Here is a 256,943-nt window from a genome sequence, read left to right on the forward strand (position 1 = left end):
AGGCTCAGTGGTAGAGTGCTTGCCTGGCATGTGTGAGGCGCTCAGTATCATGTATAAATAAATAAACAAAATGAAGGTAAATTTTTTTTTTAAAAGCAGAAATTAACTTCAGTTACCTGGCAAATTTGGAATACTATAAATTAGCAATATAGAAAATATAAGAAAATTAATTTCTTTGTCACTAGATCAGGTGTTAATAAACTTTTTATGTAAACAGACAGTAAATTTTCTAGGTTTTGAGGGCCATACAGCCTCACAACTACTCAAATGTATGACTTAGCAAGAAAGTCACCTTGGCAATGTGTAAATGAATGGACATGGTTGCATTCCAACCAAACTTTCCTTATAGAAACAGGAGGAGGGCTGGATATGGTTCAAGTCCTGCTCTAGTCTTCCACCAAAATTATCTAATAATTATGTACTCATTTATTTCCTTGTATCAGGCAGACCCCTTGCCTGATCCCTCTTGGTGATAATGAGAAGGTGATGTTGTTCAGTGGAGGTGATATTGATTCACCCAGTCAAAACTGCCTTAGTGGAACTGGAGCTCAGGGGTATAGTGAGGCCCTGAGTGCAATTCCAGCACCAGAAAAAGAAAGAAAAAAAAAGAGAAAGAAAGAAAAAGAAAAAGTTTAAGTTGCCTTAGCTCTTTTCTGAGTATCCATGGTAAGACTATGAATCAGGCTGTGGTTGTGGCTCAGTGGTAAAGCACTTGCCTAGAATGTGGGAAGCACTGGGTTCAATCTTCTGTGCCACCTAGAAATAAATAAATGAAATAAAGGTATCGTATCCATCTACGACTAAAAAGAGTTTCTAAAAAAGGCTGTATGAATCAATATTAAATCAATATTAACTTTATCATTGACCCACACCCAGGCAGATAAGTGGTAAGAGTCTCTGGGGTTTGGAAAGATTAATGTGGTATAAAAGTCCCTTTATGGATAATAGGGAAGGGACTTCTTTTTTTAAAGTATATTTTTACTTGTTATTTTTAGATATAAAATACATTTTGATTTTGAATTGACACATAATAATTGTAGTCTACTTGTGGGGTGCAGTGTGATATTTCAATGAGTAATGATTAGGAGGGCGTGGTGACACATCTCTGTAATGCCAACAATTTGGGAGGCTGAGGCAGTAAAATCACAAGTTTGAAGCCAGCTTGGGCAACTCAGTGAAACCATGCCTCAAAATGGAAAATGAAAAATGTGCTGGGTTGTAGCTCAGTGGTAGAGTACCCTTGAGTTCAATCCCCAGTACCGCAAAAGAAAAAAAAAAGGTCATAATCAGATCAAGGTAATTCACATGTACATCATCTCAAACATTTATCCCTTCCTTGTGTTAGGAACATTCAAAATCCTTTCTACTAGCTATTTTGAAATGTACAATTAATTGTTATCAACTCTGGTTACACTGCTGGGTTATAGAACGTTAGAACTTATTTTTCCAATATAACTGGCATATTAACCATTACTTTGTTGAATCTGTTTCCTATGCCTTTTTCCTTCTCTTCTCCTGGAATTTCCTTAATGCAAAAGTTTGCTCCCATAATGGTTTCCTGTAAGTCTTGAAGGCTTTCTTCATTCTTTTAAATTTGCTTTTCCTTCCTTCTTTCTTCAACTGTAGTCAATATCATCATTGATGTCTGCAGGTATCTCAGTGACCCAGGCTGCAGGGGTTATGGATTGTACTGCTGTCTGGATACAGCTCCTAGGTGGGGCAGGCTCATGGACAGCTCAGAGTCCGGTGCACTTGGTTGCGGGTGTCAGGTGCCTGTCTGTGGGTACACGGGGTGGAGCTGCCCCCATGGACACCAGTGGGTGCAGAGTAGTGTGCCTGTTAGCGATACTGTGTCCCTATGAGTGTCTGAGGGTCACAAAAGTGACTCTGCAGGAACTCTGGGCCCTGTCCTGCCAAGGGCAGGCTTCCAAGGTGCTTCATGGGGCTGAGGGTGGGTGCTTGGTGCACTTGTCTACTTCTCAAGGCCTTAGCAGTCTGAGCTTCTCAGAACAGTTTGCTCAATTGCTTTTTGAGGCTGTAGGCAGATTGGTGGAGCTGTTTCCTAGGGGCCTTGGTGGGCTGAGCCACTCAGGGAAGTCTGCTTGGCTGGTTCCTGGGATTGCGGCTGTGTGGGGGCAACCATCTGCTTCCCAGGGCGTTAGTAGGATGAGTTTTGCAGGGTGGGCTGCCTAGCTACTTCCTAGGATAGAGGGAAGATGGGAGGCCACTTTTATGGGGCTGAGCTGGCCAAGCTGCTAGGGGCAGCTGCTTGGCAGCTTCACAGGACACCAGATGAATGTGGATGGCACTCTGCATCAGGAGAATGCATGGGGCAGGCACACCGTGGGTTGTGTTCTTTCTCTAGCACAGTACAGCAGTGTGGCAACCTGTCATCTTCCGGAACTGGGTTCAGGGCCTGTGAGGGCTGTAGGCTTCCCTAGTAGCAAATACCTCGGGCATTCATGCCATAAATGAGGACTGCTGGGCCTCCGTAACTTTTCCCTGCCAAGAGAAATAACCTCTTGGCTGAGGGTTGATCTCAAGAGATGGGCTGGTAGAGGTCATGCATTTAGTTCCCTTCCTTGTTTGACCACCATGTATCTCTATGTGTCCAGTCCTCTACCTCAAACTTTTCACAGAAGTAGCTGTTGTTTTTGTTTGTTTGTTTCAGTCCTTTGTTGCGGAGGAAAGTATGCCTAGGTACCTCTAGTCAGCCATCTTGCTGTTATCCTCCAGTGGACATGGACTTCTGGAGGGAGCTGACTGGATCCTCCTCCTCCTCATGTTATTTAACTAACATCTTGATATCTTTGGGGGGCCGTGAATATTAGGGAAGTTTTCATCTAGGACTAGGAACACTGCTATGTCACCTGCTCTTGCGTAGCTGAATCATGCCCTATATCTAAATTAGACCCTGTGTCAATGGATCTTTCTATCAGTCTCTTCACAAATCATAATAACAGCTGCACTCCTGTTTATAGGCTATAAAGATCGTCATTGTAAGTGAATACCAGCTATCAGTCTGAGCCATAAACCAATCAGAAAACCATTCACCATTAGTTTCACTGAGTCTAAATAGAAAAGATAAGTCATGAGTGCATTCTGCTGAGGGGTTTCTACTCCAGCTTTCCTCACTTAGTGTCAACTTTCTATGGGCAATTGTCATATTACTATATGCTGGGGATCGAACCCAGGGCCACATGCAACAAGGCAAGCGCTCTATCACTGAGATATATCCCCAGCTCTTTTCTTCATTTTATTTAAAATAGGGTCTTGTTAAGTTGCCAAGGTTGACGTCTACTACATCTGGTTACGACCAATTTTTTTTAATTAGTGTATCCTATCAGGGATCAAACCCAGGGTTGCACTATGCTCAGCAAATACTGAGTTACATTCCCAGCTCCACCAAGGTTTTTTTTTTTTTGTGGTGCTGGGGATCGAACCCAAAGCTTCATGTGTGCTAAGCAGGCACTCCACCACTGTGCTATACCCCCAGCCTCTGTCAGTGAGAAGTTAATTGAATTTTACAGTTATTTTCATTAGTAAAATGGGGTGTTTTTTGTTTTGTTTTGTTCCGGTACCAGGGATTGAACCCAGGGGCACTTAGCCACTAAGCCACATCCCCAGCCCCTTCTAATTTATTTTGAGACATGGTCTCACTAAGTTGCTTAGGGCCTTGCTAAGTTGCTGAGGCTGGCTTTGAACTTGTGAGTCTCCTGCCTCAGCCTCCTGAGCCACTGGGATTACAGGCATGTGCCACCACACCCAGCAAAATTGGGGTATTTTAGAAATAACAGCTCTAGACATGTTGGTTGCTAAATCTTTTCTTGAAGCGTCTTCTTTCCCAATGAGTTCTTTATGTAGGCACAGGTGTTTGAATCAGAGGTTGTTCACTTGACATAAATGAGGCCCAGGAACTTTGTTTCCTGGCAATTTGGAATTGTCATCGAGGGATTTTAACCCACATGTGACTGTTTTATTGACTTGAGGAGTTAAAACTCTGGAGCTACTGTCAGTAGCCATTTTCCTCATGTGAACTGAAAAATGGAGTGAGCAGGACTGCAGCAATAGTGAGGAAGGAATGAGCACAGACGGGGCTCAGGGCACCGCCCCTGCCCATGGCACGCCAGCCTGCTCCCGAGGCCCCGCTCAACACCAAGTCTGCAAGAAACATATTCATTATGTAAATCAAGTTCCCCTTTTCTTCTTTCTTCTCTTCCTCTTTCCTTCCTGGATCCTTCTCTCTTTCTTTAAAAAGCTAGGTAAAGTGGGTTTCTATTACTCACGATTATAACAATCCTAACGAGTGCGTCATCTGTTCCGTATATCTCATTGTACGGGAATAGGACCAGAAGACCAGGGGTGATAAATGACTTTCTCAAAGACCCCGTTTTCTTTTTTTTTTTTGCTGGCTTTTTAAAATTATTATTTAATTTTTTTTATTTTTACAGACTGCATTTTGATTCATTGTACACAAATGGGGTGCAACTTTTCATTTCTATGGTTGTACACAGTGTAGATTCACACCATTCATGTAATCATACATATACATAGGGTAATACTGTCTGTTTCAACCTACTATCTTTCCTTCCCCCAACCCCACCTGCTCCATTTTCCTCTACACCATCCAAAGTTCTTTCATTCTTCTCTCCTCCCACTCGCCAATCCCCCTTGGTATGTATTGTCATCTACTTATCAGAGAAAACATTTGGCCTTTGGTTTTTTGGGCTTGGCCTATTTCACTTAGCATGATATTTTCCATTTACCAGCAAATGCCATAATTTTATTATTCTTTATGGCTGAGTAATATTCCATCGTGTACATATACAACATTCCTTATCCATTCATCAATTAAAGGGAATCTTGGTTGGTTCCACAATCTAGCTATTGTGAATTGAGCTGCTATGAACATTGATGTGGCTGTGTCACTGTAGTATGCTGGTTTTAAGTCCTTTGGGTATAAATCAAGGAGTGGGATAGCTGGGTCAAATGGTGGGTCCATTCCAACCTTTCTGAGGAATCTCCATACTGCTTTCCAAAGTGGTTGCACCAATTTGCAATCCCACCAGTAATGTATGAGTGTGCCTTTTTCCCCACATTCTTGCCAACACTTATTATTGCTTGTGTTCTTGATAATAGCCATTCTAATTGGAGTTAGATGAAACCTTAGGGTGGTTTTAATTTGCATTTCTCTAATTACTAGAGCACTTTTTCATATATTTATTGATCACCTGTATATCTTCTTCTGTGAAGTGTCTGCCCAGTTCCTTAGCCCATTTATTGATTGGGTTCTTTGTATTTTTGGTGTAGTTTTTTAAGTTCTTTATAAATTTTGAAGATCAGTGCTCTGTCTGAAGTGTGTATGGAAAAGATTTTCTCCCACTCTGTAGGCAAAGACCCCATTTTCCATGACAGAGCTGTGACTAGAACCCAGTCTGCAGGTCCCTCTTTGGTAGACTTTTCGCCAGGTAATGTTAGAACTTCATCAAATGAGTGTACCACCCTATGTAAGAAGCTGTTTTCTAAATGGACTTACCCTTTTTGTTTTGGTTCGAATAGCTAACAGACTGTCCCTGGAGTACTTGTTACCCAGAAGAGAAACAGCAGTGTAGGCCTGCTGCTTCTCCTGCCCCAGCAATCTGAGTTAATTATGAAAAGCCTTGTTTGGTTTAGTGGGTTCTGAAAACAGCCCAGCTGTCCCTTTCAGAGGAGGCGTTCATTTCCCCAGTTCTTGGGAGTACTGGCTGCTAAAGGTTCACAGCTATGGCTCTTTCTAGGAGTTAACCCTAGTTAACAGAACTGCCTCACTGGGGTAGGCCTGCCTTCAGCGCAAGAGAACCAAGTCCCAGTCTCCTTGACTCAATTCAAAGCAATTCTGAAGGTCATTTCCGTTCCAGGCCCCTTTGTAACTGCTTTGCAGTTCAACTGCTGTCTACCCAATCTGGCCTCCTTCACTTCCTGGGGGCACTCCCTAATTTAAACCTCCCACATGCACATCTCTATCTTACTGTGTGTGTGTCTCTCTGGGAATTCTATCTAAAACAGTAGCCCTTTCACTTTTCTGTTGCCAGAATAAAAGATAAGAGGAGGGGGGAAGCACTACATAAAACACTTTGTGGTAGAAAGTTTAAGATCCATCAAAGTACCCTTCCTACACCAGGAAATCTTTTTGTTGTTGTTTTGCTTTGGTTTTGGTTTTGGTAGTGGGGATTGAACCAAAGGGCATTTAACCACTGAGCCACATCCCCAGCCCTTTTTTAATTTTTTAATTTTGAGACAGGGTCTTGCTGAATTACTTAGGACATTGCTAAGTTGCTGAGGCTGGCTTTGAACTTGTGATCCTCCTCCCTCAGCCTCCCAAATTGCTGGGATTACAGGTGTTCACCACCACGCCTGGTGAAATCTGTTTTCTCATTCCAGTTTATATTTTTTTAAATTGGTGTTATGTGTGAGTGATTTTATACCTGGTTATTTAAGAGACTAAACATACACCATATTATGTATTATGTTTTGCAAACTTCATTCTGATCAATTACTTTTATATTCTTAAAACCCTGTGCCTAATCCTTATTTAGCACTAGTTACCTACAATTGCCCACCTCCTTGCTGGTCTTCCCTACTAGATTGTTTCTGTTGTTGAATTCTTAGCACCTATCCTTGAGATTGACCTTGGGCAAATATTTAGTTAATGTTGGTTAAATACAGGGAGAGATTGCATTCAATTGAAATGAGGAAAAATACTATACCAGAAAAAAGAACTCCTAACCTGAAAGTTCGAATTATATTTAACTGAATAATATCTCAGAAGAGTAGATATTAACAGTAGATTGTCAGAAAAACATGTACAAAAACATTTTCTTCTAAAAGAATAGCATCTGAAATATTGAGTTGGACAAGATGTGGACTAAACTAATGTAGAACCCTCCCTACAACAAAATGCTACATGAGATTCAATTCTAATTTCCTCCAGAATTGATAATTTTAGAATGAGAAAAAAAATGAAAATCACTTCTTACTTTGTCTTTATGCTAAATATATTATTATCAGTAGGTATTCTGTGTAAAGTAAAAAGTTAATGGCCAATGGAGGGGTAGTGTTTATTTATTTGGTACTGGGGATAGAACCCAAGGGTGCTTTACCACTAAGTTACATCCTCAGCCCTTTTCATGTTTTTTGTTTGTTTGTTTGTTTAATGGTACCAAAAAAATCAGGGTCTCACTAAGTTGCTTAGGGCCTCACTCTGTTGCTGAGGCTGGCTTTGAACTTGTGATCCTCCTGCCTCAACCTCTCAAGTGGCTCCTTTTGTATGTTTTGAGACAGGGTCTTGTTAAGTTAACTTAGCCTGGTCTCAAACTTGCAATTCTCCTGCCCCAGCCTCCCAAGTCTCTGGGATCTCAGGCATGCATCACCATGTCCTGCTGGAAGGGCACTGTTTAAATGTAAACATTGTAAAATCAGTAAACTGATTAACAAATATATTAGAAGAGCCATGCATGATGGTGCACGCCTGTAATCCCAGTGGATTGGGAGGCTGAGGCTAGAGGATTGCGAGTTCAAAGTCAGCCTCGGCAAAAAGCAAGGTACTAAGTGAGACCCTGTCTCTAAATAAAAACACAAAATAGGGCTGGGGATGTGGCTTAGTGGTTGAGTGCCCTGAGTTCAATCCCTAGTACAAAAAAAAAAAAAAAAAAAAAAAAAGGCATATATATATATATACATATATATGCCTTCATCACCTCCCCAAATTTCATCATGCCCATATTTTTTTTTCTTTTTTTTTTTTTTTTGGTGCTGGGGATTGAACCCAGGGCCTTGTGCATGCAAGGCAAGCACTCTACCAACTGAGCCATCTCCCCAGCCCCCATGCCCATATTTTAATTCCTCCCTCCCACTCGTTTTCATGCCCATATCCTTTGGCAATCACTGATCTGCTTTGCCAGGATGGACGTTTTCATTTTCCTTAAGTAATTATCTAGGAGAAGAAAATAGATAGGCAAGTGCTGTGAGTGAACTATGCCATTAACATAGACCAAACACTTTATGTCTTTCCAATTTATTGTTATTCAATATATTCAAAAGCCTCACTAAGTTGCAATTCACCAAATACCTGTGGGTGACCTATAGTCAGAAGTTGGGCAATCAAAATTTCTTTTATTCTATTCTCATCGTAATTTCTAATATCTATAACACTCACATCACACATCCTACAAAGTTACACATTTCTGTATATCACAGATCAAGGAATGGTTAAGGTAACTTCAGGGCTATAGGATACTATGCCAAGGGCACAGGCAAAGAACATATAGGAATGCAAAGAGTCAAAGAGTCACTGGAGGTGGTTAGTAAGATTTTTAAGGAACCAAGGTCCTCAGCAAATGCTGTACTACTGAGCTACATCTCCAGCCCTATAGTCTTAGGTTTTGCATTTAAGTCAATTTTTAGTTAATTTTTGTGTCTGGTATGAGATTCTAAAGCAAAGTTCTTAGTTTTGGTTTTGAGTATACAATTTTACTCTCCTTTGTCATGACTGATTTAACTATTTATGGGTCTTCATTATTCCCCATAAAATTTTGAGTAAGTTTTAGATCAGTTCCAAAAAAAAAAAACCTGTTGAAATTTTATTTGCAATTACAATGAATTTAGAGATCAATGTGGAGAGAATGTGGGCACACAATGTTTCTCCAATTATCTCACTGAAACTCTGGCCAAAGAGTAATCAGTCACTTCCATGTTGTTAAATCCAACTGGCAATTCTCAGTCCAAATCATTCTTGACCCATTACCAGCATTTGACAAAGGTTACCTCTTTTTCAATAACACTGGGTTTCCAGTGCTCTATACCAGGGATCAGCAACCTTTTTTTTTTTTTTATGTGTAGGACAACCAAACAGCAACTTTAGACTTTGTGGACTGTGTGGTCCCTGCTGCAATTACTCAACTCTGTTGTTAGAGTGTAACAGCAGTAGTAGATGGTATGTAAATGAAGAAGCGTGTGTCCCAATAAAATTTTATATACAAAAAAGGCAACAAGTCAGATTTAGCCCTTATGGGCCATAATTTGTTGATATTTTCTCTGTATTTTCCTTGTTTCATCCTACCTTACTGGAAACCTCTCATGTTGTTGCTCCTTAACTCCTTAACCTGTTAACACACGAGTGTCCCAAGACCTAATCCCTCTTCTTTCTTCTCCATAATCAGTTTCTTTGTGATACCTTCCAATGTTATGATTTTAAGTACTTTATCTATGCTAATGACTCCAAATTTCTATCTCCAGATCAGTTACCGAACTTCAAATATTTTCTCTAATGTCCTTTTAACATTTGCACTTGGAAGTCTAGGAGCCATCTCAATGCGTGTCCCAAACTCAACTCCTGATCATTCTTCACAAATCTACTCATCTTCAACATTATATTAAGGGTTTGCTAGAGAAACAGAATAGGACATATACCTATATTTACTTATCTACATCTATAGACATGAGGAGATTCAGCATAGGAATTGGTTCATGTAGTTACAGAGGCCAAGAGGTCCTACAATCTGTCGTCTGCAAGTTGGAGAACAGGAAAGATGGTCATGTAACAGGTCTGAGTCCAAAGGCCTTAGAATAAAGGGGTTGATGGTGGTTAGTTCTGGCCTAAGTCTAATAGCCTGAGAACCAGGAGCAGCAATGTCAGAAGATGGATGTCTTTGCTCAAGCAGAGAACAAATTCATTCTTCCAACACTCTTTTGTCTATTCCAATCTTCCATAGATTGGATAATGCCAGTTCACATTGGTAAGAACAATATATATATATATATATATTTTTAAAATTTATTTCTTACTAGTAATTAGTAAATGCAGATTAATACACCATATCCATCAGTTTGATAAAAACAAGAAAAGATCTAACAATTACAGTGATGATGTAGAGAAATGGGACCTCTCATTGTTGAGTAAACTGGCACGATGACTTTAAAGAACAATTTTAAAATTTCTAGAAAAGTTGAATATGCACATATCCTATGACAAAACAGTTCAGTTTCCTGGCATATGTCCAGATAAACTTTTGCATGGGTATAAGAATTTGTGTGCTGGGGCTGGAATTGTGGCTCAGTGATAGAGTACTTGCCTGGCATGTGTGAGACCCTGGGTTCGATACTCAGCACCACATGTAAATAAATAAAATAAAAGATCCATTGACAACTAAAAAAAATTAAAAAAGAAAAAGAATTTGTGTGCTTTTTTTAAATTGGTTTGCAGTATGAAAAAACTGGAAACTATTATTATTCATCAACAGAGATATGGATAGTTTATTCTTATAATGGAATAAAATATAAAAGTGAAAGTCAACTGTTCATGGTACAATACATATGTTTCTGAAACAATATATAATAAAAGGATGCAGAATACATAAAATATAACTCTACTCATTTGCATTTTAAAACCACAATACCACTTATTGTGTTTTAATACAGAAACTTCCATATGAATGTACGTGAGTATTCTTTTAAGTTTTTGATGGATTGAACATATACATTTTAAATTTTGATGTCAACTACTCTTTCATAAAGGCTCTATAATTTACATGCCTTTGAAGAATGAGAGTGCCCATTTTCTGCACATATTTTGCGCTACAAATATTGAGCATACATTTCTTAAGTTGTAACAATTTGAAAGTGTTTCATTTTAATTTACACTTGTTAGATTCTATATATTTTTTTTTATTTTTTTTATTTTTTTTTTGTACCAGGGATTGAACCCCAGGGGATGCTTAACCACTGAGTCATATTCCCAGCCCTTTTTGTTTCATTTTGAGACAGAGTTGCTGAGGGCCTCACTAAGTTGCTAAGGCTGACTTAGACCTTGCAATCCCCCTGCCTCAGCCTCCAGCACTGCTGGTATTACAGGTGTGTGCCAAAATGTCTGGCAAGACAGTATTTTTTGTTTTCTATTTATTTATATAATTTTCCTGTTTCGCACTGAGTTACATTATGCTAATGGATTAACAGGGGCACCTCTTATCTTAACTACTTTTCTCATCACAGAGGAAGCTTATAATTTTCTCTACAGTCTGTAGTGGCTTCCATGGAACACACAAGTTTTACATTTTTATGCAGACATACATGTCAATCTGTTGGAATTTCAAAGGATTAAATTTTAAAGACCTGTCATTACAATTCTCATTTGTCCCAATAAGGAACATAGTATCTCTCAATTTTATGTGTTAAAGTTTTTTTTTTTTTTTTAAGTCTATTCCTAAGTATAGTTTTGTTTGCTATTTTAAACAGGATCTTTTCCATTTTATTTCTGGCTGATAAATAGTAAAGCTATATTAATTTTGATTTATCTACTTCTGCTTTAGAAACCTCTACTTAAGAACTGAAACTGCCATTTGTTTGCATTTATATTTAAATTATTTGCCTTAAAACTTAATTGCCTTGTCAATGAATATAGAAATTCCATCTATTCTTACAATTCTGTGCTTTCCAGATACTGTAATGATATTGAAAGATCCACCTACAGACAAAATGAGAACCAACTTAAGTGAAGTTTGACTCAACTCTTAATATTAATGTTCTGAATTAGATATTATGCAAACGACCTGCCATATTCTCCCTAACTTCAAATCCGGTTCTCCTGCCATTCACCTTTTCTAACTTCTACCAAAAGATTATTTTACAAAGTCCTGTTGGGCCTCTGAGCTTAGATATCTTCAATTAGAATGTATACCACCCACTATCACTAGATTTCAATAGTCGAAGTGGAAAATTAGATTTGGGCCACTCCAGTGGGAACATGAGAAAGTTTAAAAACAACAACAACAAAAAACTAAATAAAAAAGATCTAGTTAAATGTTGGCACTGTATAAAAGAGAAGTTAGGTGCCTAGATAATCATTCTCAAAGTTTTTACAAATTGTTTACAAAAATAAACACTACATAGATACAGTAGTTTATACCCTCTAGAATCCTGACTCTCGCCCTTTATTTTACAACAGACCAATAACTCACAAATTACTTTGTAATTTAATGAAATTATTAAACAACTCATTAACATTTATCAGAAATATGCATATATTATCTAAGGAAAAGGTGTCAAATCTTTCAAAATTTTGTGAGTCAAGCCTAATATTGATTTGTTGATACACTTCACAGGAACTTTATAATCTTAAGGCATGAAAGTACAATATTCTATCTTCTATCTGTGTATTTCTTTTTTTTTTTATTATTGTATACAAATGGGATACATGTTGTTTCTCTATTTGTCCATGGAGTCAAGGCACACCATTTGTGTAATCATAAATTTACATAGGGCAATGATGTTTGATTCATTATTTTTTTTCCCTTCCCCCCACCCCTATCTGCATGTTTCTATTATTAAAAAAAAACTCTAAAAACAAGCTTCAACAAAATAAAAATGATTATCAATCTCTACTACTATTGATGACTAGTTTATAAAAAAGTCTGATGAGATATTTAAATGAAGATGAGTAAAGAATGAAATTAAAGAATTCAATTTCTTAAATTAAGTATTGAGCTTCCAAACAGGTTTAATGATACTGAAAAATTATAGAATATATTATATATAATATATATATTTATATATACATAGCAAAAGTTAAAACATAGAAGATAAAAAATTATGTAGTAAATCTCTTGCCGTGTATAATTCATTTCACAGATTACTAATTGATCTCCTCAAAAGTATTAGGAAGCACTGGGTGTGGTGGTGTGCACTGGTATTCCAATGGCTTGGGAGGCTGAGGCAGGAGGATTGCGAGCTCAAAGCCAGCCTTAGCAACTTAGCAAGGCCCTAAGCAACTTAGCAAGACTCTGTCTCTAAATAAAATATAAAAAGGGCTGGGGATGTGGCTCAGTGATTAAGTGTCCTTGGGTTCAATCCCTGGCACCAAAAAAGTATTATGATATATAAAGAGTAGTCTCCGGTTTAATGTTGAATATACTATGTCTAAATAATTTTGATAATTTTTTGATTTCTTAAAATTTAACTTATTTTCCAATTTGACATTTTATATCCTGTATAGATATACCAATGTTTTATCAACAAATGAAGCCTGCATTGAGAATCTTGTAAAAATTTAAACCCTGTATCATCAAATGGAAGAAAATTGGAGAGAATACACTATTATGATAAAGATACACAGATAAATGAGAAACAAGAAGAATGTTAAATGCAATTTTGTAGCTCCTAGCATTAGATGGTAGAATGCCAAGGCTTTTGTGATTCTTCAATCTCATCCCAAGGACAGGACATGTGAAAGAAGAAAAGCATTTGAATTTTATTGACTAAAACAAAGTGAATGCAGCCATCTGTTACATTTTCACAGTAAAGTCTAACTATGGTTTAAATACAGCTAACTCTCCCTAGGCCATATACAGTTTGATCGTGGGTTACCATTTCCTTAAAACAATTAGGGTTTCTTTATTCCATAGTGACCCTAGGTGATTTTGACATTTTACTTATCTGTCTTCAGAAGACTGATTAAAAATGTCTTTATAAGGACACAGAGAACCTCTCTATGTCTAAAAAGAAACTATGTAATTATTTATTAGCTACAGAAATAATTCCAGTGTTCAGGAAGCAAAGACTACCTTCTGTGGACAGTTAGCATATACTGTGACTTTTTGGTCAATTTAATTATTTCAGGACTAAACATCAATTTAGTTTAATAATTTACATTTAATAATTGCATTTCCCATGGGAGGAAAACTTACAACTTGTCAAAGTATGGTATTCTCAAATAACTTTGGTAAGAGCAGAAAAATTATAAGGTGTAAGAGAAGTGAATATGATATACTTCCCTAAGCTTTACTTTATAAAGTTTGATTTTCAATGAAAACAAATTGTTTTCTCTAATGTCCTTTAAAAATACTTAACTATAGGGCTGAGGATATAGCTCAGTGGCAGAGCAATTATCCAGCATGTACAAGGCCATGGGTATAATCCCCAGCATCACATAAAACAGAAACAAAACTATGTTCTGTAGTTCTTAGCAATGTCCTTTTAATGTAAAGTTAAATTATGATAATACTCTTAAATTCATTCATTTTCAATATGCCAGTTCAGAGAAAAATACTTCTAGGACTTTTGCCAGTTACACATCTTATAGTTAAAATGCACAAAGTCTTGTTTTATCCTAGAAAATTCACTGCTTCTGAGTTGGTGCATCACAATATGGTACATTTTCTAGAAGAAGATCTTTCCTAGGAATCAATTCTAAAAGAAAAACAGAGAATAATTAAAATGTTTAAAATTAGAATTACGATTATCTAATCATTATATTAGAATTAAATGTAAGTATAGTCATTTCCCCCTAAAATTTATAAAAGTAAAATACTTAAGTTTTAAGATAAATCTTACAGGGGCCGGGCGTGGTGGTACAAGCTTGTAATCCTAGCAGCTCAGAAGGCTGAAGCAGGAGGATCTCCAGTTAAAAGCCAGCCTCAGAAACTTAGCAAGGCCCTAAGCAACTTAGTGAGACCCTATTTCAACATAAAATATAAAAAAGGGCTGGAGATGTGGCTCAGCGGTTAAGGACCCTTGGATTAGAACCCCCATACCAATAAATAAACAAATAAATAAATCTTCCAGGAATATTTTATTTCAGTTGACATTTATGGTGGAATTTTTTTATTCTAACTGGAGATATTTAATAGAATTCTCATTTCAGATTATATAAAAACATATAGGAAGTCAGGTGGGGTGGCATATGCCTGTAAACCCAGCTATTCAGAAAGGATCACAGGTTTGGGTCGGAGGATCACAAGTGTGAGGACAGCTTGAACAACTTATTGAGATCTTGCCTCAAAATAAAAAATAAAAAGAATTGGAGGGGCTGGGGCTGTGGTTCAGTGGTAGAGCACTTGCCCAGCATGTGTGTGAAGCACTGGGTTTGATCTTCAGCACCACATATAAATGAATAAACAAAATAAAGGCACTGTGTCCATCTACAACTAAAAAAAAAAAAGAAAGAAAAAAAAAAAGAAAAAAAGAATTGGAGATGCAGCTCAGTGGTAGAGAACCCTGGATTTAATCCCCAGTACTAGAAAATAAATATGTACGGAATCAATTTAATCAGCTGGGCATGGCAGTATATATGCCTGTAATCCTGCTACTCAAGAGGCTGAGGCAGGAGGATCACAAGTTCAAGACCAACCTCAGCAATTTAGTGAAGCCCTAAGCAACTTATTGAGACTCTGTTTCAAAATAAAAAATAAATAGGGCCAGGGATATGCTCAATGGTTAAGTATCTACCTGGTATCAAAAAAAAAAAAAAAAAAAAAAAAAAAAGGAGGAGGAGGAGGAGAAGATTAAAAGAAAACTAAATAAATGAGCAGAATTCAGCTAAAACACATTGGCTATCTAATTACCAATTATATGACCTGCTATAGAAAAAGCAAAATCATTTTCTTAGTTTAGAGATTCCAAATTTATAGAGTAATGTCTTCTTTTTTTTTCCCTGGTTCTGGGGAGTGAACCCAGGGTCTTACACATGCTAAGCATGTGCTCTACCACTGAGCTACACTCCAGCCTTTAGAACAATGGTTCTTAACTGAGGAAGTTTTGAGCTGTCATACTGACTGATGGATGCTATTGGAATTTATTGGGCAGGAGCCAGGGATGCTAAATCTGCAATACGTGGGACAGTCTGGCACAGTAAACTGTCATGTCAAAAATATCCCCATTGAGAAACATCGCTAAACAACAAAAAACTACATCTTACTGGAGTCAAGATAAGTTCTTAAGACAAAAAATTTTGAAGAGATACATGATTTCTTCCCCCGACCCCTTTCTTTTTTACCTCCAGAAGAGCTGAACCCAGATGAGCTGTCATGGTAAAAAAATGTTCACATAATGTTCTATGAAACAACTGGCCAGTACTCTTCAAAACATTGTGGTTGTGAAAAACAAAATACTGAGGAATTGTTCCAGATGAAGGAAGACTAAAGTGACATGATGACTAAATGCAATATATGATCCTCAACTGGATCCTGGACCACAGGGAAAAAATTTTCCCTTCTGCTAAAAAGGGCTTTGTGGGATAGGGATGTGGCTCAGTGGTAGAGTGCTGGCCTAGCACGCTTGTGGCCCTGGGCATATTGATCCCAGCATCACAAAAAAATAAATTGATAAAATAAAACAAAAAGGGCATTGTTAAGACAAATGAAAAAATTTGAGTGACAATGTTGCATCAATGTTAATAACTTGTTTTTTTTGATAGAAAAAAAACAAACCCTAGTTTTGATAATTATACTGTGGTTACATTGAGAAGATCCTTGTGAATTTAGGAAATACGCATTGAAGTATTTTAAAGAAGTTTACCTTACAGTTTTTCTACAGCAGATCTAAACCCAAAAGGGCTATCATGATTTTAAAATGCTTATTTGGGGGCTGGAGTACAGGTCAGTGCTATAGTGTTTGCCTGGCATGCACAAAGCCCTGGGTCAATCCCCAGTGCATACACACACACACACACACACACACACACACACACCTCATTTCAAGGTAAAGGGACATTATGTCTGTAACTTACTCTCAAAGTCTGAAATAAAAAATAAGGGATGGTGACAAAGTAAATGTGGTAAATTGTTAGTATTGATGGAAGCTAGGCAAAGGGAATTCTTGTACCCTTCAAATTTCCTTACACTTTCTTTGTAAATCAGAATTATTTCCAAAATAGAGTTAAAAAAATACATCAGGGTCTGAGGTTGTAGCTCAGTGGCAGAGCACTTGCCTAGCATGTGTGAGGCACTGGGTTCGATCCTTAGCACCACATAAAAATAAACAAATAAAGGCATTCTGTCCATCTATAACTACATAAAAATTTTTTAAAAAATATATCAGTAGGGTTGGGATGGTGGCTCAGTGGTAGAGCGCTTGCCTAGCATGTGTGAGGCACTGGGTTCGATTCTCAGCACCGCAGGTAAATAAATGAATAAAATAAAGGTCTATCAACATCTAAAAACATTTTTTAAAAAAATCAGTAAAACAAACTCGATCCAGAAGAAAACCTGAAATTTTTACTTAATTAAAAAAAGAACTAGTTTGGCTAAAGATAATGCTCTTATTAGCCAGATGGTAAATCTGGCTTACTGAAATGAAAACTAGTTAAAGAGGTATGTATTATTTAACCATTGTTTATATCTCACCTTTTTTTCTTTTTGTGGTGCTGGGGATTGAACCCAGGGCCTTGTGCATTGGAGGCAAGCACTCTACCAACTGAGCTATACCCCCAGCCTATATCTCACTTTTTAAAAAAAAAAATTTTTTTTAGTTTTAGATGGACACAATACCTTTATTTATTTATTTATTTTTATGGTGCTGAGGATTGAACCCAGAGCCTCACATGTACTAGGCAAACACTCGACCACTGAGCCACAACCCCAGGCCTATATCTCACTTTTTAATCAGATCACTGGGGGTTTCACAAAGAGCAAATTATAGTTTAGGTTTAATTTATTTACAATGTAATAATTTGTTTCACTTATCAAACATACATGTGCCTATTTTATGCTAGAGATTGCATCAAGAAATGAAGATATGAAAGTGAATATAAAATAGTCTCTAGTTCCCAAGGAGTTCAAAATCTAATGGAAGAGACAAACAACAAATTAACATATGATGGGATGCTTTGCAAAAGTGGTACAATATTTTTATGTGAGAATAGAAGAATAAATGGCTAAACCTACCTGTATTATCTTAGAATTATGCTTAGCTCTGACCAAAAGTTCAACACTCAATATATAAGGGACTTTTTTTTTTTTTTTTTGGTGGGGGAGGATATGTATCTCCAGTCCTTTTCTTTTTGTGGGGGGTGGGGTACCAGGGATTAAACTCAGGGGCACTCAACCACTGAGCCACATCCCCAGACCTTTTTGTATTTTATTTAGAGACAGGGTCTCACTGAGTTGCTTAGCACCTTGCTGTTGCCGAGGCTGGCTCTGAACTTGAGATCCTCCTGTCTCAGTCTCCCAAGCTTCTGGGATTATAGGCGTGAGCCACCTGGTCTAGCCCCAGTCTTTTTTGTTTTTAAAATTTTTAAATTTTGAGACAAAGTCTTGCTAAATTGCAGAGGCTGACTTCCTCTTTGTTATCCTCTTGCTTCATACTGGGATTATAGGTATGCACCATTGTACCCAACTAAATAAGAAATTTAATTTTCTCACATTATCAAGAAATACAGAGTAAGGCAGTCCTGGACAAGTGCAAGTCCTTACTACCACTAGGAACCCAGGCTCTTTTTCTCTTCCTGTTCCCTTCATGTGTGCTTCTGCCTTCATCGCTGCTATCATACCACATCTGCACTCCACGCAGGAAGAAAAGAGAAAAAGAAAGGGAAAAAGCAGGGTGCCAATTCAGCCCATTCCTTTTTAATGGAAAAGTAACAGCTCTCTTGGAAGTAATACTCAGTTGCTTACAAAGGCCAGAAAAATGTCACACGGTTTAGGAATTAACTTTTACATTTTGCTTGGTGCACCCCTTTGGCTACACAGCATACATGTATGCCTTTCTTCCCACTTACAGAATACTTCCATTTATGACCTGTTCCCTAAGATCTCATCCAGATTCAAACCAAGGATCTCTGGTTGATGCACCAGCCTTTCCATTAGGTCAAGATGTTGCTCACATGGTGAATACCTACTCTAACGAGACTTCAGTGAAAACTAGAGTTAGAGCTGGGGATGTAGCTCAGTAGTACAGCACTCGCCTAGCATGCAAGAGGCCCTGAATTCACTCCCAAGCTCTGCAAAAACAAAAAATAAAAATAAGTGAAGACTGAAACATGGAATTAGAAATACATGGCAGGGGGCTAGGGTTGTAGCTCAGTGGCAAAGTGCTTGCCTAGCATGTGTGAGGCACTGGATTCAATCCTTAGCAACGCATAAAAATAAATAAATAAATAAATAAATAAATATCCATGTACAACTATAAAAAAATTTAAAAAAATAAGTGAGGTTTAAAAAAGAAAGAAAGAAATATATGGCAGTCACTGGTTTGCAGAAAATCCTAAATTTTGAAGGACAAGAAGAGCAAGGGCACCTTGTTTGGGAGAAGGAATTTTCATAGTTAGCCAACCTGGCAGTACTTAATTCTATTTTCTGGGAGATTCAAGGACCCTCTCTGGGACTTCAAAGCTTCTGATTCTGTCCTCTGGGCCACTCTCCCAGAGGGAAGATATTGGAAAAGATGCTCTTCTTTTGGGCTCTGAAAGCTCACACAGTCTACTTTCTGTTAATATGAGTTCAGGGGACCAGGACGGCCTTACGAGTTAAAGAAAGCTAGCCCCAGCCTGGAGTTTCTTGGCAACACAATCCACCCCAACACTTGCTAAACTTCAAATCTGTTTCTGGTTATTTCCATGTGCAAGTAACCACAGACAAATATCTTGATAGTTTTTAAGTGTGAAGATTGACATTTTTGCATATCTGTAATCCCAGCAGCTCAGGAGACTGAGGCAGGAGGATCATGAGTTCAAAGCCAGCCTCAGCAACTTATTGAGGCCCTAAGCAGCTCAGTGAGATCCTGTCTCTAATAAAATATTAAAAAGGGATTGGGGATATAGCCCAGTGGTTAAGCACCCCTAAGCTCAATCCCTGGTACTAAAAAAAAAAAAAAAAAAAAAAAAGTCATTCTTTAGTAATGGCTCTGTGTTCTGCCTAACCCCCTAACCCTTACCTTAACCCTTACTTCTTAGAGCAATGAAAAACAATAAGCTCCAGTGAGAAAATGCATCACACTCCCAATCTCTGTCTAGCAGAATGAGAAAGTCTCAGGGACACTGATTTTATTTCACATTATAGTTGAGAAGCCTCTTGCTTGTATTTGTTTTAGTTTTAGAGGATGGGATCAATCGGTATTTTCAACTCTGCAAGACTCTGAATTACAGGACTCTCAATCAATTAGGTTTCAGGCTGCAAAGAATACCTCTTAACTAAGTAATAGTTCAATTCATCTTGCTTTGCAGATGAACTAATAAATCTGGGCTTCTTTTCTTTTTCAGTACCTTGTCGAAAGCAGGAAGAACTAGCAAGCATGCACTGACATTCTGGCAATTTCTCTTAGCTGTAGCCACTGGTAGTACTTGATCTGTATCCTAAGAAATAGAAAGAGGCACTGACCTTATGTTTTACCACTATATGGGTCACAAGCTTGAAGTCAATAGTGGTCAGGTCCATGAAAATCATATTCCCTTCTACCTTTACTTCCCATTCATTTAATTTCACATTTTAGGTTATGTAATTTTCAGTATCTCACTTCTTGAGAAAACTTGTATTGGTCTTAAACAAAAGAGGACTAGGGATGATTAAGCAGAAAAAAAAATCGTTATTAATAAATAGGTTTTTCATCTATTCATGGAATTGCTGTGAGGGCTAAAGAACCTGACAGGCTTGAGACTAAATTTTCAGAACAAGAGCAAAACCACACCCCAGAACTGGCCTAATGATACAACTGCTACTCCCATGGAGCAGTAGAAGAAACTGCCACAATTTTTATCCTCATGAAACACAATGTGCTACTTCAGATGCCAGAAACAACTTTCCTACATCTCCCCTGCCACCAAACCCATGCCACTTTCCAGTGAGGACCATATCCTGCAACCATTGATGCTAATCCTGCCAGTAAAATAGATTCTGTGCCAAGCCTTTGTCCATTTCTTTTGTTTGGCAGTGCTGGGAACTGAACCAAGGGCCTCAGGCATATGAGGCAAGACTTCTATCTCTGAACTGTACTGCCAGCCCCTTGACTTCAATTTTTTTTTTTTTTTTTTATTTTATGTGGTGCTGAGGATTAAACCCAGTGCCTAACATATGCTGGGCAAGTGCTCTACCACTAAGCCACAACTCCAACCCTCAAGTTCATTTCTGAATTTGGGTAAGTGTGTACTATCTGTATCAAATGTTGTGTCAGAAATGCAAAGGAAACCGAGGAACTGAATTTTCTTTATTCTACTGTGGGGATCTAGAACTCATGCAAATGAGAATTCCTGAAACAAAGTTAAGACGTTCAGAGAATGGTAAATAACTAGAAAGCTTCTCAACTACCCACTACTTATCCCTTCACCCAGTTCACCTTATTGTGTGATAAGGATAATCCACAATTAAATTTTTCTGTATTCATTAACTGCTAACACTTTAATTAGGTCAAACACACCACAGGAGTATTTACACAGTATATACTATTTTTCTATAATTTTATTTTATTTGATTGTAAAATATCTGATTTTGCTCTTTATATTAGATACCAAGTACTACAGCAACATGAAACTATTGAAACTACTTGATCTTTGATAAGGAACTGCACTGAGATCAAGGTTTATTTCATGTACTTTAGGACCCTAAAAGCCTTATCTACTCTGGTCATATTATATGCATAATTTACAAAGTATTTCTTTTGAAATAAAAAGCCTTTAGCTCAATTATAGACCAAAATCAAAATTTAGGGCAAGAGTTTTTAAAAAGTCTATTATGAGTAGCATAGTTTATAAGAGTATGGCAATCAGAGAGACACTCTGGATATCAATAATTTATAAGATATTAAAATATTTAACTCTGAAGTTATAGAAATGTTGCTAAATATATCTGGAACATAAATATAAATGATAAGTTGAACTTAGAGAACTTCAGAACACTAAGTGTTTTCTTCCAAGAATCTATCCTTGAGTCATTGCATTTGGGTTCTGCTATGTGTCTCAACAATAACCTCTGCCTCTCTTATGCCCCTGATAGGACTCAGGGAACATTTCAGTGCATTCTACACAAATTCTAGTGCCTAGCACAAAGAGGATTCAATACGTGTTTATTGAATCACATTTACTTGTCTTTAAATACAAACCCTAAGACAGTTGTAGACAATAAATGAATATGTAAACAAATGTAAATAAATGAAAAGGCGGAAGTTTAAAAACACATGGGAGAAACAGATTTCTAGTGCTTTTTTTTTTTTCAGTACTGGGTATTTATCCCAGGAGCACTCTACCACTGAGCCACTTCCCCGGCCCATTTTACTCATTTTTTTATTTTGAGACAATGTCTTACTAAGTTGCTTAAGGCCTAGCTAAGTTGCTGAGTCTGGCTTTAAACTTGCTTTCCTCCTGCCTCAGCCTCCTGAGTCACTGGGATTACAGGCATGGGCCACTGGGCCTGGTTTCTAGTGCATTCTAAAACAACGTATCACACCAATTTTAGAAGCACATTCCCATTTTGTTTGTCTAACATATATGCCACAGAGGAAGTTAAAAAGTATGGATGATGCTATTCAAAAACTATATACTATTAATAAATAGTTACAAGAAGTACTGAGTTTTCTTGATGCCATTTTTATTCATAAATTGGTAGCTGTCTATAGAATGTATGATTTTTTTTTTTTTTTTTTTTTTTTTTTGGGTGCTGGGGATCGAACTCAGGGCCTTGTGCTTGCAAGGCAAGCACTCTACCAACTGAGCTATCTCCCCAGCCCCAGAATGTATGATTTTTAAAAAAATATTTTTTAGATGTTGATAGACCTTTATTTTATTCATTCATTTATATGTGGTGCTGAGAATCGAACCCAGTGCCTCACACATGCTAGGCCAGCACTCTACCACTGAGCCACAACCCCAGTCCCTAGAATGTATGATTGATAAAGGTCAATTCTAAAACCATTTGACTAATATCCATGTTAGATATGTCAATAATCGAAGAGAAAGCAAGTGTGGAACAATGAGTTACTTTAGTATTTTTCTAAGTCATAGTTAAAGGCTCTGCTAGACCCATGATGAGAAAGGTATGAATCAAAAGTTATGATTAGGGGCTGGGGTTGCAGCTCAGTGGTAGACCACTCACCTCAGCACCACCACATAAAAATAAAATAAAGGTGTTGTGTCCATCAACAACTTAAAAAAATTTTTTTTAAAAGTTATGATTAATTCAAATTCATGCAATTGAGATGATACAAAAAAATAATAAAAACTAGCCAGTACTTGGAAAGAAAAGAGGTTTCCATGATATTTTTAACAGATTTCTCTTAAATAAGAAATTGTTCCCCAAATGATTAAATTATTATGTCTGTAATCGAGAACCTTGAAGTCACAGGCCATGATAAAGGAAGTTAGTTTTTTAAAAGGAAAAAATGAGAAATTAAGGAGTTCTTGCCGAGTGAAATTCAATATTTAATTTTCAGCATAGATTTTATATGGAATGAAAGAAAAAGAGAAATAGATTTGGAATTCATGCACACTTGCAGATGCACTTTTGTTTTACTATTTTCACTTTCTATAATTTTTCACTTTGAGACATATATGTACATACACACATATAGAGACACATAATCACAACTCTCCATTTAATAAACAAGCAGAATTTTAACTCTTATTTTTACATACTAGATAGACACTAGTAAAATATTCAGAGGAATTTGCCTAACATAATTTAAGAATAGAGATTAAGGAATCAAATCTGTTCCATTTTGAACCTATAGAATGAAGTGAGGAAAAAGAGAACTATATATATCTTAATAGAAAGAAGGAGGCCATTAGTAAGGCAATATAGCAATATATACTAATAACCATGAAAGAGTTAAAATTTTCAATCCTGTGGGAAAATTATACAAAAAATCAAAAGATAAAAAAAAATTTAAACTAATATTGTTATATCTGTTAAACTAATATTGTTATATCTAGGTATCTGAAATATAGACAACAAATGTGATTAGTTGAAATAACATCAATAATTTTGGCTACCTAAAATTACTAAATAAATAACTTTTTAATTTATAAAATAAAATAATATTTAGCTATGATTGCCTGTATAAAATGTTGGGTACATTACATAGAATCTCTAAAAACATTATTAAGATTAAAACATGACTACAAATTTTAAATTTTTGGATTAACTGTTTGCTGCCCATATAAATATCTCAGACCTAATAATTTTTGATAAATCCTCATTAACTAGAAATAACTTTAAAAGCCCTTTAAGGAGCTGGGGGTGTAGTTCAGTGGTAGAGTGCTTGCCTAGCATGTGCATGGCCCTGGGTTCAATCCCCAGCCCCAGGGGCAGGGGAAGCTCTTTAAGACTTATACTACCAGATAAAAGATATGAGTCTGCAGTAATCAAGACATTATGGTATGTGATACAAGGACAGAACTACAGATTAATTGATGAGATTATAAAGTCTGGAAACAGATATGTACATATAGTTATTTGGATTTATGACAAAAGTATCCCTGTAGAACATCAGGGGAAGAGCTGCCTTCTCAATTAGTGATCTGGATCAATTAGATATTCACGTTAAAAAAAAAACATGACCCCTATCTCTCACTACAAAATCAGCTCTGTTTATATAAACAGCCAACAAGAAGGATCAAACAACAAAGCTTTTGGAAGAAAGCACAGAAGACTCTCTTCTATAACCTTGCTTGAAATAGGCAGAGATTTAACAGCCCTCAAAAATAGTAACCATAAAGAAAAAGTTGATAAGCATTAAAAATAAAGAACTTCTTATTGAAAGAAAATACTACCAAAGTGAAAAGATAAGCCACAAAGTAGAAGATTCTTGATATATGTCTGTATATATAAAGATATATGTAGATATATATTCCATGATACACACACAACCACACACATACATCAAAGGATTTGTAGTTACAACATATAAAGAATTCCTTCAAAACAATAATAAAAAGGCAGTAAATGCTTTAGAAAAACGGACAAAAGACCCAAATAGGTATTTTATAAAATAAAATATTTAAATGCCTACTAAACAACTGAAAAAGTGCCTGGACTTGATTAGTTACCAGAGGAAAGCAAATTAAAATCACAATGTGATACCACTACATATCCAGTCAAAACACCAAAATTAAAGAGACACTCAGAAAGGTGAGAATGTAAAGCAGCTGGGGCTCTTGGATGCTGCTGCTGGAAGTGTAAATTAGTCTAATCACTTTGGAAAACTGATTAACTCAATAAACACATAACCTATGATGCAGAAATTTTTCACTTATATGTACACACTAATTTAAGAGAAATGCATCATATATATATTTATATACACAATTTTTCCACCAAAATAATTATTATTCATTATAGTCTAAGTTGGGCATAGTGGTGCATACCTGTAATTCTGGCTATTCAAGAGGCTGAGGTAGAGCTGGGGAGATAGCTCAGTTGGTAGAGTGCTTGCCTTACAAGCACAAGGCCCTGGGTTCAATCCCAGCACCACCAAAAGAAAAAAAAAAAAAGCAAAGGACTGGGGATGTACTTAAGTAGTAGAATGCTTGCCTAGAATGCATGAGGCCCTGGGTTTAATTCCTAATACTGCAAAGGAAAAAACAAAACTAGATGGGATTAACTCAAACAACTATAGGAGGATACACCATTCTATGTTCAAACAATACTCAAAACAAGGTTGCTATTAAAAAAAAATGAAAATGAACCCACTAATATAATGTTGAGAGAAAAAAAAACCCAGACAAAATAGAAATCCTATATGAATCCATTTATAAAAAGTTCAAACCATTTATATATAAAGTTCAAAATCTATGGTGTTGGGTGTGTGGTTCATTCCTATAATCCCAGAGGCTTAGGAGGCTGAGACAGGAGGATCTTGAGTTCAAAGCCAGCCTCAACAACCTGGTGAAGCCCTAAGGAACTTAGTGAGACCCTGTCTCTAAATAAAATACAAAAAAAGGGCTGGAGATGTGGCTCAGTGGTTAAGTGCCCCGGGTTCAATCCCTAGTACAAAACAAACAAACAAACAAACAAACAAAAAAATACTATGGTGTTGAAAGGCAGGATAAGCGGCTACCTTTGTGGGAAGGTTACTAGAATGGGCATGAGGGCATGAAGAAATTTTTGGGATGCTGGTAATACATAGCTTGATGTGGATATTAGTTAGGTCTTTCACTTTGTAAAACTCACTGAGTTGTACAATTATATATTGTATACTTTTCTGTAGGTATCCAATAGTATATTTAAAAGCAAAATTTTTTTAATGATTTTCAATGCAACGTTTTTGTTGCTGTTATCCCCCAAAATATTTCAGGAAGTGAAAACAATACATAATGTGAAATGAGATTCTACTGGAGTCCACAAAAAGTCTCAAGGTATAATGGAGGATTCTCAACTATATTTCCATTTCCTATAATCCCAATTCTTCAGAATTAAAATAATTAATTATAGAATAAAAGGTAAAAATTAAGTTTAGTCTAGGTAAGTGATACATAATGCCAGAAAAATTAAGAACCTCAAATAAATATGATGAAAATAGTAGTAATGTCTTTGTAACTGCAGTTTTGTAAATAAAACCAGTGTTTAAGATTTAAAAATTAAAATCAAATCTGGTATAACAAAGGTTCATAATTTGGCATTTTTTAGACTACCTTATAAATGCATACAATAAATACTATGTTGCCTGGCAAAATCAAACTGTTTTACTGCTTAACATTAAAAGTGCTGTAATTAAGACTGAATCATGGTGGCTCATGCCTGTTGGCCCAGGAGGTTGAGGTAGGAGGATTATATGAGCCCAGGAATTTGAGTATAGCCTGAGCAAATAGTAAAACACTATCTTTTAAAATAAAAGCAAGCAAATAAATAAAAGTGAACTATTTAACATTTCAAAACACACTGCAGCCAGAAATCATTTTTAATTTTACTTACTCAGGGTATTGTGGTCTGTGTGAATACCTTGTATAACAGATGTTCTGAGTAACAGTTCAACATCAGAACCTATTTTCATTAGCTGTTAAGATAAACAAACAAACAATAAATCTTTTAGGAGTTTCATATGAACGTATGATTTTTGAAACCTATAGTTTTAATACAATTTCTTCTTGGATAATATTGCTTTTAACTTTTTACAACTATTTCAAGCATACAAAAAGCTCATATAGTTTTACGTTCTGTTCCAAAATAGATTTAGAGTACTTTTGGATAATAAGTATGTTTTCAAATGTGTTTAAAATGCATAATAGTTGGGCAGAGGTTTGATTTTTTTTCTTTATACAGTTGGATATTCTGAACATTAGAAAGAGTGTTGGTTTGGAGTCAGTATACCTGGAATCCAACTCTGGCTCTGTCATTAGGGAATGGCTTTGTGTTAACCAACTACTCTCTTTAGGTTTCAGACTTCATCAAATGCAAACAGTGATTCTCAAAGCTGTGGACCCGTGAGGGTCTTTGAAATTCTTTCAGGGATCTGTGAGGTCAAAATTGTTTTCATAATATTACAGCCTTCTCTATTGTTTGTGCATTGTTTGTGAACCGTAAAGCTTTATCTATGAAAAAACTTTTCTGGGGCCCAGGGATTAAACCCAGGAGGTGCTCTGCCATTGAACTACACCCCCAGTCCCTTTTCTTAAAATTTTTATTTTAAGATAGGATCTCATTAAATTGCTTAGGACCTTGACAAGTTGCTGAGGCTGGCCTCAAACTTGCAATCCTCCTGCCTCAGCCTCCCAAGTCACTGGGATTATAGGTATGAGCCTCCATACCCAGCAAAAATTCCATTTTATACTAAGAAGCTATGATTATTCAGACTTATGATATTTGATAGACATCTTGAACGTGAATGAAATGAGTATGTCACTTCAAGGAAAACAATTGATAGCATTTGCTGACAATGATGAAATTCAAGTTTTGAAGCAAAAATTAGAATTCTGGAGAACTTATATCCACTCTGGTGAGCTTGAAAACTTTGCAATACTTAAAGATTTTTCTGATGAGATGCATATTAATATTAATAGATGTAATTTTAAAATATCATACAATGGTTGGGATGTAATTTTAAAATATCATACAATGTGGTGCACACCTGTAATCCCAGAGAATTGGGAGGCTATGGCAAAAGGACTACAAGTTCAAGGCTAGCCTCAGCAACTTGGTGAGGCCTTGTCTCAAAATAAAAAAGGAGGTGGGATTTAGTTCAGTGGTTAAGCACCCCTGAGTTCAGTCCCGGGTACCTCTGACCCCACCTAAAAAAAAAATCATACAATGAACTATGTTAACATTTGGAAGATCTATATCTTTTAACAAACCTGTATTTTCCAAATCATCATTGTATAGTGTTATACAATTATAAATATAACTAATATAAAAATAATAATATAAAAAGTCTCTTTAAAGGAAAAGAGATTAAAATTCATAGGTCTAGCTGGGTACAGTGGTGCATGCCTATTTAACTCAGCGCAGCAACTTGGGAGGCTGAGGCAGGAGGATCTTAAATTTGAAGATAGCCTGGGCAATTCAGTGAGACCCTGTCTCAAAATGAAAAAAAAAAAAAGGGTTGGGGATGTAGTTCAGTGGTAGAGTGCCTGCCCCTGGGTTCAATCACTAGTACTGGGGGAAAAAATTCATTAGTCTACTAAATGAAGCTCTGAGTGAGAAAAGAACTTAGCAGGAAGAGGTTAATAGTATAAAGGCTTTGAGACACTAAAATTCTTTGTAGGTCACTGTGACTGAAGAGTAAGGGGGTAAATGGTTCAAGCTGAGATGCAAATCAGGTTCAGTCAAGATGATACACAATCCTGTAGATCATGGTAAGCACCAAAACTTTTCTTTTGTTTTTTTGTTGATGCAAAGGCCTTGGGCATGCCAGATAAGGGGTCTTCCGCTGAATTACATCCCCAGCCACTAGATTTTTTTTTTTTTTTTTTTTTTTTTTTTTTAGAGAGGATGAAGAGCCATAGGGATTGTGAATAGAAGAGTGATCAGATGTGTGTTTTCTTAAAGGGTCACTGCCTTGAGAATAGGTTATAGGGAGAGAGGACAGATGCAGGGAGGCCCAGTAAGAGGGTGATACAATGCAGGGAGAAATGATGGTGGCTTGGCTAGGCGATGATGAGAGGGATGATGAAAAGTGGCTGAATTCTGGGTCTATTTTAAAGTTTAAACCAATAGAATTTTTGACAGATTGGATGTGTGAAGGAGAGCAGTCAAGCAACAAAGTGCCACTGTTTTTGGTTTGAGAATCAGGAGGGAATTGCCATTAGCTGACAAGGAGAAGGCTGTAGGAGAGTAAAGCCTCACCTCCTGATGTCTGCGAAGGGGCCTGGCAGAATACTACGGAGACAAATGGGCCTCTTCCATTGGAGGTAATAAACAGAGTCAAGTCCTAGAGCTAAGGATGAAAGTAGGTGAGATGTGGAAGAAGGGATGTGGGGGGATCAGAGGCGATGAGCAGGAGGTAGTCCGTATAAATTCTAGAGTGCCCCCCCCACAAAAAAAATCCACTGGTCGACAGAAAACAGAGTTCCACATCCCAAATGACCTCTAAGAAATTGCCACTCATCAAGGTATAGTATCAAAGAATATTCACAATCATCTGAAAAGGCTGTTAACGTACTTCTACCCTTTCCCAACTACATATCTGTGTAAGGCTGAATTTTCTTCAACCTAAAAAAAATGTTGTATGAGAATGAATAAAAAAGATATGTCTCACTTCTACTGAGGCAGACATTAAAGAGATTTGCAAGATGTAAAATGATGCCACTCTTCTCACTAAATTTTTCTAAAAAGTTATTTTTCATAAATTATTTCCTTTTTCAAAATATTTTTAAATTTTAACTTTATTTCTTAACATGTAATGGGTTTATTATTGTTATTTCAAAATGAATCAATGTATTTTATAAGAAATTATCAGTTTAAATTTCTAAAGTTAAATTCTGTTAAAAACAGAGCTTTCTGGAGTCCTTAATTTTATTGTATTCTTTATTTTATATTTTATTAGAGCATTATAATTATACATAGTATATGGGTTCATTTTGATAAGATTATATATACAAGGAATTTGATTTCAATCCCTATTCCCCCCTTTTTCCTCCCCTCCCCCCCCATTCCCCTCCTCTATTCTACTCATTTCCTTTCACTTCTTTATTTATTAAAAAAAATTTTTTTTGGTTGTTGATGCATTTTAATTTTATATATGTGGTGCTGAAAATCGAACCCAGTGCCTCACACATGCCAGGCAAGTGCTCCACCACTGAGCCACAACCCCAGCCCTACTTCTTTATTTTTGATTGGCACTTTCTGCATATACATAAAGGTAAAATTCCCTTTGGTCCATTTATATATGTATATAACATAGTTTTGTTAAATTGTTAAATTCATTGTGTTTCTTTCCCTTTCCCTTCCTTCCTCCCTCTTCCTTCTACTCCACTGATTTTCCCTGTATCTTTATGATATCCAATTTCCTCTCCCATCGCCTTTTGCCCCTTATTTTGCTGTAGCTTCTACAAATGAGACAAACATTTGACCCTTGATTTTCCAAGTCTGGCTTATTTCACTTAGCATGGTTTTCTCCATTTCCATCCATTTACCAATAAATATCATTATTTCATTCTTCTTTTTGGCTGAGTAAAACTCCACAGAGTATATCTGCTACATTTTCTTGATCCATTCATCTACTGATGGGCATCTGGACTGAGTCCATAATTTGGCTACTGTGAATTGTGCTGCTCTACATATCGAGATGGATGTATCATTATAGTATGCGAATTTTAGTTCTTTTGGATAAATGCTGAGGAGTGCGCTAGCTGAGTCACAAGGTGGTTCCAGACTCAATTTCTTGAGCAATCACTACACTACTTTCCAAAGTCGTACTAATTTTGCAGTCCTACCAACAAGGTATAAGTGTACATTTTCCCCACACCCTCACCAGCATTTATTATTATTCATATTCTTTATAATTGCCATTCTGACTGGAGTGGGATGAAATTTTTTTTTTTTTTTTGCAGTACTGGGGATTGAACTCAGGGCCTTGTGCTTGCAAGGCAAGCACTCTACCAGCTGAGCTATCTCCCCAGCCCGAGATGAAATCTTAATGTAGTTTTGATTTGCATTTTCCTGATTGCTAAAGATGTTGAATGTATTTGTTGGCCATTTGTGTTTCTTCTTTTGAGAATTTTCTGTTTAGTTCTTTTGCCATTTATTGATTGGGTTATTTGCTTTTTTGGCAATTGAATTTTTTGAGTTCTTAATATTTTCTGGATATTAATTTCCTGTCAGAGGAGTAGCTGGCAAAGATTTTTCCTGTTATGTAGGCTCTCTCTTCATTCCTTTGCTGATTTCCTTCACTGTGCAAAACCTTTTTAATTTGATGACATCACATTTATTGATTCTTGGTTTTATTGAGTTTTAGTTTGTTAAGAAAGTTGGTGCCTGGGGCTGGGGCTGGGGCTTAGTGGCAGAGCGCTTGCCTAACATGTGAGAGGCACTGGGTTCAATCCTTAGCACCACATAAAAATAAACAAATAAAATAAAGGCATTCTGTCCATTAAAAAAAAAAAAAAAAAAAAAAAAAGAAGAAGAAGAAGCATTAAAAACAAAGAGGAAGAAGAAGAAAAAGAAGCCAGGCAGGTGTGGTGATGCACACCTGTAATCCCAGTGACTTGGGAGGTTGGGGCAGGAGGATTGTAAATTCAAAAACAGTCTCAGTAAGTTAGCGATCCCCTATCTTCAAATAAAAAACAGAAAAAGAACTGGGGATGTGGCTCAGTGGCTAAGCACCCGTGGGTTCAATCCCTGGTACCAAAAAAAAAAAAAAAAGCTAGGTGTGATGGCACATGCCTGTAATCACAGCGGCTTGGGAGGCTGAGGCAGGAAGATCCTGAGTTCTAAGTCAACCTCAGCAAAAAGCAAGGTGCTAAGCAACTCAGTAGAACCCTGTCTCTAAATAAAATACAAAACAGGGCTGGGGATGTGGCCCAGTGGTTGAGTGCCCCTGAGTTCGAGCCTCAGTACCACCCCGCCCCCAAAAAGAAAGTCAGTGCCTGCACCTACTTGATAGAATGTTGACCATGTTTTTTTCTAGCATTTGCAAGGTTTTGGGTCTAATTCCTAAGTATTCCATCCATTTGAATTGACTTTTGTGCAGGGTGAGAGACAGGGATCTAATTTCATTCTTCTATATATGGATATCCAGTTTCCCAAAACTATTTGTTTAAAAGGCTACTTTTTCTCCAACATATATTTTTTGCCAACTTTGTCAAGTATCAGATGGCTGTATGTGGATTTGTCTCTGTGTCTTCTATTCCATTGGTGTACAAGTCTATTTTGATGCCAATACTGCAGTCTTTTTGCTACTATAGCTTTGTAGTATAATTTGAGATATCAGGTATTGTGATGTCTTCTGCATTACTTTTCTTATTCAGAATTGCTTTGGCTATTCTAGGTCTCTTATTCTTCCAAATGCACTTAAGGATTGATTGTTTTTCTTCTAGTTCTGCGAAAAATATCATTGATAGTTTGATGGGGATTGCATTGAATCTGTATATTGCTTTTGGTAGTATGGCCATTTTATCAATTTTGCTTATTTAAGACCATGGGAGGTCTTCCCTTGTAAGGTCTTCTTCAATTTCTTTCTTCAATGTTCTATAGTTTTCATTGTAAAGGTCTTTTACCTCCTTGGTTGGATTAGTTCCAGTTATTTACTTGTTTATTTTTTTTAAGGATATTGTGAAAGGGAGAGTTTTCCTTATTTCTTTCTCAGCTGAATTGTTATTGGAGTGTAGAAAAACTATTGAATTACAAATGTTGATCTTCCATTCTGCTACTTTGCTAAATTCAAGTTCTAGGAGTCTTCTGGTGAGATTTTTTGGATTTTTTTTTTTTTTTTTTTGGATCTTTTTGATTGAGGATCATGTCATCAGCAGTGATAGGTTGACCTCTTCTTTTCCTATTTGTATTCCTTTGATTTCCTTCCCTTGCCTGATTACTCTGGCTAGAGTTTCAAGAACTATATTGGGAAAAAAGTGGTAAGAGTGCACAGCCTTGTTTTGCTCCTGATTTTAGAGGAAAAGCTTTCAGTTTTTCTCCATTCAGTATGATGATGGCTTTGGGTGTGTTGTATGTAGCCTTTACAATGTTGATATAAGTTCTTTCTACCCCCAATTTCTCCAGTGTTTTTAACGTGAATGGTCGCTATATTTTATCAAAGGCCTTTTCTATATCTATTGAGATGATCATATGGTTCCTGTTCTTAATTCTATTTAATTAATAATAATTAATTATTTAATTATATTTGATTTGCATATGTTGATCCAACCTTGCATTCCCAGAATAAAGCCCACTTGGTCATGGTGTATTATCTTTATATTTTTTGAATGCAGTTTGCTAATATTTTATTAAGAATTTTTGCATCTATGTTCATCAGGGTATTGGTCTATAGTTTTCTTTCCTAGATATGTCTTTGTCTGACTGGTATCAGGATTATACAACCTTTATAGAATGTATTTGGGAGTGTTTCCACCCTTTCAATTTCAAGGAATAAAATTTGAGAAAGACTGGGGTTAGTTCTTCTTTAATGGTCTGGAAGAACTCAAATGAGAATCCATGTGGTCTTGAGCTTTTCTTTGCTGATAGGTCTTTAATTAGTGTTTCAATTTCATTACTTGATATTGGTCTATATAGTTTTTCTGTATTTTCCTGGTTCAATTTGGGCAGGTCACATGTGTCTAGAAATTTGTTAATGTCATCTAGATTTTGCAGTTTATTGGAGTACAAATTTTCAAAATAGTTTCTAATGATCTTCTGGATTTCAGAAGTATTTTTGGGTTTTCTCTCTGTCTTTGGGTAAGTTTGGCTAGGGATTTATAAATATTATTTATAAATATTATTTATTTTTTTGAAGAACCAACTTTATAGCACTGATCTGTATATTGTCTTTTTATTCTTGATTTCATTAATTTTGGCTCTGGTCATAATTATCTCCTATCTCCTACTGATTCTGGTATTAGTTTATTCTTTTTCTAAGGCCTTGGAGGAGGAACATAAGCTTATTTATTTAGAATCTCTCTATTTTTTTAATGCAGGCATTCACTGAAATAAATTTTCCTCTTAGTATTTCTTTTATACGATTCCAGAGATTTTGATATGTTATATCTTTGTTTTCATTTGTTTCTAAGAATTTCTTGATTTCTTCTCTCATTTTTTTCTTTGACCCAACCTTCATTTAAAAGAATATTGCTTAATCTCTTAATTGTTTATGTGGTTTCTATTGTTTTTCTTGCTGCTGATTTCTAGTTTCATTCCATTATGGTCTATAGAATGCATGGGATTACATCAATGTTTTTTGTATTTGCTAAGACTTACATTATGACCTAGAATATGTTCTATTTAGGAAAAGGTTCCATGAGTTGCTGAGAAGACGATAAATTCACCTGTTTGGGTAAATTCACCTGTAGATGTCTATTAGGTCCATTTTATTTATAGTATTATTTAGGTTAAATACATCTTTATTCATTTTATGCTTTGATGACCTGTCTTAGTGATAAGGGTGTGCTGAAGTCACCTAGTATTATTGTATTGGGATCTATCTGAAATTTATAATGTTGAGGAGCATTTTCTAAATGTACTTAGGGGCCCTGACATTTGGGATATATATATATATAATATATATATATCCCAAATGTCAATAATATATAATATATTTATTATATATATATAAATTATATATAAATATATTATATATATAAATATAAATATATATATATATATATATTTACTATTGTTATATCTTCTTGCTGGATTGTTTCCTTTGCCAGGATGTAAGAGCCTTCTTTTTCTCTTTTGATTAATTTTTGCTTGAAATAAACATTGTCAGACATGAAAATAGCTACTCCAGATTGTTTACAGACTCCATTTGATTGGAAAATTTTTATCCTTTTACCTGCAGTGTATAAATGTCTTTGCCTATGAGATGAGTCTCTGGCAGACAGGATATAGTTGGATCTTGTTTTTTGATTCATTCTGCTCATCTATCTTTTAATTGGGGAGTCGAAACCACTTGAACTCAATATTATTATGGATATGTGCTGTGGTTTATTGCCACTGACGTTTTATGTTTAATCAACTTGACCCTCATTTAGATGATTAGTCTTCTATTGATCTTTATCTACTTGGGAATTTTGGGATTTGTTTTGGGGTTTCTCTGTGTACAGTTTATCTTTGAGTGTCCTTGTAGGGCTGGCTTAGTTGTCATGTAAGGGTCCTCAATTTTTAAGAGGATAAAGGCATCTTGAGACTACCAAGTTAGAGAACTGCTAGTCTAGAGGACGCCTAGGATGATTTTTGGCACAAGGATTTCACAGAACCCTGTAACCTATGAGAATGTATTTATCCAATAACTACCAGATAATATTTGCAGAATTGCTGCAAGTATAAAATATACATTTGCATATAACATATATCCAATATATGTATTGGTTAAATTAATGCTCCATATGTAAAATGAACTTGGGAGACTGTTGTTCATGTTCCCAGTTCAGGTAATATAAAAAAGTCTTCAATTAAAAATCTTTCTTATTGAAACAGAGTCTCACTTTGTCGCCCAGGCTAGTCTTAAACTCCTGGCCTCAAGCAATCCTACCACTCAGCCTCTCAAGTAGCTGGGACTTGAGGCAAATGACATTAAGCCCAGCACAATTAAAATACCCTTAATAAAAATTTCAAAATTTAAAGATATTTATTATATTGTTGTTAATCCACCTACTGAACGGTCAGTAGTACAAACTTCCTCTTATACTCTTTCAGACTATTTTTGGTTGTAGATGGACATAATACCTTTATTTTATTTTTGTGTGGTGCTGAGGATTGAACCCAGTACCTCATATTTGCTAGGTAAGTGCTCCACCACTGAGCTACAACCCCAGTCTTCTTCATATATTCTTGTTTTTGTCTTTTTTGGGCTTTTTTTTATAACAGGAATTGAACCCAGGGGCACTTAACCAACTGAACCACATGCCCAGCCCTATTTTTATTTTGAGACAGGGTCTTAGGATGTTGCTTAGGGCCTCACTAAGTTGCTAAGGTAGCCCTCATATTTGCCATCCTCTTGTTTCAGCCTCCTGTGCCACTGAGATTACAGACATGCACCACTTTGCCCAGCTATCTTTTAACTTTCCCACTTATGACTTGATTACCCTGTCATCTTAACTTCTACGATAAATAAAAATTACGTATTTCCTGTTTGTTCTATCATATGTTTAAGTGAAATCTTCCTTTTTTAATGTTATACAGCTGGAAATACTTAGGCTATGTCATTTTGTCTTATTAGTTCAACTATAACAGGTATTTACTATTTCAAAAATAGTATTTTTTTGCCAGGCACTATGGCACACACCTGTAATCCCAGCAACTCAGAAGGCTGAAGCAGGAGAATCCCAAGTTCAAAGCCAGCCTCAGCAACTTAGCAAGGCCCTGTCTCAAAATAAAAAATAAAAAGAGCTGGGGATGTGGCTGGGTGCAGTGGCATATGCTTGTAATCCTAGCAGTTGGGGAGGCTGAGACAGGAAGATCATGAGCTCAAAGCCAGCCTCAGCAATGGTGAGGCACTAAGCAACTCAGTGAGACCCTGTCTCTCAATAACATACAATATAGGGCTGGGGATGTGGCTCAGTGGTCAAGTGCCCTGAGTTCAATCCCAAATACCCCCTGGCACCAGCCCCCCTACTCCCCGCAAAAAAGAGCTAGGGATGTGGCTTAGTGGTTGGCTGTCCCTGGGTTCAATCCTTGATACCAAGTAAAATAAAATAAAATACTATTTTTCCTCCTAAATATAAAGGCATTATCACATTTTTTAAACTCATAAACATGGAAGACTTTCTCTAATTTGTATCTTCCCTTCTATCAAACCAATTCTTTGAATCCTAACTACCCCTTGCAAATAATTTTCTTTTTTTTTTTGTTTTGTTTTCTTCATAAGGACCATTTCCCTGCCTTTATACAAAGATAGACACAGAAGCTCAGACAGAGACATTGTATGTATATACATTATACAAGAAAAGAATCACTGTACATTTTTTCTATGAGCATGTACTCAGAGTACTAGGGAGTTCCCAGACTAATGTCAGTACAGGGTCTTCAACACAGCAAGTGACCAAAATGCAAATATAGAAGGCAAAGTAGAATATAGTTCATAAACTAAAAAAAAGAAAATGTTGCCCTGACTAGTTGTGCTAGAAGTTCCCTCTATAGTTCCAAGTCACTGCAACATTCACTCTCCATAGTTTCAGTCACTCGCCTTAGGTGAAGACAGAATTTTATGGGTTTCTCTGTTGGTGCAGCTGCTCTTGGTTTGACCATGGCTACTTCCATGTTCTTGTCACAGGGCAACTTGCTGTCATTTGGGTGTAGACAGATGATCCTGAGAAGGTGAGCCACACCAAACAAGTGAAGGTTATCTACAGTTGTGATGGTTTTAACTCTCAAGTAATGGGTTTGATTTCATTGAACCTCTCTATTTTCATCATTTCCTCTTTGCCAACAAAATTTTATAAGAGTTTTATTATATACTGGTCAAATTATATTATGATAGTGTGTACATGTATGAATATATATATAACAAATCCCATCATTACGTACAACTATAATGCACCAGTTTAAAAAAAGAGCTTTATCATTTGAAAAACTCAATTACTGTACCTCTTCTATTTTCTTAGGAGAAGTTTCACTTTTATTACTTTTGAATTCTTCATTTATCTTTATTCTGGCTGCTGGAGAGAAAAAATATATACAGTTATTTGCTTTTCTAATTTAGAATTCCTGCTCCAACAACTTACATGTCATTCATTATATTATTCATTTCTACTTCTCTAGTATAGAAAAAGGTCTTGCTCCCATGTAAAATAAAGCATGAGAAATTTATTAAATAAGTCTCTTGAAGAGGTTTTGATAGACTGGTAAATTTGCTTAAAAAATAAATAAAATAAACTTTTAGCACTCTAATACTTTCCCTGCTTTTCACTCCCAACTTCATTTATATACCTATTACTATTAAATTCTAAGAAATCCAAATTAATGCTGGTTTGTGGGTCTTTTTGTTTTGTTGTTGTTGTTGGGGTTTTTGGGGGTTATTGGGAAATGAACCCACGAGTGCTCTACCACTCAGTTACATTCCCAGCCCTTTTTATTTTTTATTTTGATATTTTGAGACATGGTCTCCCTAAGTTGCTGAGACTGACCTTAAATTTGCAATTCTCCTGCCTCAGCTTTTAAGTACATGGGATTTTAGGTGTGCCCCATGATGCCCAGCCCAGCTTCATGCTTTTGTTCTATAAATCTAAGGACTTCAAATAAAATGTTTTTTTCCAAGAAAGCAAAAGTCAATACATACAAGTATATTAAACTATATAAGCACATACACAGACAATTAAATTGCTAAGGCTGGCCTCAAACTTGTAATTCTCTTGCCTTAGGCTCCAAAGTTGCTGAGATTATCACTTAAAAATTTTTAAAGCAGTTGGGCTCAGTGACTTACGCTATAATCCCAGCAATTTGGGAAGTTGAAGCAGAAGGATTGCAAGTTCAAGGCCAGTCTCAGCATCTTAGCATGACCCCTGACAACTTAGCAAGACCCTGTCTCAAAATTAAAAATAAAAAGTACTGGTGATGTATCTCAGTGGTAAAGCACCCCTGAGTTCAATCCCCAGTAGCCCCCCCAAAATTAAAGCAACAAAAATATACCATGTTAACAGGGACTAGCCATAAAACCTTCCTTCTGTACTTGCTACATCTTAATATGTAAGGTAGTTAAGAGTCTGGGCTATGGAATCAGACTACTTTGGCTAAATTCCAGTTCTACCTCTTATTATGTATAATGTAGAGTAAGTCTTTTCACATTTTGTTGGTTTTCTCCTCTGCAAAAGTAGGAGTTATAAGAGTAACTACCTCACAGAACTGATATAATTATATTAGGAATTTGTTTAAAATACATATGATGCATATACCTTAATGTTTAAGAAATTATTTCTGGTGAATTAGAAAAATTTGAATTTCAAGGGAAGCTGGGAGTGGAGTTGACTATGACCAATGCTGAACCTAAGGCTTACAGCTGTAACTTCCAGATAAGGTAGAAACTGCTTAAAACAGGGAGATGCTGAATTTGGAATCATCTGAGTGGGTTCTCTTTCACAACTACTATGATTTCTAGACTGACACTGGCATTTACAGTATGATGGTATCTGGTCCTAGAGCATGTGAAAATATGATGAGAGAGAAACAGGTTTAATGATCTGAAAATAAGGCAAGCTATTGAAATTCTGACCTACCGTTTCCTGATTCTTTATGAAAACCTGATTAATTTTTTTTTCTTTAAGTAGATATTCCTCAAATAAATGTGACAGAAGCAAGACATGGTAGCATATGCCTGTAATTTCAGGGACTTAGTAGGCGGAGGAAGGACTATCACAAGTTCAAGGCCAGCCTCAGCAACTTAGTGAGGCTCTAAGCAACTTAGTGAGACCCTGTCTCAAAATACAAAATAAAAAGGGCTGGGGATGTGGCTCAATGGTTAAATGCCCCTGCATTCAATCCTCAGTACCAAAAAAAAAAAAAAAAGTAATGTAAACAAATCAACAAATCTTTATAAACTATAAATGTGTGAAATCAAAGATTAAGTTGAGAAAAACTGCCTAGAATGTAGAATAAAAATCCAGAGAGAGAAATTAAGGAGAAAAAATAAGAAAATGAAGAGAGTAATCCTCAATAGTTATATTAGCAGGGGCACCAACAAAAGAGAAAAAGAAGTAAAAAATCAAAAGGGGAATAATCTCCAAGAAGAGATAGTAAAGGTCATTCCATAAGATGGATCTTGACCAAACAGGCAGGGTCTCTAGAACAGAACAGCAGCCATCTAAATAATGAACTTGCTCCAGAGAGGTAAAAAATATGTTTACCTTCTAACGCTCTGACATCATTTTTAAAAACTTGTTGTCTGGTTCTGTGCAGTGTTTTAAAGAGCTGTAAAACCTGTTAAGAAAATATGAATTCAGACTTCATAAAAAAAACTTTAACATTTCCCATAATTATATTGTAAAAATTAATAATATTCTTTTTCTATTTGTTTATTAAGGTATTTTGTAGAATAGTTGGTAAAAACCACAGCTTGGGAAACCATAACTTTCCCTTTCTTATTTATCTTTAAATTAAAAAAATATATGTATGTATATATTTACATGTGTTTATGTATACATACATACATAGATACATACATATCTTATTTGTTTATAGATAGATAGGAGGTATAGATCAGTGGTAGAGTGCACGCTTACCATGCATAGGCCTTGAGTTCAATCCTCAGCACAAAAAAAAATTTAGCTATATTCATAAAAACAATAGAAAGTTCTCTGAAGCAAACAAAGTTTAAAGAATGGTTTAAAAGGGAATAATCCTGTTAAAAAACAGACTGCTGCCAGGCACAGTAGCGCATACCTGCAATCCCAGTAGCTCCTGAGGCTGAGGTAGGAGGATCAAGAGTTCAAAGCCAGCCTCAGCAACTTAGTGTAAGGACCTGAGCAACTGGGAAAGACCCTGTCTCTAAATAAAATATAAAAAGGGCTATGGATGTGGCTAAGTGGTTCAGTCCCCAGTACCCAGAAACCAAAACAAAACATACCAGTCTGCTAACTTTACCAGTCTAGTATGAATTTGTTCACATCTTTCTTAACATATTGAAGCTTTCATCTGCTCTTAAAATCATACACACACATACACAAGATCATGAACTTATTATACCTGAAAAGAGCCAGAAAAAAATGTTGCAAATAATTTAGGCAAGTTTAATTGCAGTTTTTCAAAAGCAAAGTAGACTTTACTGAGACTTATGAATATTCTCAGTTTGTGTAAAAAAGAAAAAGGCTGACATTTTGGTTAAAGATTATCAAGATTTTTTCTTTTCTTTTTTTTTAGTTGTAGATGGAGTACACAATACCTTTATTTTATTTATTTATTTTTATGTGGTGCTGAGGATCGAACCCAGTGCCTCACACATGCTAGACAAATGCTCTACCACTTAGCTATAACCCCAGCCCTATCACGATGTTTTTGTGATAAGCTGAGGTCACCTCTCACTTCTCAAGTCCAAAATGCTACTCAATATTATTCTCCCAATATTGCTCTTCTTCCCTGTCCTCTCAATTTTATTTTTATCATTTATTTATTTTTGTGGTGCTGGGGATCAAACTTGGCGCCTCACCACTGAGCTATATTCCCAGCCCCTCTCTTCTCAATTTTAGTTTTTGGAGACCACTGAGTTTCTCAAGCCAAAAAATCTGAAGGTCATCCTTTAAATCTACCCTACTCTTCATACAGAAACTTTAGGAACACTTCTCTAAACATTTTTATATCCTCCATCCCCAAAACCTTAAGTTCAAACCCCTTCCATCTCTTTCTTAGACAATTTACAAAGTTATGTCACTAAACCATCATTTCCTCTTTTCCTTCAATCTATTATCCAGATAATCTAACACTCACTGAACATACTGCATACCTGACACCATATTAAGTGTTTTATATGCATTAGAAAACTGGTAATACCAAAGACAGACAATAACAAAACAGGAAAACTGGGAACAGAAAACTCCTAAAATCTCTTGGGTAACAAATGTATGAAAGCAAAGATTAGGTTGAGAAAATCTGCCCAGAACATAAAATAAAAATCCAGAGACAGAAATTGAGGAGAGAAAACAAGAAAATTAAGAGAGTAATCCAGAAGGCCCAATAGTAATATCAGCAGGGGCACCAACAAAAGAGAAATGAAAGGAAAAAAGAAAAAGAAAATTTCACCAAGTAAAGACCTGAGTCATTAGGCAGAAGGGTTCCACCAAGGGTAAAACACAAAACTCAGAGTAGCACATCATGATGTAAGTTCAGTGAAATGCTAATAAAGAATAAAATCTATGGGAAAAAAAGCAGTTCACATTTAAAGGATTAGAAAAATCAGAATGGTATCTAACTTCTAAATAACATCACTGTGAGAAGATAAGAGAATGTCTTCAAGTCTTGAAAACAAATAATTACAAATAATAATAGGAATAATATCAAAGATGTAAACTGATTCTTCAAAAACCATACATTTTGAAGACATGGTATACGAGGGAGACTAGTTCTCATCCTCCATAACTAAATGTCAATGAAAAAAATCTCAAAAAAGAAATCAATAAGTAGCAGTTTAAACATGTTACTTAGAAATACAGAAGTAAATCCCAGATGAGTAAAATGATTAAAAGCACTTATCTCTGAGGAGTAAGAATTGGGAATAGATAGAAGGAAATGGGCATCTATTGGTTTTCTATTTTACTTTTTAAACTTTATGCATTTGTAATCTTTGTAAAAACTTATTTTAAAAAGAGAAAGGTAAAAGACACTATCAAAAAAGAAAAAAAGTTAGGTACTATGGCATATACCTGTAATCCTAGTAACTCAGGAGGCTGAGGCAGGAGATGGAAAATTCTGGGTCAGCCTTAGCAACTTTTAGTTTTGAGACCCTGTCTCAAAATAAAAAGGACTGGGGATGTAGCTCAGTGGTAAAGCACCCTTGGGTTAAGACTCTAGTACTAAACAAAACCAAACAAAAACTAGCTGGGTGCAGGAGTACATGCCTATAATCCCAGGCACTTGGGAAACTGAGGTAGGAACATCGCAGGTTTGAGCTCAGACAGAGCAACAGAGTGAGTCCCTATTTCAAAAGAAAAGTGAGAGAAAAGAAAAACCACAGAATGTTGAAAATAACTATAAATCATATAACTAATAAGGGCTTAGTATCCAGAATATCAAAAGAACACTTACACCTCAACAATAATAAATCTCTAATTTTAAAAATATGCAAAGGATTTGAGTAGACATTTCTCCAAAAAAGATGCACAAACGGTTAATGAGCCATGAAAAGATGCTCAACATTCTCTCCCATCTGGAAAATCCAAATCTAAACAGCAATAAGATGTTACCACACCCCAGTAGGATAGCAGTAGTAAAACAAAGTCAATAACTATATTGGCAAGGGATGTAGAAAAAATGGAACTCTGATATATTGTTGGGTGAAAATGTACAATGATGCAGTTGCTCTGGAAAAGTTCAGCAGTTGCTCAAAAAATTAAACATAGTCATCACACGATCCAATAAATCTATTACAATTCTATTACTAGGTATATACCCAAGAAAAATTAAAATGTGCACAAAATCTTGTACACTAATGTTCACAGCAGGATTATTTGTAATAGCCAAAAAGTGGAAACAACCTAAATGTCTATGGCCTCATGAATAGGTAAAGAAAATGTGGAATATACATACTATTATGCCTTGAGTTGTATCTACCCACCCAAAAAAAGTTGAAGTCCTAATCCCAGATACCTGTAAATGTGACTTTATTAGGAAATAAACTTTTTGCAAGATATAATCAAGTTAAGATGAGGTCACTAGGGTGGGTCCTACACCATTGAGACTCCAATGTGAGGAAAATACCACATGAAGACAGAAACACAGAGGAAAGATAGCCAGGTGAAGACAGACAGAGACTGTAATGATACAACAGCAAGTCACAGAACACCAAGGACTGATAGCTACCATCAGAAGCTAAGAAAAAGCAGGGAAAGACACCACAGTGTTTCAGAGTAAGTGTGGCCTTGTTAACATCTTGACCATGGATTTCTAGCCTCTGACACAGTGACACAACAAGTTTCTGTTGTTGAAAGCCACACTGTTCATGGCAGATTGAGTGTCCTTAGACAAAATGTTTGGGATCAGAAACTTTCCAGATTTTGAGGTTTCTCAAAATTCTGGAATATTGCTTAGATCAGCACCCCTAATCTGAAAAATCTGAAAGTCTTTTTAAAATACATATTTAGTTGTTCATGGACACAATACCTTTATTTTATTTATTTATTTTTATGTGGTGCTGATTGTTCAAACCCAGTGCCTCACACATGCTAGGCAAGCGCTCTATCACTGAGCCACAACCCAAGCCCAATCTGAAACGTTTTTTAGCAATCACACTGATGCTCAAAAAGTTTTATGGTTTAGAACATTTCAGATTACTAATGTTGGGATTAGGGATGCTTAACCTGTACTTTGTTAAGACAATTGTAGGAAATGAATGTAGATTTTGGTACTGGGAAATGGGATGTTGCTATGACAAGTATCTAAAAATGTGCAAACGGCTTTGTAATTGAGTAATGCGTATAGGAAGGAAGAATTCTGAAATGCTTGGTAGTAAAAGTTTTGATAGCCTTGAAGAGATTGTTGGCAAAAATATGGATTTTAAAGGCATCATAGTACAGCATGTACTTAACACTGTGTAAGGCCCTGGGCTCAATCCCCAGCATGTGCACATACACAAGCCATCACAGAAACCAGGGAATTTAATATTGCAAGAGCAGTGGAAGACATGATGCAAGTAATTTAAGAAAGTGAGGAGAGGTAAATTAGACATTGCACAAGCTTTTAGTCCCAACTACTCAGGAGACTGAGGCAGTACAATTTTGCTTCTATTGCTGCTGTTGACTTCTTTTAAAATGTATTGAAGACTGCTTGGTGGCTCCCTATTATTGATCGACCATAAACACATTACTTTTCCTCAAAGTACTGTACAAAGTCACTTCTTCCTTTCTGTGTCTGTTTTGGCCAGGGACAACTGCAAGTCCTAATGAGCCACAATGCTGATATTTAGTCAAGAGATATTTACTCTGAGAATTGGGCACTGGTAAGGAATGAGCATCGGCTTGACCAGAAAAGAAGCTGGGACTAGGTCTTTAGAGAGAAAACCCAGGTGGGTCCAGCACATCCCCAGCTCTGAGAATTATGGTCTCACAAATCTCTGCTGTTTCTCGCTCAATATTACCCTTGAAATAATTCTGTCGGGGTTCGATTTCCAAGGTTCCTACACATCTATGCCCTTTCTGATCATCTGAATAAACGTTCCACATCACTGAATGGCTGTAACTCAGGATTGTATTTAGCATCTCCTTTACTTCTCAGAGATGGAAATTGGTCCCTCAATTACTCAGAACTCAAGTCGCGTTCTTTTATCATAATATGAGCCAAGCATTAACACTTGGTACCCGGTTAGTACCGAGAACTAAGAACCACACTGACTTCTCCCTCCCTCCTCCGCACCTGCACTGACCCAAGACTACCCCTCAGGGTCGGTCATCATCCTCCAAAAAGGGTCCCGAACCTCAGCCTCCAGAAATTCCAGATAACCTTAACGGCCACAAATTTGGCCTTACCATCGGCACCGCACCCACTCCCTTCCCAGGCCCTGTCACCTTGGCCGCCTGACCCATGGCTCTCTTCTCGGTTGTGGCCACCCCTCAAGTGGTTGAGTCGCCCCGCCTCTTGGCAACCAATCAAGGTCTGGCGCTGACGTACAACTCCCTGTGGCCTGTTCCTAGGGCACCACAACCAATCATCACGCAGTATCTCCTCCGTGGCCCCGCCTTCCTCGAAAGGATCAGAGAGAGGCGTTTGCCAATAGTTTAGCAACTGTAAAACCGCGAGAAGTAGCGGAGCCCAATTACTGGCCGGAGGAGAACGGAAACCACCTGGAAGCCATGTTTATTAGGGGTAGAATCACTTCCGTCCGGAGTCGTTACCTCCTGTTAGAGGCTAGGGTCGCTTATATTTAGCCCGTATTTTAGCGGTTTCCAATTGAGACTGTCTCCTTGGAAATAAGCATAAATAAGAGCCAAGCATTAACTACAGTGGACATTAATGGGAACGCTGATTTTAAAACTTATATTCGTACAGTCTCTCATTTATTCTTCCCAAGAAGGTGAAGTTGAGTTACTTGCTCAAGTTCGCATAACTAATAAATGCAGCTCTGGGATACAAATCCGCTAAACCGGATCCCAAAGACTATTCACACCCTTTATATCCTGGCTACTTAACTTGCCCTACTTATTTGTTTTGCTCCACTAGGAAATGGGTAACTTATTAACAGCATCATAATCATAAACAACCAGGAAGCACATTTAAGTACATTTTACTTTAGGACCTTGCAAGCAGCAAAAAAGATCTCAATGTTGTTCCTATGTCATAATAGTTGTTCACCTTTCCTACTCCCACAAACTTTAAGATTAACTTCTAGGCCCCTTTTCTTCTCTATTGTCTGCATTTCAATATACTGCAAGTCATCATGAGAATAGCAAGATAATAGTCAACTTTACTTATTTATTTATTCATTTATTTTTATCCTGGGGGTTGAACCCAATGGAGCTTTACCACTGACTACATCCCCAGTCCTTTTTATATTTTATAATTCAGACAGGTTCTCGCCAAGTTGCTCCCAGCCTTGTTAAATTGCTGAAGCTGGCCTTCAATTTGTGAACCTTCTGAGTCGCTGTGCCACCGTGACTGGCTTAAAAAAAAAAAAAAAAAAAAAAACTTAAAGTGCATTTGATTTGTGGAAGGCATCTGGCATAATCAAGCAATTTAACCAATGTACTAGATATCGTATTTAATCCAGGAAACAATAAATTAGATACTCTTAAGACATTGTATTGTGTTGCCTTCTGAATGGTGACAATGATTAAAAGATTTTTATAAATTCCCCTTTAAAATCATAGCTCAACTTATTGAAAATTTGTAATTTGTTACGATAGTTTCTGGCTAACTGAAAATTATCTGCTGATTTGGGGGTGGGTGGGTACTGGGGATTTAACCCAGGGGCAATTCAACACTGAGCTACATCCCCAACCTTTTTTATTTTGAGACAGGGTCTCACTAAGTTGCTTAGGACCTCACTAAATTGCTGAGGCTGGCCTTGAACTTATAAAACCCTTGTCTCAGCCTCCCCAGCTGTTGGGATACAGGCATGCTCCACCATGCCTGGTCATCTGCTGATATTTGAAAATTTAGTTCCTATAAGGCCAAAATCAGTTCAGTCTGTGACTCTTTTTGTCTTAGATAAATCTCTGTGGATCCTTTCACTGTTCCATAAATGAAGTAGCTCTTTCTGTTTGTTATGGGAAAGCATCCTGGTTTGTCTGCATCTGAAAGTATAGGGTCCAAAACTGAAGAGGAAATTCCAACATTACATAAGTACACGGAGCTTTGTTGTAGGGAGTTAAAATGCTCTCCAAAAGATTCTATGTTCATGACCCCAGAACCTTTGATTATATTACCTTATGTGATGAAAGGAGTTTTGAAGATATGATTAAATTAGGAATTTAGGGATGGGAGATTATCTTGGATTGTCTGCTGGGCCTAATGAATCACAACGATTCTTGGAAGTAGAAAAAGGAAGAATAGACAGGGAGAGGTCTGAAGATACTCCCCTACTCTCTTTGGAGATAGACCACCAAGTGTGCAGGTGGTCTCTAGAAGCTCAAAAAGATAAGAGAATGAACTCACTCCTAGAGTCTTCAAAGAATACAGCCCTGTTGACAACTTCATTTTAGCTCAGTGGAACCCAGCTTGACTTATGACTTCCAGGTCACTTATAATGACCTCTTGCATCATTAAAGTCAACAGCAGAGCATCTTCAAATCTCCACCCTGCTTCTGACATCACATTTCTTTCTCCTGTGATGGAGTATCTTTCTTTCACTCACAAAGTGCCCTGTGATTACACTGGGTCCACCTGAATAATCCAGAAATCTCCCTACCTTGACATCCTTAATCACATCTGTAAAATCCCTTTTCCATGTATGGTGACATATTCACAGACCCCAGGGATTAGGATGTAGCATATTCCATGCAGCTCATCCTCATCAGGTTGCAATGGGAGGAGATGAGATAGGAGAAGCTGCCATGGGCCTGACCACATAGATCCATGTAAGCTAAGGATTTGAATATTATTCTGTGATGAAATGCCCTGGAATATTACCAGCAAGAAAGTGGTATTCATGATTTATATTTTACAAATATAATTTTGGGTACTATGTGGCAAACTGACAACAGTGAAAGCAGAGTCTTTCCAACTAGGATCCCTTCAAGGACTCCAAGTCAGGGATGATATTGGGTTAGAGTAGTGGGGATAGAGGAGGTGAGAGGTAGGTTCATGATATCTGGTGAAATTACCACAGAAGATTTAAGAATGAATTCAAACCTTTTGACTTGAGCAACTGAGTGAATGGCCTTATCATGGATATTGACTATAATAGGAGGAGGTGCTGATTTCTTGTGGAGGGAGCCAAGTTATATTTCAAGGGCCTTGTGGAGGTGATGAGTAAGAAATAATTTACATCTTTGAGCTAGTATGGAATTAAGGGGAGACGAAGGTCAGGAGACAAGTACTTAAGTCATTTCTTTATAGATGATGCAGCCTTTAGACTAAGTGAAAGTTGACTATATTATTTATTATCCAAAATAGCATACATTTTTCTTTTGAGACAGGTCCTTGCTATGTTGCCCTCCCTAGCCTGAAACTCCTGGACTCAAGTGATCCTATGATCCTGCCTCAGTCTCCTCAGTAGTTGGCACTAAAATAGCACTCTTTTTTTTTTTTGACAATTTTAGACTTAAATAAAAGTTTCCAGAAAAATACAGAATTTGTATATGCCTTTCACCAAGATTTTCCAAATGTTAACATTATACTGTGATTGCTTATCCTTCCCAAGGGATTATTTTTCTCTCTCTGAACTGCTTGAGAGTAGGTTGCAGACATGATACCCTTCTAAATGTCAGAGGATGTTTTCCTATAAAACATTCCTTTATTCTGGTAGTCCTCAAAGTGTAGTTCCAGGGTCAGCAGCAACCACATTACCTAGGAACATGTTAGAAGTCTAGCTTAGAGGCCCCACCTCAGACCAAATGATTTTGATAATTTTGCTGTTGTTAAAAAGGAGATTAACATGATCTCAAAACTGTTGTCTCATTTATAGGCATTATTTAGATTTCACCAGTTGTCTCAGTAATATCTTTGTTAACAGATGTAATGAATGGGACACTTTTAGGATTAAAGGGAGCTGGGCGTGGTGGCTCAAGCCTGTAATCCCAGCAGTTCAGGAGGCCGGGACAGGAGGATCAGAGTTCAAAACCAGCCTAAGCAATGGTGAGGCACTAAGCAACTCAGTGAGGCCCTGCCTCTGAATAGAATACAAAATAGGGCTGGGATGTGGCTCAGTGGTTGAGTGCTCCTGAGTTCAATCCCTAGTACTCACCCCCACCAAAAAAGATAAATAAATAAAAAAATAAAGGGAATCGCTAGGAATAATTTTGCCAAGACAAAGTGGTTAAGTGTAATCATAAAGGCCAATTTAGGAGGTTATATAGTTTTCTTAATATGGACACTGATCTCCATACTGTTAACTAGAGAAGGTAGCCAAGAACAGAAACCACAGAGAGGCATAGAACTGGAGCTCACTGTGAAAGAAAATGGCAGCAGAGAAGTGGCAGAGTGAAGGCCACTGCGGAAAGGAGGGAATGGTCAACAGTTAGCAAATGATGCCAGGAGATCTAGTATGATAACTAGAATTGTTGGGATTTTGTAAGTGGAGTACCCTTTGCAAGAGAGAAATGAACTACAAAACGAAAGCTGAGAAAGTGGACACAATGTTAAGAGAACACTTTTTAAAAAGGAGGGATTAAGGAAAGCTTTGTTCCTTTAAGGTAGGGCATTACACTTTGTTGATGACTGCTGGGAAAAAAAATCTTTGTAGAACATTTTAGGGAGTTTACAAACTACTGATGCCTGGGCCTCATTTTCAGAGATTCAGATTTAATTGGTCTGGGATATTGCCAGGTTCCCAGGGAGTTTTAAAAGCTTCCAAGTGATTTTATTAACTTTTTGTTTTGTTTTGTTTTTGGGCCCTGGGGATTGAACCCTAAGGTGCTTTACTGCTGAGCTACATCCCCAGCCTTTTTAAAATTGTTTAAGAGTATTTATCCTTTGTGTGCGTGTGTGTGTGTGTGTGTGATATATATGAAGGGGATTGAACTCAGGGCTTCAAGCGTGCTAGGTGAGGGTTCTACCACTCCTTATTTTTAATTTTGAATAGGGTCTTGTTAAATTGCTGAGGCTGGCCTGCAACTTGTGATCCTCCTGCCTCAGCCTCCTGAATCGCTGGAATCATAAGACTGTGCCTGTCATGGGTGCCAAAAAACAAATCCCCACTGCCAATAAATAAAATCCCCAAGTGATTTTAGTGTGCAAAATTGAGAGCCACTGCTGGGGGGGGGGGGGGGGGGAACCCTCATGCAAGATGAACTTCATTGCCGTAGTCAAGACCTTAATTAAGAAGTTGAGAAAGGAAGTGTTAAGTAAGATGTCTCAGCAAACATGGCCAGCACCACATAATCAAATCTTTTTGGTCACAGTGTCCATTTTTTCCTACAAGGACCCAAAAGCAGGTGAAAGGCTTATGCCAACTCCACTCCGCGGGGAAAAACAAATGAAGAAGGGAAAACGCCCCGGGAATCTCCTTGCAGGAGGTACACTCGCTACTTCCGCGCGCTCAGCACCGTCGCAGCCGCAGCCCGGGCGGCCAGTGCGCAGGCGCAGGACGGGGCGCGAGGCACGGTCCCTGCGCAGGCTTGGCCGGGGCCGCGTGCATCCGCCCTCTGCTGGCTCCGCGGGTTCTTCGGTCTTCTCGACTTCTCTCCTGGCCACCGTGCGGGAGGGAGGCCGAGATGGCAGATGAAATCGCCAAGGCTCAGGTCGCCCAACCTGGCGGCGACACCATCTTCGGGAAGATCATCCGCAAGGAAATCCCCGCCAAAATCATTTTCGAGGATGACCAGGTAGACGCTGGACACCTCTCGCTCGGGAGCCAAGGCGGGGCAGCGGCCCGAGGGCACGTCGGTTTCCCTGGGAAGGGCAGGGAGGGTCGGGGGCCGCAGGGGAGGGACGGGGCTCGGCCGCCCGGCCGAGCGCCCGCGTGGCCTCTGCGGCGGGCCCCCAGCCAGCGGGCAGGGCCGCGGGCACGGAGGCGGCCGGCCGGCGCGTGCCGGCGCTCCGGTTACGCGTTATCAGCCGCGGGTGCGGGCCAGGCCGCCGGCCGCTCGTGGGGCGCGCCGCGGGGCCTGGGCGGGCGTGGGGCGCGCGGGCTCCCCGGAGGCAACGCCGCCCGGCCGGGCGTCTGCCGCAGTCCTCGTCGGTGTCGGGAATCTCGCAATCTCGCCGGCGCTCTGCTTGACAGGGAGAAACCCGATCGCGCCCTGACTCGGGCCCAATCTCCGCGATCTCCCGCGCACAGCCGGCCTTCCCCTGGCGTTCCCGGGCGCCGCCTCGCCGGGCACAGCACCGCACGGCACCCGGTTGCGCTGGCGGCCGCGGGGTCGCGCGGGGCGGGCAGGAGTTTGCTGTCCTTTGAGTTCTACCGCTGAATAACGTGCCCTTAAAAGAGTTAAATGGTTCCTTTTGTATTCAGCAGGAAACAGTTTTATGCCAAGGGACTAAGAATATAGTTTTTGTTGAATTCATTACAGGCGAATTATTTAGTGGACATTTGTATTTATGGGTTTGGATTCCATTGTAAAGCTGAGCAGGAGGTTGGCACATTTAGGTAGAAGTTTTGTAAGCATTTTGTTAAAAATTTTTTTATCTTTTAATTTTTTTACAGACTGCATTTTGATTCATTGTACACATACGGGGTACAACTTTTCGTTTCTGTAGTTGTGCACAATGTAGATTCATAACCATTCGTGTGGTCATACATGTACATAGGGTCATGATGTCTGTCTCATTCCACCATCTTTCATACCCCCTCCCTCTCATTTCTTACTACATGATCTAAAGTTTCTCCATTCTTCTCTCCCTTTCCAACCCCCCCACCCCCATTATATATCATTCTCCTCTTATCAGGGAAAACATTGGGCCTTTGGTAAGAAATATGGAATATAAGAAAAACAATGCTACTGGTATTTACTTAGATTTAAAGCGTTATCTAAGATTTAATTAGTTCTTTGAGTTGGGTTTAATTTAAATACTTTTGTCACTAGTTGGGAAATTCTTTTGTTTTAGAAAAAGCATGTTTCTTAAGTTTCCAGTTGTTTTTTATAAATGGTCATTGGAATAATGACTTTTGAACTGCAGCATAACAGCATGATACAGCATTTTGTAGGGAATAACCAAATAAAATTACTCCTGAAACAAATAAACATGCATGAGTTCTTAACAGCTTCCAACTTCAGTAAAGAACAAACGAGATAAGGACATTCCTATAGTGCATATATTTAAAGATACTTCTAGCTAATTTGTCTAAATGCTACTTGTACTGTTCAATTCCACAAAAGGGTATAGTATATTTCTTAAATAGTTGAGTTAAATGGGAAGAATACCTGTTTAACTAAATATCAGACAAATATGTGATTATAAAACTGATTGATTCCTGTAAAGGATAAAAAAATTAAACAGGAAATTGCACAATCAGGACTCTGATCTGGAGACAGTGTGAGAGGTTTCCTTCAGAAATCTTATATATATATATATATATATATATATATATATGCGCTAGGAAGAGAGGATTTCACATTTCAAGTTGAGGAATGAATAATATTTTAAATTAAACTGTTGGGTTTGGAGGGAGAGAGGATCTTTGAAGTAGAGGGAAAAAGCCCTGAGGGTAGAGAACTGTGAAGGACAGGGTGACTTGCAGATGAAGAGTTTCAGGAGATCCCACAGGAGTTGATGTGGCTAATTTCTACTCAACCATTGGATCACAGTTTAAATGTCACTGTCTCATTAATCCAAATCAGGTTTTTCTGTGATAACAATTTCTTTTTTCTTTTTTTTTTTTTTTTTGGTAATTACACCTTTGTGTTTTGTTTGTTTTTTGAGACAGGGTCTCACTGTGTTTCTCTGACCTCAAACTGACTATGTGATCTGCCTGCCTGGGCCTCCAAAGTAGCTGGGACTACAGGCCCACACCCCTGCATCTGCCACACTTTTATATATTAAAATGAATATATATATTTAAATTCCATAGAAAGGGTCAGGGGACTTGTATGTATATTGTTTATTTCTATTTTCTTAGCATCTACTACAGTCTTCCCACATGGTTTGTGCTCAATAAATACTTGTTGAAAGAAGTTTTAGCCAAGCAGATAATATAGTAAAACTTTGATTTTTTTTTTTAATCCCTTAGTGTCTTGCTTTCCATGACATTTCCCCTCAAGCACCAACACATTTTCTGGTGATACCCAAGAAACATATAGCCCAGATTTCTGCTGCAGAAGATGATGATGAAAATGTAAGTAAATTTCTAACACAGTTTATCATATTGCTTTTTAAATTGGGAGATTAAATTTTGTTCTTAAAGTGGTGTCACATTTTCATCTTCTTAAGAGCATTACTGAAGAAAACAAAAAGCATTATGACTTTGAAGTGATGTACAGTTTGATTTTTTATAAAATAGGTATATAGAGAAATAAAATAGATTTTATTGGCATGTCATAGGACTGGGAATTGGTGTGCTATGTGATTGAATGAGAGGAAAAAAATATAAATAGGGAATATTGAAATTACCAACAAAATTCTAGTAATGACAATCTTCTAAAGGATAATTTGTGCAAAAACATTCAAGGCATATACTGAAAGGAAACTCACTAGTTTGAAACTCCAAATCATGTAAATCATGTCTACCCAAAATAAATAAAAGTTCTTGTATATATCTCAAGGTGAACCTCTTCAACACTCAGTTGCAAATGCACATTCCTATTATGTCTAAAGTTTGATTACTAAACTCATAATTGAGCATGGACTAGCAGTCTGACCTGTGGGCCAAATCTTGACTGACTGCTTGTTTTTATAAATAAAGTTTTACTGGAATACAGTAAGTCTCATTTGTTTATTGTTCATGGCTACTTATGCCCTACAAAGACCCTTGAGTAGTTTTGATAGAGGCCAACTGACCCAAGCCTACAACATTTACTGTCTGATCCTTTGCAGAGAAAATTTGCTGACTCTTGGTTTAGAGACAGCAGCCCCAAAACAGAAAGAAGGGTAGTCAAAATCAATTACTTAGTTCTGTAGAGGGATCAGAAAACCTGTGAAATTAAGATAGAACTTGAGGTCTGAGGATGTAACTCAGTGATAGAACAGTTACCTAGCATGTCAAGGCCTTGGGTTTAATCCCCTCCCCTGCCCCCAGAGTATATATATGTATATACAAATTTGGAAAGCACAACAGTCTTAGAATCACATCATACTGGTTAGATAGACTTTAATATCTAAGATCCTATTGGATAGGATTGTATAATATTGAAATGTATTTGAAGTGTTTTGTTTTTTTTTTTTTTTCCTCTTTTTTTAAATGGTTCTGGAGATCAAACCCAAGACCACAAACATGCTAGGCACGCATTCTTCCACTGAGCTACATCCCCAATCCTTTTTATTTTTTATTTTGAGACAGGGTTTTGCCAAGTTGTCCAGACGGACCTTGAACGTGCAATCCTCCTGCCTCAGCTTCCTGAGTAGCCACTATACCTGGCCTAATTTATAATTTTTATAGTTGAACCCTGAGTGGTCAAGAAAAGACAGTTGATTTTTTGTTTGTTTTTGGTTTTGAGTAACTGTTTGATAAGATGGAATTAGATCTCATTGAAAGATTATTATTTAGAAATAGATGTAAAATTTCACCATCTTATCTGTATAGATAAATTATTCTTTCCATGAGAATTTGTGGTATTTATTTACTTAGATGAAGGCTTTTCAAACTTTCTGTAGAGTAGCTTTTTCTACAGGAAATCTTGCTAAGTCCTGAGTTTCTCAGGGTTTTTTAAAAAATATTTTTAACTGTAAATGGACGCAGTATCTTTATTTTTTTATGTGATGCTGAGAATTGAACCCAGTGCCTTACACATGCTGGGCAAGCACTCTGCCACTGAGCTACAGTCCTTGCCCAGGAATTATTTTCTCAGAAGCCAAAATAAGAGAATATTTTTTATGATCTCAGGACTTAGAAGGATTCCTTAAGAACAAGTAAATGATTTCCATAAAAGAAAAAAGTGATTAAATTGAGCACATTAAAATTAAGAACTTCTAGCCAGGCACAGTGACACATGCCTGTAATCCCAGTGGTTTGGGAGGCTGAGGCAGGAAGATTAGAAGTTCAAAGTCAGCCTCAGCAACTTAGTGAATCTGTAAGCAACTCAGTGAGACCCTGTCTCTATTAAAATATAAAACAGGACTGGGAATGTGGCTCAGTGGATAAGCACCCCTGGGTTCAATCCCTGGTACCAAAAAAAAAAAAAAAAAAAAAAATTAAGAGCTTCTATTCAGAAGACTCCATAAAGAAGTGAAAAAGTAAAGGAAAAACCAAGAAGAGATTTGTATCCTATGAAATAGCAAGGAATGTGAAGAAAATAATTAAATAAGATCACTTGGAAGCCTCTGAGATATGGTAATGTTTTATTTTTTGATCTAGTAGGTATATAAATGTTTTTATTATTTAAATTATTTAAATCTGTTTTCATAAATTTTTATATATTTAATGTTTCATAGTAATATTTTGTAGAATGGTGAACTTGAAAAATGGACGTTTTATGTTTATATCATTTCAACTAATTATGTGTAAGTATTTTTTTAAAGTGTGATAGTTATTTTTCTGAAACTTAGAAACTTCAAGGCTTTTTTTTTTTTTTTTTTTTTTTATTTGGTACTGAGGATTGAATTCAGGGGCATTCAACCACTGAGCCACATCCCCAGTCTTTTAGAGACAGGGTCTCACTGAGTTGCTTAGTGCTTCACTGTTGCTGAGGCTGGCTTTGAACTCAAGATCCTTCTGCCTCAGCCTCCCGAGCAACTGGAATTACAGTTGTCTAATTCCAGTGTCTGTCATTAATTTTTTTATTTAATACATTTGTACAAATCACAGAGTTCAAAGACTCACTGGTAAAATACTATCTTATTTTCGTAAAACAGATTAAATCTTCAGAATACTAATTTTGAATCTTTAGTATGATTGTGGAATCATGGTATTTTAAGGTCAGAGATTCTTAAATAGTAGCTCTTCACCAGAAGGATACATAGAATGTAAGTATTTTTATTCATTTCCTAAATTAAAGTTTTAAGGTCAGCTCTTTTACAGAGAAGACAAGTTCTTTGACAGGAAGCATTTACTGAACCAGCTTTAAAACTGCTATCAATTAAATTTGTGACCAGCATAGGTTTAATACCTTTAAAATGGAAAATTTTTCACCATTTTAAAGCTTCATTTCAAAGTTGACTACAAGGGCCTGGGGATGTGGCTCAGTGGTAAAGTGCTTGCCTAGCATATATGAGGCCCTGAGTTCAATCCCCTGCACTGCCCCCTCCCCAAAATAAAAAGTTTTCAAAGTTGATTACAGAAGGCCCCTTTCTTGAATTTGAGTTTTTAATAGTCATGCCTTCTTGGAACTCTCTGGATATTTCTTTGGTCATCATAATATTCAACAAAAAAGCATTTTTCTTCTCCATTATAGCTTCCTTGTTGCTTATAACTCTCTTGGGTTAGAGGCAGTGATCCAGAAATAGAGAGGGTAGTCAGAATCAATTACTTAACTAACACTGTAGAGGGAATTAGGAAACCTGTGAAATTAAGATACAATTTGAAAAGCTCAGTATAGTAGTTTTTCCTGTGGACATTACTAGATCTCTTATATTGTCTGGGGACTTGTAGGACCTGTGGCAAATACCTGATTTCACTCTGGGTCATTTTGTTTCTGTTTTTCAATATAGCCAATGAGCAGTTTGTCCTGTTTACACAAGGAGTTTACCTGTGTGTTGCCAGCTTTCTCCCCTAATAAAAATTAAAGGGAGGAGGGTTGGTGATTTAAAAAAACTTTAAACTACCAGTTCGTTGTTTGTTTTTTCTCATGGTAAGAGAGCAAAAGGAGTTAACCTCTTCCCAGCATTTTCATAAGTTCTCAAGAAAGGGGACTCCTTTAGTTCCCATGGTAAGAGGGAAGGGAGAAGAAGAGTCGTAAGTTTTTGTTCCCATTTCCCTAGTAAGCACCAGGACAGTAGGCTCTGTTGCCTATTCTGAGCAGAGCCAAATTTTGTATTTTAGTCAGCTTTTTTATTGTTGGAACCAAAAGACCTGACAACAATTTTAGAGGAAAAGTTTATTTTTGGGCTCACAGTTTCAGACACCTCAGTTCATAGGCAGCTGGATCCATTGCTCTGGGCCTGAGGTGAGGCAGAACATCATGATAGAAAAGTGTGGTGGAAGAAGGCAGCTCAGAACAGGAAGCAGAGATAGCTGTCACCTCAGACAAAATATAAACCCCACAGGCACGCTGGCAATGACCCACCTCCACTGGCCATACCCTGTTGTCTGCTTGCATTTACCACCCAGTTAATCCCTGTCTGTATGTTAATGTACTGATGAGGTCAAGGTTCTCAAACCCAATCATTTCGCCTCTAAACTTGTCTTACATCATCTCACCATGTGCTTTTGGGGGATACCTAGTATTGAAACCATAACACTTTGATTCTTAAAATGTCAGTGATAGACTTAAGGTCACTAAAAGATTGAAAAAATATTCTGTATACCTTTTGTTTACTCTTAATACAGTGGGCAAACAGTATTACCAATCTCCTACCTTCAGAAGGGTCCTCATTCCCGTAGCAGGCTTGCTTCGTTAGTGTTGGGGGACAGTGGCAAAGAGGCATTTTTGTACCTTGTTGAATTTCTTCTATCACAACTGAAGTAACCTTGCACCAAAGGGAGAAGATCTAATGGGACTTTTAAATTAAAATTTTTTCCCCCTTTTGGTACTGGAGAGTAAAGTGAGGGGCACTTAACCATTGAGCCACATCCTTAACCATTTTTTATATTTTGTTTAGAGACAGGGTCTCCCTGAGTTGCTTAGGGCCTTGCTAAGTTGCTGAGGCTGGCTTTGAACTTGCAATCCTTCTGCCTTAGCCTCCTGAGCTGCTGGGATTACAGGTGTGTGCACTGTACTCAGCATCTAGGATCTTGTTCAGTTGCTGAGGATGACCTTGAACTTGTGATTCTGTTCTTCAGCCTCCCAACTTGCTGGGATGACTGTGCCCTCCCACATTAATTTCTATGAAGCAAAAATTGTGGTTATTTTGCTGATGTAAATATAAAAAAGTTGTTTCTCACCAAATTATGGAGATACATGCATCAAAAGAACCAAAAAACAAAATTGCTAAAAAAAAAAAAAAAAAAGAAAGAAAGAAAAAGTGGGGCAAGGGGATCCCAGGCAAAGATTAGTTGAGAAAACTCATTTTTCCTGAGCATAGAAAATGTGATATACAGGAGTGGGCTTAGTGAACTTTCATCTCAATGCAGTTGATTCCATAGAAATGAAAAATAATTATTTGATTTTGCCAGGGGATGTAGGCCTTAGTTAAAATATTTCCTGATGCTGTTTGCAGTAGATTGTATAATTGTTCATAAATACTACTCTTATGTAGGAATAATTATACTTTCTGTCTCACTGATGTCAGGTCTGCTCATATGACTTGATTTGGCCATTGCAAGCAGAGGTGATATATATCTTTTGAGTAGAAACTTTCAGTACCTGTTTTGCCTTGTTCTCTCCTCCCTTTGCTACTTTGATTGCTCCTCCAGCCTGGGTCTCAAAGTGAGAAAGGTATAGAATATAGAACCTAGTCAATTGGTCTTTGTTACAAATCAGATTTGAGGGTGGTTGACTAGTTCAGTATAAGCCAACCTATTGACATATGATTGATATACTCCCCCGAACAAATAAAATGAGACATCTTGCTTTATTAAGAAAACTTAGGGGGCTGGGGAGATAGCTCAGTCGGTAGAGTGCTTGCCTTGCAAGCACAAGACCCTAGGTTCGAGTCCCAGCCCCGCAAAAAAAAAAAGAAAAGAAAAGAAAAAAAAGAAAACTTAGGGCTGGGGATGTGACTCAGTGGCAGAGTGCTTGAATAACATGTGCATGCTCCAGGTTCAAGCCCTAGCACTGAAAAAAAAAGTTCAACCGTGAACAGTGGTGCACTCCTGTAATCCCAGCTATTCAAGAGGCTGAGTCAGGAAGGTGGCAAGTTCCAGGGCAGCCTGGGCAACTTAGCAAGACCCTGTCTCAAAATAAAAACTGAAAAAAAGGGCTTGGGGGTGGGGATATCTCAGTGGTAGAGCACTTGCCTAGCATGTTTGAGACCTTGGGTTCAATTCCCAGTACCAAAAATACATATGTGCATGTGCACCCACACACACACACATACACACACACACATTTTAATACCATTTGGAATGTAATTAAAGAGCTTTTTAATGGAGCAGTAAGTTTTATATCTGATTTGTTTACTGAAATTAGTAATGACTAAGTATCTACTTTTAATGGGGTTTTGATTATAAATTATGCCATATTGGGAGTAAGAAAGTTTAAAAATGTTTGCCCAAGGGAGTGTGCATTTCACCTTGGCAGGTTTTTTTTAAAATGTTTTTAAAAAATATTTTTATTAGTTGTTGATGAACCTTTATTTATTTGTATGCAGTGTCAAGAATCAAACCCAGTGCCTCACACATGCTAGGTGAGCGCTCTACCACTGAGCCACAATCCCAGCTCCTCACCTTGGCAGTTTTTTAATTTGTTATTTCAACTTGGCTGATGTTTAATGGCAAGAAGGTATAAATTTCCTCCACTTAAGAAACTCTTTCTTTTCCAGCTTCTTGGACATTTAATGATTGTTGGCAAGAAATGTGCTGCTGATCTGGGCCTGAAGAGGGGTTATCGAATGGTGGTGAATGAAGGTGCAGATGGTGGACAGTCTGTCTATCACGTTCATCTCCATGTTCTTGGAGGTCGGCAGATGAATTGGCCTCCTGGCTAAGCATGTATTGGGGACAGTTTTCCCTTCTCTAGGCAATGATTATGTTTGCATTTTTCAATATGTTAAGCGCATGATTATTTTTGCCTGGGTCTGGAGGTATTAAGGAAATACTTTTAAACACCTATACATAATAAAGACATTGTTGCATGGTTTACAGTCTCTGAATTGATTTGTTCTTTTAAGAAAGGTAGGTTCATAATTTTAAAGGTCTCACGACTTTTTTTTTATTTTTTATTTTTATTTTTGGCAGTGCTGGTACTGAACCCAGGGCTTTGCATGTGTTAGGAAGTGCTCCACCACTGAGCTACACCCCCAGCCCATGTTTCTTGCATTTTCTCCTCCAGCATTTGACTACTGCATTGTTATAATGGTGTGATTAATTTGTGAGGACAAATCACAAGAGTTCACAAATTTGGCTTTGAAATATCCTTTCAGGCTAAAGTATTAGTCCAAGAGAACATTTTCTAATCTAATTCTTATTCTTTAAAATCTAGGAGTAATGACACGATTGGTCCAGAAGGTGGCAGTTTGGGGTCTATGAATAATATATTCAGCCCACATGCTTCCCCTGGACTCCAGATAATTTGGAAGGAATTAAAATAGGTTTGTCACAGAATTTTTAATGAGTGCGTAAAGTCAGATATTGAGATTTCCTTGCTATGTAAACACTATCTGAATATTTATATTAAGGACTTGAAAATATTTTACTTAGAATTCACTTTCCCAATTAAAACCCCACTGGATGTGCACAGTAGCAAAAATATTTAAATTGTGCATGAATCTAGTTACTTGGAGGTAGGGAGAGAAACTTAAGGTCTGTTCTTATATAACCTTAAGGTCTTAAGTTCTTACGTAGACTTGACAGCCAAACCTGTTTTTTGTCTTGCCACGCATCATACCCTTTCTAAATTTCCATAAAATAAATAACTGCTTCTTGGCTTTCCTTCATGTAGGTACTTTATGCTTCCAGATTCTGAGATACCATCTGCTTTTGTCTCCTCTCCCATTCTCTTTGAACTTATACATTCCTTCCATTATTAATCTCTAAAAAAATTAGTTTAGTAGGGTTTTGACATGTTTACTTTTTAAAATTTATTTACTTTTACTTTATTTAATATTTTTGGCACTGGGGATTGAACCCAGGGCCACTTTACCACTGAGCTACATCTCTAGCCCTTTTTGTTTTTTTAATTTTGAGACAAAGTGTCCCTAAGTTATGTAGGGGCTCACTAAGTTGCTGAGGCTGACCTGAAACTTGTAGTCCTGCCTCAGCCTCTGAGTTGCTGGAATTAACAGGCTTGTGCCCTCATGCCTGGCTTGACACATTTAATGGAAAGCCATTTAAATTTTTTTTTCCTTAGTGATTTTAAATTTTTTTTGTGAGTGCAGGGTTAGGGAAATTAACCCTTTATGTTTAACTGTAACAAGTAACTTTTTCTCAACTTGTCTCCTTTCTTTATTTATGATGTTTAAAATATTGGCATATTTAATGCATTAAATTTTTTAAATATTTATTTTTAGTTGTTGATGTACCTTTATTTTATTTATTTATTTATATGTGGTGCTGAGGATTGAACCCAGTGCCTCACATATGCTAGGCAAGTGCTGTACCACTGAGCTACAACTCCAACCCCCTTAATGCATTAATTTTAAAACTCATTTCACAAGCCTTTCTCACCCCAGTGGGATTTATAAAATTTATTCTTGTCAGGTGCAGTGGCACATACCTGTAATCCCAGCAGCTGAGGAGGCTGAAGCAGGAGGATCAAGAGTTCAAAGCCAGCCTCAGCAACTTAGCGCCTAAGCAACTTAGCAAGACCCTATCTCAAAATAAATTAAAGGGCTTGGGGATGTGGCTCAGTTAAACATCCCTGAGTTCAATTCTTGGTACCAAAACTAGAAAAAAAAAATATTCTTTGGGCCTGGGCGTGTAGCTCAGTTGATAGAGTGCTTGCCTAGTATGCACAAAGTCCTAGGTTCAATCCCATCACACACACACACACACACACACACACACACCCAGAATTGCAATAACTTAATAAAATCAGTCTACTACTTGGAATTTATTTTTCAGTAATAATTTTTCAATACAAATAGACTAGAAGATGACAACAAAAATAGTATTAGTAAAAAAGGTAGGATTAGGAGGGTTTTTAAAAGATTATTCTGTGATTCCTTTTTTTTTTTTTTTTTTTTTTTTTTTTTTGTGGTGGGAAGTGAACCCAGGGCCTTGTGCATGTGAGGCAAGCACTCTACCAACTGAGCTATATCCCTGGCCTCTAAATTTTTTTTTTAATAGGTCTGGAAGTATAGCTCAGCGGTGGAGCACTTGCTTAGCATGCACAAGGCCCTGGATTCAATTCCCAGTCTCGTGAAAAACTTTTTTCTATAGTGAACATCTATTAATTTTATAATCAGGAAAGAAAAATCAATGTTTTAACACTGAAAATTTGTTAATATTTCTAACATTTTCATCTTTTGTTGACATTCTAATAATGGTACCATCCAATAATGTTCCAATCTTTTCTTGTGAAGACAGCTTATATATCTTTGACTTCAGAAATACTCGTTATTTCAGGAAGATTTTTCAGAGAGATCTGGTGACCATCTACTTAAGATATTAGGTATTTTCAATTTACTTGTTTTTCTCCCTCTTCAATGTAAACAATTGAAGTATCATCTGAGATACCAATTTTTTTTCAAAGCCTCTGAAATATTGTTTGGGGAAAAGTTGAAACTAATTTCACTAGGTAAGAGTTCTCATCTTCATTTTTCCCAGTGTGTAGAGGTGAACTCCGTTGTTTGCTGCCACAAATATCTGAGATGGAGGAACAGTCATTGTAGGATTTATCAATGCACAATCAATGATGACTTTCGTGGCCTTTTTTCTCAAGTCTCCAGCATTTTTTAATCTGTAAATAACAGAAGGGTCACCTGACTGGTCCTGGCCCCACTGGAGTTTGATTCTTTTTTTTTCCCTAGTATGTTTATGGCTTTATATTTTATACTGGGAGAAGGTCTGGAGAAAAGTTTTGGAGGAATTTGGAGCATTGTGCAAAATGAAATGTGAAACATTTGTATAATGGGTTGAGTCCACTTTCTTCAGGTATATCATGTCTCCCATTGATTAAGTCAAGCCAGTGTTAGGTAGACAACCACTGAGTTATCCTGCTGATTCTGTCCATGACCTATCTCTGCCTTAAATTGTCCTGTGATAGATGTTCACCAAACTTCATGTGATAGCCAGTCTCCAAGATAGCCCACAGATATCCTCACTTCTAGTATCTTTACATAATCTCATAATGAATCAGAGCTGGTTTAAGGGACCAATAGCATATTAGAAGTGACAGGGTATGAGTTCTGGAGCTAGGTAACTCAGGGCATTCTGGCTAGATCTCTAGGATTGCTTGCTAATGTAGAATGAATGTGTCTCCTAAAATAACTTCAAGTGTGATGGTATTGGGAGAATGGGCCTTTGGTAGGCGATTAGGTGATAAGATATATTTGTGCTTTCATAAAGACAGACTTTGAGAGTTCCCTCTCCCCTTCCACCACGTGAGAACCCAATAGGAGACCCAATGTTAGCCAGGAAGTGGATCCTCACCAGACACTGATTCTGCCAATGCCTCCATCCTGGATTTCCTAGTCTCCAGAACTGTTAGGAACAAATTACTATTATTTATAAGCCACCCAGTCTATGTTGTTACAGGCTTAGACTCACCATCTGCTATGACTGCTATGAGGACACTAGCAGCCCACTGGAAAGGCCTATGTGGAGAGACACCGAGGCCTGCTAACAGCTACAATGATGTGAGCTGTGTGAATAAACTACTTTGGAAGTAGATCCCCCAGCCCCAGTCAAACTTTTCTTCAGATAACTGCAGTCCTGTTCAATATATGACTGTAAACTCATGGGAGCCCAAGGCAAAATATCTTCCAAATTCCTGACCTACAGAAATTGAAAGAATAAATACCATATTAAGCCACCAAATTTGGGGGTAATAATACACCCTGTTTTCTTTGCATCCCTTTAGATGTGTGGGGCCATATCCCTGTAGTTGGTCAGTGAGAAGGGTGAGAACCTGATCTGTACTATTTCCAAGGTCCTGAAAATCCTCCCATGCTGTTTATCCCCCAGTGGTTCTTCTTTTCCTTCGTCTGCTGACAACATGTAGAAAGGATCCAGCAGAGGACATTCAGCTGTTTGATGAAAGGAGCCTGGGTCCCTGAATGGCTGAATGGAGCAGTCAGCATTCTCCATGTTCCTGATCCATCCTGGACTGCATTCATGTTAAGTCACTGACATTTCATGGTTTAGGTAATGTTACTTAAAAGACCATTTAATACACTATGATTTAGGAGTGATGGAGCTTACTCCCCTGAATAAGGTGGCTTGAGATTTTAACAATCCTCACAACCTTTAAAATTAGCTAAAGAGGTTAAGACTGTCAGAGTAAGATGAGTTCGAGTTTGGAGATAACAATTTAGCTTATACATAGACTAAATCATTTTCTTTGGGGATTCATTGGACATTACAGCCAATGACAGTTGACCCCATTCCTTTAGGCTTACCATGAGGCAATATATGGTCAAATCATGAACTAGGGGCAAAAAGAGAGAGGAAGGAGCCGGTCCCATAATCCCTTTGAGGGTATACCTCCAATGACCTAAGAGCCTTGCACTAGGCCCCACTTTCTAAAAGTTCCACCACTTACCAACAGTGCCGCCCTGGGGACCAAGCCTTCAACACATGATCCTTTGAGCTTCACTGAAAATCCAAACTCTGGTCAGGTGTTGTGGTGCACATCTGTAATCCCTGTAATCCCAGTTACTCCAGAGGCAGGAGGATCACAAATTTGAGGCCAACCTGGACAATTTAGCAAGACCGGGGATGTAACTCAGTGCCTCTGGGTCCAGTCCCCAGTACAAAAACAAGAACAAAACAAAACAAAACAAAACAAAACAAAAAAGCCCAAAGTAAAGCAGAGACTAAATTGGAAACAACTCTTATCTTTATATTAAATGGAATGTTTTAGCTCAGAAGTGATAGGTACAGACCACTCAAAAGACAGTTTGGCCAGGCACGATGACACATGCTTGTAATCCCAGCAACTCTGGAGGCTAAGCCAGGATGATCTCAAGTTCCAGCCCTAAGCAACTTAGTGAGACCCTGACTCAAAATAAAAAATAGGATTGGAGATATGGCTCAGTCCCCCTGGGTTCAATCCCTGGTACCCCCCCCCAAAAAAAGACTTAGTTTAGTTTATCATTTGAGGTAATTTGCTTGAGTAAACTATTGAGAAAAATCAAAGTGTTCTTTTAAAACTTATTTAAATATGTATTTTTTATTTATGCAGATTAGAATAGCCTACATAATATAAAACACAGATTTAAATTTCATAGTTGCTTTTTTTTTCTTTTGGTACTTGGAATTGAACCCAAGGGTGTTTAACCATTGAGCCACATTGCTAGCTCTTTTTATTTTGAGACAGGGTCTTGTCAAGTTGCTTAGAGCCTCACTAAATTGGGTGAACTATGGGATAAGTGAGAGGAGTGAAGAATTTATTATTTTTCAAGGTTCTGTGGACCTAGTGAGCAGTTTCCATGCTGTTTTTGCCTGAGCTTAGTCATGCTGCCGTGTTCTGTTGAAGGTGGGAAGGACCAAGGTGACCCTACTCAGATGTCTCACAGTTGGTACTTGCAGTCAGCTGGGATCTCTGGATGACGCAAATCTCTCTCTCTCTCTGGTTTTTTTTTTTTTTTTTTTTTTTTTTTTTTTTTGGTACTGGGGATTGAACTCAGGGACACTTAACCACCGAGTCACATCCCCACCGATTTTTATTTTTTATTTTGAGACGGAGTCTCACAACATTGCTTAGGGTCTCATTAAATTGCTGAGGCTGGTCTCAAACTTGTGATCCTCCTGCCTCAGCCTCCTGATTCATTGAGATTCCAGGCTTGAGCCACCACACTGGGCGGCAAATGCCTGAGGTTTCAGAACTCAAATAATATCAAAGCAAGCTGAGAGGCCAACTGGAGTAAAAGGGTTTGAAAACTAGACTTCACTTCTGCATGGGAGAAAAAGTCACATTATCTTTGGTAATAATGATGACCACGATTACAATGGTATTGATAGTATAAAACTTTTAGTGCCTGCTAATATATCATGGGCACTTTATTATTATGGTATTGCTGAAACTAAGTTAGTATACATCCCTTATATCCTGTGGCATTTGCTCAGAGTGTTTTATGTGTAATGGAAAGTTGTAATTATTGATGTCCAGATTTTGAACACCCTTCCTATTTGAGGAAGTCTTTGCCTCCCAGAAGAGAAATTGAAATGAAGCGAAACCTAGTATTCTACCTTCTCTGCCAAATGGGATGTAGGCCCTTGACTTAGACTCTGCCGATCAGATGCACTTATCTAGGGATTTCGAATTTGAAACTAATGACACAGAGAAACAAGGACAGTGGAGATTTCCTCCTGGTGTCAGTGGCAGCAGCATCAAGTTGGCAGGCACAATGGTGTCTGTGTTGCCAACCTTTGGAGCCAGTGTTAAATACCAGAGAAGACAACAGTGCATGCTGTGGTTCCTGTGTTTGGTGGCAGTAGTAGCAGCAGCCCAGTAGATTGTAGTATTGTTGGCATAACTTCTCTTAATTCTTGCCTGTTTTCCCAGTTAATCTGTGAGCCATCCATTAACTAATGAAATTACTCAAGAAATTAACTAATGGAGAGCTTTTAGGCAGGGATCATTCTAGGCCATAGGTTCTCAGGGAAGGTGGGGTGGAGTGGTGGACAGCAGGTGGGCACTGGTCAGTTGGACTGATTTGGGGGGAAGACAAGAAGAGCAGCTAACATTGGGAGGAAGATTTTCAAAGTCTATGGCAAACAGTACCAAACAGCTAATAAAATCTCATCTTTGATCATCTCTATTGATGTGCCGATTGAAAACAAGGCTTTGAGCTTCCAAACGCTGTTGCCTTGTAAAGGATAGGCTGCATTCAAGAACTGTGGAGGTATTGAGATTGCTTTTATTATTGGTTGGTTTGTTTTGGGTACCGAGGATTGAACCCAGGAATGCTTTACCATTGAACTACATCCCCAGTCCTTTTTTTATTTTTATTTTTTATTTTGAGACAGGGTTTCACTCAATTGCTTAGGGCCTCACTCAGTTGCTGGCCTTGAACTTAAAATATTCCTGCCTCAGCCTCCTGAATCACTGGAATTACAGATGGACCACCATGTCCAGCTTTGTGATTGCTTTTAAAATTGCAGAACATCTTAAAGAGTGACAGGATAAGAGTTATAAATTGTTAACTCATGTTATCAATTCAAACCCAAGGACTTTCTGTGATTCTTCTCTAAAGATCTGTAAGAAAGTTCACAAGACATACATTCTTGCAGCTGAAGAATGAAAGAGTTATAAACAAAACACAATGTTTGATCCTCGGGGTTGCCAAATTTTATTAGTTTAATCCATAGCCTTTGTAGTCTCTTTGAGAAGTCTCTAATGAAAAACTGATCTATGAAACAAACAGAAAATACAATTCAAGTTACTTTTGAACAGAGCATACTAACTACATTCTTAATAAGATAAGTTCTAAGAACAGGGATAAATAAAGATAAATCTTGAATTGTCTTCATGGGCTTGTCAGTGTTGTAATTGAGAAATGCTTTTTCCTCTAAAGATATTGGTATGAACTCAGAATTTTCACAAATTCAAGACCAGCCTTGCCAACTTAGCAAGACCCTGTCTCAAAATAAAAATTTTTAAAAGCGGGGATATAGCTCAGTGCTCTGGGTTCAATTCTAGTATTGGGGAAAAATATAAAAAGATACTTCTAGGACTAGTAGAGAAATATGAATATAAACTGTATTTTAGATGATACATTGAATCAATTATTTTCTTAGGTAGATAATTGTGTGTGGGTTTTAGGAGAGTGTCCTTAGAGGACACATGCTGAAGTGTTTAGGAGTAAGGTAAAGTGTAAGGATATCTACAACATACCCATTAGCAGTCAATCCCCATTTCCCCCCAAAGCGAACCCTGGGCAACCACAAATCTACCTTCTGTCTGTGGATTTGTCTATTCTGGACATTTCATATAAATGAATCAATCGAGTATATAACCTTGCATGACTAGCTTCTTTCATTTTGCATCCATGTTGTAACTTATATCAATAACTTCATTCTTCATTCTTTTTTATTGCTAAATAATATTCTGCTGTTTGTATATGCCACATTTTGTTTATCTATGCATCAATGATGAACACTTTAGTTGTTTCCACATTTGGCTATTCTGAATAATATTGCTATGAACATCCAGGGACAAGTTTTTGTGTGGATATATGTTTTCATTTCTCTTAGATTTATGCTTAAGAATTGTGTCTGTCAGTTTTTCATCTCTGTGACCAAAATACTTGACCAGGACAACTTAAAGTAGGAAATATTTATTTTGATTCACAGTTTCTGAGGTTTCAGTCCATGGTCAGCCAGCTGCATTGCTCTGGGCCTGAGGCAAGACAGAACATGGTGAGAGAAGGGCATGGTGGAGAAAAGCTGCTCCGCTCACAACAGCTGGAAAACAGAGGGGGATGGTGGGGACAAGATATACTCCCCAAGGGCACGCCCCACAAGGATTCGCATCCCTCAACCTGGCCCCCTCCTACAGTTTCTGCCACCTCCCAATAGTCCACTGAAATTTTTAATCCATCAAGTGGATTAATCCACTGACAAAGTTAGAGTCTTTATTCTCCAGTAGTTTCCTAAAAACCCCACATCTGAACATTATTGCATTGGGGACCAATCCTTCAACACGTGTCTTTGGGGACATGTCATATCCAAACTATAACAGGAGTGGACTTGCTCATAATGGTTACTCAATTGGTCATGTGGTTACTCTGTTTAACCTTTGAAAGAATTGCCAAACTCTTTTCCGAAGTGACTGATCCATTTTACAGTCCCACCAGCAGTGAATGAGGATTTTGATTTCTCTACATCCTGGCTAACACTGCTTACTATTTTTTTTTTTTTTTTTTTGGTACTGAGGATTGAACCCAGCGTGGCTTAACCACTGAGCCACATTCCCAGCCCTTTTTTGTATTTTATTTAGAGACAGGGTCTCGCTAAGTTGGTTAGGGCCTTGCTAACTTGCTAAGACTGGCTTTGAATTCACAATCCTCCTGCCTTAGCCTCCCAAGCCACTGGGATTGCAGGCCTGTACCTTCTCGCCCTGTAACACTGTGTTTTTGATTATTGCCATCCTACTAAGTGTGAAGTGGTATCTCATTGTGGATTTTTTTAAAATTTATTTTTATTGTAAACAAATGGGATACATGTTGTTTCTGTTTGTACATGGAGTAACAGCATACCATTTGCGTAATCATACATTTACATAGGGTAATGATGTTTGATTCATTATGTTATTTTTTCCTCCCCCCCACCCCTCCCACCCCTTTTTTCCCTCTATAGAGTCCCTCCTTCCTCCAGTCTTACCCCCCTCCCACCCCCCATTATTTGTCATCATCCACTTATCAGCGAGATCATTCATCCTTTGGTTTTTTGAGATTGGCTTATCTCACTTAGCATGATATTCTCCAGTTTCATCTATTTGCCTGCAAATGCCATAATTTTATTATTCTTTATAGCTTAGTAATATTCCATTGTATATATATACCACAGTTTCTTTATCTATTCATCAATTGAAGGACATCTAGGTTGGTTCCACAATCTGGCTATTGTGAATTGAGCTGCTATGAACATTGTGTGGCTGTATCTCTGTAGTATGCTGATTTTAAGTCCTTTGGGTATAGGCCGAGGAGTGGGATAGCTGGGTCAAATGGTAGGTCCATTCCAAGTTTTCTAAGGAATCTGTACACTGCTTTCCAGAGTGGCTGCACTAATTTGCAGCCCTCATTGTGGGGTTTTTGTTTTTGTTTTGGTACCAGGGATTGAACCCAGGGGTGCTTAACCACTGAGCCACATCCCCAGCCCCCCTTTTTTTTTTTTTTTTGGTATTTTATTTAGAGACAGGGTCTCACTGAGTTGGATAGGGCCTTGCTACATTGCTAAGGTTGGCTTCGAATTCACAATCTTCCTACCTCAGCCTCCTGAGCCACGGGGATTACAGGCATGTGGTACCACGCCTGGCTGTGGTTTCAATTTATATATGATGGTTAATGATGCTGAGCATCTTTCCATCTTTCCATGACCTTTTATATGTCTTCTTTGGAGCAATGTCTGTTCTGATTTTCTCTCTCTCTCTTTTTTTTAAGAGACTTAACTTTTTTAGAATAGTTTCAGATTCACAGCAAAACTGAGAGGAAGATATGGAGATTTCCTGTATAACCCTTGTGCCACACACGCACAGCCTCCCTATTATCAGCATCCCCACCAGGTTGTACGCTTGTCACCATTAGTGACACACCATAATCACAAAAGGTTCATAACGAGTTCACTTTTGGTGTTGTACATTCCATGAATTTGTTTATGTCTTCTTTTTTGTATCCACCATTATAGTACTATACAGAGTATTTTCACTGCCCTAAAAAATCTATCATTTGCACATTTGAAAAACTGTATCATGGACTGGGGACATAGCTCAGTGATAGAGCGCTTGCCTAGCAGGCTCAAGTTCCTGGGTTCAATCCCCAGCATCAATAAATAAATAAACAGTATCACTGTTTTCTTTTTCTTTTTTTAATTACTGAGTTGTAAAAGTTCTTTATACATTCTGGATACTATATTCTTCTTTTCTTCGGGAGGATTGAACCCCGGGGTGCTTTACACTGAGCTACATCCCAAACCCTTTTTATTTTTTATTTTGAGACAGGGTCTCACTAAGTTGCTTAGGGCTTTGCTAATTTGCTGGATCTGCCTTCAAACTTGCAATCCTACTGCCTCAGCCTCCTGAGTCACTGGGATTACAGATGTGTGACACCTTGCCTGGTTGGATAGTAGATTCTTATCAGATATATGAATTACACAGATTTTCTCTTATTCTCAAGGTTATCTATTCCCTTTCTTCATGATACCCTTTTAATCACACAAAAAAATTTTTCCTTTGTTATTTATGTTTTTGGTGTCATATCTAAGAAACCATTACTTAATAAAGATCACAAGTTTTATGATTATATTTTCTTCAAAAGTTTTAGAGTGCTAGCTCTGGCATTTAGGCTTTTGATCCATTTTGAGTTAAGTTTTTGTATATAGTGTAAGTTTAGACCTCATTGTTTTGCATGTGGGTGTCCAGTTATTCCAGGACTATTCATTGAAGAGGCCATTCTTGTAACTAATTAAAACAAATTTTTAAAAATTAAAAAAAATAAAGGCCATTCTTTTCCCATTTGTCTTGGCCATAAATGTGAGGATTTTATCTCTGGACTTTCAATTCTATTCTATCAGCACCATACTGTCTTGATTTTTGTAGCTTTGTTTTAATTACAGAATTGGTAAGTATGAATCCTCCAATGTTATTTCTCAAGATTATTTGACTGTTCTGTGTCTTCTGCATTTTATATGAATTTTTAAAGCATAGATTTTATTTTCAGGGCATTTTGAGGTTCACATAGTCTCCCCTAATATCAACTACTGTACCAGAATAGTACTTCGTTGTAATTCATGAAACTATGTTGGCACAACATCATCACCCAAGAGTCACAGTTTACATTAGGATGCATTCTTTTCTTTTTCGGTACATCTATGAGGTGTATATCTATGATATATCCACATCATACTATCATAAAAAGATTCACAGTCCTAAAAATCCTCTGTTATTCACCTTTTCATTTCTTCTTCCTCATTAATTTTCTATTTTTATTTTTATTTTTGCAGTGCCAGGGATGGAACCCGGGACTTCACACGTGCTGAGCAAATATTCTATTGCTGAGCTACAGCCCCAACCCCTTCACAAATCTTTTTACAATCTCCATACATAGTTTTTCCTTTTCCAGAATGTCATGTAGTTGAAGTCCTTTTATGTAGTCTTTTCACGTTGGCTTCTTTCCCTTAGCAATATGCATTTAAATCTTCTCCTGGTCTTTTTGTCAACTGATAGACTATTTCTTTTATGCACCAAATAATATTTCATTGTCTGAATATACCGCAGTTTACTCATGGAACTACTGAAGATTATCTTGGTTGCTTAAAGATACTATGAATTTCCAAGTGCAGGTTTTTGTGTGAACATAAGTTTTATACTTACATCATTTGAATAAGTACCCAGGAGTATGATAGCTGCTATTTATTATGAAGATATGTTTATAGTTTTAAGAAACTATTAATTGTCCTCCACAGTAATTGTACCATTTTGCATTCCCACCAGCAGTGAGTGAGAATTCCTTAGGCTTCTTATCCTCACCAGCATTTAGTGGCCTCAGCATTTGTATTTTGGTCATTCTCATACACAAGAGTCTGGCAATTCACTAAGCACATTATGTTGCTCACACATTTATATGCTTATTGCCATCATGGATGAGGTGTCTATTCAGGCCCTTGTTCATTTTTAATTGGCTTGTTTGTTCTTTTATGGTCACGCTTTCAGAGTTCTTTAGAGGTATGTTGTGTTTTGGTACTGGGTATCAAACCAGGAAGTACTCTACTTCTGAACTACATTCCCAGCCCCTTTTTAAAATTTTATTTTGAGGCAGGGTTTTGCTAAGTTGTTAAGGACAGCCTTGTACTTGGGATCCTCCTTCACCAGCCTCCTGGGTAGCTAGGATTACAGGCATGCACCAGTGTGCCCAAGGAGTTGATATTTTGGATAACAGTCCTTTATCAGATATGTCTTTTGAAAATATTTCCTCCTAGCCTATGGTTTGTCTTTTCATTCTCTTGGCAGTGTCTTTTTTACTTTTTTTTTTTAAAGAACTTAAACTTTGTTTTTTTGTTGTGCTCAGGATTGAGCCCAGTGCCTCATACGTGCTAGGCAAGTGCTCTACCACTGAACTACAACTCTAGCCCCTTGGCAGTGTCTTTACAGAGAGGAAAAATTTAATTCTAGTGAGGTCTAGAATGCTAATATAAATGGTATTGTGTTTTTTACTTCAATTCCAATTGTTCATTGCTGGCATGTATCAAAGTGACTGACTTTCATATATTAATCTTGCATCCTGCAACCTTGCTATGATCATTTATTAGGTCCAGGTTTTTTTTTTCTTCTATATGCATCTGTGAGCACAGTTTTATTTCCTCCTTTCCAATCAGTATACCTTTCATTTTCTTTTCCTGTTTTATTGCCTTAGTAGGACTTCCAGTGTTGAAAAGGAGTGGTAATAAGGAATAGCGTTGCCTTCATCCTGATCTTAACAGGAAAGCATCAATTTTCTCATTTAAGTATGATATTAGCTGTAGGGTTTTTTTTGTAGAAGTTCTGTATCAAGTTGAGGTAGTTCCCCTCTATTCCTATTTTGGTGAAGTTTTTCTGTTGGATTTTGTCAACTATTTTTTCCTTATTGATATTATCAAATGTTTTTTCTTCTTTAGCCTGTTGATGTGATGGATTACATTAATTAATCTTCTCCTTCTCCTTCTCCTTCTTTCTTCTGGTGGGTACTGAACCCAGGGCCTCACACATGGTAGGCAAGAATCCTACCATTTTGAGACAAGGTCTTGGTAAGTTGTCCAGGCTGGCCTTGAACTTGCAATCCTCCTGCCTCAGCCTCTACAGTACCTTGGCTTACAGGTGTGCACCACCATGCCTAGCACACTGGTTTTCAAATTAGGTATAAGACTTGCATATCTGGAATAAATTTCACTTGGTTGTATATATAATTCTTTTTATGCATGGTAGGATTACATTTGCTAGTATTTTATCATTTCATTAGTGAGTTCAAATATTTAAGGAAGAGATTATACCAAGTATCTATAATTCTTCCAGAAGACAAAGGCAGAGGGAATACTTCCAAACTCATTCTTGAAACCATGTCATGTTTTCTATTTTGGAAGGTTATTAATGATTGATTCAACATCTTTAATAGATATAGCCCTATTCATATTGTCTATATCTCATGTGAATTTTGGCAGATTGTGTCTTTCTAGGAATTGGTCCATTTCATCTAGATTATCGAATTTGTGGACCTGGAGTTATTCATAGTATTTATTATTCTCTTAATGTCCATAGGCTTTCTCATGATATTTTTTCATTTCTGATATTAGCAATTTATATCTTATTTCTCTTTTTCTTAACTTAGAGACTTTTGACTTAATCTTTTCAAAGTATCAGATTTTGGTTTTTTGACTTTCTCTACTGATTTCCCATTTTAAATTTTATTGATTTTTCTTCTTAATATTTTACTACTACTTACTTTAAACTTTGCTCTTCTTCCTCTGGTTTCCTAAGGTAGACATCTGGATTATTGGTTTTTAGTTCTTTCTTTTGTAATACATACATTCAATCCTATAAATTTCTCTGAAAGCTTTGCTTTAATTGCATCCCACAAATTTTGATTAATTGTATTTTTACTTAATTCAAAATATTTAATTTTGTTCCTTGGGATTTCTTTGTTTTACCCAAACATCTATATGAATTTTTTGATTTTTCTGAAAATTTTATTTGTGAGAACACTTCATTATTGATAGAAGTGAGGTTAGAGGTTGTAACTCTAGGTTATGTTCTCTTGCTAAATCTCAGAATTAAACAGATTTAACTCAGGAGGTGGAGCTAAGAGAGTAGGGGACAAACAGGTAAACTTGAGGGCAGCTGACTTGCAAAAGGAAGGTCAGAATTGAGAGTTTGCAATAATGGTTATTCTTCATAGATTTACCAATCAGATAATTCACTGCACCTACCTGGGAAAGGAGAATAAAAGAGGGCAGAGTGTGTTTAGGAAAAAGCCCTCCTCATGGAAGCCAGAAGCAGAGAAAAAGAATTTTATTCCTACATTCTCCAGTTTCTTGGGTTTTTTTTGTAAATGATGCTATGATTATATAATCCTCTTTTATTTTTCAACAAAGTAGAACATCTTTGCACTACAGATGAGCTCTCTTGGGAAAGGTAAGATTGCACAGAAGATCACAAACTATTAAAGACTAGCACCTCAAAAAGAAGATGACAAAGTAAAGAATACAGAATAACACATTTTTGCTTCTTTTGACACATTTCTCTCCAGGGCCTCAATTCTCTATTCCAGCAGCACCAGGAAATCTTATTTTATTCAAATGAGTTGATATAGCAATTTGTATGAGCAAAGATGTGTCAGGTTGTTCTAGAAAAAGTTGTTCCCTTGGTTCCTTTCAAAAGTTCTAGCTGATTTGCACGGAAGTCCACTCGGTGGCACAAATGTTAGTGTTCTGATGGAAGCTGAGACAGAGATGGCAATGCATGAGGAATTCACGCAGAAAATTCAAGCAGAGCCACAGCAAGTGCCAGCTCAGCCCTGGAAACTAAAAGAACTGTGTATTAGGCATGCGGTTCAGTGCTGGCTATATAGCTATGAATAATCCAGCCATGTCCCCTGATTTCATGAATCTTAAGGTCAATGGGAGGAAAAGAAATAACAACTAAACCATTATATTGGCTTTTTGAAGGAAAAGAAGAAGAGAATGAGAACACACTTGAGTATAGGTGGTGGCATCCATAAGCGATGGGATCTCTTGTTCTTTTGGTCCACTGACTTAGCTATGAAGTCTGTAATCAACTAGAGGCCATTCTCAGTTCTGTCCCCCCTTAATAAAACTGCTCCCCCACCAACCCAATCACTTCTCTTCTGGTTCATCTGGTGGCATCATTCTGGAATTTTTTAGATTTTGACTTCAGAAGACTAAAAAATGTGTGAGAAAAATACTTCTATTAAGGCAACACTATTTCAAAGGTTGAAAATTAATTCTTTCTACATGCAGTGGTGCACACCTATAATCCCAGCAGCTCAGGAGGCTGAGGTAGGAGGATTGTAAGTTCAAGGAAAGTCTCAGCAATTTAGTGAGGCCCTAAGCAACTTAGTGAGACCTTGTCTCAAAATACAAAATAAAAAAAAAACTGGAGATGTGGCTCAGTGATAAAGCACCCTGAGTTCAATTCCCAGTACCAAAAAGAAAAAAGAAAAGAAATGAATTCTTTGTTTTCCATCCCAGATTGTCATATTGCCAAATGTAGCATATCATAGTTTCTACATGAGATTGAGTGAAAGTATTAAGATACTCTAATAATAAAAACTTAAAAATATTGCCCAGAATAGAAATATAAATCCTCAGGAGATCCAAGATGGTGGACTAGAGGGAGGCTGCGTTCCTTGTTGCTCTGTAACTCCGGTTTCAAGCAGAGGATATCTATTTCTCGGTGAGGCAGTTTTTGCTGCTTATGGACTCCCTGGTGTTTACCCCATTTGTCTGCTGTGATGACCTGCAGTCTGCCAGCATATTAACGCCTTTTTTGAGTGCAGATTGCTCACTGTCAGACGCCTATCATCCGCCATTTGCCTGCCTCTCGCCTGTCCATCGCCTTCCTTACACCTATCCATCACCCAACGCACGAGGTTCACCTCCTGATCGTTCAACAACAATCAGCAAACTGATCGCCGACCGCTAGTGGAGCACTAGCTGCCTGCTGTTGCCTGGAAGTTCACTGTTACAGTACTTGCAGGTTTGATTACACGTGGCTGCCGCCATTTTGAGACAACAGCCGGCCCCGTAGGACCCCTGGCCAGAGTGACTGAGCCCCGTCTGCAGGATCCCTCAGCCCAAACGATCACTCCCTGCCTCTGGGCCCTCACATCGACTGACTCCTCCCTGTCGCCAGGACCCCCAGACCAACTGACTGCGCCCTATCATCGGGACCCCAGACCGACTGATTGCACCCAGCCTCCAGGATCCCACAACCACACCAAACACACTGGACCTCCAGGACCCCTGCCGGACCAACCACATCCCATCTCCAGGACCTCCAGCAGAACATGTCCACCCCTGCGCTGCAGCTCCCCATTTGCCAACACATTTCGAAGCCAGAGTGGCCATTTTGGATAATCCTGGAAGCCATAGCTCCGATCTTTGGGTGGGGCAAATCCCATCCTGCGATGCCTGCTGGAGGCTTGAAGCTCATTGTCAGGTACTGCTCATGCATCAGGTTACTGAACACTGGGAGGTTTCATTAGTATATGACTGTTATACAGTAGATTTTCTTTTTTCTCCTTTTTAAAAAAATTAAGTTTTTATTTCTTTACTTTTCTTGCTCTCTTTTCCTTTTGTTTACCTGTTCCCTCAGAGTCTCTTTCTCCCTTTTTGCATGCTAACATCTGATTTCTTTTGATTACACTCTCACCCTTTCTATTTTCTAGAACTTCTGTATATTATTTTCTTATCCCATTAACAGCCACATTCTACATCCCTCTGCATCCTCTTTGTCCTCCCTTAGAAACTGCAGACCTTATTGCAAACCTGTTTGTTTTAATGAAGATAATATTTGAACTCATTTTGTTTACTATGACAATTTTGTTATTGTCCCCATAGGGGTTATTTGGTCTAGAATTGCATAGTGTCTGATTTGGGCACTGCTAATATTGATCTCCCATTAAAGAAAGGGTTTTGGAAACCTATAGGGCCACTATAAGCCTATAGGGGGAAATCTGCAATACCCCAGATCTGCACTGCTAGAGGGGAAGATACATGAACAACATGAAAAAACAAGGGAAGAAAATGATCCAAACAAATCTAGATTCTATATTAATAGAATCCAATGACAGTATGTTAGAAGAAATGTCAGAAAAGGACTTAAGATTATACATGATTAAGATGATTCATGAAGCAAAGGATGAGAGAAGAGAGAGCAAATGCAGGCAATGAATGATAATACCAATAAGCTGAAAGAGCACCTGCAGGAAGTAAAAGAACATTTCAACAAAGAGATAGAGATTCTCAAAACAAACAAACACACAAACAAACAAAAAAAACCGGAAATCCTTGAAATGAAGGAAACAATAAACCAAATAAAAAGCTCAATGGAAAGCATCACCAAAAGACTAGACCACTTGGAAGACAGAACCTCAGACAATGAAGACAAAATATTTAATCTTGAAAATAAGTTGCCCAAACAGAGAAGATGGTAAGAAATCATGAACAGAATCTCCAAGAACTGTGGGACATCATGAAAAGACCAAATTTAAGAATTATTGGGATTGAGGAAGGCACAGAGATACAAACCAAAGGAATGAACAACCTATTCAATGAAATAATATCAGAAAATTTCCCAAACCTGAAGAATGAAATGGAAAATCAAATACAAGAGGCTTACAGAACACCAAATGCACAGAATCACAACAGATCTACACCAAGGCACATTATAATGAAAATGCCTAACATTCAAAATAAAGATAGGATTTTGAAGGCCGCGAGAGAAAAGCATCAGATTACATATGGGGGAGACCAATACGGATAAGCAGCCGACTTCTCAACCCAGACTCTAAAAGCTAGAAGGGCCTGCACCAACATATTTCAAGCTCTGAAAGAACATGGTTGCCAACCAAGAATCCTATACCCAGCAAAACTAACTTTCAGATTTGAAGATGAAATAAAACCCTTCCATGATTAACAATAGTTAAAAGAATTTACAAATAGAAAGCCTGCACTACAGAATGTTCTCAACAAAATATTCCATGAGGAGGAAATGAAAAAACAACAATGTAGGTCAGCAAAGGAAGGAACTACCTTAGAGAAAAACCACTCAAAGGAGAAACCAAGCCAACTTAAAAACCAAAAATAAGCCAAATGACTGGGAATACAAATCATATCTCAATAATAACCCTGAACGTTAATGGCCTAAACTCATCAAGCAAAAGACATGGACTGGCAGAATGAATTAAAAAGAAAGACCCAACAATATGCTGCCTGCAAGAGACTCATCTCATAGAAAAAGACATCCACAGACTAAAGGTGAAAGGATGGGAAAAATCCTACCACACACATGGACTCTGTAAAAAAGCGGGGGTTTCCATCCTTATATCAGATAAAGTGGACTTCAAGCCAAAGTTAGTCAGAAGGGATAAAGAAGGACATTTCATACTGCTTAAGGGAAACATAAATCAGGAAGACATAACGATAGTAAATATTTATGCCCCAAACAATGGTGCATCCCTGTACATCAAACAAATCCTTCTCAATTTCAGGAATCACATAGACCACAACACAGTAATTATGGGTGACTTTAACGCACCACTGTCACCACTAGATAGATCTTCCAAACAAAATCCAACCAAAGAAACCATAGAACTCAATAACACAATCAATAACCTAGACTTAATAGACATACATAGAATATTCCATCCATCAATGAGCAGATTTACTTTCTTTTCAGCAGCACATGGAACCTTCTCGAAAATAGACCATATGTTATGCCACAAATCAGCCCTTAGGAAATGCAAAAAAAAATAGAGTTACTGCCTTGTGTTCTATCAGATCATAATGGACTGAGAGTAGAAATCAATGACAAAATAAAAAACAGAAATTACTCCAACACCTGGAGACTAAATAATATGCTATTGAATGAAACATGGATAACAAAAAACATCAGGGAGGAGATAAAAAAATTCTTAGAGGTCAATGAGAATGATGATATAACATATCAAAATCTCTGGGACACTATGAAAGTGGTATTAAGAGGAAAATTCATTGCATGGAGTGCATTCCAGAAAAGAATGACGAGTCAACAACTAAATGACCTAACATTACAGCTCAAAGCCCTAGAAAAAGAAGAATAGAATAACAGCAAAAGTAGTAGAAGACAGGAAATAATTAAAATCAGAGCTGAAATCAATGAAATTGAAACAAAGGAAACTATTCAAAAAATTGACAAAACAAAAAGTTGGTTCTTTGAGAAAGTAAACAAAATAGACAAACCCTTAGCCACACTAACAAAGAGAAGGAGAGAGAAGACTCAAATTACTAAAATACATGATGCAAAAGGAAATATCACTACAGACACCACTGAGATACAGAACATAATGAGAAGCTACTTTGAAAATCTGTATTCCAACAAAATAGAAACTACCAAAGACATTGACAAATTTCTAGAGACATATGCTCCTCCCAAACTGAACCAGGAGGACATACACAATTTAAACAGATCAATATCAAGCAATGAAATAGAAGAAACCATTAAAAATCTACCATCCAAGAAAAGCCCAGGACCAGACGGATTCTCAGCCGAGTTCTACAAGACCTTTAAAGAAGAACTCATTCCAATACTTCTCAAAGTATTCCAGGAAATAGAAAAGGAGGGTACCCTACCGAACTCATTCTATGAAGCTAATATCACCCTCATACCCAAACCAGGAAAAGACACATCAAGGAAAGAAAATTATAGACCAATATCCTTGATGAATATAGATGCAAAGATCCTTAACAAAATATTGGCAAATCATATCCAAAAACATATTAAGAAAATTGTGCACCACGATTAAGTGGGGTTCATCCCTGGAATGCAAGGACGGTTTAACATCTGTAAATCAATAAGCGTAATCCATCATGTAAATAGACTTAAGGATAAGAATCATATGGTTATTTCAATTGACGCAGAAAAAGCGTTCGACAAAATACAACACCCCTTCATGCTCAAAACACTAGAAAAAATAGGGATAGTAGGAACATACCTGAACATTGGTAAAGGCTATTTATGCTAAGTCCATGGCCAACATCATTCTTAATGGAGAAAAACTGAAACCATTCCCTTTAAAAACGGGAACAAGACAGGGATGTCCTCTTTCACCACTTCTATTCAACATTGTCCTCGAAACTCTAGCCAGAGCAATTAGGCAGACCAAAGAAATTAAAGGGATACGAATAAGAAAAGAGGAACTAAAGCTGTCACTATTTGCGGATGACATGATTCTAAATTTAAAGGATCCAAAAACCTCCTCCAGAAAACATCTAGACCTCATCAATGAATTCAGCAAAATAGCAGGCTATAAAATCAACACGCATAAATCTAAAGCATTTTTATACGCAAGTGACAAAACAGCTGAAAGGGAAATGAGGAAAACAATCCCATTTGCAATAGCCTCAAAAAAAAAATAAAATACTTGGGAATCAATCTAACCAAAGAGGTAAAAGATCTCTACAATGAAAACTACAAAACATTGAAGAAAGAAATTAAGGAAGACCTTAGAAGATGGAAAGATCTCCCATGTTCTTTGATAGGCAGAATTAATATTGTCAAAATGGCCATACTACCAAAAGTGCTATACAGATTCAATGCAATTCCAATTAAAATCCCAATGACGTACCTTACAGAAATAGAGCAAGCAATCGTGAAATTCATCTGGAAGAATAAGAAACCCAGAATAGCTAAAGCAATCCTTAGCAGGAAGAATGAAACAGGGAGTATCACAATACCAGAACTTCAACTATACTACAAAGCAATAGTAACAAAAACAGCATGTATTGGCACCAAAATAGACAGGTAGATCGATGGTACAGAATGGAGGACATGGACACAAACCCAAATAAATACAATTTTCTCATACTAGACAAAGGTGCCAAAAATATGCAATGGAGAAAAGAGAGCCTGTTCAACAAATGGGAAAACTGGAAATCCATATGCAACGGAATGAAACTAAACCCCTATCTCTCACCCTGCACAAAAATCAACTCACAATGGATCAAGGACCTTGAAATCAGACCAGAGACCCTGCATCTTATAGAAGAAAAAGTAGGTCCAAATCTTCACCTTGTTGGCTTAGGATCAGACTTCCTTAACAGGACTCCCATAGCACAAGAAATAAAAGCAAGAATCAATAACTGGGGTAGATTCAAACTAAAAAGCTTTCTCTCAGCAAAGGAAACTATCAGCAATGTGAAGAGAGAGCCTACAGAGTGGGAGAATATCTTTGCCACTCATACTTCAGATAGAGCACTAATTTCCAGAATATATAAAGAACTCAAAAAACTCTACACCAAGAATACAAATAACCCAGTCAACAAATGGGCTAAGGATATGAACAGACACTTCACAGAAGAAGATCTACAAACAATCAACAAACATATGAAAAAATGTTCACCATCTTTAGTAATAAGAGAAATGCAAATCAAAACTACACTAAGATTCCATCTCACCCCAATCAGAATGGCGATTATCAAGAATACAAGCAACAATAGGTGTTGGAGAGGATGTGGGGAAAAAGGTACACTCATACATTGCTGGTGGGGCTGCAAATTAGTGCAGCCACTCTGGAAAGCAGTGTGGAGACTCCTTAGAAAACTTGGAATGGAACCACCATTTGACCCAGCTATCCCACTCCTTGGCCTATACCCAAAGGACTTAAAATCAGCATATTACAGAGATACAGCCACATCAATGTTCATAGCTGCTCAATTCACAGTAGCCAGATTGTGGAACCAACCTAGATGTCCTTCAATTGATGAATGGATAAAGAAACTGTGATATATATATATATATATATATATATATATATATATATATATGAATATTACTCAGCTATAAAGAATAATAAAATTATGGCATTTGCAGGCAAATGGATGAAATTGGAAAATATCATGTTAAGTGAGATAAGCCAACCTCAAAAATCCAAAAGATGAATGATCTCACTGATAAGCGGATGATGACACATAATGGGGGTGGGAGGCGAGCAAGAATGGAGGAAGGAGGGACTATATAGAGGGAAAAGAGAGGTGGGAGGGGTGGGGGGAAGGAAAAAAATAACAGAATTAATCAAACATCATTACTCTATGTAAATGTATGATTACACAAATGGTATGCTGTTACTTCATGTACAAACAGAAACAACATGTATCCCATCTGTTTACAATAAAAATAAATTAAAAAAAAAGAAATATAAATCCTCTCATTACCACATACCCAGAGAGATATGAAAGTCCAGAGACAAAGTCCCCTTGCAAGTTTAAGCCCAGTGTCAATTAAATACAAATGAATTAGAATTCAAAATCAAATTCCCTCGCTTTAGTGAGTTAGAAGTACAAACTAAAAACCTGTTTAGAGTCAAGTTTCTCCTAAGTTTCTTAGTTGAAAAAGTTAAAAATGTTCACAGGCCCTGGTATAGCCACAAATTTAGAAAGAGATTTCTCCACTCCCAAGGAGGACCATGGTCTCCTTCTGTTCCAATGAACTGAGAAGATGGGGAATAAATGAGCTCAACAGTAGACAGTTGAAAGCAGGAGAAAATCCACATTCAATCACCCCATCACCTCTCTAGTAGGGTCTTTCTTTTTTGCCCCCTAAGGAGTATAGCCTAGGAGGGACTACTTTTTTTCTTCTTTCTTTCTTTCTTTTCTTTTCTTTTCTTTTTTCTTCTCTTCTCTCTCTTCTTTCTTTCTTTCTTTCTTTTCTTTTCTTTTCTTCTCTTCTCTCTCTTCTTTCTTTCTTTCTTTCTTTCTTTTCTCTTTCTTTCTCTCTCTTCTTTCTTTCTTTCTTTTCTTTTCTTTTCTTTTCTCTCTTCTCTTCTCTCTTTCTTTCTTTCTTTTCTTTTCTTTTCTTCTCTTCTCTCTTCTTTCTTTTTTCTTCTTCTCTCTTTCTCTTCTTTCTTTCTTTCTTTCTTTCTTTCTTTCTTTCTTTTCTTTCTTTCTTTCTTTCTTTCTTTCTTTTGAGCTGCTGGGGATCAAGCCTAGGGCCTTGTGCATGCTACACAAGCTATACCCACAGCCCTAGGAGGACACTACTTAGATACCAGTTCTTCAGCTCTGAAGTCTGTAAGTAACTGCCTGAGGTGAGTTAGTCCTGCTTTTTTTCTCATTTCCTCAGGAGCACAGGACTTCAGTGCTAACTTGATTTTAATCCTGAGGTACCAGGATCATCGGTCATGCTGGTAAAGTTTTTTTTTTTTTTTTTTAACATGGCTCATATTTTATTGTTATTATAGGAAATATTATTTCAGAAGTGATATCAGAAAATAAGCTGTTTTAGGGCTGGAGAGGCGACTCAGTGGTAGAGTACTTGCCTGGCATTCACCAGGTCGTGGATTTCTAGCACCAAACCAAACAAAACACGTGTTTTTAAGACAACTTACCATTAAAGGGAAGCAGCACATGGGCTATACAAATAAGCCGAAAAAAAAAAAAAAAAAAAAAAAAACAGGGAAAAGTTTACATAACACCATCACAAGACAGCAAAGCATCAAAATGAGTGAAAATTATGATCAAAATTCGGCACGAATTAAAAACCTTACTGAAGCCAGGCCCTCACAAGAGAAGACGTGGAGCCTCAGGGCTCCGCAGGACAGGGCAGGTGGCAGAGGTGGGCTCTGCAAGGGCCCCTGCAGGGAAGGAGTGTGGCAGGAGCACGGTGCTTTTCCGCCTCTGGGCTGTGTGAACAATGTGGTTTCCAGAGGCGAGTCACATAGGCTTCCTGCTGCCACGTGGTGCTTGGCGACGCACTCCTGCACCCCGCTGGCCCGGGAGAACCGCAGCCAGCACCGCTCCTCCAGGTGCTCCTGCTGCGTGGAGCCCCTCACTGCCCTGCTGGAGCTGTCCTGCGCCCTGCATCTGCCCTTCCTCAGACCCCCAGCCCTGCTTCTTCCCCTCGCGGCTGCCGGGTCCTTGGGTGTGTGGACCTCACCAGAGCTCCAGGTTCCGCAAACACCCGGCCAGTCCTCTAAGCCTGGACTCAGCCTGGTTCATCTCTCAGTGTGAGCATTGTGACGTCACTCTTGATCACTTTAGCGGCTATAACCAAGCAACCTAAGTTCATTTACTGTCTCCATGGAAACGACGTAGGAGCCACAGTCCGAGCCTCAGGGAGGGGTAAGCCTGACTTCTGGGCGGAGACAGGCCTCCCATATATCTCCCCATGCCTCAAAGGGTCCCAGCGCCCACTACCCGGCTCTCTCCTGCTCGAGCTCTGTGGAATCTGCTATCCATCCCTGCCCTCAACCACTTTTGACCATTGCTTGGAGCCCACTCAAGCACCTCCCACCCCTTTTTCATCGCTCAGGCAGAGGCAGCTCTTGGGCTTCCCATTTCTCTTCCACATGTGTCCTTGTTGATCCAAGCCTATGGCTGGGGCTGCTGTGTCCAGTGCTTTTCCAATTTATTTCTACTCCTATCCTCCTACCAAAGTCCACACATGTGGCACCTGTAGAAGTTATGTACAGGTATCCTGGGTGAGGATGGCTGCCTGGAAGACCTGAGTGCTTCAGGGGTCAAGAACAGGGCAATGTTAATACATCAATGCAAATGACACATGAAGGACATCGGCCATCAGTGGAGTGTGGAAAAATCACCCAAGTACCACTGAAGAGGAGGAAACAAAGACCAAAAGGGAACTGATACAGGGAGCAAAATAAAGGATCTTTTCCCTACAGAGAAGAAACTGGATACCAGAAACATGAATTGGCGTGAAACTAGGGGCTCCAACAGGGAGTCGTAGTTGGACTCAGCTGCATTCTCCGAGGTATCATGGTCCTAATGAGGGTCCTTTGCGGCCAACCATGGGGGACGCGGCGGCGGCGGCGGCTGCAGCTCGGCTGGTTCAGTCGTTGCTGACTAGGGCCTCCAGTCGGCTAATCGAAGCTTCTTAAGCTTCTTTCCTTCGCGTCTGGCGCTGGCGCCTCCTGCCTGCCCAGTCTTCCCTCAGCCCCGCGACCCGAACCCCGCCCCCTGATTCCTGACCCCGGCGGCGGGAAAGGCCAAAAACCAAATTTTATGTAAGATCAATGATGTCCATGAAGAAAGAAAACCTCTGTTAGCCACCAGCAGAACACAGCTCAGGTTCTCTTGGCTAAAGATGGGTCATGTTTACTTACACCCACACTTCAGACAGGGAACGAGGACCCTCTGAACTCAGGTGTCCCACGGCTTACCCAGGGCACCAAGGAGAGTTCAAGTCCTTCTGTTCCTGAATATATTGGGGGACTAAGCTGGAGAAGTTGAGATGGGTTCAGCCATGGGTTTTGACAGCAACTTGAGAAGGTCAGGAAATGCACCCACAGCCCTTGAAACTTCCTGAATATCTGGCACCACAGGGTATCTCCCTGTGTTCCTCATCCTGCTGTGAGGCCGACATCCTGCTGTGTGGACAGCAGGACTAAAGCCTTCCTGCAGCCTGAATTGTCTGGTGCTGAATGAGGTGGGAGCTTAAGCTACAGGCCCTCCCACACTCACTGCACTCATAGGACCTTTCTCTTGTGTGCACTTTCTGATGCTGAACAAGGTGGGAGGTTTCTGATGAAGTCTTTCCCATATTTGCTGCACACAAAAGGTCTTTCACCTGTGTGAACCCTCTGGTGTCCAATAGGCAGAGGTTTGACTAAAGAATTTCCCACATTCGAGGCACTCAGAAGGCTGTGTCTCAGTGTGAATTCTCTGGTGTTTAATGAGGGTATATTTGTGGCCAAAGGATTTCCCCAAATCACTATAATCATAACGATTTTCTCCAGTATGGATGCTTTTGTGCTGAACAAGTGTGGATTTGTGTCTGAAGACTTTCCCACAATCATTGCACTTCAAAGGCCTTGATCCATTGTGCACTCTGATGTACAATCAGGTTAGAATGATGGCTAAAGTATTTTCCACATTCACCACTCTTACAAGGCATTTCTCCTGTGTGGATTCTCTTGTGCTGAGTAAGGTTGTCTTTTCTACTGAAGGCTTTTCCACACTCATGGCACTCATAAGGCCTTTCTCCAGTGTGGATCCTTGGTGCTGGACAAATATAGCTTTACTGCTAACAGCTTTCCCACACTCACTGCACTCATAAGGCTTTTCCCTGCTATGGATCCTCTGGTACTGGACAAGTCTATCTTTGCAACTGAAAACTTTCCCACGTTCACTGCACTTGTAATGCCTTTGTCCAACGTGCAGGATCTCCCTGCTTGCAGTTCTCTTGACCGTCTTCCTCTTGCCGTGGATGATCTTTTGTTTGGCAACCGCCCAAGCTAGCCTGGAAGTGCTTCTGCATCACCTCAGGTGTAATGGGCTTCTCTATTAAGTGAGGTTCTTCACGAACTCTGCAGTTCTTCACAATGAAGTCTTGTCTTCATCTCTTTTGTGAACGTTTCATGAAAACTTCATGTTGCGGTTTAAAGTTTGCCACTGAACCAGAATTGTCTCCCACACGTCCCACGTGTAAGTTTTAAGTTCACAGTGTGTTCCCTCCAGGAGCAAATTATCTTTCAAGATGGGGCCACACACATCACGAGGGGGAGCCGCCTGGGCGGATGGACTGCTGTAGTACTACTCTGCAACACTCCTACAGGAAACGCTCTGCTTCGAAGGCACCTCTTCACCTTTCACTCTATGCCAACAATCCTGAGGTTCGCGCCCGCGTCCCCGGCGTCCCCGCGGACCCGTCGCGGCTCCTCGCCCGGGTGGGGCACGCTGCCCGCGCGCGACTGCACTCGGGTCTGGCGCTCCGCCCGCCGGCCGGCTCCTCACGCGCAGTTTGCGCGTCGGGGCGAGGCGAGCGCCAGACCCGTCAGCGCGGGTCGCTCTGCGGTGGGGACAGCGTTTCTCTCCTGGCCTCCCGGCTTCCGTTAGCGAGGAACCGTGCGGCGCTGCGGAGCCGCAGCTCCCAAGGTTCCGCCGCTCCCACGGTTCCGCCCAAGCCCAAGGCCAGACAAGAGGTCCGCCGCCCGGTGAAGTAAAAGTGGCCTGTGTATAGAGAGGAAGTCTGGTTTGTAGTGTTTGCTGATTTCTGAGGCATCGGTACTCTCACATGGCCGATGTCAAGTGATGGACTGAAAGCGAAGTTGGGGGAGGTGTCGTTACACCACACAGCCGGGTGGATGGAAGTCACTCCTAAACCCCGGGCCACAGCGTGCATAGGCCTGGGGTTCAACCCAGTGCCGCAAAACACCTAGGCCATAGCAGGGTTGTAGTAAAATAGGAGTAATTGCTTGTGGGTGGTGTGGTGTGTGTGTGTGTGTGTGTGTGTGTGTGTGTGTTTGCCTAAAAAAAAAAAAAAAAAAAAAACTTTTAATACCTGTACTGCTGTAAGGAGACAGATAGATGAGAATGGTGGGAATACGAGGTTAAGAAAATAATCTATAAAATGGGCCCACTGTGCTTACTCACCCCCCTGCTTCCTTTGCCAAAAGCAATTCGCTTGCAGGGTGCCTGGCCTAAGCAGAGGCGAAGGTGAGGTCAGTGTAGGTAATAACGATGGGGTCAAGAGGAGAACAATGGACTCTTAGGCTCTATGATCATGCTCCTGGGCACTCTGGGTTGCTAACAATTAACCTCTAAGTCTCTGCTCCCAAAAAAGAGAAGGAAATAACTAAAAGAGGGGTTCTGGAGTCTATAAAAGAGCAAGACAAACCCTCTCCCATGGACACCCTGGGGTCCCTCTTTCTGTACCGCTTTCTTAAATAAAACTTGCTTTGTTCTCTTGCCTCTGCGTTTCTCGGGGGTTCCTGATCTCTGAGACCGTATCACTGCCATGTTTGTTGCACTATTTGCAATAACCAAGAAATGGAAAACAACCTAAATGTCCATCAACTAATAAATAAAGGTACATATTTGCAACGGAATACTATCAGTCATAGAAAGGATGAAATCCTGTCATTGTGACCACATGGCTAGAACTACAGGTCATTATGTTAAGAGAAATGAGCCAGGCACAGAAGGATAAGTACTATAAGATCTCACTCATACATGAAATCTAAAAGAGTTGATCTCATAGAAGTTGAGCCGTGAACTGGTTGATTACCAGAGGCTAGGGAGAGAAGAGGGGGAAGAGATGAGGAAGGGTTGATCAATGGGTGCTAAGATCAGAAGGAACCCCTTAGGAGGAAGAAGTTCTGGGTGTAGGGTAATTATAGATGATAATATACTATATACTTTAAAAAAAAAAAAACTAGAAGAAAGAATTTTAAATGTTTTCACAATAAAAAATGGTAAATGAGGACAGATACATTTACCCTGATTTAATTTACCCTATATATTTTGATGTGTACAATGCAGACATGTATTGAAACATCACATGGTACTTCATAAATACATATAATTTTTACATTCTTATGGATCAGTTAAAATAAATTTTATTTACCCTAAAAAATATTAAAAAATCCAAAAATTTTTATTTTGAAATAATTATCTGGGTGTGGTGGCACATCTATAATCCCAGCAACTCAGGAGGCTGAGGCAGGAGGATGGCAAAATTCCAGGCCAATCTGGGCAATATAGCAAGACCTTATTTCAAAATTAAAATTAAAACTGAGTGGGGAAGTTACTTGGTGATAAAACTACCCCTAATTTCAATCCTCAGTATTGATAAAAACAAAATAATTATAGATTCAGATAGCATAGTGATGTTCTGTGTATCCATCCTCCACCTTCTCCCAATGCTAACATCTTACATAATTATCATATATCGTCAGGAAACTGAGATTATAATTCCTTTGTTTTTATTTTTTAAGTTTTAAAAAAATGTATGGTAAAATTCACATAACAAAATTTGCCATCTTAATCATTTATTAGTATATAGTTCAGCAGTGTTAAGTGAAACTAGTAACAATAACTAATAGTAAAATTAAACAATTATATCTATGCTGCAATTAAAGTATTTAAAACTTATGAAGTTTCTTTTGGCATTTTCATTTAATATTTTTGGACCGTGGTTGACCATGGATAACTGAAACTGCAGAGAATACACCCGTGAATAAGGGGTGCTTCTGAAAAGGATCTGGGCTGGTGTCCTGGGAGCATTCTGAGAAGCCGGCCAGCAGGAGCCGTGTACCCACGGTTCTGGTCAGGCAGCTCTAAGTCCTGACCTCTCTGGAGACACCAAAGGATGTTAAACCACCTGTCGTCCAGGACTCCCAGTCTAAAACTAGGGGAAGAGTCAGGCCCTGGTGGCACACACCTGTAATCCCAGCAGCTTGGGAGGCTGAGGCAGGAGTATCACAAGTTCAAGGCCAACCTCAGCAATTAGTGAGGTGCCTAAGCAACTTAGTGAGACCCTGTCTCAAATAAAACATAAAAAGGGCTAGGGATGTGGCTCACTGTAAGTGCTCCTGGGTTCAGTCCCTGGTTAAAAAAAGGAAACCAGGGGAAGGACTCAAATGCGAAGAGCCAGGTGTATGAGCATTAGTGGAGCCCAGGGGACAGAGTCTCTTGGGTCCCAGTGTTGGGAATGTTCCTGAAGGAGGCAGCAGGTAAGGGACCCACATTTGCTCAGGACCTACTCAGCCTTTCTTAAATATCTCCTGTAGACAAGGAGGGACTGCCATATTCGCTATGTTCTACCTTCTCCCAATTCAGGGTTCTCCGTCCAGAGCAGGTGTAAGGCACAGAGAGATGACTGCTGAAGCTTCCTGTCAACTCAGACCGGTCTGTCCCAACTTTTAACAAGGGCTTTCTTGTTTGGTAGGTTCTTCCTAGATTAAAGGAGATCTTTCTTTCTTTGTTGGTACTGGGGATTGAACTCAGTGGTGCTCTAACAACTGCTACATCCCCAGTTCTTACTCTTATTTTTTATTTTGAGACAGGGTCTCACTAAGTTGCTCAGGCTGGTCTCAAACTTGTGATCCTTCTGCTTCAGCTTTTTAAGTAACTGAGATTACAGGTATGTACCACCATGCCTAGTGTAAATGAACTATATTTTTCTAATAGCATTACTACATGCTCATTGTTTAAAACTCAGATATACAGCTGTAAAGAAGAGAGTGATCTGGGCACCGTGGCACATACCTGTAATCCCAGTAACTTAGGAGGCTGAGGCAACAGGATCACAAATTTGAGGCTAGGCTGGGCAATTAAGCAAGACCACAATCTGAAAATAAAATATACAAAGGGCTGGGATGCGGCTCAGTGGTACAATTCACTTGGATTCATTCAGAAGAAGAAGAAGAGGAAGAAGAAGAGGTGGAGGAGGATATTTAGTGTTACCTTCCTTTCACATGTTTCAAGTTATTTAGAGAAATGAAGTGTAAGCCTACACATTTATAATTAGGATTTTACTTAACAGTACAGCACAGACATTCATTTCGTTATATTCAAATGGTACAATTATATTACCTTGTGAGGTGGTACTGTAATCTATTTAGCCAAGCTTATTTGGGGCCTAATTGTTTTCAGTTTTTCAGTAATACAAAAATGCCAAATCACCGGCTACTAGATTAACCGACAATTTGAATTTTATCCACAAGGGGAAGCAAGCAACTGTGCTAAGATTAAAAAAAAAAAAAAAAAAAAAAAAATTTAGAAAGTCCATTCAGACACCGTCAGCCTGAAACCCCAGCTATTCCAGAGGCTGAGACAGGAGGATCACAACTTCCAGACCAGCAAGGGCAATTCAGCAAGGTCCTATCTCAAAATACAAGTTTTATAAAAGAGCTGGGAGTGCAGCTCAATGGTATGGTGCTTGCCTAGCATGTGTGAGGCCCTGGGCTCAATCCCCAGTACCGAAAAAGAAAAGAAAGTTCATGTTCATAAGCTCGCCTCAACCTTAATACAAATCAATGTTCGCATTATCCCAATTATACAGATATGAAAATGGGTGTGGGTAAAGTATTTTGTACAGATTCTCAGCAAGCCATGTATGCTAAGGTGGACAATGAAGCTGTCTTCTGACTCTGGATCACTGACTCTACTGTTTCCATGGGACTCTGAATAAACTGACTGTCGTTCAACACCCTGCCTGCATTTGGTTCAGTTCTAGGCACTGCGTGGGGGACCCTATGAGGCATGCAGAATTAGATAAGGGATCCCTGCGCCCCCAGGTGTGAGGACAGATTTATTCATAAATAATGGAATGGATAAATACCATAATAAAAAGGAAGGCCAGGAAGGCAGGAGATTCACTTTGAAAGTGAGGCTGGGTGTGGTTTTGTGAAAGAGGTACAATGTATTTAGTGTTTACTTTGTATTTAGTGTTACTCTGTCACAGATATTATGCTAGTTTCACATGCATCTCATAAAAACTTCCAGGGCTGGGGGAATAGCTCAGTTGGTAGAGTGCTGTGTTGTAAGCAGAAATCCCTGGGTTCTATCCCCAGCACTGCCAAACAAAAACAAAAACAAAAAAACTTCCCCACAGACCTGGAAGGTGTTACATGGTCAGAGAGGTTGAGAAATTGGGTACTTGTGGCAGAACACCAGAACCAGTGTCTGGCTCTTTAATGTGAATTTGGAAGGCCTTCGAAAGGTTGGTGTACTTTCAACAGGCAGGGCTGGAAGGGACTTCTAAGAAAGGAAATAAGAGTCTGATGATGAGAGGCTGAGACAGGAGGATTGCAAGCTTGGGTCCTTCTACTTTTTATAAGAAAAGCCTCAGGAACTTAAGGATGCCCTAAGCAATTTAGTGAGACCCAGTCTCAAAAACAAACAAACAAAAAACAACAACAACAGCAAAAAAAAAAAGAAAAAGAAAAAGAAAGAAAGAAAGAACTGGGGATGTGATTCAGTTGTTAAGTGCCCTTGGGTTTAATTCCCAGTACAAGAAAGAGAGAGAGAGGGGGGGGGGGGGGGGAAGTATAGAAGTATAGCCTGGGAGGCAAGAAATACAGGCATGTTTGGGAATGGCGGCAGCTGTGCGTGGAGTATGAGGGAGAAGGAATCTGAAAAGCTAAAACCAGAGGGAGGAAAACTGAACCAGAATGGAGAAGTCTGGAATAGCAAACCAGAAGATTCTACCGTACTTTGTTTTCAGGAGGGAACAACCAAAAAGAATAATGTCATGTGTTTTTGCAAACATTAATTTGGTGCATTGTGTAAGGGGACAAGGAGCCTAGTAAAGGGGTTGTTAAAATAATCCTGCCAAGATAACTAGAGAAGGAATGAGAACCAAAGACATTACCCAGATAAAATCCACAAGATCTGGCATCTCAAGAGATGTTGGGGAAGGGAGAGGAGGAAAACTGTGATTAAGGTTTCCATGTTTGGGAGAATGTGAGTGTGTCCATCAGGAGAGGGACTGGGGCTGGGAAGAGGAAAATTTGCCTTTCTTACATAAGGTAGAAGGACCCAAGGGATGTGTGAGTGATGTTCAGTGTGGAGTTGGAAATCGGGAGTTGGCAATTTAGACATGGTGCCTGAGACGCTGAAGAAATCACCCAGGGAACTGTCTGGAGTCTCTGCTTTGGATTCTGCAGGGGAGGCATGGACACTCATTACCTGGAATTCCACTGCTGGTTTCTGTCCTAAAGACACAAAATCACTTATGCGCAAAAAAGCACAGGAAGGAGTCAGGCATGGTGGTACACACCTGGAATCCCAGCGACTTGGGAGGCTGAGGTGGGAGGATTGCACATTCAAGACCAGCCTCAGCAATTTAGTGAGACTCTCAGCAACTAAGTGAGACTCTGCCTCAAAAGAAAACATTTAAAAAATAAAATAAAAAAGGGCTGGGGACGTAGCTCAGCACCCTTAGTACCCAAACAAAACAAACAACAAACCCCAAAACAAACAAACAAACAAACGAAAAACAGTGGTTACAAATTAAGAAGGCTAAAGGGTTTGACCCGGTCAGATCTCCAATATGTAGAGTGGGTAAGAAAAGCAGACTCTAATACAATAATAATGTATCCTTCTACTTACAAATAAATGACAAAAAATGCTGTTTGCATATATTTTAAATGATGTGTGTGCAGAAATAGAGAAAATTCAAGAAGAATAAGCATATTGCTAGCTATGCTAGAGAAGAATTGTGACAAAAATGTAGAGAAGAAGGGGTTAAATGGGATTTTAACCATAGTCGTCAAGTTTTTAATTTTACAAGAATGTAATTATATATTACTAATCCAAATAAAAATTTGTATTCTCAAACTCTTTTTAAAAAGGTTGAATGAGAGGAAGAAAGAATGGAAAGACAGGACGTATCCCAAGACTCTGCCTAGGGCAGTATTAGTGGGAATACTGGGGGAAGTTTCTGGAATGCAAAGTGGAGGGGGCTGCACTCAGCAACCCTGCGGAGACGGTGGCGGCCAGCAGGATGAGTCCTGCGAGCTCAGTTGGTTTTCAACACCTTTCAATTAGAGCCACACGCTCGCTCCTGTGTCCTTGAAAGGTCACCACGTCCCACCACTTGCCTTGGAACCAGCTGGTGTTTGTTCTCTTCTCTGGGTTGTAAATACCCTAAGACTTTTCATCCAATCCTTGTGTTTGAACACGCCTTCCCTTTCCCAGAAATTCCACAGTGGTGTTCTTAGTGTTTCCATTCCTGTCCTTCAAGCTGCTCTTGCCTCAGCAAATTCCTGCCTCCTCCCTTTTTTTGCCATTCAAAAAAATTCCCATTCCAGATCACATTTAAGAGCATTGCCGGGGCTGGGGTTGTGGCTCAGTGGTGGGGCGCTTGCGGAGCACGCCTGAGGCACTGGGTTCCATCCTCAGCACCACATTCAAAATTTAAAAAAATAAAGTTAAAAAAAAAAAAAAAAGAGCATTGCCATGGGGAGGGTTGGGGTTTAGAAAGCGATACCCCAATTGAAGGCCTCAGAAGTGAAGTTTCTCCCTGGCTTCCTCCGGTCCTCCTGCCTCGGGCTCCACTTTCTTTCCCTCAAGGCAAGTGGTAGAAATGAGAACCCCCTTCCCCAAAGCAAGCTATAAAGTCCCTGCCTTTCTGTCTTGGAGCTGAACCATAAAGGAATTCTCTGACTTTGGCAGAGACATCATACTTTGGCAGCACATCATAAAACCCCCATTTCAGAAGGGGTCCTGCCCCATATCCAGGAGGAAGGGGTGCTGTCCAAGGAGACCAAGAGGAATCTGAGTAGCCTTACTGGGTTCCCCACTCAGTCTGTTAACATTAGCTCCTGCCCTCTTTATCCAATCTTATTTCTGCATGGCTGACCTTGCTTCATCAAACACACGCACAAAATGAACAGCTCACCCTAGGTCTGTGTGTGTGTGTGTGTGTGTGTGTGTGTGTGTGTGTTGCTGGGGATTGAACTGGGGGGGGGCTTTACCATAGCCACATCCCCAGCCCTTTTTAATATTTTATTTAGAGACAGAGTCTCCCTGAGATGCCTGGAACGTTGCTGAGGCTGGCTTTGAACTTGTGATCCTCCTGCCTCAGCCTCCTGAGCCACTGGGATTACAGGTGTGCACTACCACGCCCAGTTTATGGACTTTCTCAAGGGACACCCCAAATAGAGGTAACTTGTACTGATTGAGCACACTGTGCTCACCTCATAGAAAGTATCTCAGCTCATTTTTCCTGCAACCCCAGTATGTATTTCACAGCCAGACTTAGAGTGGTTGAGTGACCTAATGTCACACAAACCGATGAATGGTTCTAAGCACGTGGTAGATGGCTATGTGTGTGTCTCCTGTGGGAGGTTGTTCTAGTGACTGATTGTGGGATAGAGGGACTGATGGGTTGGGCCAGGGAAGGACTTCCTGGGTACGTGAGGGGTCCGATTTACCACATGCCTGTATAAACATTCTTCCACTGGATTTCACCACAGCGCTCTAATGACAGGGGTCATTAGAAAAAATGATGAGATGAGTCAGTCAAATTTCACAATCCCTTAAAGTGGCCGACTCTGGCTTTTGGGACCCATTCATCTCTACTATGCAGCCTTGAGCCAGTCTGCAAGGGCGGGAGTGGGCAGGATGCGTGCTCTCTGTGGCCCACTTTGGTCCAGCTTTTTAAGGATCACAGGTTCCTAGCAGCCACTCCCCCAGTTTGGGAAATTCTTGGCCAGGCACCCCCTGCCCCCAACCCAGGAGATAACCCTAAGTGGCAGAGGAGCCAATTTCCTGGGGTTAATAAACAGGCTGTTTATAGCCAAGGGCAGTCACGGGGCAGGAACCAGCATGCTGTGAGGTCAAGCTCCTTCTGAAGGCTGGGGTTTCTCATAAACATTCCCCCCTGAGCCTCCTGGGATGGGAGGACAACTCTGGGCCTGTTGCCCTTGCTGGGGCAGAGTGCCAAGCCTCCTGCTTCCTTCCTTCTTTCTCCCACTTTCTTTTCCTGTCTCCTGTTCTCCTGGCAGTCCTTCTCTGTTTTCTCTAGTGGAAGAGGATGTTTGCACAGTAGAAGCACCTGCTAACTTTGGGTGGACCATTTATTCCTTAGGGCCTCCGTTTCATCTCTTGTCAAATGGAGGCGATGCTGGTGCCCTCCGTGTGGGATGTAAGGGAAAATCCTTGGTAGTGGGTTTGGCATCTGCAGTGAACATCTGAAACGTATTCATGTTCCCTTTCACCCTCTGCTCTACCCCTTCTCCCTAATCCAGGCTGTTGCCCTCTGCTCTCCACTTTCCTGCTCTAACCCTGTCTCCATCCACTTTGGCCACTTGGGACTTTCTCCCTGGGTTTCTGATTCGTGGACAAAAAGATGGAGAAATGAACCAGGCTCCATTCTGAGGAGCACTGATCACCAGGCTGGCCTTGTGACTCCCCCACAAGGCCACACCCTAAGCATCTCTGTTTTTACTGAATGGCCCCCCAGGATTTAGGGGGTGGAGGAGGCCATAGACTGGGAGAGGCCATGACATCTTACCGTTTGGTTTATTTTGGCCCTTCGGTCTGGTTCTTTGGATGGCTGAATGATCAGGGATCCTTATGTAAATGACCGCGTGACTTTGGGCAAGTCCCCTTCGCTCCCTGGGCTTCAGTGAAGTGTGGTTAGAAGTGAGAAGTACAGAAACGCAAGCCCTGGAGCCAGACTGTCTGAGATGAACCCCCATCTCCACCACTTACCAGCTTACCACTTACCACTTACCACTTACCACTTTTTTTTTTTCTTTTCTCTTTTTTTGGTACCAGGGATTGAACCCAGAGGTGCTTAGCCATTAAGCCATATCCTTAGCCCTTTTTATTTTTTATTTTGAGACAAGGTCTCACTGTGTTGCCTAGGGCCAGGGTAAGTTGCTGAGGCTGGCTTTGAACCTGAGATCCTCCTGCCTCAGCCTCCTGAGCTGCTGGGATTACAGCCGTGCGACACGGCTCCCTGCTCCAGTTTGGATTACTTAAGCCCTCTATGCCTCAGTTTCCTTATGTAAATGCAATTTATAGTATATTGGCCTTTTTGGGTTGTTTGAGAATTAAAGAAATGAGTTTGTCTAGCTCTTTGCCGACAGTAGTATTCAGTCTTAGCTATCAGGTGTAAATAGATAGAAGTGGTATATGCGTGTATGTGGGGAAGCTGGATATTATCTAGGGATATTTATTCTGAAGTCCTCGAATCTCTCATTCTCCCTCTTTGCTGACTTTCAGATGAAAACAGTGCAGAATCTTGAACACAAAGTTTTTGATTGAACCAAGGAGATTTCAAAGCCAGATGAAGCCCTTAGAAGTCAGCTGGTCCAACTCCTCATGATGCAGAAAGAACAGGAAGTACCAGAGAGACCATGGGATTCGTCTGAGGTGGCAGAGCTTCAATGACAGTAGAACTGAAGACAGTGACGTTTGGAGCAGGAGAGATGGAAAGGGGACAATTGGAAGGGCTGCCAGGGTTGTTAGGATGCTGAGTGGCAGAGTCCCAGGTTTCATGCCCTCTAGGATTCTTGATTCAGACCAACCCCATGGCCAAGATACTGGGCTCATTGCTGACACTGGAAGTCTAATGAGGAGGGACTGTATCCCAAGCAGTGCACCAAATGCTTCCACATGCATTATCTCAGTCCATGCAGAATCCCCTTTTTACAGATGAGAACAGATGCCTTGTCCAAGGTGAAACAACTAGAAAGGGAAAGAACCGGGGGGATTGGAATCTAAGTTTTTCTAATGCCAACACCAAGGTTCTCATGCAACACTCTTTAAATGTTTCCCCCTGTACCTTCAGGCTTGAGCCCACAAGCCAGAAATAAGGATCTTGGCTTAGCTGGCCAAGCAGATAATAACTGTGGCTCAGCCTGGGCTTCCACTCATCTTTCCAACCCTTTCTACCCTGACCCACAAATCATGATCCTGAGGGAGAGCAAGTCCTTTTTTTCCAAGGGCCCTGCCTCCCCACCATCTGTCCCCATCGTCTCAGGGGAAGCAGTGGCTATTCTTGGAAGTGCCAGAGCTTAGAGACTGGGGTGAAATTTTTGTCTGTCTGCCCTGGTCTTCTCAGAGTTCAGCCAGGGCCTTGCCTTGATTTGGACAGGAGGAACATGAACAGAGGGAAAGGACAGGGTGGTCAATAAAATTACAGGTCATTGTTTTAGACTAGGTTCCTGAACTGGGTTGCAACAGGATAGAGTACTGAACTGAAGTTAAATTGTCATCTGACCTTCCAAGAAATCATGAGAGAGATAATGGTCAAATTCCCAAACATGCTAGTTTCACTTGGCGTGATTTTGAAGTTCCCTCTGCCTTAATCCTTACACAATAAAAGGTAAACTGAAGTGACCTGATGTTAATCAGTTATTTGTTTTTTTAAATTGTTCTGCTCTCTGTCCCCTCCTTACAAGGAAAGTAACTTTGAAACACCAATTCGCTTTTTGTTCTTTGTTTCTGCTTTCTTCAGTCTTTCTCTGTTCTTTGCTTGGTTCTTTGGAACACCTATTCTATTTGATGGTGTGTTTCCTAATTCTAGAGTAGAAAGCAATGCCAATGAAGATCTTCAGAAGTTTGAGACCAACCTCAGCAACTTAGCAAGCTTGTAAGCAATTTAGTGAGATCCTGTCTCAAAAAATAAAAAGATCTGGAGATGTGGCTCAGAGGTTAAGCACCCCTGGATTCAATCCCCAGTATTCAAAAAGAAAAAGGAAAAAAAAAAGAAAAGAAAGAAAGAAAAGATCTTTAAGTCTTTAAAAGATCTTTAAAATCTTTACTGGTGTGTAATCCCAGTAACTCAAGAGGCTGAGGCAAGAAGATTGCAAATTCAAGACCATCCTGGACAATTTAGCAAGATCCTGTCTCAAAATATAAATAAATAAATAAATAAATAAATAAATAAATAAATAAATAAATAGGACTAGGGATGTAGCTCAGTGGTAAAGTGATCCTGGTTTCAATTCCCAGTCTCCCATCCCCCAAAAGAGGTAAAAAAGAACTTTTTCCTCTTAAAAAGGTAAAGTTGGTATGAATCTCCCAATTTAATGTACTTTGAGAAATATAGGGATTGTAATGTATAAAGCTGCTCTCCCCACCCTTTCTGGTGCAGCCATTTTCCCCGCCTCCCAACCACTTGTCAGTCTGTGGACATCCTAGCTAGCTATTGGTTCATCAGTCAGCTTGCAAGTATCCTTCTCAGATATTGGTCCCCTGTTAGCCCAGCGGAATTCAACCACCATCTTTCCCTTCTTGCTTCTCTCTCCTACACACTTGCTTTTCCTCCTCCTTGCTTTCCATTCTCTCTAGCACGCACCCTTTCTCTTTTCCTCTCATTTTCTCTCTTACCCTGCAGGGAGACACTCTGTTTGCTTAATAAATTCCCTTATGTGATTTCCCGTGTCTGGCATGGTTTCGTGGGATTTCCTTACAGGGATGATTAATGCAGACCTCTCTATGGCAGCAGGAACCACATCTGTTGTGTTGAGGGACCATATACTCTGATTCCAGCCCAGGGCCTGACTATAGTCAATACTGAAAGCACCCAGAAACCACTCCGGACGTGGGAACTCATGCAAGAGATTTTAATAAGTGAACAAGCAGAATGTCTGTGTGCAGGGTAAGGAAGAGAGGAGAGAGAGAGAGAGAGAGAGAGAGAGAGAGAGATCTTGTTAAAGAAGAGAAGGCACTGAGGAACTGCATGTGCTGAGGCATGCCTGTGATCCCAGCAATTTGGGAAGCTGAGGCAGGAGGATTGCAAGTTTGAAACCAACCTCAATAATTTAGCGAGGCCCTAAGAAACTTATGAGACCCTGTCTCAAAATTTAAAAAAATAAAATAAAAAGAACTGGGGCTGTAGCTCAGTGGTTAAGTGCCCTTGCATTTAACCCCAATTATCATCCCCCAAACAAAAAAGGGGAATAGGAGGAAAGATTAACATAATTTCTTACACCTGTACAGATTCTGTTTCAAAACGATTTCATCTGGAGTAGTTTGCAAATGGGTGGAGTCACTGTAGAAAGTACTGAGGAGACATCAGAAAATCTACTCCCATCACCCACATCTTGGTTGGGTCCTCAGAATTGTCATTTGATGGCTGAGGGTAATAGGTCAGAGCCACAGAGCTGACTCTGGGATCAGTTAGGAAGCAGAAGTGGAAGGAGCTTGTATAATCTGTCAAATTCTCAACAAATGGGCCACATGGCAAGTAGACCCAAGAGAGAAACCAGGTGGGCGAGTTAGGCCATTTGCTTGACCTCTTGTGCTTCATTCTCCTCATCTAAAACATGGACGTGGTGGGAATCAAATACCATGTAGTTGGCAGAGTCTGCTCATACCAAGCATGAACATGCTGTTACTTACTATTAGTTGAGTGTGAGAGATTTTGTTTCCTTTAATCCTCACAATAATCCCATGAGGCAGTGGTCTCATCTTGCAGACAGGGAAAGTAGGCCTAGAGAGAAGAGCTATTTACCTGAGATTAACAGTCAATTAAACCAGGTATGGTGGCACACACCTATAATCCTAGCAATTTGGGAGACTGAGTCAGAGGATTGAAAATTTGAGGCCAGCTTCAGCAGTTTAGCAAGATCCTAAGCAATTTAGCAAGACCCTGTTTTGAAATAAAAAATAAAAAGGGATGTGGCTCAGTGGTAAAGCAATCCTGTGTTCAATCCCCAGTACAAAAAAACAACAACAACAAAAAAACAATTAGTAGATAGCAAAGCCAGAATTGGAGCCCAACTGGGAAATGATCAAAATTGGGGAACAGGACTGGGTATGAGGGTGCACTCCTGTAATCCCAGTGGCTCAGGAAGCAAGAGGATTGAAAGTTCAAAGCCAGCCTCAAGCAACTTAATGAGGCCCTAAGCAACCTAGCGAGAATGGTCTCAACTTAGTGAGACCCTGTCTCAAAATAAAACATAAAAAGAGCTGGGACTTAACTCAGTGGTAAAGTGCCCCTGGGCTCAATCCCTGGTTCAAAAAAAAAAAAAAAAAAAAAAATGGGAACAGGGACAGACAGGCATAGAGGCACACACCTACAGAGAGGGTATGGCAAGAGGATCAAGACCAGAACCTGTCTCAATATAAAATAAAAAAGAGCTGGAACATAGCTCAGTAGTAGAGTTTGGTAGCACCTGTGGGACCCTGGGTTCAATCCCCAGTACAGGAAAAAGAGAAGAAGAAAGCATTTGGGAGCAGGGCAGGCAGCTGGGACTGTCTGTCAGTGGAGGCCAAGGAATGTGCAGTCACAAAGCCAGGATTCTGGAAGCTGTTGAAGCATTTCCAACTTTAAACTGCAGAGTCAGAGCTCAGTCAGAATGAGTCTTATTTCACCTGGGATTTGAAGAGCTGAGAAAAATAAGCCCTAGGTTCCAGAACCATCTGTGTTATTTATTCCCCACATGACCGTCTTCTCTGGGGCTCAGTTTCCCCAGCTGTATATTGAAAGATCAATGTTTCTTGGCTTGAATCAAGTTCCAAGTCACCTGAGGATCTTGCTTAAAGGCAGATTCTGATTCTCAGAGGATCTGGAGAAGGATCTGAGATTCTGTATTTCTGACTGGCTCCCACCCGTGCCGAGGCTCCAGGTCTGAGGATCACACTTGGAGTCAAAGGAACCAGATCATCTCTGAGGTTCCTTCTGGCTGACAATCTCTATACACCAAAGCCTGAGAAATGTAAGAACGGATTTTGCCCCAGATACCTCACAGAATTTTGGGGATCAGAGTGAGGACCAGGAACCATGAACCACAAACACCTTAGAAAAGGAACTTAATGTCTAGAGCTCTTCAGGCATCCAGCCTCAGGCTCAGCTCACCCAGACGCTGCTCCCAGCCTATTTCTGTTCCTCACTTGCACTTCACTTCCTGAAGTTCATTTTCTGAGCCACATCTCTCTCAGAAAGTTGGGGGAGAAGGCTTGTCCCTGAACAAAGACAAAGGACAAGGCACAAGAGACATCCCCAAATCAAAATCCTCCTTTGTTTTTCTCATTCACTTATTCATTATTCAACAACTATTCACTGAGTCTCATCTGTGTGCCTGGTTTCCTCAGGGGCTGGGTTGTGGCAGAGAATGAGACTCATGCTGCTCACATGCTAACTGGGAAGAGAACGAAATAGGCCACAGATAGAGAACATAACTGCACGAGATCATTTAAAACCAGGAAAAGAGATAAAAGAATAACAAAACAAAGTGATAGGATGGGAGACTCGGTCTATCATCCTCCATCAAACTCCAAGACCAACAAAGTCCATCCCCATCTGCCCTTTACTTCTCCAGCCTTACCTCTTCTGACTTTTCACCCTGAACTCTGTTCCAGTCGCACAGAACATGGGATGTCAGAGCTGGAAGGAGCCAACCAGTCTTTGTTCCAGTGTTTCCTTCAGCCCCAATCACACTCTCTCTACCTCGTTTGTCTCTCACTTCCAGTTAACTCCTCCCACTCTTTCCCAACTCACTTGTCACCTCCACCAGGAAGCCAGTCCTGCTGCCACTGATTCCTCCCTGGGCAGAGCATCCACCGCCCTGCCCAGCCAGTTGGCTTGTACATCTCCTCCCACCAGACAGAACGCCAGGCTCGTTTACTCTGATTTGCTGGATCCTGAGCAGCCAGCACAGTGCATAGCACATAGTAGGTGCTTAATAATGTCTGTTGAATTAATTAATGCTTAATTTAGTAAGTTTGAGTGCTCAACAAAATGAGGGAAAGTCATTAACAAGACATGACTTTGGACACGAAGAATGAATTGGAAGGAAAAGAAAATAACAATTCCCTAGTCCTTTCTGGAGCTCATATTTCCAGTGACTTTTGGTTCTAACATACTATCAGAGCCTTCTAAAAGGCTTACGGGGCAGACTAGGCAGAAACCCTTGGCCCCATCAAACAGCTGGAGAAGGTCATGTCCCAGAGAACTTGAGCTACAGGTACCCAGCCAGGTGGTGGTAGAGGGTCTGAAAAAAGGAACCAAAGGCATCAGGTCCAAACCCCTTCATCCCAAAAGGGAGGGGAACAGGGATAGTAAAATGCAGACTCTGAATTAACTGGTCTACCTCATTTAAAACTCAAATAGCCATTTGAGAGGAGCCAGAGCTACAGAGGAGATAATATGATTTACCCACAGTCTACCCTCAGCATCCACCCCATCCGTCCTTGGGAAGACCCTCTGGCCACCACCCATTTGCCCTGAGGACTCCTCTCCTGGGATCAGCTCATGAGAAAGTGCACATTCATATACTAACTGGTATGAAACAAAACCTTAGAAACTAATTACCCTTGCTGCATACAGTGGTGCATGTCTATAATCAGAGGCTCAGGAGGCTGAGGCAGGAAGATTGCAAGTTCAAGGCCGGCCTCAGCAATTTAGTGAGGTACTAAGCAACTCAGCAAGACCCTGTCTCAAAATAAAAAATAAAAAAGGCTGGGGATGTGGCTCAGTGGTTAAGGGCTCTGGGTTTAATCCCCAGTATGGGGTTGGGGGAAGAAATCCAATTTCCTTATTTCACAGTCATTGGGGTGGGGATGTTTCCAAAGCTTACGGAGAAGGACTGGTGTAGGGCACATACTGAGACAGGATCACTACTCTGGATTTGCAGTCCAGAGCTTTCTAGGTATACCTCACAAGTTCCCTTGCCAGGACCCTCTGACTCAGGGCAGGAATAAGAATGGGGTGGACTAGTCATTTGTTAGCTGTGGTCAGGTTGAGAGAAAGGCAGGAGGTGTGATAAACTACTCATTCCCTCTGGGTGTTCCGCTCTGGATGTATTAGTTCCCTCTAGTCCTCATTGTTTTTGTGCATTGGTAGGTAACCCACAGCAAGTACTTGTTTACTGCTTAGTGACTCTTTACGAAAGGTTGTTATTGCCAGTACAGCACTCTGCTCACCCAGCTGAACCTAACCTAGCACAGCTGAGGGGCAGACAGAACGAGGCTAGCAAAGACACAGGTAGGACTCTCCACCACTAAGAACTGAGGACAGGGATATATGTCAGGTTCAGGTCCATAGGACATCTAAGAGAAGCAGAGGGACATTTTGGCTGAAAGGGGGGAACTGTATCCAGCTGAGATGTCATTTTTATAGATGCTTGCATTTGCTGAGGGGCCCTGGAAAAATCACTCAGAGCCTCAGCTCCTCAGATGAGAAGGTGAATGAGGTGGTCTTAGGGATGCCTCCCCTTTTATAACTCTCCCTCCAACCGTGCAGGCTCTGGAGGAGGTGGGACTCACTAAATCCTGCTATGGTCTGTATGTCTGTGATCCTCCAAAATCCATATGTTCAAATCCTAACTCCTCCGGTGATGGTATTAAGAAGTGGGGTTTTCATTTTTTGTGTTTTTTGGTACCAGGGGTGCTTAACCAGTGAGCCACAACCCCAGCCTTTTTAAAAATATATTTTAGAGACAGGGTCTCACTGAGTTGCCGAGGCTGGCTTTGAACTCACAACGCTCCTGTCACAGCTTCTCGGGCCACTGGGATTACTGGTGTGTCCCACCGTGTCTGGCAGAAGCAGGGTTTTTGGAAGGTGATTAAGTCATGAGGATGGAACTCTCACGAAAGGGATTAGTACCTTTATGAAAGAGACCCAATAACTCAGATTAAGTTTCTGTTGTTTATATGCCATCTCGTTTATATGTTGTTTTTTGTTTGTTTTTAGTTTGTAGTGCTGGGGATTGAACCCAGGGGTGTTTTATCACTGAACTACATTCCCAACCCTTTTTATTTTGAGACAGAGTCTCACTAAGTTTTTAAGCCCTCATTATGTTGCTGAGGCTGACCTCGAATTTACGATCCTCTTGCCTCAGCCTCCTAAGTTGCTGGAAAAGCATGTGCCACCATGCTTAGCTATGTGCTGTTTTGTTGTAGTAGCCCAAATGGTCTAAGACAACTCCACTTCAGGTCAACTCAACAAACCTAGTGGTTGACAGACGAGGTCCTACTGAGATTTAACTAGGAGATTTACAGAAAAGAGTTAACATAGTAGGACTGAGACTGAAATCCCTAAGAAAGACCTGCTATATTTGGATCTTGGTTGGCATTTGGATGCTTCTATTGCCAGAGGATTTCCATCATCCCATCATTAATAAGAGGGGCTCACTGTGATGAACTGTACAAACAATTCAGCTAATGCTGAACACCTACTTTTGTTCTGGGAGACTAAAGTTTTGGTATGTCTTCAGGTAAGAATGCCTATGTGACTATCCCACAATAACAATCCTGAGCACTGAGACTCTAATGAGTGTCCCTGGTGGACAGCACTTTAACATGCTGTCACATTCCCTTGCTAGAGGAATTAAGCAATCCTGATTGACTCAGCTGGTAGGGGACTCTTAGAAACTTGTGCCTGGCATCCTTTGGACTTGGTCCCAAACACACTTTCCCTTTGCTGATTTTGTAATCTTTGCTATAATAAATCATAGTCTCAGAAGGATTTTATGCTGAATTCTGTGAGTCCTTGGAGTAAATCATTGACCCTGGAGGTGGCCCTGGGGACTCTCAACAGGGGATAAGCCTAGATTTCACGGAGGCAACTGTAGTCTTATACCAAACCCTCAAACCAGCACTGTCCAACAAAATACAAGTCAAATCTGATATAAAAGATTATTGAGATAATTTTACCTTCCTTTTTTGGTACTAAGTCTTTAAAAATTCATAGTACACATCAATTTGGACAAGCTACCTTCCAAAGACCTCTGTAGCCACACATAGGGCTGCCATGTTGGATTGTACTGGGCTTAGAGATTAGTGGCAAGGGTTTTCTGGGTCACAATCCTGGTTCTGCCACTTACCGACTGCATGACCTTATGCAAAATTACCTAACCTCTCCAAGTCTTTTTTTTTTTTTTCTAACCTCTCTATGTATTAGTTTCTTCCTCTATGAAATAAGGATAATAATGTTAGCTATCTCATGAGGTTGCAGGGATTTTCCAAAAAGTTTATAAATCAAAGGCAGCACCTGGTATGTATAGGCTGCTGGGTGAAGGCTAGTTGTTACCCTTATTATCTTAAATCTTGGCCCTTAGAAATCAACTTGTCCACCTCCTTGCTCCATAGTTGAGAAAATAGGCTTAGAGCTTGGAAGGCATTTGTTTTTAGAAGAAATCTCCAGTCTCCCACTCTCCCCTTGATGGACCCCTCGGACTGTCTGTCTTCTCTCAGACTCTAAGATTGGATCTGCCAATCATTTAGGAAACCAGAAGCTCCAGGGCCTTACCTGGATTCTGCAATCCCTCCTTGATTGCAGAACAAGGCCACCATTTGAAGTTGGCAGCAAAGCGTTGGGGGCTGGGTCTACCTTCTGCTGCCTCCATCTGGACTTGCCAATTGGGCTGACTGACCCCATGACTGAGTCCAGAACCTAAGTACTTACTCAGCATCAGCAGCGCTGCTTTTCATTGTCTTGGTTTTTACAGCCCTTTTTGTTTATTAACTCATGTTCTATCTTCCTTGGAGATACAATTCATCAGCACTTTTTATTTTTTAAACCCGTTTAGTCATCTCTGTTGCTGTTTACCCACTAAGCAAATAGTTAGTGAGTTCCTTATGTATCTCTCAAGAAAAGAAGGCCAAGAGGTGGTGGGTACCCAATTATCCAGGATGCAGAAGAGCACATTCTTAGACTGAAAGCAAAACTAGCTGATGGTTTTTCCACAGTATCTGTTTCCACCCTCCCTTCCCAAAAGCCCAGTGTAAATCATCTACTCTCCTGTGACTCAGAGCAATTCACATGGCTTAAATCTTACTAACAGCTGAAATCTGACTATCTTGTGGGCTCAAAATTGTTAGTCCATGTTGACCCGAAACTCTGCTTATTTTATATGTCAAAGAGTGCTTTGATTGACATTAATTTATTTGATAAATGTTTATCAAGCAGCTAATATATATCAAATCCTGCTCAAAGTACTGGAAATAAAGCCTTTGTGGTTCTTATAATTTAGTGGAGAAAGCAGATAACAAGAAATGATTATAAAGAACGACAAGAGGGGACTGGGGGTGTGGCTCAGTGGTAGAGTGTCTGCCTGGCATGCACAGGGCCCGGGGTTCGACTCCCAGCACCGTAAGAGGGAAAAAAAAAAAAAAAAAAAAAAAAAAGGAAAAGAAAGAATGACAAAGGGTCCATATACAGAAAGTGCCCAAAACTCCAAGAACTGGAGTAAAGCCAGGGACCCGAGCAAAACTCTACCCATAAGAAGTGACTTAAGGGACTGGGGTTGTGACTCAGTGGTAGAGCGCTTGCCTAGCACACGTGAGACTCTGAGTTCAATCCTCAGCGCCACATAAAAATAAAATAAAGGTATTGTGTCCACCCACAACTAAAAAACATATATATTAAAAAAAGGAAGAAAAAAAAAAAAAAAAAAAGAAGTGACATAAGCAGAGACCTGAACAGTGGGGGAAGAAAACCAGTTAAAGAGAAAGTAGGTTGGGTGTTCCAAGCAGAGGGAAAAGCATAGATAAAACCTGGAGGTGAGAGAAGGGCACGTGAGCTAAGTGGTCAGTACAGCTGCAGAAGGCAGAATAAAAGCTTTGGAAAAACATGAAGAAGGGGATGAACGTTGAGGGCATTATCTGAAACACCAAGGAATTTGAACTTTAACCCCAGGGCAATTGAGAACGGCCTGGTGGAGAATAACATCTTTCAAAACATGAGTCCCTGGGACTCAGTGTCAGACCTCCTCTGAAAGTAGAATCTAGAAGGCGCTCCTCAACGCCAGAGCATGCCCACACCCCAGCCTCCCGCCTCACCGCCATGTTCTCAGGACTTCTAGGTTTTTGGGTGGCACAGGCTTTTTTCTTAGACCTTTGGAACTGAAAAATCACAGAAGTCACCGCTGAGAGATTATGAAAGACCCTTGTTTCACAGGTGGGCCAAAAGAGACCTCACAAAGGAAAGTAACTTCTCTGTGGCTCTACATTAACTTAGAGCAGCCCCTTAGGCCTCTGGATTCTTCTTGTCCCCCACCCATCCACCAAAGAAACTGAATACCAGCCTAGGACTCAGGTCAGACAAGTGAGGAACGTAGGGTGCAAAAGTTAAAGTGATGTTCCCTCTTAAGTCCTGCCAAGCCCTTACATGACCCTAGGTACCTCACTTGCCTCACCACAGGGGGCTCTGCTGGCCATACCTTCGAGGGCAAGGACTGTAGCTTCTAGAAATCTCTTGACATTTCTCATGCTGTTAGGTGTGAGGCACATACTTAGGGTCACTGGATGCCAAGTGGTGCTAATGAACAATGGATTTCTGACAAACCGATATGTTCTCAGATGTTTGTATCTTTGGATAACTATGAATCTCAAAAAAAAAAAAAAAAAAAAATCACAGAACATCATGGAGAAGATCCAAGACTAGAATCTGGAGACCTGGATTCTGATTCCTTTTCTGCCACCAATTTGCTGTGGGAACTTGGGTAAGTTGTTCCCCATCTCTAGGCTTCAGTAAAATGAAGTATTTGAATAAATAACATTGCCTGAGCACTTATTCTGTGCCAGTCACTGTTCATATGCTTCTGGGCTTTAAATCTTCTAAAGACTCCCTGGTTGAGTGCAGTGGTGCACCCCTATAATTCTACTGAGGGAAAGCTGAGGCAGGAGGATTGCAAGTTCTGGACCAGCCTCAGTCACTTAGTGAGAGATTCATCTCAAAAAATTAAAAGGGTTGGGGATGTAGCTCAGTGGTAGAGCACCCTGTGACTCACACACACACACACACACACACACACACACACACACACACGCACAGACTTCTTGGCCTCTAAGATTCCTTCCATTTCAACATGTCAACATGTTGTGGTTTGAGGAAGGAAGTTTTCCTGAAGAATGAGAAACAGACCTTCCAAATTCCCTGTGGCTCTTGAATCATAATTAAGACATTTCTCAGTCAGAAAAGATTTCCAGAGGGTTCCTAATACTGGGACTAATACCATTAAGACTAAGGCCAGGATGGCTGCCTCAGAATCCCCCCTGGAACATGTCTAAAGAAAGATTCTCAGTCTCTACTCCCAGAGATTCTAACGCTGTCTTTGGGCCCATTGAAGGTGGGCCCAGGAATCTCTACTAATGGCTTCCCAGCTACTCTGTTACTCAGAAAGATTTGGGAATCACCAATTCTAACCCATTCTCCTATCTGTAGGTAAGATCATACCTAGACAGTATGACCTACAGCTGCCTGGCCCGATGATGAGTATCTCCTAGCAGAGAAACACATTTAATGATTGATTAGCTAAGCAAACATTAAACATCTATTGAGTACCAGGCCCTGGCCAGATGGGAATCATGGACCCTACCCTCAAGGGATTTCTGGGCTAAATCTGTCACTGAAAACTCATTATTCAGTCAGAGCCAGAAGGGCCTGAGAGATCATTAACCAATCCCATTATTACACAGGTGGGGAAACTGAGACTCAGGAAAAGCAATGTGCCCAAGTCTTACAGATATGTAAAACTGTAGGTAATATTCTTATGTGTCAAAAAACAAAACAAAACAAAAACCTACACAGGGAACAATGCTTTTTCTGCTCCCAAACCAGGGGAGGCATCCCACGCTTTACCCAGGAGGGGGTGCACTGGAAATCCCAGTACACCCACAGTGTTTTTTAAGTACTAAACCTACATATAGTAACTGTTTCTGAAGGTCTGACTTCAGATCTTGCTGAAATTTCAAATCCTCAACATCCAGGGCAGGACCATCACAGGGTAATTCTTAAAACCTCAGGATTAAGAATACTTCCCAGGACTGAGTTACCCTTCGGTTCTTGGGTGTTATTGAGTCCCCTGGCCCTTGTTGATCAGGAGAACGTTCTGCCTGCTTCCTCCCGCACTTTGGAGCCCAAACAGGAGAGGACCGCCTCCTGCGTTCACAAGGACCTCACTCCCATCTCTCTGCCCAGACTTGCTTATGTCACTGTCGCCCAGGGCTTGGGGAGGGGGAGAGAGAAGGGCGGGCACGACTTGCCCCTGAAATCCTAGCCGCCCTGCGATTGGTTACTAGGACCCCGACCTGGCCGCGGATTGGCCACCGCTGAGGGCTTGAAAGGTGGCTTGGAGCTTCGGACACCTCAGACCGACGGCGATCGGGCATCAGACAGCGTCTGAGGCGAGCCTGAGACGCGCCCCCAGGCCCGCCATGGCCCGGCTCCTCCAGGCATCCTGCCTTCTCTCCCTGCTCCTGGCGGGCTTCGTCCCGCCGAGCCGGGGACAGGAGAAGTCGAAGGTGAGTGAGCTTCCAGGGCGGGAGCAGGGAAATGAACGTAGCTGCCAGGTGTCCATCTCCCAGTAGCGAGGCAACTCTCTTCCAGGGCTTTCCTCCAAAAGGCGACACCCAGGGACATCATTAACTTTGTTTGCCTCCCCCTCCACAGCAGGACCCTGCCACCGGTGACCATCAGCCTATTAGAAGCTCCATCTAATCCAGACCTGGGTTCTCCAGGGGGGCAGAATGAATGGGGAGGAAGGCGACCCCCACTGCTACCTCTGGGGTAGGAGGTGGCCTTGCTACATCCATGTCAGGTGGTACCAACTGCTGCCCTCCAGTAGGGTGGGGTGGTGGGGTGTCACTACACAGAAAAAGGCCCAGAGACAGCCTCTGGATTGGCTTTGCAGGTTCCCAGGGAGATGGCAGTAAAGAGAAAGGGAGGGCAAAGGCAGCAGGATAGCCCTGGTCTCCAAGAACTGCCTGGGGCTCTTCTACCCCAGGCAATATAAATGCAGGTAGAACCACCCACATGGATTCCAGGACACTGGCAGAAGAAGCAGAGATCTGTGATCAAAGAGCTTTGGACTGGCAGTGCAGAACACTGAGTGTCCTAAGCCCCCACCCCTTTCTGGGCCTCAGTTTCTCCATCTGCAGGGCAGGGGTCCGGTAAAGGAAGGACACAAAGAAACTGATGACTTCAGAAGCAGCCAAATCAACACACTGTCCTCTGAAGGGTTTCCTGTGGGGCAGCCTTACTACCAATGATCCACTGCCTGAGCAAACCTGGTAGCTGGATGGAGCTGGGGACCCTCAATCAGAAGGAGAGGCACAATTCCCCTGAGCCTCAGTCTATCATCAGCAGGCTGTGTGACTTTAGCTAGAACAGGAGTGGGGATGCTGAAAAAGTTTGGGGATGAACCAGCATGCTTATCTCCTTGGTCAAAATGTGTCTGGGTGGATCCTGTAGACCCCTCCTCTTCTCCAGGGTAGAGGCAGAAACCAGGAATAGGGATAGACCCAAAGAGAAAGATTTCCATCTCTACCCTCCCAGTATATGCCCCTCTCTCTCTCTCTCTCTCTCTCTCTCTCTCTCACACACACACACACACACACACACACACACGCACACACTTATATAGGCTCTAGCTTTGAACTTCTGTTTCTAAAATCCTCTGGGTCTTTATTCTAAGTTCTTATAAGTCCAAGCCATGTCCAACATTCCATCCATTTCTCAGGAACCCCAGTCCAAGAGCAGGTTCCTCCTCTCTCTGTTTCTAACCCCTTTGCTCTTCCATTAGTCTGCCCCTTCTTGGAGTCAGAGCTAAGTCTGGATGGCTGTGAAGACCTCCTTTCTACCCAGCCTTGTTTATAAATACCATCTCTAAAGGCATTTTCTAGAGCAGCCACAGGACAGAGTTTTGAATTAGGTAGTGGAGTAGAGGTGGGGGTGGACCATGGGCAGGTCAGCACCATGGAGTCAGTCCCAGCCCCTCGGAAGGGAAGATTCATCCTTGTCCTAGGAAGGCTGGAGGTTAAGTGTGTGGACCCCATGGATAATTCAACATGGCCATGTGTTTTTTACAGAACTCCGGGTAGGGAAGAATGGATTCACAGAGAACAGGAGGAGTATGGTCTAGAAGTCTTAGGGTGAACTGATCATATCAGACACAACCAGCCAGGACTTGCTGGCTAATGACAGCATGGGCATGCACATCTATCCTCCTAGGTCCTAGAGTTGAGATGCCACAGCTCTGTCTTCTAGGACCCAACCATTTACCTTATCTCTACCACCAGGACAAAGGAATGGAGAGTGGGGCATGTGGAGAATGGGATGGACCACAGGTGATTCAGCTCCAGAGAGATGTTTTCCTCTTTCAACTCAAAGGAGGGACTAAGAACAAAGGGAACCCTCCTTTCCTCCTTGCCCCCTCAGTGTAGCTTAAAGCCGCCCAGGCTCCCTGTCCTTGCTGTACAAAAGGACTTTGCAGAAGCTGGAAAGAATAACAGCTGCTGACGTGCATGGGATCCTAGTAACCGCTGGTTTCTAAGTGACTAAACTAGGCAGAGAGAATCATGGAACTGCAGGTTGACGTCAGGGCTGAAGGGCTCTTAAGACAGCAGTGAATCTGACTCCCTCTTACAATGGCGGAGCCAGAGGCTGGAGAGGGGAAGAGGTGGCTACATAGAGCCAGACGTACTGCCAGACCCAGACACAGGTCTCCTGCCTCCCAGCACAGTCCTGCTTCAACAGCATCTCAATGATGGGAGGAAAGAAAGACAAAGACAGCTGGGCAGGGTCCTGGCTGTTGTCCCTGGCCCTGCCACCAATTCTCGAGTCATCAAAACACTCCCTAACCAATTATGGGAGGACTGAGGCACCCTTGTGGCCTCTCCCCTCTGCTGGCTGTGGCTCCTCCTGCCCCAAGGGCCACCCTGACCTGTCAGTCTGGACCCATAGCACTAGCCTCACTGGCTGCAGCAGTAAGTGTGGAGGCTGCCACTCATCCCTCCTCCTGGTGACAGACACCCTGCCCAGTGCACCACCCTCACAATGGCTGGTGAACATCTAATGCTTCTCTGCTCACTATAATGGAGGAATCTCAGGGCCCTTTACCTCAGTTTCAGACAGAATAATCACAATCCCTTGACCTGTGCATTTCTTTCCAAGAAACTTTTAAGCCTGTTTCAATATGCCAATGAATTCTCATAGCTGTTTTGAGAGTCAGATGGGATTATCCTCAGACCAAGGACCCCAGAGTAAAAGCGACTTGCCCAGGGGCAACAGCCAGCCAGGACTAGTACCTAATAAGGGGGGTACCCATTGCCCCACCGCCTCCCGGAAACTGTGCTCAGAAGTTGATGCTCCTGTTTGTTTACAAGTTCTGATTGTTTAGTCAATTTCTTGATTTTTTTCCTCTCCACCACCCAGAGATCATGTTCAGATCAGGGTGGAGTGGAGGAGGTGGGGAGGCTGCCACATGTTTACAGCCAGTCAGGCTGTTGGTTGTGCTGTGGTTTGTTTGCATTTTAAGGTGGAAGTGACCTCAGTTGCGACCTAGGAGGCTGCAGGGCAGGAGGAATAATGAGTTTGGGTCTTGGTCCCGCCTCCATCAGCCAGCACAAGTCATACCGCATGGACTGCATGGACTGTTAAAGACTCGTGTAAAGCAGAGAATTTTCACCAGAGCCAAGAAGAGAGCTTGCTGCTGCTAGGGAATGACCTGCTGGAGGCAGTCCAGCCTCACCTGGCTCAGCCTGCAGCCACTTCATGACAGACAGCTCATCTGTACCCTGCTGGGGCCACGCCCTGCCGGGTGGATCACTTCCTTGACCCAGTTAGGGCCAGGGACCTTGCCTCAGCAGTGAGTTTTCTAGAATTGAAGGGAAAAAAGGGAGTGAATTTATGCTTTTCTTGCTCATCACCTGTCCCTGTCCTCACCAGGTCTCTCAGCCCAGTTTTTCTCCATTAGTTTACTATCTTTCCACTTCTTATCAGATGACAGGGTCCTTAGAGATCACCTAATACAATGGCTTCAAGCTTTTCCCTTTGCCTCTTGACCCTCCTGCTGAATCATATTGTCACTGCAGTAACCAACTTTCAAGAGTAGACCCAAGAGTTTTGTCATCAGTCAGGGATGGGGGATGGGGTAGAGGGGGTTCTGGGCAACATCCTGCTGGTTAGGTGTAATCCCATCCCCCCTCCCACTCATGGCGATGCTGTCAAGCCATCTGGGTTGACACTGGCTGATCCAGTTCAAGGTGAGGCCAAGGGAAGAGGAGGGGCCAGTCCAAGACCACGTATAGTGGCAGAGCAGGAGGTAGAACCCAGGTATCCTAAACCACAGTGCATGGTGCTCCATCCAAGCAGCAGTTGGGCAGAGAGAAGGTATATTCATCATTGTTCCAACTGCTCACTTGAGAACATGTAGTATATTCTAGGCAAGGTTTTACCTTTACAGCCACATCTAACCCATACCAGAGACCTTTCTTCATTCCTGACTCCTGGTCTTCCTTCCCTATTTCATAACAATGGCCTCATCTTTCCAAGTCTGGAGGAAGACTTGGCGCCTCTGAATCACCACTCTCCATACTGACACTTCCTCCTGTATGCTCAGTTTTTCCTTCACAGTGGCCTAGTTCGGGCCTCACCCTCACTCGCCAGGACAGGCATTCATCCATCAGCCCATCCAGTAAGCCAGCTCCCAGTACCAGGGCAGTCGCCCTTGAGCCTGGTAAATGTGACATATGATGTGGAATAATATCACTAAGTGATTTCTAGGGTTCCACAGCCCTCTCTTATTAAGTGCTTAAATGTTAACAGGAAGTGTTTATTAAGCAATTGGGTGTCTCATCATCATCTCATATAGGGAATTAGGAGACCTCGGTTCTAGTCCAGTTCATTTTTGGTGTGGTCTTGGGCAAGTCATGCTCCCTGTTGGGACCGTTCATTAACTTCAAAGTGGAGAAATGTCCAAGCTGCCTTCCAGCTCTAACAACTTCCTGGTGCTGGTCTTTTTCTCTTCCAGACAGACTGCCATGGTGGCATGAGTGGCACCATCTATGAGTATGGGGCCCTCACCATCGATGGGGAGGAGTACATTCCCTTTAAGCAGTACTCTGGCAAATACATCCTCTTTGTCAACGTGGCCAGCTACTGAGGTTTGACAGACCAGTACCTTGGTAAGAGCTTGCCCTTTCTCCACTGCTCTACTTGGGGCTGTTCCTGTCACTTGGACACACCTCCACTCAGGAGCTTCTCTAGTGCAAGGGGAAAGGGTGTAGTGGTCATGAGATCCCAAACTCCGGATCCCAGCTCTACTGTGTGCCACAGTTTTGTGAGGATGTTTCTATAAGCTGAAGGTCTGTTCGACTTTGGACATAATCTAGGAGATTCCTGCTGTCCCTTCTTCATCCCTGGGTACCTCGCTTGCCTAAAAGCAGAAGGATGGAGGAGGTGGTTTGGGGCTGCATCTTCTCTCCACTGGCAACTGGCTGAGAATGGCTTATCTTCCCTCCGTCCACCTTGGCCCTTCTCTTGGCTGCACTCTGGAAAGCAGGCCATTGGCATGAGGCCTCGCGATGTGTGCAGGTGGATGGGAGGATGAGGCGGGCCTTATTGGGACAGCCCATTCTAGAATAAACTTTAAAGATGACCTAGTTTAGCCTTCACCTCTCCTTAACTTACAGGTAAGGACACCAAGGTCAGCCTGAAGAAACCAGGGTCACAAAACTAGTAGTGACAGACAGCGTATCTGACCCAGGTTTCATATTCCCTAATGTCTTCATTTCTTTCTCCTCAACTGGAGCAGAGTAGGAGCCCAATGGAGTAAGCAAGCCAAAGGCCTCTCTCAGCACCCAGGGGAAGGGGGCTGAGCACCTGGAGGGACTGGGTCAGCTCTCTGAGCCTAGGGGCAAGCAAGGGCAGTCTGACCCTGAACTCAGTTCCCGGAAGTGGAGTGATGGCAGGTTACACGGCCCAGTGGCAGTGAGTACTCTGTCCTGAATGCGCTGTCCAGACCCTGGAACAGAAGAGTGTTTGCACTAGAGATGGGCTGGGTGCAGGCACAGCATGCAGGCCAGGGGTGCTGAGGAAACTGGGGAGTTGACCAGGGCCTCCCTTGGATTCATGAATTCCCAGAGGATGGGTGTTTTGAGGCCCCACCCCACCTCACCCCACCCCACCCCAAGGAAGGCTCTGTCTTGTCTAGGGATGGATGGTTCTAGCTCCAGAAAATTCAATCCTATTGAGTCCTGAAGACCCCTCAGCTGGTGGTGGCCCTGGCAGTGGGCCAGAGACTGCTGATTTGAGGAAGGGTATTTCTGTCTTTTCTCCCAACCCTCCATCCATCCAGGTTAGTCAGGAGGGCAGGGCCTGAATCCCAGCATTGCCACAAACTCACTGATGCTCTTGAACAGTCCTTCCCCTCAGGCCTGTGATTTCAACTGTACCTTGGTGAGCTGAGGGAGTGGGGTAGTGGAGGCAGGGCTCCTCACCAGGCTACCCCGCCTCTGCTCTCTCCCCGGCCCAGAACTGAATGCACTACAGGAAGAGCTTGGACCATTTGGTCTGGTCATTCTGGGCTTCCCCTGCAACCAATTCGGAAAACAGGAGCCAGGAGAGAATTCAGAGATCCTACCCAGTCTCAAGTGAGTGTCCACTCAAAGTCCTGTGTTGACCCTCTCCACAGTGGCATTAAGGAGTCATTCAGAACGACTCTCCCCTTCTAGGCATCCCATTTAGGGGAATGACAGGGAGAGCAAGACAGGAAAGAGGATAGGGACAATGGGACAGAGCTTATAAGAAGAGAGGGAAGTACTAAGGTGGGAGGTTATTGAGAAGGGACCAAGCTGGACAAAGAAGACCCCAGCTGCATACTATGCCTGTGCCCACCGAACAGTCATTGGCTCCCACTGCCCACCCTGGGTAAAACCAGACTCCCTACACTCCCTCCCCTGTTGTGTCCCCTCCCCTGATTTCTGAGCCTGATGCCCACCTCAGAACATTCTTCCCAGGTATGTCCGACCAGGTGGTGGCTTTGTTCCTAATTTCCAGCTCTTTGAGAAGGGGGATGTGAATGGGAACAAAGAGCAGAAGTTCTACACTTTCCTGAAGGTGAGTGAGCCGCCACCGGGGAAGAGCCTCTCTTCCCGCAGACTGCACGGGACCCAGCTGTGCCTAACCTAGCCCATAGAGAAGCCCAGATCGCCCTCCCTGGAGCCTGGGTTTTTAGGAAACTTCTTGGTATCTGACTATTATTCCAAGTATAGGGCTTTGTAGTTCCTAGGATCTCATGAGCCCATTTTTCAGATAAGGCCCAGGCAGGGCACCAGAAGGGACAGGTTAAGGGCCTCACAATCTTCTAGGCCCAGTGGGAACTGGAAGTCAGTTTTCTAATATCCAAACTGGTGCTCTCTTCTCAGTGCCAGGCTGTTGTACCCCTAGGAAGGCAGGAGGAGGGAGTGGGGAGGGAGAGGGAAGGAGGGACCCAAGCCAGGTTGACGCCACCGTTTCATTTCACCCTTCCTCCAGAACTCCTGTCCTCCCACCATGGAACTCCTGGGCTCATCTGAACGCCTCTTCTGGGACCCCATGAAAGTCCACGACATCCGCTGGAACTTTGAGAAGTTCCTGGTGGGGCCAGATGGCATACCCATCATGCGCTGGCACCACCGGACCACAGTCAGCAATGTCAAGATGGACATCCTGGCCTACATGAGGCGGCAGGCAACCCTGAGGGCCAAGGGGTAGTTAACTGATATCCGCTCCACCCCATGTCCACCATGAAGGGGCTGGGGAGGGACTCCATTCAGGAAGGAATCCATGTTCCCAATCACATCAGACACATGTCACAGACCCCCTTCTTATTACACAAGGCCCCAGCTTGACACAAATGTGTGCATACAGTTGTTAGTCTGTACTACTGTGCATGTGGGTGTTTGCACACCTGTGAGAATACCCGAGAATGTTCCACCTGTGTGCCCACAGCTGTGTGCCCTGCAGAGTACTGGACACGAACACCCTTTCCTCTCCAATTCTCATTTCAATGAGAACAATTTGGTTTCAGCCCAAAGGAAAAAAACAGTGCTAGGTCCAACTGTACTACTCTAACTTGATCTCAGCCTTGGGGCCAGCATCTCCCACAGTCTCCAAATACCACCACTGAAGTTACCAGAAGTTTCTGGGTCTTCCACACTGCCTAACCACTCTTCCCCTTCCTGAAGGGCCTTCCCAAGCACCTGTCCCCACCCACAGTGCTCCCTGAGATCAGCCAAGGCAGACGTGAGAGTGAGGGCCACTTACCCCATGACAGGGGTGGTGTCTCTATGAGGGAGGGGCCCGAAGCCCTTGTGGGCGGGCCTCCCCTGAGCCTGCCTGAGAGTCCAGCCTTTAGTGCATTCGGGCTGAGACCCCTGGCAGGGATGCCACCCCGCTCCTTTGGAGGACGTGTTCTCTCCCCTCGCCCTGTCCACTGGCATTGCTCACAACCCTTCTGCCCATAAAGGCCTTTCTGCAGCAGCTCAGCCTACTGTGGTGCTTCCTCAATGGTGGCTGTCCCAGCATGGTGGGGAGATGGTTAAGGACAGAAGAGAAAGGACAGCGTGCTCTGGGCCCTGCTTTTTGTTTTTCATCTAGATGCACTCTGCTTCTCTTACTCAGCATCTTGAGTTCATACAAACCAGTTCACATCAACTCTCACTTCTGCTCACAGTTCTGCAAGGTGGCTAGGGCTGAGGAGTTCCAGTTGAAAGAGGAAGAGACTGAGGCTCATGCCTTCCCCCAGGTCTCCTGGTGAGTGGGAGGCAAAACTTGAATATAAAGCAAGTTCCCTTGACTCCCAGCCTAGTCTCCTTCCACTGCCCCCCAAATACTGCTAATGCTCAGGGAAATGGGAGAAAGGGGTGTTGAACCAGGAGAACAGCATTCTGATTGGCTGAGAGGGAAACATTAGGACAGAAAAGAACACTAGTCACAGGATGTTGATTTTCAACTTGGATTTATGTCCAAGATGCGTGCAAACAGCTGCCTAGGGACAGTCAGCCACTCAGATGTAGGCCTCTGACACTATAAACCTCTAGTGTGGGGGCCGAGGGCTTGATCTCCAGGGTCTGGCAGCTTTAGTCTGGGGTCCCTCAGTAGGTGGCTGGCCTGGCCCTCATCCCAGGCGGTGATGCCTCTCGTGAGGCTGTTGTTGGTAGAGTGGCCCCAGCATCAGAATACCCTGTCATTCTCTCCTGCTCTGGAGACAAACCCATTCTTCCTGCAGCTCCTCACAGAGATGGTAGGGATGGACATCAGACAGGTCCTGCTGCAGAGCTTGAAGCAAAAATTAAATACACACATGAACTCGATGTGGTGCCTGGAGGGGCTGGAACCACGTCTATGGAGGTTCTGAAGGAAGGGATCTCGGCTGCAACCCACTCTGAAGATGGAAGTCCAGCTGCTTCAGTGAAGGGTGGAAGGTCAGAGCTGAGGGAGGCCTCTCAACTTGGTGACAGTAGGCAGAGCAGTGAGTTTCCCCTAGTCATGCCCAGATGATGAGCCCATGTGGAAGCCTCATGGCTGGAGCCTCCCCAGTCTTGTAAACAGTTTAGGGTCGGAGGTGTGAGCCATCTGTGTACCTCATCCTCCTGCCCAGCTGCGGCTCTGGCCACAAAGAATGTGTGGCCTCTAGTTTTTCGGTAATCTGAGGTCAGCTGGCTTTCCAAGACGAAGATGGAGCCAAATGACATGACCTGGTCTCACTGGGGCCCCTCACGGTCATTTTTTGCAGACTCTAAATAAACAAAAATGTTGAAGACTTAAGAATTATGTGGTATAGTCAGTTTCAAAGTCTTACATGGAAGCCAACTCAGTCCCAGTGAAAAAACAGCTTGCAACTGAGTGCCAGGCTGTGTCTTAGGAACATTCAACATGAAACCCCACCCAGCCCTGGGGAGTAGCCCCATTATTACCCCTTTATGGAGGAGGGAACTTGGACACAGAAGTTTTAAAAATATTTGTCCCAAGTCCCAGATGTAAGTAGTAGAGCTGGGATTTGAACCCCGTCAGTCTGGCTCCAGCTCCCAGAAGTGAGCAGGTACGGAGGAGGGGTCAGCCCTGCCCACCAGGCCACCCTTTGTCACTCATCAAAGCAGCCTCCAAGGGCTCCACAGACCCCCTGGAAATGACTGACCAGTTTGATGTCTTCTTCCTGGCACAAATCCTACAATCCACACTCCCTGCAAGTGGTCTGTTCTGTAGCCTCTGCTCACACTACCTCCTGACACAGCTGGCTCCTTTTCTACACAATTGTACTATAGTCTAGAAAGTTCTTCATGCGGAGATGGCCTTGGTCTCCCTATAGCTCCGACCCGCTACTGTGATTCCCAGGGCTCCACTGGTAAGGCAGTGCCTCCTGTTTCACGACAGCCCGCAGAGAGTGAGGACAGTCATTACAGTCCAGAGGTTTCTGATTGGTGAACGCAGCCCCAGTCCCTGTAACCTCTTATGGCAAACACTATGGCCAGAGGGAGCTTTCCAAAATGTGAATCTGGTCATTCCACTCTGCTTTAAAACAGCCAGTGGCTGCACACCATGCATAGGGTGCAAACTAGCATTCCTTCCATACTCTGCAAGGCCTCATGTGGTGTAGACCTGCCCATGTCCATGTCTTGCCCCCTCTCTCTCTACCAATTTTGTTCTTGGCTGGTGTTCCCTACACTAGCCTTCTGTCAGTTTAAGTCAGCCACTCTCCTTCCCTTCTCTTACCAAGGTATTACAATTTGGATCTTTTTTTTTTTTTTTAATAAGATACTGTAACTTTATTTAAAAAAATTTTTTTTAAGCTGTAGATGGACAAAATACCTTTATTTTATTTATTTATTTTTATGTGGTACTGAAGATTGAACCCAGTGCCTCACACAAGCTAGTCAAGTGCTCTACCACTGAGCTACAACCCTAGCCCTACCATTTGGATCTTAAGTGTTCTGTAAAGGCATTTTGCAGAAAAAATGCTAAAGGTATGGTTGCCAGCCTGTGGCTCTATTGGGAGTAGTGGAACATTTAAAAGGTGGGCCTCGTGGGAGGAGTCAGGTCACTGGAGGGGCCTGGCATGCAGACAACAAACTAGAATGAATGGATGCATGGCCTCAGATCCCTCTCCCTGCAGCCAACACCAATTCCCTTCCAACGTACTTTAGACAGCTAGGCCTCTTCTCCAGGATCAAACTGGAGCAATATTGGTAGACTAGTTACCTCCTCCAGGGAGAGACAAGCTCCTGTACTACGAGACCACACTCACCCGGGTCGGCAGGTCTGGCGGCAGGTGGGTCCATCACTTGGGGGCTCTGATTCCGTATCCCACCACAGGGTGGACGCCAGGTGTATTCTGGCTGCAACAAAAGCTGGTGCTTAATAATAACCATGCTCAAAAATTACAATAGCAGATACATTATCAGAATAGTAATAAATAAACATTAGCTAACCAAGTATAATTTATTCCTTACAACCATCCTGGTATCATTCCAGAGAGAAACTGAGGCTCAGAAGGGTTAAGAAACATTATCTAGTTAGGAAAGTAACCAAGCTTGGTTTGGAATCCAGAATCAGTCTCTGAGCATAGTCTACTCCAGTGCGTAAATACAGTAAGTACAGAGGATGCTCACACGGGGGAAAGCTAGAGAAAGGGCCGGATTGCAGGCTGCTGTAATTGTCCAGGGAGAAGCTGGGGTGCCTGAGTGGTGGAGGGACTGCTGAAGATGTGGCAGGGGACAGCAGTTCTTTGGAAAGAGAATAGGAGGAAAGCAAAGAAAGAAAAATATGATAAGAGAAAAGGAAGAGGAGGAGGAAAAGGAAAGGGAGAGAAACATGGTGAAGTTCTGGAACCTAGCACACGTGAGACGGTAACAGAATCAAATCCAAAGGACATCCCTGGCCTGGGGCCTGGAGGGTACCTCCTTCCTGCCCTGAACTCTGACTTGGCCTTCTCCTTTCTAAACCAGTGACTCTGAACAGCTGTGGGCTGCAGGATTCTTATCCTGGGAGAGCAGATCCAGGTCCTGGACACCTGCCCGCCACTACGGTGCTGCTCAGGAATTGCTGAGGCTGCAGTTTGTGACCCCCACAACTGACCTTCCTCTCTGGAAAGGGTCTGGAACAGCCCCTGTGTATGTTCTGGATGGAAGGAGGGGCACAGACTCACCAGATGGAAGAGGCGTGAGTTGGGGAGTGGAGGCGGGTGCTCCATGGCCATGGGGGGTGGAGGGTAGCGGATCTGGGACCAGTCCTCAAAGCCATGGTGTGGTACCATGGCTGGCGTGGGTGGGTAGGCGTAGAGGTAGGGCCCACAGAGGTGTTCCGGAAGGGGGTCTACATGGTAGCGCTCTTCTGAGGCCTGTAAGAAAGGCTCACATCTGGTTCTGGTCTGCAACAGGCTACAGGAGCCATTCAGTAGCACCCACTTCAATCCCTAGAATCTTAGCTTTCTAAAGATACTGAGGCTGGGTCATGGGCATGGAAGGATAGCACATGGCACAGAAGGGTGGTATGTGGCATGGAAGGCTGGGACATGGCACGGAAGGCTACTACATGCATATACACAGGTGGTACATGCATATGAAAGGCTAGTACATGCCATAAAACCTGGTACATGAGTGTGGAAGGGTGGTACCTGGACACTGAAGATTGGGTACAGGGTTACAGGTACCAATGACGACAGCCGCTGTGTCCTAAGCACTCACTCTGAGCCAATGACTGCCCTGCCTGTGTCTGTTTCATCTCATTGGTGAGTTGGGCAGAACGTCGGCACACAGCCCCTCCCACCAGATGGCACCCCTGGAGAAGGTAAGATGTGCCAAGTGCTACCTCTTCCCTCAAGCTGCTCACCTTTGCTTTCCTCTTCTGCTGTTTGAGGGCTTCCTTTGCCTTCTCAAATTCTTTGAATGATTTAAGCTGGAGAAGGGAGAAAGAGAAGCCTGTTGGCCTATGTGGTTCCTGGCCAGGACTGGGCCCAGTGCCTAACTGGCCCAGAAGGTGGACCGGCTGAAGCCCTGAGAACCTCCCCAGGTCATTGTGCCTGGGTTAGTCCCAGGAAAGACCCCCAGGGGCACAGCACAGCCCAGGCTACTAGCTGTGGGGTCAGCAGGGTTTGTGTGAGCCTCTTTGCTTCTGTATTAACTTCTTTCAGTTCCACTGTGAGCAAGTGGGTGGATAAGGGCCAACTCCTAAATTTGTTCCTGTAGGCACCAAAACTGATTGTGGAAAGTCGGAACTGGGGACACCTTAGAGTTAGTATCCAGACCTAGAAAGACTATGAGGTTTCTGAGAAGCTTCAATCTCTTGGACAACTGCCCTGCCCTGAGATTGTTTAGCTTCTACTGGATTCTTCCACATCTGCATTTTTAATAGGGTCAGAAGGTAAGGGATTTGCCAAGGTCATAGAGAGGTTTGGTAGCAGAGCTGGAGAGGAACCAGTAAGTGTCCTGACGAAGAAAGTCATCAGGACCCTCTAATTCTTCCCCCTCCCCATAAGGACAGGCTGATGCCCCTTCCTTGGTCCAGTTGCTCCCACCTGGGCATTGGACAAGGTGACCTGGGCCTGCAGTTTCTCCACCTGCTTCTTCAGTTCCTCCTTCTCCTCATTCATTCGCTCTCGGTCGCTGCGCTCCCTCTGGAAGTCCTCCTCAAAGATCTTCACCTGGAGGGCACAGTGGGGTGGGTGGGGGAGTGGGCATCTCAACAGGAACTCTGACTGCTCAGGCCCAGACCCCATGCTGCCTGCTGGAGGCAACTGGGGTGTCAGGGTCACCCCAGGGAATGGGATGGGTGCACCTAGAGTTCCCATGAAGCTGGGGGAACAGACTTCAAACAGAGCAGTTCTGTGCCCCTCTGTCTTACATTCTGGGCTTCAAGGCAGGACTGTATTTGAATGAAGAATTCATGTTAAAAAACATAATATAAAAGGCTGAAAGCCATCAACCAGTCCAATCCTTTCATCTGCTGAGGCCCACAGAGAGGTAGAGCCACGGAGGCCACAGAACCATGGCAGTACACTGGAGTTCAGGTCTGCTGGCTCTGAGAGAAGAGGACACGCTGTTCTCCCTGGGTTTTGGGTGTTCAGGCAGAGGATGGGCTCCCCCAGAGCCTCACCTGCTGTTTCAGCAACTCATTTTGTGTCACCAGTTCCTGTTTCCTTAGGAGGCCTCCAGCTCCTTCTGGGCTTCCAAAAGCTGTTGGTGGCGATGACGGGGAGGCCTGGATGCTCAGTGCCTCTTCCAGAGCCTGGGATTAGGTACGGAAGGGGGAGAATCACTGGGAACCCCTGGAAGTCAGGTCCCTTTGGAGGTCATCCTCGGGGACCCTCTTCATGATGTAATAATCACCACCAGTACTGCTTTATAAATGCCGCCCTGTTTATTAACATTTTGGACATGTCACCTCATTGGAGCCTCTCCACAGTCCTGTGAAGGAAAGACTCTGATCATTACCCCCATTTTACACATGTGAATAATGCTGCTCAGAGACCCAAAGTGACTTGTTCAGGGTCACACAGCTAGTGAGTGGCAGGGTTTCACACCCAGCACATGCTCTAAACGGCAGGCTAAACTGGGGTCCTCGTGTAGAAGGGGAAGTCTCCTCTTCACAGGTGCAGCTCAATTCTTTGTATTGAGACCTAGAAAGAATCTGAGGTCTCTGAGAGAAGCTTCAGTCCCTTGGACAACTGCCCTGCTCTGAGGTTCGTTTTTTTGAGGGATGGGGGCAGTACAGGGGATTGAACTCAGGGGCACTCGACCACCAAGTCACATCCCCAGCCCTATTTGTATTTTTTATTTAGAAACAGGGTTGCTTAGTGCCTCGCTTTTGCTGAGGCTGGCTTTGAACTTGTGATCCTCCTGGTCTCAGCCTCCTGAGCTGCTGGGATTACAGGCCTGTGCCACCACACCCGGCTGCCCTGAGATTCTTCAGCTTCTGTTGGATTCTTCAACATCAGCAACCCATTCCCATTCAAGCCAGCCCTTCTACTTTAACCCTTTTGTAGTTACACTATACAGGATTTTAATTTCTTCTTATGTAATATTTTACCTTTCTAATATTGAAGATGAACCAAAACATCAATAAATAATACTTGAAAATAAAAACAGAAAAGCACCCCTAATCTATCATGTTCACCAAATGTTTAAACAGTATGCTCACATCTTCTTAAAAGGCTTCCATTAACTGCTTTTCTCCTTTAACCCTGTTAACTGTTAACTTTAGAGCTCTGGAACATTTCTCAAGGCTGGTCACCTTCATCACCACTCGGACTTCAGCCCCTGACTAGCAGGATCTCTGCATGCCAGGCCTCGGCATTACCTACAATGTCTCTGTCTTCATGGGGAAACAGGCCTTTCCCAGCTGGGACTTGGATCCCTGTTCAGTCCTAGCTCCCCACAAATGAGGAAAGTGCTAAACCAGTAGCAAATTCAGGATGCTCTGAAGGGAAGTGATGGCTTCACTTTATTCTCCTATTCCACCCTGTTTTTTAGATGAGAAAACTGAGGTCCAGGTACAGAGAGAGGCCTGCCTGAGGTTACCTGCCTTGCATGACTCATTCACATAATGTCTCTGAATGCCTACAGGTTCATACTTATCAGCAACATGGGCAGTACTCTGCCTGGATTTAGAACTCCAACCCACCCAGCTCAGGACAGATCATTTTTCTCCCTGGTGAACCGGTCCCAAGGCCCTGAATCAGTGCCTAGAAAATATTAAAACCAAATAGAGGGGCTGGGGATATATAGCTCAGTGGTAAAGTACTTGCTAGTTATGCTCAAGGCCCTGGGTTCAATCCCTAGCAATGTAACAAACAAACAAAAAACAAATAGAAAGAGTTGTCGTAGTAGGGCTTCAACCCAGGGAAAAGCAAACTCACGTCAGAGCCCACTGTGAACAGGGTCAGGAGATAGAGGGAAAGGAAAAACAATTAGCACAGAAGGCAAAGCTGAGCCACAAAATGAACACCCCTTCTGGCCTGTTGAGAGTTTCCTTTCAAAGCTCCCTCCTGCCAGCTTCTCCCTTAACCCCTGTGCTGGAGGTAAAGCAGGGCTACAATGCTTCCCACCAGGGTTCAGATGGCAAAGTGAGGCCTGGAGAGGCTAGAGTGGCTAAGCTGGGTCTAGAACCAGGCTCCAGCCAGGCCTGTCCCATCTCACCTTGGTACAGACCAGAGGGTTTCCAGTTCACCCAGCCTCTACCCTGGGTACCTGTTCCCTGAGATCCCACTTCACAAGGGTGAGACCCTGGGGCCTGTGCTCATCTATTCTCTTCAGTGAGTGTTTCCTGAACACATGTGCTTGGTGCCAGCACTGGGCGATGCACTGGAGTAAATACCCTGGGGAGGATGTGAGCCTCTCATTGCTAGATGGGACGACAGTGGAAGAAGGAGTCACCAGGGAACATGAGAAGGGGTCTGTGAGAAGCTGCTGGTATTTTCTGAGTTTAAAACAAGGTGACCTAAAAGACATCCAGGGAAGACTTTGCTAGTTAGTGATGCTAAAGCTCACCCTGAACTATCAGCAGGGCTGGCTATCAGGGTGAAAGCTGGCACTGCTGGAAGAGGCAGCAGGTGCAAAGGTCTGGAGAAGGACTGAGTCCAGGCTCCAGCAAGGGCTAAACCACTCAGGGCATGGGAGGGAACAGCAGAGGGGGCAGCAACTGTGATGCCAGCTCACTGACCAACAAGTCAACCCTCCTAGGTTGAGGACACCAGCAGTGGGGCAGGTCTTGCCCTCCCCAGCCAGGGACCCAGAGCCAAGATGCCTACCTTGTTGAGCCGCTGGATCTCCTTTTCCTGGTACTCTCGCTGCCGTGTGAGTGGGCTCAGCTGATCCTGCAGGTACTTGACCTTCTGCCGCAGCTCCTTGGCCTCTGCTGTCAGCTGCTCCTTGTCATTCTGCAGGGAGCACAGGGTGGATAAGCAGGGAGCCTCCCTCCCTGCCCTGCCCTGCCTGCCCAGCCCTCACTCGTGTGTGCTTCTCTCTCTCAGTCACCATCATGCAATGCTCACGAGTAAGGCACCTGGTAAAAATATGGTAATGCCACACAATCCCGCCCTCAAGGAAGAGATGCTTGGGAGTGAAAGACCCTAAGTTCTGACACCAGCAACTCCAACAACCAGCAGAGGTCCTGGACACTGTCCTAGCCCTTTTGTTTGAGTTTACTTAAATGCTAAGGGTAAAAGGGTTCTTAACGTGAGTCACAGAGGGATCTTGGGAGAGCTGTGCTGAAACTGAGTGTATAATTGTGTGCAAATTTCTAGGGAGAACCAAGTTCTACCAGATTCACACAGGGGTCTTCTGTGATCCATGGGGAGTGAGGAACTATCGACAACTTCTAAAGAAGCTTTCAGCTTGTACAGTCTTAGTTTAGAGGAGAGATGATACTTAAGGACATCAATGTAACACCTGGCAGGTGTTCGTCTACAGAGAAACACACAAGGTACTGTGGAGTTAAATGAAAGACACAACTAAGAAGAAACCAGGGAAGGGGCCAAGGTTGAGGCACCTCTGTCATAGCTGCTAGGGAACCAGGGTTTCTGCATCACATCCCCAGCAAGTATGGTCACTAGAGAGAGCATAAAGTTCCAGGCCCCATAATCAATGGGAAATGAATGTCCAGAGAGGGGAGGTGACTTACTTAAGGCCACAGTATTCTGGGCTAGAACCCAGGTGCCCATTCCTTTTTCTACTTCTGTTCAAAGGAAGTATTTAAAACAATGCACAGCAGCACTCTACAGTGGACAGAGCAAGCACACCCCAAGTAAACTGTATTTCTGTGTACAAATGAAGAGGTCTAGAAATACATGTACCAAAATGGTACCAGGGGTTACCACTGGGGAAGGCCCAGAATTGGGGTGGGAAGTATTCCAGGAAAGCTTTCACATTATCTGTAGTGTGTCAATATTCTATAATGATGCATTCACAGATGAGAATTAGGAGACAGACCACAGGGTCAGCATTCAACCATCCTTGTGTGACCTTTACTCATTATTCTACAAACTAGTGGGTGAGCTATTTCCAGTCAGAGATGGCTCAGGGCAGCCTTGTCTGAACACATGGCAGCTGCCCTGGAGTGCCTGCTTAAGAGCCTCTAGAATGAGGCATGGTCTCTATAGAGTGCCAGGTGCTTATCTATGGGACCACACACTGTCTGGAAACATCCCACTGTCAGATTCCAGGGGTTTGTCTCACATACCAAAGTGAGTGAGGGGACTAAGAGCCAGGACGCCTGGCTGCGAGTCACCGGACATGACTATGCACTCATGAGAAAACCGAGGTGGTATCCTCCCTAACTAAATCTTCAAGGTAAGGCAGGAGATGGTCACAGATTCAGGCTGGCTGCCCAGATAAGCCTCCTAGGTGCCACATGCTTATGGAAGAAACTCTGAAATGCAATTAATGTTTAAAACATCCTTTTAAAAATTTAGGCAAACCTGGGTGTGGTGGTGAATGCCTATAATCTGCAGTGACTTGGGAGGCTGAGGCAGGAGAACTGCAAATTCAAGATCAGCCTCAGTATCTTAGTGAGCCCCTAGCAACTTACTGAGCCCTGTTTCAAAATAAAAAATAAAAAGGGATAGGGATGTAGCTCAGTGGTAAAATGTCCCTGGGCTTAATCCCCAGCACACAATCAAAAAAGAAGCCCATGTCCATTTCCCATGAAGGGGAAGACTTGGTGATATACATAAAACCCTGAAGGTCTGGGAGTCACATGGCCTTTCCTCTTCAAGCTGCTTCACGATCCTGCAGGGCCCTGGATGCATTAGTCACAAATGCTATAGCAGATGCCATTTTTCAAGAACTGGCTTATGGTCCTCTAGAATGAATCTGGTCCCCCTTACGCCCACTCTCTGATTCCTGTAACTTCTTTGTAGTACTTAATATACTTGTACTCCAGTTAGTTGTTTAGCATCTTTTCCCCAGTCAGGGCAGGGTTGGATGGTTCACACTGAATCTCTTGGGGCATGCTCTGGTGAAAACTGACTAGACAAACGGCTGGGATTATAGGAATGTGTCACTGTGCCCTCTTGGATCACTCTCATAACATGTGCTTCCCCGTGCAGTTTCTATTTATGTATTTATTTTTTTAGATGTCAACAGACCTTTATTTTACTTATTTATTTATATGTGTGCTGAGAATCAAACCTGTGCCTCACACATGCTAGGCAAGCACCCTACCACTGAGGCACAACCCCAGCCCCTGTACTTTCTATTTCTTATAGAAATGTTTCCATAAGTTTTTTGATAATTTTTGAGAAAATACGAAATTATTTAAAAAGCAACTGCAGAGCAAACCATTTTTTCATATGTGACTCTCTAAATGGTTTTGCCATTTAGAAATAAAATAGAATAAAAGAAAGTGCTTTTATAGGTCAGCCTCTGCCTCTCTTCTTTCTTTAAGACCCCTGCTCATATAGTCACATACATTTAAGCATTGCACATGTGCACACATGGGCATGCTTAGTCACAAGGTTACTCTTATGAATTTAGGGTGTAATCTTTCTTTTCACAACAGTTTTTCTATACGTTTATAGATCTAGATCAAGTCCACTTAAGAGAGCTTGAAATGTGAGAATCTGCAATAACCAATCACAATTGCGGAATTTTAACTACTTGTGATGCCTCATGGGAATTTTTTCTCTGCACATTTTTTTACTGGTGCATTACAGTTGTAAATAATGATGGAATCTGTTGTTACATATTTGTACATGTGCACAATATAACAATATAATTTGGCCAACATCACTCCCCAGTACATCCCTCCTCCCTCCACGCCTCCTACCCTTGTCCCTTTCCTTTACCCATCTCCCTTTGATTTTCATGAGGCCCCCTCCCTCCATCTTTCTTTTCCACTTTCCTCTTCCACATGAGAGAAAATATACATCAGTCTGTAAGATTGTAATTGAACAAATCTCACTGAAAACAAGAAAATTTGGAAAAGCAATAGCTAATCTAATCGTTTCATTTTCAGAAGGGAAACTGAGGCACAGGAAAGGAAAATGCCTCTGTCCTTGGTCACAGCTCTAGAGCCCTTGAACTAGAACCTGGGCATCCTGACTCCACCCCTGGCTCACTAATTCCTGCGACTGGTGGCTAAAAGGGAAGGAAGTGCTGCAATCACAAGGCATGGGGGTCATGCTTGCCTCCTCCATTTCAATCTTGGACTTGGCCAGCAGGAGTTTGCGGTCAAAGTCGCGCTGCTTCTGCTCCCGTTCAGCTTCTAGGTCCGTCACCTGCTTCTGCAGGTCTGCCAGCTTCTGGCGCAGCTCAGTGACCTGGGTTTGAAGGCAGAGAAAGGGAGTGCATGAAGGCAGGGGTATGGGAAGTGCCTAGGACACGGGCAGGGCTTGGCTCCTCTGGAACATCCTGGGGCTAGGCTTGGCCTTTCCCCAAGGCTCAAAACTGCTGAGAAGGAAGCATCAAGATGAAGACTGAGTATGCCCTGAGGGCACAGAAGAATCCCCACCTTACCTTCTGCTCGTATTGCTGCTTCATGGACCGAAAATGCTGGTCCCATTGCTTGTTCACATCCAGTAGCTGTGGGGAGAGCCGGGGTTTAGAAGCAGAGAAGGATCATGGAGCACCAACTCCATGTCTTAGTCAACACTAGGATGTGAAAACAGTAATCATTTTGGTGTAAAATCATGGAGCATGCACCTCTTCAGAAGGCAATTTGGATTATGAATTAAAATTTCATGTTTTTATATCTTGAACTCAATACTTCCACTCTGAAAAATTTAACCAACGAAAACAACACAGTGTGCAAATATATATAGTCTGATCATCTCAGCAAGGTTTATATTACAAAAAAAAAAAATCCAGAGGCCAACATCTGTGCAAAAGATAGGTTAAGTAAATTATAATGTAAATAGATAATGTAAGTATTCAGAAAATAAGACATCTACTACATTTTCTTAGTTCAAAGATATTACTAATTACATGTCAGACTCTTGATGTAACAATTTCTCAGGGGAGAAAACCAATTCTACTTCATTAAATAAATAAAACAATGGGAAAGGGTATCCCAATTTCAGAAACATTATATATGATAAAAATATTTAGAACTGAAGGAATATGGCATATACAGATGTAAACAGATACCCTCCAAGACAGCTAATTTTAAAAGAAAAAAGTAATTTATAGTTTGTTATCATTTTGTTTTTATGCATTAAAAAAAAACTGACAAATATGCAATAAACTGGTATCAGTTGCTGTTATCTCTAGGAGATGAGATTCTATTTTTAATAATGAGCACTGCATTACTTTTGAAATCTAAAAAGAAACTCCTTCTAATACAAACAAAAATAACCTAAAATTAATATGCATGTAACAAACTTTCAGATGTGAGGAAGGACAGAGGGGCAGAGGCTCAGGGTCCAGGAAAGGACCTGAGCAGTGCAAAGGGGCCTAGGGAGGAGGGACGGTACCAAGGTCCACTAGAAAGGAACTAGGTTTTTATCTAGGCCTGGAAAGACCACACTGTCCGGGGGAGGCAGGTGGAGGAGGAAGACACACAAGATACCAGGGGAGAGTCTGAACTTCTGGAGACTCAGGGCCAGTGGGAAGTTGTGCTACAGGAGAGCACAGGGTCCTCCTTCACGTCAGTGCCTCCCTGAGCTGCAGGTGCAGACAGAGGGGTTCCCTATCCCCAATGCTGAAACGTACCTGAGCTATCACCTGTTCCCACCAGCCACTGTGTACTCTGGGAGCCTTCTTAAACCCCTCCATAGTCCCCAACAATTTCAGGCTGTACCACAAATGCCATCTCCTCAGAGTGACCTCTGGGCAGGTCAAGAGGGACAGCAGATCTCTTCCTTGGGTGTACGGTTCAGTGGTCACCATGGCAACTCCCCATGGTAACTTGGGACCAACTGGAGCCTAAAGGTCAGGCAGGGTTTCATCAGGAGGGAAGAAAGGTCTTTCCTGACTACCCCCCCAGCTACCTACCTCCATGCGCTGCTGCTCCAGCATCTTTACCTTCTTCTCGGCTGCACCCAAGGCCCCCACCTCCGGGACCTTACCTGCCATTACATTAGCCTGAGAAGAAACACAGAGGGTCTTTACCAAAAATTGTCTCACCCATACATCTCTATGCCTCTAGCCCTCTATCTCCTACTTCCCTACCCCTCCCACCCACCGGAACACCAATAACCACCCTAACCATGACTTCCCCCTTCTGGAAGTCCATGATGAGACCATTCCCTGCTTCTGACTCATGGTGGCTGCCAGACGCTGCTCCCTCCCCACAGCTGCCTTCCCTGCTCTCACCCCTCTGGTCCCTCTCCCCTACACTCATATTGGCCCTAAATACATATTGGCCTGAAAGCTAAGAGTTACATAGCTGTTAAAGAATTATAAAACTTATAAGAATTAGAGATTTATAAAATATTTATTTAAAAACATTTTTTGAATGAAACAAAGGTGTGTGTGTATGCAAGACGGGTACACAAATATGTATTTCCTAGCTCTGTCCTCTGGAAGGGCCTAAAACTGTGACACTCCCGTAGCTGTGAGTACACCTAGTGCCCACAGCTTAGTTTCTAAATATCATTTTCCAGTAAAAATAATCAGGGGTCCTTGGAGAAGTGAATTCCAGAGCAGAGCCAGAGAAAATATAAATTGAATTTGGAGCATCCTATAGTGCCAGAAAGTAAGGGAGTGCTCATAATAATAATAATAATAAAAACAACAACCATAATAAATAATAAAAGAGGCATGTCAAAGGGCCACAAGGCACAACCTGAAAGAGCTTCCAAGCTAAAGCTTAACAATTTGAACAGCTAAATCAAAACAGAATTAGATTACAAATCAAGGTACAAAACAAATATCCTTGAGTCCATACTGATAGCAGAAATAGCTGAAGAAATAAATAAATAGGGGAAAAGGGATAAATATGGAAAGAATGAGAGAAATAAAAAATCATTGTTAAAAAATACTACAGTAATGACTGGGCATGGTGGTGCACACTTACAATTCCAGCAGTTTGGGAGGCTGAAGTAGGAGGATCACAAATTCAAAGTGAACCTTAGCAACGCAGACAGACCCTAAGCAACTTAGTGAGACCTTGTCTCTAAATAAAATATAAAAAGGGCTGGGGATGTGGTTCAGTGGTTAAGCGACCCTGCCCCACCAGGGTTCATATCATATCAAAAAACTAAAAAAAAAAAAAAAAAAAATAGTTATAGTAATAAATACTGCAGGTGAGATCCACTAGTGAGTACCTTGCATGTGCTAGGCAAGTGCTGATGAGTGAAGTTAAGGAGAAACAGGGTGTCTGTATAGTCTCAAAGTTTCTCCTCAAAAATAGTTGTTAATTACCAAGGGAAAATAAGTCACTTTTATTGTGGTGCAACTTGACAGTACCTCTGTCAGGTGATCACAGTTAGCAGTAGTAAGATGTACCGACATCATGAACCTCTGACATGAGGTACTGAGAGGGGCCAGCAAACTGCACCTGTGTACTCAGGTCACTTCTGTGAGACTCCTGCCAAAATCTGCAACTGCAATCTAATCTTTGGAAGACATCGGGTAAACCCAAACTGAGGATCAATCTACAAAACAAGTAGCCAGTATAGCTCAAAAGTGTCAAGGGAAGGAAACATAAGGAACAGATGAGAACTGTCACAAACTAGAGGAGACTAAGGAGATGTGTCAACTTAATGCAACGTGGGACCCTGGATTAAATTCCAGAACAAATAGGGACATGAGTGAAAGACCAGTGATATCTGAATAAGTCTTCAGCATAGTTAACAGCATGGTAATGTGGTTAATTCTTAGTTTTTATAACTGAATCATGGTTATTTAAGATGTTAATGTTAGGGGAAGCTAAAGGAAGGAGATGTGAGAACTGAACTCTTAACTATTTTATTTTTTGTTTGTCTGTATAAAGTTATCTCAAAATGAAAAGTTTTCAAAATAAAAATAAGTAAATAAGAAGTATTAGGTGAAACCAAAGAACAGTGAGTATGGAACTTGAGCATTGGCTCTAAGTCCAAGCCCTTCTCTGAGGCAGGCCAAGACCTGGCCCTCTCGGCCCTTCATGTTAGAAGATGAGCAGGAGACGGTCTCTGCAGGCCCCATCTGGACCTGTGATGTTTGAGTTCACCTTCTGACTTCAATTTGTCCTGGAGTCATATTCTGTTTTTATACTCTTTATCCCCTGCCTTCCAGTTCACCTCCACGCTCTCCTAGGCTTGGGTGGGGTCTGGAGATAGAGCTTGTGAGGCTCAAGTGCCCCCTACAGGCTAAGGCCTGTAACAACGCCATGGCAGCAGAAGCGAGGCAGGGAATAGGGAGCTCTCCAGGTAAGGTCACCTTCTTTGAGAAGTGGGAGGCTCCCCACTTGGAGCCTGCTGCCTCCTGCAGGGGAGCTGTGCTTATCTGCCAATGTTGATGGCTACTGGGAAAAAAGGAAGAGGGAGAATGCCAGGCTCCTGGGTGATGTGCTGGGAACCTCTACTGAGAGAGGAATCCAAGAGGAAGAGTAGGTTAGCAGACCTGGCTGCTGACATCAAATATGCCATTAAAAGCAACAGCTAATGCTTACCATTTACTCCAATAAGCCACTGCATATCCATCTGTATCACGGAATCGTCCTAACAATCCCTTGTGGGAGGTGTTACATCTCCATTTTACAGAGGAGGAAACGGGCCCAGAGTGTTATATGTAACTTGTCCAGGGTCACAGAGCTGAGGTGGAGCCAGTATTCCAGCCATGTGTAGAGCCAGGCACAGGCTTCACACCTTCCTGGAATACATGCCTCTTATGGACCCAAGGTCCTAGGTGCATGGACAAATCGTTTCTTCTTTCTGACAGGCCAGTAAGAGCCTCTGGCCTTTCAAGAGAAGTCAAGTGAGATAAGATGGTACAAAGGGCTTTGGAAAAGCAAAAAGGTCTGCCTACAGAATTCCATACCTGAGGTGACTCAGCAGATCGGGAGAGTCCACATGCCACTTCCTTAAGAGGGCAAGCAAGGTAGGAGTTGAGGGGCAAATGGAACAAGAGAAGGGCTTCATGGGCTGGGATTCAGAAGGACAGGATGAGCAGACTTTGGTCATTTAGCAATGTGCTTCCCTGGCTATGCCCACCTGCTTGATAGCAGGTGACTCAGGAATCTGGACTGCATGATGACATATGACCTCTCTAAATCTCTTGCCACAGCTGTGAAGTGGAAGAAGGGTCCCAGCCCTGCATACCCCAGTGTAGAGAGGAGCCCCAAATGGGATAATGGATTTGAAAGCCCTAGGTAAACTCTATATTGCCACATAGTAACAAGGAATTAAGTTATTAAGGTAATTACTACTATTTCATAGGAGTGGGGTTTGTCAGAGACATTGAGTTACTATGTAGCTGTTAGATGATAAAGAGTTGGGACTCAGGGGTATGATAAAGACTGGGAAAAAGGCTCTTGGGACCTGGCTGTGAGCCAGGGCTAGAAGTGGAGGCAGCAGGGGAAGTGGGCCAGCCCTTCTGCCTCATTACCAGACCATGCCAGTGTTAGCCAGCACCAGAGGCTTTAGTGGTGTAATCACAGGAGCTTATTAGCAGAATGCCCAGAGGAGCTTGCTCAACCCTAGACCCTAATTCTGCCTGGAATACAGGTATGTTAAATTGACTTTTGGGAGCTGCCCTTTAAGAAATATCTTGACAAACGACTCGTTTAGGGAATAGTGCCCAGACTGAGCCAAAGACTCAGTGCTACCTTCTATAAGCAATGGTTGAAGGAACTGCCACTATTTAGCCAGGAGAGGAGAAGGCCTGTGGGGGCCACGGAGCTATGCAATGCCAGCAGTTCTTAGCTTGTGTTCCAGGGAATGGGACATTGTGTGGGGCTGAAGGCAGCATAAAAGCTGAGGAGAGGAAGCTCCAGGGAGGCAGATGTCAGTCAAGCTATGGAACTGCCATCTACCAACTAGAACTTTTTCCCAGTGGAACTTTGTGCAGGAGGCAGTAAACTATCAGTGGAGGTGGTGAAGGGATGGTGTTGGGTACCAGCAACTGAGGATGCTATTGAATTTCTGACCACATACCTGCTGTTGTCCAGCCATGCCCTTCTTGCTGGCACGCTCCAACTTTGGGGAGCTGCAGGAACCCTCTTTGTTGCTACTGCTCATCAACAACTTCCTAAGCTCCATATTTTCTTCCCTGGGTTGGAGGCAAACAGAGAAGTCACAATAGCAGGTCTAGGTTAAAGAGCCAACAGGGCTTCACATGAGTTGCAGAGGTGCCCTGGGAAGCACATCAAGATCCTGAAACATGCCTAAAGGAGAATCCTGAATCCTGAGGGGCATCTCTATGCGCTTCCTAGAGGTCTTGGTCCTTAACCGCAGGGTTTCCCTGGTTTTGGTATGACTATATACACGAGATCTTCAGAATATAACCAAACATGTATTAAATAACCCTGGGTCATATTCTAGTGAGAAGCTCCACCCTCTCCAGTTATTTCCCTATGTCTTGGGTAGAGCAGAAGAAAGGTGGACTGGTCCTGAGCACCTCATTAACATGTGCTAATATCCTGTGTTAATGCAGAAAGAGGAGGATGCAGGATTCAGAGCCTTTGTTGGCAATGGGATTTAGCCATCACCTATTAAAATCTTTTCATTTTCACTGGATTTATTTTTAAAGTTATCTTCTATTTAGGATAGGTAATGCTGCTTTCCATTTTTGCGATACTGGGGATTGAACTGAGGCCCCTGCACATGCTAGGCAAGTGCTTTACCACTGAGCTACATTGCCTGCATTTAAAATTTTTGTTTTGAAGCAGGGTCTTGCTAAGTTTTGCTGAGACTGGCCTTGAATCTGTGATTCTCCTGCTTCAATTTCCTAAGAGGCTGGGATTACAGGCATTAGCTAACATTGTTCTGCCTGTACTTTTGCCTTTTAATGCATGAGTCTCCTCTAGCCTGAGTTTTTAGATTCAAGGATGGAGTCAGCATGGCTATAAAACACCAACTACTTGTTCATCCAAAAGTTAATAAAGATGAGTTCGTTCAAAATGGTCCTGGGGTTCAGTGGTTAAACATCATTGTGGTGCACTGAAAAGTTATTACTTTCTACTGATTGTAATAAAGGGAGAGTGGGGGGGTGGAGACAGTGACAAGTCTTGCTTGCTGACACAGTCCTCCCCCGCATGTACTAAGCCCAGCTGGTACTCAATGGGATTCAGCGCTCACGTTACCCAGGACCACAGTGTTGGCAAGAGTTGCAGCCACCCTAATGAAAGCACAAGGAGACCCAGGATATTATTGTGAGACCCACAGCAAGTCCCTTGCCTCTCTCTAGGTCTGTTTTTCTTCACGCAATGAGGGGTTGGTCTGCATGACTGCAAAGGGCTTTCTCAGCTTTTACAGTCAAGGACAGTGCTTCTCTGGGTGTGATCCTGGGCCTACTTCACATCCTGGTCAGAAAGCCTTGGTGAAACAGCTAGTCCCATCTCTAGGGAAGCCCACAGAGATGTCTCCAGGATTCTCCTTTAGGGATGTTTTCAGTCTTAGTCCTAAGACTGGCCAGCTCTGCCTTGCAGAGGAGGGAGGGCTGGAGTATAAATCTGTAATGTCCTGAAGCCTCAGTTCAGATTAGATCTGATGTTCTCAGGAAAACCCAGTGGGGCAGGATGGTGACCAGCAGGGGGCAGCAAAGTTCTGAGCCCTCACAGCCTGCAGGACAACTAATAGGCTAAGGAGGCAAGTTCCCACATCAGAAGGGCAATTTGTACTAACCTTTTTCTGCAGTTCTCAAGGTATTCCATACATGGACACTACCAAAGTATTAGAAGAGCCAGAGAGAAATACCAAAGGAGCCCAAAGGAGAAGGACCAAGAGATTTGGCATCCAAACAGGGTTACGAGCATCAGGTCTCCAGAGTCCTGAGTTCTCATCCCAGAAGTGAGTGCCACGCACCACCCTCACTCCCTCCGCCCACCCCTTAACCCTCACCCCTTCTCTGAGGGGCCTGGGCCTACCGCAGCCTCTCCGCAGCCTGGTCCCGCTGTTCCAAGCCCTTGTCCAGCTTGGCTTTCAGGGCCTCATTCTCCTTCCGAAGCTGTTCACATAGGGTCTGCAGGGCAGACAGGTAGGCAAGGGCAGGTAAGGAGAGGGTACATCACAAATGCAGGTTCACATAGGGGGACAGGGGAGTGCTGCTGCTGCCCAGGTCCCAAAACCTCATCCTCTTTGGCCTCACTCAAACACTTTCGCACCAGCTAGGAGCCAGGCCAGCTGGCCCCTTCAGGCTCCTCCATGCATCTTCTCCCTTGGGAGCAGGCTGTAAGGACACCTGACCAAGAATCAGTCGTAGGCCTCCCAGTCTTCTCCCCAACCCCCCACCAGAAAGCTCCATCCCCTCTTCCTTCATCACTGTTCCTATTGCCCAGAACATTCTTCCCTACCAGCTCCCCCCTGGCCAACTTCTCTTTCTTTAAGACTTAGTTGAAATGCCATCTTCTCAGAGAAGACTGGCTATACCTAGCTGGTTACTTCCACTGTCCTCACTTGTAGGCTCTGCTCTCGCCCTTCGTATACTTGTGACAAAGAAAGCTGAATAACTGTGTCACTGTTAACATCCATCTCCCTCACTGCCCACCAGTCTGTGCACTCCCAGAAGGCCAGGTCTCCTCCCCACTCTCATGCTCACTGCCAGATCTCCAGCTCAGACTTGTTGAAGTAACATATGACCAAGTGGTTTAATAAATGAAAGAATGAAAAGTGAACAGGCGAGTCCACCGCAGCCTGCGAGGTGCATCAATTTTCAGGTATTGACAGGCTTCCAGCATGGCCAAAGGCAGTCAGAAGACAAGATGGGTCAAACCTCAAGCAGTGGCTCACCCTCCACTTCTGAGATTTGTCCCTTCCCCTACAACTGTCCTTCTCTGCTTCCTTTCAGGGTTATTGTGAGAGATGAGTAAGACCAAGTGCAAGTGTCGGGAATGATCTGCCACCTGACAGGGGAGGACTTATATTGGGAACCAGGCAAGGCCTTCCAGGTGGGGAGGGGCAGATGCTCCCAGTGCTCAAACAGTGTCAAATGGAGTAGCTCACTCTTCTAACAAATACTCATTGAGCACCTAGAGTGTGCCAGCTATGTGGCTAGGTGCTTGTCCATGCAGTACCTCATGGGTGCTTTACAACTTAACCAAAGTTAAGTTAATTCACCTTTATTTTAAAGAGGGAAACTGCTGTTAAGAATCACCACTGGAGTTGGGAGCCATGGTGCACACCTATAATCCCCAGCAGCAATTTGGGGAGGCTCAGGCAGGAGGATCACAAGTTCAAAGTCAGCCTCAGCAATTTACTGAGGCCCTAGGCAACTTAGCAAGGTCCTGTCTCAAATAAAAAATAAAAAGAGTTGGGGATGTGGCTCCCCAGTAGCAAATAAATAAATAAACAAACAAACAAATAAATAAATAAAAACTCACCACTGGAAGCCAGGTGCCATGGCACAAGCCTGTAATCCCAGCTAGTTGGGAGGTTGAGGCAGGAGAATGTAAGGTTTGAGGCCCACCTAAGAAATTCAGCTAGACCCCTAAGTAACTTAGTGAGATCCTGTCTCAAAATAAAAAAATAAGAACTGGAGATGTGGTTCAGTGGTAAAGTGCCCCTGGGGTTCAATCCCCAGAACCAAAAAAAGAAAAGAAAAATCACTACTGGGGATTATACTCCATCTGGCATCACTTCCCTTTGTGCTGAAAGAGCAGAGAAGGGAGAAGTGGAGTCAAAGAGAAAGCCTGGGAGTCGGCTGGGGCAGGGATGCTGGCTCCCTAGACACTCTGCACCACTCCCTTCCATTCCCAGGCTGGGGATAGTGGTGCAATCGCTTTTCTCCCCAGGAGGGTTAACAAGGATACTTTGTATTCTGTGATGGGGCACCCCTGTGGTCTGGGACTCTAAGGAAGGATGTGGAGCAAAAATAAACCCCTGCCTCCAGAACAGGAGGGAAACCTTCTGTCATACTATCTGGGGAGATTCCAGAGTTCTCGTCTCCTTTCTGACTAATGCAGGAGAGTCCTGGAAGGTCTGAATGGAGGCGAAAGCCTTGCACTGGAGGGTGGCTGCACCCTGTGGGGCCAGAGGAAACAGAAAACTGCTGTTACAGGTTCCCCCAAAGGCCTTAGCAGAGTCCTGTGCCACACCTGGCCCTGAATGCTTGTTGAATGAACCAAGAAACAAAACCAATGACTGCATTTGGAGAAACTGGATTAATCTACCTCCACCCACAGGCTATGTAAATACAAGGGTGCCATGGTCCTGGGCGGGGCCTCCAGAGAACAGAATGTCCTGCTCCTGATCACTAAGGGAGGGCCAGAAAAAGGCCTCACCTGCTGCCCTGCCCCTCCAGAACAGAGGCTGTTACTTGGAGTCTCTAGGCAAATGTCCTGGGCACAAAATGGCCCAGGATAGAAACACTGAAGGTCACAAAGAGGATCATTTTCCATCACAGGGGCTAAGAGAGCTCACCTGTGAGTTTTATTTCTTTGTTTTGTTCAATCTTTCATTCACTCATTTCATTCACTCAAATGTGCTAAGTGTTGAGTACTGGGATACAATGGTGAATATGATGGCTAAGGTACCTGCCCTCTGCATAAAGCTCATGTTCTAGCACGGAGAACAAGAAGAAAAAGATAAGGAAACAAACCGCCTAATAAATCATTGTAAACTATGATAACAGATAAAACGAAAACAAACAGGAGCCTGATATAAAAAAAATAACAGAGGTTCAGTGGGGACCTTTTTAGGAAGCCCAGAATCTATTTAGCTCCTATATGAGCTAAAATGTGGATGCTCTGAACTGGGTTGTGGCTCAGTGGTAGAGGGCTTGCCTAGCATGTGTGAGACACGGGGTTTGAGTCTCAGCACTGCTTATAAATAAATAAAATAAAGGTCTATGGATGGGGAAAAAAAAAAAAAAAAGGGAAGCAAGGACCATATAAGTCCCAGCCTAGCAAGGGAATCTGACCCTTGCCCAGCACAGGGAGGCTCTTTTTTGGTGTGGGCAGGGAGGGTGTGGGTACTGGGGATTGAACCCAGGGACACTATCGCTGAGTCAAATCCCCAGTCTTTTTTGTTTTTAATTTTAAGAGAGGGTCTCACTAAGTTGCTTAGGGCCTTACAAAGGTGCTGAGGATGGTTTTGAACATGCAATCCTTCTGCCTCGGCCTTCCAGGCACTGGGATTACAGACATGCACCACTGTACACCACACAGGGAGGTTTTTAAAAAGAATTCAATCGGGGAGGCAGGTTGGGATGGTGGTTAAGAACATGAACTTTGAGCTGGGTGCAGTGGCACACGCCTGAAATCCCAGCAGCTCAGGAGGATAGTGAGTTCGAAGTCAGCCTCAGCAACGTGAGGCGCTAAGCAACTCAGTGAGACCCTGTCTCTAAGTAAAATACAAAATAGGGCTGGGGATATGGCTTAGTGGTCCAGTGACCCTGAGTTCAATCCCCAGTACCCAAGAACACCAACTTTGGAATATGACAGATCAAGGTTCTAATTCCAGTTCTACCCTTTGGCAGATGGGTGACCTTGGGCAAAAAGTATCATTTCTTGGGGCTGTTTAACAACCTGTGGAAGTGGGGATGAAGACTGCTCCTGCCTCAGGGGTCCTAACACATGAGGAGCTGAACTCTGTTCCCTTCCATCCTCTACTTGCTTGTGCAGAAGAGGCGGGACCACAACCAGTCTGCCCCATTCACAGCCCCCAGGGTATTCCCAACCATGCGATTTGCATTGCCCACCTCGAATTTCCTCATTTCCTTCCTCTTCCTCCTACCTACCCGCAACTCCCTTACTCCATTCACCACCCGGAACAAAAGAACCAAAGTCTGCTGAAACAGAGGTCCCCATGGTACCCCAGGGTCCCAGGAAGGGCTGGAGGGTGGGGAGGGAATAGGGCGGCTCCCCCTTGCCTGCCTCACCTGCAGGATGGAGGTGCGCTGCTCATTCTTGTGCACCTTGGAGGCCAGCCGGTTGAACTCCAGGGCCATGCGGCCCAGGTGGGTGAAGAGTTGGCTGTGGTCTGGCTCCTCAGCACACACACTCAGGGTTGTCTCCAGTCGCTGCAGGTGCAGCATCAGGTTGCTGTCCTCATGGGGCAGGGGACCTAGATCCTGGTGGGGGGATGGGGATGTGGAGCACTCTTCATCCAGGCCTGAGCAGGCACTGCCAGCCCATTCTCCCACTGCTTCCCCATTCTCCATGACTCAGTTTCCCCCTGTGACCCCAGCTCAGCCCATGGAAATTCTCCAGTTACGCAGGTTCCCTGTCTGGGGCTGACTCACAGGGCAGGACCCAGAACTCTCAGGCCACTGGTTGGCTCAACAGCACAGGGCCACCTTCCTCCCACACTCTAAGCCTTGCTGAAGGCCTGTGGGAAATCACATTTCCCCTGGCCTCCGCATTCTCATCTACTAAAAGTACACAGCCCTGCCCTCCCTTCTACCTCACAGGCTTCTGATAAGGAGGAATTAATGCACAACAGTGGCAGTCCCAGAGAAGGGGGATCCCTCTATACACCGCTTTCTTAGCTCAGGGAAACCAGAGAGCCATGACTCTGTGTCTTCTGGGGAATGTTCCAAGTAGTCATCTGCTTCTCAGAGGGCCCAAGATTCAAAACAGGTTAGGAATCACAGCTATAGATGTTTCAAAGAATTCTAACCGAGTAGAGTACATAAGAATGGAACCGACTGGGTCAGAGAGTCTAACCCTACTCTCCTGCTTGCTCTAGAACATTCGCACCACACATTGCCTTAGTCATGCCTCATCTTGCCCAAGGACACACAGAGGTACCCTATCACTGACTGCATCAAGCAGGGCTCCAAGACCCTACAGAGCAGATCCCAACGCAGTGCATCTGGCCAGCCTCCCTACCTTTGCCTGCCTGAGGCCACACACCAGGCCCCTGATTTTTCAGGCTTTGTTACATATTGTCCTTTTTGACTCTACAAGTCCTGTTCGCCTTTTCCCACCCTGCCCATAATCTGGCTTCTCTAGCAGGCCTCCCCGAGACATTTGTGGGAATCACAGGACATCAAAGCTACAGGGACCTTGGGGTTTGAGATGGGAAACTGAAGCATGGGGAGAAGGAACCCATCCATGGCCACCCAGTGAGTCACTGGCAGAGCTAGGACTAGAACCGAAGTTCCCCAGTGGCAACCAACTGCTTTGCCTCACAGACCTCCTGCTTCTCTGAACTCTGCAGCAACTGGACTGTCAGCAAATGCTGATTTCATGTAAGTACTGTACTCTGACTAGAGACAGTGCTGCTTTTTCAACTCTGCAGCCTCTCTCCACACAGGATCTGAGGTGGCCAATGCTGCTCTATTCGAGGCTCATGAAGGATTTTGAATCCCTCAGATTTCTCCAACTAGCCCACAAGCTTCCAGAGGGCAGGAGGCAGTCTAGTTTTGTTTTGTGTAGAGGAAGCACAGTGTAGGACCAAGAAGGAACTTCTTAAAGAGATACAGTTACTGGTCCAAGGTGAGACCTTGGGAATCTCATCTCCTCAGCCAGCATCTTACAGCCCTTAGGGACAGGACAGGACATGAGACGTGAGGTCCCACAAAGCAAAGAGATCCTTTCTAACACTCAGAGCTGCCTGATGTGGTTATAAGTCTCTTGTAACTGAAGGCATGCTGAATGGCCACTTGCTGGACTCCTGAGTGGGAACTGACATATAAGAGCAGCAGTAGCCACCCAAATTTTTTGGCAAGTAGGGATCAGAGTAACAGTGAAGAGTTGGATCATGTATTTCTGGCAATAATAATGATTAAAACCTACCAAACAAACAAACATTCCCAGTGGAAGGGGAGGGAGAAGAAGGTAGGAATTCAAAACCTCTAAGAATCTTCCAGATCAATAAGTTTGTCATTTTAAGAGGACAGAAGGATGACTAGCTGGGATAAAGGCAGCAAGTGTTGTGAGGTATGGAATGCAGATGCTGGGCAGAGCATCTTCCATGAGCTGCTCGAGAGCTGGAAGAAGGGCGTGTAGACACATACACACACACCAGTGGTCTGTATGTCTATGTTGAAAGGTTAAACTCCAACACGTACCTGGGAGGGGAGCCCGGCAGAAGACAGAAGCCTGCACAGAAGGGTAAATCACCTGACTTAAGTGGCCCTGGGCCTCCCTGACCCTTTCTTTCCCTGCAAACTAGGAGCCTGCAGACCCAAGGGGCTGAGTCATAATGTGTGGAGGTGACTAGCCCAGAGCCCAACAGGGTTGGCAGAGTGCCCAGGTTTTCACAACAGTCAGATGCCTTTGTGCCCTAGAAGGGGAAGTCACTGACTCAGGGATTTGCATATGAGAGCGAGAAGTACCCCCTGCTATGGCCCCTCTGTGTCCCCACGTGACTCCAGAGTACCCAAGGGATCCGAGTGGTACACATGCCTCTCACACAGGGACAAGTGACTGAGACAGAGAGGAAACAACAGAACGTGCTCAGGGGCCCTGGCCATCCACTCACCATTGTGTTTCTGATGTGGCCACGGCTCTCTGGTGGAGAATTCTGTTCCTCAGTGTGGACTACTTCAAATTCAGAAGAGGTCCCCTGTGAAGAGAGTTAGGAGTTGCCCAAGAGAAGACACACCAGCCCTCTTCTGAGACCCACTACTGAGAGTGACAAGCAAGGAGAACAAAAGAAGGTATCTCATCTCACATCCAGTTTATATCTAGCCTACTGTGTACAGAGGGAGCCAGCCCAGTTGAACTCATGGATGGTTACACATTGCTCCTGTGAGATCACACAGTAGGACCCCTGATAAACACCATACCATCTGTGATCTGAGGGTCATATTCCAGGGCCAATTTCCTCATCTGTAAAATAGGGATGTTAGACTAGTTGACCTGGAACTGCTAGTGTTTCAGGGTCACATATTTTAAAGGTCTTATACTTCTGAGATGTTTTTATGAACTTCATTATTTCTCAAAGTAAACCATGAAGCAGGTCCAAGGGTTATAGCCCCTTTGAACAGATGAAGAGACTGAGGTCACACAGTTTATAGTTAGTACTAATTCAGGACTGGACCCAAGACTGCAGTTCTTGCTATGGCACCAGAGCTGTCTCCTAGGTCTAGATATGTTTGACTGGTGCTCCGCTGATACACACAGCAGGTGTTATGGCCTCCATCAAGCAAGGTCCTGTGTTGGCCCTGACAACTCAATCCAGGAGATCTCAGAGGAGTGAACTGATCTGAGAAAAGTCCCAAATTCTACAAACATGAAGACGTTTTAAAATTCACCCAAATCCGAGGTGGCCAACCAATTCCATATTTTTTCACATCTCTGACATTTCAAGTGGAATTCACTGGTTGCTCAACCAACTGACAGATCCATGGTCCATGTGAACCTCCATGTGGCTCTAAGATTCTCATTAAACCTGGCCTGCAAAAACTATTTCAGTCTTCCCCTTGTCCTGGGATGGGGCAGGATAGTGGGAGAAACTGCCCAGCTTTCATCTGAGCCTCATGGCTACATGATCCCAACTCTGGTCTTAGACCTTTCCTGAAAATCCTTTCCCCTCTATATTTTCCCAGTTACTCGTGTGACCTGGAAAAATACCCTTCTCTTCCTAGACCTGATCTTTAGAATGAAGATGCTAAACTATATGATCCCTTGGGTGCTTTCTAGTCTTAAGAGTACCAAACAAAACTTCTCAAGCCAAATCTGCAGGAGATGGGTTTCTGAGCCTTCTTGAGAGTGTGAGTTCTAGGTCACATATTTCTATTTTCCTAACACTGTGTAGTCAGGGCATACTTAACTTTAAGGAACCAAATAAATGAAAAACTTCTTGGCTATACCAAGGTCTTTCTGGTAGTTTTAACTATAACTTTCATTTCAAAATGGGGAAATTGATACTTCATAAAGCTTCAGATTGACTTGCTCAATATCACCAAGCAAATCAGAATGCAGTTTCATGACTCATCCCTCTTTCCTTATGTCTGGTATCTGCCAGTGGGACCCTGAGGTCAGGCAAACTCCAGCCACAACTCCAAATGTAACTTACACTGGATGGAGGTTTGGGGACAGGTGCTGACTTGTCACTGGGGCATGCAGGGGCAGCGGGAGGTGCCGGAGTATTCATGTCCTCTCCTGGAAAAACCAAGACAGCATGGCTGAAGAGATTGGGAAGGGGAGAAGCCCAGATACCAGCCCCTCAAGGACAGTGCTAGACAGAAGAGCTCTCAGACAGAGTTCTCCACTTGAATCAGGGAACGGGAGGCAGTCCCATTAGGACTGGTTAGACTGGGAGGACAATGAGCCCTGGAATGATGGGGACAAAGCCTGAGCAGAGATGCTTTTCCCTGGACTTACTGGGAAAATCCCAAGGTGGCCACTGCTCCTTGCTACCCTGGACCTACCTTAATGATGATAAGGACACTCACTTATAATTAACAAAGTATTTGTAATAACTATTTGCCGGGTGGGGATATAGCTCAGTTGGTAGAGTGCTTGCCTCGCAAGCATAATGCCCTGGGTTCAATCCCCAGCACCGCAAACAAACAAACAAAGAAACAAACAAACAAACTATTTGCCTGGCTATTTTTGTGACAGCCCTATATACCTGTTTTATAAGTAAGGAAACTGAGGCTTGACAAGGTGTTATGATTTGGATGTGAGGTGTCCCCCAGAAGCTCACATGTGAGACAATACAGGAAGGTTCAGAGGAGAAATGATTGGGTTGTAAGAGTCTTAACCTAATCAGTGAATTGATCCCTGATGGGATTAACTGAAGAGGTAGGGTGTGGCTAGAAGAGGTGGGAATTGGGGCGTGGCTATGGGGTATAGTTTTGTATCTGGAGAGTGGAGTCTCTCTCTCTCTGCTTTCTGATCACCATGATGCGAGATGCTTCCCTCTGCCACTCTCTCCTGCCATGATGTTCAGCCTCATCTTGGGCCCTGAGGAATGGAGCCAACCTTCTGTGGACTAAGACTAAGACCTCTGAAACCATGAGCCCCCAAATAAACTTTTCCTCTACAGTTGTGCTGGCTGGGTCATTTAGTCAAGCAGCCAAAAAGCTGACTAAAACACAAGGGCACCAACTTGGCCATAGATACACAACCAGCAACTGCAAAAGGAAGACTCAAACTCAGCTCTACTTCCCCAACCCCCGGGGGCCCTTGCTGTAGAAGCCCCTGAGGATGCTCTGCTTCACTCTGGGGTTAGACCTGTACTCCTCAGGGACTCAGAAAACATTGCTGAATGGACAAGTGGAGGTTGGAAAAGTCCACTGATTGCAGCTCCATTTGGCCATTCAGCAAATGTTACCACCGGTTGAATGGAAGGCTGTCATACTGGCCTGGACCAAAGTCATAAGGTGGAGAAGCACAGGAGGCATCTGAGTCCATGTGCAGAATCTTTTCCTGCCTGGTTCTAGACCTTTCCCTAGTTGTGGAGACAGGCTGGTGTGGTGAACACACAGCACTTTAGCCTTGTGTCACCATGACCCTTTAACAGGTGGTCTGGGCTTGGACATCTGAATACACTACAGCAGGCTAACAGCCAAGTCCTGACTCTTCTTTGGGTCCTAGTTTCCCTAAATGTAAAGTAGAAGAAGGGGGCTAGGCCAGAGAGCTTGCAACTCATGTGGCAACTCTGAGGCAGCAAGCTGCTGGAGGGCTGTGCCTGGCACACAGTAGCTGATGATAAAATATCTGCTGAATAAATTTGCTGATAAAGGTCCTGAGGTCTTGTATGCAGAGGATCACTGTGATCAATTACTAATGTGTGCCACAGCCTCAGGAGTGCTGAGTCACTGGCCATTTTTAACAAGATGATGATGACTTCTACACTGGGAATTTAACCCAGGGCCTTATGCGAGCTAGGCAAGCACTCTTTCACTAAGCTACATCCCGAACCCTTTTTTTCTAGTTTTTTTTTTTGAGGCGGGATCTTGCTAGATGCCCAGGCTGGCCCCGAAGGTGCAATCTTCCTGCCTCAATGTTCCTGGGCTGGGATTACAGCTGTGTGCCAGCATGACCAGTTTAACAAGATATTTTAAAGTCTTTTTCAGATAGGACCTTCTGGGGGTGCTGTAACCAAAAATGAATGGGAGGGTGGTCTGTGACTAAGGATAAATGAGGGGGTATGTGGGTTTCAGAATGAAAAGGGGAATTTACTACTAAGGGTTTAGGCAGTTTGGGGTCTGGGGAAAGGCAGAGGTACCCAGATTCCTCTTGTACCTGTGAGCTCAGTAAGGTGGTCAAAGGAGCTCAAGGAGGGACATGGTGGTGGGTGTGGTTCACTGTCCTTGACCAGCTCCTCTGCCTTCTGGCGAAGCCGGGATGCTTCCATCTGGGACTCTTCCAAAAGTTCCCCTGGAGAGACAATGGGGAAGGAGAAGCAAAAAGAATTTACTCAGCTCTGGCAAGGGCTCTCCCAGCCCAGCCCCCTAAACCTGCCTCTTTAGACTCCAAGCCCTGGCTGCACTCCCACCATTGCTTTGGGGGCCATGTGGGACAAACCCCACCCTGGACACCAATAGAAAATGGGTTAGGGTGAGGAAGCAGGCTCAGCATTTGGGGAAACAGGTGTGGAAGGGAACTGGGAAAACTCCTGGTCCCCTGGCATCCCTTTCCTGCCCCACTCCCTGTGCACCTGGCCAGGGCACTTCGCAGAAAGCCAGGAGTTCAACTGGGCTGTGGCCCACACCTGTAACTCCAGCAACTCAGGAGGGACAGCAAGTTCAAGGACAGCCTCAGCAGCTTAGTGAGACCTAGTCTCAAGATAAAAAATAAAGAAAAGGTCTGGGGATGTAGCTTAGTGGTTTAAATTCCTAATATTGTTAAAAAATAAAAAAAAGGGGTTGGGAATTTAGCTCAGAGGCAGAGCGCTTGCCTTGCACGTGCAAGGCCCTGAGTTCGGTCCTGGGCCCTGAAAATAAATAAATAAATAAATAAATAAATAAATAAATAAAAATAAAAAATAGAAAAATAAAAAAATAAAAATAAAAAAACCCAAAAAAACAAAACCCAAGCAAGCCAGGGTCTCCCACCACAGTGCCCTAAGGCAAGTCGCAGTCTAAGCCCCCAGAGTCAGGGGCTGCCTGCAGGGCAGAGACTGAACAATATCCCCCACACTAGGACTCGGCTTCCTTCTCCTACAACTGGAGAAGGGGAAACTCCACCCCTCCCTCCTGGGTCTGCCGTCCCAAGGAGGGATCTGCCAAGCAAAGAGAAAGCATTTTAAAAGTCAGGGAGATATGTCCCCCACCCCCACACCTGAGATCAGAGATCAGAGAAGGTGGCATTAAGGCAAAGGAAGAGTTTCGGGAGTGTGGAGGGCAGGGAAATCAACAAAGGCCTCGCAAGGAGGAGGGGGAGATGGCATCTGGGCTGGGTGCTGATGCACGGGGACAGTCCTGTGGAGGTAGCTGGGATTGTTCCAGGCAGTGGAGACAGCTTAAGCAGAAGCCAGGAGAAGAGAAGTGAGGGGCCTCCAGCCACTTGCTGTCAGTGAGTTCTGCTCCCATTCCACCAGCTGGGACTATGCCCTGGTTGCCAGCTCTCCCCACCTCTCATGCCTGGGAGGATGAGGTCACTCTGGTACCAGGTCACAATCTGGGTCTTCCTGCTCCCTTTTCCCCATCTCACGCATCCCTCTTGGTCCCAGATGGCACCCTTTGGGGTTGTGGGGGGCCAGGGCTGGGAATACTTCATGCAAGCTACACAAGTGCATTCAGAGGCACGGGGGCAGAAGCCAACGCTGGCCAGCAGGGACAGAGGGATGATGTGGGCAGAGGCCTATGCCAGCTGTATTCTCTCCTGCTGGGCGGGGGGCGGGTGGGGGACGGCATCACAGCCTGTGGGAAGAGCGCTCATAGGGAGGGAGCAGGCTTTACCTAACATCTTTATCCCTTGCATTTTTTCCTTCAGCCGGGAATTCTCCTCCACTAGGCGCTCAAAAGCTGCTGATGCCTCTCCTGGAGGCGCGCTGCCCCCAGGGTCGTAGATCCGGTAGGGTCCTCTCCCTTCCATGAGGGCGGCTCAACCCCTGCCGTGGTGCCCACCTGGCTGTAAGGACAACAGCAGTATATCAAGGGGCTGGCCAGGTACTTTTTCTGGGGAAGCTCTAGTCTGTGAATGCTCCAAAAAGCAGTCTCCCTAACTCAGAGCAGAACGTAGCACTTTGGGCTGGTCTGACCACAAGAGAGCAGAACAGAAGTTACCTCCCTTCATTTGGACACTCTGCTTCTATTAATATAACCAAAGAATGGCATCAGTTTCTTAACAGCCTCACTGCACTGCTGGGTCATTTGAAACAGTATAGTCAACTATAGGTATAATGTGGAATACAAGAAAGAACCTGAACTTGGGAGTCAAAAAATCTGAATTCGTGTCCTGTGTGTGATGTCTGGAAGGATAGGGATCATGTCTGTTTTGCCCGCTACTGCATCCTCAGTGCCCAGCACACAATAATCTGTGAAGTGAATGCCCAATAAATACTTACCAAATGAATCAATAGCCTTGCCATTAACTCACTGTGGGAGGGTGAGGAGTCCCTCTCCCTCTCTGAGGAAGGGAAATGAGAGTCATAAACTAAATCAGTGATCTTTAAAGTAAAAAAGAAAAACCCTGACTAATATTTGATATACTGTCACCTTCTTCCTTTGGTCTGTCCCTTCTAGTTCTAATGAACAGAAGAAGTTTCCACCAAACCTCTGTCGAAGTGTACAGAAAGTTTTCTGAACTGATCTATTTAATTTCAACTGTTGTATTTCATTTGAAATCACTCAGAGGGTGATTTCAGCATCGTGGTCTGTGACCAAGTAGAGCGTCTCCTTTCTTCCTTCACTGATGACGAACTGAGCTACCCAGTGCTGTGTCTGGTGCTGGGGGAATTATCAGTAAATAACAGACAAGAATCCTTCATGCAGCGACTTTCTAGTGGTGGAGGCAGAGGGGTATTGGGGTGATGAAAACGCCTAGGGACAAAGGTTAAGCAGGAAAGATGAGGGAGCAACTTTAAATAGAGAAGCGGGAAAGGCCTCGTGAGGAAGGAACTATTTCAGCAAAGACCTGAAGGAGGAGAGGGAACTAGCCGTGAACAGTTGTCCGCTGTGCCAGGCACGGAGTACAAACAGCAAGGGCAAAGGCCCTGAGGCTGAACTGGACCAGCCTCCAGCCCACAGATGCTCACCAACACAGGAGCGCACCGAAGGCTTTCACTGGGCACCTCGGAAAGACTAAGGGGTCTAGGAACCACACCCCAAGATTACCACGAGGTAAAAACTCTGAATCAGGAATCCTTGCAGGCCCTTTCAAACCCACACAGTGCCAGCTGAAAGAAAGGAGTGGAGCAGGGTCAGCCACAATGCCGACTGGCCAGACCCTGCGTCCAGCGCTTCAGATGCATTCTCCCCTCGGCGGCACAGCAATCCGGAGATACAGAGATCCGTCTGAGATCACCCTTGTTTTAAAAGGAATACAACTCAGCCAGATGGCAAGGCCGGCCAGTAAGCACCAGATGCAAAGCCAGCTCTGCCTGTTCTCTGCACGGCCAGGACCACAGCTCCCTCATCAGGAGTCAGGCCCAGCAGCAGAGAGGGAGGGAGTTCAAGTCTCCTGGGTGGGTGGCAACAGGCTATCAAGTAACCTCTGGCTGCTTCCTGGCCCTGCAGCGTAAGCCCTTCCAAGGACTGAGTCCGTGGAATTGAAAGGGGCAGAAAGAAAAACAAGGTTGTGATGAGCAGGACCTTCCCCCAAGGGCTGGAAGACACACGGCAAGGGGCACCCACGCCCTCCTGGGCCCCATGAGGCAAAGGACAGCTGCCCACACACCAACACAGGAGTCATCGCTCGCTTAGGGGTGGCTTGTTTTTAACTGAAAAGGTCAATGCTGCATGGCAGCGCAACAAAGCACAGATGTACCCTCCAAACGAAGAGAGAGTGTGGGTGAGGCACACAGCAAGGGGCTGCAAATGCTGCAGATGTGAGGGTCCTTCTCTTGGCCTGTCTCCCCAAGTGCCCGGCCGACAGCACACGGCACATAGAACTGTCAGCATTTGTCCACTGGCTGAGAACTTCCTGAGGCAGGAGCAGGAAGTTTTCTGTATCTCTTAATTCCCACCTCAGTACGGGAAGGGGTCATCACTGAGAGATGAAGGGTTCACAATGGGGAACCGAAGGCTGAAGGGGCAGAGTGGAGCTACCCTCAGTGGTACAGAGCAGCAGGCGTCCCGGTTCCTGTCCCGCCTCTGCAGACACCCTCAACAGCTCACCATCAACACGACGTGATGATCTAGGTCATTCTGGTCCCATGTCTGTCTGGTTTACTCAATTGATTAGAAGCTCCAGGAGAGAGGGGACTGAGTGACCTTGTGTGCTGGGACATCTTCAGAGAATGATCCAGAGCAGGGTCTCAATAAGCTCAAGTTCAGAGCAGAAAGACCAAAAGGACCCTACCCCACCTCCTGACAGCCATATCTAAACACCCCAGAGAGAGCTCTACCATGACACCTGACCAGAGGCCCAGTGGACAACCACACCCTTTAGGCCCTCAGAGATGCCCGCATGAGGCCAAGACAGGGCACGAGGCAGGCTCAGCAACTGAAACCCCCTCCACGTCCTCCAAATCATGCCATGCCAGGGAGCCAATGAAGAAGAGGCTCATGGCCCACGGGAGCAAAACAGGGTGAACAGGGCTTTCTTCCCTCCATCCAGCCTTGGTGTTAGGCAGGAGCCTGGGGAAGAGATCAGGCTGCCAGGCAGGAGACACTCAGGAGAAACAGTCTACCCGGAGAAAAGCCTCTGGGGATCAGAGTGGCCACCCGAGGGAGGGTCTGGGCTGTTGGAGAAAAGACAAAGTGAGGGATGGGGAATTTTCAGGGCTCCTGACCTTAGATCTAGCTGGTCAGCGGCAGTTCCACAATGGTGCTGGGCAGATGGGAATCCAGAGAGGGTAGTCACTCTCGGGATGACGGAGCTGAGAGGGAAAGTCCCAATCTATCCACTACCAAATGGGATAGATTTGCACAGAATAGTTCAGTACACAAGGGACTGCAGCAGAGCAGGAGGCTGGCATGTGTCAGCGTCACCCCCTTGGCCACATACCACAGAGTGTGTCCGGAAAGAGCAAGGGAAGCACTGACCCCGCTCTTCACATGGGACAGCAGCTGGAGTTCAGAGCCCAGGAGCCCTTGGGTATGAGTTTATTTGAGTCCCCTTTATGGCACAAGTAGGGCCCAGAGCAGGAAAGGATGAGGTCACCAAAGAAAGGCAGAATGGAACCAGGACCAGAAGGTCCCTCCTCTCTCCAGTCTGCCCATAGACCCAAGCTCCATTTCTGTTCCTGCCCTGCAATCCCATTGCAAACCAAAGGTCCCCACCCCTTCTCTGCATGGGGTCTGGCAGGTGACCCACCAGGACTGGTACAAACCCCTCGCTCAACCAGAAACAGCCACTGGTGATGAGGCAGCCAGCTCAGACCTTCCAACACAAGCCAGCTTGGCTTGGTGGTAGTGCGGGGCTTCCCACAGCCTGCCCCTGAGGGGTTCGGGGGCTGCCCGGCGGAATCAGAAAGGCCCTCTGAGAGGCGGCAGGTCAGGCGGCGCCCACAGAGTGTGAGTATGAAGTGCTGCTGCTGAACTGAAGGAGCCTGGGTCAGGTGAAGAACAAGGACTGAGGGCGAGGGGCAGGAGTGCGGCCCGTTTCAGACTCGTCCCAGGGACAGAGGGCTGGCTAAGGCTGGATCAGAACTAAATTCATACTCCAGTTTCTGCACTGAAACGGTTCAGCCTGTCTGGGACTTGCCATTAGCCACATTCTGGTGGTGAAAGGGTGGGGGAAGAAGAGCCCTCAGACTACTCAAATGATATTAATTTGCATAGCCACTAATATTTACAAAATATTTAATACTTTTCCAAGCACCGTTTCCCTTCTGTTACAACAGCCCTGGAAGGAAGGCGGGGCTCATATGTGGTTTGGCATATAAGGAAAATGAAGCCCAGCTTGGGGGCTTCATCAGCTTCAAAACACCTCTGATTTGAGCTGCACCTGCAACCCAGGAAGTGAGTTCTCCTGGCCCAGAGGGAACAGTTCAAGAGACCTCTGGTTCCAGGAGCCAGAAGGTCATGGTGGTCAGTGTCCACCTAGCAGAGGCAGGCACTGCAGGAATGCTGGAAGGCGTGGTGGGGAGAGGGGTGAAAGGAAGGAGGGCTTGGAAAAGGAACTCAGAGAGGCCTGTCCTGGCATCTTCTCTGCCAGCTGCTCTCAGTGTAAATGACTGTAGCTGTTTCCTTGTGTGCGAGAGAAGGAGTCTGCATGAGACAGAAACTGGATAAGGTCTTAATGATGGCCACAGGATAGAGGAGACCCAAGCCTTGGAAGCTGGCAGCAAGCCACGGAAAGAGAAGGGACCAGTATACTAGAGACAATGGGGTCTTGGAATCAGGGAGAGAGGGGCAAACAGGGCAGGGGACAGGGAGAGGCAGAGTGAGGTGTCAGGGATGCTTGAAGGAGGTGCTCAGGTGCAAAGGAAGCCCTTCTCAGATGCTGCACCTGGCCTCACCCACACTAGTCCCGCTCTGTCCACCCTGTAGGCTGTGGGACACTGGACCAGTCACCCACCTTTTCTGAGCTTCAGTTGCCACATTTGCAAAATAGAAATAAGAGAACCTTGCTGGGCGTGGTGGTGCATGCCTGTAATCCCAGCAGCTCAGGAGGATTAGGCAGGAGGATCATAAGTTCAAAGCCAGCCTCAGCAAAACCGAGGCACTAAGCAACTCAGTGAGACCCTGTCTCTAGTAAAATACAAAGTAGGGCTGGGGATGTGGTTCAGTGGTTGAGTGCCCTTGAGTTTAATCCCCAGTACCACAAAAAAAAAAAAAAAAAAAAAAAAAAAAAAAAAGAGATCATAAAACCTACTTGGTGTAAGATCAAAGTAATTAAATAAAACAATATATGCATGGTTATAGGAGATTTTTCACTTTCTACTTCCTGATGATTTGATATATTTAATAAGGCACATATATTTGTTTTGTAATAAAATTTTTAAAATAATAATAATGAATATATAGTATGCAGCTCAGTGTTTAGCACATAATAGATACTTAGCCAGAGGCCAGGGCAACCCCTCAGCCGTGCCCAGCTGATTCAGCAGCCATGACTTCTCTCCGACCACTCCCTCTTTTAATGTAGTATTCCAGGTTCCTCTGGCCTCTTGGTAAGCCAGGTTGTGACTTCTACTTAACTTCTGACAACCTGCAAATAACCACTCTACTGCTGACCCCAGTTTAGCAGAGAGCGGGTCTAACACGATAGCTAGTGAAGACGTGGCTACCAGAAGCCCATGAACCACAGCGCTGTGCTCATGAAAGACTGGGAGTCATCTGAGCCTCATTTCCTCTAATTGTGAAGAGGAAGATCTTGGGATTCCATTCAAGGATGGCAGGAAGCGCGCCACCATGAAATCATACTGCAGACGGAAGCAAACCTGTCCGCATTCTCATTTTATGACCTCCAGTCCTCCCCACCAGTTTCAAGGCTGGCAAAATTATGGCCCTGAGTCCATCCTTCAAAGACCAGCTGGATTTTCAGGACAGTAAAACTACTGTGTATGATACAACAATGGTGGACACAAGTCGTCATGCTTTTGTTCAAACCCAGAGCACGAGCAACTATAACAGTGAACCCAAAAGTAAATGACAGGATGCTGGATGACGATGACGTGTCCATGTAGGTCCAACTACGCTGATAAACATACCACTCAGCAGTGGGGTGCTGATAATAGGGAGGTTGTGCATGTCAGGGATAGGAAATCTACAGCCTGCCTCTCAGTAATGCTGTGAACCTAAAACTGCTCTAAAAATATGAAGTCTTAAAAAAAAAAAAAAGAAAGAAAAACGAGCGACTGTCAGGCTCACCCACCAGTGATGACACGGCCCTACTTTGGACAGTGTGCACTCACGGAGCCCACGCCAGCATCCTCCCCAGTGAGGAGACAGGGCTTCACTTAGGAGTCTTGGCAATCAGAGTAGCAATGGAGGGCCTGTGGGAATACAGTCCAGATGGTATGGGAACTGGGGCTCAGGAACTGCGGGATCCAGTCAAGGCCCACTGGGGCAAAGACGCCCCCTGCCTTCATTTCCTAAGGGAGGGGCTGCAATAACAGCAGTAACACAACTAGCTGAGCTGCACCATCTACTCCTTCCTGATGATTCCAACAGTTCAGAATCTGCAACTCCTCATCACCACTTTCCGTGAGCCTTTTCCTGAAGGCTGGGATCTCCAGCTTTCATCCCAGGACCCAGGAAGATTTCCCAGAAGCACCAATCCTCCAGTGAAAGTGTGAAGGGCGCTGTCAAATATCCTGGGTTGATGGAAGTCCACAGCCCTTTGCCAGGTCCACCCTCCCCCCTGACATCCCCAGGGCTCCAGGCCAGCCTAAGGACTCTGTGTCCCTCAGAAGCAGCACACGTCTGCCCTGTGTCCCTCCTCTCCCCTCCTTCCTGCTGAGCCACCGCAGAAGGCGCTCTGCTGCATCCAACCCAGGCCACAGCAATCCGGCAAACCCCTGAGCTAGAAGTCAGCCCGGACCACCTGCTGGCTAAACACACTGCAAAAGAGGCCTCTGGGGTACCTAGCTAAAGCTGGGAGGGAAGGTGACAGTTTGTTAAACACTACCATCATTATGTACACTACCTCGTTTTCTTCTTACCACCCAGAGAGGAAAGCTGTGACCCTGCTTTTAACCCCTTTGCCTAGAGAGCATTACCTCTATTTTTCAGATGAGGAAGTCGACTCAGAGAGGTTAAGTTATCTGCCTAAGGACACAAGGCTGGTTAGTGGAAGAGCAAATAATCTAGCCCTTGATCTGGGAGACTTCAACACTGGTGCCCTTTCCACTGTCCTGCTGCCGAGGGAGGCTGGAGTTTGAAGTTCTAGGTGGACGGGGATCAGTTCTGCTGCCTGATTCTCCAGAACATGCCCAGCTTCCTGGTCCCTGACTTTGTATACAACAAGGGCCCAGTCTGCTCCTGATCACCTGATTACCAGGGCTTAGCATCTCGGGCTGGAAGCAGGCTCAGGAGACTCAGTCCTGTGCTCGTCGGGTCCACAGAGGAGCCACAAGACTCTGGCTGGCCATCTTCAGCCAGTCAGACCTCCGCAACTTACTCCCCGAGGCAATCTTCTGGGCAGCCAGCACAGGCTGCAGGCAGGTGCTCCCAGTTCTGCTTCCACTGGGCTGGGTTCTACCCTCTGGGCTCCCCTGAAGTAAGGAACAAAATGTTCCTCTTTCCTATTCACCTATGGAGAGATACAGAACCTCAAGTGTGTTCTTGTAGACCTTGTTCCTTGCACTGTCCCCCATAGATACTAGCTTCCAGAACCTTCCCCAAACCCCACAAAAAGTCCACACCCCTACCCTATCTACAAGATCATCTTGGAATTAAACATAGCACTCCAGGTGTGGGTTGCCTGGCCAGACACTGAGGGACTTTCACCTCCATATTTTAAGAATTATATCTCTACTAATATAGCCTTGGTGCATATTTGCTTTTTGTATAGATGGGTTGCCTCCAGTAAAAAGTGTCTGCTACAGTTTGATTACTGAAGGTCTTCCAAAGGTCCATCTGTTAAAGGCTTGGTCCCCAGGGTGGTGATACTGGAGATGGTAGGCCTATAAGGAGGTCCTTCGGTCACTGGGGACATGCCATCAAAGGGAACTGTGGGACCTCAGGCTTTTTCCCTTCTCTTTGCTTCCTGGCTGACAAGGTGAACATTTTGGCTTTGCCCCATGATGTGGAACCTTGCCACAGCCCAAAGCAATGAGGCCAATTGATTGAGGACTGGAACCTCCAAAACTGTGAGCCAAAATAAACCTCTTCTCTTTATAATTACCTTGGGTATTTCATCACATGACAGAAGGCTGACTAACACAGTGTCCTTTCTCGGTGATGCTGACAGCACACATATATGGCCAACTGGCTGAGAACAAAGTTCTGCTGCAGAAAAGTGTGCTTGAGGAGGTTTCCCTTAACTAATGAGCCAAGACTTGTCAACTGATTGAGTAATCCTCTTCTGAGCCATCTAGAGCTCTTTGCATCAGCATATACTAGGCAGATGTGCATGGCCACAAGCATCAGCATACACTGGGCTGGGCAAAGATGTGCACGGCCACAAGCTAAGTTATAGTAAAAAAATGACTTGAATGTCCACCAGGAGAGGACTAAATAAATAACTGGCACATTCGCTCAATGGAATACTATACAGCCATGAAAACAGTGAAGTAAACTGCTTTGCCATCACATACAAAAATGCCCATAAAATAAAAAGCAAATTGCAGATTTATACATACAATAGGATACTATCTTTAAAAAAGCAACAATGCTACGTGTGTGTGTGTGTGTGTGTGTGTGTGTGTAAAATCTAATATGTGCACAGGAAAAGGAAAATGGGGGCCCTTTGTACACAGCTCTGGAGAAGGACCTGGCATAGGAGTTGAAAGCAAAAGAATTCTATATTTTATCTATGATATTTTAGCTTGTTATATGGAAAAACTAGTCCGGTTCTTATGCAATGAAAAAGTTAATTAGAAGGAGGAGAGAGAAGACAACTTTCATTTCTTACCTTTTACTTTGGGTACTGCTTGAATTTGAGGGGATTTTATCCCCATGGAGCATGTATTACTCTGTAACTTTTTAAAAGATTTTAAAATAATATTTAAAAAAATGATTTAAGTGGCTTGACAAGATCAGAAGGACCCACTGTTCTCGCACCAAATGAGCTGGAGGGCTCAGGTAAGGGGTGGGAACTTCCTTGCCACGTGCCTGCTTTGTGTGCACAGTCAAGCCTGTGGGGATCCAGTAAAAATCCAGAAGTCAAGTCTGGGGACAGGTTTTCTAGCTAAGGAATAGTGTGTTTGGAGAGGCGACAACTGTAGAGGAGAGGTGCATCTGGGGCCTTAGAGGCTCTGGCTTCGGGAAGGGGAGCCGGCTTTAAGGACAGCAGGGCAGCAGAACAGGACGCCTGCTCTGCTGGTGAGGCAGCGGAATCCAGAGGCGTGGGACTCGACTCCAACCACGCCATCCTCAAGGAGCAAGGTGAGATCCAATCTCACCACCACGTCTCTAGCCCCAACTCTGCTTCCCTGTCACCAAAGGCCCGAGAAGGGCTGGGAATCCCAACAAGGCCCCACACACAGCCTTCCAGTGAGCCTGGCTTCTCTTCCAGCGGCCGGAGCCTCCCTGAGCCCAGAAGGAATCGCTTCAACCAACAGCTATGCAGAAAGAGAGCACTAAGCCTGACCATGGGACAGGAGGGGGTTCCGACGACGCTTCTGTCACAGTCCCCTGCACGCAAGGGCTGGTTTATTCCACCCTGTGACTCCCCACTCAAAGGAGGAAGATGTCGGTTTTTGAGAATTCCCCTTATACCAAATATGGTGGAAAGAGGATTTGATAGATTCAGGCCTGGCTCTGCTCCCTCCCTGGGTGACCTTGGGCAGGCTTCACTTTCCTTGTCTTTCTCCCGTGTAGGCCAGGTAGAAATAATAGACCTGTTTGAAGACCTTGAAGTGCTATTCAAACAGCTGCCACAACAGCTATGAAAACACTAAGAAGGGAAAGGCAGGACAGGTGATAGATACTCAGGGAAAAGCCAAGAATGCCTGTTTCCATAACAAAGGGCTGACAATTACCTAAAGGGAAAAATAAATAAATACATTTTAATAATAAATAAATAAATAAATTCCATGGTACTTTCACATCAGGGAATACCATATGGCAGTGAAAAATGAGTGGACCAGTTACAGATATAAACATAGATGAATTCCACAAATATATTAAGCAAAACAAACAAGCTGTGGAAGAATACTGACTGTATGACAGCATTTAAATAACATTTTAAAACATATGAAACAATTGGGTGTTGTGGAGTACACCTGTGATCCCAGCGACTCGGGAGGTTGAGGCAGAAGGATTGCAAGTTCAAAGCCAGACGCAGCAAATTAGTGAGGCCCTAAGCAACTTAGTGGGGTCCTGTCTCAAAATAAGAAATCAAAAAAAGGTTGGGGATGTAGCTCAGTGGTTAAGCGTCCCTAGGTTCAATCTCCAATACCAAACAAACAAAAAAGAAACAATATTATTTTAAGAATGTATACATTTATGATAAAATCATAAAGAAATACAGGAGAATAGCACTAAATTCAGAGTACTGAATTATTGGGGTGGTAACCAGGGAGAAATTTCAGGAGTGTGGAAAATGCATCACACCTTGAATGGGATGAGTGGACACCCAGGGGTCTGCACGTTACCCTCTCTATCTGAAAGACTCAGTAGTACTTTCTAAAAGTCAATGTCACTGATTCCCAGGGTTCAGGTTCAGGCAGAAGTAGCACTTACAGAGGCACAAGTGAAGGTGTCAAGGGATCAGGGCTCCCCAGACCACTGCCCAAGCTGGCTGTGTTGAAGGCCAAGGATGAGGGGCCCGAAGACCTCCAGAAACAAGACAAGCATTCTGTAGGGTGGGAGAACAAATCAAGGCCCTGACTCATGGGCACCGCCATGCCTGCCCTAAAAATACCAGCTCTGGCCTCTGAGCAGGTCTCCTTGGTGACATGACCGCTTGCCACAGTATTCATCCCTCATTCCCCACTGGGCCGCCTGCTTACCAGCCACACAGGCGCTCCAGGACAATGGGCTCCTGTCTCTTAGGGAACAGCCTGAGGGTAAGGTCTTTGGGAAAGAAGTGCTCAGTCCTGCAGGGACAGCCCTCACACAAAGAGCCAGCTGCTCCTTTCCAGTCATCGGTTCCAATCAGAACACTGACTGTGCTGGGTTGCTCACAGGAAGAACATCAAGAACTTCCTGCAATGGCCGTGGGGGCTGCCCAGGCTTATCTCTTGGGGTTTGGAGCTGTGCCTTCCTCCAGCAGCTCTTCTGAGGATCCCAGCACTCTCCTTATGCAGAGGGCCAGGAACAGGACAGGCAGGTTCTGGACACAAGGAGGGCAGCTCAGAAAGCCCTGGTCCAATGGGAACAGCGTGGAACCTGCTGGAGCCAACAAGAGGGTGGCCCAAACCAGGTCTTGTGGTGGCCACCTGTGCATTCTCTCACCATGCCACACCACTGCCTCCTTTCCTCAGAGTGATCAGGTGAGCAATGAAGGGGAATGGAGGTAGGAAGAAGCAACCTGGACAGAGGAGGGCCCACAAAGGAAAGATGTCTGCAATAACACTCCAAGGGGGCTTAGGGAGTAGCCCAGTGGTGGAGCACGTGTTTAGCCTGTGCCAGGCCCTGAGTTCAATTCCCACCCCACAAAAAAGAAAAGAGAAAAGAAAATATCAGAAAGGGTTGCCTCTAAGGTAGTCAGCTCCCTGACCCTGGGGTGGGGTCAAGCAGGGGGAGGAGGATGCTACTACGGAGGGCACTCAGATGCTCTCTGAGCCCCTCCTACCGCTGAGTTCCCACCACTCCAAAGAGGGACAGCTATTTGAGACAAAGTAAAGCATGACCATTAAGAGAGGACAGAGTGGTAGAAGGCTGGAGGCAAGTTATCCAGAAGCACAAAAAACAGGACCATCCTCTACTGAAATCCTTCAACAGCCTCATCAGTAGCTTCCCTAACAGTGAGGGCCGCTGGTATTCACCGAGTGCTGGCCACGTGTTGGCCCTGCATTGAGTGTCTGGGACACACTGTCTCAGGAATCCATCACCAGAGAAGGTAGCCCTGATGTTGCACAGCACTACAGGTGAGGAAGTGCAGGCCCAGAGTGGCAGAGGCAGCCCTAGCGGGCTCTGCACCAGGGGCTCTCAAAGAGCCACGGGATTAGACGCTCTGGTGGTGCAGCCCTGCCTTCCTTTGATGCATGTTCCAGTTTGTGAACCAATTGCTCTAATTCCCAATGCACGACAATTGTCTTTAGGGTCACTGCCAACCCAACTGGTCAGCTTCCCTAACCCAGAAGGTCCTTACTCCAAATCTTCTGCCTGGTCCACAAAGTCCCAGGCCCCGTTTTACATCTCATCATCTTTCTAGGGTCTGCCCTTGAAGTTTCATCTTCCCAAAAGCCCCACGGACCATCTGATGCCTGAAACTACGTCACACCCCAGGGTTCATGCCAGGCAACTCATTCAGCACTTGCTGGCACACAATGCCTCCCAGGGACTGCTCACAGCTCCCACTCGACTACATGTTCCTGGAGGCCTGAGCCTGTTCCTTACACACCTGTGTCCTGGACACCGCACAGCACAAGGCACAGACAGCCGTCAGCAAATGTTTGCTAACACAGGAAGGGAAATGCCTTGGGAAAGTAGACCCTCATTCTCATCCTGCCTTCCTATGTCAAGGCCTCAGTTTCCTCATCTGTGAAATGCACTGTTATTCTAGTTTCTTCTCCTTCACTGAATAAACCCAGCAGAGCCTCATCCCAGACTCTTCCCCAGTGTCAGAGACAAACACAAGAAGACTAAAGAGGTCCCTGCCTTCACCATTATATTATAGGAAGAGAGAAAGATAATAAATAAAATGATCAGATGCCAGCCATGAAGTTTTGTACATGCTTTCTCATTCACAAATAAACAAATTTATTTCTGACCTTGGTGAAAGCATGAAAAAAATGAAGTAATGTGACAGAAAGTGAAAAAAAGGGGGTACTTTGCATAGAAAGGTCAGGGAAGGCCCCTCTGAGGAGGTGACATTTGAGCTGAGACTTGACAGATAAGGAAAATCAGCCATGGGAAGAGCTGGGGAAAGGTTTTCCAAGCAGAGGGAACAGTAGGTGTGCAGGTTCAGGGTGAGAACAAGCTGGACATGCTGGAGTGTCCCTCTAGGCTGGCATGGTGTGACTAAGCCACACCTAGTGCAGAAGGAAAATAGTAGCCAGTGGAGTGAGGCAGACAAATAGCCTCCTACAATGTTGCCTCGCTCAAATCAGGTCGGCCTGACCCAACCAGGACATCCGGGCCTCAAGTTGCAGGCAATACTGGGGGTAAGGGTATGAGTCAGACCCACGGCTTCCTGGGGCCCCAAAAGACCTGGTATGGGTATCCAGGAGCAGGCACCAACCCTCAGCCATGCTGTATCCACACCCACAGGATACCCATGGGTTAGGGACTACATGAGCACGTAAGTATATAGAACACAGGACACTCCCACCTGTAGTTTCCAAAGGGCATAATCAAAGGCTTCCAAAAAGGGCAAGTCCCTGATCACATTATTTTCTTTGCACACAGCCAAGACAATACCTTTGGTCATTGGAAAGGGAAGGAGGTCCAAGGTTCAAGGCTTACTAGTCTTGGGCAAGTCTTAACTTTTTTGGGCTTTAGTTTCTTTATCTAAAAACTGAGACTATTACAAGGTTGTTAGAAATGAAACACAGCCAGGCGTGGTTGTGCACACCTATAATCCCAGAGGTTCAGGAGACTGAGGCAGGATAGCAAGTTCAAGGCCAGGCTCAGTAACTTGGCAAGGACCTAAGTAACTCAGTGAGACCATGCCTCTAAATAAAAAAGGGCTGGCAATGTGGTTCCGTGGTTAAACACCCCTGGGTTCAATCCCTAGTACCGCCCCCTCATCCCCCAAAGAAACACTGAATGTAAAGCACTGTGCCTGGCACATGTAAGTGTTCATAAATGTAAGCTATTAATAATACCATTATTGGATTCTTCATTACCTCAAAAGGAATATTAATACAATATCACTGAGTTGCTGAGTTTGAACTAATAAATATTCCACCCTCCTAATACAACATCCATTGTCAAGATCAAAAAAAGTTCTGGGAGCCTCCTTTTCTGACCTCTCATCAGATGCCGAAATCCCCTCTACCACATCCCCATTGTTTGAAAAATGAGTAAGAGCTGATTAAATTCTATTTTGACGTTACTGTGAAATAAAAATGATGCATTAGGAATCTACACATTTCCTTGCACTGTCATTCTGTAAGGGGATGGGGATGATGTTGCTGATTCTTTTGCATCATTCACAAAAGTCCCTCCCTCCCCTTACCAAAGCACAATTTCTCACCTAGTCGCACAAAATTCCCACCCACTCTTTTACACACAATTAATGAATGTGTAATGCAATTACTTTCATATACATTATCTCTCTTTCACACACACACCATCCTAAGTGCAAAACTCAACCAAAAGTAAAAACTCCACCCCTGAAGTCACTCCCAGAAACTCACAACATTTACCCTGCACATGCAAACAACGTCTCCAACCGTGTGCAAAAATGTTCTAACAAAAACAGTATAGTAGGGCCTCTGGAGCCAAATGCCTGGGTTCAAATTCTCACTTTGCAACTCCCTAGTTGTACAAACGCAATATCCAAGGATCTCGATTTACTAAACCGCAGAAGAGGGCTAATAATATTCATGTTTAGGATGGACATAAATAAATGACATTAACACGTAAAGCTTTTAGATCAACATTTGGAAAGCTCCCAATAAGAGTTATTTTCCTCATCGTTAACATGTACACTTTGCTTCCAAAACTTTATACAAGACTACTAACGCCGCGTAGGCAGGTGTCTCTAAAACAGCCCAGCGCCGCAGCACCGCCTGCACCCAGAGGGTCTGCACAGCACAACGCCTCACGCCACGCCCGGCCGCGCTCCCCCTCGCGGTGCGCACGCGCGCCCCCCGCCACGCTCAGCTCGCGGCAGGGAGTCCCACGCAGCCTGGCCGCCCGAGATGCCCCCGGACCGCGCGCCCTAGGGGTCCGGGTTCAGGCCGCTTACTGCGGCCTGACCTCCTACCGCACGCCCGGTCATTGCCGACCGAGGTTCTGAACCGCCCGGGTCCCGGCCTCCCTTCTCCCTCCATCCCCGCTGGGCCCGGCCGGCTTACTTAAGGACGAGGGGTTGGGGGAAGGACAGAGCGCCGCTCACCGCGCCCAGCCCCGAGTCCAGGGTCGGGACAGAGGCCCAGGCCAGGTCTCGTCCCCGCGGCACTCCTCCGGCTCCCGGGCCAGGGCAGGGGGACACGGCCGAAGACGAGGAAGTGCTCGGGGCCCGGCTGCCCCACCTCTGGGAAAGTCCCCGGTGATCGACAGGCCGATCGACCAATCGCGCGGCGCGCTCCTGCCGGCCCGCGGCCGCCGGGGGGAGGGACGCAGCGAGGTAAACAGCGGCCGCCCGAGTTCTGCCCGAGCGAGCGTAGCGGCCGCCGGTTATCCTGGCAGCCCCCTCGGCCGCCTTGCCGCGGGCAGCGCCCTCCTCGGTTCCGGCGCCGCCGCCCCGCGCCGTGCAGCCCCTCGACCGTGCAGCTCTTCGCGGCATTCCCCGCGCCGGAAGGCCGGGGCGGAGGCTTGGGACCACCTTGTATGCGGGAATTTCAGGGCGGAGGCGAGCCACAGAGACCACCCAACCTCTTCCTGACGCCGGGGGGCCGGAGTGAGGAGGGGACTTGCTAAAAAGCTTTTGGAGCGAAGCCAAAGCTGGAGCTGAGGGCCGCAGAGTTCTGTGCAGGACCCTCCTAGACAGCGAGGCGATAGAAATTTCCAGCTAAAAGGACCTTTAAAGTATCCTGTTGTTAAGTCTAAATTTTTTTTTTCTTCACATTTACTGCTCCAGGGATTGTAAACACTGCATACATTATTTTATTGGCACAATCGCCTTAGTGACTGGGAGTTTTAGCCCCTCCTCCCCTACTTTAACTATAAACAGTATACCAGAGTTTGGTTGACCTCAGTAAGGGGCGAATCAAGTTTCAAACCCAGGTGGGCAAATCCAGAGGCTTTCTTCCATCCTATCAACCTATAGAATAGGATAATCCCAACAGGCTGTAGGGTTTCCTAGGCCTGTAAGGAACAGTAACTTGCTTTCGACAAGAATAGGGACACTTTTAAGCCCATCATTTTGTTTTAAAAAAAAAAAAAGTTAAGATTTCATTCCAAAACGCAAAAAAGTCTTGAAATAAAGGACAGCTCTTAAAATTGGGTAATACAGCGTTATGAAAGTCCATTGCAAAAGACCCATTTCACTGAAGCTCTTGAAAACTTAATCATTCATAGTCGTTCATTTTCAGAAAGCACTGTGGGAAAGGATTGTGGGGTCTGTTTCATACGTGGCCCCATTTCACAGAAGGGGAGACTTGTCAATCAACTCTGACTCTGAACACACAGAGACACTGAGCCAAGTATATGTCTAGTCCAAGAATTCTGTTTTCAGGCCTTGTGACATCCTGGGTGTTATCAAATTTTCAAAACAATATTTATTCTAGTTCACTTTAATTATGAAAAAATAAGTATACATATATCTTGATTCTGAAGGGAAGGAAAGATACAGAAACCAGCCAAGGCCTCACCAGGTATTACCATCAGAGAAAGATGCAGGGAGACTGGGAGCTTTGGACCTGGGTCACCTGGCTGCTGCCATTCATCATTTCCGAGCATTCAGTCCCTAGCAAATACATTTAGGGGACTCCCCTATGCTTCCCAATTCACCTCTTCTTACAATGCCGCCTTCCTAATCCCAATCCAAGTCTCCACCTCCGCCCTCATCCCACAAACACTGAAACTTACTTAAAATGAAGGGTCTTCAATTATTTGCATTTTTTCCATACTGTGTCAGTTATTTTTATGAAACATCTGACTAGATAGTTGACCAAAGCATTTCATTCCCCAAGGTACCTGATGAATCCTGGGTAGATTTGTTGGAGAAGACTTAGGCTTGATGTGAAAATGTTTTCAGTCATCTTTTTGTCTGATTTCCTAGTTTAGGATACTTTTCTTTCTTTTTTGGAGGGCAGAGCACTTTACCACGAGCCACATCCCCAGCCCATTTTTTTAGAAATTTTGAGACAGGGTCTAAGTTGCTTAGAGTCTTGCTGAGTTGCTGAGGTTGGCCTCAAACCTGCAATCCTCCTGTTTCCACCTCCCCTGTCGCTGGGATTATAGGTATGTGCCATTGTGCCCTGTTGGGATACTTGTTCTTTACAGTTAACACTGTGCAAAAACTTATCTGTTCAAAATTATCACTGAAACCATTTGCAATCCTTGCAAGTCTTGTTTTGACCTCAGAGTATCGCACCATGATAGGGGCTCTGGAGACCATTGCTCATAACCCCTATTTGTGGTCTTTACATAGCACAGGACTTGCTCAAAGCCCCACATTTGAAGTGACATCACAAGGATTGGAATTTCAGGCCTTGGTTCCCAATCCTGTGTACTTTTGTCTACTGCCCTGTGTTGTCTTCGCAATGTCATGATTCATCTCGATTTCTTCCAGAAACTCAATACGTTCATGAACACAGGCCATGGATCTAATGAATGGGATTCCAACTCAACTATTTACTACCTGGGTGGCCTCTAAAACTCAGGTTCCTTTATGAAAGATGGGGATAATTGCACCTCCTCTCAGGTGGATTGTGAGGATGAGTATGGTAATGCAAAAAAGCCTAAGACTCAGCACACAGTAGGTAGTTGAGAAATGGTAATGGGCATAGATGTGGGTTGCATGCATTAAGTATAATTTCAGTTTTAAACCCAGCAATATAGCACTAGGTTGCATTCTCCCATCCACATTCCTTAAGGGACCCTAGGCTCTGGGGCATAGAGAGGATGGGAGTCAGGCCCCCAAACCGCACCACCCCTTTGGCCTAGAAGGGGATTTCCAAGTCAAGCCAGGAAGCTGGGCCTGAGGCTGGGATCTGAGTGACTCAGCCAGGTGGCAACTTCTTGCTCTTCCAGAGTGACAACAAGCACATGCTCAAAGCCCCACCTGGGAGGAGAACCAAACTGCTTGTGTTTTGTTTTATTTTGTTTTAAAGCAGGCAGTTTCCTAATCTTTCTGTCACTCCCTGCTCCTCCACCACCTCTGCCAGAATAGCTCCAAATATACATTTGAAGAAAATAAGAAGCATGCAAAAATATCCACCTATAACAAATTTAATTCTAAACCAGAAGGGGGTGGAGGCTGCATCATAAAAGTATTATAAAACCAGGCACCATTGCGCATGCCCCATAATCCCAGCGGCACAGAAGGATCACAAATTTGAGACCAGCTTCAGCAACTTAGTGAGGCCTGGTCTTAAAAAAGAGCTGGGGCTATATCTCAGTGGTAAAGCATCTCTGGGTTTAATCTCCAGTGCCCCTCCACATATACAAAAAAGTGTTATAAAGTAACATGGAGTATTTGCTGTGTGCTAGACTGGCACTTGTCCACAATTTATCTCCTAACCAGTCCATAAGGTGGGTACTAATATTCCCATTTCACAGATGAGACAGGGGTTTTGAGGTACTAGATGACTCACACAAGATCTTATAGAGCAGTAAACACCTGGAGGACAAAGAGCCAGGCTGTTAAACTCTTACCACTCTGAGGCATTATACTGCAGATCTTGCCAGTAGGTTTATTACAAAAGTGACAGAGATAGACTTCTCAGAAGAAAAGGGGCCCCAGAGCTGGGAATTCCACTCCCAATCTTTTTAAAATTTTCAGTTTGAAACAGGATCTCACTAAAGTTGCCCAGGCTGGTCTTGAACTTGTGATCCTCCTGCTTCAGCCTCCCAAGTAGCTGGGTTTGCAGGTGCACGCCACTGTGTCAGGCTTATGTAGAGTTTATGATTAACACTTGGGACCAGAACTCAGAACTTTTGTGATTGCCACACATCCCACTGATGGGAAATGGAGCTTCAAAGTCAAACAAGTGTGTGCCTCATTCCAGCTGGAGAATGAGTGACTCAGGGCCAAGGTGAGGGGTGAACAGAACTTGGGGGAGCAGGGGAGCAGCTAATGAACCTGACAAAGAGCAGTCCTGGGTCCCTTCCTTAGATCCATAGCCTGAAGCAATCTCAGGAATGTAAAACCCTACAGTGGATTCTAGGTACTTTTTGGTGTTGGGTGTGGTATGTATATCAAAGAGCGATTTGGGTGATAGCTGAGTGAGATAATGCATGTCAAGCACATGCTACTGACTGAAACACTATCAGCTAATCATAGCATTTTTCAAATAAGAAATAAATGAGCAAAGTCTATGGTCTCAGATTCCCTCCCTCAGCCTAAGAAGGCATTTTAAAATTCTACCCGCTTTCATGAGGGGATGGGAAGATGTCTATAACTTCACAATGCACTCAGCACTTCAAGGCAGATGAAACCATTTATATCCACAACTTGTGCCTTTTCCAAGAGATACATCACATGGGTAAAGCATGGGCTCTGGAATCAGACTTGGGTTTAAATCTCAGCCCTGCTACTTACAGTCTGTCCCTCAGTTTCCTTATCAATGCCAGGAAGGCTATAAAAGTACCAGTGCATGGGAAAGTGATAATTAAATGCCAAAGAAAAGGAAAGCAGTGGTCATTGTAATCATCAACCCTGCAAGACGGCAGAGAGTGTTTTTCTCTCTGCCCCAGGGAGGACCTTGGGGCTTACAGCGGGGGAGTAACTTGCCAGGACCTCTCAGATTGCTCTCTGAGGAGTGGGGCCTGGAAGCCATCCCCACTGACTTTTTCTTCAGGCTCTTTCCTGTTTTCCTTTCTGCATTCCAATTCTTACCCGTGTCCTTGTCCTGGCTGTTACTCTTTGGTTTCTAGGGCACCATGGGAGGAGAAGAAAGGACAAAGTGACACTGGGGGAAATTCCCAGCCTTGTCACATACGTGGCCAGGCCCCTCCCACAGTCCCTAGGAGTCCCAGGTCTCCCCTGCTCCAGCTTCTTTCCCTCTGGCCCCCTTGTCTCCAGATCAGGGTGTCAAAAAGGATTTGGGCTGGGATCCAAGCTTGCCCCTTGTCATCCTGGAAGTGGGAATAGGTTGGCTAGCCTGGTCCCATCCCTCAGGGAGGCAGACCCACACAACTGGAGCGTTTCCTAATCTCGGGAAGCCCTAACAGGGCCCTCAGAGCAGTCGTCTTTCAGTCCTGCCCCCTCCCTCCCATGTCTTCACCCACACCCCACTTTTCTAGGGCCCCTCCTCATTCTCCCTCCTTTCCTCTGCAGCCCACAAGCCACTGTCAGACGTGGCTTCCACTCCTCACCCTCCTAGCCAGGGACTTCCCTGGGCTGGGCCTCTGACCAGCTTTGGAAAATCTGGACTGTTTATGATCAAAGAGGAGGCCACATCACTGTTCTGCCAGCCCTTGGCCCACTCCCAGGGCCCCGGGCTCTCTGCTAAAGGTTCAAACACAGAAAGGTCCAGGGGCCCTAGGAGCTAAGCAGGCAGGAAAGAGGAGAGAGGTCTTTTTGCTACAGTGATAAGGAAGATCCCAGCCTCCATTATGCTCCCGAGAGAGCACCTGGTCTTTACCTGTTTGATTTTAGACTTCTAAAGTGCCCAACATACCCTGGCTCTCAAAAACTCACATTCACAGACAGACACACATAGGTTTTGCACAGAGACATATTCTCACACATACATGTAAACATAGTTACAAATGTACACTTACACGGACCCACACATATACACTGTCATGGGTCCGATTCAAGTTCACAAACAGACAAGTTCTCTCACACACATACATTCATGTTCATACTTTCAAACATACTCCTTTTTTGGGTAGGGGGAGAATAAGACAAAATCAGACTTTCTTTTCCTTTCCTTTGGATAAGCTAGCGAAAACTGGAGAGCAAAAGAATGACCAAAAAGACAGGGCAGGAAGAGAAAACAAGATGGGGAGAAAAGTTTGAGGAGAAGGAGGCCAGGCAAGGAGCAAAGGCCCAGACCCAAGACCTGGGTGGGCAGAGTAAGCTGGACTGGGTAGCAGTGGAGCCCAGCTGGCAGGAAAGAGGAGGCCAGGCAGCTCTTGGCACACAGCTGGCAAGGTTGGGTGGCTTCGGTACCCTTGTGGCCGTGAGCCCTCTCCCCTGTCCTGGCTCATCTACCCCCAGTCTGGATCACTCACCTGGGCAAGGGCAGGAAAATCCGAGGGTGTGTACAGCGGGGGCTGCTGTCCCTGCGAAGGCTCCTCAGCTCACTGTGCTTCTGCAGGAAGGAGGGCTGGGCTGAGCTGACTTTTAGGCAGGAGGGGAATTCCCCGCGATGCAGGAGCCAGCCGCCAGGCAGCCCCACAAGGCCCAGCTGAGGCCCCATCCTGCCCTCTGGCAAAGCACAGGGCCCTTCTTTGTCAGTCTCCACCTGTCAATTCCCAGACTGGCTGTCACTTGCTATGAATTCCAGTGAGGGGAGAGGGGGGTTCAGAAAGCCTGATGATCCTTTGGGTAGGAACAGGCACAGGCTCAGGGGCAGGGGCAGGGGCAGGGGCAGGAGCGACCTGGCCTGCCCTGCCTGGGTTCTCCTGAGGACTTCTATTTCCTCCTTTGCCTAACGTGGGGGATTCCAGTGCTCAAGCCCCTGAGGAAATTGCCAGATGTGCAGCCCACATCCTCCGGCCTTGTTACTATCCCATCTGTTTCCACTTACTACCCTCTCTGGATCCTCCACAGAGAAGGGAGAGCCCACTCCTTCCCTTCTGCATGCTCCTTCCCTCCTTTCATTCAGATGTCAAATGAAACCTAAAGACGTACAGTACAGCCCTAGGAGTGACCCTGCTCCACACTTGCCAGCTGGGAATCTGAGCAGTCACCTCATCTTGAGCCTCAGTGATTCCCCGCTTTAAAATGGGAACAATGAGTCCTGCTTGGCCTGACTTCTGCAGTTGTAATTAAAGTAAAATGATGGTTTGCAGACAGCCTTTGTAAACTACTGACTTAAACATAAGGTCTCCACTCACAGCTGCAAAGATGCCTAGGAAGCAGGGGAGAGGGGGCCATCTGGATGAGCTGGGCTTTCTTGATCATTCCTGGTTCCAGGGCTTTTTCATTCTTACACCCATACTTATGGTCTGTTAAGGATATAGGAATGAACAAGTCAGATCCATTTTCTGCCTTCTCAAAGCTCATAGACACTTGGACTGACCTGTCTAATAGGGGAGCCGTTAGCCACACATGGATATTTAAATATAAATTAATTAAAATTGAATAAAAGTAGTAATTCAGTTCCTCAGCAGCACTGGCCACATTTCAAATGCTTGATGACTTCCTCTGTCTACTACATTGGACTACAGGTATCTACCACACTTGTCATCACAGAAAGTTCCGTTGGATAGTATTGTTCTGGGAGCTGTGGACAAATGGATAAGCAATTACAACAAAGTATGACAGAGATGTATTTGGGCACATGCCAGGGGTTATGGGAGCCAGGAGAGAGGAGTGTCTGGTCAGGATTCAGGAATCTGGAAAGTCTTTCTGGAGGAAGACTTCTCAGCTGAGACCTGAAAGTAGCCAAGCAAAAGCATAAGGAAGGGTGTCCTTAATGAAGGGAATAGAATATGCAAAGAGAAGAGAGAATATATTCAGGAAACTGAAAATGGTTCATTCCGTGTGGATCATGGGATTTGAAGCAGACAAGAAGTAATATGTGGGGGCTGGGGAGATAGCTCAGTCGGTAAAGTGCTTGCCTTGCAATCACAAGGCCGTGGGTTCGATTCCCAGCACCACAAAAAAAAAAAAAAAAAAAAAAAAAAAAAAGTAATATGTGAACCTGGAGAAATAGGCAGGGCTGGGTCACAACGGGCCACCGCGTGACCCTGGGGGGAGGCTGGCAAGGGGATGGGCTGGGGAGAGGAAAGCCCACTGAAAGAGGAAAGCCCAGTCCCAACAGCTTCTACACCCTTTAGTTTGGGATTGCACTGGGAATGCTAGAGAGACCTTGTAGACCAATGTATCCCTATAGATGAGGAAGTAAAGATCAGACAACAGGAAATGACTTCCCAAGTGAGTAAATGAGGAGCTTCCTGACTCCTAGTCTAGTGCTCTTTCCCACACCATACTCAATCCCTCATGACTGGCCACTTTTTGAGGGCTTACCAGCAACATGTAGGAGTAGCTATCATATCCGATTACACAGATATTTTCAATGTTGGGGAAGTTTTATTGGACCAATGGCACCAACCCTTGAACTAGACCATGGGAAAAGGATGACTTGTTTCCCTGTGCATAGACCATTTTCTCTGCAGGGAGTAAAAATATGGGTCATTCAGCCCTGATGTTCCTGGAATGTGATACTCTCCATACAGATGAGGTCACAATAATAGATCCTCTGTGAGTTCACAGAGCCTGACTGGGACCAGGCTCTTAAAGGGCAGAAGGACCTTGAAAGGCTACACAGATCCAAGAACCTGGACCAACATGAGCAGGGATCACTGGTTAGTAGTGCTTGGCTTGTAAGTCCTGGGGAAGATCAGCTTGGGCTCTCCCTGCTGAAATGTTGACAGCATGAAAGAAAAGGTCCTTGCACTGGGCATCAAAGAGCTGACTTTGTCCTGGTTCCCGTGTGTAAACCTTTCCCTCTCAGGTACTTGACTTTTGCTTCAATGATGGGAAGGAATCAGACTGGATGATCACTAAGGGGGACCATCCATTCTGACATAAGGAAGTTCAAAGGTTCAGAGGAAGAAGAAATCAGGGCAGGTCACGGGAGAGTCAGGATATTTCCTGATGATGGCTGATATTTAAGCTCATCATGTGCTAGCTACAGTATTAAGTATTTATTTTTTTTTAGTTGTAGATGGACGCAATACCTTTATTTTGTTTGTTTCTATATGCTGCTGAGGAGTGAACCCAGTGCCTCACACATTCGAGCCACAACCCCAGCCCTAGTACTAAGTATTTTTAAATGAATTATTTCATGTGTTCCTTGTAAGAACCCTATGAGACTAGTATTGCTATTTTATGAATGAGGAAACTGAGGCTTCTAGTGACTTGTAATAGCCAACTGTCAATAAATGGCACAGCTAGAATTCAAACTCAAATGCAACAGTCCCTCCATGTTTGTGGGTTCCATTTCTGTGGATTCAACCAACTGCAAATGGAAAATATTCAGAAGAAAATTGTGTCTGTACCAAACACATACAGACTTCTTTCTTTTCATCCCCTAACAATACAATATAACTATTTACAGAGCATTTATATTGTATGAGGTATTATAAGTAATCTAGAGGTGATTTAAAGTATACTGGAGGATGTGCACAGGTTATATGTAAATCCTGTCTTTTTATATCAGGGACGTGAACATCCCTGGATTCTGGTTTAAGAGGGGGTTCTTGGAACCAATCCCCTATGGATACCAAGGGATGACTGTAATGGCTGGAGGAGACAGACCCAGGCTGAACCTCAAAAGACAGGTGAAATCTAATATACATAAGGCAACTCCCGTAGCACTGCCCTTTTGGTACATAATTATCCAGTCCCCCTTCTCCCATTCTGACACCTCTGGTCTTGCTTTGATGTTGTGGGAATAGCACTGAGCCCATCTCATAACAGCCATTTAAAATACTTATTTGGGGAATTAATGAATGTGACTTCGTGTGTTTCTGTTGAAACCAGCCAAGGACAGAAACTTCTTATGCCATTAGGACCTAGCCTTGGATTTGGCAGATTTCTGTGCCCATCCATAGACCCAAGAAATCAGACTCTTGGGAGGAGTGAGGGTAGAATCCTAGAGGTGGTGTTTTTAATAAATTCCCAGGGGATGACCCTGGGAAATGGTAGAGTTTGAGAAGCCCAAGCTTCCTGAACTGGGTCTTCCAGTTCCAAAATAAAGATTTCTGCTCATATATAGGTAGCCAGGGAGAACCAGTAGAGGTACCAAGTGTGCTCTTACATGGCTGAGTCACCTAAGCATCAAATCCGTAGCTTTTGAAAACTCCCAAACAAGCTAATAAAATTGTGTCCTTATCTGAAATTTGAGGACAGGCTACTAGAAGAAGTCGTAGGGTTATACATTTTCAGATGTTCACCGGCCCAATAGCCCACCCACAGTGTGTCCTCATCATTGGTAGGTGGTCATCCAGGTTCTGTCAATATACTTCCAAAGATGGGGAGCTCACTACCTCACAAATGACCCATTGTGTTGCCAATCAGCTCTCAATCATATAAATCTCAGCTCCAACTCCTCTGGATGGCTGCCATCATGGTTGACAAACTCCTATAAGGCCCTTTGTACTCTGGCACCTATTTCCCATCCATCCCTAATCCACTACAGCTACATCTGGTACTTTTGGTTCCTGACATGTGCCTTGGCCTCTGGCAGCAGCACTCTCCAATCCACTTTGCCTTTCATGTGGCCAACGTTGCTCTTAACTTAATTGTTTCTCCTTTGGAAACTTTGCCTGATCTTCCCCACCCTTATGGCTCCTCTCCTGATCATAGCTGGATCCTTGTTCTGCACTTTCAAGTCCTCTTTCTTCTCTCTCCCTGTGACTATAATGAAATGATCATTGGTTTGTTAGTGTCTGACCAGAGCAATAGTTCTCATGCAGGGGTGATGTTGCCTCCCTAAAGACATCTGGAATGTTAGCAAATATTTTTGGTTGTCACAACTGGTGAGGGGTATGTTCCTGGCATTTAGTGGGCAGAGGCCAGGGATGCTTCTAAACAAGTTGCAATGCATGTGACAGATCCCTACAGCAAAGAATTATCTGGGTGAACATGTCTGTAGTGTTGTGAAACCTTGGGCTGGTGTAAGCCCCAGGTGACCAGGAACTGTTTCTTCGATTTTCACTACTTCCCAAGTGCCTCGCACACAGCAGGCAGAAAATGAATGCTTGTAGAAGGAAGGAGGAGAGGAAGCAAGGAGGAGATGAACTACATTGTCATGTGCAATGTTCCTGATATAGGAAGAGTGGAGAACTGGGGAGACAGGCCATGAGAGGTGAGACTGGCTGGAGAGTAGAGATGGACCTCTGAAGCCATGAACACTGGGTTGAAGAGCTCTGCCATCAGTTGGGCATGGTGGCGCATGCCTATTATCCCTGTGACTCAGGAGGCTGAGGCAGGAGGATGGTGAGTTCAAAGCCAGCCTCCTCAACTTAGTGAGGGCCTAAGCAACTTAGCGAGACCCTGTCTCTAAATAAAATATAAAAAAGGGCTGGAGATGTTGCTCAGTGGTTAAGCACCTCTTGGTTCAGTCCCCAGTACCATTAGGAAGATATTAAGGACAAAAAAAAAAAAAAAAAAAAAAAAAAAAGAGTACATCCTGAGAAAGAGGATTTGACTGGTTAGTGACAGAGTTGGGTCTTGAATCCACAAAATATGCCTCCCTATTTTATTGATACACCCTAATTGCAAAAAACTGAAGAGCTGGAGGCATTTTTTCTTCAGAATGTGAATAGATGGACAGATATTAAAAAACATGCTGCCTACATGCATCTGCTAGGTACCAGGACCACTGCTGTTTCTGACTCACCCTGTGACCTCAGCAGTGACTTCCTCTCTGTCCCTTGCCTTCCTCATCTTTGAAAGAAAGTAATTTCTCTTTGCCCCTCTATGGCACTGGGAAGAACTGTGTGTAGGACAGGGGAATTCATTATAATAATTCCTAAAGAATATTATTGGCCAGGGGGTTATCAGCTTTAGTGTCCCTCAGATTATCTGATCCCTTTGGTCTTCGGTCGGGGCCCTACATCAGCAGTTCTCAATCATGCTTCACATTTGAGTCACCTGGGGAGCTTGTGAAAATACAGATGCCCAGGCCCCACCCCAGACAAATTAGATCAGAATCTCTGGGGGTGTGGCCTGGGCATAAGTATTTATAAAGCTTCCCAGGTGATTATAAGGAGAAAAGTTCTGACTTTGCCCTAGGAGCTGTCCTTTTAATAGTTGGTTTTGATGTACGTCCCAGAACTCACTATCTCAGGGTCCCTGGGGTCCCCTAACTTGACCCCCTTTTTGTACCAGAGAAGGTACTTTCTAGAATCAGGTCAGAGACTGGGATGACAACAAATCTTAGAATTTGGAGAGAAGAAAGCTCTATCCCCATTTTTTTCTGGATCACAGATGATTATACATAGTGAATGCAAAAGGCAAAATTAAAACTCCAACAGAGTCACTAAGAGGAAATGGGGTTCATGTAATTCTGTTGGCATTTGAAAAATGGAATTCAGGGATGCATTTTGCAAAATTGTGCTTTCCAAGGAAATAGACACGGGGTGGTATGTTGCAAGATTCTTGTCAGAGGAAGAGGATCCAAGAACAAATGTTGCAAGACTGTGCTGCTGAAGGAAGTGACTTCTTAGTCCATCAGATCTGGGACAAAGCTTAGAGATTATCTTGACCAATCTTCTCACTGGACAGAAAGGGAAAACTAAGGCTGAGGGAAGAGAAGGCAAGTGTCCAGGGTCAGGCAGGGAATTGTTGATGAACTAGCATTACGGTCCTGGCTTCCTGACCACCTCCTTCCTGCTGCCCTTTCCTCTGGCTCTGTAAGTATGTATCAACTCACTGTTTTGCTCCAGGTCCTTAGACTGCCTCTGTGCTCCCACCCTCTCGACAGCACCCAAGGTCAAAGGATGAGACTAAATCTGTGTGCCTGGATCTACACCTGCCAGACAAAAAGGGCTGGAACCAGAGGGTGGCTGGGGCCAGCCAGAGAGGAAGGAGCAGTCTGATGATGTGGCCTAACCTCAGAAAGGAAGCCTGGTCATCAGGGGGAATTTCCCCGGGTGAGGTCTCTTGTCTATGCAAATATTGCACTCCAACTGGCTTGGACTCCAGGATGGGATAAGAGGAAAGAGGACACGGGGAAAGACAAAGAAGATGACAGGTGCTGAGCACTCCGGGACCTGGCATTGTGCCAGGCTCATCGTATGCTTCACCTCATCTTGTCCATAAGCATTCTCCAATGTGGGAAAATTGGGAGCCTGAGGCCCAGTGAGATAGTGCGTTGCCCAGGAAAAAGCAGTATATTCCCATCCCCAAGGTCACCAGGCCTCGGGAGGTGATGATGACCATGATGATGTATTCAGTGCTGCCGCTGGTGGCAAAGGTGACAGCCGTGAGGCTTGAGTCCCAGAAGTCTAGCAGTTTCATTTTAGGTTTCCATCTCACTCACTAGGGGAATTGTTTCTTGGGAAGAGGCAAAAAGCAGAGGGCAGGGACTCACCTTGGGCAAATCCCAACACCCTGGCTTTTTAAGGCCTCCTGGAAGCAGGGGAAGTGTGAAGAGTGGGAAAGGTGGCACTGTTAACCCCTTCACTACCAGCTTCTAGAACACTCCTGGAAAGGTGAATGGCAGGTGATCCATGCTTCTGAAAGATACTCTCACTCTCTCCCTTCTGACCCTTTAAATTTCCTGGGAAGCCTGTCCTAGAACTCCACTCCTTTCCAACTCTTGATCCTATGCATGCCCTGGTTCTCCAGGGAGCTGGGCTTGTCTTCTCAGAGCAGGACATCAGGTAGGACAGAGTTCAAGTCAGGGCTGTTCGGCTCAATGTCTGTCCTCCAAGGAACATGAACAGGCAAGTCCCTGATTTCTGGAGTTGTGTGTCACCTTAAGACTGAGTGCTGAGAAAATTGTGTGTACGTGCCCCAGTGTGTGTGAGGAGCTACTCTGGTTACCCGTGCAAGATGTTTCCTGTGTGGCCACTTGGTTTATATATGGGCAGTGTACAGATCTCTGCTTATTACCAGCAGTCTATTTTTTGGCCTAACAACTTAATTTTTCTCTGTGGTCAATAATGTGTGCTTCTCTGTGTGTTACCAGGAGAGAGTGTGCCTTTTTATTCCAATTCTGGGTGTCCATAGTACGTTGCTGTGAGCATGACTGACAGCGTGTGAAAGTCTCTGTGTGCCAAGCAGCACATGTGCTTTGAGTGGATAGCGGGTTGTGCTGGAAACTGGGAAATGGAAATGTCTGTTCCCTGCCCCTGCTACTTTTGTCAGGAGCTCCAAGGTCAAGGTCCAGCCCTCATGATGGGGTACCGAGGGAGAGGGTTTGGACTGCAGCTGGAAGCACAAGGGGCAGATGGTGGTAATTGAGAGGAAGGAGTGGGACCATCCACAGAAGGAAATACGTGTGCTGGAAGTTTCTTAGAACAGCTGGGTCTGGGGGAAGGGCCCATTCCCAGGTGGCTGTGGCTTAGGGCTTTGTCAGTCCTTACCTAGCTGAGGCAGGCAGGAGGATGGCCTGCATTGGGGGCCTTTGCCCTCATATCCTGTCTTTAAAAGCACCTCCTGCCTCTCGGTTCCCAGAGGACACCTGGCTTTGGTATCTGCCTCTCCCATTGCCCTTAGCAGGATTGGGCCCTTTTCCTTTTTTTTTTTTCTTTTCCCCCAATGTCTTTCTTTCTTCTCTTTTTGTCTACCTCTGCTTCCTTTGCCCTGGCCAGGGTCCTCATATTTTCACACCCAGGTTGCTGATCCTGTCTCCTTGTCCATGCTGGTCCCTAGAGCTGATTTCTTTTTTCTTCAGTACTGGGGATTGAATCCAGGTTCTTGGCATTTGAGGCAAGTACTCTACCACTGAGCAAGAATCCCAGTGCTTTTTATTTTGAGACAGGGTCCCACTAAATTTTGCTGGCTGGCTTCTAACATGATCCTCCTGCCTCAGTCTCCCAAGTAGTTGGGATTCCTGGTGTGCACCACCATGCCCAGCTTGTTACTCCCTTTTTACAGGTGAGGAAATCAGGGCATAGTGAGGTCAAATGACTTTATCTACTGATAGTGGTTGACTGGGATTTGAACCCAGGCCTACCTACCGACTGCTGAGCTCCAACCACTGAGTAGAGTCTGTTACATAATAGAATTTCCCACCTGCCTCACTCCAACTATAAAATGGGAAAGTCTCCTTTGGGAAACCTGAGGTCTGGCAGGGAATGGAAAGCCAAGTTAGAAAGCTGATTTGCTGCTTCCTGGTTTTGAAATTCGAGTTAGGCCACTTGACACTTTTGCCTCCTGATCTGGCATCTGTCGTCAAGAGGTAGAGGAGGAAGCTTTAGCAGACAGCAGGGCAGGAACCTGGAACCCTGGGATCTAGCCCCTAACACCGCAGTCACAATTCTGCTCTCTGGGTCTCGGTTACCAAGACAAGGGGTTGGTTGGGATCATCTGTAAGACCATTTCTGGCTCATCAATTCATGATGTACAGCCTGTGTCTCCAGGCAACTTGTGCCACTACCTGCAGCCTGTTTCCTCATTGATAAAATGAAGGTGATTATCCCTGTACTGCTGCAAACAAAGTACTGTAGTGGTCATGGAGGTGAAGCTCCTCCTGTGGGGTTAACCTGGCGGCGACTCTGCTCTCAGCCAAGTGGGGCAGGGTACGTATTAGTAGCTTTCATCACTCTGCTGGCAGGAAGTGTGCAGTGGCAATTCCCAAATAACTTCCTCCCAGCCAAACCATTTTCTGCAGATGTTCCTGGCAGCCCCAAAGACCAACGCTGGCTCATCCCAGTCCCGAGTTTCTGAACAGGGTTTTCCTGAAGGGAAAATGCACTGCCCCAGGCAAAAGGGGGAGCAGTGAGGAGCTAGAGGGAGGGTGACACCAACGGTATGAGAAAGTAGGGGGTGCTTCTAAAATCCCTGCAGAGATCCAGCTTTATCCACAACCTTGGTATGACCTTGGGCCAGTTGCTTCCTCTCTGTGGAGGTGACAGTTGTCTCATCTGTAGCTGAGAGGGAGGTGAGAATTTCTGAGGGCCCCTTCCACACTTAGAACATCTCAACCATCCTCCTTTTCTCCCACTTTGAAACAGCAGTGGTTTGAGCTTCTGCTTTCTCTTTCCTTTAAGTTTAATTTAGCCCCCACCACTTCTCCTCCTTGAACTTTGTCCTCAGACGCAATCTCCAGTGTTGCTCTGAAGACAGCCAGGCAGGAGGGACACATGAAGGAACCTTCAGAACAAGAACTACCACGGTTCAGGTCTTCAGCACCTAGCATATGACCTGGCACACAGGAAACATTCAGAAAGGATAAGCTCATAAATGATTGAATGAGACACCTCAGGTTCACAATTACAGCTGCTCCTTCCTTTGCTGCAACCCCTCCCTAAAATGTTTTATTTTGCAAGCACCTAGTTCCTAGCCAGCAGGTGTTGCTGCAATTGCCTCACAAATGGCCTCCTTTCCTTCATTTGGATTCATAAAAAAATATTTTTAGATGTTGATAGACCTTTATTTGTATTCATTTATTTATATGTGGTGCTAAGAATCAAAACCAGTGCCCCATGTGTGCTAGGCAAGTGCTCTACCACTGAGCCACAACCCCAGTCCCTCAGTTAGATTTCTTAAATGCACAGCTAGACATATACCTTCTCCACCTGGGAACCTCCAGAGGATTCACTGGTTATAAGAGAAAAGACTGACATTCAAGTTCCTCTATGATTGGAAGCAAACTCCCATATCTATGCCCATCTACCTACCCCACAAATACTCAAGGTCTCCCTCCTACTACTGACCAATCCCAGATTGCAACCACCTACCTTGACTGAAAACGAGTTGAAAAATGCACGTGGAGGAATTCAAACAGCACAATGTCCAAGTAAGTGCTCTGCTTAGCTGTTCTCATTCTGGTTTCCACATCCCAACCTCCTCTCTGCTACCCTCTCAGATTCCTTTCTTTCCATTTACCCTCAACCCATTTTCCCTTGAGAAATTATATATAAATATATATATATATATATATATATATATATATATATATATTTCAAGGCACTATCCTTTTTGATTTTAGATGACTGTATGATTTGTAGCTGACCAACTTTTTGAAATCAAAGCCCAGAAAATATCTGCCTGCCTGGGCTGGGGTTGTGACTCAATGGTACAGCACTTGCCTAGCATGTGTGAAGAAGCACTGGGTTCCATCCTCAGCATCACATAGAAATAAATAAAATAAAGGTATTGTGTCTACAACTAAAAATATTTTTTAAAAAGAAAATATCTGCCTGGTTCAGGGCAGATAGCAGGTGCCAGGCAGAGCACATCCACAGACATGTCATTTTCCTCCCACAAAGCTATAGGATAGGCAGAATTAGAAACCCATTGTATAGATAAGGAGCTGGAGACTCAGAGAGATTACATGTTCACAGTCATTCAGTGACAAAGGTCTTACTTCAAAGCTTTCAACCATTTTGTTAATTTATCCTTTGGTAACAGTTAAATCAAGTTGGGCAAACACCCAAAAGAGCTGTCAGCTGACCTTTAAGACATTTGGGCTCATAGCTTGGTGGCGGATAGGAAGTGGAGAAGACACAAAAAAGGTAACTTCTCTTAGTTCCAGACTCATTGTCAGAGATGAAGAAAGGGCTCTTTGAAACTGTTGGATCTAACCCCTCACTATTCAAATGGAGAAACTGAGACCTGGAGAGGGCAATGAACGGTTGGTTCAAGGTCACATTGAGAGGGAGGGACAAGACCAGACCCAGCAGGTCTCCCAACTGCCTGTGCCACCAGCACAGCTATAACAGCAAACACAGGCTGAGCTACAATAAATGGGCCTGGCCAGCCAGGGCAGGAAGCACAGCCCTCTCTCTAGCCAGCAGATAGCTGCAGGCCACAGGCACTGGACAACTGTAGATCCAAGTCACAAACCAGAACTAGATCTGGGCGAAGGGTAAAGTGAGAAACTGCTGTTGAGTCTCCTTGCTTATCAGTGCCCTTCATGAGGTGTAAATTTCCACGGCCCTCAGCCCTCCTAAGATTACAATTGTATCCATGCCCTTGAAGAGGTCAAAAGGGGAAATTGGGTTTGGTTGTAAAGGAGGAAGAGCACACAGAGAGATGTCCAGGCAGTGAGAGGGGGTCTGAGACCCAGAGCAGGGCTGGGCCAGCCTCGCAGGATTGAGGCAAGATTAGACCCTTCTGTAAGCTTCCTAGGAAGCACCTAGGGAGAGCTTAAAGACATAACTCACTCCTCACCCACACCTGCAGCACATTTAACTACCTCCGCTCTGAGGAGGAAAATTCAGGCTGCAGGTTCTAGGGAGAAGACAGAGACTCTTGTTGGAAATGTGCTTCTATGTGCCATTTTTTCCTCTTAACAGAGAATGAAAGGGATTCAAGGGAATGAATTAGTGGGCTTACTCAAGGATGTTAGTGTGAGAAGGGAAGCCCAGACTTTGTAGTTCAACTCTCTCCTTTTGCAGATAAGAAAACAGGAGGGAAAGGGACTGGCCCAAGTCAGAAAGCAAATGCGTGGCAGATGCAAACTGGAACCCAGGAGTCCTGAGGCCTGGCCCGGCACTCTAGCACTGAGCGAGTGGAGATGGGTGGGGACTGGGGGTGGGGGAGGATCGCCAGTTTTCCCAGAGTCATTTATTCTTCCCTCCCCACTCCCGGCACACTAACTGGTATCTGCCACCACCTCCCCTTTCAAAACACACACATCATTCATTTTATAGAGGCTCAGTATGTTTTGGGATTTGACAAAGCCCAAACCAGGGCAGGGGTGTGGCAAGGGACAGCAGGGGAGAGGACGTAACAAGGGAGTAGAGGTGGACAGGATCTGTGGCTATGGTTCTTCAGCTGCTCAGCCATGAGCAGGAGTGACCGTGCTGGGCCCTTGATGGCCCGTGGGAGTGGGAGACTTTCCTAAGCCTCAGTTGAAGACAAGAGCCCCACCCTAACCCCTCCCCCCACCCTATGCCTTCCTCAGTCTCTGGAGCTGGAACATCGGCTTGGTCACGGCAGCTGTTTCCGCTGACCATTTCTTGGCAGAGGGACCCACCAAAGCTGGTGGTCCTAGTCATCGCCGCCACAGAGAGCCAGCAAGGCCTTCAGGAAGTCTCCAGAGGTGTCACCCTGGCAGGGGCAGAGGGAGAGCAGAATGAGTGGAAACGATTCTGGTCTCAGTGCCCACCCCCTCTCCTAACCACCCACCAGCCTGGACAGCTTCCTTGTATTCTCTCAGTCACCAACATAGCTGTCACAGGAAGGCCAGAGAGGTGTCTTACACACAAGTGTGACCACGTCCCTTCTGGGACCCCTGCGACTCCCAGGAACATGTGCCTGGCACAAGGCCCCCGGACCCTAGAACTCCGCAGCACCACTGCCTGCCTTCCTCCTGGGAGCAGCAACATCCTCTTGGCTCCGGAACCCCACCAGCTGAGCTGTCCACAGGCCCCTGTGCCTGCCCCAGATCCTGTCTGCAGCAGAACCCCCTCCTCCAAGGACCTTCCTGCCCTCCATCTTACCTTAGGAGGCAGAGCGCTTCCTGCCCACCTTGGTTCCCCTCACACGTCATGTTATGTAACCTGAACCAGCACTGCTGAGCACAGTCGCCCGGCCACCCCTGGCAAGGTGCCTGAGCACCATCGTGTTCACCACACGGGGCAGTGGTGTGTGGCATACGGTCAAGTGGGGGGAGGCCAGACTTTCTCCCCTGTGCTACAGCTCCCCCTTTAGAGGGGTTCCTCTCATTTATGAAAACATATTTATGATATATTGGTTTCTGGTTCTTTTTTTGGTATTTAATATATGATTTTTTTTTTCAAAATGATACATTATCATTATAAATAATTCAGATCAAAGGGATGATTGTACCAAAAGTCTCCCACCCATCCTTGATTCCTTGGTTCCCCAATCACTGTTAGTATTTTTTGATATGATTTTCTAGCAATAATCTGTACATACACAAATATGTACATGTGTATAACATCCTTCTACACAAATGGACACATCCTGTCCTGGGCTGTACTTTTTGACTTAAGAGAAGATTCCAAATCAATACATAGAGCCTTCTCAGACTTTTTCAAAGCTCCATTGTATTCCATTATATGGATATACAGGTTAAGTATCTCTTATCCAAAATTCATGGGACCAGAAGTGTTTAGATTTGGGATTCTTAAAAAATGTTGGAATATTTGCATACATGTAGTGACACAGCTTGGGGATGGGACCCAAGTTCAAACACAAGATTAATTTATGTTTCATAGGCATCTTATACACATAGCCTGAAAGTTACTCTATACGATATTTTAAATAGTTCTATGCATGAAACCAAGTTTCATGCTATCATGTTGGTGCTTAAAAAGTTTTGGATTTTAGAGTGTTTCAGATTTCAGGTTGTCAGATTAGGAAGGCTCAACCTGTACCATAATTTATTTAACCAGTTCTGAAGGAGAGCTTCTAATATTTGGCTGCTATAAATAATATTTTAGTTTATTATAATTATAGCATAATTATTCTCTTGCATGTCTTGGGGAACATGTATGGTTAATGTCTATAGAATAAATTCCAACAAGTAAAATTATCCAGTCAAAAGGGCACACATTTCAGATTTTGAAACTGCCAAATTACCCTTTCAAGATGTGCTCTTAGTTTAAATTTCCATCAAGTCTTCATGACGGTGTCTGTGACACCCACAGGGCTGTCAATCAAGTATAGCCAGTATCAAGCTTTAAAGCTTTGGCCAACCTAAAGACCAAAAAAATGGGCTCCATAATATGTTAAAGAAGTCAGACACAAAAGGTCTCTACGTGAGTCCACTTATATGACATCTCTAGAAAAGGCAAATCTTTAGACAGAAAGATTTGACCCCTCAGGTCCCCAAAACCTTGAGACAGAAACTAGCCTGGTGGTTGCCAGCACCTGGGAGTGGAAATAGGTAAACGGGTAGAAGGCATCTTAGTGGGATGATGGAAATGTCTGGAAACGGAATTGTGATGGGTGCACAACTCAGTAAATTTACTAAATATTACTGAACTGTACCCTTAAAACAGGTGAATTTTATGGTATGTGAATTGTGCTTTAACAAAGTTGATTTTTTTTTTTTTAAACAAAGTTGTTTTTTAAAAGTAAAAAAATGGGCCTTTTCATTTGGAGATCTTTGGTTCTTCTGGAATTGATTTTAGTATCAACAGTAAGGCAGGTCTCTTTTCACTGAACCATATACTGTTCTACCAGGTAACCCACTGGCAAACCTCTCCCCTTACCTCAATGGCTTGGTGGAGAGACTTGTCGTATTTCTCAATGAATTCCCGCCGGATGTTGAACAGGTCAATCTCACTCCGGGAAACCATGACTCTGGTGAGTGTCTTCTCATCTGTGCCAGCGCCCTGTTGGAGCCAGGAAAGAGAGAGACATGGGGCAGGAGAGACAGAGTTGGTCAGGCAAGACATGGTGGGTGTCCACCCACTTCTCTCCCTTTTGCCCTCCAAAACCAGGGTGGGATATTCTGCCTCTGTCTTCCACAAATAGTCCTGACCAAAAGTCCCCTATGCCTAGGACTGGCCAGAGAGAGGCAAAAAGAGCCAGTGTGGGTTGAGTAGTGTCCCCTCCAAAACTCAGGTTCAGCTGGAACCTCGGAATGACACCTAAGTTGGAAATAGAGTCTCTGCACATGCAATTGGTTAAGATGAAGTCATACTGCATTAGGTATGGCTTTAGTGACTGGTCTCTTATATTTATAAAAGAGGGGACAGGAGCACACACACAGAGAATGTCATGTGAAGTTAAAGGCAGAGACTGAAGTGGTGTGTCCACAAACCACAAACACCAAGGCTTTCCGGCAACCACCAGAAGCTGGCAGAGTAGTATGGGAGGGTTCCTCTCTCAGTGCTTCCAGGGAATCAACCTAGCTGACAAGGATTTTGGATTGTTAGCCTCCAGAACTCTGAGATAATAAGTTTCTGTTGTCGCCCAATTTGTCGTGATTTGCTATAGCAGTCCTAGGAAACTGGTACAGGGCCCAAGAGGCTGGCACAGGGCATGGAAGATACAGGCAGTCGGGACCTGCCTCTGCCCCCAGCTCTGCCACTTAGGAGCCATGTAAATGTGGGTGAAGCTCTCACCTATGTGGGCCTGAGTTTCCTCCTCATACAATGATGATACTACTATGTCCTCATAGGGTTGCCATGAGGGTCAACTGTTCAGGGAGGTGAACGGTTGGCACAGGGATTGGCATATGGTGAGTGTTCAATAAACAGTTACCATCCTTGGGGACTAGGCTGAGAGGGGTCTCAGACTCCTTCCTACCAAACCACCTGCTCTGGCTCTGTCAGCAGTTGAGACTCCAGCATCTGGGTTGGAATGTGGCCAGCATGGCCTGGAATTTTCAGGAAGAAGAGGGCTGAGGACTTGTGATCTTGGACAATCATTTGTCAAGAGACCCTGTCGCCTACTGGAACCTTGGTGAGCTCTGAAAGGGGACTCAGCCCTGTGTCCCCAGTACAAGTTTCTCAACTTCAGTATTTGGGGCCAGATTAATTCTTTGTTGTGGGGACCTGTGTAGGATGTTCAGTAGCACTCCTGCTTTCTCCCGCCAGATGCCAGTAGCAACACTCGTCAAATCCTGGCAACCCAAAATACGTCTGGATGATGCCAAATGTCCCCTGGGGAGCAAGATCAATGCTACTTGAAAATTACTACCCTAGAGCCAGACACAGGCAGATGCTGCTAAATAACAAATGGTAGGAAACGGTGGCCAGAAGTCCTGATCTGGGGCATGGTGCGCATCTGTGTTTGTGGGAACATGAAAGCCAACCTGGGGGGAAAGGAATAAACAAGACTTTCTTACCTTCATGGATTTGTAAAGTTTGTCGGCAAAGAAGAGGGGCTTGTTCTTGACACTCTGAACTGGTGGGAAGAGGAGGGAGATGCAGGGAACCTGGTCAGAACTGTGCACCCAGACTCTGAGCTGGAATTTCCCTCTCACCCCACTCTCCCAGACTGGTCTGCAGATCATTGCAAACCCCAGGGTCATACTCAGGGGATGACATCTTCACTTCCCCTTCCCAATGCCACCTCCTTTGCTCCTCCCTAGGCCTGGCTCTCACTGGGCTGCAATTCACTTCCAACTAAGGTGCTTGCAGCTCACCCAAGTCAGTAGAGGATTCAAAGGGAAATTAACCCCTATGAGTCCAAGGAACAGAGCCTCGAACTTTCAAGTACATCAGAATCACATGGGAAGCTTGTTTAAAACTCAGGTTTTAGGTTCTACTCTTGAGACTTAGATTCTAGAGACATTTTGAGCAGTGGTTCTCAAAAGTATAATGCCCAGACTGACAGTATCCACATAACTTGAGATCTTTATATATGTATATTTGTGTGTGTGTGTGTACATATATATATATATATATATATATATATATATATATATATATATATTTAGTTGTAGGTGGATACAATATGTATGTTTCATTTTTAGGTGGTGCTGAGGATCAAACTCAGGGCCTCATGCATGCTAGGCAGGTGCTCTATCACTGAGCCACAACCCCAGCCCATAACTTGAGACATTGGTAAAAATACAAATTCTCACACCCCACCCCGGATGTGCTGAATTGGAAACTCTGGAGGTGGGTGACCTACTCATCCCACTTTATTGGGTATGTTCCCTGTCTTAGCACTGGAAGCCCTGCACAAACCAGGATAGCTGTTCTCCCTACTCCAGTGATGTATGCAAATACTGATTTAGAGAAATACCACCCCAAAGAATGACTGCCAGCATACTTTAAGGCACTGTGCCAATCCCTGTGGCTGACTGTTGCTCAAGGGCCTGAACATTCTTGCTGCACTGGCAGCCCCTGCACCTCACCCACACAATAGTCAATGTCACCGACACAGCATTTCCTCAAGGCCTGGGCTTCTCTAGACATTAGCAACTGCCTGATGTCAAGACTCCAAGGACCAATGGGTTTGTCTCAGATAGCTTAAGGGGAGGACTAGACACCAGGAGTAGAGTGCTATAAGGACTCTGGGGGAAAAGCATCCATGAGGCCCCAGTACAAGAGGCTGGCATTGCTTACCCCAAAGGCACAGTAGGGCAACAGATTCCTCAGGAAAGATCACAACACACATCTCCCCGCTCAGCTCCTGGGGCAGTCCCTCCTGCCTCCCAGCAAATCCCAAGCTCCTGTCCCCCGCACCCCATCACCCTTGCTCCCTCCCCTCTGAACACAGTGCACATTCCTCTGTGCCTTGTCCTCCTGATATGGATGCATTTCCTACCTACTTTTCCCTCCCCACAACTCCATCCTGCAGGGTTGTGCTTGATGTGCATGTCTCCTCCAGTCATGATACCACCTCCAGGAAGCCTCCCCTGATTCCAAGTCTAGGGCTTCACGAGTCTGGTTAAGGAGCACATTGAGCAGAAACCTTTCTCTTCTACAATCAACCCTGCAAGCCTTCTTTGCAAAAGCCTATGTGCTTCCAGGGAGGCTGGTAGCTGCCATGGATGGAGCAGTATAATTTGGTGTGGTATGACTACATGCACATGTACGTGTTCAAGGTAGGAGAAGAGAAGGAAGAGGGAGAAACAGGAGGAGGGCAAGATTCGAAGGAGCCTCTAAAGGCTGATTATTCTGGTGTGAAGACATGGGCTTTGGACTCAGGCAGCCCCTGGTTCCAGGATTAGCATTATTCTCTCTGAATCTCAGCAACATTCTCTGTGAAGCATCTGGTGAAGTCTCAACCAAACCTGTGTGCAAACTTGCACAGAGCCTGGCTGGAAATCACAATAAAAGCTCCCTGTTGCCAGTGGGGACTGTGTGGCAGGAGGCACTGTTCTCAGAGCTTTACCTATACTTAACTCATTTAAATCTTACGAAGAACACCCTATGGGCTGTGTACTATTGCCATCAGCATTTTACAGAGAAGGAAACTGAGACGTGGGCTTCGTGACTTGCCCAAGAATGTACAGCTAGCAAGCGGCAGAGCAGGGACTCCCCCTGGAGCCCATGCTTTTAGCCACAAGGCTGTCTAGCTTCCCGGATACTGCGCTCGGTGGCAAAGAACCAGGACGTGCTAAGTAACAACAGCAACAGCAACAGCATTTCTATCCATCTAATCCAAACCACCTTTTCTCCACATGAGCATCTCTGAAGTCAAGATGCGTTTTATGATGGATGGCAGTTATGTGAAATCCTTTTACTGACACCTCCTGGCAAGATAAGGAAAGTACACGCACCAATGCAATCCTTTTAATAGCCAATAAAATAGGATGCCAATAATAAATACTAATAAAGCCAAGCTAAACCCTTGCACCTATCTACTTCTCCATATTTACACATGGAGAAATACAGATCCAAAAGGGATAGAGTTCTGTAAAGTCAAGAACTCAAACTATGCAGGAAAAGAGGAACTAAAGAGAGGTATTGGGAGGAGAAAAGGGTGTGTGTGTATGTGTACTGTGTCATGTGCAAATGTATCTTGCGTGTGCATGTCCTTAGTGTGCTCTGTGTGCATGAGTAGTGGTGTGTGACTGTTTGTATATACATTCTAGTCATGTAGAACACCACATTCCCTCCAGGCCCTCCTTCACTGTACTGGTCCTTCCCCAGGGACCGTTGATTTTGCATCCTGTCCTGCAGCCTGGAAAGGGTCCTCATATGCTCCCAACAATCACATTTGGCAGAAGCCCTAGAGATGATCAGAGACAGAATTTTCCAGTGCTAGTAGCACAGGAAGCTGCTAAGGCTACACTCTTCCTGGGAAGCTAGCCATGTTCTCAGTTTCCCTAGTCCCTTCCCTCTCTCCCTGTCAGTTACCGATGGCCACGAACGCGTCCTTGACATCCCCAGACATCTCCTTCTTGATGACGTGCTCCACATCATAGTTGGTCATCTTGATGAACTCCTGGAAGACTGACCCCGAGAGAAGCCCCAGAGGTGAGAGTGAGCTTCAGTTCAGAGAGGGAGATCACCACGCCCCGCCCCACTCAGCTCCGCCTCAGGCTGTGTTGGAAAAGGGAAAGGGGAGCAGGAGTGGCCATTGACAATCTAATACATCAGGCAGGACATGGTGAGAGGGACATTATGACCTCAAGGCCACTGTGGGCTCAGAGCCAAATATGTGCCAGGCCAGAGCCTCCGGGCTGGCTGGCAGCCCCTGGGACTTGACAAGTACTAAGGATCCAGGCTGGTGTGGTAAAAGGAACGGGCGCCTGGTCACGCTCTGCCCCTAGCTCACTGAGTGACCTCAGGGGAACCCCTCCCCACTCTGGGCTTCCTTGTTCTCATGTGTCAGGTGGGGACACTAAGACTAGTCTCGATTAAGACCCTCGGGAAGCGCCATGTGCCAGGTGTGGAGCTACGTGCTTGACACGTATTGTGTTTTGTATCCTCACAACAATCACAAGAGGCAGAAAATTCCAATTCCTAGGTAAGGAGTGTAGGTATAAAGATTCAGTAAGGTGCCCAAAGTCACATGGCTTATAAGTGGGGGATTCAAATCAAGGTGGTCCAGTGCCAAGTCTATTCTTTTAGCCACTATGTCAAAGCACCAGATGTACGAAAATGTGCCAGATGAATGCATATTCAACTGTCTTGGAGGACAGGGCACTTTCTGGTCCCCGAATGCAAGGACCCCCTACGCACAGGTGTACCCCGTGTGTGTGGCGGCCTGTGATTCAAACACACATGGTCTTGTGTGAGCACCACCCCTCACTGCCTTGGCCCTAGAAGGCGTCACCAGTGGATGGTGACACTGAACCTGAGAATCCTCAACACAGCATTCTAGGCAGCTCCTTTCCAATCCACCAGAGTTGCAATCCACTTGCCATCCCCTGTCCCAGGCATCCCGCCTGCTTCCCTTAAGGAGGTGAAGGGAGGTAGCCTGAGGCTGAAGATATGCCAGGGTGCCTGTGTCCCCTCAGCCACACTCCTGCACTGCAGGGGTAGGAAGGCGGAGGGTGGGCAACTGATTCTTCTTCATAGAGAGCTGAGAGGCTCTCACTGGGTTTGGGATTCTTCCTGCTGAATTGGAAGGGGTCAGGCCTCACCTCTCCGGAGGTGTGGATAGCTACGGGTGCACAGGATCGTCATGAACCGTGTCTCCAGGGAAGTTTTATCTCCGCTGGGAGTGTCTGCTATTTCCTGTAGAGCCCAGGAAGGGGCCAGGATTTGGGAGGGAAGACATAAGAAAGTCCTGGTTATGAACCACTTTCCTATCTTTGCCGAGGCCAAGGAAGCTGAGATTGGCCTCCTTCCTTCCTCAGCCTCCAGCACAGTGACCTCCATATTCTCCTCTCCAGGTCCCAGAGGCCTGGTGGACACCCTGGTGGGTTCGGCACTCGGTGTTTCCACCTTGGCCTCAGGGACTGGGACCCATGGGAGAGACAAACTGGCACTAGGCACAGAGACTCAGGGTTCTCCTGCCTTCCTTCCCCCTATTAGAGAGCCCCTCTGGGGAATGTGTAGGTGCACATTAACAAGCAAAAATGGCCTAGCCAGTGTTTCCCCAAGTGGAGTCAAGGGCAGACATTTTATTTTTATTTTTATTTTTTTTTTAATTTAGGGGCACCAGAGACTGAACTCAGGGGCACTCAACCATGGAGCCACATGCCCAGCCCTATTTTGTACTTTATTTAGAGACAGGGTCTCACTGAGTTGCTTAGTGCCTCGCTTTTGCTGAGGTTGGCTTTGAACTCGTGATCCTCCTGCCTCAGCCTCCCAAGCTGCTGGGATTACAGGTGTGCCCCACTGCATCCAGCAAGGGCAGTCATTTTCACATACCTCATACATGTGCTTCCACAGTTATGTTCTAGTCGGCTATAGTTCTATTTACCTCCACTTAAGTTCCTTTAAAATAACTCTATTTAGATTAACAAACGAGTGGATTTGAAGAAAACAATCATAGCCGGTGGTTAAGTAGCCCAAATTGTGCCAGAGGTGAACAGGTGAAGTTGGGGAAACACTTGCCTGGCCCATCTTTTCCCAGCAGGGTCCTCAAGGGGCCCTGAAGGGGAGAGAGAGAAGCTGCGGAGCAAGACCCCCAGCTCACTGCCCAGTTCTGCCCGTTCGGCCCAGCCCCAAAGCACAGCCGGACTTTACTGAGAGGCTGTTAACATCCAAATGAAGAATGGACACTCACCAAGATCTCAGCAGCCACCTGAGAGCGGGGAGGAGAGAAAGGAGGGAGAGAGGGGAAGGCAAGAGTCAGAGAGGCAGGAGAGGTTGGCTTTGGGCTCCTGGGAGGCAGGGGAATGGCAGAGGTCTCCAAGAAACCTTGGGACCACTATGAGGGGCAGGAGGGGAAAATGCCTGGTCTCTGATGTTGGGGCGAGAGCTCGAAATGGGGCTAGGTCTGAAAATAATTAAAAATGTGTCCCCCTGGGGTAAGAGAAAGACACAGAAGTGTAACCTAGAGCAGGCTCAAGGTCTTGGTTTGCCTATCAGAAAATTGGGAAAAATAAACCCCATCACTTCCTGCAGAGCTACTGAGAAGGCAACGCGCGAGGTGCAAAGTACTCTGCACCCATTGGCATGTTCAGAGTCAGCCCTTGTCACATGGAGACAGGATGGCCCAGGCCCCTGGGGGGTGCTTTGTCTGGGGGTGATGGCCAAGCAGTAAGGTGGAGAAGGCATTTTGCAGGATTCTTCTTACTGCACAGCACAGCATTCCATGGCTGTTGTGAGTTGTGCCTAGGAGTGCTTGGGAACAAAAACAGGCAGCCCTTGTGTACCCAGATGATGTCACCTTTGCCTTCTTCCTTGACCCTTTGCTGAATATTCTCTTGGATAGAATGAAATTCTGATCTTTCTAAAGGTAAGAGTCTTATGCTTTGGAAAACTTTTTTTTTTTTTTTTTAATTGCATAAGTTAAAGTTTCTATCATAAGTTGGAATGCACATGGCTTTTGGTTGAGCCACAACATTGCTAGGAGTGTGCCCCAGAGATGGACTGGCAAGTCTTCCACCCCATAATACAAGATGCTCACTGCAGCCTTCTTTGCAATTGAGGAAAATGAGCAACAGGCTATGGTTTAGCCAATCAAGGGAAACAATCCACACAACTTTTAAAAAGAATGAGACTGAGCCAGGTGCAGTGCTGCACGCCTGTAATCCCAGTACTTGGGAGGCTGAGGCAAGAGGATCTCAAGTTTGAGGCCAGCCTCAGCAACTTTGCGAGATAACCTATCTCAAAATAAAAAATTAAAAGGGCTGGGGTTGTAGCTCAGAAGTGGAGTGCCCTTGAGTTTAGTCCCAGTACTTAAAAAAAAAAAAAAAAAAAAAGAATAAATAAAATTAGTCTGGGCTGCATGAACAGGACCCTGGATTCCCTCAGCACTGAAGGGGGGAAAAATAACAAAAGAATGAAATTGATCTATAGTGCTAATAAGGAATTTCCATCTAAATTATACAGAAATGTAAAAAAGGGTACACATATTGGGTATAACTGTGTTCCTTTTATCTAGATAAAAAAAAAAAAAACAAACACTCTCCTGCTTACTTTGAAGTACATCAGAAACAGTCGAGATACGATTGAGAGTGGTTCCCTTTGAAAAACTTAAGCATTTTCTTTCATTCGTTCTGAAATGTCCCGATTACATTTTCCCACTGTGGAAATATATTACTTCACTTTTTATGAGCATCAAACAGGACTTGTCAGGATTACCAGGATGATGGACAGCTTCTGGTGTTTAAATACTGCATTAAAAACTGTATCAAAAGCAATCTAGTTAAATCTTGAGAACATTGTGCTAAGGGAAAGAAGCCAGCCACAGAAGGACAAACACTGTATGATTCTACTAACATGAAGCAAATTCACAGACAGGAAGTAGAACGGTGGTTGCCAGGGGCCAGGGGAAGGGGAAATGGGAGTGACTGTTCAGTGGGTTTAGATTTCAGTTTTGCAAAATGAAGATCATTCTGGAGATGGAAGGTGGTAACGGTTGTGCAGGAATGTGAATGTGTTTGATACCAATGAACTGTACCCTTAAAAATGATAAATACAATTAATTTTATGTTATATGTGTTTTATCAAAAAATTTTAGTATGAGCACTGGAAAAAAAAAAAAAAAACAAAAAAACCCTAGTATTACTCAAGAAAAAGAGAGAGAGAGAAAAGAAGGGAGGTGGTGTTTAAAAAAAAAAATCTAAAGTGCTAACTATTCTCATTTATTCAAGTTAGACAACCCTAGATGTATTTTTTTCAAGGCACCTTTAAGACAATAATATCTAAATACAAAAAAATGTCGTGGGTGGGAAGTGTTGGGGGGGCACCTACAAACCCTGCTACTGGGGAGACTGAGGTGAGGCTGGTGCAGGAGGATTGTGAGTTGGAGGTCAGGCACTTAACAGGTGCCTATTTCAAAACTGAAATGAAGATAAGGTCTGGGGCTGTAGCTCAGTGGTAGAATGCTTGTCTAGCATGCACAAGGTCCTGGGTTCAAGAGTGAGACCCTCTACTAAAATACTATTCTACACGAAAGCTCTTCCTTTTAGCTTGGCTACTTCATGCAAAAATTACTCTGGGCGGTTCCTCAAGAGAGTGCTTGGCAGTGGGAAGGAACGGCCACTGACACGTGCTACAGGGGGCACCACCCTTGAAACCATCATGCTAAGCAGAAGACAGTCACTCAGGGCCACATGGTGTGTGGTTCTACTGACAGAAATGGCCAGAATAGGCAAATCTAGAAACAGAAAGCAGACTAGAGGTATCCTAGGGTTACAGGCGTGGGAGGAAATGAGTGACTGTCAATAGGTACAGGCTTCTGCTGGGGTGACAAAATGTTTTAAATCAATTGTGGTGACGACTGTGTAGGTCTGTGCAGGTAGTAAAGTCCACTGAATTGTACACTTTAAATGAGTCAATGGCATGGTATTTGAACTATATTTTAATAAAGGTGTTATATTTTTAAAAATCTGGGGATTGGCTGGACTCAGTGATGCACATCTGTAATCCCAGTGGCTTGGCAGGCTGAAGCAGGAGGATTGCAAGTTCAAAGCCAGTCTTAGCAACTTAGCAAGGCCCTAAGCAACTTAACAAGACCCTGTCTTAGGGGAAAAAAAAAAAAAAAGGGAAAAGGAAAAGAAAGAGAAAAATGCTGGGGATGAGTTCAGTGGCTAAGTGCCCCTGGGTTCAATCCCTAGTACTAAAAATAAATAAATACATACATACATACATAAAAAAAAATTTAAAAAATCTAGGGATCAATTATTTAAAAATAACTACTGCTTCTCTTCACTGTGGGGCTATAATAATTAGGTTATCTACATTACTTATTGCTCAAGCCAGAACACCAAGAGTGAATGAAAGAGGAGGCTACTGACATCACTGTGGGGGGGAAGGTGGAAACTGGACAAGCAGTCACTCTGTTAATAATAGACTCGGACTTCTGAGAGCCTGCTGCTGCTCCAGATGTGCAGAGGAAGAGGCTGGGGAGGAGGCAGTAAAAACAGCCAAGACTTCTGGGTGCCTTATCTTTCCAAGGGGGAAACTTGGTTCTGTCTATCAAATGCCTTTGATTTTTTATAGACATTTTGCTCTGGCTTTCCCATTCTGCCTCTAGAAATGAACTCTAAGGAGAAAGATCATGAATGTGTTAACAGTATTGGCTACTAGGGAGAGGGCTTGGTTAAATAAAGTACAGTGGATTCAGATGGAATAGTATTGGCCATTGACTGTTGCTGATTTTTTTTTTTGGTGCTGGGGATTGAACCCAGCGCCTTGTGCTTACAAGACAAGCACTCTACCGACTGAGCTATCTCCCCAGCCCCTGTTGCTGATTTTTTTTTTTTTTTTTTTCCCGGTACTGGGGATCGAACTCAGGGCCTTGTGCTTGCAAGGCAAGCACTCTACCAGCTGAGCTATCTCCCCAGCCCTCCTGTTGCTGATTTTTAAAATATATGCAGCAATATGCATAGAGTACTAACTTTTAAATGCTATAGATCTACTTTTATATATACACAGAAAAACAATTATAATATATGCAATTAGGCTATAGGTTTTCTTTTTTCTAGTTTCTGTAAAAGAATATGCATTACTTATGAAACAAACAAAAAATTATATTTATAAGAAAATGGGTTCACACTAAGATCAGGGACTATCACTCTAATCTGGAGAAGCAGCTGAGTTAGGCAGGGTTCTGGCTCAGGGGTCTCGGTTGCTTCCACTCAGGTTCTCTCTCCTTTTTTCTCCTGCAGAGCAGTTGCCAGCAAGTTCACCACAGTCCCCTGCTAGTGTCCATTGGAAGCTTAAGCTCACAAGCAGACCAGGCACCAGGCAGAAGCATTCCCTGGAAACTGAGTTTTGGGACGGGGGATGGATTCAGGGAGAGAGCTAAGACCAAAAGCCCCCACGCAGCACAGTGAAGTTTCTCATTGTAATACTTAATAAACATCTGTTGAACGAGTGAATAAATTGTGATCACACCAAGCCATGCTCATGTCTGGCTGGGTTTCCCAAGTAGTCCATAATGTACTCAGAATATAAACGAAATCCCACACTTGAGCCAGGAACCCTGCAGCTCCTGACAACTGTATTCTGAAGCAAGGCCTGGACCACTAGACAAAAGCTACCTGTTTTACTGGTAAGTTGCAGGGGAAATTTCTGGACTGGGTCCTAGCGGATTTTAAATGATAATAAGGTTAGACTTTGGAGTCAGGCAAGACTGAGTTCGAATCAAACCAATGCCACTACCCTCGGAAACTACCCTTGGAAAGGTTCAGGAGTTTCATTTTCCTCCAGTAGAAACAGGAAACAATCAAGCATAGAAGAGTTCATCATCATGCTCAGTATAGAGCAGGCACTCTAATCATTGCAATTTCAGTTTTGTACTTGTCAAGTTACCACTAAGGATTTTCTAGTTCAGATGCTGTTGTAATGGACCACACATCTGTGGGTGCAGCTAGGAATGGAAAAGTTGGTGCTCTTACTCTCAATCCACTTTTTACCCATCAGCTATAAAATAAGGGGGCTGGATTTTCAGTTTGTGGTGTCTCTGTCCAACCTTGGGACATAGAGCTTTTGTCAGGGTGGATGGAGCAGGCAGAAGAGACTGGAGCCAGGTTCTGGGTCAGGCCAGTGGATGCTGGGATCAAGACCCAGTCAATGGGGACAACACAGATTGCCTCAGTAGGGACAATGTAGTCTTAGGAATCATTAGGGGAAATGAATTGGGGGTTGTCCAGCCTCTCTGAGAAGCCATTTCTAGACCTAAGCTTCCTAGTCAAAGAAGCTGGGCAGAAGCTGAGTAGCCAAGAGACCTTACGAACCCCTCCCCATGATCATTCAACAAATATTTATTGAGTACTGCTGAGCATATGCCACTCTGGATACATGCTCAGACACAACAGAGTGTACGGAGCACAATAGAGATATAGAGATGCCAGCCCTGGGTTTCTCCCAGGACACTCTCTAATCTTGGTCCCATTTTATAGATAATAAATGGAGACACTTAGCATTCAGGTCTCTTTCCCAGCAAGATCATAAACTGCTCCCTCTGGGTCAATTCCACTAGTTTGCTGGGAGACTTTCTTCAGAAGTCATTCGCCTATCTGGCCTCTGTTTTCCCCCTGTAACTTGAAAGGATTGATCAGGGTGGTCTGTAAGTCCCTTTCCATTCTGAGGAGCCTACTACTCACATAGGAAATACCATGAAGACCAGCATCCACTCTCAAATCTCATCCTGAAACTCCTCAAAGTCTTACTCCTAAAGGGTGGATGTAGAGGGGCCCAGAGTCTAAACTCAATCAAACCAGCTGGACCCTGCCAGGAGCCTGCCCCACTCCCAGACTGCCAGGGCCAGACATCACTTTGAGCAGATTCTCAGGGAAGCCCAGCTAATGGTGGCCTGGGGTCTCACCTGGGCATCTTCCCGGGCCTGATCTCGGTCTTCTCCTCCTTCCTCACGGTTTCCCTGCAAAAGGACCAGTGAGAAAAGTCAGTCCCCCCAAATGCACCCATCCCTGTCCTTTAGCACCCCCAGTTCCCGCCTACATTCCACCTTCCCAAACCACTGTCCTTATCTGTAGCACAGGGACAGTAATCCCGCCTTCTAGGGTGGTCCATGGTGGCACTTAGACCCATGCCTCACACAGTGAGCTTTCAATGCCCGTAAGTGAGGGCCCAGCACTTAGGTTATGAGGAGTTCAAGGGATGGTGCAGGAAGCTCCCGGGGAACATCACAAGAGAGTGTCACCCATGTGACCTTGTCCCGTGAGCTGCGGGTTCCAAAAGCCAGGTTGATGGCCATTAAGGAGGGATGCCTGGAGAAGGTGGCACCAAGCCAGCTTCGAAAAGTGAACAACCATGGTAGGTGGTGGGGCATTGCGAAGGCAAGGGGGAGACATCCTCTCTTGCCCTCAGCAATGCTTCCCCTCTTCCCAGGCTCCATGAATCCACTCACCGTGGCCAGAGAGATGAGGATCCTCTTAAAGTGGCCAGATGTGTCTGAGCTCAGAGCATCCTCCAGGGACTTGTGATAGTCTGAGAACAGAAAAAGGGGGTGTGGGCAGCTGCTGGCCAAGAAATTCAAACTTGGGCCTGGACAGTGTTGGCAGGGAGAGGCAGGGATGAAAGGGTGTGTAGTCAACTCTTGGGGGCCTCCAGCCATCCTTCTGCTGATTTCGTCAGACAACTGGTATTCCCATCAATCCCGCCCTCCTCTGCACCCTTCTGCCACACTCTGGTTGAGGTCACAAAGTATCTCACCTCTGTCCTTTAAAACCTCCTAAAGACCCTCCCTGTTTTCTTGCTCTCTAGACCCAAAAGCACAACTCTGACCACATCACTCACTACTCAAAAATCACACACTACTCAAAAATTCTACCATCTTTAAACTGTTTATAAGAGAAGAACTGTCTACAGCTCTTCATAATGAAAATACAGGGCCACTTGTATAAACATTAAGAATTTGAAGATAGGGGCCTGGGATTGTGGCTCAGTGGTAGAATGCTCGCCTAGCATGCCTGAGGCCCTGGGTTTGATCCTCAGCACCACATAAAAATAAAATAAAGGTATTATTTGTGTTCATCTACAACTAAAAAAAAAAAAAAAAAAAATATATATATATATATATAATATATATATATTTATATTATATATATATAATATAAATATATATATATAATATATTATATATATATTATATATATATATATATATATATATAAAGAATTTAAAGATAGGAACAGGATAGCGTGCATTTGAGTGGAAGACCCCCTCTGAGCATGGGCCCTGGACAGCTGCTCAGGCCACACAACCATGAAGTCTCTCCTCCTCTCATTAGTGGGCTCGGATGCTCTCTCTTCTCACCTCCTTCCAAACTCTCTTCTACTGCCAGGACTTTGTCCTACTGGGACACCTCTGTCTTTCTTCAGACGGGGCTGGGCACACCCACAGGGCTTATTGAAGCCTCATGGACTGAGAAAAAGGAGATAGGCTGGAGCTGTGGTGGAGTTGGAGGCTGAGGTTGAGAGCAGGGGCCCTGGCCTTTCTCTTGCCTGCCTCCCAGCAGCACTAGGCCCTGTTCCCCAAACTTACCCTCCTTGTAGGCCTCATTGATGGCCCGGATTTCAGCATTGTTCCGAGTGGCCAGGATTTCGATCAGAGCCTTTTCATCTGTGCCAGCTCCCTGGAACATCCAGGCAAAGACCATCTTGGCCACAGTCCTGACCTCTGGGCTTAGGAGGACCACCTGTGTCCCCACCAGACCCAGCACAGACTAGACCCCAGCCCTTTGGTGTCCACACTATACCTCCATGGCCTTCTTCAACTGCTTGGCATCATAATGGGCTGGTGGCATCATGAGCCCCAGAATCAGCCTCGCCAGGTCTCCAGAGATCTCAGATTTCAGGTCAGCCATCAAGTCCTGCAAAGGGGCAGGGCCAAGGTCATGACAACATCAACACTTACTCACACATTACCCAGGACAGGGAGAAGATAGGAAATGAGGACACGATCTCCCTGTGAGAAAGTCATGGGGGCCTGTCTGTCTTTGCTGATAATGAATCAATCACTCTATCTATCTATCTATCTATCTATCTATCTATCTATCTATCTACCTATCTATCTACCTATCTATTTGGTACTGGGGATTGAACCCAAGGGTGCTCTACCACTGAGCTACATGCCCAGCCCCTTTTAGTTTTTATTTTGAAAAAGGGTCTTGCCAAGTTGCTCAGGCTGGCCTCAAACTTGTGATTCTCCTGGCTCAGCCTCCTGAATTGCTAGGATTACAGGCATGAACCAATGTACCTGGCTTGCATTTATTATTTAGATGAAAGCAAAGAGAGTGGGAGAAAAAGAACCAAGAGGCAGACCTGCTCTCCTTGGAGGCAATGCTGCAGGACACCACTTCCATCCTGGGGGAAACTCATCAGTCTAGGCCAGGTGCCACCAAGGTGCAATAATCACTGACACTCAGTCTTGGGGCCCTGATGCCAGTTCTCTCTCTGCACAGAGGAACTTCAAGTCCCCTAAAGCACCATCTGAAAACAGTTCATATCCCTGGTCCTGGCCCCACGCTGAGCTTCTGCCTCTGCTGTGCCATCTTGCACAAGTGTCACTGATAGCAAGGAACTGGGGAACCAAGAGGCGTGTCTGTGGCAGCCCGAACCCAGTACTGGAGACGTTCCAAAATCACCTGACCACATGAGGTCCCATTGCCATGAAGACATTTGTGCCCAACCATGCAGAGCTGAGCGTGACGGGAGGTGAGCTTCGGGGGAGGTGGATGGGGGGCCTGGGGTTCAGGAGCAGGCTCTTACCCGGCCAAAGTGAGACTTGAAGGTCTGCCGGATCTGCTGGCGTTGGGCATTGCTGCGATGTGTGATGATATCAATGATGGTATCTTCGTCGGTTCCTGAGTCATCAAAGCCACATGCCTCAGAGGAAGGCTTGTGACCCAGCTACCCCATGTCCCCCCAGTGATGGTCCCCATCTGGGGAGCAATCTGGCTAGGGAGTCATGTGCTCCTGAGCCCCTGCAGGCACCTTGCTCTGGCTCAGGCCACTGACTTCCCCTGGATTCCTCCCAGCTTCCTTCTGTCATGTCACTGGTTGAGAAAAAGGGACACCTAGGAGGGGGAAAGCACTGGGTTGGAGTCAGGGACTCGGTGTTCTAATCTTGGCTCAGACAGTGCCATCAACCTCAGATCTGGTGCAGGACTCTATGTTCCAAAGCATTTTTACATCCATCGTCTTACAGACCTAGGTATGCTTGGTGGATGTTAGTCCCATGAGACAAATAGAAATGAGGCCCAGGAAAGGGGGACTTACCCCAAAGCTCCCTGAGAGTTGTTGTTGAGAGAAAGATGATAGAAGCCAAAGCCGCTACTCTGTCCCCAGCTGGGCTTTCTGAGCACAGGCCCAGCTGGGTGCCGTGGGCTCTTTGCACAGCTGGCAAATGCCAGCCTGGAAGAGCTGACCAGCAGGGGGTGCTCTCGTTCCAGGACTGGGATCCTCAGCTACAGGGTCAATGGCCCTCATTTTACCCAGAACAGTTGAAGGACTTGACTAAGTCACATGGTGAGTCAGCAACAAATCCAGAGCACAAATCCAGGTTTTATGGCCTAATACTTTCACACAAGTATATTGCTCCCAAGGGCCTGGGGGGCACCCTGGTCCAGGGAAGACTCCCGTCAAGTTCCTTACAAACCCTCGTGTCCCTCATGCCCTTCCTTCCTACACTGAAGGAGCTGGGAGGCTCCCCGGTAGGGTGAAGACTCGGCCTCCTCATTATATGGACACTAGCTGGAGGTCCCCTCCCTCTGTCCTGCCCAGCGCATTGCCAAACCTGCCACATTGTTGCCCCTCAGAGAGGCCAATCCTGCCCCTCATGTGCTCCTTACCAAGTCCCTTCATGGCTTTCCGCAGGGCTTTGGCATCTGCGTCAGGGTTGAAGTCATCTGCTGGGCGCACGGTTCCCTTTAGCTGTGAGAAGCAGAAAGAGCATGAGTAGGTGTCTAGGGGCCCCGGGGCCAGGCCAAGAGAGGAGCATGCGAACAGGGGAAGCTTTCCCCACGAGTCCAAACCAAGCAGCGCTGGGGAAGGAGGCAGGGGGAAGGCACAGCAGACAGACCCTGCACCAGAGCTGAGAGACAGAGGAGGAGAGAGGCGGTCTCAGGCCTGGAGCAGGGCAAGAGCTGGTTGAGGGAAAAGGAGCTGGCTTCTGCTATAGGACTCACCCTGACCCAGCTTCCTGTGGCTGCTTACTCCATTGGGGGCCCCCAGTCCTTCAGAATGCCACCCTGTCTCTAGGGCCCTGATGCCCGTTAGGGTCACTGCCCCTAAAAAGGCAGCCAAAATGTTCTGAAATATTATAACAGAGTTTCCCAAATTTCAGTTGCTCCCAAGTGAACTTCACACTATTTTCTACATCTGCATAGACCCTGTGATAGTCTTAATATTTTTCCTAATTCAACTTCTTTTCGGTTTTACTTAAACACATTCGTTTTGTTCTTGGTTTTGGTGCTGGGGGTGGAACCCAGGGTCTCCCACATGCTATGCACATGTTCTACCACTGAGCTACTCAGGCCCAACCCATTAATTCTGAAGTGCATTTGAATACACGTAAGGGCAAGGATTGTTGTCTACTTTGTCTTTGTCCTTGGATATATCCTGTTGTGCCCACGATAGTGCCTGACTAATAATAGGCATCAAAAGATATTTGTTAAATGAATTAATGGATGAAAACAACTTATATTACTATCATGAATTAGGAAGTCAGTATCACGTGTTATAAAAAGCCAATAACCCATGAAAATGTAATAAAAACAAAAAACACATTAACTCTGACCAAATTTCACAAGATATCATCGCTTGCCAAAAGCTCTGAACTTAGAACCAGCTCCCTCCACTCTTTTTTGGTTTTTTTTTTTTGGTACTGGGGATTAAACCCAAGGATACTTTACTCCTGAGTTACATTCCCAGCCCTTTTTACTTTTCATATTTTGAGACAAGGTCTTGCTAAGTTGCCGAGACTGGCCTGTAACTTGGGATCCTCCTGTCTTGGTCTCCTGGGTCACTGGGATTACAGGCATGTGCCACCGTACTTGGCCCTTTACTCTGTGAAAAAGGACAGTCAATTAGCACTGAGACTCAGCTGGCACCAAGCTGAGACTATTTCTTTGACATAATCAGAAAGGTGGATGGAACTGAAGAGGAGTCACTTTCCCACTTTGTGGGGTTGAGTGTCTCTTAATGCCATGGAGGGCCCTCCATCCTGCCAAACAAAGGTCTTTCTTATATAACTTAAGATCATCTACATCAATATTCTTGCCTTATAACAAGAACAGCAGAGCTCAAGAGCCCTTAGGCCACCAAGACAGCCATGTCTAACTCTCATTTTAAAGATGCAAAGACCCAGAGAGAGGTGGGTACTTGCCAAAAGTAGCACAACCAGTAACAGATAGAATCCAAGGTTTCAAATTTTTGTGTGGGCCAAGCATTGCTGGTCTCTGGAATGGTTTGTCCCAAGTTCTTCTGTGAAACCTTTCATCCCTGTCCTTTGTGAACCCCAGGTCTGAGGATGCTCAGAGCACAGCCTCGACTTCTTCAGTGCACCCAGGGGATCCATCTGTTCTCGGTGTGTATGTCTGGGAAGCCCAGCTACTGGACCCAGGATGGGACAGGAACCCCATGGAACCAGCCAGGTCTCCGCCTGAGCAAGCCCTGTTAGCAGTGAGTGGGCCAGAATACTTCCCAGTGTGTTAGAAGTTAATGCAGGACACAGGTGCCCCCTCCAGAATGTCCCCCCACCAATCCATCACTCCAAGGGAGAAAAAGCTGCAGTTGTGAGAATCTGTCTCAGGTTGGCCACCAGGGGGCAGCTGGGTGCCAACCAGAGCAGCAGGAAGGTGCAAGCAGAAGAGTCGAAGCTGGTGGTCAAGAGGTCAAGCAGGAGGTGGGGAGGGTCTGACCTCTACTCGGGACACTGCACTAAGTTCCCACATCTGATAGGCCACCTGCGCTGCCTCCGGGAAGAACTGGCCAGCAGCACTGGAATGGAGGGGGTTGAGGAGGGTTGAGGAGGGGAAGGAGGGAATGTCATTATGGGTAATGCTCCACACACACAACACACACCAACTCACACCAACACACATACACACACGCGCGTGCACGCACACACACACACACACACACACACACACACACCTCAACACACACACCTGTGGCTTTACTTTCTCTTCAGCCAGAGCCCTTCCTCCATTCCTGAGCATCTTCATCCTCTCTTGAGCTGCCCTCCAGCTCCCTGAAACACTGGCTTCTCTAGAAGCTTTCTTGGCCGCAGGCTCAAGTGGGGAGGATTTCTCCCTTTCTTCTTAATAACATAAGTGACTTCTGTCTCAAACCCTCAAATCCCTTGGCCCTCTCAAAGGCCAAGGAGTGGGATATAGTGTCTTTACAGCTCCTGCTAAGTACTGATGTATCAGGGGTCAGTCAATGCCTTAAATCAGCAGCCCCCATGGCACTTACCAAAGTTAGCAGGAGGCTCTTGTATCCCTTCCTTCCTTAATGAATATTTTTTGGGGAGGGTATAGTGCATGCTGGGGATTGAACCCAGGGGTGCTCTATCATTGAGCTACACACCAGCCCTTTTGATTTTCTATTCTGAGACAAAGTCTCACGTGTTGCTCAGGCTGGCCTTGAATTTGCCATCCTCCTGCTTCAGCCTCACAAATTGCTGGGATTACAGGCATGTGCCACCATGCCTAGATGTTTAATTGATTCTTAAAGACCTCAGAGAAGAAAAATCAGAGCACCCACAATTCTCTTTCTTCAAATTTGTAAAGCCAAGGCCCAACTTAACATTAGAGGATGAAGCCCCGGGTCCTTCCCATCTCTCTGCTTCATTTTTCTCTTCAATGTGCCACAGAAGTGTGAACTCAGTTATATAAACAAACCAGGTGGTTCCTTCTTGTCTCCAGGCCTTTCTACATTTGAGTTCTTCCACCCAAAACACTCTCCCTCCTTTCACCTGGGATTGCAGGTGAGCACCACTGCACCTGGATGGATCCCCATATTCTGATTCCTGGTCCAAACTCCAGATTGACTTTCCAAGTTCACAAGAACAGAGACATCTCCACGGACGAGAGACCACATTCACGTTCAGACACACAGATCCTCACCCAGACCCACAAGCACAACAGCCATCAACAGAGGCCACCTTTCACCTGCATGGTGCTCCTGGCTCAGAGGGAGCCCCAGCTCGTCCAATTCATCCACCGGGATGAAAGCCAGGAGAGTCCCAGGCCACTCCCTCCGGCCTGACCCAAGAAGCCACTTACTCATCATCTCCCCCGCACAGCTTCAGCAGAGCCTTCTTGTACTCGCCAGAGGTGTCGTTCTGGGAAGAAAGAGAAATAAAGGTGACCTCTCACCCAGCCCTGGGTTCTTCTCAGACAGAAGGGAAAGTTCTGCATAGCCCAAAAGAGTGGAGGGCTACACGCGCATTCACATTGGAACGAAAGAATGTTGAGGTGGCCTGGACCACCTAACAGGGTGTGCTGGTCAATATTTAAAAATAAGCCTCTCTGGGAAAAAGAAAAGAAAAGAAAAGAAGAAAGAAAGAAAGAAAGAAAAGTAGGAAGGAAGAAGGTATTTGCCAATTTCTGTGGTGTAAATACTTCCAACAATGGAGATTTCTAGCTGTCAGAGGCCAGTGTGAGAGAGCCTTAGCATACCACCGTGAGTCCCTATCCAGCCCTTCTAAGGGAAATATTTCATGGAACTAGGGTTCCATGAACAAAAATACTGGGAAATGCTAAAAGTCAACTCTATGTCTGATAGATGCATATATTGATAAACATGACATACTCTATATCCTGCCTGGGGTTTCTTAATGAACTTCAAAATATTAAAGGTTGTGAGAATTTCTGGGGTAAAGATCCTGGTTTAACTTTGCACAAAATTTGGAAACGTACTTAGGAACACAAGTGGGATCTGGTTCCCTGTTATCATAAAACTTTGCTCAAAACAAAACAAAACAAGGACCCCCCCCCCCAATTTTATATCTGTCTCTTGACGAAGGCTCATGAGCTGGACACCTCACAAGCATCTCCAACGGTCTGGCCCATGGCCAAGGGGTTCCTCAATTAACTCTGATTTGTTCTTCAATGGCTCCCATCTTCTAGCAGACTGTGAATTCTCTTTGCCTCTGGGGCAGAGTCCTTATCCTTAAACCTAATCATGTGCCCTCCAAGATCCCCCTCTGCCTTCCTTTTCAGCCTTACTTCTCACAAGCATCCCTGACACTTGAGTTCCCTTGAAAATGCCCGAAGACACGGGCTCCTGGAATTTCCAAGAGACTCCCAGCTTTCTCATGGTTCCTAAGCCCTCTGTCTTGGCAGAAGCACTCTGCTCCTCTCTTCACCCCCATCAGGTCTGCTGACCTTGATCATGCTGTAGAGGGACTTCTCATACTTGGTCCGGAAGATCTCCCGAATGTCAAGCATGTCCAGCTCACTCCGGGTGACCATGATTCGGATCAGGGTGTTGTCGCGAGTTCCCAGGCCCTGGAAGACAAGTAGGTTTGAGAAACAGGGTCTTGAGAGAAGGTTATGGTGCTGACAGCCCCCAGTTTAGGTACCAGTAAAGAATAAAAGGCAGACATTGATGTTCCCTCTGAAGGTCCCTGTGTATCCCTTCTTGCTTTTTATAAAGCTTGTCTTCTTCCTGCTTACATCACTTTCATTCTCGATTTTCCTTATAATTTTACCATAACTTTGTAACTCTAAGTAATACACTTAGATGTGTACATTTTGGAAATTTGCAAATACACCACTATGTATTTATGTTTCCATGCTCCTCTGGATGGACATGGGATCATAGTCCATTTTTTCCTAATACAGATGATAATGTCGTGAGCATCCTTAGGAGCATGTGTGCAGGCAAATATCTCTCCAGAACTGAGCTGCCCAACCTCACTATGGCGCACTGGCAGACGGAGCATGGTGGACAGTCCTGTCTGGGTTGGCCAAGCAGAGCCAGGAAAGCCTGAGCTCCTGGGCCTTGGGCCTCTGGCAGCCAATGACTGCCTTCATTTACTCTAGTGTGCCATGGAAACAGCCTCAGTTTCTTGTGAAAACCTGTGAGATATTGTTCTCAGGAACACACCCAGAGGGGACTTGCTGGGTCATAAGGAGTCATGGCAGATGACGTCAAAGTGTTTCCCAAAGTGTTTTTAAGTGTTCTTACCTATGCACACTGCATATGAACATTCTGGTTGATCATTATTTTTTAAAAGTGTGGGCTGCTGACCCATACGATTGGACGGACTAGGTGCTGTCTGCCACCATACCCTATGACTATTGCGAGGTCAGGGCAGGTATACCAGTGGCAGGATGTGTGAGCAGGTATTGTCCCAGGCTCTGGAGCTCACCTGGGACAGAGTGCCATAACCAAGTCAGGCCCATAGCTGATCCCTGAAGGGTTGTCTTTGGTCAGTGGATGTTAAAGACTTGCCAGAGTTCCAACAATCCTGTGGGGGTAAGCAGAGGCCCCCTCCCTCAACCTCATTCGTAGCAACCCACCACACACCTTCATGGCCTTGAAGAGCCTTTCAGCAAAATACTCCGGGGTGCTGCGGATACATTTCACTGGAAGAGGGAGGAAGAGGGAGAGTTATTCTGGCTGCCTCAGAATGCAGAAGGGATGGCCTGAGCCCTTCTAGCTTTCCTTGACTTAGGAGCCACCTAGCTCAAAGGCAGGAAGAACCCTGGCTCCTGATAGCCCTTAGCCCCAGAGCACCTCAGATCTACTTGCCTTTATCACAAACTCAGGGGATAAAGAAATCAGGAAATGAGCCTGTTGAAATGTGAGTAGCTCATCTCAAAGGCCCACTTCATCTTTCTTGTCTTTTCAGGTTTCACAGGGAACTGGGCCAGGTCAGTGGGTAGAGTCTGGGGTGGAGGTGGAAAAGGTGCTTCTTTAGATTCTGCTACACCAGAAAGGTACTGGCAGACAAATACTTCGGATTTTGCTGGTAAGAGTGTTCTAGAACACTCTGTCTATGTCACACAGGGCTGGAGGGGGCAGCTCTGGGTGGAAGATGAGGCCTCCTCCACAGAATACAAACACAGTTTATTGTTGACTCAGTTGCACTGACTCTTGGAACATCAAACTTGCAAATGACTGGGGTCAGGCAGCATATCTGCCCTCTCCCATTTAATAGATGGAGGAAGTGAGGCCCAGCAAGGTAAGTTACCTGCCCACCCAGGTCAACAGCAAATTTGGGAGAAGCCCTGCTTTTTCTTTTGGTACTGGGAATTTAGCCTATTGCACTTAATCACTGAGCCATATCCTCAACCCTTTTTATTTTTTATTTTGAGATAGGGTCTTGCTAAGTTGCTTAGGGCCTCGCTATCTGGCTGAAGCTGGCTTCAGACTTGCGATTCTCCTGCCTCAGCTTCCTGAGCTACTGGGATTACAGGTGTGCACCACCATGCCTGGCTATAAGCCTTGGGTTTGAATCTAGACTCCATCATTGATTGGTCAGCTCCTGGCATCCCATCTTCAGAGCATCCTGAATTCATTATCAAACTACCCGTTGGCATGTGAGTCAGCCTCTGTGACAATCAGTTTCCTCATGGAGATAACGATATGCCTACTCAGTGTGGTGTGTGGTACAACAGACCCTCCACATAAGCCTCCCAACCGAAAGCTCAGCACTTTCTCCCTCTGGTATTGGAGGTCAGTACCTGAGATTCAACTTGCTTGCCTTTCTTGCCTCAGCCATGCTGCCCTGGCTACACCTTTAGAATCCATGGCTCATCCATTTTTCTCCTTCTCAACTACCATATAATTTCTCTTTTCCATGACTCATCCCTGGGCTGGTATCCCAGAATCCCTCGAAGGTCCTGGGAATATACCATGAGGACCTACCCACGGCCAGCATTAGCTTCTCAAAGTCCCCAGACAGCTCCCCTCGGATGCTGGCTTCAATTGGCTTCCCCGTGGTCTTCAGATACTCATCGAACACTGAGTGAGACAGAGACAGGATGTCTGAGAGTGTCCCCTCACACAGAGAAGAAACAGGGACTTCAAAAGGGCAGACTGCAGTAGGGGGCAGCTGCAGGTCTTCTCTGGAGCTTACCCAATCGGAGATGCTGCTTGCTGCGATTTCCCAAGATGTAAATGAACTGGGCCTCATCTGTTCCCCATTTCAGTTCCCCTGCCTCATACAGGTCCTAAAGGGGAAGAGGTGGGACTTAACTCAAAGAAGAAACCTGAGGGGACAGGACATACTGGCCAAGTCACTCAGAACTATTCCTGATCCCTGAACATGTCAGTAACTAGTGGCCTTTGGATTCTGCATAAACCTAGAGGCCTTCCTTCCTTTCTGGGGAAGCTTCTACTCAACCTCATGCCCCAGATTAAAGGTTCCATTCTTTCTCAAAGTACTTCCTGATGTCCTTGCAGGGGTCTTTTCCCCTCTTCAAGGCTTCTGTATCACTGTGCATTATGATCTGCTCATAGATCTGTCTCCTAACCGTTGCTCTCCTCCCAACAAGAATGTCACAGTAGTCTCTTTAGCTGTCCCTATACTCACAATGACATAGGGTGGGTGCTTAAAATGTCTGCAGTATGGTATATGGATAGAGAAGGTGTTTGTGGGATCAACATGAGCCCGTCTTTCCCAGTACTGTCTGATTTTGTTCATTAGTGATTACCCAAGGCTTGGCAAGAGTGCCCAGCACACAGTAGGTATTTTACTTCAATAAACATGAAATAAATGAATGACTAAACAATGAAACCTCCAAAATGCATCCCATGAATTTTACATGTTATGTACCTTTGAAAGATAACTTAGACCTTTTCTTCAACAAAGTGCCAAATGCTGAGGAATTTATGGTATTTGATACACATGACTTCACCTCCAGCCTTTCCCAGGGCCCCTGACCTCTCCCCTCTCTCAAGGCCCCTTTGCTGTGCCTTGGGGACCTCATCAGTGCCTGTTTACCTGGACATCCTGTTGTACCAAGTCCTCGCTCACTACATCGTCCTCCTCCCTGGTTCCCTGGACAGAGAGACAAGAAATATATTTCAAATGCTCCAGAGCCAGGAGAAGGGCCTGGGTGATGATGGAGGACACGGGGAAGGCTGGGGGACCCTCGTGGTCCAGAGATATCCAGGAGCAGTGACTAGGTCAGAAGAAACAGCAGCTGCCAGTGGATCAAGAAAGCGCATCTATGCTGCAGGGAATCACAGGGTCCCCCTCCCAGGCTGTGACCAAACAGGAGAGTCCTGAGAACAACCAAGGTCCTTCCAGGTGACCCCAACCTAAGGGAAGCAAGCACAGAGACTTAAACTGAGGGGAGTTCTGAAGACAGGCTCTGAACTCTGGATGGCCCCTGCCACAGGACTTGGCATTGCCCATAGCACCTCCCTACAATGATACCAGGGGGACAAAGGGGCTGCACATTTGCATTTTATTATTAGGAGCTTCCAGACCCAACTTAGCAATGAGGATTTGGGACTTGAGCCCCAAGATCTGAGCTCGCAGGCTGCAAAAATACCAGATCCTTTTGGTGCTTCTATTGCTCTGCCCAAGCCCTATGCCCCATTTGATACAGGAGGCTTAGAAACAGGAAGCTAATCAAAGGGAACAGGGGAAAACCATACTGAGCTCCTTTTGCTCATGGGCAGAGATCTGCAATTGGCCTGGCCGGGGCTGCGCTCCATCTCCTCTCCCTCTGATACTGTGTCTCCCCGCCAGGCTTTCTCTGGGACTGCCCATGCAATGTGGCTGGCATGCCTGAGATCTGTGCCATGCTACTGCCACTTGTTAGATGTTGAAGAGGCAACAATCCCTGATGCCAAGATCCAGGAGTGGGAATTTCCTCCCCAGAAAAAATCAGCTTTGAAAATGGGGCAAAAGTCATATTTTCCCACTCCTGATAAATCCTCAGCTGGTTAATATGGGGTGTGGGTCGTTATGGAAATGGGAAGAAGTCAATTAGGAAGAATTAGTGTAAAACAGGGAAGGGGAAGAGAGAAGTGGAGAGAGGGGACAAAGTGGTGGCTTTGTTTATTTATTTCTGTGGCACAAGGGGTGAACCTAGGGCCTTATGCATGCTAGGCAAAGTGCTATACCACTGAGTACAGCTCATTATTTTTTAAAAATTCTTTTTTTTTGAGACAGGGTCTCATTAAGTTGCTCAGATTGGCCTGGAACTTGTGATCCCCTTTCTTCAGCCTCCCAAGTAGCTGGGACTACAATGCACCACTGCGCCTAGCTGTAGTGGCTTGATTTATATAGGGGGCTTCAGAAAGGTTTGGTCCTTGGAGCTGGATTTGACACATTGCCATGCCTGTCCCCATGGTGCCAGGTAGATAAATGATATAGTGAAGCACGCAGGGGAGACACATTTTCTAGTCACTGCAGGCCTGATATTGCCAGAATTTTCTATTAATCAAAAGAATCTAGAAATCTGGTTATTGAAAACCTATTTTTGAAAGTCAGCAATTAACTCAAGTTTTTTGGTTTGGTTATTCTGTTTGTTTTTTAACACTGGGAAAACAAAAGAAACAAAAATCCAACGTGGCAGACTGAATTCAGCCATGGACAGTGGTGTGTGGCCTTCTTAGAGTCCTCTTGTGGTGGACTTCTCCGGTGGAGGCCCTGCAGCCCCACGTCCCTCCTGGTATCCTGGGCATGTGCGATGGCTGGAGAAGCAGTGGCAGGAGGGAGGAAGGGTGTGTAGAGCAGAGAAAGGGGTTCACAGGAGAGAAGCTGGTCACAAGACAGGAGTGTGTGCCGAGGAAGTGCGGGTCTCCTAAGGGCCATGAGCAAGCCAGAAGAAAAGGCCCAGACCCCTGGGCTCCCTGATTCCACACCCAGGTGAGCCAGAGAAACCATCTCAGGCTCCAGAAGACAGAGGCAGTTGTGGGGTAGGCAGTGAGGAAGGCGGCGTGCAAGAGAAGGACCTTACCCCAAAAAGCCCCTTGCAGGCCACTTGTCTGAGAAGCCTGGAGGAGGGTCTTCAACCTGCACTCTGGGAGAGAGCTCCAGGGAGGGGCTAACATGGACTAACCTGGAGCAGGACCACCAGCATCTTCTGGAAATGGCCAGAGGTGTCGCCAATGATGTCCGACTCCAGGTCTCGCTCGTAGGCTGCAGGAAGGAACACGAGGTCTAGCCTCATCCCCAGAGGCCTCAGGGATCCAGGATAAAGGTCCCCTTGCTGCCTCCAAAATGATTAGCTATTTGTTACAAATCCCAAACCCAGTCTACATGGCCACCATGAGTATATTCGCAGTTGTTGGTTCTATGACATCAGGACATGAAATCTATCTACTTCTCTCTGTCCCTCCCGGACCATCCTACCACGGACAACATCATCTCTCAAGGATGGTGGCTACAGCTTTTCTTTGGTTCTTTCCAATCCACAGTGGCAAGATTAACAGTCTTAAAGACCCTACTCGTCACTGGATTCAGAATAAAACATCATCTCCCTCTTGGCTTTCAAGACCTTGTGTGAGCCTGCCTCGCCCTCTACCTCTCTAGCCTCATGTGTCTACCAGGCTCCTTTCTGCCTCAGGGCCTTTGGATTTGATGCTCTCTCTGTCAGAAGGACTGTCTCTCCATTCTTCACACAATTAGTTCCTTGTTTTCTCCCAAGACAGGCTTTCCTTGGTGACCTATCTTGGGTCCTCCCTCGTCAGAGTCTGATCCTTGTTTGTTTCCTTCATAACATTTAAGCACAATGTTTATTATCAGGTTTATCTCTGTGTGTGTGTCTCTCTGTTAGCTCACTAATCTACCCACCACAGAGCAGGTACTCATTGGAAAGATGGATGGGTAGATGGAAAGATCAGAGAGAAGAAGGTGGATGGATAGTCTGAGGGTCCCACCCTTGAAATCATCTTCATTTTATATCTGAAGATCCTGATGGCCCCTCCTGCCCATCTCACCATCTTTGTATGCTGCCACCAGTTGGTGGATCTGCTCATTGGTCCGGGAAGCCAAGATCTCAATGAGGCACTTCTCATCGGTGCCGATGCCCTGGAGAAGCAGTGCACGGGAGTGAGGAGCAGGGATGGTAGGACACCGGCCACCCCAGCACTCAGGGTGCTCCTACCCCAGCTCCTGGACACCAGCTGGGAGCTGCTGCCCTGGGACTCAGAAGACAGGGTTCTGGACCTCCCTCTCTGGGCAGCTTGCTCTTATGACTTCTCACTAAGAAACCTGATTGGGTCTTTGTCTTTTTGCCTAGCTATACCCCTGAAAGCCAGGTGGGTCCCCAGCAGCTCTACCAAAGCCCCCTGTAGAAATCTGACCATAGCTCTCATTCTTGGTGTATCTTTCAAACTGCCATAGCCTGACTGGGAAATACGGGCTCAGCATGTGCCACCAGTGTGTCAGCAGGACACAGGACTCTTTAAATTGGACTGAGTGATCTTCCTTGAATGGATTACCCAAGACATCCACCCAGTGAAAGGAACCATGCTAGCTCTTTGTATATCAAATAAAAATCTTAAAACAACTTAAAAAAGAAAAAAAAAAAAAAAGAAAGAGATAGATAGAAAGATGTTATCTTTCTGGGCCTTAGTTTTCTGTAAAATGCAGATGATGTTAGCTGCTCACTAAATGGGAGATTGAGATGGCAATATTTGCTCCCATGTATCAGTTTATGCTTGATAGTGTGTTGGCAGCAAAGACCGTAGCAACTTATAAAAAGTGAAGTGCTAGGTACATTTAAGAACTTTTTTAAAAAAATTAAAATAATTTTTTTTTAGTTGTAGAATACCTTTATTTTATTTATTTTTATGTGGTGCTGAGGATCAAACTCAGTGCCTCACACAGCTAGGCTCGACCACTGAGCCACAATCACAGCCCCAATTAAGGGCTTTTAAATCTCTCCCTTCTTCCTAGAGGGCAATCCTCTGCCTCAACCAGACCGAGCTCCTCATACCCTGAAAACACCTCCACAACCTCTCCTGCCATTTTCCCTCAGCCTGGAATGACTTCCATACTCCTATCCATTAACTCTCTCCAGGTTTGGTGCTCAACTTGATCCTCTCATCTTCTGAGGGGCCCTTCCAGTCACTCCAGGCCCAGGACCTGCCCTGTGGACCTCCTTTAGTGTGTCCCTGGCCTGCTGCATGTTGGACACTCACTCGGGACTACAAGCTCCTAGTGTGGGGCTTTGGGTCAAGGGCCCCTTTCATGGGGTTTGCTTTGCTCTGACATCTGTCCACATCTGGGCTAGGGTTTTGGCAAGCTGCCTCTTGTAGCAGGACACAGCTACTGGGTGGGTGCAGGGCTCACCAGATGCTGGCTGTAGAGCCCGGGATCTTCCCATCACCACGCCCCCATCCCCGACACGCACACATTCGCCCTCACTTCTTACCGAAATGGCATCTTTAATTTCTTTGGCATCACAATAGGCAAGCGGCCTCATGAGACCCACAATCAGCCGCTCGAACTTCCCCGTCAGCTCATACTTCAAGTCAGCAATGAGGTCCTGGGGGTGGGGAAGCACAGTGATAATAATAAGAATTATATTTAATGAGTACTTACTCTGACAGGCACTGGGTTTAGTAATCTCAAGGAATTGCAGCTCTTGGAAATACGCGCCATCATCAGCCCTTAGAAACAACCTTAGAGACCTCAGGGAATGCGCCTGAAATGACCCAGCCAGCCAACAGGCTGTGCAGGTTCAAGGCCACAGCACTGCCCCCTCCCACAGTCAGCTTCCTTGTCCACTGTGTGTCTCTCCCACAGTCTGGGAGTCTACGGAGTGGACACCGCTTAGGCCTTATTCCCCAGTGTAGCCCTGACATGTGGCACAGAGCACAGCATACAGCAGGCGCTCTAGCCATATTCAAGACTGAAGGAAGAAAAAGAGGAAGGACGGGTTCTGGATGCAGAAGTGTCAGCAGAGGCTGACCTGGAGAAAAAGACTCAGGGAAGAACCAGAACACAGGTGAGTGGCACCTTCCCCCACCCCACCCCACCCACCAGCCCTCCAGTCGCTGTGCTCACCTTGCCATAGAGGGACTTGTAGCTCTGGCAGATCTCCTGCCTCTGCTTATTGCTTCGGGAGGTGATCAGCTCCAGTATGGTCTCCTTGTCACTGCCTGGGAGAGAGGAGGGCACTGGTCACTCCAACCATCCTGCCTCTAGGAAGCTCTAGAGCTGCTTCCTCCCCTGGGCATAGCCTTGCAGACCCCTGAAGTCATCAGCTCGCAAGGAGGAGGTGATGGGCACAGGCTCCAAGGGGACCTTTCAAGTCCTCACTGAGACGGGGCATAGCACACACAATATCTCAGAGGGCCCTGACCCAGCTCCTGCACCAATAAGGAAACTGAGGCCCAGAGAGGGGCAAGGACTCACCCAGAGTCACACAGTGAGCCCGACTTAGAAAGCCAGGTGTTTTCCCTGGTTCAGGGTTCTTTCAAACACGAAACAAAACTAAGAGAACAATGAGTGCCATGTTCAGGATAGTGGTCACCACAAGGCAAGGCAAGGGGTGTATCATCAGGAGGGGGTCCTTCCAAGGAGATTTTAGCTACACCAGTGAAGCAAAAAAAGAAAAAAGGAGGAAGAGGAGGAATAGGAAGAAGGACTACGTCACACTATCTCGTACCCCTCCCCCACCAACACCACAGGACCCTGGCTATGCACACATTTGGGACTCTTCTCAACTTCCAATGAATCCTCCTTCCTGCTGGACCCACTCTGGTTGGTATAGCACCCACCGAAGCCCTTCATGGCGGTGTACAGAGCCTCAGCATCCTGGCTGGGATCAAAGCCTGGGAAGTCATGAATGGAGCCCCTGTACTTGGCACCCTGCGGAGAGAAAAGCAGAGGATGAGGTGCTGACCTTGGACTTGGACTGGTCTTCCAGCCCCAACCTCTGGTCAGACTCCTAACGCTGGTCCACACTCAGTCCCCTTCCCTTGCAAAATCAAGTACTGATCACATAAACCGCTAGTAAGGGTAAGGATGATTCTCTCATACCGCTGCTACAATCTGCCCAGAGGACAGTGCCAGTTCTCCAAGGGAGGGTGGCCTGGCCAAGGCCCGCAGCCCCACACCACCTTCCACCCTCAGAGGAGGGTTTAAAAAGCTGGCTGAGTGGAGGGGATGGAAAGGAACCTGTGGGAATAACAGGTATCCCTCTATTTTCATGGTACTTTATAGTTTACTAAGTCCTTTCATCTCCATTAACGTGATTATTTTAGCAATTGTAGGAGTGCTTAAGATGATCTCTATCATAGACATGGGGCAGCCCAGCACAAAGAAGGAGCCACTTGCAGGAAGTCCCACAGACACCAGACCCCTTCCTTGCTCCCCTCTGCTCTCCAGCTCCACAAACCTGGGCGCTGTCGGGGGAGGGTCCTGAGCCCAGAGGACCTGGAACCCCATCTCGTGTTCAATGCCAAGTCAAGGTGCTACCTCTCTGGGCCCCGTAAACTGAACTGTGAACTGGCATCTAAGGACAAGCTGGCATGGTCCTTGCAGGCAAGGAGGAGGGCAGAGAGCCAGGAGATTCAGACATTGAATCTACATGGAACGCACAATGGGCTGGTTCACGGAGAAGTCAGATGTGGGTCAGCCACGCTGTGCTGAGAAGTCTGGGGTCCAGGAGAGCAGCTGAGAGCAGGGAGAACCAAGGACAGCAGAGTCCCTCACTGAGCACATGGCACAGTGACAGGGCACTTCATCTGTGCCAGACCCAACATTGGGAGCTGAAGGTCTGGGGAGAGAAGAACCTAGCCCTGAGCTCCTTCCTCCCCCAGAGCAGAGAGACAAGCAGACAAATTACCATAATCTTGTGACAAATACCTAAGGCAGACAGAAGCAAGGTAATGTGGGAAACCGCAGAGGCTAATTCCAGCTAAGGGCGTGGGGGAGGGACCAGGACGGGCTCCATGGAAACAGTTGTAGGGGCAGGGTGGCCCACAGACTGGGCTTCCAGGAGTGAGATGTGGACAGGCAGAGCAAGCCCCCTACTGTCCTGCATCTTCCAGGACCCACACTGCAGGGCCCAGCCAGGACCCATGCTCTTTGGTTTATGTCTGCAGAGGCTGGCTCCTCTGAGGTATGCACGCGTGGGCGCAGTGTTGCTATTTAAAGTTCTGACAGGGCGGGTGACCAGAAAGGGACACTGCCTTCTTCCCGCCATCCATGAATCCCCTGTAACCTGATCGTACCCCTGGGCAAAAAAGGAGAGATTAAGACAGGTCAAATGCACGGAGCAGGACACATTGTAAGGAGCTCAGAGAACAGGATGGTGACTTTACCTATGGCCAGGCTCCCTCTGCCTTACTTCAGATCTCATGGGCTAGAGCCTATGACACTCCTGAGGACCTCTTCACCTGGGCAGGCATTCTGATCCAGGAACCCCAGAGGGCAGGGAGCAGATCCACCCTCTGCACTGCTGAGAGACTGACAGAGGAGACTCAAGCACTTGTCACAGGAATAAATGAACAGGAGACAGAACAACTGGCCTCCTCTGGGAATTGTATCTCCAAACCCTTTGAGTTTCTCTCTGGATACTCCCAGCCCAGCAATACTAGAAAAGAAGAGTGGCCAATATCAGCTTCTGGGATGGATGGAGAAACAAGAAGCCTAAGAAATCAGAATGAATGCTTTGCAAAAGGCCTTAAAAACTCTTTAGTCCTGCTTCCCTCTTAATTCTTGACTCTGTGGGTGATAGGGACTGTGCATAAGGAGAGTGACTGGGAGCAGAGAATGGAAAGGGCTCAGTAGCTGACAGTTGCATGAATCAGTGAAGATACTCTTCAGGCTCTGGGATGAAAGATCCTTAAAGAGGAAGGCAGGTGATGTGGGAAGTGAGTGGAGTGTTTTCCTGGCACTGAATTTCTAGCAAAGTTCTCTCCATGCTGGGAACTCCTGGGACCAGCATTTGAAATATTAAACTTTGAAAGATGTCACTGGGACCAGGTTCTCTAGTGTCTGTCTGGCCCCTGGGTAGGCTGCTGCTGCCATGATCCATGGTTGCTTTTCTCCCCACCTACCTGAGCCCACCTGCCCTAATCCACACTGGCTCCAGGCTTCTTGCCACTCCTCCCAGGGCTTACTTGGAACGAGGAAGGGAAAGTCCCTCAGGAGCCCCATGTAGGCCAGGCGTGGTGGTGCACACCTGTAATCCCAGTGACTGGGGAGGCTGAGGCAAGAGGATCCCAAGTTGGAGACCAACCTAGGCAGCTTGGTAAGACCAAGTTCAGTGGTAGAGTGGCCCTGTGGTCAATCCTCTGTACAGCAAAAAATAAAAACAAAAAACCACATGTGGTTCTGAAGACCCAAAAAACAGAGGGCAGGTAACATCGCAAGACCACACAGAAAGTCAGAGGCCTGACTGGGAAAGGAATCCAAGGCTCTTTCTAACAGACTGAGCTTTCTTCCTTCCCCCAAGTTGCCACCTGCGGTGGGGCTGGAGATGGGGAGGGCCAATCATCACACAGCCCAGGACTTCTGCTCTGGCCAGTGATGTCCCCCATCCCTGTCCCTGAATTCTAAGCATTTGAGCTATTTCACTCACCATTATTTCTCCATTAGTCCCTGCTGGAATTGGCTCCTTTGGGGTAGGTCCATTTCCTCCCTGTGCCATTCTGACCCCATTTTTAAGGCTATAAATAGGCAGCGGTGCTGGCCAAGGCTTTGTACCCTCAGTGCTTCTCTTACTCAGACACTCATGTTTCCAGGGCAGCTAGGGCCAGGGCCACCCTACAGTTCATTCATTCAATCACTCATCCAAGCAACCAAGCAAGCAGCATTCCCTGAGCATCTGCTGAGTGCTGGGACCACTGAGATCTCCTAGGCTGGAAGGGAAGGTGCATGATAACTACAAATATAATGCAGTGAAACGCAGGAGCCAGAAAAGAAACCTGTCCTTTAGGAAGCTTTGTGCAGGCAGAGACTGCACCTGTCTACCTCACTGATGTGTTTCCAGCACCTAACACAAGGCCTGGAGCAGCCGGGCACTCCTAAAGACGTGTTTTATAAATGGATCTATGAATGACTGAGAACATGTGCTCAGCAGGTCAGAGAAGGCTTCCTGGAGGTGACCTCTAAGCCGAGTTCTACAGGATGAGTAATGGCTGGCCCCAGGGAGCAGAGCCATGGAAAAGGCATTGCACAGAGGAGACACAGAGCAGAGACCTGGGGGTGAGGGGCAAGAAACATTCTGGAAAGTAAGCCCAGATTCTTGAATGCTTAGGGGCTGATGTCCAGAGTTGTTAGGATGGAGGCCGGCAGGGATGTGGCTGGAGTGTGATACGGAAGGGGGAGGAAAGCAAGTCACAGAGGCTGTAATGCTGCCCAGGTGGCTCCAGTCCTGGCTGGGCTGCCCTGGGCACAGGACTCAGGTCAGGACCTGGGTAACACAGGGCTATAGCTCCTGGTCCTGTTGAACTCACCCATTAAACAGAGCTGCCCACTCTTGACACTGTTCCCAGGGTTGGACTTAAAAAAAACCCCAAAAAACTCAGTTGACCCACACAACTTTTATGCAGATTATAAACAGTTAAACAGCAGCACGTTTCCCATGGTTCAAACTGATGCCTTTCTCCAGGTTGATACGTGAGATCTGGAAAATGTTTAACCTGTTGCTGGTGGTGGTGGGGGGGGGGGCGTGTGAACAAGTACCAAGGTGTATTCTGAGTGTTGGTTCTTCAGAGCTCATAGATGCCCAAAGTCACTAAGGTCATGGAATTGTAAGCTGTCAAGAGAGGGGACAAGGAGGGCTGGGGAGATAGCTCAGCTGGTAGAGTGCTTGCCTTGCAAGCACAAGGCCCTGGGTTCGATCCCCAGTACAGAAAAAAAAAAAAAAAAAAAAAGAGAGGGGACAAGGAGAAGATGGAAGCCTGTCCCCAGGACGAAGGACAGAAGAGATGGCAGCAAGCAGACTACCCTTTGTTGTCCCTCTGCTGTGACCCTTCTGCCTCTTTGGACAGTGCAGGTGAGTGGGGGTGGTCAAGGAAGGGGATGAAGGTGACAGAGGAGGCAATGCCGTACTGCGACAGGATGTCCAATGACCTTCACAGAGCTTGACCAAAATACCCACTTAGAGACAAGCTTAGTGAGGCGCAAGCTTGGTCTCCTATGTAGTTCTTTACACAAAGAAAACAAAGTCTCCCAAGTGACCTCCTGCTGTTACTTACCCTGGGACCCTGGGACATCAGTCACTGTAGGTGGAGGCGGGGAGCTTAGCGCTGGTCACATTTAGAGACACAGAGACAACTTCTCCAGGCACCAGGCCCAGACTTCCCACCACTGGTTGCTCGTTCTCACACGCTCGGGGTGAATTCTGCATCTCTAAGTGCCACCTGCACGGCTGCCCAAGCCTCTCCTCACCCACCTGATCCTGACTGCCTGTCGCGCACGGTGACAGGATCCTGGCCACAGGTACCCATAATGGAGGGAGGGGAGAGCAGGGAAGGGACTTTCCATCCTGAAATATTCAGCAGGAGCTTGTGCCAGCTGGTGAGCAGCCCGGCCCTGGGGTGCCGTGGTCTGAGGCCCCTCCCAGGCTGCTGCTGGAGCAGGTAGGCATCCCCCAGCTGGCTGCACAGGACTTGAGCTGAGAGCAGCCTGGATGGGGCCTGACCCAGGCCTCATCTCCACAGCCCTGGAGCCCCCGGCACCAGCACCTGCCCTTCTCGCCACGCCCTCGAAGCCTTGTTATATTCAACATTGCATTCCCATGAAACCGAGGCCACAGTTATGCCTCCTGGGAACTTCTGTGACACTGAACTATTTCTTCATGCTTTTGGGTTGCAAGTTCCCCTCTTCTGGAAGGAGACATGGAGGACAGCACAGTGACTAGGGTAGAAAAAAATGGAGTGGGATGATCAGGCCTGAGAAGAGTGTGTTTGCATGTGGGGGTTGGGGCCCTGGAAACAGGACTAAGAACTGCAGCAAGAGACACAAACTCTAGCTTAGCGGCCTCTCTCATGGTTCCCTAATATTGTCCTCGTCAACCTCTGCCTGCCCTAGTGCGGCACTCCGAGCACACCAACTCACTTTTCCTCCCTTGACCACACTGTTCTCTCTCTGCTCTGAACTTCTGCTTTGGTCACTTCTCCCCAGACCACGCCTCGGCCCTCTGGTGTCTCCTCTGAGTAGTTCTCCACAGGCCACTGTCCCCATTCTCTCAATGTGGGTGGGGAACTCTCCTGCTTGCCCCAGAGCTCCTGCACTGCCCCACCAGAGCGCTGTGCACGAGGCTTGGGCACATCCCATGGGCAGAGGGGCCCCTAAGCCCTGCACACTGGGACTTGATTGCAGAGGCGTACTGGCCCCTGGTTCACGGCAATGAAACTGCTGATCAGTCAGGTAGAGGGCCTGGCCTGAGAGTATTGGCCCAGAATTCCAAAGATCCACGCCCTGGATCCTGGTTCCTCTTGCCCACTTGGGTCTTCTGGTGTCCTGCAACGCAAATGTCCATCTGGCCTGACCACAAATTGGAAATGGGGAAATGGCAAGAGCTCTGTCCTGGAATTTTGCCCATAACCACAAATACTCTCTCCTTGTGGCCACAGGCCACCATGCAAAGTGTGTCCCTTGGGGCCTGGTAGGGAGGCCACACAGAGTTCTCCTGAGGGTGCTGGTCCTATGTCATGTAACACAGTTCTACACAGGCTCTGAGTATCCTTTAGACCCCAGTTCATTGGGTGGCAAGTCACAAAAATAGGGGTGAAGTTCTTAGCACCGAGTTCAGCCACCTTGTAAGGGGCAAATGAGACCCAAAGAAAGTGAAGAACTCCTAACTCCAAAAGGGCCAAGCCCAGCATCCCTGTTTTATTCTCCCCTTCCAATGCCATTATCCTACTGACTCTTTCTGTAAGGTCGGCCACCAGGGACCAATCTCAGGCAAGGGTGACCCCTTGGTCTGACCATGAAAAGAACTCAGTCTTAGTCACACAGGAGTTCAAGTTCCAACATGTCTCATATTCTACTCCCCAGCAGCATGTCAGACAGCTTGAGAGAGTGAGGTTAGAATCTCCCAAGCCAGGGAAATACAATCCTGAATGCATGTGACAGGGAGCATCCCCATCTCCAGAGCAGAGATGACTTTATTGCTTTTTGGCTTGTTGAGTATCTATTTCCTTCTTGAGGAACCATTCTTGGGACATGAGTTCATGTGGAACCAACTCAACCTCCTGGTTCCAAGAGAGGCCATGTTACCCAGGCCAAGTCAACAGGAATGAAACCTAAGTTTCCTCTGGAAGCACTGGGCATAAGTTATGTTGGTTTCTCCTGGTCTACTAAAGCAGAGGAATGAAAACCTGGAGCTGCTGGTAGCTAATGTGTCAAACAAAGAAGGACCTACACAAGAATAAGGCCAGCCAGAGGAAGCCCTCTACAGAGGAAGAATCCTAATTCTATCATTTGGGCCCCTGGATCTAGCCAGACCTGAAGTCCTGGGCTTCTCAATCATTTGGGTCAATGAGCATCCTTTTCTGCTTGATATATTGTTATTATCATCAGTGACTTGCTTCTGAAGAGCTGTGACTTGTAACAGGACCTCAGAATCTTTACTAATACTTTTAAGCAGAAGGTATCAGGGGATAGCAGGAGGTCTAATGACTCCAGGGGGAGCCCAGGCCCCGGGAAGGCAGAGCACAATCTTCAGGAGAGAGAAGTTCCTTACCTGTGCTGGTTTGGCCATGGTGTCAGGTTCTACAGCAGAAACCACTGTGGAAAAGAAAAAGGGTTTGTGAGATTCTCCTGAACTCTGCTCCTCTCCATTCTTCACCCCCACCCCAATCTCCTCACCTTGCTGTTTACTCAAGCCCCTCAGGTTAAACCACATCCAGAGACCTGGCCTGGATCAGTATACATTTGCAGATGATAATCGACGGACTAGATGGTGTCCAATCACAGTAGGGTGAGCCGAGAGGGAGGGCGGGCAGGACTACTGACCCAACAACCGCTAGGCCCTGCAGAGCACCTGCCCAGACGCCAACCCTCCTCACATCAGTCCTTCCAGGCATCAAATTACCCCTCTCTATAGAGGAGGAAATGGGGGCTGGGCACCACATGTGTGGTCCGAGGTCAACCAGTTTAGAATGGAATCCAACCATTTCACCTTCAGAGTCAGAGTCCAAATTCCAGAGTCCACGCTATCTGTACCCTGCATGGCCCTTCTCCAAGTCAGAACTCAGGACATCCCAGACAGAGGCAGGCGCTCCCGCCGGCATCTCTCTGAGGTCTGCCATTCTAGCACAAGTCAGTAAGCATTCGCTTACCACCTATCCTGAGTTAGACCCTGCTCTAGAACACAGGAAGTAAGAGACCGGAAAGCCCTGCTTTTCTGGAGCTTGGGCCTTAATGGGGAAGAGTGAGGGATGCATGCATCAAGTTGTGATAAAGACCACCAGAAAAGACAAAGCTTGGCCAGGAGAGTGACAAGGGTATAATCCCAAATGGCTGCTCAGAAGGTGTCATGAAGCCCCCCTGGGGCAGTGAGAGTGAGGGACAATACAGAGCTGGGTGTGGCTGAGGTAGCAGCAGAGAGGGGAAGGAGGCTGACCAGACTGGGGCAGGAGGCGAGGTGGCAAATGCCTGTAATCCCAAACACTTGGGAGGGAGAGGCAGGAGGATCTCAAGTTCAAGGCCAAGCTGGGCAATTTTGCAAGACAACTGTCTCAAGAAAAGGAGGTGGGGGGCACTGGGCTGGGGGTTGGGCATGTAACTCAGTGGGAAAATACCCCAGTTTCACTCTCCAGCGCGCGCGCACACACACACACGTCTGATTTTTTTCTCTGATGAAATTTCTCTTATGAGTCAAGGCCATTGTAGGGAACCTGAACAAGACACATGATCTTATCAAAAATGGATATGGAGTAAGGGGTGGGGGTGTCAGGAGCTGGGGTCTACAGTAAAGGAACAAGAGATCCAGGTATATTACCGAAAAATAAATGAAAACGAGGGTGTAACTGGTTTGGAAAGGGGAAGGGAAGTGGATGGGCGCTTGGTTAATGAGAACTCTCAGCAGAAAAGCAAGAGATGAAAGCTAAGCAAACTTCTCAGGATAAAAAGAGGAGAAATGAAGGAACTTTGCTTTCTGACTAAGCAGGCCTGTGTGATCTCATCTCTTTCAACCAAGTCTATGTATTGCTTTTTATAAAAACATTTTTAAATTGTAGATGCACACAGTACATTTATTTTACTTATTCATTTTTATGTGGTGCTGAGGACTGAACCCAGGGCTTCACACATGCTAGGCAAGTGCTCTACCACTGAGCTACAACCCCAGTCCCCTATGTATTGCTTTTTAAAAGTAAAAATAACAAACTCAGTCAGATGTACTCAGTAAACTGAAAGGGATGACAGAAACCAAGGGGACATTCCAGACAAACATTCAGTCCTCTACATATTCCTCAAATCTCAGGGGAAATCTTGGAGAAACCAGCCCCTGACTTCAGTCCACAATCCTATCCTCTCTGGTGGTCGCTGGACATGGTGGGACATAGTGGAGAGAATGTAGGTTTTAGAGTCAGACTGACCTGGATTTGAATGCTTGTTTTGTCATCTATCAGCTATGTGACTAAGGTCTTACTGCTCATTTCTGGGTTTAAGTTTATCTTAAGCACAAAACTGGGCCTTTCCCTTTTCTCCCTTATAGGGTTGTTGGAGGATGAGACCGAAGTCATCTCCAGGTCAGAGGACAGTCACGTTCTCAGTAGATGGTGACTTCACTATACCGGTGTGGGGTTGAGGACAGGAGCTTTGTTCATGTGTCCCCACTGCCTGATGAGTTCCCCAAACTGCAGCAAAGGACATTCATCAGATGGAGCTGGGAGGGAAGGAGATCTGCCTGCAAACCCAGCTCCGCTGGGCTCAGCTCTGCTCGAGGAAACCCTGCTGTTGCCCTAGCAACCAGGGGCCTCTTGGTACAAATATGCAGCTTTCACCAGGAAATGGAAACTATATCCCCTCACAGAGTGCGTGTGTGTGTGTGTGTGTGTGTGTGTGTGTGTGTGTAAGTGTGCATGCTGGGGGACATCCACTCCAGGACTGGGCTGGGAGCCAGTCTGGATTTCCCCAGGTCTGGGGCATGGTGGGGGAGGCAAAGGGTGAGGGAACCCCAAGCCTAGCAGAGAATCCGACTAAATGGGGCCCAGGAAGTCAGTTGACACGGGGAGGGAGGTCTGAAGTTCATCACCTGCACACTGAAGCAGTTTCCGTTGGCCTTGTTTGCTGGAAACTTTGGTAGCTGGCTGCTGCCCAGAATCATCTGGAAGAAAGCCCCTCTCTGAGGAGAGACTGCTCCGAGGAGGGGCCCCTAAGCCTTCGGGAAAATGGTCTCAGCTCTGAGAATAGTTTCTGTGGGGCCTGTATGACTGCATGTTTCACGCATATGTGAAAAGGGAGCTTCTTCCACAATTAGACTTTCAGACTTCAGTTCAAATGGCCAGTCTCCCTGTGGATCCCTCTAGGGGTTCAGAGAAGCTCTGGAACAGATGTACCATTTACACTTACCCTGGATTTAAGAGAACCTCTGATCCCTCCCATAGCAAATCAGATCATACTTCTCAAACTAGGTGAAAGTTTTATATCCAGTGTTCCAGAATCCCAGCAGGGTGCGGAACCATCGACTGCTCTAAGCCTCTGATTTCTGAGAGAGATTAAGGCGTCTCAGGATGACTTTCCAGGGACCAGACAGCAGCAGGTCACAGCAAGCCCTTACACAGCTGTAGACCCTGGCTACAACAGGACATCAGGAAGATGCTGAAGACAAAGACCCAGACTCTGGTTACTAGTCTGCCCCTATGTAACCATGGACAAGCTGGGTTTCCACTCTGGGCCTCAGTTTCTCCATCATTAAGATGGGAACAATGTGTAACACTCCCTCTATGGGAAGATCCATAGTTGACATGAGGGGCTTTTATAGATTTCAGCCAGGGATTTTCATAGCAGAATATGGGTCCTGGAAGGGTGTCTCCCAGGTCACAGGATTCCACTTCAGCCCCTTTCTCCTCCTATGAACTCTGAATGTTTTCTGATCTGTATACCCAAAAGAACCCATCACACTGATCACTCCAGAAATCCAGCTGGGGTGGAGGTGCCTGGGCGGCTTTGTGTTGTGTGGCTACCCACTGTCACCCCCCTGAGCCTGCCATCACGTTTTATCCTTTCCTTTTGGGGAAGGGTTGACTCTAAAAGAAGCAGGTCACCACCAGCCAATCCTAGAGAGCTGGACAGGGGCAGGGCCTCCCCAAGTTTTGCATAAACATGGGCGGTGAGGCCCAACTGTCCCCCAGTTTATGATTTAGATAAGTTAATTCAACTAAACCTCGATTTCACGCCTGCAAAATGCATATAGAAACACCAACTTGTACCATGGAATCACAGATGAAAAGCACTTAGCATGGTGACTGGCACACAGCAAAGGCTCAATAAACAGTAACTTTCATTATGACAAGCACAAACATTTTCAAAGACCACAGCATCCTAGCATGGTAATAAATGCAGGTTTTTGCCGTCAAGGTCTCCAAGTTCGAATCCTGACACTGCAAACTCCTAGCTAAGGACCTTGGATTAGTTATGTAACTTCTCTCTGCTTCAGTTTCCTCATCTCTGAGAAGACTGTCCTGTATGGTTTTTGTGGGGTACTGAAAGATGATGCACACAGATCACCCAGCTTTCTGTGGGAGAGTAAAACATCCTACCTCCAAATGTCTGTCTACCTCTCTTTCTCTGGTACTGGTGATCGAACCCAGGATGCTCTACTATTGAGCTGCATTCCAACCCTGTTTATTTTGAAACAGGATCTCACTAAGTTGCTGAAGCTGACCTTGAACTTGTGATCCTCCTGCCTCAGCCTCCTGAGTCACTGAGATTAACTGCATGGCTCCAAACGTATTTCTTTGGCATATTTTGGGTTAGTTATTCAAAGAAAGCAGACATAAGATAGGCTGTGCAAAGCTGTGCTTTCGGAAAAAGAGGTTGACATCTGTGTTAGTAAACAGCAGATGCAGGCAGGGGTAGCATCTAATACCCGACTTTCTGTGTTGAAAAGATCTTTTAATAGGAAGAAGAGATTGAGGGTCTGACACCTGGCCCAGACAGGAGCACAGGTAGCCTAGCCTGGAAGACTTCATCTGACTAACAAGAAAATTATTGCTCACAGTGACATTTTCCCCTCACAACCTTCCACTGCTTACTCCATCTCCTTCCTTCCAGAAGTCCAGCCCCCATCCCTTTGCTTAGCTCTGTAGAAGGTTCATCCGTCTTGCCCCTCGTTGATTCTCATACTCTGTGTCTGGCTTCCATGCTGGGTGGTACATCTATAAACGTGCATTTTTTCCCTGTCAATCTGTATAACATCAATTCATTTCATAGATTAAAATTATCAAAACTAGCTGGGTGTGGTATCACAAGCCTGTGATCCCAGTGGCTCAGGAGGCTGAGGCAGGAGAATCACAAGTTCAAAACCAGCCTCAACAACTTAGCAAGGCCCTAAAGCAATTTAGGGAGACCCTGTCTCTAAATAAAATATTTTTTAAAAGGGCTGGGGATGTGCTCAGTGGCTAAGGGTGCCTGAGTTCAATCCCTGGTACCAAAAATAAATAAATAAATAAATAAATAAATAAATAAATAAATAAATAAAATAAAATAAAATAAAATAAAAACTTCGGAGGGAAAAAGTACATTTAAAATACCCTACAGCCAGGTACAGTGGCACACACCTATAATCCCAGGAGCTCAGGAGGCTGAGTCAGGAGGATCAAGAGTTCAAAGCCAGCCTCAGCAAAAGCGAGGCACTAAGCAACTCAGTGAGACCCCGTCTCTAAATAAAGTACAAAATAGGGCTGGGGATGTCGCTCAGTGGTTGAGTACCCCTCAGTTCAATCCCTGGTACCAAACAACAACAACAACAACAACAACAAACACCCCTACACCTCTGTGCTTCCAGTGGCGCCAGGGGCTATCACTTGAGCTGGTCACTCCTTTGCTCACCATCTCCCACGGTGGCCTTGGTTGCCAAAATTCTTAGCTCAGCTTTCAAGGTCCTTGGGGGATCCTTCCTGATTTATCTGCCTTCACCTCCCACCCCTTCACCCATAACAACTTCTCCTTCCCCTAAAGCAGGAACTCTCCACCAGCATTTTCTATCCAGACTTCGAAAACCTAGACCAGCGCTTCCCCATTCTGGCTTCATTAATATGACCCGGGGACTTTTGCAAAATCCCTCAGAGACTGACTTAACTGCTCTGGGATGAGGTTTGGGCTTTGGGAATTTCTAAAAACTTCTCTAGGTGATTCTGATGTGCAGCCAAGGATGTTGCCTGCTGGATTCAAATGCCACATCTTCTAGAAAGCCAGGAGCAATCGCTCCCTCCTTGAAAACCCTGCAGTGTTTTGAAACTACCTTGACCTGACTGACTTTGGTCAACTATTGCGAATTTATCACTCTTCCACTGTATGGAGGCTGCCTGCCTCCCAAGTATTCTGAGAAAAAAATCCATGATTCAAAGGAAAATTCTCCAGGCTATCTGATTCTGATCTTTTGCTGTCTTTCAGCTATTTATAGCCCAAATGTAGACAATTCATGGTAATGCCAAGTAATTCTAATACTTGCTCATTTGGTCCCTATCTGCTGAAAGTTCAATGGGCTTTCCTCCTCCTCAAGTGGAAAAACCAGTTTTACCTCTAGTTGCATATTCCTTTCAATATAAAGGCATTTGCAATTCTCTTCTGAGCTAACATCTGCCTGCTCTTATCGTTGATAAATGAGTACAATAAAATTTTTAGCCCAAGATCATTTTTATATCTGGGTGAGTCATGATTTTTGCCTTTTTTTGAAAATTATTATATTTACAGTATATGCTTCTCTGCTGAGCCCCCTAGAGAGATTAAGTCCTTGCCCTTGGCAAGCGGAGGAGTCTCTTAAGCATCGTCAAGTGAAATGTCTGGAGTGGTTCTAAAAGCTTCCATTAGGGATGCCCTTGAAAAGTCACAGGAATAAAAAATGAAATCATCCAGATTATTCAAACCATGCTTCACTCCTCAATTCCACAGCCAAAGAGAAAAGAACTTGAGAGGTTAAGTAACTTGTCCAACTCCAAAAAGAACATTATTGATTAACCCAGGACTCATTTTTCAAAAAATACCTATCAAGCAAACTAGGCTCACTGATAGGAGTCAGGGGCAGAACAGAAAAGGAGACAGATGAGGCTCCTGCCCCCACAGAGCTGGCAGCCTAACATAGCAGTTTGCAAAATTCTTTGGATCCTATACACCACCACCAGTAACAAAAGAAAAAATAGCATTTAGCATCATGAACAAAAATATACTTTAAAAATATGGTATTAAAAGTACATACAAGAGTCTGACAGTTTCTTCCTGTATCCTAGAATTAGGATATCGAATTCAGTGCATCCAGGGTGTGTATATCCCTCTTTGAAGGCTCTGGTTTTTATAAAATCTACATTCTTTTCAGATTGGGGCTGTAGTTCAGTGGTAGAGCACTTGCCTAGCATGGGTGAGGCCCTGGGTTCCAATCCAAGCATCACACACACAAAATCTAGAGCCTTCCCTTCCTCCTTTTCTGATGGGTTCCCCCAATCCACGCAGGAAGACACCCAGGAGCAGCCTATTACCCTCCATGAGCCTCCACTGATGGAGTGAGGGTAAATGCCATCCCTGGCCCTGGGCCTGGGCACGCCCCCAGCTCCAGGCACTCGGGTTTCTTAGAGAGCAGTGTCTTTGCCCTCCTGACCCAGAACCATTGATTCTCAGCTGGACAAAACTCCAGGAGATCATATGGCGGCCCCAGCATTGGAAATGGTGTGACCTGGGTTTGAATCCTAGCTAGGTCACTTTTGTAAAATGCAGCAAATGTAGTGGCTCACAGTATAGCCTGGAGCCAGACTACCTGAGAAGGAAGCCCCGAGGTGCTACGTGTGACTGTGTGGCCCTGGACAAGTATATAACCTCTGTGCACCTGTCTCATGTGTAAAATGGGGGTAGAAACAGCACCTACCTGGAGAGTTATGGTGAGGGTGAAACCATTAAGGAGTCCAGCACTCAGCAGTGCACCCAACACATGGAAAGCACTAGAATAAGCATTTGTGATTATTATTTCTTCCTTAAATTTTTGAGGGCTGGAGTGTCCACATCTGCAAAATTGGCATAAAAGGTAACAGCACCTAACATATCAGCCAGGGCCTGGAGTACAGTAAGAGTTCAATGGTGGCTACCTTTTTATGGTTATTATTTAAGGAGCACAAAGATGGCATTTTACAAAATGAGGAACCTGAGACCCAGGTCACCTTTCTTTTCAAGCACCACGCCCTTCTCAGATTATAACAGCAACGCTTGCTTCTCTGTTGGGAGCACTCTACAGTGTCCAAGGCACTTTCATATCAGCGGTCTCATGAAGGTATCAACCTCATCCTCCTTTCACAGAGGGGGGGACCTGAAGTTCAAAGAACCCATGGACAGTCATGGATGGTGATTCCTCTAGAGCCAGACTCTGGGGGGCTTTTCAACCCCAGGAGGAAAGGAAGTTGAGAATGCACAAGGGAATGTGCTGGTTTCTAAGCCGAGCCAGGAACTGTATGAGCATAAGACACCCCCACATATTTCCCCTCTTTTGGCAGTTGGGGCGGTGAGGGGGTGCGTATGCTCAAGAATCAGTGTAGAAACCACATCCTGTGCTTTGTCCCCACCCAGGAAGTTATCTGGAGAGACTGGGCGGGAGTGAGGCGCGAGATACCACTGGTCCTCCCCAGGAAACACCAGAATGGTATAGCAAGAAGAACCACACAAACCCACCCACTTCACCAGCTGGGTGCCCCCGACACAGGTCTTTCCCTCTATAGAGGAAGGAACTAAAGCAGAGAGGGGTAGCGGATGTGCCCAGGACAGCTAGCTGGTGAGTGGCAGGGCAGAGGCTGGGTCTGAGGCTAGAGCCTGGATTCCAGGGTTCTCTCTGGGTGCTGCAGTGCAGATGTTCCAGGCGCTGGCAGCCACCCAGCACTGCAGGGTCTCCCCACCCCCACCCATCCCAAGCTCTGCCTCAGAAGACCAGGCTCTGGACTCCGGGGCAGCTCCCTCCTCTGCACATTCAATGCACATTCTGCCCCAGCAACAGCTGTAGCCCTTCCAGAAACCACAAATAATTTCTGTATCCCAACGGATGGCGCCTTGGGAACAAAGGATAGAAGCAGAGGAAGATGGATGAGTGACTGTCACAGCTGCAGAGGGGATGGAGACTTTTGCTTCCCTCCCTGCCCAGCCCCACCCAATTTCCAGAATCCTAAATCTTAGAACAGTTGAATGCAAGAACACCAGCCCTGGATCTGAGAGCCAATCCAATGACTTTTCTGTGGGCAACAAAAACCTAGAGACAAGCAGCTTGACCAAGGATTCTAACACATCTGGAACTGTAACCCAGTTTTCTACTAGCCCAAGGGCAGTGTCCTCCGCAGAGCTCTGGGCCTGCCAGCTAGAAAACCAAGGTCCATTGGGGCTAAAATGGCAGACACACCTAGAAAGGCTAAGCAGGTCAGGAAATCCTATCTGGGTCAGCGGGGCCGGTATTTGATTTTTGTGTGTGTGTATGTGCTTAGGATTGAACCCAGGGGCACTTTACCACTGAGTTACATCCCCAATTTCTTTTTTTATTTTTTCATTTTGAGACAGAGTCTTGCCAAGTCTCTAAGGGTTTTGCTAAGTTGTTGAGGCTGGACTTGAACTTGTGAGCCTCCTGCTTCAGCCTCCTGAGTCATTAGAATTACAGACTTGCACCTCCACTACTGCTACTGCAACCTATTGGAACTAGTGATTTTTTTTTTTTTTTTTTTTTCTTTTAGTACCAAGGATTTAACCCAGGCACTAACCACTGAGACGCATCTCCAACTCCACCCTTCTTTTTAAAGTTTTTTAAAAAATTTGAGACAGGGATTCACTGAGTTGCTGAAGACCATGCTAAAAACAGGCTGGCCTTGAACCTGAGATCCTCCTGCCTCAGTCTCCCCAGCTGCTGGGATTACAGGCATGTGCCATGCTGCCCAGCAGACTATTAATTTTTGGGTGTTTTTAGGTGAAGGGGGGAAGGAGCAGCTGAGGAAAAGGGCAGATTTTAGGGGGGAAACATCCTTTCACAAACCCGGAAGTCACATGCCCAAATTTGGAATTGTCAGGGAAGACCCACCAGGGTTTAGACAAAAAGAAGGGAAGGAAGGAAGCAGACAAATCCTCCCAAAGAACTCCTTTCTTCTTTCCCTTCCCCTTCCAGGGCCTGTAAGGATTGTCCCAGGCATTCCAAACCTGTAATCAAGATTTCCAAACCTGTGATGGGTCTTGTCAGTTGACAAATACATCCATTTTTACAGTCATTGTTTCCTCTGAAAGGGGCTGGGTTTATCAGCTCTGAACTTGGGAGAAAGAAACGGAGGCTCAGAGAGGGAAAATCACTAATTCAAGGTCACACAGCAAGTTGTTTCGGCTCTGGAATTTGGATTCGGGGTCATTTACTTGCATGCTAGCATTCTGGGAGGCACTGGAAGCCTCCAAGCTTTGGGAAGGCATAGAACTGTACATAGGGGAAGCAGAAAGAAGGGTGAGGAAACCGCCACCGCACAAGAGCCTTTGGAGACCCCTTCATAAGCACGCAAGGACCCAAAGTAGGTGGCAGTGAGTATCCACCACAGCCCTGAGGTATGGACAGTAAGTCCTTCGTCTGTCGGTACGCAGCCCTCCCCCAATGCCACACACAGTCCATTTTATATGCAGCTGGAGGGATCCACTCTTCGTGCGCTCAGTCTTTGGCCCCAGTCACATCCTTCCCCAAGGGTCCTTAGATCTGCCTCCAGCTGTTCCCAGCCCCGGGCCTTCAAAGTTCCTTCAGGGCCGCAAACAAGGTCCAGCAGCCCGCCCTTCCCCGGCGCCCCCAGCCCTGGACCACACCCTCTGCAGATCCGGGGCTCCCCTTCCACCCCCTCTCCCAGCAGGGGCGCTGTGCGCCGGCGCTCCTCCGCCTCCAGCCTTCGATTTGCTCCCTGCGCCCCGCAGACACACCCAGCCCGCGACACTCTCGGGTTACCGCGCCCTCGGGTCCCGGAGCCCTGCGGTTCCCCGCTGCCGCGCCGCCTCCCAGAACCAGCGGGGGGCTTCCATCAGTCGAGGACTGGGCGTCTGTCTCTTGTCCCAGCAGCCTCCGGCGGGACTCCCCTCTCCGACCTCCGTTCACTCACCTCGCGGTGGAGGCCTCTTGTCGCGGGCGGACAGACAGACGCGCGGACGCGGAGCTCGCTGGGTCGGAGCCCGTTAGCTGAGCAGCAGCAGCCGCAGCGCGGGGTGGGTGGGGCGGACCGCGGGCGGCTCCGCGCGCGACACGTGGCGAGCGGAGGCCAATCCGGCTCTCCCGCCTCCCGTCCTCCGCCCCCGCCCCCGCCCCCACCCCAGAGTTCAGTCGCTTTTGGAATCTTAGAATGTCACCAGCCTGGGATTTGGGGGGGGGGGGGGGGGGGGCGGTGCCGGCCGGGAGAACCTCGAACCTCGAACCTCGGTCAGTCCCTTGACCTGAAGCTAGAGAGGGTAGGGGAATTTGGTCAAGGTCAGGCGGGCTAGAAGTTAGAGCTCTCTGTTCCCGGTTCTGGACACTTTCCCCCAATTCCTGAACTCGCCAAAGCTTTGTTGAGAAACAGAAAAATTGAGATTTGCCAGAATCGCGGCCCAGCACCTTATCAGCCTGATCAGATTTCCTGTCTTAACGGCCCCATCGGGTCAATGGCGTTATTTATTCACTTTCCAAGGGACGAGACTCCAGAAGAGGACAACTTCTTGATGAAGGTCACACAGCTAGAAAATTGTGGAGTTAAGGTTCAAACGTGGAGTCAAGTGATTCCAGAGGGACGTTTATTTGTGCTGGTCTCAGGGAAGTGCAGCGGGGTGGGCAGAAAGGGAGACCAGAAATCGTAATCCACTGAACAACAACAACAACAACAACAAAACCAAATTATTTGGGAATCCAGAGGGAACAGAGAATTATTGCCCCCTCCCAGAGGATTTGCAAAATCTCCTGGAGGAGGAAAGCCACTTGCAGTGCAAGTCAGTACCTCCCATTCCCTGCCCCCTCAGAAATTCTCCCTTTGAGGAAAGATGCCCAGCTTTAATGCAGGGCTGCCAGTCAGCAGCTGAGTCTCCATAGGCAAGACACAACTGCACTGACTTTGAATTCAGCTTCTTCAAAGCCCGTCCTTGGAATCAGTAGTTCAAACTCTAAGCCTCTAACGAGGAGACCTGGATAGAAAATAGGTCCTTTCATTTTTCCATTCCCCCATTCTATTGAGCAGCTGCTGCGTGCCAGGCACTGAGCTAGGAGACCCAAGTGAGCAAGTAAGAAGTGAAGCCTTGACCTGGAGCTTCTACTACCAGGGAAGTCGGAGGATTGCACTGTTACCATGAAGTTCAGGGTGTTGTAAGATTGCAACTATGGAGGGCTGGGGTGGCCCACAGAAGGTGGATCCAGCCTAACCTGGACCTCTGAATGACAGGGTGATGCTAAGGTGCAACCAGAAAGAAGAATGAAAATTAGTGGGAGGCAGACATTAAAATCATCATCATAAAGTGAGATCTGAAGCAACTGGCTTGGCATGGTGGCACACACCTGTAATCCTAGCAACTTGTGAGGCCGAGGAAGGAGGATCCTAAGTTTGAGGCCAGCCTCAGCAATTTAGTGAGACCTTGTTTCAAATGATAATAAATGAATAGTACTGAGGATGTAGTTTAGTGGTAAATTGCACCTCATTTCAATCCTCATTACCAAAAACAAACAAACACACAAACAAATAAATAGATGGGAGAGGACTGGACCCCATGAGGATGGAGGTGAGATCTACTTAAGCATCATAATAGTACTGTCATTTATTGAGCATTTCCTATGATATGAGGAACCTCCATACCGATTCCCACAGTGGTTGCATAATTTACAATCCCACCGGCAGTGTAAAGTATTCCTCTTTCTCCACATCTTTTCCAGGATTTATTATTATTATTTGTATTCTTGATCACTACCATTCAGACAGTGTGAGATGAAATCTCAGTGTAGTTTCCATTTGCATTTCCCTAATTGCTAATGATGTTGAACATTTTATGGCCCAGGCATTACTGTGAGCATTTTACTTGCAATATCACATTTAATCATCATACTCACTTAATAGATATGTATTCAGCACCTACTATGGCCCTGTGCACTATTTTAGGAACTTTTTTTTTTTTAGTACCAAGGATTAAACCCAGGGGTGCTTAACCACTGAGCCAAATCCCCAGCCCTGTTTTGTATTTTATTTAGAGACAGGGTCTCATTGAGTTGCTTAGGGCCTCGCTAAGTTGCTGAGGCTGGCTTTGAACTCACAATCCTCCTGCTTCAGTTTCCCGAACCTCTGGGATTACAAGTGTGCCTGGTGCCTGGCTATTTTAGGAACTTTAACAATGAACAAAGATCTCTGCCTCTTGGAGCCCAGAAGAGGGGAAATGGACACACAATAAGTAGATAAAATATAGCAATAGATGATATTGGCTTTGGACAAAAAGAAGGAGGGGCAGGTAAAGTGTCACAGGGTGACAGATGAAGTTGCAGTATCATGTAGGATATTAGACAGAAGCTTTGGTATGAAAGTGAGATTTGATGTATGAAAAAAATGTCCAATATCATTAGCAATTAGGGAAATGCAAATGGAAACTACACTGAGATTTCATCTCACACTGTCTGAATGGTAGTGATCAAGAATACAAATAATAATAATAAATGCTGGAAAAGATGTGGAGAAAGAGGAATACTTTACACTGCTGGTGGGATTGTAAATTAATGCAACCACTGTGGGAATCGGTATGGAGTTTCCTCAAAAGATCAGGCATGGAACCACCATGTGACCCAGGTATACCTTAACTCCTGCATATTTATCCTGAAGAATTAAAGTCATCATACTACAGTGATGCACATACCCATGTTTATAGCAGCACAATTCACAATAGCCAAACTATGGAACCAGCCTAGGTATCCATCAACAGATGAATGAATAAAGGAACTGTGGCATATATACACAGTGAAGTTTTATTCAGCCATAAAGAAAAGTGAAATTATGTAATTTGCAAGAAGATAGATGGAATTAGAGATCATTATGTTAAGTGAAATAAACCAAACTCAGGGTCAGGGGTCCTGTGTTTTCTGTCCTATGTGGAAGCTAGAAAGGAAAAAGGAAAAGGTCTGGGGGTGGAGATCACAAGAAAATCAAAGGAAGATCAACAGACTAGAAGAAAGGGACCAGGGGAGTGGGAGGAGGGAAGGGAAAAGGACTATACTGGGGAACAACATTGGCCTATTATATAGTTACATTGTGTTCATGTATGAATATGTAGTAAGTCCCACCATTATGTATAGTGGTAATGAACCAATAAAAATTGTGGGGAAAAAAGTGAAATTTGAACAAAGACATGGAGAAGAAGAGGAACTGAGCAGTTACTCATGGAAAAGAATGTTCCAGGCAAAGGATGCTTCCTTTGGGTAAATGCCTCCAGCAACAGCCAGGGGCCTGGGTGGCTGGAGTGGAAATGGGAAGGCAGAGCGGCAGGAGGGGAGAGATAAAGAGACACCACAAGATGTGGGGCCTGCGGGCTGGCAGGGACTTTGCCTTTTAATCTTGAGTTATCTGGAAGCTATTGCAAGGTGTTGAGCAGAGGAGGGACACGCCATTTAGTGCACTCGCCAGGTGTGTAGCCACTCTGTCTACCTAGATCCCAAACATTTTCATCTCTGCATAAAAAAACCCTATACCCCTTAAGCAGTCGCTTCCCATCTCCTCTTCCCCCACCCCTGGCAACCACCATGTTGCTTTCTGCCATATGGATTTACCCATTTTGAATCTTCCATATAAATGGAATCATACCATTCTAGCGTGTTTTTGAAGTTCATCTACATTGGAGCATGTGTCTGTATTTCATTCTTTTTTCAGACTGAATAAGATTCCATTATAAGAATATACTTCATTTTACTTTTTCATTCATTTGTTGGTGGAATTTGGGCCATGTCTACTTTTTTTTTTTTTTTTTTTTTTTTTTGCTTGTAAATAGTGCTGCTATGAACATTTGGGAACAAATACTTATGTGCGCACCGGTTTTGGTTCTCTAGGGTATTTACCTAGTGAAATGGATGTGGTCATACTGTAATTCCAAAATTTGGAGACAAAATGATAGGACTGTGAGAGCTGTGGCCTAATTAGCCCCTCCTCCTTACCGGTGGTAACTGTAGGCAGGTGGGGCATGACCGGAGGAGGTGGGTCACGGGGGCGTGGCCTGGAAGGTTCATCCTGTTGTGCCCCCACCTTCCTGGCTGCGTGAGTGGAGCTGCGCTCCTGCACCAGGCCCTTCTGCCATGAGGTTCTGCCTCAACTCAGGGCCAGAGCAATGGGGTTGGCCCACCATGGACTAACCTCTGGAACCGAGAGCCAAAATAAACCTTACCCCCTCCAAGCTGTTCTTGTCGAGCATTTTGGTCACAGTGACGCACAGCTGACTAACACAGCTGGAGTAGGTGGTGGGATGCACTTAGAGATGATATATTTGAAGGCCCACTGAACATGATTTCCCAGAGGACTGGATGTGAGATAAGAGAGGAATCCTGAATGGTTTGCTGGATCTCGGACTGAGCCACTGGAAGGATGGAGTTGCCGTCATCTGAGATGAACAAGGCTATAGGATGAGTGGTTTGAGGGTAGTGAAGGGTTATGGAAAAGAATATTCCTAAAAGACAGCTACCCAAGAAAAACGGAGGGACAACATGGCTCAGGAGGAGGGAGGGGAAATTGGCCAAACATTAAACCGCCAAACATTAAACCTCTCTCAGTGCACCCTTTCCCAATAACAATGGGCCCTAAACTTAGCCCTTTCCCCATCACAAATTAGCCCTAAATGGAGGCACAGCAAATACTGAAACTCTGGGAAACAATGGATCCCAGAATAAGAACAATGAGTTTCAACCTTTTTATAACCACCCTCCTAAGTTAAAATTTTAACCTGCACAACTAGCCCCTGACGGTCAAAACTGCACATACATGGCTTCCAATGATTGCATCATTGTACCTTATAAAACCAACATCCCCTCTGTAACTGACGGCCATTTTCCCATAGAAAATGGGCCCCAGTGGTGCCCGAATTCATGAAGGAATAAAAGCTTCTCTGAATCTGTCAAGGTCTGCCTCCAGTCCTGTTGCGCTTATGCTTAGAAGTGGGAAAAAGATCAGGAGTTCAGTTTTTGACCAGTTTGTTTAGGATTTCTAGTAGACGTCCAAGAGGAGACGTCAAGTAAGCCATTGGATAGATAGGCCTGGAGTTTGGGAAGTGAGATCCTCAAGGGAGAAGAGAACTAAGGACCAAGTCCGAGATACTCTTCCATTAAGAGCTGGGGAGGAGAGAAGCGCTCAGCAAAGGTGAGCCGGGAAGAGTGAGATGAGAGGAAACCACCTCAGGAGAGCACTGAAGGCAAGTGAAAAAATGTGCTTCAAGGACTAGGGTGTGATAGTTACCTCAATGCTGCTATTAGATCAAGCAGGACAAGGCCCATCTTGGATTTAGCAATGAGAAGGGCAATGTTTCTCTTGCCGTGAAGAGCAGAGTGGTAGAATGCTGGGGCAAAGGCTGGATAGGAACTGGTTTAATATAACAAGCTCAAACTACTTATTTCAGGAGTTTTGCTGCAAAGGCTAGCAAGAAAAAGAAGCAATGGGAAAAGAGAAGGCTTTTCTTTGATTTGCTTTTTTTTTTTTAAGATCGAAGACATAGCAGCACATTTGTATGTTGATGGGAATGTTCAGATAGAGGGTAGAAAATTGAAAAGGGGAGAATTACTGGAGCAATATTTGGAGAGAGATGGGATCTATTGTAACTCTAGAGGGCATTAATATTAAAAAAAAACAAACTTTTTTTTTTTTTTTTTTTTCAGTGCTGGAGATCAAACTGAGGGCTTTATTCATGCTAAGCAAGCCTTCTACCACTGAACTATACCCTCAGCCCATATCATTGTTTGCAGGACTGGGGATTGAACCTAGAGCTCTTTACCACCGAGCTACATCCCCAGTCCTTTTTTATTTTTCATTTTGAGATAGGGTCTCATTAAGTTGCTGAGGGTCTAAGTTGTTTAGGCTGGCCTTGAACTTGGGATCCTCCTGCCTCAGCCTCCCAAGTAGCTGGGATTACTGGTGTGCCAGCATGCCCAGCCTTATCAGTATTCTTAATTTGCAATAAAAATAAGTGAAGCTCAGAGAAATTATCTCCTTTGCCCAAAGTCAGCCCAAGTGATTGAGGCAGGGTTAAAAATCAGGCTCTTGCTACACTGGCATGGTGGCACATGCTTGTAATCCCAGTGGTTCGGGAGGCTGAGACAGGAGGATTTTAAGTTCAAAGCCAACCTCAGCAACTTAGTGAGGTTCTAAGCAACTTGGTGAGACCCTGTCTCTAAATAAAATATAAAAAGGGCTGGGCATGTGACTTAGTGGTTAAATACCTCTGAGTTCAATCCCTGGTATCCACCTCCCCCTGCCCCCCCCAAAAATTCAAGTTCCCTTGACTGTCAATTCTCGAGCTTCAGCAGCAAGTAGGAATAAAGGCTAATATGTAGTTACTGCTCATTCTCTTTTAACTGATCACTTCTGGGAATCAGTTCCAAGAAAATAATTTGAAATACAGAGGAAGTTTGAAGTCCACCACGGTGTTTTATGTGCAAAAAGGAAACAACCTAAATTGTGGAATAGCACACAGCCTCACCTGCTAATGGAAACAAACCCTGGAAGGAAGCAAACATAAAGGTGACTTCATCTTTTTTGGAGCTTTTCCAGGCCCCTTCCTCCATAGACTGGCTCATCCAAAGGTGTCTGTGTGGGAGGCAGCACGAAACTGTTGATTCAGACCAGAACAATGGGTTAAGATTTCGGACCTCCTTACCTCCCTTCTCTGGGTCTTGATTTCAACTCTGATTATGGGAAGAGAAAATTCAAGATCCCCAGGCTGAGGCAAAAGGTACACTCATACATTGCTGGTGGGGTTACAAATTGGTGCAGCTACTCTGGAAAGCAGTATGGAGATTCCTCAGAAAACTTGGAATGGAACCACCATTTGACCCAGCTACCCCACTCCTCGGTTTATAACCAAAGGACTTAAAATCAGCATACTACAGAGATACAGCCATATCAATGCTTATTGCTGCTCAATTCACAATAGCTAGATTGTGGAACCAACCCAGATGCCCTTCAACAGATGAATAGATAAAGAAACTGTGGTATATATACACAATGGAAGATTATTCAGCCATAAAGAAGAATACCATTATAGCTTGTGCAGGTAAATAGATGGAGTTGGGGAATATCATGCTAAGTGAGATAAGCCAATCCCAAAAAACCAAAGGTCGAATGTTTTCTCTGATAAGTGAATGATGATACATAACAGGGGGCAGAGGGAGTAAGGGAAGAATGGAGGAAGGAGGGATTGTGTAGAGGGAAATAAAGGGTGGGGGAGGGGCTGGGGGAAGGAAAAGTAATGGAATGAGACAAACATCATTACCTTGTGTACATGTATGATTACACAAACAGTGTGACTCTACAGAGAAATGAAACGTAGTGCCCCATTTGTGTTCAATGGATCAAAAAACAACAACAAAAAACTTCAGGCTGCCCCCAGGGGAACCAGAATGGTCAGATACTGCCACCTGCTGGCAAGTTCCAACTCTGCCCGACCTGGGTCCGGAGAGGCGGGCAGTATTGTGCCTTTCAAGAGAGGAGTCTCACTTTAAATCTGCTGCCAGGAATAGTGTTCTAATGACAACCAGGAAGACATTCTTCCTCCTCAAGGCCTCTCTCAGTGCCCGACATTCTTCCACTCAAGTGAAGGATCTCTTCTCTCCATAGGAGAGAAAATACGGAGTTTCTGAGCAGTTGGCATGAAACAGATTATTTTCTGTTAGGGAGCCTCAGCCATATGAAGATACCTGGTTTGGGTGGAAAGGTCACTTCAGAGGGTAGAGAGATAGAGCAGCAGTGAGCATACCAAAGACAGGGCTAGGGGTGTAGCTCGGGGTAGAGGACATGCTTAGCGTGCACAAAATCCTGGTTTCAATCCCTAGCACCTCCCTGCCCCCCCAAAACCCACAGATCACTTTTCTCATTATTTTTGTTTTTCTTACTGCAAAATAATAATTGTTCATTATAGTTACTCAAAAGATAAAAAGCCATAATCTTTCCATCCAAAGATAGCCTACATTAACATTATACATCACTTTCATTATATAACAACAGCAACCACAATATTTATGGAGATTATACATGGAACACTTCTACTTTTTTTTCTTTGCTTTTTTTGTGCTGGGGTGGAACCCAGGGTCTTGTGCATGCTAAATACACACCCTATCAACTATACCACCAGTCCCAACTTACACTTTATTTACAATAAAAGGAAACTTATTGCAAATAGTGTTTTACCAAAACTTAATATATTATGAATGTTATGCAACTAAATATTCTTAAGTCACTTTAAATAACTTTATCAAATTCATAACATGACAATAATATAATTTGCCTATCTAATTACCTACTGTTGGACATTTATGTTGTTTCTAATCTTTACACCCTCGCTTTGAGACTGTTTTCTAAAACTTGAACTCCAGATTAACAGTGATGCAGATTTTGAAGAATTTTGATAAATATTCTAAACTTGCTTTCCACTGAGAGCTCAATTCATGTTTTTTTTTTTTTTTTCATTCCTGGATGGAAGATTTATTTAGACAGTCTGAACATTCTTTTATCCAACAATTATTTATCAAATGCCTCCTGTGCACAGTGTAGTAGGTACTTTGATGTAGCTTAAAAACAATAATCCAAGGCTACTATTGAGGACTTTTAAAAATGAAAATGATGCTATCCATATACACATATTCATCACCTGACCTCAGAATGCCATGCAGTAGAATTCTCTTCGGGGACGCAGTACTGTTGGGGAATATCTGATAGAGAAAGAGGGTACATTGTTGACTGCTTTATCCAAGTTCCCTGCCAGCTCGACTGCATGGAAGTATAATGACAGTTACATCTATTCAGAGTACAGTGTGCCAAGCACTGCCCTAGAGATTTTACAGCTTCACATGCAAATGTGGTCTGAGGACCAGCAGCACCAAGCTTGTTAGACCCACAGAACTTCCACACCACCCCAGAGCCACGGACTCTGGTCCTGTATTTAAATGAGATTTGCCCGCATATTAAGATTTCAGAAGCACTCCTCTGTACGTGTTATCTTGTTTAATCCTGTAACTATCCTGCACCAGAGGTCCTATGATTATCTTCATCTTAAAGTTGAAACGGAGGCAAAGAGAAACTCAGGCCCTTGTTCAATGCAAAGCTGGGATTTTTTTTTTACTTGGACTAAAGAGCTTCTATGCCCATTCTCTGATTCATGTTGCCTAACTTTTTTCTTCTCCCTGTGCATTCCAATGCATAAACTGTACATAAACATGTCTACCTTACTGTTATATTGGTTAGTAGCCACTGTTTGTTTATAAATGCAGTAGAAATCCCTACACTAAAAGTACTTTTTACAAATTATTTATACAATGTAAAATTTAATTGCTCCTTTCTTGGGAGTACTTTCTTTACCACGGCTACTGTTTACCACTGGTGTGTTTTATTTATTTTTCTTCTGAACATTTATTCTTTTTATTATATATATATATATTTATTTATTTGTTCTAATTAGTTACACATGACAGTAGAATGTATTTTGACACATCATACATAAATGGAGTATAACTTCTTATTCGTCTGGTTGTACATGATGTAGTTTTACAGGTCATATAATCATATATGCACATTGGGTAATAATGTCCAATTCATTCTGCTATCCTTCCTACCCTATACACCCTTCCCTCTCTTCACTACCCTCTGTCTAATCCAAAGTACCTCTATTCTTTCCCCAGTCCCTCTTCAACAAATGGTGCTGGGAAAACTGGAAACCCACATGTAGCAAGATGAAATTAAACTCCGATCTCTCACCCTGACCCACCTCAACTCAAAGTGGATTGAAGACTTATGCACTAGAACAGAGACCCTGTGCCTAATAAAAGAAAAAATAGAGTCAAATCTCCACCACGTCAGCTTAGGAACTGACTTTCTTAACAAGGATCCTAAAGTGCAAGAAGTAAAATCAAGAAACAATAAATGGGATGGAATCAAACTAAAAAGCTTCTTCACAGCAAACAATCAATAACGTGAAGAGAGAGCCTACAGAATGGGAAAAAATCTTTACCACATGTACCTCAGATAGAGGACTAATCTCTAGGATATAAAGAGCTCAACAAACTGAACACCATAAAAGCAAATAACCCAATCAATAAATGGGCAAAGGAATGGAACAGACACTTCACAGAAGAAGAAATATAATTGATCAACAAATACATGAAAAAATGTTCAACATCTCTAGCAATTAGAGAAATGCAAATCAAAACTACTGTAAGATTTCATCTCACTCAGTCAGAATGGCAATCATCAAGAATACAGGAAACAATAAATGTTGATGAGGATGTGGGGGGAAAGGTACACTCATACATTGCTGATAGGACTGCAAATTGGTGCAACCACTATGGAAAGCAGTATGGAGATTCCTAAGTAAACTAGGAATGGCCCCACCATTTGACCCAATCATCCCACTCCTAGGTTTATAACCAAAGGATTTAAAATCAGCATACTATAGTGACACAGTCACATCAATATTTATAGCAGCTCAATTCACAATAGCCAAACTATGGAACCAACCTAGGTGTCCTTCCACAGATGAATGGATAAGGAAACTGTGGTATATATACACAATGGAATATTACTAAGCCTTAAAAAAGGATGAAGTGATGGCATTTGCTGGTAAATGGATGGAACTGGAGAATATTATGCTACGTGAATCCCAAAGAACCAAAGGCGAATGTTTTCTCTGATATGCAGATGCTAATTCTCAATTCATGTTCTTACTTGTTAGGTAGAAGTGCAACGTTATTGGCTGCCAAGTCAGGGAAACTGCCTGGCTTCCAGTTGGCTAACTTTGGTTGCCAGTAAAAGAAAATAAGCAAACGATGGAAAACGAAAAAAGGAATTTACTTGTAGTTCTGGCCAGAACTGGGGATAAACAGCTGAATTGTGTCCACCAGTGCTATAAAAGCAGTTAGATTTATAGAAACAAAATCCAGGAAATTACATAAGTAGATTTAGCTTGGTTGTATTAGTCAGAAATGTCTCAGTTTCATTTTTCTTCATGTCCCCCAGACCAGTGCTTAGCTTTCCAATTTCCATTCTCTGCAGGAGGAAACTCTGGATGCGGAAAAGCAATGATCAGGAAACTGCTTTTAATGTTAAAGGGGCTCTGTTTCAAAACTATTGAATCTTAGAATCTTTACCTATGTAGGTCATGCATCACTTAATGAGGGAGACCTATTCTGAGAAATGTGCCTTTAGGTGATTTCATCACGTGTGAACAGCAAACCTAGATGGGATAGCCTACTATCCACTTAGATGGGATAGCCTGCTATCCACCTAGATGGTATAGCCTGCTACACCCCTAGGCTGTGTGGAGTTACATGGTATGTTACTGTGCTGAATACTAAGGCAATTGCAACACACTGGTATTTAGGTCTCTAAACACAGAAAAAGTACAGTAAACATATGGTATAAAAGATAAATGGTACACATGTATACAATATTTACTATGAAAGGAGCGTGCAGGATCAGAAGTTGCTGTGGGAGTCAGTGAGGGAGTGGAGAATGTGAAGATTTAGGACATTGCTGAAACTGGCTGAGGATTTTATAAATACTCTATACATAGGCCATTGTAATTTATAAATTTATATTCTTTCTTCAATAATAAGTAAATCTTAAAAATATGGTCAAATCAATCTTAAAAATCAGAAAAGTTACAGTAATATGTACACTGTGGGAAATTGTAACACTTATTAATTTTTTAAACTGACTCTTTTTTAATAACATGGCTTAAGACACAAACATGTACAATGGTACAAAAATGTTTTTTCTCCATATCCTTACTTATTCCGTAGCTTTTTTTTTGTTGTTCTTGTTTATTTTTAACCAAAACAAAGTTTTAACCAGTGGCTCGGGAGACTGAGGCAGGAGGATCTCAAGTTCAAAGCCAGCCTCAGCAATTTAGCAAGGCCCTAAGCAACTTAGTGAGACCCTGTCTCAAAAAAATAAAAAGGACTGAGGGTGTGGCTCAGTGGTTAAATGTCCCTGGGTACAAAAAAAAATTTTAAATGTTTTGTTAAAAACTAACACACACACACACACACACACACACACACACACGCCAAGGCCTGCACAGGGTCAAGAACCATGTCATCACTGTCTTACTATCCCCCGGGCAGTAACATGCATGGAGCTGTCATGACTGTGCTAACAATGTGTTCTGGAATATTCCTGAAGGACCTGCCTGGGGCTCTTCTTCAAAAGGTGTTACTTTTTGCAGAAATATGTCCAAGGTGATTTGCTTGGTTCGTTTCTTTTTCCTCGTTGCGGGTTTGCCTGTCAGCACTTTAATGTACCATGAGCATTCCTCTCTGACCTTTCAGAGTCGGGGTCCTTGTTTTCCAACTTATTGAGGAGCTTGTTGAGGTCTGTAACATCTTCTGCCAAACCCTTCACTGTAGATTTTCTTGAAGGTTCTCTTTCTTTTACAGCTTCCTCTTCTCTTGCCTCTTCTTCAGCTACCCATTCCTGTTACGGTTTTTTTTTTTTTTTTTTTTAAAGATGTTGATAGACCTTTATTTTATTGATTTATTTATATGTGATGCTGAGAATCGAACCCAGTGCCTCACACATGCTAGGCAAGTGCTCTACCACTGAGCCACAACCCCGGCCCATAATGCAAATTTTTTTTTTTTTTTTTTTTTGGCGGTTCTGGGGATTGAACCCAGGGCCTTGTGCTCACAAGGCAAGCCCTGTTACGGTTTTAACAACTCCCACGAGCCAGTTCCTCAGGAGACACCTAGGAGTTCCCGAGGTCGTCCTCATCCACACCCAGGTTACTGTTGAGTTGCTTGCCGTCTCCACCACAGCCTTGTGGATTTTTGCAACATCTTCATCCTTGGCAAACTCTCTGATGTCACCCACAAACCTTTTGAGAGTCCTCTTCCAGATGCCATTCGTATGCTCCTCGGTGACATCACCCGAAGCCCAAGTAAGATTCTTGACGCAGTCACAGATGTGGCAATCCTTCTGGAATTGCATTAGTGAATTCTCAGTATCTTCCTCAGCTGCAGCAACAGCCTGGGAAAAGGTCCTCCTCAGGTACTAGGCCTTAAAAGTGGCTATAACTCCAATCTCAAAAAAACCAAAGGACGAATGATCTTGCTAATAAGTGGATGATGACACATAATGGGGGGTGGGAGGGGTTAGTGTTAGGGTTAGAGTTAGGTTTAGGGAGGGTGGCAAGAATGGAGGAAGGAAGGACTGTATAGAGGGAAAAGAGGGGTGGGAGGGTGGGGGGGAAGGGAAAAAATAACAGAATGAATCAAACAACATTACCCTATGTAAATTTATGATTACACAAATGGTATGCCTTTACGCCATGTACAAACAGAGAAAAACATGTATCCCATTTGTTTACAATAAAAAAAAAAAAAAAAAGAATTGACATGTGTTCAGACCAGAATGAAGACTATTAACCATGGTGTGAGATGTCACCCAGGAATTTTTCTTACCACTCATACTAATGAAATCATAAATTCACAGAAATTTAGGATTGGATGAGGCATTAACATATCTAGATTATAGGACAAAATACATCATCAAGTGCATGACTATACATATTTTAATTCCTTTCTTACATGAAATAAAATGTATTTTGAGATGAGTGAAAAAAAAAAAAAGTGGCCATTGTTTGGACCAGAGATGGCTTTGGAGTGCACACCTTGAGGCAGAAGGACTGCAAGTTCGAGGCCCTTCTCGGCGATTTAGGGAGACCCTGTCTCAAAATAAAAAAGTAAAAAGGGGCTGGGGATGTAGCTCAGTGGTAAAGCGCCCCTGGGTCCTGCATGCCTTCTTATTGCCCCTAGTACCCTGACAGCAGGTCATTATTGTTAGGCTTCATGTCCCTGGGGTTGTCACTGCACTTGATCACCAAGGGTTTCAATCTGGAGCCTGCAACATTGCCCCCAAGCAAGACTTATCCTGTCCTTAAAAGCCTTGAAATCTGGCATGAACCTGACCTTCTCGTAGATCAAAGTCTATTTCCAGAATAGGTAGGCTTCCTTCCTGTGGCAGATTTTGCTCTGGAGGGTAATTTTCTTCCACATTCAGTTTATCTGGGGTTTCCCAAAATTCTTCAGGTGCCTCCACCGGAGCACACAGACTCCCACTCATTTCCACATGATGTAATGAATGACCATTCTTGAATTGTTGAAATCGCCCAGAGCTAGAAGTAAACTCAACAGCTGCAGTTGGGACCAGCCTTTTTTTCAAATACCATCAACACGGTTTTTGCTTTGACCCAACTGTCATGGTGCTGAGAGGTGTTTCTGTGTCTGGTCTTTCATACGGGTCACTGGAAGTCTCTTTGTATCTTCTCGATTTTTGGCCCTTCTCAAATTTTCTTTCATCTTGTTGCCTTCATGGAAGCAGATCCCTCAATTGTTCCTGTCACTTTATTCTTGTTCTTTGGGTTCATAGCCGTGGTGGAATGGGACATCCTTGCCAGCCAGCAATAACCATCAGCGATTTTCCACCTTCATCGTCCTTAATCACTTTTATTTTTTATTTGTTCTTTTTAGTTATACATGACAGTAGAATGTATTTTGACATATCACACACACATGGAGTATAACTTCCCATTTTTGTGGTCGTACATGATGTGGAGTTATTCTGGTCATATATTCATATATGAACATAGGAAAGTTATATCTGATTCATTCTACTATTTTTTTCTATTCCCATCCCACCTCCCTTCCCTTCATTCTCCGTTGTCTAATCCAATGAATGTCTATTCTTCCCTCCCTACCCCACTTGTGAGTCAGCATCTGGATATCAGAGAGAACATTAAGCTTTTGAGTTTTGGGGATTGGCTTATTTCACTTAGTGTGATAGTCTTTTAGTTCCATCCATTAATTGGCAAATGCCATAATTTCATCCTTCTTTATGGCTGAGTAACATATACATATGTATATGTACCACATTTCCTTTATCCATTTATCTGTTGAAGGGCACCTAGGTTGGTTCCATAGCTTAGCTTTTGTGAATTGAACTGCTATAAACATTGATGTGGCTGTGTCACTGTAGTATGCTGATTTTAAGTCCTTTGGACTTAATCACTTTTAAATTCATTTCCATGTGGCCTCTTACTAACAACACTAGTCATGGATTTTGTACACTTAGGGGTCATAATGAACAAAACAACACAAGTTTAAATCCAGCACAAGAGAAAAATGGTACAACAAAGAGATGTTGGCAAATCCAAGATAAGCCTGCTCTGACATAACACAGTATAGGGTTTTACGGTAAACTCTTTTTTTCTTTTAAATAAGTAGAAGGAATACATTATAAAACAAAGATAAGAAAGTATTGCAAATATGTAAACCAGTACAATAGTCTTTTATTGTCAGTATGGAGTATTACGGACTGTATGTAATTGTATGTGCTGTGCTTTTATATGACCAGTGAGACAGTAGGTTTGTGTACACTAGCACCACCAACAGACACGTGGCTAATGCTTTGCACCATGAGGTTACAATGCCTGCAACATCACCAGGTGATAAGAATTTGTCAGCCCTATTAAAATCGTATGGGACCACAATTGCATATACTCACTGTTGTTGACTAAACCTTTGTTATGCAGAGCATGACTGTATTCTTAGGAAAGGTGTTTGCATCCATTATCCCTTCACAACTGAGGTGGACAGGACAGGCTCAATAGTCCTATTTAAAATATATCAAATCTGAAGCCCAGGAGGCTCTAGAACTTGCTCTGGATAACACTGCTCTTTAATGCCTGAATTCTCTAATATGCAAGACTGTTTCTTTGACCCCATGCTGTTTCTTGGGTCCCATAAACAAACTCACTGCTTTAGATTGAACAGAACTTGGGTCTTCAGAAGCCTTCTTTGAATTCCAGTTCCAGAGTTTACCATGACCTCCAAGGGGAAAGTTCTAGAGAGGTAAAGCTCACTGTGAGAAGGGTAGGCCTGAAAGCAGCTGTAATTAGAAAAGGGTAGCACAGTGCTTTAAAGCACAGTCTTTAAATTGAAAAGCAAATAAACAAAAAAGCCCTGGGTTTCTGGTTCCACCACATTCTAGCTGAGTGACCATGAACCATTTATTTATTTTTTGTCTGAGTTCTGTTGTCTCAGTTATAATACATGGGTATTATAAAAGTATTTATGTCATGAGATTGTTGGAATTCACTGATACAATGATATAAATCATTTAGCAGCACATAGCCATGAAAATAAGTAAAACATTGCTGTTTCTGTTCACTAAATGGGTAGAGGTCTGGTCTATTAATAAAAAGAGGTGGGAGTTAGTTTTGGCTGGGTGACCTTGCACTTTAGTGTTGTTTTTATGTGTACAGTAAATAGAAGAGAGGGGAACGGAACGAGTCACCCTCCTCTGATTCCCTTTGTTGTCAAATGTCAAGACTTCGGGTCTCCAACATTCCAAGATTCCCTTTATTTCTTGAAGTTCTGTTTGTTTCAAGTCTCTATGAGATTCAGATTCTATGATTCTGAGATCCTCTTTCTGGGATTCCAAGGGGCCAGGACTCACCCAAAGTCCCATTGAAAGATTCTATTTGCCTAAGACTTCCCCTCTGCATGGAATCAAAGTTTTTCCAAGCCTGGGAGCAACTGCCTGACTAGCTCTTGCAGTGGGTTTCTTCTTAAATAGCCCTTCTCAGAAATTCCTTTCTAATCCATTCTCCAACACACTTTACACACCGCTTCTCTTTGGTTTTCTCTTTTTTAAATCCTTTTTTTAGTAGTTATTATTATTATTATTATTTTGGTGATGCTGGAGTTTGAACCCAGGGGGTCTCTACCACTGAGCTACATCCCCTGCCCTGTTGAGACATGTTTAAGCAGCGATAAGATGGGGGCTGGCATGGGGCCAAGAGGTGGCGCATAATTAGTGTTAACACAGCGTGATCTCTTATGACCTTTTGCCTGATTGGTTAATGTTTCCTCTGAGCTAGTGGTCAACAGATGTTCCTCATTCTTAATTGGTACCGTGGCGCATGCTCCAACCGTGCTACTTAATCCTAAGCTGATTGGCTGTGTTAGTGTATATAAGACATTCTCTTCGCCTGGGAGGAGATCGCAGGACAGAGGACTAAGAACACACCTCTGGGTCGCAGGTTGCAGGATGCAGGCCGCAGGCCGGACGCTGCACCCCGCACCTCTAAGAAGTGACCCACCTCTAAGAAGCAGTAGACCTCTGAAAGCGTAGCACCTCTAAAACTAAGCAAGCCTCTCTTCCTCTTTAAACTAGCAAACAAGTAAGCAAGCAAGAAAGCAGCCCAGAAAAAGATAATAGAAGTAGTTCATTCCCAGTCCACCTCCGATTCCTTCCCGCGGGATTGTTGCTGCGGGCGGTAACACTGTCCTTTTATTTTTTATTTTGAGATAGGGTCTCACTATGTTGTTGAGGTTGGCCTTGAACTTGTGATACTCCTAATCCTTCTGCCTCAGTCTCCTGAGTTGCTGGATTATAGGTATATGCCACCACACCTGCCTTGTCTACTTTAGAATTTTGTTCTTTTACATCATAGCATAGATCCCAATTGGTAATTATATTTTTATTTATGACTTTGGTTAATGTTTGTCTTCTTCATGTCTCCATTCCTTGGTAAAGTATATACTTAATAAAAATTTACTGGATGAAAGCTAAATGACGGTCAGGCATGGTGGCACATGCTTGTAATCCCGGCAATTTAGAAGACTGAGGCAGGAGGGGATTGCAAGTTCAAGGTTAGCTGGGACAATTTAGTGAGACCCTGTTTCAACATGAAAAATAAAAAAAAGGGCTGAGAATGTAACTCAGTGGCAAAGCATTCCAGAGTTCAATTCCCAGTACTGAAAAAAATAAAAGAAAGAAAAGCAAATGATGAGTGACATGGACAATTCAGTTCATTCCCAGCACCTTCTATTCCAGACACTCCTCGCCCCCTGACTCACCCCAGCGTTGACACCTGGAAGGGAGTGACCTTTCAATTTCATGATGTTGCCTGGACCATTTGGGTCCAGCTGCTCTGTTCCCCACCTGCCCATTATTTTGGCCCCTTTGGGAGCCCTTGGATTAGAAGAAACATCTGAACTCTGTTCATTTGCCCATTAATTTCTCAGCAAATATTTGTCTAGTGCTTACAAAGTGCCAGGCACTGTGCTAACGCACTGGGTCAAAGCTTAAGCAAAGTAGGCTTGACCTCAGCTTTCAGAGGGCTCATGTCCTTACTTCCTAGAAGGGCTGCAGACAGGCATCCATGATGTGATCACATAAGTTGTACAATTACAAACTGTAAAGACACAGCAAAACATAGAGGAACGGGACAGAAGCCCATGGTCTAGACCTGGACCTTGAACTCAAGGGCATAAGGGCACATTCTCCAGGGCCTTGGGCTTGCCTGCATGACTGTTATCAGGGACTCATGGATACTTTTCTTGTGAAATTTGTCCCTTGGGAAACCATCAGCTGGACCTTGGGTTTGAAGGGGTGATCTGCCAAGCCCCCCGCACGTCTCTTGAGTCTGTGGAGCTGGTGAGGCCCCTCTCAGAGTCCCTCCTCTCCTTGCAGGACTCAGTCACTGAAGAATGTAAAAGCCCTGGAAAGTCAGGGCACTAGGTGCCCAACACCTGTCTTGAACTCCTGGGGAACCTGGGGCCCAGAGAGGAAGCTGCACAGGTTCACCCAGCAAGTGGCAAAGCAAGATCCGGAGCCCCAGCTCAACTCCTTATTCTCTGCTGCTTTCCATCTGACTATGATGCTTTCCTTATTCAAAATATGCCCACTGATTTCATAGGGAGGGGATCCTATCTCAACCAGGACCCTGGAGGGTTTCTCCCTGCTACAAGCCATAGTTAGGATTCAGCATAACTGTAGGAGAGCAAGAGGCTCAAGGCTGCATTTAAGGGAGTTGAGCTATGTTTACCTAGGCCATAAACACACAGGAGGAAAGTTGGTGCAGCGGCACGTCTCCTTGAATAACATTCTTTCATTTAACTTTTTTTTCAAGAAAACTGTAGCTATTTGAACCTTGAGATGCCAGTTCATGCTCATTGCCACATTGTTTTCAACAGCAAAATATTAAAGCAACCTCAATTCCCTTTGATAAGGAATGGATAGACTGGGCACAGCTAAACCATGGAATACTATGTAGCACTAATAAGAGAGAAGAGGTAGCTCCGTGCAGGAGCCAAAGCACCTTGTTGAGTGAAAAAAAGCAAGTTTAAGAATAGTTATTTCATATTGGCACAAGGAATCATTTAGGAGAATGACCAATGTAGCCTCATGTGTGAAACGTAAAATAATTAGAATTAGCGTAGGTGTTCCTTTGTATGGCAATAGCTAAATAAGTGGTAATGTATACACTCAAAGGAAAAACGATGGCAGTGAAATTTAATGGACTGTTGCCGTATATTTAAACTTAACTAAGTCAATATCTAAGGGTAAAAGAAAAATAACCATATATATGATGTATCTGTACATGTACAAGTGTAAGAACACGTAAAGTACAACAAACCAATAAAAGGCTAGCTGAAAGTAAAAAAAAAACAAAAACGAAAGAAAAACATGTATGGTGTCAAGCCATTTACAGAAAAGAAAAAGAACTTACAATACTGTGAACATATACACAAATGTATATATAAATGCAGAAAAAGAGCTAGGTGCGGTGGTGCACACCTGTAATCCCAAATACTTGGGAGGCTGAGGCAGGAGGATTTCAAGTTCAAGTCCAGCCAGGGCAACTAAGCGAGACCTTGTCTCAAAATAAAACATAAAAAGGACTGGGGGTGTGACTCAGTGGTAAAGCACCCTTGGGTTCAATCTCCAGTACATGGTGGCGGGGAGGTGCAGAAAAATATCTGAAAGACATACCAAGGCAATGAGAAAAGAGAAGGGGGTCGTGTGGGGGTAGGGAGATAGGTTGGTCCAATGGAACTTAAGCTTTTTCTGCTTTTCTTATTTTGAGAATGGATATTATTTGTTTAAGTAAAGTTATATTTTAGAAATACCATCCTTTAGTGCCAGGTTCAACAGACTTTCTGTAAGGAGCCAGACAGTAAGTATTTTAGGCTCAGTGGGCCACACATTCTGTCGCAACTATTCCGTAGCTGGAGTGTACAAGCAGCTATAGACCAGGTGTCAAGAATGTGTGTGGCTGTGCTTCCATAAATCTTTATTTATGGACACTGAAATTTTAATTTGAAACGTATCATTATTATTTGTTTTCAATACTAGAGATTGTATCCAGGGGTGCTCCACTCCCAAACCACATCCCCAGCCCTTTTAATTATTCTCTTTTTTTTTTTTTTTTTTTTTTTTGTGGTACTGGGGATTGAACCCAGGACCTTGTGCTTGTGAGGCAAACACTACCGACTGAGCTATCTCCCCAGCCCTAATTTCTTATTTTGAAACAGGATCTCACTAAGTTCCTGAGACTGGCCTTGGACTAGTGATCCTCCTGCCTCAGCCTCCCGAGGTGTTGGACTTACAGATGTGTGCCACTGCGCCCCCATATAATTTTAACTTGTCACCAAATATTTTTTCCAATCATTTAGAAATGTTAAAACTGCTCTTAGCTTACAGGTTATGTCAAAGCTTCTTGCTAGTCAGCCATATCTGGTCCATGGGCAGTAACCTACCCCAAGTTCAAGGCTAGTTCAAGCCCTACCTCTCACCTAGCCACACTCCCATATTTTGTCCTCAGGCCCCTCTGTGACCCTCCTGTGACCCTCAATGGCCCCTCCAGCTCCCTCTCAGTTCCCCCTCCCCAGTCTGTCCTTGGGGACCCTCCTTTTCTGACTGCAGGACTGTTTTGTTTCCTGAGCAGGGTTCTGAAAAGCTCCATTCACCTTGGCAGGGGTAATTCGGATAAAGGAATTCTGTATGGAGTCCTAGAGAAGCCAGGACTCAGGACTTGGATTTGCCTTTGAAATCGGGCATTCCCAGTCCCCTCCCATTGCAGGGGTCTGCGGTCACTTCCTGCTCACACTCTGCTGGCCCCAAGCGTCTCTCTCCAGCCGTCTCTGCTACCTACCTACCGCGCTTGCGCCTCAGCTCCAGGCTGCACCAGCACGGACCCCAGGGCCTGCGCTTCTGGCCTGTCGCCTGCTCATCGGTGTCATTTCAGGTATGGACATCTCCTTCCGCCGTGGCAAGTCTTTTTGCTCCTTGGACATCCTGAGACCCCTTGCCTCTGGTTTTCCCAGGAGTGCACTACTGACAGCATGGGAAGGGCGAGGAGCCCTGGAACCCACTGCTGAGGTCCAAGCTCAGCTCCTTCATTCGCTGTGTGGCACTGGCCAGGTCCCATCACCTCCCCGAGCTCAGTTTCTGTACTTGACAAGGATGGACTGGGGGCTTTTCGAAGCCTTTCCAGACCTAACAGGCCTCTTTGATCTGAAACTCAGAGGTTCTCATTTTAATTCTTGCAATCTGTGCCTCATACAGTGGTTCAGAGAGCGTGGGATTCTGGAAACTGATAGAACAAATAACTTGACCTTCTGGTCACTGGTAAGATTTAACAAGACTAAGTCTCTGAGATTCAGTGTATTTAGAAGTAAACTGGGATAATGATGATGATAATGATATCGTTTTGATGATTAAATGAGATAATGTTCATACATGTTTTGAGCTAGTGCCTATGCTCTAAATAAGTGGTAGTGAAATTATTTTAAAGACTCTGAGCCCATCACACTAAGATCATGTAATCCCTGCAGTCTGTGTGTTTCCTCCTAGCTTCTTTAAGCATCTACAGTCTTACTCATAAAGATCAATAGTTTTAGGGTTCCATTAGGGGCAGGGCCTGCGGATTTGTAGCCTAGAACTTGATAGTAGATCTCTCAGCTTCCAGCCATCCCAGGAAGAGGCAGGGTTGTGTTAGGAACAGGATTTAGAGAGATGTTGTCATCCCAGATTGCCTCTTCTAGATACTGTCTGGTCATTGGCAATATTTCTAATTGGCACCCTCAGATGCTCCTCAGGGGGTCTCATACGGAAGGGAAGGAGCAGGTACCTTTCTTGGTAAGAAAGGAGCTGTTTGGCAAAGGGTTGATGTTGAGACCAGTAGGTGTTTGAAGGAGGAGTTGGAGGATGGGGAGACTGGAGGAGAGGTTATCCAGGCATATAAACATGAGCAGTGAGAGGAAGCCCTGAGAGTCCAGGGATTTAAAAATTATGTCTTGTTGGGTGGTGGTACCCTCCTGTAATCTCGTGACTTGGGAGGCTAAGCCAGGAGGATTGCAAGTTGGAGGTCAACCTCAGCAACTTAGTGAGGCCCTAAGCAACTTAGTGAGACCCTGTCTCAAAATAAAAAATAAAAAGGACTGGGGATGTGGCTCAGTGGTTAAGTGCTCCTGAGTTCAATTGCTGGTACCAATAAATACAATATAATACAATACAATAAAAACCATGTTTTGAGGAATTCTACTGCCCTGCTACCTGCCTCGAAGGAAGCTGGGGGCCGGGGGTAGATGGAAGGAGCCAGGGGAGTGGTGACAGAGAAACTGGATGGGTGGGTCTCCAGCCCCTGCTCTCTCCAACTAGAAACCCCTTATTACGATCCCCCCCAACCCCCGCTTCAATCTCCAGTACCAAAAAAAAAAAAAAAGACAGTGGATTATTGTCTGCATGAATTTTTCAGCAGTCAAGCCATTCTGCACGGAGATAGGGCTACTAATGGAATGACCTGGGCTCTGCATTTGGACTGACCAGGGGTTTGAATTCTAGGTCTTCCATTCCATTTGCCCGGGAAAGTTAGTGTCTGTGAGCCTCAAGTGCCTCAGAATGATATTTACCTTGCAGTCGTTAAGGGGATGAAATATGAAATATGAAAATGTATATAAAGGGGTGTAGAACTCTTTTAGGAAAACTGTGACTCCATTAATGGTAGCTATTAAGTAGTGTGTCCCAGTTTCTAGACACATTCCCCCTCAAGTTGAGTCTCTTATTATTATTATTTTTTTTGGTACTGGAGATTGAACCAGAGGTGTTTGCCGCTGAGCTACATCCCAGCCCTTTTTTTTTTTTTTTTTTTTGCCGTGCTGGGGATTTGAACCCGGGCCTTGTGCTTGCGAGGCAAGCACTCTACCACTGAGCTATCTCCCCAGCCCCATCCCAGCCCTTTTTATTTCTTATTTTGAGACAGGATCGTGCTAAGTTGCTGAGGCTGGTCTTGAACTTACAATTCTCCTGTCTCAGTTACCCGAGTTCCCTAGGTTTACAGGTGTGCACACTGTACCTGGCAAGTCGCCTCTTTTGGAACATATCCAAAAAGTTTTGAAATATTGGTGGAACTTTGGATAAGACGTGTGTAAATTCCCTTCCACAACTCACCAGTAGTTCCCTTTCTGAGGAATTCATTATAAGGAAGCAATCTGTCCAATGGCATGTGTGCAAGACATTTACTTTGGAATTATTAATTTTGGATAAGCATGTAAGATAACCTAAATACCTAACAATGAAGAAATAAGTTGTCATACATCCCTACCACGAAATACCATACTAGACACTTAAAAAATTGTTGTACATGTGTTTATTGGCATGGAATGATAATCATAACATATTCCTAAGTGAACATGCAGATTATTAAAATATATATCATGTTCCATTTTAATTTTTAAACAAAATATCAATCCTTTGCAATTAAAAAGTCTTAGAAAATATACTTCAAAATGTTAGCAGTGATTATCTCTGGATGGTAAGCTGTGAGGCAGATTTAATCCTTTTCTTGGATTGTCTGTATTTTATAATTTTTCTGAGTGACAATTGCCAGTGAAGCAATAATCCCTGTAAAAGTGGACAGATGTTGAGGTTTGGCTCACTCCTGGGGTGATGAAAGGATGGAATTCAAGGAAAATGGTGAAAGTTGGAGACCCCACTTCCACTCTGACTTCTCCACAGCTGAAACCCAGGAGCACAGCAGAAATCCAAAGGCTCAGACAAAGAGGGGCCTCAAAGCAGCCAGCCCTAGTGGGGTGAAGCCCCCAGGAGGCCAGGCCAGAGAAAACCCAAGTCAGATGGGAGCAAGACCCCCCAGAGAGGCTTCAGCCTCTGCAGCCATAAGTTCCCCACGCCCTTCCATCCTGACCCAGGTGCTAGGGAAGGGCCAATTCCGGAAGTTGCAGGACTCTTGGAGTGTGCAGGCTAGGGAGCCCCTGGAGCTCCGCTGGGGTGTAGGACTGTCTGCTGGAGGGTGCCTGTGTACCTGGAGGAGGACAGCGAGGGACGCCTGAGGTATGGCGAGGGTTCTGGCAAAAACTTTAATGTGCAGGGCCTGGGGTGTAGCGCATTGGCAGTTCTTACCTAGCGTGTATGAAGCCCTAGGTTTGATCCCCAGCACTGAAGAAGGAACAATTGAAACAAAAACAACGTGCCCAGGGGTGGGTCACAGGTTACTGGAGAGTAATTCACAAGCACATTGACAACCCTTTACAGGGATCAAAGTGGCTC

At 44.2% G+C, this 256,943-nt stretch overlaps 5 protein-coding genes, 1 non-coding gene and 1 pseudogene across 20 annotated transcripts; 2 read left to right on the forward strand and 5 right to left on the reverse strand.

The window, feature by feature from the left end:
• Positions 1-3,680: 3,680 nt before the first annotated feature.
• Positions 3,681-45,102, reverse strand: Lyrm7 (LYR motif containing 7). 9 transcript variants are annotated; one of them, XM_047556418.1, is made up of 6 exons: positions 45,014-45,067; positions 42,158-42,181; positions 39,650-39,722; positions 37,398-37,468; positions 26,640-26,721; positions 3,681-4,161 (listed from the first exon to the last, which is right to left on the reverse strand). In XM_047556418.1, exons 1-6 carry the CDS (start codon positions 45,029-45,031, stop codon positions 4,013-4,015), a joined length of 417 nt encoding a protein of 138 aa, XP_047412374.1. In that variant the 5' UTR covers positions 45,032-45,067; the 3' UTR covers positions 3,681-4,012. The 9 variants fall into 9 exon arrangements, with proteins under 9 accessions (XP_047412374.1, XP_047412376.1, XP_047412375.1 ...); XM_047556420.1 differs by lacking the exon at positions 42,158-42,181 and having other exon boundaries at positions 37,398-37,465; positions 45,014-45,102; XM_047556419.1 differs by lacking the exon at positions 42,158-42,181 and having other exon boundaries at positions 45,014-45,087.
• Positions 17,163-17,236, reverse strand: Trnaw-cca (transfer RNA tryptophan (anticodon CCA)). The gene has a single exon. It is a non-coding gene; the product is annotated as a tRNA-Trp (tRNA).
• A 5,098-nt stretch (positions 45,103-50,200) lies between the features above and the next one.
• Hint1 (histidine triad nucleotide binding protein 1) lies at positions 50,201-59,593 on the forward strand. Its single transcript, XM_047555903.1, has 3 exons — positions 50,201-50,428; positions 52,774-52,878; positions 59,277-59,593. The coding sequence occupies exons 1-3, from the start codon at positions 50,318-50,320 to the stop codon at positions 59,439-59,441; spliced, it is 381 nt and encodes a 126-aa protein (XP_047411859.1). The 5' UTR covers positions 50,201-50,317; the 3' UTR covers positions 59,442-59,593.
• A 1,892-nt stretch (positions 59,594-61,485) lies between these two features.
• On the reverse strand, positions 61,486-62,492 carry LOC124986436 (EKC/KEOPS complex subunit TPRKB-like; annotated as a pseudogene).
• A 46,803-nt stretch (positions 62,493-109,295) lies between these two features.
• On the forward strand, positions 109,296-118,726 carry Gpx3 (glutathione peroxidase 3). Its single transcript, XM_047554968.1, has 5 exons — positions 109,296-109,470; positions 113,979-114,132; positions 115,482-115,599; positions 115,966-116,065; positions 116,483-118,726. Exons 1-5 carry the CDS (start codon positions 109,384-109,386, stop codon positions 116,699-116,701), a joined length of 678 nt encoding a protein of 225 aa, XP_047410924.1. The 5' UTR covers positions 109,296-109,383; the 3' UTR covers positions 116,702-118,726.
• Positions 117,833-169,827, reverse strand: Tnip1 (TNFAIP3 interacting protein 1). Of its 6 annotated transcripts, none has more exons than XM_047554965.1 (18): positions 163,749-163,937; positions 148,801-148,972; positions 147,143-147,277; positions 144,966-145,051; positions 143,427-143,510; positions 140,878-141,069; positions 136,928-137,022; positions 134,997-135,111; positions 130,915-131,004; positions 129,439-129,504; positions 129,111-129,242; positions 125,733-125,861; positions 123,080-123,211; positions 122,502-122,627; positions 121,817-121,882; positions 121,134-121,325; positions 120,234-120,320; positions 117,833-118,727 (listed from the first exon to the last, which is right to left on the reverse strand). In XM_047554965.1, the coding sequence occupies exons 2-17, from the start codon at positions 148,934-148,936 to the stop codon at positions 120,267-120,269; spliced, it is 1,830 nt and encodes a 609-aa protein (XP_047410921.1). In that variant the 5' UTR covers positions 148,937-148,972; positions 163,749-163,937; the 3' UTR covers positions 117,833-118,727; positions 120,234-120,266. The 6 variants fall into 6 exon arrangements, with proteins under 6 accessions (XP_047410921.1, XP_047410920.1, XP_047410919.1 ...); XM_047554964.1 differs by lacking the exon at positions 163,749-163,937 and adding an exon at positions 169,741-169,827 and having other exon boundaries at positions 117,851-118,727; positions 120,234-120,324; XM_047554963.1 differs by having other exon boundaries at positions 117,852-118,727; positions 120,234-120,324; positions 163,790-163,940.
• Positions 169,828-181,999: 12,172 nt separating this feature from the next.
• Positions 182,000-232,572, reverse strand: Anxa6 (annexin A6). Of its 2 annotated transcripts, XM_047555673.1 has the most exons (26): positions 232,455-232,571; positions 221,897-221,940; positions 214,974-215,064; positions 214,258-214,352; positions 213,623-213,736; positions 212,184-212,274; positions 211,304-211,383; positions 209,230-209,286; positions 208,363-208,456; positions 208,152-208,247; positions 206,808-206,866; positions 205,661-205,783; positions 204,557-204,615; positions 203,189-203,267; positions 201,119-201,200; positions 200,037-200,131; positions 199,025-199,138; positions 198,811-198,901; positions 197,675-197,754; positions 197,132-197,185; positions 191,417-191,434; positions 190,326-190,419; positions 189,094-189,189; positions 186,126-186,184; positions 184,543-184,665; positions 182,000-182,410 (listed from the first exon to the last, which is right to left on the reverse strand). In XM_047555673.1, exons 2-26 carry the CDS (start codon positions 221,912-221,914, stop codon positions 182,351-182,353), a joined length of 2,022 nt encoding a protein of 673 aa, XP_047411629.1. In that variant the 5' UTR covers positions 221,915-221,940; positions 232,455-232,571; the 3' UTR covers positions 182,000-182,350. The 2 variants fall into 2 exon arrangements, with proteins under 2 accessions (XP_047411629.1, XP_047411630.1); XM_047555674.1 differs by lacking the exon at positions 191,417-191,434 and having other exon boundaries at positions 232,455-232,572.
• Between the last annotated feature and the right edge of the window lie 24,371 nt (positions 232,573-256,943).

This window comes from Sciurus carolinensis, chromosome 6 (assembly GCF_902686445.1).
Source record: "Sciurus carolinensis chromosome 6, mSciCar1.2, whole genome shotgun sequence".
NCBI lineage: Eukaryota > Metazoa > Chordata > Mammalia > Rodentia > Sciuridae > Sciurus > Sciurus carolinensis.

Bases quoted from the DNA above. Each gene is read 5' to 3' on its own strand.
- Tnip1 (XM_047554964.1), bottom strand. From the start codon at position 148,936: ATGGAAGGGAGAGGACCCTACCGGATCTACGACCCTGGGGGCAGCGCG. The intron at 141,070-143,426 runs GTGAGTGGATGG...TCCCCCCACCAG, and splicing joins GCCACATCAGAAACACAATG to GATCTAGGTCCCCTGCCCCA. The intron at 135,112-136,927 runs GTAGGCCCAGGC...CCTCCAACCCAG, and splicing joins CAGGCTGCGGAGAGGCTGCG to GGAAGAAAATATGGAGCTTA.
- Anxa6 (XM_047555673.1), bottom strand. The intron at 203,268-204,556 runs GTAAGTGGCTTC...CCTCCATTCCAG, and splicing joins CTGTGCGGGGGAGATGATGA to TGCTGCTGGCCAGTTCTTCC. The intron at 199,139-200,036 runs GTAAGAGCCTGC...GCCCCTTTGCAG, and splicing joins TCAAGTCTCACTTTGGCCGG to GACTTGATGGCTGACCTGAA.
- Lyrm7 (XM_047556416.1), bottom strand. From the start codon at position 45,031: ATGGGTCAGGCGGCCAAGGTGACAGGGCCTGGGAAGGGAGTGGGTGCG. The intron at 26,722-37,397 runs GTACAGTAATTG...TTATCTTAACAG, and splicing joins CTCCTAAGAAAATAGAAGAG to CTAATGAAAATAGGTTCTGA. The intron at 4,162-26,639 runs GTAAGTAAAATT...TGTTTCTTGCAG, and splicing joins CACAGACCACAATACCCTGA to ACTTGGTGTTGAGCGGGGCC.
- Hint1 (XM_047555903.1), top strand. From the start codon at position 50,318: ATGGCAGATGAAATCGCCAAGGCTCAGGTCGCCCAACCTGGCGGCGAC. The intron at 50,429-52,773 runs GTAGACGCTGGA...TTAATCCCTTAG, and splicing joins TCATTTTCGAGGATGACCAG to TGTCTTGCTTTCCATGACAT. The intron at 52,879-59,276 runs GTAAGTAAATTT...TTTCTTTTCCAG, and splicing joins CAGAAGATGATGATGAAAAT to CTTCTTGGACATTTAATGAT.